The sequence below is a fragment of the Scyliorhinus canicula genome, chromosome 13 (assembly GCF_902713615.1).
Source record: "Scyliorhinus canicula chromosome 13, sScyCan1.1, whole genome shotgun sequence".
NCBI lineage: Eukaryota > Metazoa > Chordata > Chondrichthyes > Carcharhiniformes > Scyliorhinidae > Scyliorhinus > Scyliorhinus canicula.
The window spans coordinates 34,900,290-35,186,444 of record NC_052158.1 but is presented as its reverse complement, the minus strand read 5'-3'; the positions used below and the strand labels follow the sequence as shown (position 1 = coordinate 35,186,444).

General features: G+C 51.1%; 7 protein-coding genes across 15 annotated transcripts; 4 read left to right on the top strand and 3 right to left on the bottom strand.

The window, feature by feature from the left end:
• Nucleotides 1-37,555: 37,555 nt before the first annotated feature.
• On the top strand, nucleotides 37,556-59,472 carry LOC119976474 (nuclear factor 7, ovary-like). The gene is made up of 6 exons (XM_038817013.1): nucleotides 37,556-38,163; nucleotides 50,266-50,361; nucleotides 51,394-51,627; nucleotides 55,985-56,007; nucleotides 56,476-56,591; nucleotides 57,238-59,472. Exons 1-6 carry the CDS (start codon nucleotides 37,945-37,947, stop codon nucleotides 57,780-57,782), a joined length of 1,233 nt encoding a protein of 410 aa, XP_038672941.1. The 5' UTR covers nucleotides 37,556-37,944; the 3' UTR covers nucleotides 57,783-59,472.
• Nucleotides 59,473-64,098: 4,626 nt separating this feature from the next.
• On the top strand, nucleotides 64,099-140,159 carry LOC119975554. Its single transcript, XM_038815341.1, has 13 exons — nucleotides 64,099-64,505; nucleotides 75,135-75,230; nucleotides 76,229-76,462; nucleotides 81,030-81,046; nucleotides 81,180-81,298; nucleotides 83,077-83,618; nucleotides 125,684-125,807; nucleotides 127,921-128,420; nucleotides 129,875-129,970; nucleotides 130,099-130,332; nucleotides 131,662-131,684; nucleotides 131,787-131,902; nucleotides 137,018-140,159. The coding sequence occupies exons 1-13, from the start codon at nucleotides 64,116-64,118 to the stop codon at nucleotides 138,400-138,402; spliced, it is 3,876 nt and encodes a 1,291-aa protein (XP_038671269.1). The 5' UTR covers nucleotides 64,099-64,115; the 3' UTR covers nucleotides 138,403-140,159.
• Nucleotides 88,496-117,512, bottom strand: LOC119975889 (butyrophilin subfamily 1 member A1-like). Its single transcript, XM_038815807.1, has 8 exons — nucleotides 117,429-117,512; nucleotides 111,406-111,513; nucleotides 103,052-103,168; nucleotides 98,665-99,003; nucleotides 94,165-94,449; nucleotides 91,449-91,487; nucleotides 91,320-91,346; nucleotides 88,496-89,163 (listed from the first exon to the last, which is right to left on the bottom strand). Exons 4-8 carry the CDS (start codon nucleotides 98,906-98,908, stop codon nucleotides 88,658-88,660), a joined length of 1,101 nt encoding a protein of 366 aa, XP_038671735.1. The 5' UTR covers nucleotides 98,909-99,003; nucleotides 103,052-103,168; nucleotides 111,406-111,513; nucleotides 117,429-117,512; the 3' UTR covers nucleotides 88,496-88,657.
• An 18,985-nt stretch (nucleotides 140,160-159,144) lies between the features above and the next one.
• On the bottom strand, nucleotides 159,145-199,684 carry LOC119976548 (hemicentin-1-like). Its single transcript, XM_038817121.1, is given in 12 exon segments — nucleotides 159,145-159,711; nucleotides 159,714-159,810; nucleotides 161,916-161,990; nucleotides 162,093-162,131; nucleotides 164,810-165,094; nucleotides 169,770-170,108; nucleotides 172,883-173,221; nucleotides 175,277-175,615; nucleotides 177,424-177,762; nucleotides 181,447-181,563; nucleotides 193,992-194,099; nucleotides 199,608-199,684. Coding segments are annotated over 12 exon segments (2,625 nt in total). The 5' UTR covers nucleotides 199,642-199,684; the 3' UTR covers nucleotides 159,145-159,197.
• Nucleotides 199,685-209,264: 9,580 nt separating this feature from the next.
• LOC119976230 (zinc-binding protein A33-like) lies at nucleotides 209,265-221,583 on the top strand. Its single transcript, XM_038816576.1, has 6 exons — nucleotides 209,265-209,754; nucleotides 211,207-211,302; nucleotides 211,431-211,664; nucleotides 212,990-213,012; nucleotides 213,115-213,230; nucleotides 218,445-221,583. The coding sequence occupies exons 1-6, from the start codon at nucleotides 209,329-209,331 to the stop codon at nucleotides 219,827-219,829; spliced, it is 2,280 nt and encodes a 759-aa protein (XP_038672504.1). The 5' UTR covers nucleotides 209,265-209,328; the 3' UTR covers nucleotides 219,830-221,583.
• A 12,561-nt stretch (nucleotides 221,584-234,144) lies between these two features.
• hsd17b8 (hydroxysteroid (17-beta) dehydrogenase 8) lies at nucleotides 234,145-273,873 on the top strand. Of its 4 annotated transcripts, XM_038815503.1 has the most exons (10): nucleotides 234,145-234,229; nucleotides 235,069-235,265; nucleotides 243,580-243,696; nucleotides 247,327-247,422; nucleotides 250,643-250,728; nucleotides 251,159-251,243; nucleotides 254,641-254,669; nucleotides 258,551-258,593; nucleotides 262,066-262,140; nucleotides 273,162-273,873. In XM_038815503.1, exons 1-9 carry the CDS (start codon nucleotides 234,181-234,183, stop codon nucleotides 262,135-262,137), a joined length of 774 nt encoding a protein of 257 aa, XP_038671431.1. In that variant the 5' UTR covers nucleotides 234,145-234,180; the 3' UTR covers nucleotides 262,138-262,140; nucleotides 273,162-273,873. The 4 variants fall into 4 exon arrangements, with proteins under 4 accessions (XP_038671431.1, XP_038671433.1, XP_038671432.1 ...); XM_038815505.1 differs by lacking the exon at nucleotides 247,327-247,422; XM_038815504.1 differs by lacking the exon at nucleotides 254,641-254,669.
• A 1,796-nt stretch (nucleotides 273,874-275,669) lies between these two features.
• On the bottom strand, nucleotides 275,670-283,618 carry bbs10 (Bardet-Biedl syndrome 10). 6 transcript variants are annotated; one of them, XM_038815499.1, is made up of 5 exons: nucleotides 283,570-283,618; nucleotides 282,476-282,685; nucleotides 279,676-279,761; nucleotides 278,670-278,879; nucleotides 275,670-277,698 (listed from the first exon to the last, which is right to left on the bottom strand). In XM_038815499.1, exons 4-5 carry the CDS (start codon nucleotides 278,840-278,842, stop codon nucleotides 275,856-275,858), a joined length of 2,016 nt encoding a protein of 671 aa, XP_038671427.1. In that variant the 5' UTR covers nucleotides 278,843-278,879; nucleotides 279,676-279,761; nucleotides 282,476-282,685; nucleotides 283,570-283,618; the 3' UTR covers nucleotides 275,670-275,855. The 6 variants fall into 6 exon arrangements, with proteins under 6 accessions (XP_038671427.1, XP_038671428.1, XP_038671425.1 ...); XM_038815500.1 differs by having other exon boundaries at nucleotides 283,577-283,605; XM_038815497.1 differs by having other exon boundaries at nucleotides 283,525-283,590.
• Nucleotides 283,619-286,155: the final 2,537 nt, after the last annotated feature.

Here is a 286,155-nt window from a genome sequence, read left to right as displayed (position 1 = left end):
ATCTGCTTTCAACTGGCAACAGCCTAACTTTAACAAGACTGACCTTACCGAAAAGTACCAGACTCTAGATGCATCATTTAATCCATATTTGTTCAACTTCCAGAGTAGCCCTTCTGTGTTAGCTGCCTCTTTAGGAGGACGGAGAAAAATGTCTCTCTGGAGGTGATGCACCTGCAAGAAGGCAGTGTTTACATCTATAGATTTGCATTCCCACGCCTTTGTGGCTAATAGAGCCAAGAAGATCTTTAAAATAACCTTTCCTGCCGTAGGTGAATCTACCCTTAAATCTTTATCTTCTAAGTTTTTCTTCAAATCCCCTTGCCACAAGCCTAGCCTTTGCCTTATAAGTTCCATCCGGAAGAACCTTTTCCATACAAATCCATCTGTGGGATAGAGTTTTTTGTCCCCTATCCGGTACTTCCGTGTATACCACAAATTCACTCCAACTGTGCAGTTCTTTCTGTTTGGCATCTTTGATAACTTTCCCATGTAATTTATTGGAAGCCACCAAAATCTCACGTGCATGTGGGCTTCTACTTCTATTAGTATTTGAAGTCTTATTCATGTTCCAAGACCTTGATAAACTATGTCCCCTCTCCCGCCTGGTATCTCGTTCTGTACTGCTACTGCTTGATCGTTCCCTTCTGCTGTCTGATGTCCTTTCAATAGATCTCAACCTTTTCCTGCGGATCTGTTCACTATCTGATGTACTATCGGAACTGGCACTGCGTTTCTGTGCCCTCCATTTTTGAACTTTGTGTTCCCAATCCATTGTCTTGACTCCTTCCCCTGAATGCATTCAACCAATGTTTATACTTTCCAGAGGCTTTCCCTGCTCTACTAATAACAGTTGCATCCTTCCATTGGCGCGACCCTTCAGGCAAGTATGTCACTTTTGTACCAACTGTTGGCAGTTGTCCTTTTGGAAAATGACCTGTTCTAATTAACCAGAAGTGTTGTGTTCCTCTTCAGAAACCCTGTCTATATCAGTTAACTGGTCCTCATAGTTCTATAACACGTGCGTATCAGATGACTCTGGTTCCTCGTCATGTCTGTCTGCTCTGTTTAAATTTGAAAATTTGTAACCTGTACCCATTATCTTTGATGAATGTACCCTAACAGTTTGATTGCCATGTTGCAAAATAATTTGTTTTGCCATCTATATCTATGATCTTTCCTGGGCCTTTCCATTCATTAAAATTGTCTCGTATAGTATACTATGTCTCCTTGCAGAAAAACAGTGTTTTATGGCCGTACATCATGCCTGAAAGCTCTGCAAATTCTTTCAGAGACTTCTGCTTCCAAAAAAAGCTTTTCTACTGCTATGTAATGCATTTAAATGCTTAGCAAAGGCAGAGCTAATTGTAGTCCCTTCCCAAGCTGGAGGCTGGTCATCTAAAATGGATGGCTTTTTAGGCTTTCTACCAAACACTAATCGATAGGGACTATAGCCCCCAACCAGCTACAATGAATTCTTTGCCTGTACCGCCCATGCTAAAGCTGAATTTAGGTTGCGGTTTGGTTTATCTGCCAAAATTTTCCAGAGCATGTCATCTATTACCACATGGTTTCTTTCACACACACCATTACTAAATGGGCTTTCCGCAGCCGTATTCATAACTGTGATATTCACGTTTTCGCACATATCCCTAAACTTATTAGCAAATTCTCCCCCATTGTCCGTAAGGAATGTTGTCCATTCCTGCTCCTATGCATTTTTCCACGATTTGATCCAGAATTACACTCATTTCTTTACTTCGTACAATCGTTGATTGACTAAATCTGGTTGCTAAATCTACAAACTGCAAAATAAATATATTATTGGCTTTATCCCAAATCTTAAGTTTCATGGCCGCAATGTTGTTAAAATCCCTGGCCAAAGATAGGGTTATTATCGGTCGTGCTGGTGTCCTTCTGTACTTCCTACAGACTTCACAGCGATCACTAACCTGTTCTATCAGTTTAGTATAATCTTCGTCCCTTACCCCTGCATCCATTAGTAAAATTTTCAGCCTCCAAGGAGACGGATGTGCAAATTGCCTATGTATTTTTAATACAACAAGCTTTTTATCAGCTAAAGTCCCATTTTCAACTGCCATCAACAACTCTACTTGAAATATTATTTGTCAGTAATGGAATACAATAGTGTCCCGACTGTGTAAATTGTAAGTCCACCGCCTTTTCAAAAACTGTTGCCTTATCCTGTTCCATTTCCAGTTTCATGTGTGCTTTCTTCATCGACGGTCTGCTCAGAAGCAAAGGTTCTAGATACTTGATACAACATCCATGCTAATGAAATGATTCACTCCGGCAATATTGCAAGGGATCACCACTCTTTTCAGCGACTTCAGAGTATTATCATCCCCAAACCTGAAACTTTCAAATTCCTTAACCTTGTTATGATTTTCAGCATTCAAGGAGTCCAGGTAACATTTTAACAGGTTAATTTCACACACAGTAGATGTGCAGCCATTGTCCAATACAGCACAATTGAAGGATTCTGCAACCAACACCCTCATTATCAATGTAAAACTGCTTGTTAATAAGACAATGCCTTCTTTCTGGTCACTATCTTTTTACTCTTCTGACTCTTCCGTGTCATGTGTCACTTCAAACACTCTATTATAATGTGTTGGACAGTTTAAAGCATAATGGTATTGAGAGTCACATCGAAAACATCGATTTATCGTACATAAGGTGGGTATTCATATCTAGGGTTCACCTTCCTATTGTAGATTCTAACTGGGTTTCTGTCTTCATAATTTCTGGGTCCCGATCTCCTTCTATAGTCATGGAACCTGATTGTAGCCATACGATTTCGCCATCCTGTTACTACTGTATCTGCCATATTCTGCTTTATTGCAGGCTGACCTATTTGGGTCATCAGAGCCATTGGAATCAAATGTTCCCCCAAAACTTTTTTAAAGCTTCTGTCATCTGATCGAATAAGGTATCCTTATCCGCAAACTGAACTCCTGTCAAAACCAGCCTATCCATGTTGCTCACTCTAGCACAGACAAGTAATTTAAAGGCCAACACAGACTGTGGAAATTCCAGGTTGTGTTTCTGCAGCCTTTTATATAATCTGCCAAATTCCATTATATAGTCTTCAATGGAGAAATCCTCTATTGTCCGGAACCTATCAAAATCCGACCATGCTTCATACGCATGTAACAAGTCATCCTTTTCATAAATCTTATCCATATAACGTTATAGAGACTCCAGACCTTCTTCTGAGTCTAACTCTTAAAATTCCAGCTCAGAAAACACTTTGCTTCGGATTTTACTGTCATAAGGTAGAGAAAGAGCCAATGCCATACCTTGTTTTCTCTTTCCCAAGGCAGTTACTTTAGTCCACATAACTACTGCACTTCTCCATTGGTCATACATCCCCTTTCCGGCCATCTTTATCCTTGGTTCAGCCGTATATATTTTTTTTCCTTCTCACTCACTCCTTGGTTTGGTCTGGAAAAGTTGTATCTTTCAAACCTGGAAGGAGCAGTGCTCCGAAAGCTAGTGTTTGAAACAAACCTGGTGTTGTAAGACTTCTTACTGTGCTCACCCCAGTCCAACACCAGCATCGCCACATCAATTATTGGATATTTAACATAAGTGAGACAACTAATTGGTATGAAAGAGAAAATGGTGGGAAATCTCAGCAAGTCTGACAGCATCTGTAGGGAGAGAAAAGAGCTAACGTTTCGAGTCCGATAACTCTTTCTCAAAGCTAACAGACAGAGAAAGTGGGAAATATTTATACTGTGGAGTGAGCATGAAAGGTGAATAATAGCCACAGAAACCCAGGGAAACGGGGTGCTAATGGCCAGAGATACTAAAGGGAAAGAGTGTTAATGGTAGTCCCCAGAGAGGGCAAAAGATGTGAAAGGTCAAACAGCAGGGAAACTAACATCAGAGGATGAACTGTAGGTGTGGGGCGAGGGGAAGGGGAAGCAAAGAGGAGAAAGGTGAAGGAAAGATGGATAAGATTGGGGGGGGGGGATAATTAAATGTATATTAAGAAAGAAAGAAATGATAAAAGACAGTTAAAATGAAATGAAAACAAATGGGTCGAGGTGGGGTAGAGCTGATCATCTGAAGTTGTTGAATTTGTTGTTCAGGCCGAAAGGCTGTAGTGTGCCTAACCGGAAGATGAGATGTTGTTCCTCCAGTTTGCGTTGCGCTTCACTGCAACATTGCAGCAGGCCAAGAACAGACATGTGGGCATGAGACCAGGGTTAAAATGGCAAGCAACAGGAAGGTCAGGATCCTGAATGCGCACAGACCGAAGGTGCTCAGCAAAGCGATCACCCAGTCTGCGTTTGGTCTCTCCGATATAGAGGAGACCACATTGGGAGCAGCGAATGCAGTAGCCCAAACTGGAAGAGATGCAAGTGAAACGCTGCTTAACCTGGAATGAGTGTTTTGGGCCTGGAATGTTAAGCATGGAAGAGGTAAAGGGGCAGGTGTTACACCTTCTGCAATTGCACGGGAAGGTGCCTTTTTTGCAAACTGGAGGAACAACATCCCCCTTCCCCTCCCCCCACACCTACAGTTCATCCTCTGATGTTAGTTTCCCTGCTATTTGAACTTTGACATCTTTTGTCCTCTCTGGGGACTGCTATTAGCGCTGTTTCCCCTTGGTATCTGTGGCCATTAGCACCCGGTTTCCCTGGGTTTCTGTGACTATGACTCATCTTTCATTCTCACTCCACAGTATAAATATTTCCCACTTTCTCTGTCTGTTAGCTTTGACAAAGAGTCATCAGACTCAAAACGTTAGCTCTTTTCTCTCCCTACAGATGCTGCCAGACTTGCTGAGATTTTCCACCATTTTCTCTTTCGTTTCAGATTCCAGCATCCGCAGTAATTTGCTTTTCAATAATTGGAATGTCTCTTAACCCATTACTTAACACAGGCTAAGTGAATTGGCCACGCTAAATTGACCCTTAATTGGAATAATTTTTTAAAAAGGAAAAAAAAAGGAAATAGGATCCTACCCTCCCGAAACGATGGACTTTACAATTGGCAGCCTGAGCAGGCCTCGCATGAAAACAGGCCCCGGAATACTCTGTCCCAAACTAAACCATTAGTGCTAAAAGATCAAAATGAAGCCATGTGAAACTTGCGTGATTAGTTGAATGTAAATATTTGATCTATTTCCCCAGTGCCTCAACCCTCAGTGATGGTTGTGTAGCCCCCCCCCCCCTCCCCTCCCCAAGGGGTCTTTCAAACACCTTTTGTACAACGCACTGACCGTCAGCCACACAACGCTGCTGGTCTTTTTTTTCCCTTTGAAACCAAAGTTCTTCCAGCTTTTTGCACGCATTGACCTTTGCGCTGCCCTCTCGTCATCTGCATGTCCTTGGCAAGCTTTGCCATGAAGCAGACTCACCTTGAGCAAATTCTGAAGCAATAAGGGGGTTGGTTTTTCCCCTCCAGGCTGCTGCAACCCTTTCAACTGCTGAATGGCAAAGAGAAGGCATGATGCTGCCATCAAGGGGAAGTGATGTCGCATAGCAGGGACAAAACCCTATGGAAAATGCCTGGACAAGTGTCCCAAAACGAGGCGGGGTAGGAGCAGAGGCCTGCCTGTGTCAGAAGTGAACATTTGGATACCGAATCTCCATCCGGGATGGGTGGGTGGTCCATTCCCAAAATGATAACCCCCCCCTAAACCTCCACAAAACATATCTCCAAGCTTTTTAAGTTTGAAATAGAAATAGAAATAGAGAAATACAGCACAGAACAGGCCCTTCGGCCCACGATGTTGCGCCGAACTTTTGTCCTAGGTTAATCATAGAATTTTGGACAATTTGTCATGGCCAATCCACCCAACCTGCACATCTTTGGACTGTGGGAGGAAACCGGAGCACCCGGAGGAAACCCACGCAGTCACGGGGAGGATGTGCAGACTCCACACAGACAGTGACCCAAGTCGAAATCGAACTTGGGACCCTGGAGCTGTGAAGCAATTGTGCTATCCACAATGCTACCGTGCTGCCCTTAAGAAGTTAACCTACACTCCCTTATTCTACCCTAATCCAAGTACCTATCCAATAGCCGCTTGAAGGTCCATAAATTTTCCGACTCAACTACTACCACAGGCAGTGCATTCCATGCCCCCACTACTCTCTGGGTAAAGAACCTACCTCTGACATCCCCTCTATATCTTCCACCATTTATCTTAAATTTATGTCCCCTTGTAATGGTGTGTTCCACCCGGGGAATAAGTCTCTGACTGTCTACTCTATCTATTCCCCTGATCATCTTATAAACCTCTATCAAGTCGCCCCTCATCCTTCTCCGTTCCAATGAGAAAAGGCCCAGCACCCTCAATCTTTCCTCGTATGACCTACTCTCCATTCCAGGCAACATCCTGGTAAATCTCCTCTGCACCTTTTCCAAAGCTTCCACATCCTTCCTAAAATGAGGTGACCAGAACTGCACACAGTACTCCAAATGTGGCCTGACCAAGGTTTTGTACAGCTGCATCATCACCTCACGGCTCTTAAATTCAATCCCTCTGCTAATGAACGCTAGCACACCATAGGCCTTCTTCACAGCTCTATCCACTTGAGTGGCAACTTTCAAAGAACAATGAACATAGACCCCAAGATCTCTCTGCTCCTCCACATTGCCAAGAACCCTACCATTAACCCTGTATTCCGCATTCAGATTTGTCCTTCCAAAATGGACAACCTCACACTTGTCAGGGTTAAACTCCATCTGCCACTTCTCAGCCCAGCTCTGCATTCTATCTATGTCTCTTTGAAGCCGACAACAGCCCTCCTCAGTATCCACAACTCCACCAATCTTCGTATCATCTGCAAATTTACTGACCCACCCTTCAACTCCCTCATCCAAGTCGTTAATGAAAATCACAAACAGCAGAGGACCCAGAACTGATCCCTGCGGTACGCCACTGATAACTGGGCTCCAGGCTGAATATTTGCCATCCACCACAACTCTCTGTCTTCTATCGGTTAGCCAGTTTGTTATCCAACTGGCCAAATTTCCCACTATCCCATGCCTCCTTACTTTCTGCATAAGCCTACCATGGGGAACCTTATCAAATGCCTTACTAAAATCCATGTACACTACATCCACTGCTTTACCTTCATCCACATGCTTGGTCACCTCCTCAAAGAATTCAATAAGACTTGTAAGGCAAGACCTACCCCTCACAAATCCGTGCTGACTATCCCTAATCAAGCAATGCCTTTCCAGATGCTCAGAAATCCTATCCCTCAGTACCCTTTCCATTACTTTGCCTACCACCGAAGTAAGACTAACTGGCCTGTAATTCCCAGGGTTATCCCTATTCCCTTTTTTGAACAGGGGCACGACATTCGCCACTCTCCAATCCTCTGGTACCACCCCTGTTGACAGCGAGGACGAAAAGATCATTGCCAACGGCTCTGCAATTTCATTTCTTGCTTCCCATAGAATCCTTGGATATATCCCGTCAGGCCCGGGGGACTTGTCTATCCTCAAGTTTTTCAAAACGCGCAACACATCTTCCTTCCTGACAAGTATCTCCTCAAGCTTATCAGTCTGCTTCACGCTGTCCTCTCCAACAATATGGCCCCTCTCATTTGTAAATACTGAAGAAAAATACTTGTTCAAGACCTCTCCTATCTCTTCAGACTCAATACACAATCTCCCGCTACTGTCCTTAATCGGACCTACTCTCACTCTAGTCATTCTCATATTTCTCACGTATGTGTAAAAGGCCTTGGGGTTTTCCTTGATCCTACCCGCCAAAGATTTTTCATGCCCTCTCTTAGCTCTCCTAATCCCTTTCTTCAGTTCCCTCCTGGCTATCTTGTATCCCTCCAGCGCCCTGTCTGAACCTTGTTTCTTCAGCCTTACATAAGTCTCCTTCTTCCTCTTAACAAGACATTCAACCTCTCTTGTCAACCATGGTTCCCTCACTCGACCATCTCTTCCCTGCCTGACAGGGACATACATATCAAAGACACGCAGTACCTGATCCTTGAACAAGTTCCACATTTCACTTGTGTCCTTCCCTGACAGCCTATGTTCCCAACTTCTGCACTTCAATTCTTGTCTGACAGCATTGTATTTACCCTTCCCCCAATTATAAACCTTGCCCTGTTGCTCGCACCTATCCCTCTCCATTACTAAAGTGAAAGTCACAGAATTGTGGTCACTACCTCCAAAATGCTCCCCCACTAACAAATCTATCACCTGCCCTGGTTCATTACCAAGTACTAAATCCAATATGGCCTCCCCTCTGGTCGGACAATCTACATACTGTGTTAGAAAAGCTTCCTGGACACACTGCACAAACACTACCCCATCCAAACTATTTGATCTAAAGAGTTTCCACTCAATGTTTGGGAAGTTGAAGTCGCCCATGACTACTACCCTGTGACTTCTGCACCTTTCCAGAATCTGTTTCCCAATCTGTTCCTCCACATCTCTGCTGCTATTGGGGGGCCTATAGAACACTCCCAACAAGGTGACTGCTCCTTTCCTATTTCTAACTTCAACCCATATTACCTCAGTAGGCAGATCCCCCTCGAACTGCCTTTCTGCAGCTGTTATACTATCTCTAATTAACAATGCCACCCCCCCCCCCCACCTCTTTTACCATCCTCCCTAATCTTGTTGAAACATCTATAACCAGGGACCTCCAACAACCATTTCTGGCCCTCTTCTATCCAAGTTTCCGTGATGGCCACCACATCGTAGTCCCAAGTACCGATCCATGCCTTAAGTTCACCCACCTTATTCCTGATGCTTCTTGCATTAAAGTATACACACTTCATCCCATCTCCTTGCCTGCAAGTACTCTCCTTTGTCATTGTTACCTTCCCCACTGCATCACTACGTGCTTTGGCGTCCTGACTATCGTCTACCTTAGTTGCTGGACTACAGATCCGGTTCCCATTCCCCTGCCAAATTAGTTTAAACCCTCCCGAAGAGTACTAGAAAACCTCCCCCCCAGGATATTGGTGCCCCTCTGGTTCAGATGCAACCCGTCCTGCTTGTACAGGTCCCACCTTCCCCAGAATGCGCTCCAATTATCCAAATACCTGAAGCCCTCCCTCCTACACCATTGTTAAATCCCTTGTCCATCGCCGTACCTTGGCACGGTGCAATGAATCCTCAGAGGGAGGGTAACAAAAAAGAAGCCAGGGCTGTTACCCAAAAACAAAGGAACAGAGTGATGTGACCATCAATTCACTAGACACGTGATTGGAAGTAAACTGTGGTTTTAACAGTCTTACAACTAAGCCAGCCTGGTACCAGAGGAACTGAGAGCAGGCTTACGGCTGCAGTACTTTATACTTCCGGTTAGTGGGAGGAGCCATGGGCGGAGCCACGGGTGTAGCCCAGTATAAACTCCTCATCTCCCCCGATGGGCAGAGCCGCGCAACGCCTCACATACAGAGCCCACAAGGACAAGTGTGAATTACGATGGCATATAATTCACCACACAGAGTTTATTCGCTGTCAAGAGCTGTGCCTCGAGGAAGGAGCTGTTCCACTAATTCTACGCACAGAGTCAGAAAGTGTTGAACCTGGCGAATTTCCGTTTCCACCGACGTGTGAACAGCGGAAGCCCTGTTGCAGCGGTGAGACTAGAGAATCCTGGCGCCATCTAATGTTCGCTGTCGGAAAGGACACCGTGGTGGTGAGGGATTGCTGGGGGGGGGGGCAGGAAGATCCCGCTCAATATTAACAGCATTTGGAAATAAATTCCCTTCGGTGCAAAGTTGTGTGGTTTTTTTTTTTAATTGTCATTTAGATGTTTCCAACCAATATGCCATGGAAAGTATATTAGTTCATGCCTGAGGGGATGCCTCAGTTTAAAAAAATAAAGTTTTGTGGATTTTCTCTGGAAATGTATTTCTTCTTTATTGCGTTGCATGCTAACAAGACCATTAGAAGATGAAAAATGGCGGAAAACCTGCTTCAAACCTTGGTGAGAATCACAGAATCATTACGGCACAGAAGGAGGCCATTTGGCCCTTATGTCCGCACCGGCTCTCCAAATGGGCATCATGGCAAAATACCATTTCCCTGCCTTTTGCCCTGCACTCCTGCACATTGCTTCCATTAACAGCTGGTTTGTAATGCAGAACAAGGCCAGCAGCGTGGGTTCAATTCCCGTACCGGCTGAGAATTCAGAATTCTCCCTCTGTGTACCCGGACAGGTGCCAGAATGTGGCAACTAGGGAATTTTTACAGTAACTTTGTTGCACTGTTAATGTAAGCCAACTTGTGACAATGAAACGATTATTATTATTCATCACCTCATGCTCTCTTGAATGCCTCCATTTACTTCGATTCCTGAGTCCACATCTGGTTGTCATATTATACAAAGGATTTCAAGGGCGTAGCGAAGATCTAACAAAAATGTGCGATCGTATAATCATAGAAGCCTTCCAGTGCAGAAGGAGGCCATTTGGCCCATCAAGTCTACACCTAGCCTCCAAAAGAGCATCTTACCTAGACCCACTCCCCAGCCTTATCCCCATAACCCTATTTAATCTGCACATCTTTGGACACGAAGGGGCAATTTAGCAAGGCCAATCCACCTACCCTGCACATCTTTGGACTGTGGAAGGAAATCCATGCAGATACAGGGAGAACATGCAAACTCCACACAGTCACCCAAAGAAAGGATTTGAACCAATGTCCCTGACGCTGTGAGGCAGTAGTGCTAACCACTGCGCCACCATGTATGTTGTCAAAAGTGTTGTCGGGCTCTGTCCCTTATCTCTTTTTAAAAAAAAAAGATAGGAGCCTGGCTCATGGAGCTTTACAAAAAGCATGTAAGATTTTGATTGGGTGGGTGTACATGAGAGAGTACGCCCACCTGTGGGGAACGGAATAACCAGCAATTTAAGATGGTCGCCAAGAAATCCAAAAAGGAGGTATGGAAAATCCTCCTCAGCCAAAGTGACAGAAACGTGGATTACAGGGGAGAGAGGCTTGGGTAAGCATATGTGGGGCTGGGATGGGCGGGGGGGGGAGGGGGCGGAATGAAGGGAGACAGGGGGTCACAATGGAAAATTTAGTGAGGAGAGGAGGGAGGAGTTGGAGCGATGCGTAAAGACCGGCACAGACAGGTTGGGCTGAGTAGCCTGTCTCTGGGACATCGGTGCAGTAACCTCCCGTGCCCTGTGATTTTGGGTTATGCCTGGCTTTGGGCAAGAGATCGCCAGCAGTGCCTCACGAGGTTGAAGTGATGTAGGGGGGAGGGGGGAAAACTACTGAGGCTCTATTCCTCAGAGGTGATGTATCAGAGGAGGTGAGCGATCGTCCCCCCCCCCCCCCCCCCCGGTTAGAATGCTCGCAGTTGGTTTTGGGCATTGAAAAGGCTCTGCTGATTTAGTTTTAATTCATTTACAGCATTGGGCATTGCTGGTTAAGCCAGCATGTGTTGCCCATCCCTAATTTCCCCTTGAAATGAAATGAAAATCTCTTATTGTCACAAGTAGGCGTCAATGAAGTTACTGTGAAAAGCCCCTAGTCGCCACATTCCGCCGCTTATTCGGGGAGGCTGGTAGGGGAATTGAACCGTGCTGCTGGCCTATCTTGGTCTGCTTTAAAAGCCAGCGATTTAGCCCAGTGTGCTAAACCAGCCCCTGTCATTGGTGGTGGCGAGCTGTCTTCTTGAGCCGTTGCATTGCATGTGGTGTAAGTACGCCCACAGTGCAGTTAGGGAGAGAGTTCCAGGATTTTGACCCAGTGACAGTGAAGGAGCAGCCAATATATTTCAAAGTCAGTTTCAGCTGCCACCTTGGAATGGTGCCACACGGGTCTAATTGCTGATCACATAGTTTCCGAATTATACTGCACTGCCTAACAAAGAGGCGGAAAGCTAACATTACCGCAATCGTCAGGTTTACATTAGCATACATAGATACATACATAGGATAGGAGCAGAAGGAGGCCTTTTGGCCCTTCGAGCCTGCTCCACCATTCATCACGATCATGGCTAATCATCCAACTCAATAGCCTAATCCTGCTTTCTCCCCATAGCCTTTGATCCCATTCTCCCAAAGTGCTATATCCAGCCGCCTCTTGAATATATTCAATGTTTTAGCATCAATTACTTCCTGTGGCAATGAATTCCACAGGCTCACCATTCTTTGTGTGAAGAAATGTCTCCTTATCGCTGTCTGAAATGGTTTACCCTGAATGCTCAGACTGTGACCCCTGGTTCTGGACACACCCATCATTGGTAACATCTTCCCTGCATCTACCCTGTCTCGTCCTGTTGAAATTTTATAAGTCTCTATGAGATCTCCCCTCATTCTTCTGAAATCCAGCGAGAACAATCCCAACCTAGTCAATCTCTCCTCATAAGACAGTCCCGCCATCCCTAGAATCAGTCTGGTAAACCTTCGCTGCACTCCCCTCAAAGCAAGAACATCCTTCCTCAGAGAAGGAGACCAAAACTGCACACAGTACTCCAGGTGTGGTCTCACTTGTATAACTGCAGCAACACATCCCTGTTTCTATACTCGAAACCTCTTGCAATATCGGCCAAACTTCTTTACCGCCTGCTGCACCTGCATGCTTACCTTCAGCGAATGGTGCACAAGGACACCCAGGTCCCGCTGCACACTCCCCTCTCCCAATTTACAATCATTCAGGTAGTAATCTGCCTTCCTGTTTTTGCTTCCAAAGTGAATAACCTCACACTTATTCAAATTATGAATGTCCCACGTCTGCCAGATTACTCCCTTTCCTGACCATCACAGGCATTGCAATACACACACAAATCCTATCACACATAACTACACACACATGCCACAATCACACACACACACATACACACACACTACAAACACACACACTACAAACACTCACACATTCAAAGCCTAGTCACATGCACACACACTACACACCCTCCCGCACTTGCACATACATACACACAAAAACATGCACAATGCCCTTATACACACAACTGCACTTGTAAATGTGCATGTACACACACACACACACGTATGCACAACACTCATACCCTCACACACACCACCAGAGCTGACGTAGAAACAAAATGCTTATGTAAACTCAGCAGGTCTTACAGCATCTGTGGAAAGAGAAACAGAATCCAATATGACCTCCATCTTCGGAAGTGGACTTCACAATCGTAGCTGCACATGTGTGTACACATAAACACACACATGCACGTATGTTCACAAACACATGTGCATACACGCCCAAATATACCTTTTAATAGGGCTCACAAACTGAAGCCCTGGATGATTTTCCCCCTCCCTAATCCTCTCAGCAACAACTCGCTTATATTCAGGATCTTTTCCTGTGGCAAAATACCCCAAGGTGCTTCACAGGAATACTATCAGTTAGAATAGGTCAGGTAACAGGTGAGTAGGTTAGCAAAATATCTGGATTGTATCGAACATTAGTTGGGGGGGGGGGGGGGGGGGGTTGGGGGAGGGGGACTGTGTGTGTTAATGGTGATTATGGGTGATTCCCGATTCCTTTTTGTCATTTGTTTATGTGAACATGTGGGCTAACTTTTGGGGTTTGGTGGGAGGATGGGATCATTGTTATTGATATGAGGATTGACATCTATTCGTTACTGATTATTGTTTATTGTTGGTGGGTGCAAATTTGGGAGAAAATGTGAAAAAGGAGAATCAAAACTACTGGACGCAAGCATACTAGACAAAGGAAACTGTAGCGACATGTATGACCGACTGATAGAAAGGGCCGACACCGTACTGGACGCAACAAGAAAGAAATGGGAGGAGGACCTGGGGATTGAGATAGGGTGGGGACTCTGGAGTGAAGCACTGCATAGGGTCAACTCCACCTCCACGTGCGCAAGGCTCAGCCTGACGCAACTAAAAGTGGTACATAGAGCCCACTTAACAAGAACCCGTATGAGTAGGTTCTTCCCGGAGGTGGAGGATAGATGTGAACGGTGCCAAGTAGGCCCGGCCAACCACGCCCACATGTTCTGGTCTTGCCGCAGACTTGTGGAGTACTGGAGAGCCTTCTTCGACGCAATGTCCAAAGTGGTGGGGGTGAGGGTGGAGCCATGCCCGAAAGTGACGGTCTTCGGAGTTTCGGAGCAGCCAGATCTGTTCCTGGGGAGGAGGGCGGACGCCCTTGCCTTTGCCTCCCTGATCGCCCGCCGTAGAATCCTGTTTGGCTGGCGGTCAGCAGCACCGCCCAGAGCTGCGGACTGGCTGTCCGACCTCTCGGAATCTCTCCAAATGGAGAAAATCAAATTCGCCATCCGAGGGTCAGACAACGGCTTCCACAGAACGTGGGAGCCATTCACGCAACTGTTCCGGGACCTGTTTGTGGCCAAAGAACAAGAGGAAGAATAGCCAGGTAGCCAAGAATCAGGGGAAAGTAGTCAAGAATCAGGGGAAAGTAGCCAAGGCATGAAAGGGAGAGATAGATTGGGAGGGGGCTGGGAGACAGCTAAACCTGAGGAAAGAAAGGCAAACCGCAGTGATAGGAGAACCAGCGAGGTGGGGAGGGAGGCAGGGAAATGAGAGCCGGAAGGGATACCAAAATGAGCATGACATCTCCAGGAGCAGGGAACGAGGAAAATAAAGACGGAAGACGGGTGGAGCTGCAGAAGCGGAGGCGAGTGCGAGACGGCAGCGAGATCCATCCGGGAGAAGCAAGCGACAACAATACCAAACACAGCCAAGTATCGGTCACTGTAATTATCTCCCCAGAACCTGAATGTATATTTACCTCCCCAATCCCCACCCCCCCTTCTCCCCACCCCCCCTTCTCCCCACCTCCCCCCTTCTCCCCACCCCCCCTTCTCCCCACCCCCCCCCCTTCTCCCCACCCCCCCTTCTCCCCACCCCCCCTTCTCCCCACCCCCCCCTTCTCCCCACCCCCCCCTTCTCCCCACCCCCCCTTCTCCCCACACCCCCCTTCTCCCCACCCCCCCCTTCTCCCCACCCCCCCTTCTCCCCACCCCCCCCCCTTCTCCCCACCCCCCCCTTCTCCCCACCCCCCCTTCTCCCCACCCCCCCCTTCTCCCCACCCCCCCTTCTCCCCACCCCCCCCCCCACCCCGTGCAAACAGTCGCCTACTTATACGCGTTGTAAATAATTTTTCCAGGTATACAGAGCTGCTGCTGTTGAGCTGGTGCACAATACCCTACCAGTTATTCTATTTTATTTTTTATTGTACTTTTTTTTACTATGTACTACTTTCTTTTCTTTGGTATGTTTGGGTGTGCCTTTTTCTTCTATATATGTGATATACATATGTTTCTTATCCTGTGTACATAACGGTAATTATACCTTGTTCAAAAACCCAATAAAAAACATTTTTAAAAAAAATTTAGGGGCAATTTAGCATGGCCAATCCACCTACTCTGCACATTTTTGGGTTGTGGGGGCGAAACCCACGCAGACACGGGGAGAATGTGCAAACTCCACACGGACAGTGACCCAGAGCCGGGATCGAACCTGGGACCTCAGCGCCGTGAGGCGGTTGTGCTAACCACTAGGCCACCGTGCTGCCCTATAAAAAAGATTTATAAAAAAAAAGAGAATCAAAATATTTTTTTAAAAGGCGTGTTTTAAGGAGCATTTTAAAGGAGGTCAGAGAGAGAGAGATGTGGAATAAAGAGGTTAGAGAAAGGAAATTCCAGGGTTTAGGCCCAGGTACTCAAAGGCCAGGCCATCAATGGTGGGAGGACTAAAATTGAGGGATATTCAACAGGAGGTGAGTGTTAGAAGAACATTGTTATTGTAGCACAAGTGGATAGCACTGTGGCTTCACAGCTCCAAGGTCCCAGGTTCGAATCCCCGCTGGGTCAGTGTCTGTGCGGAGTCTGCACGTTCTCCCCGTGTCTGCGTAGCTTTCCTCCGGGTGCTCAGTTTCCTCCCACAGTCCAAAGACATGCAGGTTAGGTGGATTGGCCATGATAAATTGTCCTTAGTGACCAAAAAGGTTAGTAGCGGTTATTAGGTTACGGGGATAGGGTGGAAGTGAGGACTTGAGTGGGTCGGTGCAAACTCAATGGGCCGAATGGACTCCTTCTGCACTGTATGTTCTATGTCTGAGAGCTGTGGGTCTTAACACAGGAAGGGCTTGGAGGGATCTGTAAACGGGAATGAAAACTCTCAAAATGTGCCGCGTTCTCATCTCTGCCGATGTTGAAAGGTGGCCTCGATGTGATTGAGGATCGGCATGGGAACAGCATAAACACGGGACACCTGTGGATTTGTTTATTTACAGAGTCGAGGTCAAGCGCGTTCAGATGGAGACAGCTGGTTGCCTCCACCAACACCCTCCGGAGCAATTGGCTTGAACTCACTCCCTCCCTCCCACCACTCCTGCCCCCCTCTTAGTTACAGTCGACAGAGAGACCTTTCAGAGTGCAGTCTCGGTGAAACCAAATCCCAGCAGTTGGCAGAGGAAACATAACCATCCCCAGATGTCAGAACGGGAGAAGATCCAAGTGAAAGGCTGGCACTGACGGAGCATCTTTCATATTCGCCAGTCAGCTCAAAGGGCATTGCCTTGCATCCAAGGGCATCAGCCATTTTGCAGACAGTAGACATGTGCCAATGACAAAGTTGCCTCTTTGAGGTTGGCCAAGGGATGAATATTGGTGAGGGCGGGCGGGGTGTTGGAAGTTGTGGGTAACTCCCCTGCCCATCTTCAAATTACACCACAGGGTCTTTACTGTCCAATCCGAGAGGACACACAGGCCTCATCAAAAAGCCGGGGCCTGCTAACTGCACTGGGAGGGTCAGCCAAGAATTAGCTCTCGACTCTCTGCAAGAGGCACCAACCTTCAACCCGCTGTTGCAAGGACCCATAAATTCACTCAGGCGCACGGGGAGGCTGTTTGGCCCAATGGACCTCTGCTAGCTCTTTTTCAGGCCATATGAGGTGGCGAGGAACAGAAAAGGATTGACCGGCTTGCTCCATAATGTTTATTTCCTTCAAGATGTGTAGGTTTGGTGCAGTTCCAGGGTTATGGGGCGAGGGTGAGCCGAGATAGAGTGCTCCTTCAGAGAGTCAGTGCAGAGTCGATGGGCCGATTGGCCTCCTTCTTCACTGTGAGGATTCTATAAGCGTCCATCCAGTTTCTCTTTGAGATTATTTACCGCCTCTGCTTCCGCCATCCTCGAGGGCAGAGACTTCCAGGTACTTACCGAGTAAAAGTGTCCTTCTCACAGCCCACTCACCCAGAACCCATCCCGCCAAATCTCATATCAGCCAAGAGGAACAACCAGAGGCACTCTGATCAATCTCTGAACTCTCTCACGGGGCATTCATCTTCTAAAGTGTGACGATCGGTTACGATCAACCCTAGTTGCGGCCTAACTGGAGTTTTGTGAAGGTTCAGCGTAACTTCCCTGCTTTTATACTCAATTGTTTCCATTTCTGAAGGGCAGGATCTCATCAGTTTCACTAACCACCCACTCAATGTGCCCTGCCACCTTCAAAGATATATGCACATGTGCGGCACCAACCCCCTCCCCATCACTTCCTAGGTCCCCCTTCACCTTGCGTGCTCCTTAGAACCATGCCATTAAGCCCATGTTCTCTCACCCATTGCTCCCCACCGACTGATTTAATCTATTGTGAACTCACCCAATTTGTGTGTTGCTGGCTAGGCCAACATTTGTTGCCCACTCCTCATTGCCCCTTGAGAAGGTGGGGTGAGCTGCTTCATGAACCGTTGCAGTCCCTGAGGTGTAGGTACACCCACTGTGCTGTTAGGGAGGGTGTTCCAGGGTTTTGAGCCAGCGACGGTGAAGGAATGGTTGATGCATTTCCAAGTCAGGGTGGTGAGTGACTTGGAGGGGAACCTCCATGTGGTGGTATTCCCAGGTTTCTGTTGCTCTTGTCCTTCCAGATGAGAGTGGTCGTGGGTTTGGAAGGAGCTGCCGAAAGAGCCTTGATGAGGTCCTGCAGTGCATCTTGTAGATGGTACACACGGCTGCTATTGTGCATCATTGATGGATGGTTTGAATATGAAAGGGGGAACAATCAAGCGGGCTGCTTTGTCCTGGATGATGTTGAGCTTTTTGAGTGTTGTTGGAGCTGCACTCATCCAGGCAAGTGGAGAGTATTCCATTACACTCCTGATTCATGGTGGGCAGGATTTGGGGGGTCAGGAGGTGAGTTACTCACTGTAGGATTCCTAGCCACTGACCTGCTCTAGTAGCCACAGTATTTATTCAGACTAGTCCAGTTCAGTTTTTAGTCAATGGAAACCCCCAGAATGTTGATTGTGGGAGATTCAGTGATGAGTGATGCCATTGATTATCATGGGGGCGATGGTTAGAGTGCCTCTTGCCGGACATGGCCATTATCTGGCACTTGCATGGCTCGAACAGCACTTGCCACTTGTTAGCCCAAGGCTGGATATTGTTCAGGCCTTGCTGTACTTGGACATGGGCAGCTTCAGGATCTGAGGAGCCGCAAATGGCGCTGACCATTGCAGAATCATCGGAGACCATCCTGGTCTGGAGCACATGCGAATCCAGGTCCATGGTGACATGGTTGGTTCCGAGATGGCTGAGCCTAAGCCACTTGTTTTCTTCAAGAGCAGTGAGGGATGCCATTGACGCCCAGATCGCAAGAAAGAATAAAGAAAAACAAAATGGTTACAATATGAACATTGCCAGCAGTCGTTCCTAGCCTTCTGCCCAAGAATGAGTAACTCCTTAAAACAAACAGGTGCATGGACTAGAGCAGCGGTCTCCTAGGGAACAGATACCAAACAAAGAATAAACAGTGAAGGGTCAGAGCCCTCATTCCCCAGCAGTTGGTTTCAGGCTCGCGATGACTAACAAGGCCGAGAGTATGGGGGAGGGGAGTGGTGTCAGTGTCGGGTGTCAGTAGGTTGTGAGTTGGACTCTCAACCCCACTCCTCCCCCCACTGGCCCATTTCCCCCATCCCACCCTGAATTGGAGTGACAAGAAGAAGTGAACGCCATGTCTGCTGCAGGCAATTGTGTTTGGCCTTATGTAGCATAACAAGACAGAGCAGAAAGGGACCATTCAGCCCAACAGATCAATGCTGGCCTATTATGCTCAATTCGAGCTGCCTTTCAAACCTCTTAATTTAATCTATCAACCGCGCCCCTCGCCAAGCTGCGCCAGCGCAGCTACAACATTGGCATCTACCCGGCAATATGGAAAATTGCCCAGGTGTGTCCTGTGCACAAGAAACAGGATGCAGGGAGGCGGTGGCATCGTGGTATTGTCGCTGAACTAGTAATCCAGAGACCCAGGATAATAATCTGGGGACCTGGGTTCGAATCCCACCACGGCAGGCAATAGAATTTAAACTCAATATCCAGAATTAAAAGTCGAATGATGACCATGAAACCATTGTCGATTGTCGTAAAATCCATCTGGTAAAAACCCATCTGGTTCACTAATGTCCTTTAGAGAAGGAAATCTGCCATCTTTACCTGGTCTGGCCTACATGTGACTCCAGACCTCCAGTAATGTGGTTAACTCTTAAATTCCCTCTGAAATGGCCTCGCAAGCAGCTCAGTTGTATTAAACCACTACAAAAACACAAAAAAGGAATGAAATCGGACACACCACCCGGCATCGAACCAGTCACCGGAAACAACACCGGAAATGACAACTGCAAAGCCAGGCCTGTCAAACCAGCAAGGTCCTCATCTGGGGGCTTGTGCCAAAGTTGGGAGTGTCACAGCCTGTCATAGTCATACACACAGAATCATGGCTTCAGGTTAAATATGGACACAATGTTTACCACGTAGCAGCCACCCGCAGCTGATGAATCAGTACTCCATGTTGGACACCATTCAGAGGAAGCACCGAGGGTGCCAAGGGCACAGAATATGTTCTGGATGGGGAACCTCAATGTTCATCACCAAGAGTGGCTTGCCAAGATCACCACAGACCGAACTTGCCAGGTCCTGAGGAACATAAATGCTGGACTGGGAACAACTGCTAGTGAGGCAACCAACAAGAGGGAAAAACATACTTGACCTGTGACCTCACCCTCACCAATCTGCCTACTACATCTGTCCATGACAGTATCGATAAGTGACCACCTCACGTCCTTGGGCAATCCTTGGAGACAAAGTCCTGTCTTCACATTGTGTGGCACCAACACCGTGCATCTGACTTCGAACAGATATCGCAACTCAAGACTGGGCATCCATGAGGTGCTGTGGGCCATCAGCAGCAGCAGAATTGTATTCAGCCACAATCTGCAATCTCACGGCCTGGCATATCCCCCACTCATTACCGCCAAGCCAGGGGATCAACCCTGGTTCAATGAAGAATGCAGGAGAGCGTGCCCGGAACAACACCAGGCACACCGAAAAATGAGGTGTCAACCTGATGAAGCTGCAACACAGGACTACTTGTGTGCCAACATAAGCAGAAATTAATAGACAGAACAAAGTGATTCCACAACCAACCCATCAGATCTAATTTCTGTCGTCCTGCCACATCCAGCCATGAATGGTGGTGGACAATTAAACAACTCACGAGAGGAGGAGGCCCCACAAATATCTCCATCCTCAATGATGGAGGAGCCCAGCACATATGTGCAGAAGGGGCATTCACAACAATCTTCAGCCAGAAGTGCCGAGTTGGTCCATCTCGGTCTCCTCCAGAGGTCCCCAGCATCACAGAATAATCTTCAGCCAATATGATTCACTCCACGTGATATCAAGAAACGGCTGAAGGCACTGGATACTGCACAGGCTATGGACCCTGACAATACTCCAGCAATAGTGCTAAAGATTTGTGCGGCAGAACTTGCTGCACCGCTAGCCAAGCTGTTTCCGTAGAGCTACAATACTGGCATCTACCCGGCAATGTGGAAAGTTGCCCAGGTGTGTCCTGTCCAGAAGGAGGACAAATCCAACCCAGCCAATTACTGCCCTATCAGTCTATTCTCCATCATCAGCAAAGTGATGGAAGGAGTCATCAACAGTGCTATCGAGCAGTACTTACTCAGCAATAACCTGCTCACAGACGCTCAGTTGGGGACCGCCAGGGTCACTCAGTTCCTGACCTCATTACATCCTTGGTTCAAACATGGACAAATGAGCTGAATGCCAGAGGTGAGGCGAGAGTGACTGCCCTTGACATCAAGGCAGCTTTTCACCGAATATGGCATCAAGGAGCCCTAGCTAAACTGGAGTCAATGGGAATCAGGGGGGAAACTCTCCGCTGATTGGAGTCATACGTGGCACAAAGGAAGATGGTTGGAACTCCAGGATACCACTGTAGAGGTTCCTGAGGGTAGTGTCCTAGGCCCAACCATCTTCAGCTGCTTCATCAACAACCTTCCATCATAAGGTCAGAAGTGGGGATGTTTGTGGATGACTGCACAATGTTCAGCACCATTCAGATAATGAAGCAGTCCGTGTCCAAATGCAGCAAGACCTGGACAATATTGGGCTGACAAGTGGAAAGTTATACTTGTGCCGCACAAGTCCCAGGCAATGACCATCTCATCCAAGGGAGGATCTAACCACCGCCCCATGGCAGTCAATGGCATTACCATCATTGAATCCCCGACAATCAACATCCTGGAGGTTACCACTGATCAGAAACTGAACTGGACTAGCCATATTAATACTGTGGCTACCAGGGCAGGTCAAAGGCTAGGAATACTGTGGTAAATAACTCACCTCCTGCCCCTCCACCCCCAACCCCCCAAACAAAGCCTGATACGCTATCTACAAGGCACGTCAGGCGTGTAATGGAATACTGTCCACTTGCCTGGCTGCGTGCAGCTCCAACAACACTCAAGAAGCTTTGCACCATTTAGGACAAACCAGCCCGCTAGAATCCCCCCCCCCCCAAAACATTCCACAAAGATTCAAACCCTCCACCACCAACAAACAGTGGCAGCCATGTATACCATCTATAAGATACACTGCAGTAACTCACCAAGGTTCCTTAGACAGCACCTTCCAAAGTTACGACCACTATCATCTTGAAGGACAAGAGCAGCAGCTACCTGGAAACCCCCCCCCCCACCCCCACCTAGATTTTCTCCTCCAAGTCACTCGCCATCCCGACTTGAATATATCGCTGTTCCTTCAGTATCATTGGGGCAAAATCCTGGAACTTCCGAACATCTCAAAGACTGTGGAGGTTCACCACCACCTTCGGAAGGGCAACTAGGGATGGGCAATAATTGCTGGCCTAATCAGCGACGTCCACAACCCGTAAATTAATGTAAAAAAAATTAAATCCAACGCGGCCAATTACCGTCCCATCAGTCCTCTCTCAATCAACAGTGAAGTGATGGAAGGGGTCATTGACTGTGTCATCAAGCAACACTTACTCAGCAATAACCTGCTCATGGATGCTCAGTTTGCGTTCTGCAGGATCACTCAACTCCTGATCTCATTACAGCCTTGGTTCAAACATCGACTGAAGAGCTGAACTCCAAAGGTGAGGTGAGGGTGACTGCCCTTGACATCAAGGCAGAATTTGATCACGTGTCAATGGGAATCAGGGAGAAAACTCTCCGAAGGTTTGAGAAGCACAAGTTTTAGTGAGGACGAGAAGAAAATTGGTATTAATAAAATGGTTTGGGGGAAATTAATGGGATTGAAGGCGGACAAATCTCCAGGGCCTGATAATTTGCCTCCTAGGCAGCACGGTAGCATGGTGGTTAGCATAAATGCTTCACAGCTCCGGGGTCCCAGGTTTGGTTCCCGGCTGGGTCACTGTCTATGCGGAGTCTGCACGTCCTCCCCGTGTGTGCGTGGGTTTCCTCCGGGTGCTCCGGTTTCCTCCCACAATCCAAAGTTGTGCGTGTTAGGTGGATTGGCCATGCTAAATTGCCCATAGTGTCCTAAAAAGTAGGGTTGGGGGGGGGGGGTTGTTGGGTTACGGGTATAGGGTGGATACGTGGGTTTGAGTAGGGTGATCATTGCTTGGCACAACATCGAAGGGCGAAGGGCCTGTTCTGTGCTGTACTGTTCTATGTTCTAAGTAGAGTAATTAAGGAAGTGGCCCTAGAAATAGTAAATCCATTAGTGGTCATTTTCCAAAATTCTTTGGACTCTGGAATGGTTCCTACAGATTGGAGGGTAGCGAATGTAACGCCGCTCTCCGAAAAGGGAGGTAGAGAGAAAACAGGGAACAAGACCAGTGAGCCTAACATTGGTAGTACGGAAGTTGCTGGAACCCATTATCAAGGATTTCACAGCGCAGGATTTGGAAAACAGTGGTGTAATCAGACAAAGTCAACATGGATTTGTGAAAGGAAAATTATGCTTGACAAATCTACTAGAATTACTTGAAGATGTAACTAGAGGAGTTGACCAGGGAGACCCGGTGGATGTGGTTTATTTAGACTTTCAGAAGGCTTTCCACAAGGTCTCGCATAGCAGATTAATATGTAAAGTTAAAGCGCATGAGATTGCAGGGTGTCTTGAGATGGATAGAAAGCTGGTTAGCAGACAGGAAGCTAAATGTTGGAATAAATGGGTCTTTTCTGATTGGCAGGCAGTGACTAATGAGGTACCGTCCAAGGACCTCAACTGTTCACATTATATATCAATGATTTGGATGAGGGAACTCAATATATTATCTCCAAATTTGCAGATGTGACAAAGTTGGGTGGGAAGGTGAGCGGTGAGGAGGATGCAGAGATGCTTCAGCAGGATTTGGACAGGCTGCGTGAGTGGGCACGTGCATAGCAAAAGCAGTATAAATGTGAGGTTATCTGTTTCGGTAGCAAAAATAGGAATACAGATTATTTGAATGGGTGTAAATTGAGAGAGGTGAATACATAACGAGACCTTGTTGTCCTTGTGCATCAGTCACTGAAAGTAAGCATGCAGGTACAGCAGGCAGTAAAGAAGGCACGTGGTATGTTGGCCTTCATTGCGAGAGGATTCGAGTATAGGAATAGAGATGTTTTAGTGCAAATGTATAGGGCATTAGTGAGGCCGCACCTGGAGTATTGCATGCAATTTGGTGTCCTTATCAAAGGAAGGATGTTCTTGTTATGTAGGGAGTGCACCAAAGGTTTACCAGACTGATTCCTGGAATAGCAGGACTGTCATATGAGGAGCGATTAAATCAGATGGGGTTACATTTGTTAGAGCTTAGAAGAGGGAGAGAGGATCTCATAGAATCTTACAAAATTCAAACTGGATTTGATGGGCTAGATACAGGAAGAATGTTCCCAATAGTGAGGGAGTCCAGAACTAGGGGTCATAGTTTGCGGATAAGGGGTAAACCTTTCAGGACTGAGGTGAGGAGAAATTTCTTCACCCAGAGAGTGGTGAATCTGTGGAATTGACGACCACAGAAATAGCTGTTGTGTAATTTCAAGAAGGAATTAGATATAGCTTGGGGCTAAAGGGATCAAGGGAAGTAGGGGGGAAGGCAGGATCAGGTTAGTGAACTTGATGATCAGCCATATCATAATGAATGGCGGAGCAGGCTCGAAGGGCTGAATGGCCTCCTCCTGCTTCTATTTTCTATGTTTCTATGTTTCTCTATTGGTTGGAGGAAGATGGTAGTGGGTTGGTGGAAGTCAGTCATCTCAGTCCCGGGGCATTATTGCAGGACTCCTCAGGGTAGTGTCCTAGGCCCAACCATCTTCAGCTGCTTCATCAATGACCTTCGTTCCACCATAATGTCAGAAGTGGGGATGTTCTCCGATGATTGCACAATGTTCAGCACCATTCACGGCCCCTCAGATAATGAAGCAGTCCATGTCCAAATGCAACAAGACTTGGAAAATATCCAGCCTTGGGCTGACATGTGGCAAGTAACATCGCCAACAAGAGAGGATCTAACCATTGTCTCTTGACAATCAGTGGCATTAGCATCACTGAATCCCCCACTGTCAACATCCCGGGGGGTTACCATTAACCAAAAACTGAACTTATCCAGCCATATAAATACAGTGGCTACAAGTGCAGATCAGAGATCAGGAATTCTGTGGAGAATAACTACTTTCCAACTCCCCAAAGCCTGGCCACCTTCTACAAGGCACAAGTCAGGAGTGTGATGGAATGTTCTCTGTTGGCAGATACCCCATCCACCACCAAATCATTCACCCCCTCCACCACTGATGCACAGTAGCAGCCATGTGTACCATCTACAAGATGCACTGCAGGAACTCATCAAGGCTCCTCATGCAGCACCTTCCAAAGCCACGGCCATCTAGAAGGACAAGGACAGCAGATACCTGGGAGCCCCACCATCCTCCAAGTGTCCCCATTCATCCTAACTTGGAACTATATCGGCCATTCCTTCAGTGTTACTGGCTCAAAATCCTGTAACTCACTCCCTAAGAGCACTTACACCTCATGGACTGCAACGGTTCAAGACGTCGGGTCACCACCACATTCTCAAGGGGGCAATTAGAGATGGGAAACAAATTCTGGCCTAGCCAGCGACAGCCACATCCTGTGAATAAATGTTAAAAAGATGCCCCAGGGCTTCCTGTCTCATGGGCAGCATGGTGGCACAGTGGTTGGCACTATTGCCTCACAGCACCAGGGACCCGGGTTCAATTCTGGCCTTGGGTGACTGTCTGTGTAGAGTTTGCACATTCTCCCTGTGTCTGCGTGGGTTTCCTCGGGAGGCCCCGCTTTCCTCCCACAGTCCAAAGATCATAGAATCATAGAATTTACAGTGCAGAAGGAGGCCATTTGGCCCATTGAGTCTGCACTGGCCCTTGAAGAGAGCACCCTACTCAAGCCCACGCCTCCACCCCGTCCCCGTAACCCAGTAACCCATCTAACCTTTTGGACACTAATGGGCAATTTAGCATAGCCGATCCACCTAACCTGTACATGTTTGGACTGGATGTGCAGGACAGGTGGATTGTTCATGTTAAACTGGCCATGCTAAATTACCCCTTAATATCCAGGTTATGTGGGGTTATATAGGTCTAGGGCAGAACAGTAAGCCTAGGTAGGGTGTTTTTTCGGCAGGTCAGTGCAGACTCGATGGGCTGAATGGCCTCCTTCTGCACTGTAGGGATTCTATGATGCCTCCCAGATTGGATTGGTTGGGATTATTTTCCTTGGAACAAAGAAGGCTGAGGAGGGACGTAATGGAGTTATACAAAATTATGAGGGGAAGAGATGGAGTGGACAGGATTAAATTGTTTCCCTTGCCGGAGAATTCTAGAACCAGGGGACATTCAAGATAAGTGGCAGAAAGTGTCAAAGGGGCATGAGGGAACCTTTTTACCCAGAGGGCAGTAGGAGTCTGGAATTCACTGTCCAAGTTGGTGGTGGAGGCAGGTGTGGTGATCTTTGTGAGGAGTTTCCAGGACAGAAGGCGTAGTGATCACAAAGACACTTGAAGCTCCTTTTAAGAACTAAACTAATTTTATTTACACTACTAAATTAGACTTCAACACTTACTCCAAATAGTAAATATATATATAAATATATATAAACTACACTCACTAACGCTATCTTTATCTACTAACTATAACTATAATATCTTAACTAGCTCTGCAACACACTTCTAATCTTGTCTTCTTCAGCTCTCATCCACTCTCCCCCAGAAGTCCAAGAGACAGTGCAATATATAGTACTGTCCCTTAGCTCCCTCTAGTGGCTAGGCGTAACATAGCATTAACTCTTCACATGTTGTACATATGTATAATGTCACAGCAGGGACCCTAAACTCTTTTTAAAAGTACCTGGGTCTGCACTTTAAGTGCTGTAAGGTACAGGGTTATGGATTGGGTTAGGGTGCAGGAAGGTGGGATTAGAAAGAGCTCCTGGGTGTCCTTTGGCTGGCATTGACAAGATAGGCCGAATGCCCTCCTCCTGTGCTGTACCTTTTCTATGGTTCTATGGATGCTTATTTAATCTTATTTATATTCTTCAAATCATTCAATAAAGTTTATCAGGTATGACCTCCCCTTTTGAAATTTGTGCTGACTTCATCATAAATTCCGAGCCTAGTGGCTCAAGTAAAGGTTCCAATATCTTATTTATTAGCAACACACAAACACAAAAAGAGAAACAGTAGTCGAGCTGGGTAGCACGGTGGTTGGCACTGCTGCCTCACAGTGCCAGGGACCCGGGTTCGATTCCAGCCTTGGGTGACTGTGGAGTTTGCATGTTCTCCCAGTGTTTCCTCTGGGTGCTCTGGTTTCATCCCGCATGCTTCACAGCGCCAGGGACCCGCGTTCGATTTGTTGCTTGGGTCACTGTCTGTGCGGAGTCTACATGTTCTCCCAGTGTCTGCGTGGATTTCCTCCGGGCACTCCGGTTTCCTCCCACAAATCCCAAAAGATGTGCATAAAGATTTGTCCAAAGATGTGCAGGTTAGGTGCATGGACCTCTAATGTTTTCAACGATGGAGCATCCACAATCCTCTTGGCAAGAGAATTCTAACGGTTCACAGCACATTGAAAGATGGAAGCTCGCCACATCTCAGACCTAAACCATCAGCTCCTACCCCTGCTGATGTGTCCCCGTTTCTTAGATTCCCCGACCAGTGGAAACAATCCCTCAGCGTCCACCCCAATCAAACCACTCGGGAATCCAATACTTTTCAAAGAGTAGCCGCTCATTCTTCTAAACTACATAGAATCTAGGTCAACTTTACTCAGGGTCCCTCTCCCTTCCCCCCTACCTCTCCCCAAACCAATCATCCTCCCCCTCCATTTTCTCCCATCCCACACCATTTATCCCCTCCCTTTCCCCACCAGTGATGGCAACCTTAATGGTGCAGCTTCTTGCCCTGAAGACAGACTCTCATGTTCTCCAGGTTACTGACCCTTCAAGAATTGTCCTGGAGTTCCCGATTGAGCCACTTTGCTCCTAAATTATTAGGGTGGGGTAGGGTCAGCTGACGCACGTGTGGAGGGAGAGTGGAGATTGGCTGGGTGGAAGTCATTTGGGAGAAATTGCTGGAGCACATCCAATGAGATTTCACAACCCAACACTTCCTTTCTCTCCATATTGATGACGGGGAGCAGTGCCCAGATTGGGTAACAAGGAAGGGGGGCAGTGCCCAGACTGGGTAACGAGGAGGGGGAGCAGTGCCCAGATTGGGTAACAAGGAAGGGGGGCAGTGCCCAGACTGGGTAACGAGGAGGGGGAGCAGTGCCCAGACTGGGTAACCGGGGCTGGGAGCAGTCCCCAGACAGGATAACGAGGAGGGGGAGCAGTGCCCAGGCTGGGTAACGAGGAGGGGGTGCAGTGCCCAGGCTGGGTAACGAGGAGGGGGAGCAGTGCCCAGGCTGGGTAACGAGGAGGGGGAGCAGTCCCCAGACAGGATAACGAGGAGGGGGAGCAGTGCCCAGGCTGGGTAACGAGGAGGGGGTGCAGTGCCCAGACTGGGTAACGAGGAGGGGGAGCCGTGCCCAAACTGGGTAACAAGGAGGGGGGGGAGCAGTGCCCAGACTAGGAAACGAGGGGGGGGGGGGGAGCAGTGCCCAGATTGGGTAACGAGGAAGAGGGGCAGTGCCCAGACTGGGTAACGAGTAGGGGGAGCCGTGCCCAAACTGGGTAACAAGGAGGGGGGGGGGGGGGGCAGTGCCCAGACTAGGAAACGAGGGGGGGGGGGGGAGCAGTGGGTAACGAGGAGGGGGAGCAGTGCCCAGACTGGGTAACGAGGGGGGGGAGCAATGCCCAGGCTGGGTAACGAGGAGGGGGAGCAGTGCCCAGACTGGGTAACGAGGAGGGGGAGCAGTGCCCAGACTGGGTAACAAGGAGGGGGGCAATGCCCAGATTCGGTAACAAGGAGGGGGAGTAGTGCCCAGACTGGGTAACGAGGAGGGGGAGCAGTGCCCAGACTGGGTATTGTGAAAAATGAAATGAAATGAAAATCGATTATTGTCACGAGTAGGCTTCAATGAAGTTACTGTGAAAAGCCCCTAGTCGCCACATTCCGGCGCCTGTCCGGGGAGGCTGGTACGGGAATCGAACCGTGCTGCTGGTCTGCTTTAAAAGCCAGTGATTTAGCTCAGTGAGCTAAACCAGCCCCTGGTGGGGAAGCAGTGCCCAGATTGGGTATTGTGGAGAAGCAGTGCCCAGACTGGGTAACGAGGAGGGGAGCCGTGCCCAGATTGGTTAACGAGGAGGGGGAGCAGTGCCCAGGCTGGGTAACGAGGAGGGGGAGCCGTGCCCAGATTGGTTAACGAGGAGGGGGAGCAGTGCCCAGGCTGGGTAACGAGGAGGGGGAGCCGTGCCCAGACTGGGTAACGAGGAGGGGGAGCAGTGCCCAGACTGGGTAACGAGGAGGGGGAGCAGTGCCCAGACTGGGTAACGAGGGGGGGGAGCAGTGCCCAGGCTGGGTAACGAGGAGGGGGAGCCGTGCCCAGATTGGTTAACGAGGAGGGGGAGCAGTGCCCAGACTGGGTAACGAGGGGGGGGAGCAGTGCCCAGACTGGGTAACGAGGAGGGGGAGCCGTGCCCAGGCTGGGTAACGAGGAGGGGGAGCAGTGCCCAGACTGGGTAACGAGGAGGGGGAGCAGTGCCCAGGCTGGGTAACGAGGGGGGGGAGCAGTGCCCAGGCTGGGTAACGAGGGGGGGGAGCAGTGCCCAGGCTGGGTAACGAGGAGGGGGAGCAGTGCCCAGACTGGGTAACGAGGAGGGGGAGCAGTGCCCAGGCTGGGTAACGAGGAGGGGGAGCAGTGCCCAGATTGGGTAACGAGGAGGGGGAGCAGTGCCCAGGCTGGGTAACGAGGAGGGGGAGCAGTGCCCAGATTGGGTAATGAGGAGGGGGAGCAGTGCCCAGGCTGGGTAACCGGGGCTGGGAGCAGTGCCCAGACAGGATAACGAGGAGGGGGAGCAGTGCCCAGACTGGGTAACGAGGAGGGGGAGTAGTGCCCAGACTGGGTAACAAGGAGGGGGGGGAGCAGTGCCCAGACTAGGAAACGAGGGGGGGGGGGGGGGAGCAGTGCCCAGATTGGGTAACGAGGAGGGGGAGCAGTGCCCAGACTGGGTAACGAGGGGGGGGAGCAATGCCCAGGCTGGGTAACAAGGAGGGGGAGCAGTGCCCAGACTAGGTAACGAGGAGGGGGAGCAGTGCCCAGATTGGGTAACGAGGAGGGGGAGCAGTGCCCAGATTGGGTAACGAGGAGGGGGAGCAGTGCCCAGGCTGGGTAACGAGGAGGGGGAGCAGTGCCCAGGCTGGGTAACGAGGAGGGGGAGCCGTGCCCAGACTGGGTAACGAGGAGGGGGAGCAGTGCCCAGACTGGGTAACGAGGAGGGGGAGCAGTGCCCAGGCTGGGTAACGAGGGGGGGGAGCAGTGCCCAGGCTGGGTAACGAGGAGGGGGAGCAGTGCCCAGACTGGGTAACGAGGAGGGGGAGCCGTGCCCAGGCTGGGTAACGAGGAGGGGGAGCAGTGCCCAGATTGGGTATTGTGGAGAAGCAGTGCCCAGGCTGGGTAACGAGGAGGGGGAGCAGTGCCCAGACTGGGTAACGAGGAGGGGGAGCAGTGCCCAGGCTGGGTAACGAGGGGGGGGAGCAGTGCCCAGGCTGGGTAACGAGGGGGGGGAGCAGTGCCCAGACTGGGTAACGAGGAGGGGGAGCAGTGCCCAGGCTGGGTAACGAGGAGGGGGAGCAGTGCCCAGATTGGGTAACGAGGAGGGGGAGCAGTGCCCAGGCTGGGTAATGAGGAGGGGGAGCAGTGCCCAGGCTGGGTAACCGGGGCTGGGAGCAGTCCCCAGACAGGATAACGAGGAGGGGGAGCAGTGCCCAGACTGGGTAACGAGGAGGGGGAGTAGTGCCCAGACTGGGTAACAAGGAGGGGGGGGAGCAGTGCCCAGACTAGGAAACGAGGGGGGGGGGGGGGGAGCAGTGCCCAGATTGGGTAACGAGGAGGGGGAGCAGTGCCCAGACTGGGTAACGAGGGGGGGGAGCAATGCCCAGGCTGGGTAACAAGGAGGGGGAGCAGTGCCCAGACTAGGTAACGAGGAGGGGGAGCAGTGCCCAGATTGGGTAACGAGGAGGGGGAGCAGTGCCCAGATTGGGTAACGAGGAGGGGGAGCAGTGCCCAGGCTGGGTAACGAGGAGGGGGAGCAGTGCCCAGGCTGGGTAACGAGGAGGGGGAGCCGTGCCCAGACTGGGTAACAAGGAGGGGGGCAAATGCCCAGATTCGGTAACAAGGAGGGGGAGTAGTGCCCAGACTGGGTAACGAGGAGGGGGAGCAGTGCCCAGACTGGGTATTGTGAAAAATGAAATGAAATGAAAATCGATTATTGTCACGAGTAGGCTTCAATGAAGTTACTGTGAAAAGCCCCTAGTCGCCACATTCCGGCGCCTGTCCGGGGAGGCTGGTACGGGAATCGAACCGTGCTGCTGGTCTGCTTTAAAAGCCAGTGATTTAGCTCAGTGAGCTAAACCAGCCCCTGGTGGGGAAGCAGTGCCCAGATTGGGTATTGTGGAGAAGCAGTGCCCAGACCGGGTAACGAGGAGGGGGAGCAGTGCCCAGGCTGGGTAACGAGGAGGGGAGCAGTGCCCAGGCTGGGTAACGAGGAGGGGGAGCAGTGCCCAGACCGGGTAACGAGGAGGGGGAGCAGTGCCCAGGCTGGGTAACGAGGAGGGGAGCAGTGCCCAGGCTGGGTAACGAGGAGGGGGAGCAGTGCCCAGGCTGGGTAACGAGGAGGGGGAGCAGTGCCCAGACAGGGTAACGAGGAGGGGAGCAGTGCCCAGGCTGGGTAACGAGGAGGGGGAGCAGTGCCCAGACTGGGTAACGAGGAGGGGGAGCAGTGCCCAGACTGGGTAACGAGGAGGGGGAGCAGTGCCCAGGCTGGGTAACGAGGAGGGGAGCAGTGCCCAGGCTGGGTAACGAGGAGGGGGAGCAGTGCCCAGGCTGGGTAACGAGGAGGGGGAGCAGTGCCCAGACTGGGTAACGAGGAGGGGGAGCAGTGCCCAGACCGGGTAACGAGGAGGGGGAGCAGTGCCCAGGCTGGGTAACGAGGAGGGGAGCAGTGCCCAGGCTGGGTAACGAGGAGGGGGAGCAGTGCCCAGGCTGGGTAACGAGGAGGGGGAGCAGTGCCCAGACAGGGTAACGAGGAGGGGAGCAGTGCCCAGGCTGGGTAACGAGGAGGGGGAGCAGTGCCCAGACTGGGTAACGAGGAGGGGGAGCAGTGCCCAGACTGGGTAACGAGGAGGGGGAGCAGTGCCCAGGCTGGGTAACGAGGAGGGGGAGCAGTGCCCAGGCTGGGTAACGAGGAGGGGGAGCAGTGCCCAGGCTGGGTAACGAGGAGGGGGAGCAGTGCCCAGGCTGCGTAACGAGGAGGGGGAGCAGTGCCCAGACTGGGTAACGAGGAGGGGGAGCAGTGCCCAGACTGGGTAACGAGGAGGGGGAGCAGTGCCCAGGCTGGGTAACGAGGAGGGGAGCAGTGCCCAGGCTGGGTAACGAGGAGGGGGAGCAGTGCCCAGACTGGGTAACGAGGAGGGGGAGCAGTGCCCAGGCTGGGTATTGTGGAGAAGCAGTACCCAGATTGGGTAACGTGGGGAAGCAGTATTTACGTTTGTAACAGGGTGACAGTGTCCACGGGAATGCCCTTCCAATCCGATGATACCAGCGTCTCAGTTCGAATCAGAGACCACCGTGCAACCCCCAAACACAGTGCCAGGGAGACGCGAGATCTACTTTGGGGCAACCCAGGCTTAAGAAAGGGAAAGCATTGTGGCTTGTTCATCAGGACATGGCAGGGCAGTCTATACCTCACAGAGTAAGGCCCACACCACCTTCACTGGCCATGCTGATTCTCCAAATATGTGCGGGTTAGGTGGATTGGTCATGCTAAATTACCCGTAAGTGTCCAAAGGTTAGCTGGGATTATGGAGTTACATGGATGGGGCGAGGGATTGGGTCTAATTAGGGTGCTCTTTTAGAGGGTCAGCATAGAATAGCCTCCTTCTGCATTGTAGGTATTCTATGCTACACAGCTACATGTTAGTGTTCAAGTTGCTTACCACTCCACATGAGCACAATGTTCAGTTACAAAGTGACCGCCCAGTACACATTAAGGCAGTATGTTGAGGGGAGCGAGGGGTCCTATATCGGGCAGCTCATTGTTCTATTCACAACTCAGTACGGTGCTGTTCCCAAGGCCTCTGTACGATGCCTTTAATCTGTCTTCAAAACACCTCTGCAAGAGCAAGCCTCCAACTCATTCAGTGGCTAAGCAGCGTGAAGGGCCGACCGATATTTTCAGGCTACCACAACCACCTGTCCATCGAAATATAGATCATCTGTCAAAACAATTTATCATTGCAACACAGCCCCCACCACTTAACTGGATTAAGGAGCTGACATTCTCACAACTGTAAAGACTGGCCCACTGGGGAGTGCAAGGGTTTCTTGTGTCCATTTTATATATATATATATATAGCCGGCAAAAGAAAACAGCTGTGCAGAGAATGCATGTGGGAGGGACTCCATGAGAATGGACATCTATGCAAGCAACAACTTTCTTATGCGTAAATGTGTGAACGTACACCTACCGGGATGTCAGCAAGCCCCATGGGACAGACATGTGAAAGACACGCGTGTTCAGTTATCAGAAAGATAGAACAGGAATACAAGCATCCGAAGCAGAAGTGGGCCATTCAGCCCCTCAAGACTGCTCTGCCATTCAATAAGATCGTGGCCGATCTGTTGAGTGCTTCGACTTCCACACTCTCGCCCTGCAAGAATCTATCTACCTCCACGTTAGAAATATTCAGGTGCCCCACTTCCACCGCCTGCTGAGGCAGAGTTCCAAAGTCGCATAATGCTCAGAGAGAAAAAAAGTTCACTTCATTGCTGTGCAAAAAGGGCGACTCCCTCATTTTAAAACAGTTCCCCCTGGTTCCGGACTCACCCACAAGACCTTTCCATCGATACTCAAACCCAGACCAAAACATCCTTTCCATGTCCAACTTGTCGAGACTGTGCAGGGTCTTACATCCTTCAATCAAGTCATAGAATCATAGAATTTGCAATGCAGAAGGAGGCCATTCAGCCCATCGGGTATGCACCGGCCCTTGGGAAGAGCATCCTACTTAAGCCCCATGCCTCCACCCTATCCCCTTCATCCCCGTAACCCCACCTAACCTTTTTGGACACTAAGGGCAATTTAGCATGGCCAATCCACCTAACCTGCACGTCTTTGGACCGTGGGCGGAAACCGGAGCACCCGGAGGAAACCCACACAGACATGGGGAGAATGTGCAGACTCCGCACAGACAGTGACCCATGCCGGGAATCAAACCTGGGACCCTGGAGTTGTGAAGCAACTGTGCCAACCACTGTGCAACCGTGCTGCCCTCAGTCACCCCTTCACTCTTCTAAACCCAGTGGAACAAGCTCAGTCTGTCTAACCTTTCCTCATAAGACAACTGCTGATTCCAGGTATCAGTCTAGTAAACCTCCTCTGAACTGCTTCCAATATATTTACATCATTCCTTAAGTAAAGGGACAAACACTGCGCACAGTATTCGGGATGTGGTCTCACCAATGCCCTGTATAACTAAACCATAGGATCATGACCTGCATGTTTAATTTCTCTCATAATAAAGGTGGCATTCCATTAGCCTTTTTTAATCCATGCCAGACCTCCATATGAACGTTTTGTGGCTCATGCACGAAAACACCCAGAGATCTCTGTACCTTTGTACCTAGGGATTGGTTTAGCTCACTGGGCTAAATCACTGGCTTTTAAAGCAGACCAAGCAGGCCAGCAGCACGGTTCGATTCCCGTACCAGCCTCCCCGGACAGGCGCCGGAATGTGGCGACTAGGGGCTTTTCACAGTAACTTCATTGAAGCCTACTCGTCACAATAAGTGATTTTCATTTCATTTCATTTTTTTCACCTTGACATTCTGCAGTCGTTTTCCATCGGAATAATTCTCGGCTTTTTTTTATTCTTCCTGCCAAAGTGAACAACTTCACATTTTCCCACATTATATGCCATCTGCCAGATTTTTGCCCACTCACTCAGCCTCTCCATATCAATCTGCAAACTCGGTGGCCGGGATTCTCCGATCCCACGGCCAAGTTCTGATGCCGGATTCAAAAGTGGCGCGAGCGATTCTGCCATCAAAGGCCCTCCAGGCCCAAGCATTCACCCCTTCCTAGGAGGCTGGTATGGTGCCGGAGTGGTGTCCGCTGCTCCGGCGCTCGGAAGCAGGCGCGCCATGGTTTGTACGGGTCCGCGCATGCGCGCCACGGCCGGTGCGGGTCCCCACATGCACGTGTGTTGCCATCTCCGTGCCGGCCCCTGGGCAATATGGTGGGGCCCTACAGGGACCCAGCGCAGAGGAACATCGGTCTCCTGATCTAGGAGCGGTTTCAAGACCCGTGTATTGAGTCAGCTTCCACGTGGGGTTATTCCCTGTGGCTCAACTCAGTACCGAGAGGAACAAAACACCACAAACTGGACAAGATGGCTATTTAATCAAGCTTGTTATGTTACACAGAGAATAGACTGGATATCGACCAAGACCTGTTCTGCCGAACAAATACCCGAACACAGTACTTATACAACGTTCAAAAATCAATAGCCCACCCCAGTTGGACGTGATCCAATACCTGAAGCTGCTACTTTTAAACTTATCCAATAGAATTGCAAGCAGTGTTTAAACTTCACCCAATAGAATTGCAAGAAGCGCATGATTGCTCCTCATCCTGATAGCTGTGTGCAATCTCAGCAGCTTGCTGACCGTTTGTGAGAAACAGAACAACAGAACCAGTACCCTGAATTGTTTCACAAAGACAAGATGTCAGAAGTAATGTCCTTTTTGTCAAGTTAGCTATCCTAAACCCCATTTGATTACTTATTACTGCTATATCCTAAAAATACATGTTTAATGGTTAATAATGATTACTCAGTCCTACAACTCATCACAATCCTCAATAAAACAACTATTCTTGTGGCATGCTAACGATTCAGTTTTCAAGGTATCATCACTGAGCCCCCTTCAGCCCCCACGGAATTAGCCCGCCCGCCGATCGGTAGGCCCCGATCGCGGGCCTGGCCACCGTGGAGGCCCCCACCCCCCTGAGTCGGACTCTCCCCCCACCCCCCCTGAGTCGGACTCCCCCCCCCCCACCAGGACAGCCCCCGCAGCCAGAACTCCGAGGTCCCAGGTGGGACCATACGTAACCCACGGCGGTGGGACTCGGCCGAACTCAATGGGCACTCGACCCGTCGAGACGCGGAGAGTCGGCGGCAATCCCGCGATTGGCGCCGATTCTCCGGTCGCCGGAGAATCAGCGGCCCAGCGTCGGAGCAGCGTGACGCGATTCTCGCGCCCTCCCCTGGCAATTCTCTGACCCAGTGCGGGATCGGAGAATTTCGGCCCGTAAGTCTTCTTCACAACATACTTTCCTACCTATCTTCGTGCCGTTTACAAATGTAGTTACCAGGCCTCACTCCCCTCATCTGAGTCATTGATGTAAATTGTAAAATGTTGAGGCCCCAGCACAGACTCCTGCAGGACTCCACGTGTCACATCCTGCCGATTAGACAAAGACTCATTTATGTATAGTCTGTTTTCTGCCAACGAGCCAGCTCGCTGACAAGTTGGCGACTCCCAGTCCCTTCCCCCGCCCCTTGATTTTTTGAATTCTCATCCTCATTTTCAAAGCCCTCCCACTGCCCATGCTCCTCACACCTTCTGCAATCTCCTCCAGCGCCACAAACATCCAGGATCTCTGCTGCGCTCCACCAATTCTGGCCTCTCTCCATCATGCCTGATTTTAATCATCGGCAGCCCATGACCTCAGCAGCTCTGGGATTCCCTCCACTCCTGCGGCCCTGGGGGGGAGCCACATGCAGCCCACCTGGATTTGGGATGCAGCCCACCAGATGAGCTTTTGAACGTTGCCCACGCACAGTCTTGCCTCATTCTGCTGATTTCCGTCCATGTAAGTTGTTTTTCTATGGATGTGATTGAAGTAGAACGCAAGTAGAGAGGGAACGTCAACGAAGTTAACTGCATATTGCACACAAAGTCAGAGCGTAAATATGAATTTGTCTTTTACCATTTCAAGTTGATGACGGTTCTATTGACATATAAATAATTAAGTATTTTCTATAAGTCGTTATGAAATATTGTGCACCGATTAAACATATTTAAAGTTATTCATGTGGTGACCCACTGCCTTAAAATCTTTGGCCTCTTAGCCTAGTAGAATCATCATAGAATCCACAGTGCAGAAAGAGGCCATTCAGCCCATCGAGTCTGCGCCGGCCCTTGGAAAGATCACCCTACTTAAGCCCCACGTCTCCACCCTCTCCCCTTTATCCCCATAACCCCACCTAACCTTTTTGGACACTAAGGGGCAATTTAGCATGGCCACTCCACCTAACCTGCACATCTTTGGACTGTGGGTGGAAACCGGAGCACCCGGAGGAAACCCACGCAGACACAGGGAGAATGTGCAGACTCTGCACAGACAGTGACCCAAGCCCGGAATCGAACCTGGGACCCGTGAAGCAACTGTGCTAACCACTGTGCGACCGTGCTGCCCACCGGCTCCATAAGTGGCTCAGTGTCCCATTTTGTTTGAGAAACGCTCTTGAGGCGATTTATTACATGGGCCAGAAATGCAAGCTGTGTCCATCAGCTGTATTCCCAGTTGTGGAATACATTCACATCGGCGAATCCAGCTTTAAGTGATTGATGCAAGGAATCAAGCGGGCTCTGCATGGAATCACAGAGAAGAACTATGCAGAATGGGAAATCGCAAGGCGGTTGGATTTATGAAACCCGAGGCAGTGATGTTAGTCCCAGGGGAGAGTAGGAAGGCGTTTGTGGAAAGGGCCGAGGCGAGCCGCTGGGTGTGTCAGATTACTGGGACAACAAACAGTCAACGCTGCCGCTGCAAGGCTATCGGGTAACTGGGTTTATAAATACCCCGCCAGCAAGCTTAGCGATTGACCCCTGCAGCAAGCGGAGCTGTTAGTCAGACAGAGCGTGTGCCTGGGAGCTGTTGTCTTCATCCACAGAACTCCAGGCCGCCAGAGTGCAGGATGCCCCAGCCGGAGCCGGCCCCGTCACACAGGGACAGGGAGGCCATGTACACGCGGGGCGAGGAAGGGAAGAGGAAGGTTTACTGCCAGGAGCACGGCGAGGTGCTGAAGATGTACTGCATGGTGGACAGCACCCCCGTGTGCCCGCTGTGCATCGACACAGAGACTCACCGGGACCACAACTTCAACCCTATCACCGAGGCTGTCCAAATCGGCAAGGTAGGTCGGTGCTGGCTGTGATCAATGGTGCAGGATATCCAGCACACGAGGAGGTCACTCGGCCCATCGTGTGCGTGCCATCTAGCCTAATCCCATTTACCAGCTCTTGCTCAGTGGCTTTCTACATGATGGTCGTTCAAGTCCAGTTCCGTGGATGTTGAGGCAGGGGTTCCAGACACCTCCTAATTTGCAACTTAGGTGTCTGCTCCCTGGTTATAAGCCACTCAAACAAGAGGAGCTGTTCCATCTAATTCAAGATATCGAGACACCCTGTAATCTTATCAACTTCAATTCAATCAACCACAATTTGCTCTGTTAGAAGGAACTCAAACCAAGCCAATTCAATCTTTCCCCATGGTATCCTCGATATCTCTCTTCTATATGTTCACGAGTGCAACCTCATCATTTCTAAAGTGCAGTGCCCACAAATGCAGGGAACAGCTACCTCTGATATTTTTCCCAAACAATGTAGGGGATCGGAAGGCATAAATATTCCCTGATTATACAACCTCAGTGTCCATTCCCGGAATGCACAATACCAGTGGCATTCACTTAACACAATCCCAGTGACCATTTCCTGATTATACAATCCCAGCGACCATTCCTTTAACAATCCCAGTGACCATTTTCTGATTATACAGTCTCAGTGACCATTTCCTGGTTATACAATCTCAGTGACCATTCCCTTAACACAATCCCAGTGACCATTTCCTGATTATACAATCTCAGTGACCATTCCCTTAACACAATCCCAGTGACCATTTCCTGATTATACAATCCCAGTGACCATTTCCTGATTATACAATCCCAGCGACCATTCCTTTAACAATCCCAGTGACCATTTTCTGATTATACAGTCTCAGTGACCATTTCCTGATTATACAATCTCAGTGACCATTCCCTTAACACAATCCCAGTGACCATTTCCTGATTATACAATCTCAGTGACCATTTCCTGATTATGCAATCGCAGTGACCATTCCACAAACACACAATCCCAGTGTCCATCCATTTTGCACAATCCAAGTGACCATTCCACGAATGCACAATCCTAGTGACCATTCCCTTAACACAATCCCAGTGACCATCCATTGAATGCACAATCCCAGTGACCATTCCACGGTACACAATCCCAGTGACCATTCCACAAACACACAATCCCAGTGACCATCCATTTTGCACAATCCAAGTGACCATCCATTGAATGCACAATCCCAGTGACCATTCCACGGTACACAATCCCAGTGACCATTCCATGAATACACAATCCTAGTAAGAAGTCTTACAACACCAGGTTAAAGTCCAACAGGTGTGTTTCAAACACGAGCTTTTGGAGCTGCGCTCCAAAAGCTCGTGTTTGAAACAAACCTGTTGGACTTTAACCTGGTGTTGTAAGACTTCTTACTGTGCTCACCCCAGTCCGATACCGGCATCTCCACATCATGGGCTACAATCCCAATGATTATTTACTTAATCCCAGTCATTATTCATTCGATAGTCAATTTCTGATAATTCGATACACATTCCTAATGACCATTCCATGAATACACATTCCCAATGACCAGTGCCTTGATTCACAACCCCAGTGGCCCATTCCCAAAATACAAAATACCAGTGATCATTCCCGATACTTAATCCCAGTGACCTGATCATTTCCTGAATGCATTATTCCAGTGACCATTCCATCGATACTCAATCCCAGTGACCATTCCCTGAATACACAATCCCTGTTGCATTTTCTTAACACAATCCCAGTGACCATCCCATGAATTCACAATCCCAGTGACCATTCCCTTAACACATTCCCAGTGAACATTCCACGAATACTCAATCCCAGTGACCATTAAATCGATACTCAATCCCAGACATCATTCCCTGAATACACAATCCCAGTGTCCTGACCATTTCTTCAATTCACAATCCCAGTGACCATTCCCTGAATATATTTTCCCAGTGATCATCAGGTAACAGAGTGGTTATCACTGTTGCTTCACAGCGCCAGGGTTCCAGTATCGATTCCCAGCTTGAGTCACTGTCTGTGCGGAGTCTGCACGTTCTCCCTGTGTCTGCGTGGGTTTCCTCCGGGTGCTCCGGTTTCCTCCCACAAGCCCCGAAAGACGTGCTGGTTAAGTGAATTGGACATTCTTAATTCTTCTGTGTACCCGAACAGGCGAAGGAGCCGACTGGGGGATTTTCACAGTAACTTCATAGCAGTGTTAATGTAAGCCTACTTATGACACTAATAAATATTATTATTATTGGCTTCATACTTAATCCCAGTGACTATTTCATGAACATACAATCCCAGTGACCATTCCCTTAACACAATCCCAGTGACCATTCCCTGAATGCACAATCCCAGTGACCATTCCCTAACACATTCCCCGTGACCATTCCATGAATACACTCTCCCAGTGACCATTCCACGAATACACTATCTCAGTGACCATTCCCTGAATATACAATCTGTGACCATTCCGTGAATGCACAATCCCAGTGACCATTCCGTGAATGCACAATCCCAGTGACCATTCCCTGAATGCACAATCCCAGTGACCATTCCACGAATACACTATCTCAGTGACCATTCCCTGAATATACAATCCCAGTGACCATTCCGTGAATGCACAATCCCAGTGACCATTCCATGAATGCACAATCTCAGTGACCAATCCCTTAACACATTCCCAGTGACCATTCCATGAATGCACAATCTCAGTGACCAATCCCTTAACACATTCCCAGTGACCATTCCATGAATACACTCTCCCAGTGACCATTCCACGAATACACTATCTCAGTGACCATTCCACGAATACACAATCCCAGTGACTATCCCATGAATACACAATCCCAGTGACCATTCCATGAATACACAATCCCAGTGACCATTCCATGAATGCACAATCTCAGTGACCATTCTATGAATACACTCTCCCAGTGACCATTCCACGAATACACTATCTCAGTGACCATTCCACGAATACACAATCCCAGTGACTATCCCATGAATGCACAATCCCAGTGACCATTCCATGAATACACAATCCCAGTGACCATTCCATGAATGCACAATCTCAGTGACCATTCTATGAATGCACAATCCCAGTGACCATTCCATGAATACACAATCCCAGTGACCATTCCATGAATACACAATCCCAGTGACCATTCCATGAATTCACAATCTCAGTGACCATTCCATGAATACACAATCCCAGTGACCATTCCATGAATACACAATCTCAGTGACCAATGAATGCACAATCTCAGTGACCATTCCACGAATACACAATCCCAGTGACTATTCCATGAATGCACATTCCCAGTGACCATTCCGTGAATGCACAATGCTAGTGACCATTCCATAAATGCACAATCCTAGTGACCATTCCATGATTACACAATCTCAGTGACCATTCCATGAATACACAACCCTAGTGATGATTCCCTTGATACTTAATCCCAGTCATTATTCACTCTAATCAATTTCTGATAATTCCCTCGATACACAATCCCAGTGACCATTCCATGAATACACATTCCCAATGACCATTCCATGAATACACATTCCCAGTGACCATTCGCTTGATTCACAACCCCAGTGACCATTCCCTAAATACAAAATCCCAGTGATCATTCAATCGATACTCAATCCCAGTGACCATTCCCATGATTCACAACCCCAGTGACGTGATCATTTCCTGAATGCATTATCCCAGTGACCATTCCCTGTACTCAATCCCAGTGACCATTCCCTCGAAACTCAATCCCAGTGACCATTCCCTCGATTCATCCATCCTGTGTATCCGAACAGGCGAAGGAGCCGACTGGGGGATTTTCACAGTAACTTCATAGCAGTGTTAATGTAAGCCTAATTATGACACTAATAAAGATTATTATTATTGGCTTCACACTTAATCCCAGTGACTATTTCATGAATATATATTCCCAGTGCCATTCCCTCTATTCATAATCCCAGTGACCAATCCCTCGATACTCAACCGTCCCAAGTGACCTAACCTTTCCCTGAATACACTATCCCAGTGACCATTCCCTCGATTCACAATCCCAGTGACCATTCCCTCGATTCACAATCCCAGTGACCATTCCCTCGATACTCAATGCCAGTGATCATTCCCTTGATAGTCTATCCCAGTGACCATTCCCTCAATTCACAATCCCAGTGACCATTTCCTTGATAGTCTATCCCAGTGGCCATTTCCTTGATTCACAATCCCAGTGACCATTCCCTTAATAGTCTATCCAACTGGCCATTTCCTCGATGCGCAATCCCAGTGAGCGTTCCATCTATACTCAATATCAGTGACCATTCCCTGAATACACAATCCCAGTGACCATTCCCTCAATTCACAGTACCAGTGACCATTCCCTCGATTCTCAATCCCAGTGAGCATTTCATCTATACTCAATCCCAGTGACAATTCTCTCGAAACTCAATCCCAGTGACAATTCCCTGAATGCACAAACCCAGTGACCGTTCCATGGATACTCAATCCCAGTGACCATTCCCTCGATTCACAATCCAAGTGACCATTCCCTCAATAGTCTATCCCAGTGACCATTCCCTCGATTCACAATCCAAGTGACCATTCCCTCAATAGTCTATCCCAGTGACCATTCCCTTGATAGTCTATCCCAGTGACCATTCCCTCGATTCACAATCCCAATGACCATTCCCTCGATACTCAATCCCAGTGGCCATTCCCTCGAAACTCAATCTCAGTGACCATTCCCTTGATACTCAATCCCAGTGACCATTCCCTCAATACTCAATCCCAGTGACCATTCCCTCGATACTCAATCCCAGTGACCATTCCATTAATACTCAATCCCAGTGACCATTCCCTCGATTCACAATCCCAGTGACCATTCCCTCGATTCACAATCCCACTGACCATTCCCTCGATTCACAATCCCAGTGGCCATTCCCTCGAAACTCTATCCCAGAGACCTTCCCGGAATACTCAATCCCAGTCACCATTCCCTAAATACTCAATCCCCGTGACCATTCCCTCGAAACTCAATCCCAGTGACCATTCCCTCGATACTCGATCCCAGTGACCATTCCCTCAATGCTCAATCCCAGTTACCATTCCCTCGATGCTCAATCCCAGTGACCATTCCATTGATACTCAATCCCAGTGACCATTCCCTGAATACTCAATCCCAGTGACCATTCCCTGAATACTCAATCCCAGTGACCATTCCCTGAATACTCAATCCCAGTGACCATTCCCTGAATGCATTATCCCAGTGGCCATTCCCTCGATACTCAATCCCAGTGACCATTCCCTCGATACTCAATCCCAGTGACCATTCCCTCGATACTCAATCCCAGTGACCATTCCCTCGATACTCAATCCCAGTGGCCATTCCCTCGAAACTCAATCCCAGTGACCATTCCCTTGATACTCCCGCATCCCGAACAGGCGCCGGAATGTGGCGACTAGGGGCTTTTCACAGTAACTTCAGTGAAGACTACTCGTGACAATAAGCGATTTTCATTTCATTCCCTTGATACTCTATCCCATTGACCATTCCATTGATACTCAATCCCAGAGACCTTCCCGGAATACTCAATCCCAGTGACCATTCCCTCGAAACTCAATCCCAGTGACCATTCCCTTGATGCTCAATCCCAGAGACCTTCCTGGAATACTCAATCCCAGTGACCATTCCCTCGAAACTCAATCCCAGTGACCATTCCCTCGATACACAATCCCAGTGACCATTTCCTTGATGCTCAATCCCAGTCACCATTCCCTAAATACTCAATCCCAGAGGCCATTCCCTCGATTCTCAATCCCAGTGACCATTCCCTCGATTCACAATCCCAGTGACCATTTCCTCAATACTCAATCCCAGTGGCCATTCCCTCGAAACTCAATCTCAGTGACCATTCCCTTGATACTCAATCCCAGTGACCATTCCCTCAATACTCAATCCCAGTGACCATTCCCTCGATACTCAATCCCAGTGACCATTCCATTAATACTCAATCCCAGTGACCATTCCCTCGATTCACAATCCCAGTGACCATTCCCTCGATTCACAATCCCACTGACCATTCCCTCGATTCACAATCCCAGTGGCCATTCCCTCGAAACTCTATCCCAGAGACCTTCCCGGAATACTCAATCCCAGTCACCATTCCCTAAATACTCAATCCCAGTGGCCGTTCCCTCGAAACTCTATCCCAGAGACCTTCCCGGAATACTCAATCCCAGTCACCATTCCCTAAATACTCAATCCCCGTGACCATTCCCTCGAAACTCAATCCCAGTGACCATTCCCTCGATACTCGATCCCAGTGACCATTCCCTCAATGCTCAATCCCAGTTACCATTCCCTCGATGCTCAATCCCAGTGACCATTCCATTGATACTCAATCCCAGTGACCATTCCCTGAATACTCAATCCCAGTGACCATTCCCTGAATACTCAATCCCAGTGACCATTCCCTGAATACTCAATCCCAGTGACCATTCCCTGAATGCATTATCCCAGTGGCCATTCCCTCGATACTCAATCCCAGTGACCATTCCCTCGATACTCAATCCCAGTGACCATTCCCTCGATACTCAATCCCAGTGGCCATTCCCTCGAAACTCAATCCCAGTGACCATTCCCTTGATACTCCCGCATCCCGAACAGGCGCCAGAATGTGGCGACTAGGGGCTTTTCACAGTAACTTCAGTGAAGACTACTCGTGACAATAAGCGATTTTCATTTCATTCCCTTGATACTCTATCCCATTGACCATTCCATTGATACTCAATCCCAGAGACCTTCCCGGAATACTCAATCCCAGTGACCATTCCCTCGAAACTCAATCCCAGTGACCATTCCCTTGATGCTCAATCCCAGAGACCTTCCTGGAATACTCAATCCCAGTGACCATTCCCTCGAAACTCAATCCCAGTGACCATTCCCTCGATACACAATCCCAGTGACCATTTCCTTGATGCTCAATCCCAGTCACCATTCCCTAAATACTCAATCCCAGAGGCCATTCCCTCGATTCTCAATCCCAGTCACCATTCCCTCGAAACTCAATCCCAGTGACCATTCCATTAATACTCAATCCCAGAGACCATTCCCTCGAAACTCAATCCCAGTGACCATTCCCTTGATGCTCAATCCCAGAGACCTTCCCGGAATACTCAATCCCGGTGACCATTCCCTCGAAACTCAATCCCAGTGACCATTCCCTTGATGCTCAATCCCAGAGACCTTCCCGGAATACTCAATCCCACTGACCATTCCCTCGAAACTCAATCCCAGTGACCATTCCCTCGAAACTCAATCCCAGTGACCATTCCCTTGATACTCCCGCATCCCGAACAGGCGCCAGAATGTGGCGACTAGGGGCTTTTCACAGTAACTTCAGTGAAGACTACTCGTGACAATAAGCGATTTTCATTTCATTCCCTTGATACTCTATCCCATTGACCATTCCATTGATACTCAATCCCAGAGACCTTCCCGGAATACTCAATCCCAGTGACCATTCCCTCGAAACTCAATCCCAGTGACCATTCCCTTGATGCTCAATCCCAGAGACCTTCCTGGAATACTCAATCCCAGTGACCATTCCCTCGAAACTCAATCCCAGTGACCATTCCCTCGATACACAATCCCAGTGACCATTTCCTTGATGCTCAATCCCAGTCACCATTCCCTAAATACTCAATCCCAGAGGCCATTCCCTCGATTCTCAATCCCAGTCACCATTCCCTCGAAACTCAATCCCAGTGACCATTCCATTAATACTCAATCCCAGAGACCATTCCCTCGAAACTCAATCCCAGTGACCATTCCCTTGATGCTCAATCCCAGAGACCTTCCCGGAATACTCAATCCCGGTGACCATTCCCTCGAAACTCAATCCCAGTGACCATTCCCTTGATGCTCAATCCCAGAGACCTTCCCGGAATACTCAATCCCACTGACCATTCCCTCGAAACTCAATCCCAGTGACCATTCCATTGATACTCAATCCCAGAGACGTTCCCGGAATACTCAATCCCAGTCACCATTCCCTGAATACTCAATCCCAGAGACCATTCCCTCGCTACTTAATCCCAGTGACCATTCCCTGAATACTCAATCCCAGAGACCATTCCCTCAATACTTAATCCCAGTGACCATTCCCTGAATACTCAATCCCAGAGACCATTCCCTCGATACTTAATCCCAGTGACCATTCCCTGAATACTCAATCCCAGTGACCATTCCCTCGATACTCAATCCCAGTGACCATTCCCTCGATACTCAATCCCAGTGGCCATTCCCTCGAAACTCAATCCCAGTGACCATTCCCTTGATACTCCCGCATCCCGAACAGGCGCCAGAATGTGGCGACTAGGGGCTTTTCACAGTAACTTCAGTGAAGACTACTCGTGACAATAAGCGATTTTCATTTCATTCCCTTGATACTCTATCCCATTGACCATTCCATTGATACTCAATCCCAGAGACCTTCCCGGAATACTCAATCCCAGTGACCATTCCCTCGAAACTCAATCCCAGTGACCATTCCCTTGATGCTCAATCCCAGAGACCTTCCTGGAATACTCAATCCCAGTGACCATTCCCTCGAAACTCAATCCCAGTGACCATTCCCTCGATACACAATCCCAGTGACCATTTCCTTGATGCTCAATCCCAGTCACCATTCCCTAAATACTCAATCCCAGAGGCCATTCCCTCGATTCTCAATCCCAGTCACCATTCCCTCGAAACTCAATCCCAGTGACCATTCCATTAATACTCAATCCCAGAGACCATTCCCTCGAAACTCAATCCCAGTGACCATTCCCTGAATACTCAATCCCAGTGACCATTCCCTGAATGCATTATCCCAGTGGCCATTCCCTCGATACTCAATCCCAGTGACCATTCCCTCGATACTCAATCCCAGTGACCATTCCCTCGAATACTCAATCCCAGTGACCATTCCCTCGATACTCAATCCCAGTGGCCATTCCCTCGAAACTCAATCCCAGTGACCATTCCCTTGATACTCCCGCATCCCGAACAGGCGCCGGAATGTGGCGACTAGGGGCTTTTCACAGTAACTTCAGTGAAGACTACTCGTGACAATAAGCGATTTTCATTTCATTCCCTTGATACTCTATCCCATTGACCATTCCATTGATACTCAATCCCAGAGACCTTCCCGGAATACTCAATCCCAGTGACCATTCCCTCGAAACTCAATCCCAGTGACCATTCCCTTGATGCTCAATCCCAGAGACCTTCCTGGAATACTCAATCCCAGTGACCATTCCCTCGAAACTCAATCCCAGTGACCATTCCCTCGATACACAATCCCAGTGACCATTTCCTTGATGCTCAATCCCAGTCACCATTCCCTAAATACTCAATCCCAGAGGCCATTCCCTCGATTCTCAATCCCAGTGACCATTCCCTCGATTCACAATCCCAGTGACCATTTCCTCAATACTCAATCCCAGTGGCCATTCCCTCGAAACTCAATCTCAGTGACCATTCCCTTGATACTCAATCCCAGTGACCATTCCCTCAATACTCAATCCCAGTGACCATTCCCTCGATACTCAATCCCAGTGACCATTCCATTAATACTCAATCCCAGTGACCATTCCCTCGATTCACAATCCCAGTGACCATTCCCTCGATTCACAATCCCACTGACCATTCCCTCGATTCACAATCCCAGTGGCCATTCCCTCGAAACTCTATCCCAGAGACCTTCCCGGAATACTCAATCCCAGTCACCATTCCCTAAATACTCAATCCCAGTGGCCGTTCCCTCGAAACTCTATCCCAGAGACCTTCCCGGAATACTCAATCCCAGTCACCATTCCCTAAATACTCAATCCCCGTGACCATTCCCTCGAAACTCAATCCCAGTGACCATTCCCTCGATACTCGATCCCAGTGACCATTCCCTCAATGCTCAATCCCAGTTACCATTCCCTCGATGCTCAATCCCAGTGACCATTCCATTGATACTCAATCCCAGTGACCATTCCCTGAATACTCAATCCCAGTGACCATTCCCTGAATACTCAATCCCAGTGACCATTCCCTGAATACTCAATCCCAGTGACCATTCCCTGAATGCATTATCCCAGTGGCCATTCCCTCAATACTCAATCCCAGTGACCATTCCCTCGATACTCAATCCCAGTGACCATTCCCTCGATACTCAATCCCAGTGGCCATTCCCTCGAAACTCAATCCCAGTGACCATTCCCTTGATACTCCCGCATCCCGAACAGGCGCCAGAATGTGGCGACTAGGGGCTTTCACAGTAACTTCAGTGAAGACTACTCGTGACAATAAGCGATTTTCATTTCATTCCCTTGATACTCTATCCCATTGACCATTCCATTGATACTCAATCCCAGAGACCTTCCCGGAATACTCAATCCCAGTGACCATTCCCTCGAAACTCAATCCCAGTGACCATTCCCTTGATGCTCAACCCCAGAGACCTTCCTGGAATACTCAATCCCAGTGACCATTCCCTCGATACACAATCCCAGTGACCATTTCCTTGATGCTCAATCCCAGTCACCATTCCCTAAATACTCAATCCCAGAGGCCATTCCCTCGATTCTCAATCCCAGTCACCATTCCCTCGAAACTCAATCCCAGTGACCATTCCATTAATACTCAATCCCAGAGACCATTCCCTCGAAACTCAATCCCAGTGACCATTCCCTTGATGCTCAATCCCAGAGACCTTCCCGGAATACTCAATCCCGGTGACCATTCCCTCGAAACTCAATCCCAGTGACCATTCCCTTGATGCTCAATCCCAGAGACCTTCCCGGAATACTCAATCCCACTGACCATTCCCTCGAAACTCAATCCCAGTGACCATTCCATTGATACTCAATCCCAGAGACCTTCCCGGAATACTCAATCCCAGTCACCATTCCCTGAATACTCAATCCCAGAGACCATTCCCTCGCTACTTAATCCCAGTGACCATTCCCTGAATACTCAATCCCAGAGACCATTCCCTCAATACTTAATCCCAGTGACCATTCCCTGAATACTCAATCCCAGAGACCATTCCCTCGATACTTAATCCCAGTGACCATTCCCTGAATACTCAATCCCAGTGACCATTGCCTCGATACTTAATCCCAGAGACCATTCCCTCGATACTTAATCCGAGTGACCATTCCCTGAATACTCAATCCCAGTGACCATTGCCTCGATACACAATTGGCTGAATTTCACTGTCCCTAGTTTAATGGCCTATTTGGTCAAGCAGGGATCGTGCTCCAGCCACGCTATTTAGCGCATTTATGCATGGTGTGGTTCCAGGTGAGGGCAATGTCGGATATCATTGCGTTGTTCAAAATGGTCATACATCTTCAGTACTCTCTCAAAGCTCATGCACAAGTTACCAGAAGTTGCCTAACACTGGCAGCACGGTAGCATTGTGGTTAGCACAATTGCTTCACAGCTCCAGGGTCGCAGGTTCGATTCCCGGCTTGGATCACTATCTGTGCGGTGTCTGCACGTTCTCCCAGTGTGTGCGTGGGTTTCCTCCGGGTGCTCCAGTTTCCTCCCACAGTCCAAAGATGTGCAGGTTAGGTGGATTGGCTCTGCTAAATTGCCCTTAGTGTTCAAAATTGCCCTCAGTATTGGATGGGGTTACTGGGTTATGGGGATAGGGTGGAGGTGTGCGGTTGGGAAGGGTTCTCTTTCCAAGAGCCGGTGCAGACTCGATGGGCCGAATGTCCTCCTTCTGCACTGTGGATTCTATAAATTCTATGAAAATAAGTTCCTGTGGGAGATTGCGACTCAAGAGGAGAGAAGGAAACTTTTATTCAACGATTCTGACTTGGAAATATATCGGCTGCTCCTTCACTGTCGCTGGGTCAAAATCCTGGAACTCCCTCCCTAACAGCACAGTGGGTGGACCTATGCCACAGGGACTGCAGCGGTTCAAGAAGGTGTCTCACCACCACCTTCCGAAGGGGGCAATTAGGGATGGACAATAACTGCTGGCCAAGCCAGCGACGTTCACGCATCATTTATGATTAAAACAAGCTTTATTTGTGTTTACAGAATGAACTTAGATCCTCTTTGAACACACTGAAGGAGAGGAAGGCAGTATTCACTGGGATTATGTACAAACAAGAAAAGAAGATTTCAGCTCTCAACGTGAGTCTCCAATGTACCTTTCCAGAATTACTTTGAAATGAGCTTTGAGTTCATCAAAATAAATGATGTTTGTGCTGGGCACCGGAAGTTACTATCAAACTCTCCCAGGACAGGTACAACATGGTGTTAGAGACAGAGTAAAGCCCTCTCTACACTGCCCCCATCAAACACCCCCAGGACAGGTACAGCACAGGGTTAGAGACAGAGTAAAGCTCCCTCTACACTGCCCCCATCAAACACCCCCAGGGCAGGTACAGCACAGGGTTAGAGACAGAGTAAAGCTCCCTCTACACTGTCCCCATCAAACACCCCCAGGACAGGTACAGCACAGGGTTAGAGACAGAGTAAAGCCCTCTCTACACTGCCCCCATCAAACACCCCCAGGGCAGGTACAGCACAGGGTTAGAGACAGAGTAAAGCTCCCACTTCACTGTCCCCATCAAACACTCCTAGGATAGGTGTGGTGCCGATCAGGGGAAAGGTGTTTCGTCAGCTTGATCCTACACACTAGCTGTCAATCTTCTATTCTCACCCATGCCCTGTCTGAGGGGTGAGCAACCTGCTCCAGCAGGGTGACTAAATCACAGGCTACCCTGTCATGCCGACCAAGGCTGACAACAACCCTAAAGAAGAAGAATTTTGTATGTCGGGCTCATAAGGACATTGGGTTGACTGCTCGCGTTATTTTACACAGGATAAGCAGAAAGGGATGTCCATCTCGGTCATCTGTTTTCAATGTGAACGTATGTCTAGGATGTGAAAGGTCAGTGTTTGACCCACAATGGCTCACAGTCCCAGAGGTGAAAGGTCCATGTCTGACCCCTGACACTGCCCATTCCCAGAGCTCAATGTCTGACCCACAAAGCCACCCAGCCTGAGACGCGAGAGGTCAATTTCTGCCGCGTGATGTATCCTAACCCAGAAATAAAAGGTTAGCGCCCGTCTTAAGCGTGCGACCGGCCCTCGCTCCTCCATCGCTCTCCAGTGTCCGACACCCTCTCCGCTGCTGAGTTCACCCCTTTGCTTCCACAGGGGACGATCGAGGGTCTGATGCACCACGTCTCGGAGGAGTTTGCTAGGATGCGGCAATTCCTGGACGAGAGGGAGCGAGGCCTGAAGAAGGAGCTGGCCGAGCACACACGCAGCCTGCTGCGGCCCTTGGAAGAAAACCTGCGCGGTATCCAGCGGGCGCTGATCTCCATACAGAAGGACATCATATACTGCCAGACCGCTGCCAATCAACATGACAGCCTGCAGTTCCTACAGGTAACGGGAGGGTAGGGGGCGCTGACACTGGCCAGACATATTCCTGGAGCTGTTATTAGAGGAGCTCTTTCTTGGGGCAGTAGAGTGGGGTGGGGGAGGAGGATAATGCTGGGCGGGATAGCTCTTCGATATCTTTAGAATAAAAGAACACACACAGTTCTTTGATACCCCATTGTTGAATTTCTCCCTCCATTGCTTCTAGCAGCTTCCGGGGCTGAATGTTCTAGGGCAGCTTCATTTCGAGGCCTAATTTCGGTGATCGAACGGAAAATTCCAGTTGGCCTCGATTCCCGCCCGCCCCCCCAGAGACGTCAGGGATCACAGCCTTTCGGGCAATTCCATTCCCAGTTTCTGAGAGTCCAAACACAGCCTGGAATAAAATGGGTCACCACCCCGTTCGCTTCATATCAGAAATTATAGGTTAAAATTATCCCCCCACCCATCCCTCCTGCCCCAGCCCTCTCTTTGCACAGTATCAGGATACACCTGTTCGTTTGATGTCTTGCTTGCCAAGTTCCTCGTTAGTTAGAACAGCTGCGGGTTTTTCTGAAAAGCGTCCCCCCCCAATGGTAGAAGCTATCTGATATTTAAGTCTGTTTTCAATCTCTTATTATTGGCAGTTACCATTCTTTGAAAGCAGTCCATCTTCCTCAAGCCATGATGTGGAGATGCCGGCGTTGGACTGGGGTGAGCACAGTAAGAAGTCTTACAACACCAGGTTAAAGTCCAACAGGTTTGTTTCAAACACGAGCTTTCGGAGCACGGCTCCTTCTTCAGATTCACCTGAAGAAGGAGCCGTGCTCCGAAAGCTCGTGTTTGAAACAAACCTGTTGGACTTTAACCTGGTGTTGTAAGACTTCTTACCATCTTCCTCAAGGCAGTTGTGCAGCCATAACAAGATTCGTCCACCCCCTCAATCAGGGGCTCGAAGATGTTTGGGTCAAGTTCCCATAGTCCTTTGCTCAATTGGTGCCCCAATACGATGGCCCATCCCTTGCTGGATCCCAAGATGCCCCCACTCTTTCCCTTCTTGTGATGATGAACTTTCGGAAATTAGTAGGGAAAAAATTGAATTTTTTTTTTAAACAAATGATCTTCAGGACATCATGCTTGCCGCTCTTTCTAAAATACCTCTGCCCGAGGGGAACTCTTCCCCCTGGGATCTTTCCCCACTCTGTGCCCCCTGATTGATCAACCAAGACAGGTTACTCTGCTGAAGATCAACCAAGACAGGTTACTCTGCTGAAAGGGACAAACGCCACACCCCCACAATCTGGTTTCCGTCACCTCGACAGCAACGCAGGACGTCTGCCATTGGCTGCCCCCCCACTTTTAATCCTGTTGTGCTCTTTCACTAGGGAGTTGCCCTGTTAAAGCAGGGGTTTTGCTTCCGTCCCTTTGCCCACCTCGCTCATCCTGGGAGATCGCTGGCATTACAGCGACTGGTGCGCCTGCCGTACTTAATCTCCCTCAAGAATGAGCATCCAAAAAAAACTGTCTGGGAACCTCCACAGACACCAGTGACCATGCCAGCAGTAATCCTGGCTGGAGATGCAACAGAGGCCTCTACTCATCTGCTGCTGAAACCTTTATCTCCACATTTTGTTACCTCCAGACTCGACTATAGCCCATTCCTTCCTGGCCGGCCTATCCCGTGATATCCTCCATTAATCTGAGATCATCCAAACCTCAGCTGCCCATGTCTTAGCTCGCTCCAAATCCCATTCACCAATCACCCCATCCCCACCACCCCAATCCCACAGTGGGGAGGCAGTGATGTAGCGGTATTGTCACTGGACTAGTAATCCAGAGATCGGAGCTCACGCTCTGGGGACCTGGGTTCAAATCCCACCACGGCTGGATGACAATGAAACCATTAACAGTTATTGTAAGAATACCCAACTGCTTCAACAATACCCTTCAGGGAAGGGAATATATTGTCCTGACCAGGTCTGTCCTAGATCCACAGCAACGTGGTTGATACATAAATGCTCTCAGGGATGGACAATAAATGCTGGCCCAGCCAGCCATGCCCTCAATCCGTGAACAAATTTTAAAAACATACACAGGCTCCCAGTTGAACAATTCAATATTAATTCCCAAACTCCCATCACTGTGATCTCCTCCAGCCCCACACAGTCGGAGATACCCAGAGGGCATAGGAGCAGGATTAAGCCTTGGAGCCTGCTTCAATTTTCAGTAAGATCGCAGCTTATTTGGTTGGGGTCTCAGTTCCACATCTGCCCTACTGTCTATTTAAAATATGGCTGATGTGGGCCTTGAAAAGATTCAATGACCCAACCCCCACCGCTTGCTGGGCAAGCAAAGCCCACAAAAATCAATGGACACTTTGAGAGAAAACAATTCTCCTCATCTCAGCCTCGTATTCGTAAATTCTGTCCCCTGGTTCTGACCTCTCCCGCGAGTGGGAAAATCCTTACGGTATCCCAAGGGAGAGGTGCCTGAAAGAGCATCAGGATCAGATTCAGTTCTTACATTCAAAAAGGAATTGGACTTCAAAAGGAAACAATTTGCAAGGCTCTGGAGGGTAGAGGAGGGGAGTGAGATTAATTGAGCACCTCTTTCAAAGAGTGTTCAAAGATTTCCGATTGAAGATGGGCAGCACGGTAGCATGGTGGTTAGCATAAATGCTTCACAGCTCCAGGGTCCCAGGTTCGATTCCCGGCTGGGTCACTGTCTGTGCGGAGTCTGCACGTCCTCCCCGTGTGTGCGTGGGTTTCCTCCGGGTGCTCCGGTTTCCTCCCACAGTCCAAAGATGTGCGGGTTAGGTGGATTGGCCATGCTAAATTGCCCGTAGTGTCCTAAAAAAAAAGTAAGGTTAAGGGGGGGGGTTGTTGGGTATGGGTGGATACGTGGGTTTGAGTAGGGTGATTATTGCTCGGCACAACATCGAGGGCCGAAGGGCCTGTTCTGTGCTGTAATGTTCTATGTTCTAATGAAAACGCCAGACGCTGTAGGTTTATTCGAGGGCTTTCTGTGCTGCAGTGATTGCTGCATTGTTTCCTCACTCTCTGGCTGGATAAAAGTGATAGAATCCCAACGGATCCCACCATTAGGTGGACTGAGAAACACAAAGACCAGCACAGTATAAAACAGACCCCCAGAACACCTGTCCACCACAAGGCACCACGAGTGTACTGGAATATTCCCCACTTGCCTGGATGAGTGCAACTCCAACAACACTCAAGAAGCTCAACACCATCCAGGACAAAGCAGCCCCGCTTGATTGGTACCCCTTCTACAAACATTCACTCCCTCCACTCCCTCCGCACAGCCGTGTGTACCGTCTACAAGATGCACTGCAGGAACGCACCAAGGCTCCTTAGGCAACACCTTCCAAACCTATGACCACGACCATCCAGAAGGACAAAAGCAGCAGATACCCAGGGACCACCACCAGTTGGAGACTCCCCTCCGAGTCACTCACCAACCTGACTTGAAAATTTATCGCCGTTCATTCACTATCGCTGGGTCAAAATCCCTTCCTAACAGCACAGTGGGTGTACCTACACCCCGGGGACTGCAGAGGTTCAGGAAGTCGGCTCACCAGCACCTACTAAAGGGACAATTAGGAAGAGGCAATAAATGTTGAGCTAGCCAGGGACGCCCACATTCCGTGAAGCAACTTGATTGAAAACAGAGCGATGCAGGGAATGCCATTGAGAGAACAAAGAGGGGAGTGGAAAAGGATGCGCTAATCTGACAGGACCAAACAGACTAGGCCTCATCACAGATGCAGGCTTTGCCAGATTGAGTTTTCAGCCTGACAGTCCGAGCATTCTGCCTGTTTTCCATCAGCTAAAATTGCTGAATTTCCTGAACCTTTTGCCACTGCGACCCCATTTTAATACCTCAGACCTCCTGCGGGGGGGGGGGGGGGGGGGGGGGATTTTGTGTTTGAGCTCCTGTCCGCAGCAGGAGGGGAGGGGTGTTATCGGTCTGAAGTTCAGTCTGGTGAGAAATGTTGGAACTGTGGGATAAAAAAGTAAAACAAACCCCTAGCTTTTCACAGGCTCTCTGTTCTTGCAGCAGAAATGGGGCCTCAAAGAGCTGTCCTTAAGGCCAGGCCCACCTGTAGTAAAAACAAAAGGAAGGATTTAAAGGGACCTCGCAGCTGTGTAAGCAATCCAGTTGGAGCTCCACGGCAGCCATTTTTCTGCCTCGGAGGTCACATCAGGACCCCAAAATCTCATCCCACTCCAGGGTGGGGAGATGGAAGGTGGGAGGCGAGGCTCACGGTTTGGGAAACCCCAGTAACAATGATTCAATTGCCATCATTTAACTTCCAAAAACATCTGACATTTGGTTTTTCCTCTCGTTTTTTTTTTAAATAAAGGAGATCAACTGGCTGAGGGAGAGGTACGTAATTGCATTCATCGCATGTCTTAGAATAGCGTTGCCGCATACCAGGCGGCCCATCATGCAGTTGCTGGCTAGCTCAATGGACAAGTCATCCCTTGCTGAGGTGACCACATTCCCCACTCTCCCACCCCCCCTCCCTCCCTTCCTTCACCCCCCCCTCCCTTCACCCCCCTCCTTCCCTTCACCCCCCTCCCTCCATCCCTTCACCCCCCCTCCCTCCCTCCCTTCACCCCCCCCTCCCTCCCTCCCTTCACCCCCCCTCCCTCCCTTCACCCCACCTCCCCCCGATCAACACAACCTCCTCTCCCCGCTGCCTCCCGTAGATCGCTGCATGTCTCGGCAACACCACCTGCATGGACAAAGGGAAAATGAGGTCCAACGTCCCTCGCTCAGCTCCACTGCTGTGGCTGATTCTAATCCCCTCCACAGTTAATAACTCACCTTCTGTATTTCTACTGTGCCCAGGCCCAATGAGGAGATTAAACTCCCTTCCGTGCTGTCCGCCAAGCCGTGCATGGGCCTATTTAAAGGGCCTCTCCAGTACCGGGTGTGGAAGGAGATGAGGAACATCATAATCCCAGGTAAACGATTCAACCAGTGGAGAGAAAAAAAATGATGCAGCCACCGACAATCGGAGATAAAGTACTACCGAGTTGATTAATACCTTTAACTCCACACTCATCGATACTGAAGCCCTCAAGTCTGCCATACCGGTCGGACAATTCCTGGGAATTAAATTTCCCAAACCGGTTTCAATTTATCGGCAGAAGATTAAAGCTGTGTTGCCCTGGGGTCATCCCAGGAAACGGATTGCTTTATCGACCCCTCTTATCACATTTTGATTTGCTGTTTGATAAGATGCTCTTTGTTATTTTTGGTCAGTGCCCCTACCAGGAGCGGCCCCTTTAAATTTATCTCCGAGTTTGTTTCCTTTATTCTATTGAGTTGATTCAACCCTAAAATACATCATCCCAGGGAACGCTTAAACTTATGCAGAGGTTAGAATTAGTCTAACTTGAACTCTCACGCTCAAAGAGGCAGTAGGTGTAAATAGAGAAACTCTAAAGTGAATGTTGATGGTTATGTTTGGCCTTCGGTTACGTAGTCAAGGTCAGGTGGAATTCAATGGTTGGTATAATGGAGGAGGTCCAAGGGGCCGAATTGCGTCCTCCTGCTCCTCGAGGCTCTCCAATAGGCTTAACAGGCTTCCTCTCTTCTTTGCCACAGTCCCCGCACCCCTGACCCTTGACCCGAACACCGCCAACCCCTGGCTTGTCCTGCTGGAGGACATGACCAGCGTCGGGGTCAATGAAACGTGGCAGGAGGTCTCCGACGATCCTCGCAGATTTGATTCCTCACCCTGCGTCCTGGCCTGCCAGGGATTCGAGGCAGGCAAGCATTACTGGGAGGTGGAGGTGCGGAGCAAGACAGAGTGGGTGGTCGGCGTGGCGAGGGAGTCGGCCCAGCGGAAGGGGGACATCACTCTATCGCCGCAAGACGGCTACTGGGCCATGTGGCTGAGGAACGGCAGCAACTACCGGGCCCTGACCTCGCCCCCCACCCGGCTGGCCCTGGCATCCCACCCTGGCAAAGTCGGTGTTTACCTGGACCACGAGCGGGGCCAGGTGTCCTTCTACGACGCAGACCGGATGTCCCATCTGTACACGTTCGCCGCCACTTTTGCCGAGAAGCTTTATCCGTTCTTCAGTCCAGGGCTGAGGGACGGGCGGAGGAATTCGGCCCCGGTCACCATCCATCAGCTCAAGCTATAGACCTGGGCCGACTTGACGCACATTTGGCCTCAAAGGGTTGCTGAGGGGTCATCCAATGGGCAAGAAAGGATCTGCTGGTGCACCACACCCTTCAACTTCTCAGACTATCCCCTAAGTGTCAATGCAATGCATTGCTGTCGCAATGTGGGGAAAAAGGGCGGCCAATTTCTACACAGGAAGATCCCACAAACAGCAACCCACGCGTGCGTTTGTGTTTTGAGAGTGATGTTGGGTTGAAGAATTTCGTAGACGCGATGCCCCCAAGTGCTTTCCCAAAAAGCGACAATCCTTTGCTGAAGTGCAGTCATTGTTGTCAGCTAGGAAACCCTGCTGTCAATTTGTGCACAGCAAGATCCCACAGACACCAACATGAGCGTCAACCTTTGCTTCAGCGACGTTGGTTGAAAAAGAAATTACATTGATTCAGAGCCCGTGACATTCCAAAGCGCTTTCCCAGTCAATGAAATCCTTCCTCGAAGTGTAGTCCCTGTGGCGAGGTATAGGGGACACCCATCACAACTTGTGCACAGCACAAATCCATAATCAGCAATGGAGTCATGACCAGATAACCCGTGGGAGGTTTTTTGTGTGTGCTGGAGATGCCGGTCGAGGGATAGCCATTCACCTGGGCGGCTCCTCATTCATCAGGGGACAATCGTAGGCCAAGGTGAACTGGATACACACAATCCGGAAAAGGAATAGCTGCAGGTTCGGAATGGCGGATGACTGAGAAGTACAGATGGAGCGAGTGTCTGCAGATCCACAAAGGTATCTCGGCACCTAGATAAGATGCTCAAGGAATAGAAAACGGAAAATGCTGGAAAAACTCAGTCGGTCAGGCAGCGTCTGTGGAGAGAGAAGGAAACGGAGTTAAAGTTTCCAGTCTGATACAAGTTTAATGTGTCTCTTCTTCAGAACTCAAGTCATATGGGACTGGAAATGTTAACTCTGTTTTCTCTCTCTCTGTCTCTCGCTCTCTCTCCACACACACTGCCTGACCCACTGAGCTTTGCCAACATTTTCTGTCTGTTTATTTCAGATCTCCAGCAGCTGCAGTATCCTGCTTTTAGTTCCTTGGTTAAGAAGGATTGTGGGATACCTTCCTCGATCACAGTAGCACAGTGGTTAGCCCTGTTGCTTCACAGCTCCAGGGTCCCAGGTTCGATTCCCGGCTTGGGTCACCGTCTGTGCGGAGTCTGCACGTTCTCACTGTGTCTGTGTGGGTTTCCTCCGGGTGCTCCGGTTTCCCTCCCTCAAGTCCCGAAAGACGTGCTGTTAGGTGAATCGGAAATTCTAAATTCTCCATGTGTATCCGAACAGGCGCCGGAGTGTGGCGACTCGGGGCTTTTCACAGTAACTTCATTGCAGTGTTAATGTAAGCCTACTTGCGACAATAAAGATTATCATCTAAGGCAGACGATACGAGAGCAGCTCAAACTGTACAAAACACTGGCTGTGCCACAACCAGAGTACTGCTCACCGCATCTGTTTCAAATATTCACCCAGAGTATCTGAAGTGAGCCATCAATGGTCATGTTGTCGGTTATTGGGGTTTGGACAATGTTTACCACATATTTGCCGCTAAAATCTGTTCTATAAAATACAGCTGAAAAGTTTTGTACTCTGGCTTCCCGCTTTGTTTGTGGTTTCCATGGCAATTCGATAATTAAACGAGAACGTGGTTGAGTCAGTGTGTGTGTGTGTGTCTGGCTTTGATCTTGTCACCAAGTTACGGAAACAAGGAACATGCATTCCTACGGCACCTGTCACGTCCTCAGGAGAGCCCATGGCACTTCACAGGCGCCGGAGTAACACCCGAACCTTTTTCGCTGGTCAAGAATCGTAGCAGCTGTTGTGCACATGACAGGATCCCACCCACATCTCGGAGATACATGACTATATTCAAGGTATCGCATACCCACATGAACATATATAGATCAAGAGCAGGAATAGGCCATTCGGCCTCCCTGCCCACTGAACAAGTGGTCACTGAGCACTTTGTGCCCGATTGCTTCTTTGTCGAGTTGTCCAATTTGATCCCAATTCCCCCTCTCCCGCCCCTGATCTTTTCCCACACATTTTTCCGCTTTGAGGATTTATCCAATTTTCATCCGAACGTTAATCTGCTTCCACTGCCCTTTTAGGCAGCATAGAACATACAATGCAGAAAGGGGCCATTTGGCCCATCGAGTCTGCACTGACCCACTTAAGCCCTGACTTCTACCCTATCCCCGTAACCCAATGACCCCCTCCTAATTGTTTTGGTCACTAAGGGCAATTTAGCATGGCCAATCCACCTAACCTGCACATCTTTGGACTGCTGGGAGGAAACCGGAGCACCCGGAGGAAATCCACGCAGACACGGGGAGAACGTGCAGACTCCGCACAGACAGTGCCCCAGCGGGGAATCGTACTTGGCGCTGTGAAGCCGCAGTGCTTTTCACTTGTGCTACCGTGCTGTCCATATGCATATTCCAGATCACAAAAGCTCACGGTGCAAACAAACAGATTCTCCCATCTTCCCCTCTCTGTGTTGTCCATTGTCTTCAATTTTCAACATCCTGGACGTTACCGTTGACCAGAAACTGAACTGAACCAACTATATAAATACTTAGCTGCCAGAGCAAGTCAGAGGGTAGGAATCCTGCAGTGAGTAACTCACCTCCTGACTCCCCAAAGCCTGTCCACCATCTATAGGGCACGTCAGGAGTGTAATGGAATGCTCCTGACATGCCTGAATGAGTGCAGCTCCAACAACACTCAAGAAACTCAACACCATCCAGGACAAAGTAGCCAAGGCATGATTGGTCATAGATCATAGAATTTACAGTGCAGAAGGAGGCCATTCGGCCCATCGAGTCTGCACTGGCTCTTGGAAAGAGCACCCTACCCAAGGTCAACACCTCCACCCTATCCCCATAACCCAGTAACCCCACCCAACACTAAGGGCAATTTTGGACACTAAGGGCAATTTATCACAGCCAATCCACCTAACCTGCACATCTTTGGACTGTGGGAGTAAACCGGAGCACCCGGAGGAAACCCACGCACACACGGGGAGGATGTGCTGACTCCGCACAGACAGTGACCCAAGCCGAAATCGAACCTGGGACCCTGGAGCTGTGAAGCAGTTGTGCTATTCACAATGCTACCGTGCACCCCTTCCACAAACATTCACTCCCTCCACCACCAATGAACAGTGACAGCCGTGTGTACCATCTATAAGTTGCACTGCAGGAACTCACCAAGGTTCCTTAGACAGCACCTTCCAAACCCACAACTGCTACCATCGAGAAGGGCAAGAGTGGCAGGTGCAAGGGAACACCACAACCTGGATGTTCCCTCCAAATGGGTGGCACAGTGGTTAACAGCACCAGGACTCGGGTTCAATTCATCATCCTGACTTGGAAATATAATCAGCCGTTCCTTCACTGTCGCTGGGTCAAAATCCTGGAAATCCCTCCCTCTCAGCTCTGTGGACTGCAGCGGTTCGAGAAGGCCTTCCCAAGGCAAATAAAGGATGGGCGATAAGGGTTGGCCTAGCTAGAGATACCCACATCGCACAAACAAATACATTTAAAAAAAGTTATAGTAAATCTCTCCGCCGTCTTCAAAGACCTCCCCACTTTCCTAATGTGTGGTGCCCAAAGCTGACACAAGACTCCAGCTGAAGCTGCTTTATCAAAATTTAGGCTGCTTTTGTAGTCTACATTGAATCAGTTATTATTTCAAAATGGTCGGCATTGCAGTGTGGTTGGAGCATCCTCAAATCTCACCTTGTTCCATGGGCATCGCCTCCAGGGCGATGATATCATTAGGATGGCCTTCATCCTCCGAAACTTACACTGTTTTTGTGGTTTGATCTCGGAATACGTGAGCTTCTTACTCCAGAAGAAATCCTGCAAGAGGCAATGGACTTTGTCGAAAAGCATGTATTTACATTCCACTGATTCACAGGAGGTGAGACAAGTCTCTTTTTTAAAAATAAATTTAGAGTACCCAATTCATGTTTTCCAATTCGGGGTCAATTTAACATGGCCAATCCACCTACCCTGCACATCTTTGGGTTGTGGAGGTGAAACCCACGCTAACACAAGGGAGATGTGCAAACTCCAAATGGACAGTGACCCAGAGCCAGGATGGAACCTGGGACCTCAGCGACGTGTGGCAGCAGGGCTAACCACTGCGTCACCATGCTGCCCAGATGAGACAAGACTGAATGGGCATGCTCATTAAGAAGAGAAAATCTGGGTGGATCCTGAGTGAAATTAGCTTTATTTGAATGTTCTCTCCCCCCCCCCCCCCCGTTGATTCTTTCACAGGATGCGTGTGGCGCTGATTAGGCCGTCATTTGTCTCTTTTCACACTGTCTTTAGAAACTCTTACTGTCCATCTTTACGTTACTGGCTAACTGTCTCTCGTTATCAATCTTGCAGGCCAGGCTGGTAAGGGTGGCAGATTTCCAGATTGGCTACCATTACAGAGTCGAGCTTTACATTCCTGATGTATTAATCATTTTTAAATTTCCTCGGCTGTTGTGCGGGGGGGGGGGGGGGGGAATTGAAACCCTGTGCCCCCGCTCCCCCACCCCCGACGGAGCTCATTTTGCACATGCCCAGTAACTATCGTTAGAGTTAACCCTTTACTCCACATCTCGCCCCAAGTCTTTATCCCCAAACTATCTTACTCCCCCACACATTCAGCTTCAATCACACTGAGTTGCAACACCTCACCCCCCCTCACCAGAACAAAATTATCTAGCAAGAGATGGCTGTTCAGCCCCTCCAACCTATCCCACCATCGAATCGAATGGCTGCTCTCTCTTAACTCCATCCACCCACCTTCGTTCCAAATCTTTTGACAGCCACAAAAATGCAAAATGCTCCTCTCTCAGATTTAACAGTCTTCATCGAGCGAGCTGCTCTTTTTTGTGGTGGGGGCATGTTGGGAGGAGTCGCACAGTTCAATCGCCCTTCGTGTCAGATCTTTCCGAACCATTCTCCTGCTCTGATTTTCAGGTTGTGTCTCCTTCTTCTATACTCCCCCTCCCACCCTGCCACCTCCCAACCAACCACTCCCCTCCCTGCCTCACCTCACTCCCATACCCCCAACAGCAGAGAAACCCTAGAATTCTGAGGATTTGAATCTGCCATGATGCACCCCATGGTTGGATAGCAGCTGCTCAATGGACAAATCGGGGTATGGCAGTAGCCCTGGAACTGCACACCAGTGAGGGGATCACTGTCCGTAGCAGTGTAAGGCAGGGGAGTACCCCTCCCCCCAGGTTAGCACGCTCCATCCCCCCACCCTGCCACTCCCCCATCTTCTTACAGTGACATTCTCTGGTTCATCTTGATTGAACGCACTGCTCAGACGGGTGAAAGAGCCGGAATGAACAGCCGAGCAACAGCAACAAGGTGCATTTAGATAGCGCCTTTAATGGAGTCAACTGTCCCAAGGTGCTTCACAAGAGCTTCAAATGAGACAAGAAACTGACGCCAACTCATGCAGGGAAATATTAGGCCAGGTGATCAGAGGCTACGTCAAAGAGGTTGGTTCTCAGAAGCATCTTAAAGGGACCTTGCGAGCGACACATTCAGGCAGAAAATTCCAGACTTACCCCATAACCCTTGATTCCCTTACAGATCAAAAGAAGAAATTCCTCCTCATCTCTGTCTTCAATAGGCGACAGCTTACCCTGAACTGATGCCCTCTGGTCCTAGACTCTCCCACAATAGGGAACGTCCTCTGATAATCCATTCCAGTTGCGGCTGTCAGCAACTTTGATGAGCACCTGAGAAGGCAACTTGGGGTCCTCAGGTTCTGACGTCCCATCAGGAAGACACAGGATGGGGGTGCTGCTGGAGTTCTCGCAGCCAGGGTTACCAGGGGTACTTGGACCTGTCCCTTCAAAATTGTTCTTCGGTTGTAGGCCAGAGGCTTCATGACATTTAGGGGTAGGCAGGGGAATGAATTAGAATGAGAAAAGGCCTGGATGACCTTCACCGTAGCAACCCTGTGTCACCTCTGACGGACCAATCAAAGTTGAGAGACCCGCCCTTGGCCTCAGGCTGCCAGTGAATCGTCACCAGAGCTTGAGGAAATGGTCAGGTGATCATCAAAGGACAGGCAAGGGGATTGGCTGAGAGATTCAATTAGGAGTCAATCAATATGGCCTCTGATTGATTTGGGTCATTTAAAGAGGTTCCAGGTGATAGTGCCTCTGTTTGGCCTTGTTGCTCTTGGATGTTGGTTAGTGAGGGGGAGGAGGACGAGGAGGAGGAAGAAGAGGGTGAGGGAGGGAGGGAGGGAGGGAGGGTCAAAAGGGCAATCATGGCTCTAGCCTGGGCTCACGTGAGCTTCACGGAGGAGCTGCTCTGTCCCATCTGCCTGGAGGTGTTCACCGACCCGGTCATCCTCCACTGCGGCCATAACTTCTGCCGCCCTTGCGTGCAGGAGTACTGGCAGCGGCAAGCTCTGGGCCACTGCTGCCCGGAGTGCCGGGAGGCAGCCGGCCAGGGGCCCCTCCGCTCCAACCAGGTGGTGCAGGTTATAAGCGAGGAGGCGCGCTCGTTGGCCGGCCTGTACTGCCAGCAACATGGCCTGCGGCTCAAGTTGTTTTGTGACACCGACCGGCTGTTGATCTGCGTGCAGTGCCGAGACAGCCCAACACACCGTGAGCACCAGGCCAGCCCTGTACGAGAGGCCACCCAAATCTATAAGGTACCCGGAAACTCCGCGTAAACAACTGGGCCGACTGGCGCAAATTGGGGAAGCGACGGGAGGATAAATGAGCCTGCGATCCTGCCCTCCCCCCACCCCTGGCCACACCCCCACCCCCGGCCACACCCCCATCCCCGGCCACACTCCCACCCCCACCCCCGGCCGCACTCCCACCCCCCCCCCCCCCCCCGGCCGCTCTCCCAACCCCCCCCCCCGGCCGCTCTCCCAACCCCACCCCCCCCCCCGGCCGCTCTCCCACCCCCCCCCCCCCCCCGGCCGCTCTCCCACCCCCACCCCCGGCCGCTCTCCCACCCCCCCCCTCCCCGGGCCGCTCTCCCACCACCCCCCCCCGGCCGCTCTCCCAACCCCCACCCGGCCGCTCTCCCAACCCCCACCCGGCCGCTCTCCCACCCCCGGCCGCTCTCCCACCCCCGGCCGCTCTCCCACCCCCGGCCGGCCCCAGGCACCCGCCCAGCCCAGCCCCGCCTCCAGTAACTCGCCCGCCTCCACCCCCAGGCACTCACCCGCCTCCACCCCCAGGCACTCGCCCGCCTCCACCCCCAGGCACTCGCCCGCCTCCACCATCCGGCACTCGCCCGCCTCCACCCCCCGGCACTCGCCCGCCTCCGCCCCCGGCACTCGCCCGCCTCCACCCCCGGCACTCGCCCGCCTCCACCCCCAGGAACTCGCCCCGCCTCCACCCCCAGGCACTCGCCCGCCTCCACCACCCGGCACTCGCCCGCCCCCAGGCACTCGCCCGCCTCCACCCCCAGGCACTCGCCCGCCTCCACCCCCCGGCACTCGCCTGCCCCCAGGCACTCGCCCGCCTCCACCCCCAGGCACTCGCCCACCCCCAGGCACTCGCCCACCCCCAGGCACTCGCCCGCCTCCACCCCCAGGCACTCGCCCGCCCCCAGGCACTCGCCCGCCTCCGCCCCCAGGCACTCGCCCGCCTCCGCCCCCAGGCACTCGCCCGCCTCCACCCCCAGGCACTCGCCCGCCTCCACCCCCAGGCACTCGCCCGCCTCCACCCCCAGGCACTCGCCCGCCTCCACCCCCCGGCACTCGCCCGCCTCCACCCCCAGGCACTCGCCCGCCTCCACCCCCAGGCACTCGCCCGCCCCCAGGCACTCGCCCGCCTCCACCCCCAGGCACTCGCCCGCCTTAACCCCAGGCACTCGCCCGCCCCCAGGCACTCGCCCGCCTCCACCCCCAGGCACTCGCCCGTCCCCAGGCACTCGCCCGCCTCCACCCCCAGGCACTCGCCCGCCCTCAGGCACTCGCCCAGCCCCCAGGCACTCGCCCAGCCACCCGCCCCCAGGCACTCGCCCAGCCCCCCCGCCCTCAGGCACTCGCCCAGCCCCCCCGCCCCCAGGCACTCGCCCAGCCCCCCCGCCCCCAGGCACTCCGCCCAGCCCCCCCGCCCCCAGGCACTCGCCCAGCCCCCCGCCCCCAGGCACTCGCCCAGCTCCCCCGCCCCCAGGCACTCGCCCAGCCCCCCCGCCCCCAGGCACTCGCCCAGCCCCCCGCCCCAGGCACTCGCCCAGCCCCCGCCCCCAGGCACTCGCCAGCCCCCCCCGCCCCGGCCAGCCCCCCCTCCAGGCACTCGACCAGCCCCCGCCCGCAGGCACCCACCCAGCCCCAGCCCCCAGACCCCGCCCCCAGACACCCGTCTGGCACTTGCCCGCTCCCTCACCCCCAGGGACTCACCCAGCCCCGGCCCCCAGGCACCCGCCCAGCCCCGCTCCTAGGCACTCGCCAGCCCCGACCCCAGGCACCCGCCAGCCCCCGCCCCCAGGCACTCGCCCAGCCCCTTCCACAGTCACCACCGACCAGCCCCCCCCCAGTCACCCGCCCAGCCCCTTCCCCCAGTCAGCCGCCCAGCCCCTTCCCCCAGTCAGCCGCCCAGCCCCTTCCCCCAGTCAGCCGCCCAGCCCCTTCCCCCAGTCAGCCGCCCAGCCCCTTCCCCCAGTCACCCGCCCAGCCCCTTCCCCCAGTCAGCCGCCCAGCCCCTTCCCCCAGTCAGCCGCCCAGCCCCTTCCCCAGTCAGCCGCCAGCCCCTTCCCCAGTCAGCGCCCAGCCCTTCCCCAGTCACCCGCCAGCCCCTTCCCCAGTCACCCGCCCAGCCCTTCCCCCCACAGTCCGCCCAGCCCCTTCCCCCAGTCACCCGCCCAGCCCCTTCCCCCAGTCACCGCCCAGCCCCTTCCCCAGTCACCCGCCCAGCCCCTTCCCCCAGTCACCCGACAGCCTTTCCCCAGTCACCGCCAGCCCCTTCCCCCAGTCACCCGCCCAGCCCCTTCCCCCAGTCACCCGCCCAGCCCCTTCCCCCCAGAACCCGCCCAGCCCTTCCCCCAGTCACCCGCCCAGCCCCTTCCCCCAGCACCCGCCCAGCCCTTCCCCAGTCACCCGCCAGCCCTTCCCCCAGTCACCCGCCCAGCCCCTTCCCCCAGTCACCCACCCAGCCCCTTCCCCCAGGCACCCGCCCAGCCCCTTCCCCCAGTCACCCGCCCAGCCCCTTCCCCCAGGCACCCGCCCAGCCCCTTCCCCCAGTCACCCGCCCAGCCCCTTCCCCCAGTCACCCGCCCAGCCCCTTCCCCCAGTCACCCGCCCAGCCCCTTCCCCCAGTCACCCGCCCAGCCCCTTCCCCCAGTCACCCGCCCAGCCCCTTCCCCCAGTCACCCGCCCAGCCCCTGCCCCCAGTCACCCGCCCAGCCCCCCCCAGTCACTCGCCAGCCCCCGCCTCCAGGCAACCGCCAGCCCCGCCCCCAGACACCCATCTGGCACCTGCCCAGCCCCCAACCCCTAGGCCCTCGCCAGCCCCCTGACAGCCCATCCCCCGCCCCCAGGCACCCGCCCAGCCTCTTCCCCCAGGAACCCGCCCAGCCCCGGACACTCGTCCAGCTTCCCCAGGCACTCGCCCAGCCTCTTCTTCCCCAGGCCCCGCCCAGCCTCTTCACCCCAGGCACTCCGCCCAGCCCCCGACCAAGCCCCCGGCCCCAGGCACCCCCGCCCCGAACCCGCCCCCAGGCACTCGCCCAGACCCCGCCCGCAGGCATCCGCCCAGCCCCCGCCCCCAGGCACCCGCCCAGCCAACCGCCCCGCCCCCAGGCACTCGCCCAGCCCCCCGCCCCAGGCACTCGCCCAGCCCCCCAGCCCCCAGGCACTCGCCCAGCCCCCACCCGCAAGCACTCGCCCAGCCTCCCGGACACCCGCCCAGCCCCCGCCCCCCAGGCACCTCGCCCCAGCCCCCACACCCAGGGGGGGCCACCCCCACCCGCCCAAGCCCCCGCCCCAGGCACCCGCCCCGGCCCCTCGCCCAGGCCACCTGCCCAGCCCCCTCGCCCCCAGGCACTCGCCATGCCCCTCGCCCCCAGGCACTCGCCCAGCCCCTCGCCCCCGGACATCGCCCAGCCCCGAGCCCCCAGGCACTCGCCGAGCCCCGAGCCCCAGGCACTCGCCGAGCCCCTCGCCCCCAGGCACCCGCCCAAGCCCCGCCCCCAGGCACCCGCCCAGCCCCCGCCCCCAGGCACCAGCCCAGCCCCCGCCCCGCCCCCAGGCACCCGCCCAGCCCTCGCCCCCAGGCACTCGCCCTGCCCCTCGCCCCAGGCACTCGCCTGCCCCTCGCCCCCAGGCACCCTCCCAGCCCCGCCCCCCGGGCACCCGCCCAGCCCCGCCCCGGGCACCGCCAGCCCCCGCGCCAGCACTTGCCAGCCTCTTCCCCCCAGGCACTCGCCCAGCCTCTTCCCCCAGGCACTCGCCCAGCCTCTTCCCCCAGTCACCCGCCCAGCCCCTTCCCCCAGTCACCCGCCCAGCCCCTTCCCCCAGTCACCCGCCCAGCCCCTTCCCCAGTCCCCCAGCCCTCCCCCAGTCCACCGCCCAGCCCCTTCCCCCAGCACCCGCCCAGCCCCTTCCCCCATCCCCCACGACCCTTCCCCCCAGTCACCGCCCAGCCCTTCCCCCAGCACCCGCCCAGCCCCTTCCCCCAGTCACCCGCCCAGCCCTTCCCCCAGTCACCGCCAGCCACTTCCCCCCAGTCACCCGCCCCGCCCACCCCCCCCACACCACGCCCCAGCCCCTTCCCCAGTCACCCGCCCAGCCCCTTCCCCCAGTCACCGCCCAGCTCTCCCCCAGTCCGCCCAGCCCCTTCCCCCAGTCACCGCCCAGCCCCTTCCCCAGTCACCGCCCAGCCCTTCCCCCAGTCACCCGCCAGCCCCTTCCCCCAGTCACCGCCCAGCCCCTTCCCCCAGTCAGTCACCCGCCCAGCCCCTTCCCCCAGTCACCCGCCCAGCCCTTCCCCCAGTCACCCGCCCAGCCCCTGCCCCCAGTCACCCGCCCAGCCCCTGCCCCCAGTCACTCGCCCAGCCCCCGCCTCCAGGCAACCGCCAGCCCCCGCCCCAAGACACCCATCCGGCACCTGCCCAGCCCCCAACCCCTAGGCCCTCGCCAGCCCCCTGACACTCGCCCAGCCCCCGCCCCCAGGCACCCGCCCAGCCTCTTCCCAGGCACCCGCCCAGCCCCCCGGGCACTCGTCCAGCCTCTTCCCCCAGGCACTCGCCCAGCCTCTTCCCCCAGGCACCCGCCCAGCCCCTTCCCCCAGGCACCCGCCCAGCCCCCGACCCAAGCCCCCGGCCCCAGGCACCCGCCCAGACCCCGCCCCCAGGCACTCGCCCAGACCCCGCCCGCAGGCATCCGCCCAGCCCCCGCCCCCAGGCACCCGCCCAGCCAACCGCCCCGCCCCCAGGCACTCGCCCAGCCCCCCCCGCCCCAGGCACTCGCCCAGCCCCCCAGCCTCCCGGACACCCGCCCAGCCCCCGCCCCCAGGCACTCGCCCAGCCCCCACACCCAGGCACCCGCCCAGCCCCCGCCCCCAGGCACCCGCCCAGCCCCTCGCCCCCAGGCACTCGCCCAGCCCCTCGCCCCCAGGCACTCGCCCAGCCCCTCGCCCCCAGGCACTCGCCCAGCCCCTCGCCCCAGGCACTCGCCCAGCCCCTCGCCCCAGGCACTCGCCGAGCCCCGAGCCCCCAGGCACTCGCCCAGCCCCTCGCCCCCAGGCACTCGCCGAGCCCCTCGCCCCCAGCACCCGCCCAGGCCCCCGCCCCCAGGCACCCCCAGCCCCCGCCCCGGCCCCAGGCACGCCCAGCCCCCGCCCCCGCCCCCAGGCACCGCCCAGCCCTCGCCCCCAGGCACTCGCCAGCCTCGCCCCCAGGCACTCGCCTGCCCCTCGCCCCCAGGCACTCGCCCTGCCCCTCGCCCCAGGCACCCTCCCAGCCCCCGCCCCCCGGGCACCCGCCCAGCCCCCGCCCCCGGGCACCCGCCCAGCCCCCGCCGCCAGGCACTTGCCCAGCCTCTTCCTCCAGGCACTCGCCCAGCCTCTTCCCCCAGGCACTCGCCCAGCCTCTTCCCAGGCACCCGCCCAGGCATCCGCCCAGCCCCCGCCCCCAGGCACCCGCCCAGCACCCGCCCCCAGGCACCCGCTCCGCCGCAGGCACCAGCCCCCCAGCCCCCCCAGGCACTCGCCCAGCCCCAACCCGCAAGCACTCGCCCAGCCCTCGGACACCGCCCAGCCCGCCCCCCCAGGCACCCGCCAGCCCCCGCCCCCAGGCACCCGCCCAGCCCCCGCCCCCAGGCACCCGCCCAGCCCCGCCCCCTGGCACTCGCCCAGCCCCCGCCCCCAGGCACCCGCCCAGCCCCAGGCACTCGCCCAGCCCCCCGCCCCCAGGCACTCGCCAGCCCCCGCCCCCAGGCACTCGCCCAGCCCCCCGGACACCCGCCCAGCCCCCGCCCCCAGGCACCCGCCCAGCCCCCGCCCCAGGCACCCGCCCAGCCCCCGCCCCCAGGCACTCGCCCAGCCCCCGCCCCCAGGCACTCGCCCAGCCCCCGCCCCAGGCACTCGCCCAGCCCCCGCCCCCAGGCACTCGCCCAGCCCCCGCCCCCAGGCACCGCCAGCCCCGCCCCCAGGCACTCGCCCAGCCCCGCCCCAGGCACTCGCCCAGCCCCGCCCCCAGGCACTCGCCCAGACCCCGCCCCCAGGCACCGCCCAGCCCGCCCCAGGCACTCGCCACCCCGCCCCCAGGCACTCGCCCAGCCCCGCCCCCAGGCACTCGCCCAGCCCCCGCCCCCAGGCACTCGCCCAGCCCCCGCCCCCAGGCACTCGCCCAGCCCCCGCCCCCAGGCACTCGCCAGCCCCGACCCAGGCACTCGCCCAGCCCCGCCCCAGGCACTCGCCCAGCCCGCCCCCAGGCACGCCCAGCCCACCCCCCCCAGGCACTCGCCAGCCCGCCCCCAGGCACTCGCCCAGCCCCGCCCCCAGGCACTCGCCCAGCCCCGCCCCAGGCACTCGCCCAGCCCCCGCCCCAGGCACTCGCCCAGCCCCGCCCCAGGCACTCGCCCAGCCCCGCACCAGGCACTCGCCCAGCCCCGCCCCCAGGCACTCGCCCAGCCCCCGCCCACAGGCACTCGCCCAGCCCCCGCCCCAGGCACTGCCCAGCCCCCGCCCCCCAGGCACTCGCCAGCCCCGCCCCCAGGCACTCGCCCAGCCCCAGCCCCCAGGCACTCGCCCAGCCCCCGCCCCAGGCACTCGCCAGCCCGCCCCAGGCACTCGCCAGCCCCGCCCCAGGCACTCGCCCAGCCCCTCGCCCCAGGCACTCGCCCAGCCCCGCCGCCCCCAGGCACTCGCCCAGCCCCTCGCCCCGCCCCAGGCACTCGCCAGCCCTCGCCCGCCCCCAGGCACTCGCCACACCCGCCCCCAGCCACTCGCCCAGCCCCCGCCCCCAGGCACTCGCCCAGCCCCGCCCCAGGCACTCGCCCAGCCCCCGCCCCCAGGCACTCGCCCAGCCCCCGCCCAGGCACTCGCCCAGCCCCGCCCCAGGCACTCGCCCAGCCCCCGCCCCCAGGCACTCGCCCAGCCCCCGCCCCCAGGCACTCGCCCAGCCCCCGCCCCCAGGCACTCGCCCAGCCCCGCCCCCAGGCACTCGCCCAGCCCCCCGCCCAGGCACTCGCCCAGCCCCCGCCCCAGGCACTCGCCCAGCCCCGCCCCAGGCACTCGCCCAGCCCCGCCCCAGGCACTCGCCCAGCCCCTCGCCCCCAGGCACTCGCCCAGCCCCTCGCCCCCAGGCACTCGCCCAGCCCCTCGCCCCCAGGCACTCGCCCAGCCCTCGCCCCGCCCCAGGCACTCGCCCAGCCCCCGCCCCGCCCAGGCACTCCCAGCCCCTCGCCCCGCCCCCAGGCACTCGCCCAGCCCCTCGCCCCGCCCCCAGGCACTCGCCCAGCCCCTCGCCCCGCCCCAGCACTCGCCAGCCCTCGCCCCCGCCCCAGGCACTCGCCAAGCCCCTCGCCCCGCCCCCCAGGCACTCGCCCAGCCCCCGCCCCGCCCCCAGGCACCTCGCCCAGCCCATCGCCCCGCCCCCAGGCACTCGCCCAGCCCTCGCCCCGCCCCCAGGCACTCGCCCAGCCCCTCGCCCCGCCCCCAGGCACTCGCCCAGCCCCTCGCCCCGCCCCCAGGCACTCGCCCAGCCCCTCGCCCCGCCCCCAGGCACTCGCCCAGCCCCTCGCCCCGCCCCCAGGCACTCGCCAGCCCCTCGCCCCGCCCCCCGGCACTCGCCCAGCCCCTCGCCCCGCCCCCAGGCACTCGCCCAGCCCCTCGCCCCGCCCCCAGGCACTCGCCCAGCCCCTCGCCCCGCCCCCAGGCACTCGCCCAGCCCCTCGCCCCGCCCCCAGGCACTCGCCCAGCCCCTCGCCCCGCTCCCAGGCACTCGCAAAGCCCCTCGCCCCGCCCCCAGGCACTCGCCCAGCCCCTCGCCCCGCTCCCAGGCACTCGCCCAAGCCCCTCGCCCCGCCCCCAGGCACTCGCCCAGCCCCTCGCCCCGCTCCCAGGCACTCGCCCAGCCCCTCGCCCCGCTCCCAGGCACTCGCCCAGCCCCTCGCCCCGCTCCCAGGCACTCGCCCAGCCCCTCGCCCCGCTCCCAGGCACTCGCCCAGCCCCTCGCCCCGCTCCCAGGCACTCGCCCAGCCCCTCGCCCCGCCCCCAGGCACTCGCCCAGCCCCTCGCCCCGCTCCCAGGCACTCGCCCAGCCCCTCGCCCCGCTCCCAGGCACTCGCCCAGCCCCTCGCCCCGCTCCCAGGCACTCGCCCAGCCCCTCGCCCCGCTCCCAGGCACTCGCCCAGCCCCTCGCCCCGCTCCCAGGCACTCGCCCAGCCCCTCGCCCCGCTCCCAGGCACTCGCCCAGCCCCTCGCCCCGCTCCCAGGCACTCGCCCAGCCCCTCGCCCCGCTCCCAGGCACTCGCCCAGCCCCTCGCCCCGCTCCCAGGCACTCGCCCAGCCCCTCGCCCCGCTCCCAGGCACTCGCCCAGCCCCTCGCCCCGCTCCCAGGCACTCGCCCAGCCCCTCGCCCCGCTCCCAGGCACTCGCCCAGCCCCTCGCCCCGCTCCCAGGCACTCGCCCAGCCCCTCGCCCCGCTCCCAGGCACTCGCCCAGCCCCTCGCCCCGCATCCCAGGCACTCGCCCCGCCCCTCGCCCCGCTCCCAGGCACTCGCCCAGCCCCTCGCCCGTCCACCCAGGCATCTCGCCCAGCCCCTCGCCCCGCTCCCCGGCACTCTGCCCACCCCAGCCCCTCGCCCCGCTCCCAGGCACTCGCCCCAGCCCCTCGCCCCCGCTCCCAGGCCACCTCGCCCAGCCCCCTCGCCCCGCTCCCCGGCACTCGCCCAGCCCTCGCCCCGCCGCTCCAACAGGGCAACTCGCCCAGCCCCCTCGCCCCGCTACCCAAGGCACTCGCCCAGCCCCTCGCCCCGCTCCCAGGCACTCGCCCAGCCCCCCCCCCCCCGAGGCACACTCGCACAGCCCCCCGCCACCAGGCACTCGCCCAGCCCCCCCGCCCCCAGGGCACTCGCCCAGCCCCCGCCCCCAGCGCAACTCGCCCCGACCCCACCGCCCACCAGGCACTCGCCCAGCCCCCGCACCCCATGGCAACTCGCCCCAGCCCCCGCCCCCAGGCCACTCTCGCCCAGGCCCCGCCCCCAGGGCACCTCGCCCCAGGCCCCCTCGCCCAGCCCCCGCCCCCAGGCACTCGCCCAGCCCCGCCCCCAGGCACTCGCCCAGCCCCCGCCCCCAGGCACTCGCCCAGCCCCCCGCCCCCAGGCACTCGCCCAGCTCCCAGGCACTCGCCCCTCCCCTCGCCCCCAGACACTCGCCCAGCCCCCGCCCCCAGGCATTCTCCCAGCCCCCGCCACTCCCCCAGCCCCATTTGTTCAGGTAGGTGGGGAAGCCCTTGTGTACCCGTGGCTTCATTCATCACACTTTCATCTGAAGCAGGTGGTTCAAGGCCCATTCAAGAGACTTTTGGGACACAATTCATGTTGAGGCCTCCAGTGCAGGGACAAGGGAGAGCTGCATTGTCAGAGGGTCAGTACTCATGGAGCGCTGCCCTGTCAGAGGGTCAGTACTGAGGGAGCGCTGCACTGTCAGAGGGTCAGTACTGAGGGAGTGCTGCCCTGTCAGAGGGTCAGTACTGAGGGAGTGCTGCCCTGTCTGAGGGTCAGTACTGAGGGAGTGCTGCACTGTCAGAGGGTCAGTACTGAGGGAGAGCTGCACTGTCAGAGGGTCAGTACTGAGGGAGTGCTGCACTGTCAGAGGGTCAGTACTGAGGGAGTGCTGCACTGTCAGAGGGTCAGTACTGAGGGAATGCTGCACTGTCAGAGGGTCAGTACTGAGGGAGTGCTGCACTGCCAGTGTCAGTACTGAGGGAGTGCTGCAGTCAGAGGGTGAGTACTGAGGGAGTGCAGCGCTGTCAGATGGGCAGGACTGACCTTAAATAGAGGCCACTGTCTGTCCTTTTTGGGTTAATAGGAAACATCCTTATCTTCAAATATGGTCCTGCCCATATTTGAATTTCATAAAACTGAAATCCAGGCCACCGTTTCCCCATGATGAAACTCCAAATGATTTCCCCTCCCCATACCCCCACCCCCCAACCCTCTCCACCCCCCACCTCCCGAGAGGGACATCCCAATCCCACCCCCCCCTGCCTGCACCCCTTCTCTTCCCCCCCCCCTTGCCGGCCTATGAGCCCTCCCCCATACACCCGCCACCAGGCCTACATCCTCTGTGGCCAGGCCTAAAAGTCACCCCCACCTACACCACTCACGACCCCCTCTGCCCTATTCCCCCCCCCCGCCCCTCGCCATCTGACCCCCCCCACCCTCGCTACCTGACTCGACCCTCCCCTTGCTGCCCGACACCCCCCCCACCCTCCCCCCCCCGCCCCCTAATCTTGCCGCCCGACCGTCCCCCACCTTCACCGCCCGGCCCACCCACCCTCGCTGCCCTACCTTCCTCCACGAGATGAAAATATTTTATCTCGGGACCCGTCTCATTCCTTCTGCCAATCACATTTCTTCATTCCCCTGGTCATTGAACAGTCAGCTCGGGGAAATAGGTCTTTCCTGTCTCCCCTGTCTCGGACGCTCATAATTTCCTACACCCCGATTAGATCACCCCTTCGCCGCCTCTGGTCTCAGGAAAGCAACCCCAGTCTATCCAATCTCTCCCTAACTGATCTGCGTTCCTGTGCATACAGGGGGTGTGGGGCTGGGGCACCATTTCGTTAAATCACCCAGTCTCCTCTGAACCCCCAGGAGCAGATTCAGGTGGAGATTGCTTCAGTCCGCAATCAGGTGTCCGCTTTCACTGGCTTCCTCCAAGTGGAACAACACAAAGTTTCTGAAGTCAAGGTAAAATTGGGAGCATTTCAGATGCCACAGCCTATCATGGGGGGGATCGCTGGCGAATGGCCTTCTGGACATTTTAATTTGGGATAAGAGAAATTGCAATTTGGAAAAGCACCGGTTAATAAATAATCCAGTGTATATCATTTTGAGCAATATAAACATCGACATTAATAAGATCATCAGCTATTCGTTCAGTGTGCCACCCATTGGCCTATGAACCACAAGGTTTTGTGGTGCGCCCGCCGGGCACTGAGGCGCTGTGCCTGGATAACACTGCCAGGACGGCAGGGGCACTATCTGGGTGTCAGGTTGCATATCAATCGGATCGATTATCTCTTGATGGCAGGTTGACAGGGCAGGTCCAGACATGTCTTGGCAGCCTGTCTGACCTCTAGCATATTCGAACTTGGCCAGTCCGAATTCCCATGAGGCTGTGCTGGAGCGCCTGTGGCTTGTTTTAAAGTACCCAGTTAAAACACCCAATTTTAATCGGGCCTAAAAATGCCTTGCTAGGTTACCACAATACCGATGTGTTCAGAGCCATCACTCCTGAGGTGAAATAGTTTTTCCTCAGAGTTTTGCAAACTGTTTGGGATTTCCTGTCCAGTTTCTCTGTGGTGAATTCATACTGTATTGTAATTCACACTGTATTGCATTGCATTGTATTATGTCCTTGTGGGCTCTCTATGTGAGCCGTTGCGCGGCTCTGCCCATAGGGGGAGATGAGGAGCTTGTACAGGGCTCCACCCTTGGCTCTGCCCATGGCCCCGCCCATTGCCCCTCCCACTACCGGAAGTATAAAGTGCTGCAGCCGTAAGCCTGCTCTCAGTTCCTCTGGTCCGCAGGCAGGCTCAGTTGTAAGACTATTAAAACCACAGTTTACTTCCAATCGTGTCTCTAGTGAATTGATGGTCACATCAATCCCAACATAAATCAGGTCTGGCCCGGTGTCCTAACACTATCTCATTTTTTAAAAAAGTACTCCTTGCTCTCTTTTGCAGAAGGGATCTGAGGCACTGCGGCTGCACGTGAAAGAGCAGTTCTCTCAAATGCACCGCTTTCTCAGCCAGAAAGAAGACAGCCTGTCCCGGGAGCTGAATGAGCATGAGAACTCGCTCCTGGAACTCATCCGAGAGAACCTGCGGATTGCGGAGGAGGGGCTGCGGTCCCTGGACGCTCGGCTGAAGGGGCTGAATGGACAACAAGCACAGGGCGATGACATCCAGTTCCTGAAGGTAGGGTATGGGGAGAGTTCAAAAGAGCGTCGTGGCTGTGAATGGGCTGGGCTGGGCCAACGACTGGATATTGATAGAGGCACATTTGGTGTCCCTTGGTGTCTCACAGAAGAATGATCAAACAGAATTATATACCGAACAACATGGGGGGTTTGTGTCATATCAGGGCCCGTCGATAGAAGGCTTCCTCACAGAGGCTGAGTTATAAAGAGAGTGAATGGGGAGTAAGAGAGGCGGAGGGTGACTGGGGAATGGATTCCAGAACTAGGCTTAAGCGTGCTGAAGGTACTTCTATCAGTAGTGGGATTAGACATCAGAACAAAAGTACATAAACAGGAATAGGCTATTGTGGTAGTCACCACTGATATATATATTGTATACTGTATAGAGGATGCCGGTGTAGGTGTTTTGTGGTAAGGCCCTGTACCACAGGTACAGGGGTAGTTCCCTGCCTGCTGGCTCCGCCCAGTAGACAGAGTATAAATATGTGTGCTCCCCGTACAGGCAGCCACTTCGCCAGCTGCTGTAGGAGGCCACACAGCTTTGTGTAATAATGCCTCGATTGCATCCAACTCTCGTCTTTGTGTAATTAATCGTGCATCAGCTATACAGGCCTCCGGCCTGCTCCCCACCATTCAATAGTTGCATGGTTGATCTGGTGTGGCCTCAACTTTCCAATCTGCCCCAGCCCCTATCCCACCCCCACCCCTGGTTCTCTTTTTCTCCCCACCCCACCCCCATAACCCTTAATCCCCATGGAGATTATAAATCTGTCTAATTTTGCCTCAAGTACACATGATCATCCAGCATCTACTGCTCACTGCAAAAGGTAATTCCAAATACCCTCCAAAGTTGTACCTTCTGTCAAAGGGTCATTAGTGTTTGTAATTCTCTACAATCAAGAGGGAGCTTTACTCTGTATCTAACCCCCTGCTGTACCTGTCCTGGGAGTGTTTAATGGGACAGTGTAGAGGGAGAGTTACTCTGTATCTAACCCCCTGCTGTACCTGTCCTGGGAGTGTTTAATGGGGACAGTGTAGAGGGAGCTTTACTCTGTATCTAACCCCGTGCTGTCCCTGTCCTGGGAGTGTTTAATGGGGACAGTGTAGAGGGAGCTTTACTCTGTATCTAACCCCGTGCTGTCCCTGTCCTGGGAGTGTTTGATGGGGACAGTGTAGAGGGAGCTTTACTCTGTATCTAACCCCGTGCTGTACCTGTCCTGGGAGTGTTTAATGGGGACAGTGTAGAGGGAGCTTTACTCTGTATCTAACCCCGTGCTGTCCCTGTCCTGGGAGTGTTTGATGGGGACAGTGTTGAGGGAGCTTTACTCTGTATCTAACCCCGTGCTGTCCCTGTCCTGGGAGTGTTTGATGGGGACAGTGTTGAAGGAGCTTTACTCCATATCTAATTGGTAACGTATCTGAGAAGAGAATACTTGATGCAGATGGTGATCACTGGAAAATAGTTTGGTCAGTGTCAATGAAGAAGTGACCGTCCCCGTTAGCATTGTTGTTTCACAGTGACAGGAACCTTGATTAAATCTCCAGCTTGGGTCACTGTCTGTGTGGAGTCTGCATGTTCTCCCAGTGTCTGTGTGAGTTTCCTCCGGGTGCTCCGGTTTCAGCCGACAAGTCCCGAAAGATGTGCTGTTAGGTACTTTGGACATTCTGAATTCTCCCTCCGTGACCCGAACAGGCGCCGGAATGTGGCGACTCGGGGCTTTTCACAGTAACTTCATTGCAGTGTTAATGTAAGCCTACTTGTGACAATAAAGATTATTGTTGTTAAAGTATTATATTTTCATGTAAGAGAGAATAGTTTGTCAAGCTATGTTTAATGATCACACTGCAACACCAATATTCTCATGCTGCGAGATGTTTTTAATGTATTTTATTACAAACATGTATCAAAACAAATAATGGGCAGCACGGTAGCATGGTGGTTAGCATAAATGCTTCACAGCTCCAGGGTCCCAGGTTCGATTCCCGGCTGGGTCACTGTCTGTGCGGAGTCTGCACGTCCCTCCCGTGTGTGCGTGGGTTTCCTCCGGGTGCTCTGGTTTCCTCCCACAGTCCAAAGATGTGCGGGTTAGGTGGATTGGCCATGCTAAATTGCCCGTAGTGTCCTAAAACGTAAGGTTGGGGGGGGGGGGTTGTTGGGTAACGGGCATAGGGTGGATACGTGGGTTTGAGTAGGGTGATCATTGCTCGGCACAACATCGAGGGCCGAAGGGCCTGTTCTGTGCTGTACTGTTCTATGTTCTAAAACAGGTTGCAGCAAATAACACCCCGGGAGACATACTTCCCAACAATCAACGATACAGTCTGTACAGATTTTTGCCCATTTTCACCACCCCCCCCCCCCCCCCAATGTAATCATTATTGGAAAATATTCTTTGAGACAGAAATAAACATAGAAGCATAGAATCGAGTAGCAGGTGTAGACCATTCAGCCCTTCGAGCCTGCTTAGCCATTCAATGAGATCATGGTTAATTGTGTATCTCAAAACCATGCTCTCCCCATTCTCCTTGGCACCTTTAGAGTCTAGAAATCTGTCAAATCCTCCTTAAATATATTTGATGACTTGGCATCCATAGTCTCCTGTGGTGGAGAATTCCACAGTTTCACCACATTCTGAGTCAAGATGTTTCTTCCCATCTCGGTCCTAAATGGCCTACCCCGTATCCTGAGACTGCGACCCCTTTGCCTAGACACCTCCAGCCAGAGGAAATAGCATCCCTGTCTGTCAAGCCCTGTCAGAATTGTCTACCTTTCCATTCTTCTGAACTTTGCTTGATGCAGGCCTGGTTCAATAGGTTCAAGGCTGCGATAGACGGAGCTTTGGACATGAAGGGCTCTGGGAAGTGGGTGAGGAAATGGAGCTGAAACACAAGATTAGCCATGATTGGATTGAATGACAGAGCAGTCCCGATGGGCCGAGTGGTCTACTCTTATTTCTTGAGTTCTTGTACAATCAATCTGTGCATAGTTCTGGTCATCACTTAACAGACGGGATCTGATTACACCAGGGAGGGTACAGAGGAGATTTACAGAGAACCTTACTGGGATAGCAGGACTGTCATGATGAGGGAAGGTTGGATTGGGAGAGGGGAAATTTAAGGGAGCTCCGTAAAAATTTAAAAAAGAAATGAATTTAGGGTACCCAATTCTTTTTTCCAATTAAGGTGCAATTTAGCGTGGCCAATCCACCTACCCTGCACATCTTTGGGTTGTTGGGGTGAGACCCACGCAGACGAGGTGAGTGTGCAAACTCCAGACAGACAATGATCCAGGGTTGGATCGAACCCAGGTCCTCAGCGCCTTGAGGCAGCAGTAGTGCTAACCACTGTGCCACTGCGCCCACCCCCCCCCCCCCCCCCCCCCCCCCGTCCCCGGGAGCTCTATAAAATTGAGAGGCCGGGAAAGGGTGGAGGAGGATGTATTTGCAGAGAGGGAAATGACCAGGGGTGGGGGGGGCCACACATATAACGCAATTGGTAAAAAATGAGAGGGGGAGTTGAGAAAGGTTTTTGCCCAGAGAGTGTTGGGTGAGATCTGGAACTCGCTGCCTAAAAGGGGGCAGAGACCCTCATCACAATTTTTAAAAGTGCAGCGATGTGGCGTAACTACCGAGGCCATGGAGCCGAGAGTAGGAAACTCATCTGGCTAACTTTTTCCCTAGTGGCACAGACCTGATGGGCCGAGTGGCCTTCTCTGTCATAGGATGATATAGCATTGGCCATTCTGCCTATCATGATTGCACTAGCTCTATGAAAGAGCAATCCAACAGGGCAGCACGGTAGCATTGTGGATAGCACAACCGCTTCACAGCTCCAGGGTCCCAGGTTCAATTCCGGCTTGGGTCACTGTCTGTGCGGAGTCTGCACATCCTCCCCGTGTGTGCGTGGGTTTCCTCCGGGTGCTCCGGTTTCCTCCCACAGTCCAAAGATGTGCAGGGAAGGTGGATTGGCCCTGGATAAATTGCCCTTAGTGTCCAAAATTGCCCTTAGTGTTGGGTGGGGTTACTGGGTTATGGGGATAGGGTGGCGGTGTTAACCTTGGGTAGGGTGCTCTTTCCAAGAGCCAGTGCAGACTCGATGGGCCGAATGGCCTCCTTCACTGTAAATTCTATAACTCGAGTCCTGCTCCTTCCCAAGACCCCAACGGAACAATTCTTTTCTTTCAAGCGAGTCTCCAATTCCCAACTGAACTTCACTGAAACATCGGAAGCAGATGTAGGTCATTTGGCCCATCGAGTCCAGACTGACCCTACCAGCCCCTCGAGACTTGGTTTGGCCACATCAAAATTCTCCCCAAACTCTGGCTCTATGTCCAATTATCTTCACATCTGTCCTGTAGTTGTGGACCCTCCATGCCACTGGACATGAATTCTCCACTACTTATCCCAGTGGACGTTGACCATCATGCGGCCCCTGCATATCTGTCCACACAAGACGACATATTTAGCTGATGTATGGCTGAATGGGTCGTTCAGGTGCAAACTGGTTAATTTGCCTCCATCATTAATAAAGTCAAAGTAACATCTCTCTCTCTTTTGCACTTGCAGGGAATAAGCAAGCCAAGGTAGGTTCCCAATATTATCTGCCCTCCCCCCCTCTCTCTCTCTCCCCCTCTCTGTCATTCTCATTCTCATCTAGGATGCAAGTTTTGGTTACCGTTGCCCTCAAACTTAACCAAATCACGACCATGTTCGCAGGCCTGACGATATCCAACTGCCCGATGAAGGATCGACTGAGCTGCCTCTGGGCTTATACAAGGGACCACTGCAGTACAAGGTGTGGAAACAGATGAAGGACTTCATCAGCCCAGGTAGAGGTACATTTATATGGAGCTTTAATTCCCTGCTGTGCCCAAAAAAGGCTCTGAAACGTCCTCCTACATTAGGACAAGCAGTGCAATATTTTATGCCTCTCAGGAACTTGTAGAATAGAACTTGCTGTTTCAATCTTGCTACAACAGGCAAAAGTTAGTTCCTTATTGCCCTTTAGTTTATGAGCCTTCCGCTATTAAATCTTTCAGTAATCCTTCATGCTTTGACAGCATGAATCTGCTGCAAGCCTGTTTAAAATGCTTACAGTGAAAGATGTAAATTACTTGTACATCGTCCTGGCAAAAGCTCCCTGGACAGGTACAGCACGGGGTTAGATACAGAGTAAAGCTCCCTCTTCACTGTCCCCATCAAACACTCCCAGCACAGGTACAGCACGGGGTTAGATACAGAATAAAGCTCCCTCCACACTGTCCCCATCAAACACTCCCAGCACAGGTACAGCACGGGGTTAGATACAGAGTAAAAGTCCCTCTACACTGTCCCATCAAACACTCCCAGGACAGGATCAATACGGGGTTGAATAAAGAGTAAAGGTCCCCCTAAACTGTCCCCTTCAAACACTCCCAGGGCAGGTACAGCACGGGGTTAGATACAGAGTAAAGCTCCCTCTACACTGTCCCATCAAACACTCCCAGGGCAGGGACAGCACAGGGTTAGATACAGAGTAAAGCTCCCTCTACATTGGCTCCATCAACCACTTCCAGGGCAGGTACAGCACGGGGTTAGATACAGAGTAAAGCTCCCTCTACACTGTCCCATCAAACACTCCCAGGACAGGTACAATAAAGGGTTAGATACAGAGTAAAGCTCCCTCTACACTGTCCCTATCAAACACTCCCAGGGCAGGTACAGCAGAGGGTTAGATACAGAGTAAAGCTCCCTCCACACTGTCCCCATCAAACACTCCCAGGGCAGGTACAGCATGGAGTTAGCTACAGAGTAAAGCTCCCCCTACACTGTCCCCATCAAACACTCCCAGGGCAGGTACAGCACGGGGTTAGATACAGAGTAAAGCTCCCTCTACACTGTCCCCATCAAACACTCCCAGGGCAGGTACAGCACGGGGTTAGATACAGAGTAAAGCTCCCTCTACACTGTCCCTATCAAACACTCCCAGGACAGGTACAGCACGGGGTTAGATACAAAGCTCCCTCTACACTGTCCCCATCAAACACTCCCTGAATAGATACAATACGGGGAGCGGATATCCTCAGTGCAGGAAACGGGCTAAGTATGACATCGTCGGGGTGAGGCCCCAATACCCGGATGGGTATTAGATAGCGGGGTGTTTGTTGGCACGCTGCCCAGGATTCTGAGGAGCCGGAGAAATGCCCATTGAGAGTTTAAACCTTTTGTGGGAAATTCCATGTCGGTCCTGACCCACTTCCTTTCTGTTGTCCATCTGGCTTCCCGATGACGGGAAACATAGGAAGTAGGAGCACGAGTCAGCCATTCGGCCCTTCAACCCTGCTCTGCCATTCTGCATTAACATGGCTGATCTGGGAAGATTTGGACCAATGGTGTTTACACGAGACTCGAAAGGACAGTAACAGACTTGTCATTTTCAAAAGGGAATTGGGTAATTACTTGAGTCGAGAAGGTTAGGGAGTGAATAGTTATGGGAAAAGAGCTGGGAGATGGGATGAATTGGCCAACCGTTTCAAAGAGCAGCCACAGGCTTGCTGGGCAGAATGGCCACCTCTTGTGCTTGGTGTTGATGCTGTGTTTTCCTGGGTTTAAACCTGTATTTGTCTCTCCCTAGTCCTGGAATCCCTGGTGTTCGACCCGAGCTCTGCCCACCAGAGGCTCCTGGTGTCCGAGGACCTGACCCACGTGCGGCTGACCAACTCCAACCAGCAGCAGTTCCACACGGCCCAGCGGTTCAACCCCTGCGTTAACATCCTGGCAGCCCAGGGCTTCACGTCTGGCAGGCACTACTGGGAGGTCGAAGTGGGGAGCAAGACGGCCTGGGACCTGGGGCTGGCCAAGGAGTCAGTCCAGAGGAAGGGCCGGATAACCCTCTCTCCTATCGATGGCTACTGGACCATTTGGCTGCGGAACGGAGATGAGTACAAGGCCCTCGACTGGCCGGCTGTGCCCCTCACCCTGACTGTCAGGCCCAGTAAGGTGGGGGTCTACCTGGATTTCGAGGGAGGCCAGGTGTCCTTCTATAACGCTGACAACATGACCCATATCTACACCTTCAAAGACACCTTCACAGAGAGACTCTTCCCCTATTTCAGTCCGTACTTAACCAGCTGCCCGGGCAATGCCGAGGGCCTGCGACTGTGCAGCCTCAAACTGTAACCTCCAGCCCAACACTTACCCCTCCCCTCCTAGTCCCTGAAACCTGCTGGGGCTTGTATCCTCACCGCCCCTCCCCCGGCCCCTGTAAAATTGGTTAACCTCCATCACCTTCACTCCCCCTCCTCCCCTGGGCCCCTTTCTTACAGTCTCGATTGTAATGATCTGCATTACATCATGATTAAATGTATCACGGCTTCTACGCAAACAGTGATTATTGTCAATGTTATTCCAGGTTGAGCACAGCACTATGACTCTGATTCTGTTATTGATTTTTAACGATCTAGCCTGTTCAGGAAAACATACCCCCCCCCCCCCCCCCAAACTGCTGCTGCCGCTGCGCCACCACAATGCCCTCCCACCCCGTACTCCAGCCTCGACCTCCCCCTTCCCAGGTCTTGCTTCCAGGTTCTGGGTCCCGTGTTGGAGAGAATGTGCACCAGTGTGGGTTAACCTGGTGGATTCACTTTGTGAATGGGTTGGCACACGTTGGTGTTAATTTTGTATGGGACGAAAGGGCACCATATGGGGGAGCATGTGTTTGTGTGGGTGGGGGGGGGGGGGGGTTGCTGTGTGTGCTAGTTGGCCTGTTCTGGAACTTCGAACTTTAGAGGATGTTTCCTCGGTTTCTACTTTTTCCCTTCTCAACAATGCCCAGGGGCTGGGGGAGAGGGAGGGTGGGGATGTCTGAGGAAGCAGACTGTCAAAGTCACCTTGATGAGTTGCTGCAGTCGGTAACACACACGGGGGTCGTCCCCACCACTGGCAATGGAGGCTGAGTGGCGGGATTGTCACACGCTCTGTTCTATCCTCAATAATATCAGGCTCCGACTGCAACTCATCCAGCTGAGTGAAGAGTATTTAAAAAACCGCAGCCCGGGCTCGTACCTTGCAGATCATCGAGCGGTGCGTGACAGCGTCGGTTCGTACCTTGCAGATCATCGAGCGGTGAGTGACAGCATCGGCTCGTACCTTGCAGATCATCGAGCGGTGAGTGACAGCGTAGGAAGCCAGTGGTCAAAATCTCCTGACTCTAACCTGCACTTCTAGCCATCCTGTAATGTTATCGTTTATTGTAAGGGGAACTGAAGACTCACAGCTTCCCTACAGTCCAAAAAGCGGCCATTGGGCCCATTGAGTGTGCACCAACCCTCAAAGAGCACCCCACCCAGGCCCATTTCCCCCACCCTATTCCCATAACCCACCTAACCTATACATCCCTGAACACTGAGGGGCAATTTTAGTGTGTCCAATCCACCTAATCTGCACATGTTTTCACTGTGGGTGGAAACCGGAGCACCCGGAGGAAACACACGCAGACATGGAGAGAAAGTGCAAACTCCACAGGGTCACCCAAGGCTGGAATGGAACCATGTGAGGCAGTAGTGCTAACCACTTGTTGGCAAGAATAGGGTCACACAGGGCATGGTGATTCCCGGCTGGATCACAGTCTGTGCGGAGTCTGCACATCCTCCCCGTGTGTGCATGGGTTTCCTCCAGGTGCTCCAGTTTCCTCCCACAGTCCAAAGATGTGCAGCTTAGGTGGATTGGCCATGATAAATTGCCCTTCGTGTCCAAAATTGCCCTTAGTGTTGGGTGGGGTTATGGGTATAGGGTGGGGGTATGGGCTTGGGTAGAGTGCTCTTTCCAAGAGCCGGTGCAGACTCGATGGGGCCGAATGGCCTCCTTCCGCACTGTAAATTCTACGGTAAAGACCACATCTGGAGGATTGTGTACAGTATTGTTCTCTTTATTTAAGGGAACATATCAATGCATTAGAAGCAGTTCATAGAAGGTATAAGGCATACTGAACTAACATCAGCTATTGGCTGGTTGGTCTTATGAGGATTGGTTGGAGATCCACTACAAATTCTAGTGGATAGTTTGTATCCACTAGAGTTCAGAAGAGTGCGAGGTGACTTGATCAAAACTCTTAAGATCCTGAGGGGGAAGGGGCGGTACAGAGGTTAGAACTGCTACCTATAGCGCTGAGGACCCAGGTTCGATCCCGGCCCCGGGTCACTGTCAGTGTGGAGTTTGCACATTCTCCTGTTTCTGCGTGGGTTTTATTCCCACAACCCAAAGATGTGCAGGTTAGGCGAATTGGCCACATTAAATTGCCCCTTAATTGGAAAAAATAATTGGGATTTGAATCCCGGCCCTGGGTCACTGTCCGTGTGGAGTTTGCACATTCTCCCGTGTCTGCATGGGTTTCACCCACACAACACAAAGATGTGCAGGATAAGTGGACTGGCCATGCTAGATTGGCCATGCTAAATTGCCCCTTAATTGGAAAAAAATAATTGGGTACTCTTTTTAAAAAAAAAAAAAAAAAAAAAATTTTTTTAAAGGCCCTGAGGGGTATTGGCAGTGTGGATGTGGAGAGGATGTTTCCTCTTGTGGGAGAATCTAGAACGAGGGGAAGGGTCACTGTTTAAAAATAAGGGACCGGTCATTTAAGATGGCGACCAGGAGAATTTCTTTTGAGGGTGGTGAGTCCCTGGAACTCTCTTCCTCAAAAGGCAGTGGAAGCAGAACCTTTGAATATTTTTAAGGCCGAGCTGGATTGATTCTTGATTAGCACGGGGGTGAAAGGTTATCAGGGTCGGCAGGAATGTGGGGTTGGCTTTACACTCATCAGCCGCGATCATATTGAATGGCGGAGCAGAGTGGAGGGGCTGAGTGGCCTCCTCCTGCTCCTAACCCGTTTGTTCATTTGAGGTAGTCGGTCCTGGTCAATGGTAAAGATTTTAATGGGGGTGGTGGTGGGGGTGATGGGTGGTGGCGAGGGTGATGGGTGGTGGCGAGGGTGATGGTTGGCGAGGGTGATGGGTGGTGGGGGTGATGGGTGGCGAGGGTGATGGTTGGCGAGGGTGATGGGTGGTGGGGGTGATGGGTGGCGGGGTGGGTGATGGGTGGTGGCGAGGGTGATGGTTGGCGAGGGTGATGGTTGGCGAGGGTGATGGGTGGTGGGGGTGATGGGTGGCGGGGTGGGTGATGGGTGGTGGCGGGGTGGTGGCGAGGGGGATGGGTGGTGGCGAGGGTGATGGGTGGTGGAGAGGGTGATGGTGGGGCATGTTGGGTGAGGGTTTTGGTGAGTAATGGGTGGGGCAGTGGTTTCTGTTTGGCAACGTACAGCGGTTGTTTTCCTGTACCTGCCGCAGTATGGTTGACCAAGAAACTCTCCCATTCTTTACCGCTTACCGTCAGGCGTATTGGAAGGGTGTTTTTTTTTTTAATTGAGGGCCAATTCACCTACCCCGCACATCTTTTTGGGTGTGGAAGTGAGACTCATGCCATCACAGGGAGAATGTGCAAACTCCACATGGACGGTGACCCAGGGCCAGGATCGAACCTGGATCCTCAGCGCCATAGGCAACAGTGCTAACCACTGTGCCTCCCGGGATTATGGAAGGATGTTCAGGCGGATATTTGACCCATTTGACCACGTTATGAACGCATCTTCCTTGGCCATCAGGTCCTGAAGCAGGAATCGGGGTGTTGACGCTCCCCACTGCACCGTACAACCTCTTGTTACAATAGCTATGGGGCAAATGCACGGTGGCGCAGTGGGTTTGCCCTGCAGTGCCTCGGCGCCGAGGTCCCAGGTTCGATCCCGGCTCTGGGTCACTGTCCGTGTGGACTTTGCACGTTCTCCCCGTGTTTGCGTGGGTTTCACCCCCAAAATCCAAAGATGTGCAGGCTAGGTGGATTGGCCACGCTAAATTGCCCCTTAATTGGAAAAAATGAATTGGGTACTGTAAATTTATTTTTTAAAAGCTATGGAGCAAGGAAATATATAATCTGTTTCGCAATATCTTCAGCGTGAGCCAACAATTTGTAATCAAGCAGCGCTCACCCCCCCCCCCAACAGCAGATTTGAATGTCCCGAAGCGGTTTATAGCAGTACAACTCGGGCAGATGGCTGACAATGACTGACGTGAGCAGAGTCGAGGACACGTGACCATAAGCGCTGGTCAAAGGGGTAGGTTTTGGGTGGTGGAGAGGTGCAGAGGAGGGAATCCCAACACTGTGGGCCCAGTTGGCTGACGGCATAGCCGCCAATGGTGAACGCTCGAGCAACTGGATTCTGGGAGGGGTTGTGGGGCTGGAGGAGATTACAGAGATAGGGGTGGGTGGAGGTCATGGAGGGATAGGAAAACAACGATCAGGTCCTTCTCCACAGCTTGGTTGAGATGCTGCTTAAAACGTCTTTGTTTTGATCAAGCTGTCCTAATCTCTCTCTAGATGTGGCTCAGGATTGCTCTCCAGTGATGCATCTTGGGATGTCTAACTGAATTCAAGGTGACGATGTAAACGCAAGTTGTTGCAGTAGCTTACTGGGAAAGAAGCAGGACTGTGACTGGGACTTCTCTGCCCAGGAGGGAAATAATAATAATCTTTACTGTCACAAGTAGGCTTACATTAACAATGCAAAGAAGTTACTGTGAAAAGCCCCTCGTCGCCACACTCCGGCGCCTGTTCGGGTAGACAGAGGGAGGATTCAGTCTCCAAATTACCTGACAGCACTTTCGGGACTTGTGGGTGGAAACCGGAGCACCCGGAGGAATCCCACGCAGACATGGGGAGAACGTGCAGACTCCGCACAGACAGTGACCCAGTGGGGAATCGAACCTGGGACCCTGGCGGTGTGAAGCAACAGTGCTAACCACTGTGATGGGGCAACATCACTGAACCTGCATCAATATACCGTTCCTAAAGGTGCAGTGCCCTGGACTTTATCTAGTTCAGGCGGGGTCTGCCCAAAGCCCTATACAATGGAACCCCCGGCAAACCCCCCACCCAGCTAGAACGGGACAGGGCAACATGGCATCTGGCTTTGTAAGCTATCACCAGAGGCACAGGTCTACCAAGTAGACATACATATTTATACACCACATTCACCTATCTCAAGAGCAAAGAAGCATATTCAGGCTCGCACTCCCGCATGTGACCCCCCTCCACTCAACCTTGCATCATTCCACAACATCCACCCTGGTTCCATTCTCTATGGCTTGCGGTTGCGAAGATGGAGGGGTTCAGCGTTCTTCTGCCAGTTGTGTAATCCCGGGCAGAAGAAGGGATACAGCCTCTTGGTGAAGTTGACAGCGAAGGTATACAGGTGCAGCTGGCCCCCCGCGTCGAAGAAGGACACCTGCCCCCGCTCGTAGTTGAGGTAAACGCCAACCACTGTCGGGTTCTGACCCAGCGGCAAGGGCCCGGGGTGGCGAGTCCACAGCCTGGTACTCCGTCTTGCTGAGGCTCAGGCTCCAGTGCCCAGCCCCGGGCACCCCTTTGACCTTGCCCTTCCTACTGACCGTCTCGCTGGCCAGGCCCAGGTCCCAGGTGTCCTTATAGCCCACCTCCGTCTCCCAGTAGTGCTTGCCTGCGGCAAAGCCCCCAGAGGCCAGCACACAGTGACTGACCAGGAACCTCTTGGGATTTTCAGGGAGATGCTGCCGCTCGTTACTGTCCGACACGCTGGTGCCCCCGTCTGACAGGATGAGCCAAGGATTCGCTGTGTCTGGATCCAGAGTCAAAGAAACTGAAATGGAAAGAGAGGGGGGGGGGGGAGAGAGAGATAAACAAACAATTAATTTAACTCCAATTCAGGAAAGAAATCTATCGATGAATAGTCTTTAAAACTTCAACTGTTCCCTTGTACACCAGTCAATGAAAGTGGAGAGGCAGGTGCAGCAAGCAATTAGTAAGGTAAATGGTATGGTGGCCTTCATTGCGAGAGGATTTGAGTTCAGAATTAGGGATATCTTACTGCAGTTATACAGGGCCATGGTGAGACCATACCTGGAGTATTTCGTGCAGTTATGGTCTCCTACCTCAGAAAGAATGTATTTGCCACAGAGAGAGTGCAGCGGAGGTTCACTAGGCTGATACCGGGGTTGGCGTGACTGTCCTATGAGGAGAGATTGGTTCGAATGGGCCTCTATTCACCGGAGTTCAGAAGGAGGAGAGGCGATCTGATTGAAACGTCTAAAATTCTAACTGGTCTGGACAGACTAGATGCAGGGAGGATGTTTTTCCTGATTGGGGAAATCTAGAACCAGGGGACAGTCTCAGGATACAGGATAGACCATTCAGGACTGAGATGAGGAGACATTTCTTCACTCAGAGGATGGTGAACCTGTGGAATTCTCTATCACTAGAGGCTGTGCAGGCCAAAACACTGAAAGTGTTCAAGAAAGAGATCGATTTTGTTTAAATTTTAACGGCATCAAGGGATATGGGGAGAAAGCGGAAATATGGCTTTGGGATGGAGGATCAGCCACAATCATAATGAACAGCAGAGCAGGTCCAAAGGGCTGAATGGCCCACTCTTTTTCCCAGTTTCTATGTTTCTCCCCCCACCCCCCCCCCAAATCTAGCATCCACAGCATTTTGAGGAAACAACTTATAGATTTCTGCTCTCCTCTTGTGAGCTAATGTGCTTCCCGATTTCCCTCCTGAACATCCCAAATCAATGTTTTAACTCAATCGCCCTTTGTTCTTAACTTGTCCACCCGAGCAAATTGTTGCAAACTATCCTTCCACTCGAATCCTCTCGACACTGTTGCCTCAATGCGCTAGGAACCGGGTTCAATTCCAACCTTGGGGGACTGTGTGGAGTTTGCACTTTCTCCCCGTGTGTGCGTGGGTTTCCTCCGGGTTCTCCAATTTCCTCCCACAGTCCAAAGATGTGCAGGTTAGGTGGGGTTTTGGGAATAGGGCACTGGAGTCGGCCTAGGTAGGGTGCTCTTCCAGTTGGGTTGGTGCAGAATTGATGGGGCGAATGGCCTCCTTGCGCACCGTAGGGATTCTATGGAGGTCACATCTCAGCATTCTGAAGTCGGGGGAACAGATGTTCCTGCAGCCTGTCCTCATCATTGAACCCTTTTCACCCTGCCACCTTTCTGGTGAACCTGCGTCAATATACCCTCCCTAAGACAGCACGGTGGCACAGTGGTTAGAACTGCCGCCTCACGGCACCGAGGTCCCAGGTTCGATCCCGGCTCCGGGTCACTGTTCGTGCGGAGTTTGCACATTCTCCCCTTGTTGTTTCGCTCCCACAACCCAAAGATGCGCAGGCTAGGTGGATTTGCCATGCTAAATTGCCCCTTAAATGGAAAAAATGAATTGGGTACTCTAAGTTTTTTTAAATATATACCCTTCCTAAAGGTGCAGTGCGCGGAACTAAATCTAGTTCCCCAGGTGGGGTCTGCCCAAGGCTTTGTACAATTGAAGCATAATTTACAATTTGGCATCTGGCCTTGGAGGCCAACACCAGAGCCACAGGTCTACCAGGTAGACTTGTACATATTATTGCAGAATTACATTCTTTGGAAACGCATTTCCAATTGGTTCTCTGATAGCTACCCTCGCTTTCTCTGCTGTGCGGACCGGTTAAGCTGGACTCTCCCCTTCGGTCAGCCGCATGAGAGTTCGGACAGCGAACGTTAGGAGACTCTTCAACTTACGGAGGCGTCGCAGCTGCGTTTTTCCTTCATTTAGTCATGAACTCATGTCTGTAGGTCATTAGTCTAGGCCTCTGACTCGCTAGTCCAGTAATATGACCACTTTGCTACCATTTGCCCTGCTCCTTTGAGGCCTGGCCAGTTTTCTTCACCCGAGCAGTGTGTGTGTGTGTTGGGAAGTCACAGCAAAACCTCCCCAGTACCTCACTCCGTTCCTGCACTGTCCGCTTACCCTGGAAACTGCGAATTCTACTCCATTCTGCAAAAGAAAATATGTGACAGTGGCCAAGAGTCAATATTGAGGCTGGTGAACACAAAGACAGAGTTTTTTTAAAAATCAGGGGACGAAAACAAATCTTACCGGCCTCACTCACACGAAACTGAGCGTGCGGAAGAAAATCTGAAAACGTTTAAAGAGAGAATTAATAAGCTCCTTTTGCCAAGCCTCCGGTGATGTTGATGCCTTGAGGCCCCCGCACCCCTCTGGCAAACAAAGAACAAGAACAAAGAAAATTACAGCACAGGAACAGGCCCTTCGGCCCTCCCAGCCTGCGCCGATCCAGATCCTTTATCTAAACCTGTCGCCTATTTTCCAAGGATCTACTTCCCTCTGTTCCCCGCCCGTTCATATATCTGTCTAGATGCATCTTAAATGATGCTATCGTGCCCGGCTCTACCACCTCCGCTGGCAAAGCGTTCCAGGCACCCACCACCCTCTGTGTAAAAAAACTTCCCATGCACATCTCCCTTAAACTTTCCCCCTCTCACCTTGAAATCGTGACCCCTTGTAACTGACACCCCCACTCTTGGTAAAAGCTTGTTGCTATCCACCCTGTCCATACCTCTCATAATTTTGTAGACCACAATCAGGTCCCCCCTCAACCTCCGTCTTTCCAACAAAAACAATCCTAATCTACTCAACCTTTCTTCATAGCTAGCACCCTCCATACCAGGCAACGTCCTGGTGAACCTCCTCTGCACCCTCTCTAAAGCATCCACATCGTTCTGGTAATGTGGCGACCAGAACTGCAAGCAGTATTCCAAATGTGGCCTAACCAAAGTCATATCAACTGTAACATGACCTGCTGACTCTTGTACTCAAGGGGAATGAAGCAGCTGCTATTCTTTCAGTCACCTCCAGGGGCGCAGCAACACATCCCAGTCACCCACGGAACCTAATGGACGTGGGCTTCCACGCCTCACACAAAGGTCGATAACTCAACATTCACTGTTGATACGGAATAGGACAGGTAGCAATTTGCGTTGCCAACCCATGAGCAGGCAAAGGTCGAAATCGGGAGCGTGCTAGCTAATTTTTTTGCTCCACAATAACATTTGCCACATTGGTACCCAGCGAATAGGCCTTGTAGTGGTTTGACAAACTGGGTGTCTCATGGAGCCTTTTCGGAGGGTAATTAAGAGTGAGCCACTTTGAAAAAAATTAATTTGCAGGAACGTGGGCGTCACTGGCTAAGCCCATCCCTAATTGCCCCTTGAGAAGGTGGTGGTGCTGCGGTCCATGTGATGTACACCCACTGTGCTGTTAGGGAGGGAGTTAGACGATATTGACCCAGCCACAGTGACGGAACGGTCAGGATGGTGAGTGGCTTGGAGGGGAACTTCCAGGTGGCAGTTTTCCTATGTGCTGCTGCATTGTCCTTCTGTTTATTGCTGTTTGCCCAGAGTCACCAAGTAGGCCTCACCAGGTAAGGACGGCAGATTTCTTGGCTTTTCAGGGGACATTAGAGATCCAGATGGGGTTTTAAAACAATCTGCCGTCCGCCAAAGGTCTTTATGCGGCCCACCAAGTCATTAAAAAACAAAACAAAAAATTTTTGTTTTTTTTTAAATTTTTTATTATTTTTTTTTAAGGTTAATGGGGGGGGGCTGTTGGGTTACTTACTGGTATAGGGTGGATACGTTGACTTGAGTAGGGTGATCATTGCTCGGCACAACGTCGAGGGCCGAAGGGCCTGTTCTGTGCTGTACTGTTCTATGTCCTATATGAGGCGCCCAGAATCATAACCGGGTTAAGTAATTATTTTACTTAATATACTATGCGGCCCTTTAAAGTTGTGAATTTCTGAATGTGGCCCTTGCACGGAAAAGTTTGCCCACCCCTGGTGTAGAGGGAGCCTGACTCTGTACATAACCCCGAGCTGTACCTGTCCTGGGAGTGTTTGATGGAGCCAATGTAGGGGGAGCCTGACTCTGTATATAACCCCGAGCAGGATGGTGTAGAAGGAGCTTTACTCTGTATCTAACCCCCTGCTGTACCAGTCCTGGGAATGTTTGATAGTGACATATAGAGGGAGCTTTACTCTGTACCTAACCCCGAGCTGTACCTGTCCTGGACGTGTTTGATGGGGCAATTTGTGTAACAGTATTTAAGGTCATATTATATTTGACCTGTTTGTGCTCAATGCTGATGCAGGGCCTGAAACACAGCCAACACATCTCCTCACTTCAGGAACAGACAATTTACATGTGATTTACATGCATTGGAGGCAGTTCAGAGGAGGTTTACTAGACTGATACCTGGAATCAGCAGTTGTCTTAGGAGGAAAGGTTGGACAGACTGGGCTTGTTCCACTGGAGTTTAGAAAAGTGAGGGGGTGACTTGATTGAAGTGAATATGATACTGACCAGTCTCCGCAAGGTGGGCATGGAAAGGAATGTTCCACTTAGTGGGTGAGTCCGGAATCAGGGGAGCACTATTTTAAAATGGGGGGGGTCACTCTTTTAGGACAGAGAAGAAGAGATTTTTGTTCTCTCAGAGAATTGTGCGACTTTGGAACTCTGCCTCAGAAGGAGGTGGAGGCGGAGTCACTGAATAATTTTAAGGTGGAGGAAGATAGACTCCGATTGTAGAAAGGAATCAAAGGTTATCAAGGGGTACATGGGAATGTGGAGTTTGAAATACCAATAGATCAGCTGTGATCTTACCGAATGGCGATGGAGATCCGAGGGGCCAAATGACATCATTCTGCCCCCATTTCACATGTAATTATTATTTTTAATAACTTAGCATTTTTTTAAAAAACTACTGTTAAGCTTTGAATGTTGCAATCACTGACCTATTACATGTGCAGTCGACATCTCCTTGACATTGCCCAGTTTGTTGTAGATGATACAGATCACAGTGGATGAAACGCTATCAGTTGTCCGATACTGGATGTCCACATTGTACAGTCCCTGCTCGTCTCTCACTTTGGTTACTGTGGACAGTGGCACCAGGCTGTTTCCGGAGCCATCTTTCCAGGTGATGCCAGGTTCGGGGTACCAGCCCTCAGACTGGCAAGCGTAAGCGACGACGTTCTCGTCGGACTGCGTTATCGACAAACCTGGCTTTGTCCCGAAGGCTAGAAAAGAACAGAACGCCCTGCTCAGTCGAGAGGGAAGACGTACGTGCAGGTTCACCCATCGCAAAGTAAATGTACCCTTTCAGATTCAGTGTGCCATTTTCACTGCTCACAGCACGGCCTACTCTATGCTGTAGAGACCAAATACAGACTGGGTGGCCCACGCTGCGGGACACCTTCGACCAGCTCAGTATTTCCCCATTTCAGACCTGGCATTGGCGCGACCCCAAGCTTGCAGATGCCCACCACTACACCCGCACCCCCTCCCGCCTCCCCCATTCCTCCTTCACCGACCCACAGGAATGAAGCTCCAGAAGACATGCTCTCGGAGTTCACGTCGGTACCCGCACCGGCGACTTCACTAACGATGCAAGCACGGACGAGTTCGACGCCCGGGCCAGCGGCGTCACCAGAGCTTCGGCGTTCACAGCGCACAATCCGTGCGCCGGACAGGCTGAACTTATGAACCCATCGCCCCTGCCGGACTTCATTTTTTTAACAGGGGGTGAATGTAGTGAATGTATTGCTGTAACAATTCACCACATGATTATCTGTATTACGCTGTTTCCCATGTGGGCTCCACCTATGGACCATTGTATGGTATTACCTATGATGTAGCATGTTGGGGCCTGTGGGCTCCGCCCCTCACTCCACCCCTTGAGGGGAAGTAGAAAGAGCAGTCGCCCTGCAGGCGATTCCCACTAGCAGACCAGTCGCAGGCAGGCACTGTTCTAGTTGATTAAAGTCACAGTTTACTTCTACTCCTGGTTTCGTGTGAATTGATGGTCGCATCACAGATCAACCGTGATCTTACTGATGGCAAATCAAACGTCCGGTGACAGCACAGTGGTTAGCACCGTTACTTCAAAGCTCCAGGGTCCCAGGTTCGATTCCTGCCTTGGGTCACTGTCTGTACGGAGTCTGCACGTTCTCCCTGTGTGTGAGTGAGTTTCCTCCGGTTTCCCCCCACAGTCCAAAGATGTGCAGGTTAGGTGGAATGGCCATGCTAAATGGCCCCTAGGTGTCCAAAAAGGGTGGGGTTACAGAAGTAGGGTGGAGGTGTGGGCATAAGTGGGGTGCTCTTTCCGGGGACCGGTGCAGACTCGATAGGCCGAATGGCCTCCATCTGCACTGTAAATTCTATGATTCGATGACATGCAGGTGGAGGTCGCAGGGTGGCTCCCACAAATGTTCCCATTTTTTGACCCCTTGTATCTAGTTTTAGGGGGAACCCTAATAAGCTGCCGTCAGTAAAGTTGTGGGAATTAGAGGATGTTGAAATCGCGATGAAAGAATACGGCATGAAGAGGAATGAGCGCTAGTCCACCTGGGGGTCCGAGTTTGGTTCGGAGTTCTGTGGGAGAAAAGATGTTGGGAGCAAGCTGGCCGGGTGGGGTTGTGCCCATTGCGGTGGACATGCTACCCGAGCTGATGGCGGCGGAGTTTGAGCAGCAGTTTGCCAAGTATTTGGAGCGACATGGGATGGAGATGATGGGAACGCTCAAAGAGCTGGTGGAGGTTACGCTGGCCCCGATAAAGGAGGCTCTTAGAAAGACGTCGGGAATGGTATGGGAGCATGGTGAGGGGATGAAGGGGGTAGAGGAGGCATCGTCGTGACACAGTGACCAGCTCTCCTCGATGGGAGAGGAGCTGCGGAAGGTGGAGGGCAGTAAAGCGCTGAGAGAGAGCCAAAGTGGAGGACCTGGAAAACAGGTCACGGCGGCAGAATTGTTGGACTGTGGGGCTGCCTGAGGGGCTGGAGGGCCTGAGGCAGACTTTTCAGGGATGTTTGCCAAGTTATTGAGGGAGGAGAAGAGAACACCTCCCTCTTTGAGCTAGATAGAGCTCATCGGTCACCCTGGCCGAAGCCAAATGAATGATCCACCAAGAACTGTGACAGTCTGTTTTCACAGCTATCAGATCACAGCTATCAGATCACAGCTATCAGATCACAGCTATCAGATGAAGGAGAACGTCTTGGGATGTGCCAAGCAGAATCGAGAGGTGAGGGAAGGCAGTGGTATTCGTATATACCAGGACATCACGGTGGAGCTGGCAAAACGGTGGGCGGCCTTTAATAGAGCGAAGGCAGTGCTGTATAAGAGTCATGTTCAGTTCTGGATGGTCTACCCAGCGAAGTGGAGAGCTACCTACAACTCGAAGTACATTTATTTGAGATGGCGGAGAAGGCGCCGGCAATCGTAAAAGCTGAAGGACTGGGACTGAACTGAGGTTGAAGTTTAATTTCTTATGTTGTGGTTGGGAAGGGGTTGGGTTGGGGATGTTGGGATAATGGGTCGGGTTTTATTCCCCTTGGGGTGGTGTTTAGTATGTTTGATTGTTTCGAAGAGCTGTGTGGGGAGTGGTTTCTTTGATGGTCTTTGTGTTCGGTACGTGGGGCAGGGGGGAGGGGGCTCTGGTGGGGCCACTTCGCTGGCAAACTTAAGGTGGCTAGTGAGCGGGAGCCAGGTTGGGGGAGGGGCTGCGGTCAGCCCAGACTGTGTTGACAGGTTTCTGCGGGCCTGGGAGGTGTGACTGGTGGGGGGGACGGGGCGTATGCGGTTTCGAGAGGAAGTGGTTGGGGGATTTCTGGGATTGGGGGGGGGGGGGGGAGGGGTAGATGGTTGACAGTGACTTGGGGCAGGGCCTGGTCCTATTTGTGAGGTGGGGCGGGGGGCCATTTTGGGAGAACGGTGGGCCTAGAAGGTTGTCGGTCGGGGGGAGGGGTGGGCGGGTTAGGTATGCCCCATGGAGTGGTCATGGCTGATAGGAGGGAGAGATGGGAAGAGAGTCTGAATGGTAACATGGAATGTGCGGGGATTGGGTGGACCAGTAAGAGAGCGGGGGTCTTGAGGTATTGGAAGCGTTTATGAAGGAGATGGGGGAGCAGATCCTTGGGGGTTCAAGTATCCAGTGGGTCAGAGTATATTCCTTTTTCTCGCCGGTGCGTAATGTATATTCAAGGATTGATTTATTTATTATGGGGAGGGGCTGGTTTAGCACAGGGCTAAATCGCTGGCTTTGAATACAGACCGAGGCAGGCCAGCAGCATGGTTCAATTCCCGTACCAGCCTCCCCGAACAGGCGCCAGAATGTGGCGACTAGGGGCGTTTCACAGTAACTTCACTTGAAGCCTGCTTGTGACAATAAGCCATTTTCATCGTTGTCGGGGGCGAGGACGGCGGAACACTCGGCGATCGTTATTTCAGATCATGCTCCGCACTTGGCGGATGTGGTCTTGGGGAAGGGGCCTGCACAAAGGCCAGTGTGGAGGTTGGATGTGGGGTTGCTCGCGGATCCGTGTTTTGGTGTTAGGGTGGCAAAGGTGAATGATGATTATGTGAGGTTCAATACAAATGGGGAGGTCGCGCTGTCAGTGGTTTGGGAGGTGCTGAAGGTGGGCCCTGTTGGGGTGGAGGTCCTGTGCCTCAGTGTGTCTGGGGAACCTGATGGACTTACTGCATCTTGAGAAGGTGTGACTGAGGGGTTCCATAAGAGATGGGGCCTACTTATCCTTCACTTTAAAGAGTTGGTTACCGTCAATTGCTAAGGGGTGTAGGGTTCGGGGGAGGGGGGTTTGGGATGGGTGGTTTGAGTTATCTTGGGGTGGATGGTAGAAGGAGAAGTTCTTTTGTTATACTTTTTGTTGGGGGTGTTTTGTTTTATGTGTAAAATGTTAAAAAAACAAATAAAAATATTTTTAAAAAAAAAGAATAGCAGAGCGGATCGCGTCAGCTGAACTAGCATTCAAGTAATTAATTTTCAAATTTAACTTCCACCAGCTGACGAGGTGGGATTCGAACCTGTGTCCCCTCCCAGAACATTAACATAAGCAAAACACTGCGGGTGCTGGAATCTGAAACAAAAACAGGAAACGCCAGGGAATCTCAGCCGTTCTGGCAGGACCTGTGGAGTTTAAAGACAGATGGGAAACGTTAGCTCTGTTTTCACCCCGTACAGGTGTTACTAACCCCCAAAGCTTTTCCCAACATTCTCTGTTCTCGTTTCCCCAGCGCTGACTGACTAACCGGCCCAGTGTGGGACACAAAACAGTAACCTTCCTATCTCAGGGGATAGTGCCTACCCACTGAGTTAGAGCTGGCATGCTTGGCCACTGATTGTGTGTGTGTGTGGGGGGGGGGGGGGGGGGGGGGGGGGGGGGGTTAGGGTAAGGGTAAGGGTCAGGCACACCACAGTTAACACCAACCATCTTACCGACAAAGGCGAGCTCCATATCCACGTGGCTGGAATGGCCATCGGAGCTGACGGTGCACCGATACGTCCCTGCGTCAGATTCCTTCACCCCTCGTAGTCCGATCGACACGTTTCCAGCCGCCAGCTGACCCACGAAGAGGTGGGCTCTGCCCCCGAGGGCGAGGCACGGCTCTGTCCGATCGCTCTCGCACGTCAGGATCGTGGCTTTGTTGTCCAGATCCTTCCATTCGACCCACAGCTTCATGTCCTGCGTGAAGGGGACCACTAAACAGCTGAGGACCACATCCTCACCCAAGTGGGCCACGGTGAGGGAGTCTGGCCCTTTCACTGTAAATGGGCCTGGAAGGGAAAGAAATAACAAATTTACTTTGGCATTGTGTCTTTCGTCGCCTCAGGAGGTCCCAGTGTTCACTCAATGAAACATTTGTCCTTTTGAATTAAAGTCACTGCCGCAAACACAACAGCCAAATTCTTGTCAATGTATTACCCCTCACAATTTGCCCTTGGGCAGGTGGAATTGAGTTGCCTTCAGGAGTTGCTACAATCTCCAGGGTGAGGGTGAAATCTTTTGCGAAACTAAAAGATGGCTGCTACAGGTCACACAATGCACAATATTGACCCTCCGTCCTGGGAGCTTCCAACGGGAGTCACAGGAACAACAGAGCCTCCCTCTGTTCCTTGAGGACTCTCACACACCGTGATAAGGAGACATTATAATTACAAAACTAAGGGACTCGCAGTGATCAAAATGAATAGTATCCCATTGTGTTCCGAAACAAGGTTTTACCTATTATGGCCTTATCCTTTGGTCCCTGAGGATCCTGTATATCTCAGTAACAACCACTTTCCTTTCTATAGTACCTTTAGCAGAGTAAACCATGCCAAGGCAATTCAAACAAGTGTCATAAATCAAAAAATTATGACACGGAGCCATATAATGAGATACTGTGCCGTGGGTCATGAGCTGAATTGTGAAAAACCACAACCTCATGGCCCGGCCTATATCCCATTGCCATCCTAAGAAGTCTTGCAATAGCAGGTTAAAGTCCAACAGGTTTGTTTCGAATCACTAGCTTTCGGAGCACATCACCTGATGAAGGAGCTGTGCTCCGAAAGCTAGTGATTCAAAACAAACCTGTTGGACTTATCCTGGTGTTGTAAGGTTTCTTACTGCGCCCACCCCAGATCAACGTCGGCATCTCCACATCGTCATTTCCATCAAGCCGAGGTGTCAACCCTGCTTCAATGAAAAATGCAGGAGGCCACGTCAGGAGCACAGAATCATGGATTAGAATCATTGAATTCCGACAGTGCAGAAGCGGGCCGTTCGGTCCATCACGTCTGCACCAACCCTCTGAAAAAGCCCCCCCCCCCCCCCCCCCCCCCCCTCCCCCCCCCCACACTTAGACTGACTCTCCCACCTAACCTGCACATACCTGGTCACTAAGGGGAAATTTAGTGTGGCTCGTCCTCCTGACATGCTCAGCTGTGCACTGTGGGAGCAAACCGGAGCACCCAGAGGAAACCCACGCAGAGAACGTGCAAGCTTTACACAGACAGTGACCCAAGGCCAGAATTGAAGCCGGGTCCCTGGCACTTTGAGGCAGCAGTGATATCCACTGTGTCACCGTGCTGTCCACAGCATTGCCATGCAACACCAGGCATACCTAAGAAATGAGGTATAAACCTGGTGAAGCTACACACACAGAACTACTTGGGTGACAAACAGCGATAGTGGCAAATGTTAAACAGGCCGTGCGGTCCCATAACTCATGCCCAAATGCAGCAAGACCTGGACAATATCCAGACTTGCCTGATAAATGGCAAGTAATATTCATGCCACACAAGTGCCAGACAATGACCATCCCAACAAGAGAGGATCTAACCATTCCCCCTTGACATTCAATGTCATTACCATCTCTGAAACCCTGCCAGCAACATCCTGTAGGTTACCATTGACCAAAAACTGAACTGGACTAGCCATATAAATACTGTGACTACAAGAGCAGGTCAAAGGTCAAGAATCCTGCGGCGAGTAACTCACCACCTGACTCCCCAAAGCCTGACCAAAATCTACAAGGCACATGTCTGGAGTGTGATGGAATATCCCCACTTGCCTGGATAAGTGCAGCTCCAACAACACTCAAGAAACTCAACCCCATCCAGGACAAAGCAGCCCGCTTGACTGCTCCCCCTTCCACAAACATTCAAACCCTCCACCACTGACACACAGTAACAGCCGTGTGTACCATCCACAAGATTCACTGCAGTAACTCACCAATGCTCCTTCAACAGCACCTTCCAAACTCATGACTACCATCTAGAAGGACAAGGGCAGCAGATACCTGGGAACCCCACAACTTGGAGATGCTCATCCAAGTCACTCACCATCCTCACCACGGACGTTCCTTCGCTGTCGCTGGGGCAACATACTGGAACTCTCTCCCTAATAACGCAGTGGGTGTATTTACACCACATGGACTGCATTGGTTCAAGAAGGCTGCTCACCACCACCTACTCAGGGGGCAATTAAGGGTGAGCAATAAATGTTGGCCAAGCCAGCGATGCCCACATCCCCAGGATGAATATAAAAAGTGGAAGAGAGAGGGTTAAAGAGAGGCAGAGATGTTTATGAGAGAAATCCATAGATTCAGGCCCAGGATGTTGACAGAATGGCCTCTCCAATATCGGGGGCGAGTAAAATTGCAATCACACTGGAGGTTGGACGTGAAAGAGCACAGAGGCTTCGCCCGGTTGTAAGATCCCATGGAGTTATTTGGAAACAGATTTACTTTTTTATTCACATGGCTGGGTAAGCAGGTATAGTTCGATGTCGAGGTTGACAATCCATCCAATGATTGCCGCCTGTCTCAGTGTAATGCCACGAGGAATGGATCCCTCAGGGCAGAGGTTCAGTGACGCAGGGCAATGGTTGGGCGCGGATCCCCGCCGCCACAAGTTCCTCGGGTTCCACTCGTCGAGCCAGTGGTCACATCCTATAAATTTCAGATATATTGTATAATATGTATTTGGTGCAGTAAGTGTTAAACGCCTGGGGTGGTGTGTGTGACTGCTGCAGTCATGTTTTTAAAAATCCTAGTTTGAAAGGTGTCTTGCAGCCAGAGGTGCAATTAAAGCATCATAAAAATGTGGACTTTTGTTTATATTAAGAGGGTTCCCTGTGGAGTAGATAATTAGAGCCATTGTGCTCAGCTTAGTGCGTGCAGCTAGATGCTGAAGCAGTCTCTGGAGTACGAGTTTAGTTTTAGAATAGGATGTGAACAGAAGAGAAGCGGCTTCTCACAATACAGTTCAGTGAAAGACTAGCAGCTTCTTTCCGAATAGTTCAATTAAATATTTGACTGGGGACAGACCAGAAGCAGCTGATCTCAAGACATTGAGTTCAAGACTTGCCTGTGAGCAGATAGGCAGTTTAAACAGCAGGTTGTGACAGGCAACAATCTGAAGCTGCTTCTTAAAGGATATTGCTTTCCCAAAGGTGTTTACCCAAGACATCTCTTAACAGCAAGTATTCCTGGGTCTACTAACTGTATTTAAAAGTGGATTGTGGCTTGAGGCGGGTGTTGTTTGAGTGGAGATAAAGATAGCAGTTAAGGGTTATTGTGTCATTGTGTATTGATAAACGTTGCTAAACTATTTGTATAAAGCTATTTGTATTTATAAGGTTAAGGTTATTAATGCTGTGTTAGTAAAAAAAGTTTGTTTTAATATACAATATCCCTATTTGTGCGTGAAATCACCTCTGGGGTGAAGTATCCTTTCCTCCCAGTCTTACAAACTAAATAAAATACAGGGGTTTTTGTCCAGTATCCGAGCTACTGTTGGGATCTAGTCTGGGTTCACAATATTTCCATTATGCCATATAACGCAATATGAATAAGGGTAATCAAACCAGGAAGGACAGGGGAGTCAGAAGCTGTGTAGAAAGGGTCATTGAGTCAGAGAGGTGGGGAAGTTTAGGTAGGGAATATCAGAGTTTGGGGCCCAGGCAGATTATGATCACCAGTTGCAGGGAGGCGTAAAGTGGTGATGCACAAGAGGCCAGAATTGGAGTGGCTTTGAAATTTCAAAGTGTTGTTAAGGCACAGCAGACAAATGAAATTGTGACCAGGGTGCGGTTGGCGATGTTTTCAGAGTCACCCAGGAGCTGTGTTCTCGAGAGGTGGAATTGTCGTCAGTTGGGCGGGTCTGGAGTATGTTCCATCGGGTTGTGTGTCGGGGGCGGGGGGGGAGGTGTTATGGGATTTCTGATGGGTGGGTGGGGTTTTGCTGAGGTTCTGTGTCAATGGCAGTGCTTAGTTAGCCACACACACACACACACACCCACGATTCCTGTCTCACAGGAAATTACTTGCACCAGTCTCACCTCGTTGGGAGCCGTTCAAATATGAGGCGAACACGGCTCCTGCAAGGATGGCCACCTGTAGCAATAGTTCGGCTGGCAGGCTGATTCTGCGGGCTGACCCGGGGCTGTCCAACCTTCCTGGAAGAGATGCAAAATAGCAGCTGTGTTACTCGACTGGGTCTCGATTTTTCCCTCTCCGTCTCCTCTCAAGTACAGAACCCCCACCCCCTCTCCCCTCTCCCCTACTCCCCCCCTCTACCCACTGCCTCACGATCGAAGCTTCCCTGGTGATTCTCCCACACTGCCATCAACCTCCCCGAGAGGCCTCCTGTGGTGATTGTCCCTTTCAGGGCAGCACAGCAGAGTAAGGATCCCTGGTCTGGGTGACCAATTGAGTCTCAGAGTAGGGAATTAGCCCAAGTGTGAAGTCTTTTTGGGCAGGAGACATTATGAGAGCTCTTGACAACCAGGAGGCCGCGGTACAATTCTTATTCTTATTTTGTGTTCACCAATGAAGTCTGTGAAAGTGCATTTTTACACCTCCCTAACACGGACACCTCATTGAGCAACAATAATCTCCCTCTACCCGTTCAAATATCAATCTCACTCCGAACAGAATTCAGCAGCAGCCGTGTGTACCATCTGTAGATGCACTGCAGGAATTCACCAATGCTCCTTCGGCAGCACCTTCCAAATTCATGACCACTACTGTCTAGAAGGACAAGAGCAACAGATACCTAGGAACACCACAACCTGGAGGTTCCCCTCCAAGCCACTCACCACCCTGACTTCGAAATATATTGACCATTCCTTCACTGTAGCTGGGTCAAAATCCTGGAACTCCCTCCCTAACAGCACAGTGGATGTACCTACATCTCTGACTGCAGCAGTTCGAGAAGGCAGCTCACCACCACCTTCTGAAGGGCAGCTAGGGCTGGGCCTAGCCAGTGACGCACACATCCCATAACTGAATTGTTTGAAAGAGTATCCTCGGCACCCTGCTATCAAGTCATTAGGGTACAGAAGGAGGCCATTCAGCCCATCAGCTTCCATGCTCTTCCATTTGCCGACCTAATTTGACGTTTTACTGAAGTTTTAAAATTTTATTTGAGGGAACGTGGGGGGGGGGGGGGGGGTTGTTGGCTCTTGAGATGTTGGCACTGCTGGCACAACCCTAGTTGCCTTAAAAAGGTGACGGGCAAGCGCTCCTCGTCCAATGCTTCATGGTGTGGCCAGCACAGAGGAGATATGGCACAAGTTGTCCACCTCTTTGTAGTTGGGCCCTGCTTCAAAGGACAAGGGAATCCGCTGTGAATCCAGAGAGGGAGCGAAATGACCAGAGACGAGCTTTAATCTGTTCACTTGTTGAGGGTGGAACGGATCCCCTGATTCAGGCGTTTAACGGCTCTCCAAATGTTCCTATCCCACCTGTAACAATGTCAACTGGAGATTCCCCCCCTTACAGTTCAACCACTGGAAAGGTGAACAGACAGGGAACACGGGGCAGGTCAATCAGCCCCTCAAACCTGTTCTGTCGATTGGCTAGATCACCGCCAGCCATCACCTGAACTCCATTTTCAACAAATCCCTCATAATCCCAACCCAACAGCGAAACTATCTTATAGAACTTAATCTTGAAAATTCCAATCAACGTCGGCCATCATTTTGGGAGAAAGAGTTCTTCTGAAATGTTGCGACCGGAGCTGCCAACACCACCCCCTGAGGCAGCGCGCTCCATATTCCCACCGCCCTCTGGGTGAAAACTGTTTCTTCAGGTCTCGTCTAAACCACTTCCTCTTCACCTCTGACCTCTGGTCTTCAGACACCTCTACCATGGGGAAAAGATTCTCACAATGTACTCTATCTATGCCTCTTCTAATTTTGTATACCTCAATCAGATTCCCCCCTCCCCCCACCCTCCTCAGCCTCCAGGGGAAACAGACCCAACCTATCCAGTCTCTCCTCATAGTTGAATCTTTCCATCCCAGGTAACATTCTGGTGAGTCTCCTCTGCACCCTCTCCAGTGCAATCACATCCTTCCGATGGTGTGGTGACCGGAGCTGGGCACAATATTCCATCTGTGGCCGATCCAACATTTCATAAAGCTGTACCAAGATCTCCCTGCTCCTAAGTACTGTGCCCCGGCTAATGAAGACGAGTGTTCCCTATGCCTTCTTCGCCACCCTGTCTGACTGTGCCATCCGTTTGGTGTCTCCAGTCTTCCACTCCATTCCTCCCTCCTGGCCTTCCCTTTGTGTTCCCATTCCAGCCGCCACAACCCCCTCGCCCCTCACTGCCGCCCCCTCTTAACAAAACATCTCTCACAGTTTTAAAGACAGGTCACCGAGCTGCTACATTAACTCTGTTTCTCTCACTGCAGATGCTATCAGACTCCCTGACCTCCAGGAGTTTCTCTTTATATATTTCAGATTCCAGCCATCCGCCATTTTGGAAAACGATTTTTATTTTGGAGTTGGGGGCACGTGCACCGATTGAGCATAAGAAATTCTTTTTTTTTTTAAAATAAATTTAGAGTACCCAATTATTTTTTCCAATTAAGGGGCAATTTAACGTGGCCAATCCACCTAACCTGCACATCCTTGGGTTGCGGGGGCGAAACCCACGCAGACACGGGGAGAATGTGCAAACTCCTCACGGACAGTGACCCAGGGCCGGGATTCGAACCCAGATCCTCAGCGCCGTAGGCAGCAATGCTAACCACTGTGCCACCGTGCTGCCCCTAGCATAAGAAATATGAGCAGGAGTAGGCCGTTCAACCTTTTGAGCCCATTCCACCCGTTCGACGGAGATCACGGCAGATCTTCTGTTTCGAAACTTCCCGAGCGGTGTGAACATAGTGAATAGAGAGATATTCTTCCCGCTGAAGAGAGCTAAAGAGCTACATGGGGCTGGTATAGCACACTGGGCTAAACAGCTGGCTTGTAATGCAGAACAAGGCCAGCAGCGTGGGTTCAATTCCTGTAGCGGCCTCCCCGAACAGGTGCTGGAAAGTGGCGACTAGCGGTTTTTCACAGTAACTTCATTGAAGCCTACTTGTGACAATAAATGATTATTATTAAAGGGCACAGATTCAAAATAGTTGACAAAATGAGTAAAAGTGATGTGAGAAACATATAGTCATAGGATTCACAATGCAGAAGGAGGCCATTCAGCCCATTGAGTCTGTACCGGCCCTTGGAATTAGCACCCCACTTAAGGCCACACCCGTAACCCAGTAACCCTACCTTACCTTTTGGACATGAAGGGCAATTTAGCATGGCCGATCCACCTAACCTGCACATCTTTGGACTGTGGGAGGAAACCGGAGCACCCGGAGGAAACCCACTCCGACACGGGGAGAATGTGCAGTCTCTGCACAGACAGTGACCTGAGCCGGGAATCGAACCTGGGACCCTGGAGCTGTGAAGAAACTATGTTAACCACTGTGTGCTATCCTGCTGCCCTGAGGATTATTTCTTTCTCACCCAGAGGGTGAGTTGAAATCTGGAACGAATGTTCTGAGAGGGGGTGGAGGCAGGTTTGACCGAGGATTATCAGGGCTACTATCTGAAAAGAAAGAATGTGGAACCTTACGTGGGACGAGGTAGAATGTACTTTCAGCGACCAGTGCAGATTCGGTGGGCTGAATGGCCGACGTGTCCTTTGTAAAGATTCTGTGAACATTGTCTGTCTGCACTATCACCGTATCCCCCTAGTGTAGAAATCTCTGCATCTCAGTCTTGAACAATTTTAACGACGGGGCCTCCACAGCTCTCCGAGTCAGTGAATTCCTAATATTCGCCCCTCTGAGTGAAGAAATTCCTCATCTTAGTCCTTCATGGCTGACATCTTATTCTGAGACTCTGTCCCCTGGTTCGCGACTCCTCCCATTCCACACACCCCCAGCCAGGGAGAAACATCCTTCCTGCACCCACCCTAGCGAACGCTGTAAGAATTCTATCTGTTTGAATGAAGTGTCTCTCATTCTTCTAAAACCCCCAGAGAATAAAGGCCCATCTATTTAATCTCCCCATTAGACAATCGCTCCATCCCAGGAGTTAATTTGGTGAACCTCCGTTATAGTTCCATTATAGCAAGTGTATTTTTCCTCAGGTAAGGAGACCAAAACTTCATTCCCTGAGCTGATGATCACATTTGGAATGGAACACAGGATCGCAAGGAGGCCATTCAGCCCCTCGAGCCTATCCCCATTAAATGAGAAGCCTGTGGCTGATCTGCATTTTAACTCCATCCACCCACCTTGGCACCAAACGCCGTGGAATAATCTACCAATCTCAAATTTATAAATTTTCAATCGATTCCCTCCCTCCCTCGCCACCAGCCTCAACAGCTTCACTTATTTCTTCACGTGGCCTTTGCTGGCAGAGTTGGGGTGCCTCGCTCTCTCGGCCATTTCAGAGAGGGTTAGTCGCTGTGTGGGGTCTGGAGTCACATGTTGGCCAGACCAGGGAAGGACAGGCAGATTTCCTCATCTTCATAGTTATCATAGAATTTACAGTGCAGAAGGAGGCCATTTGGCCCATCGAGTCTGCATCAGCTCTTGGAAAGAGCACCCTACCCAAGGTACCTCCACCCTATCCCCATAACCCAGTAACCCCACCCAACACTAAGGTCAATTTTGGACACTAAGGGCAATTTATCATGGCCAATCCACCTAACCTGATCTCCAACCAATCCTCATAAGACCAACCAGCCAATAGCTGATGTTAGTCCAGTATGCCTTATACCTTCTATGAACTGCTTCTAATGCATTGATATGTTCCCTTAAATAAAGAGAACAATACTGTACACAATCCTCCAGGTGTGGTCTTTACCATAGAATTTACAGTGCGGAAGGAGGCCATTCGGCCCCATCGAGTCTGCACCGGCTCTTGGAAAGAGCACCCTACCCAAGCTCACATCCCCACCCTATACCCATAACCCCACCCAACACTAAGGGCAATTTTGGACACGAAGGGCAATTTATCATGGCCAAGCCACCTAAGCTGCACATCTTTGGACTGTGGGAGGAAACCGGAGCACCCGGAGGAAACCCACACACACACGGGGAGGACGTGCAGACTCCGCACAGACAGTGACCCAAGCCGGAATCGAACCTGGGACCCTGGAGCTGTGAAGCTATTGTGCTGTCCACAATGCTGCCCTCTGGCGGACATCTTGTGGAGGGAGAGAGATTGTCGGTGCTGCAGCCAACGACAGGCTGGCACTTCCAAAGCGCCTTTCCCAACTTCCCCTTCCAGCCCTTTGTGGGAGTATTCATGCGGCCTAATCACCGTGGTAACGCAGGAGAGAGCCGCCAATTGGTGCACAGTGGGCTCCCATTCACAGCAAAGAGACAAGGTGCCGCATCTGGTGCAGCTGTTGTTTTTATTTATATAAATTTAGAGTACCCAATTAATCTTTTCCAATTAAAGGGCAATTTAGCGTGGTCAATCCACCTCCCCTGCACATCTTTGGGTTGTGGGGGTGAAACCCAAGCAAACACGGGGATAATGTGCAAACTCCATATGGACAGTAACCCAGAGCTGGGATCGAACCTGGAACCTCAGCGCCGTGAGGCTTCAGTGCGAACCACTGTGTCATTGTGCTGCTGCAGCTGTTAGTTGAGGGATCAATTGCGCCCAGGGTACCAGGGAGGACTCCCCTCCTCTTCAAATAACGGCTGTGGGAATTTTTTTCTGAGGTCCACCTAAAGGGGTTTAACGCCCCATATACAGGGTGGCATCATCAACAGTGCCGCATTCCCTCAGTACTGCACTGGGCAGGCCTGCCGAGACAGGATGCTCAAGCGTGTGGGGGTGGGACTTGAAGCCACAAGTGGGCGAGCCAGGGGCAAGGCTGCCAGCCACTGAGTCACGGCTGCCACCTGGCCTCTCTTCATGCCTCCCCCCCCCCCCAACCAATCCCCCGAATCTATGGTGAGAAGAGGTTTAGAATCATATAAGGCCTTGACCCTCCTGTACATTAGAGGTGAGGTGTGCAGAAGGCAAGTGAGGGCTCCCTTGTCCCTCGCCGAGCCATCACTCACTGTCCAAATGGGCCGGGTGAACTGAGGCGAGAGGCAGAATTATATTGGCGGGGGTGGGGGAACAGGTGGAACATTCCACTCCTCCCCCCCCCCCCCCCCCCCGCCCTCCCCCATGGCCTTGGAGCAGGTAAGTCCAGGATCTTGGACCAGGAGGGTTTCAGTAGGTTAGGGAGGGAGTGGGTAGGAAAGCAAGGGAAGGGGGAAATCAACCTAAGGACAGGCCCCCAAAAGAAAAGCCCCCCCCCCCCCCCCCCCCCCACCCAATTCCTTCCCAACAGTTAAACATTTTGGAGGATAGAAACCGGACTTCCCCTCCTGGCTGACTACCGACGGCACATATTTTATAGTGTAGGCAATTTATTATCAGAGCCAACTGGGATCGTAAAAAGCCTGATAGACACTTAATTATTAATTTTAATATTCAATCTGATACTCCTGCCCCCCCACACCTATGTCCACCCACCCTATTTTATTTATTCCCCACCCCCCCTCGTGGGGAAACAAGAGGGGAGGGTCAGAAATTCTACCATCACATGAGATGTGGTTTGGGGCGGGGGGGCGGGGGGGGGGGGCGTGTAGAGGGGGGTTGTTAATTTCAGGATATGTCGCTCACTCCCTGTCACCACTGTGCATTACTCAGTTACGCTGTGCAAATTAATGGTTCGGTAAGTTGGCACAGTGGTTAGCACTACTGCCTCACAGCTCCAGGGACCCGGGTTCAATTCTGGCCTCGGGTGACTGTGCAAATTTTACACGTTCTCCCCGTGTCTGCGTGGGTTTCCTCCAGGTGCTCCGGTTTCCTCCACAGTCCAAAGATGTGCAGATTGGGTGGATTGGCCATGCTAAATTGCCCCATATTAGCCAAAGATGCGGAGGTTAGGCGAGGTTACAGAGACAGGGCGGGGGAGTGGACCTCGATAGGGTGCTCTTACAGTGGGTCGGTGCAGGCCTGATGGGCTGAATGGCCACCTTCTGCACTGTTGGAAGTTTAAGTTACAGAATCAAAAGGTCTATAAAATATCCCAACAGGCTCTGCACCAAGAGTCAGAGGAGCGACCTGATTTTCCCTTAACCTGCCCAGTGCTGCACTGTTGGGGGAGGGGGTGGGGTGCTGTCTTTCTGTTGAGACATCAAACCGAAGTGCCGTCTACCCTCTCTGATGGGTGGATCTGACAGCCACTACTTCACAGAGAGACTGGCAAACCCTGCCTGATAACCTGACCAATATTTATCCCTCAACCATATAAATGGCTTACAAGGGCAGGTCAGAGGTTAGGAATTCTGTGACTAGAAACTCACCTCCTGTCCACCATCAGGAGTGTGATGGAATACTCCCCACTTGCCTGGATGAGTGCAGCCCTAACAACGCTCAAGAAGCTTGATACCATCCAGGACAAAGCAGCCCGCTTGATTGGCATCCCTTCCACAAACATTCACTCCTTTCACACCGTTACACAGTTGTCAGCCGTGTGTACCATCTACAAGATGCACTGCAGAAACTCACCAAGGCTCCTTAGGCAACACCTTCCAAACCCACGACCGCTACCATCTATAAGGACAAGGGCAGTAGATACATGGGAACCCCACCACTTGGAAGTTCTCCGCTGACTTACCCACCGCTCCTTCACTGTCGCTGGGTCAAATCCTGGAGCTCCCTCCCGATCAGTACAGTGGGTATACCTGCAACTCAGGGCTTGCAGCGGTTCAAGAGGACAGATCGCCACCACCTTCTGGAGGGGCAGTTAGGGATGGACAATCAGGGCGGCATGTAGCACAGTGGTTAGCACTGAGGCGCTGAGGACCCGGGTTCGAATCCCAGCCCTCGGTCACTGTCCGCGTGGAGTTTGCACATTCTCCCTGTGTCTGCGTGTGTTTCACCACCACAACCCAAAGATGTGCAGGTTAGGTGGATTGGCCACGCCAAATTGCCCCTTAATTGGCAAAAAAAAATAATTGGGTACTCTAGGGATGGACAGTAAATGCTGGGCCTATCCAGCGGCACCCACATCCCATGAATAAATTGAAAAAAGATCAAATGTTGCAAAAAATAAATTCTCTCGCCGTTATCACACTGCTGTTTGTGGGAACTTTCTGTGCACAGATGGGTTGCTGTGTCTCCTATGTTACGACGGTGCATCCAGTGTATTTCATTGGCTTCGGTACTTGGGGAGGTGTTGAAGTTGAGAAAAATGCTGTGTAAACGTGGGTCATTTTTCCTTTTTCCAACCGTACCCAGCTGTTTGACTGGGAATCCTACTTCATCTTAACTGTCGGTGTAATTCGACACACACCTTTACCGCCACCTGCCCTGGCTTCTGTACTTACTTTGCCGATAGGCTATCCACGAGATCACGCTGGCAGCGATTACTCCCACCGCCAAGACCTCCCACACGTGATTGGACCAGCTGGAGACTCCAGAGGGATACAATCGCCCTGTAAAAACATGAAGATTGACACTATCCAGCTGATAATAGACGTCACGTGACTCGCAGAACCTGAGCTCACACACACAAAATACCGAGATTACCGGGTCAGTAATCCAGAGGCTCCCTAAGCTAACTCTCTGGGGGACGGGTTCACTGGGCTAAACCGCTGGCTTGCAATGCAGAACAAGGCCAGCAGCGCAGGTTCAATTCCCGAACAGGCGCCGGAATGTGGCGACGAGGGGCTTTCCACGGTAACTTCATTGAAGCCCACTTGTGACAATAAGCCATTATTATTATTAAATCCTATCACGGCAGCTGGTGCAATTTAAATTCAACAAATAAATCTGGAATTATAAAGCCGGTCTCAGTAATTTAGCATCGATTGTTGTCAAAAACCCAGTTGGGAAATCTGCTGCCCTTATCCCTGTCTGGCCTACATGTAACTCCAGACCCACAGAAATGTGCTTGACTCTGGACTACCCCTCTCTCAAACGGCTGAGTGAGACACTATGTTCAAGGGCAATTAGGGATGGGCAACAAGTGCCAGACCAGTCAGCAACGCCCCACATTCCAATGAAAGAAAAAATATAAATATATAAATATTATATATATATATATATATTTAACAAGCTGTGTTCTCAGAGGGGAGGCCGGGACGTAATGGTATTGTAACTGGACCAGTAATCCAGAGAACCCGGGTAATGCTCCAGGGACCCACATTCAAATCCTTCCACGATAGATGGCAGAAGTCGAATTCAATACAAAACTGGAATTAAAAGTCTAATGATGACCAAGAAACCATTGTCGATTGTTGTAACAACCCATCTGGTTCACTAATGTCCTTCAGGGAAGGAAATCTGCCATCCTCACCTAGTCTGCCTACATGGGACTCTAGACCCACACAGCGATGCGGTTGGTTCTTAATTGCCCCTCTGAAATGGCCGAGTAAGCAGCTCGGTTGAAGGGAGTTAAGGGTGAGCGAGAAATGCTGTGGCCCAGCCAGTGACACCCAGATCGCGTGCAAGAATTAAGGACATGGACTTGATTGGAAAACTGGTTGCCCATTGGGATAGGATGGTTTGGGGTTCAGCTCTACGCTGACGTGACCTATGTGAAGTGGGGGGTGGGGGAAGTGAGCTGCCTTCCTGAATTGAGGGGGTAGGGGTAGTGAGAGTGTGTCACTGACGCCATCTGAAGGCATGCACACTGACACTGCCCAGTCCAGATGCCAACCATGGCCCTGTAGGTAGCAGCGCCGTTCGGTGGGGTTACTGAGTTACAGGGATATGGGGATATACCCCTAGGTGTCTACAAAGGAGTGGGGTTACAGGAATAGCGTGGGCTTAAGTGGGGTGCTCTTTCCAAGGGCCATTTCAGACTCAATGGGCTGAATGGCCTCCTTCTGCACTATAAATTCTTTGATTCTATGAATATCCGAAGGCTGTGGGTTTGAGTTCCATTCGAGGGCCTGGAGCACAATGGCCCGGGTAACATTCCCAGACCCGTACCGAGGGAGTGCAAACCATCAGAGGTACCATCTTCTGGGAGTGGCATTAATCAGAGGTCCCATCAGCCCTCGCAAGCATGAACCTTAAACATCCCCGTTCTCTTTCTAAGAACATCACAAAACAGATGATATATAAAACAGATATATTAGTATGGATAGGTTTGGCTATCCAACTAGGAGAGTTGGCATCAACTCATTTGCAGCTTGCCAAACGGTAGCTAGCGGACTGCCAAAAGCATCACTGCTGGGGTCTCAATTATTTATGGGTTAAATTTCCTGGTTGCTTGTCTTGGTAAAAACACAGTTCTATTTAAAACACAGATCTATTACATACCTTCCAGGTGTTACAGATGCTGACACTATTTTCTGCTCTGAACATTGAAAATCCTGAAATTTGAAATTCAACTATGAACTAAAGGGTTAATGAATTGGATGAAGGGACTGACTGAATTGTAGCCAGATCTGCTGATGATACAAAGACAGTTAAGAAAGCAAATTGTGAGGATACAATATCTGCAAAGCGATGTAGACAGATAAAATGAGTGAGCAAAGATTTGGCATGTGAAGTGAAGTATAATAAGTAATGTTTCAAACTGCCTCCTTTGGTTCAAGATGAAATTAAGCAGTTTGACAAGGAGGAATATGGCCAAAGGTAACAAGTGTGTGTGATCTGGCTGTCATGCGGAGAGGAGCCCAGGTTAAACATTATTGAAGATAAGGAGCAACTTTCAACTCAATCACTCACAAAGGACAGTTGTTCCTTTGAAAGCGCAGGAGTCTCAGTCAGAGTGAGAGACCTGGAGAGGTGAAGACCCACCAGAGGTACAGCACTACCAGGCAGAGGAAAAGGACTGGCTTGGGGTTAATCGCCAAGCGGACGGTGAGTGAGGGCGAGTTTTCCATCAGAAGAAACGAGGATTGGGAAGAAAATCACCAGAGAGTACCTTGCTACTGGAAGTCCATTAGATTATTCGCAATGGGAGTCGAGTGAAGGGACTTTTGTTTTGTAGCCATCTGGGATGGCCACTTCCAGCATATAAAATGGACACTCGCAGAGCATACAGGGAAAAATGGACAATGCAAAGTAGCAAGCAAGCACAGAGCCTGAATGTGCATTTAGAAGACAGACTGCAAACAGAACTGAAACTCTTTGGGGTTTCTCGTTGGGGCCTCACGGTAGCATGGTGGTTAGCATCAATGCTTCACAGCTCCAGTGGTCCCAGGTTCGATTCCCGGCTGGGTCACTGTCTGTGTGGAGTCTGCACGTCCTCCCCGTTTGTGCGTGGGTTTCCTCCGGGTGCTCCGGTTTCCTCCCACAGTCCAAAGATGTGCGGGTTAGGTGGATTGGCCATGATAAATTGCCCGTAGTGTAAGGTTAATGGGGGGATTGTTGGGTTACCGGGTATACGGGTTACGTGGGTTAAAGTAGGGTGATCATTGCTCAGCACAACATCGAGGGCCGAAGGGCCTGTTCTGTGCTGTACTATGTTCTTAGCCGATTTGCACATTGATGGCCCATCTCCAATGAACAAAAGACTAGTGCTCAGGTAGCCGATACCGTCCCAGACATTCTGGCGCCACTACCTCAGCAAGAAGATACACACAAAGCAAGGCCAACGGCCACTTAGGACACGCCCAGCCATCAAGGCACCCGTCCCTTTATTGGCTCAGATCAATGGCGGTGATCGAGAAGCTGCCCAATTGATTGGGACCAAGTTTAAGGCCCACCTAAAAGCGCGCAAAGTCCCCCCGAGTATAAGAAGGAACCCCCGCCATGTGTTCACTCTCTTGGAATCGGCTTTCAACTGGAGAGACCCCTCCACCTGCACCACCAGAAGCAAGTTCAAGCTCAATGCTCGCTACCAGACGGACGACCATAGCTATACTCCTGCTACTTCTTTGAACCCAACAGAACTCACATCCAAACAACGGCCATTGTTCCTTTGACTTAAGTGGGCACCCAAAGTTAAGTATAGGTGTTAGTGATAGACGTAGTTTAGTCTGTAGTGTTATTGTACATGAGTAAATCATACTGTGTGTAAATAAAGTAGTATTGACTTTGAACTAACTAACTGGTGTATTGGCTCTTTGATCAGTGTTCGGTTGAACCTTGTGGCGGTATCAAGAGATACCTGGCGACTCTGAAAGCACATTCATAATTAAGATTAAGAAAGGTGCCCTTATTAATCGCCATATTTATAGCCATTAAAAGAGAGCAACAGTTTAAAAGGACATTGGAAGATTCACCGTGGCGAGGACAAGAGAACAGATCTTAGAACCAGAAGGAGCGTTGGACTTTCCATACAAGACTACGTTTCAATGAGAGTATGGTGTAATGTATGAACAAACCATGGGGTTATTGGCTATGTTAAGAAGTTACTGAGAAATCATTTTTTTCGTAATTAGTATATTTGTTGCCTAATAAGTACCGTTTAGTGTATATTGATTTTAGTGTGCAAGTTACAGAAAAGGCTTAAAATGCAAACATCTCATCATGTTATCTTGAATGTTGTCCAGTGAGGAACTCATATCTCTTTATACAGATTATTGGTCTGTCTGGGGATTGTAGTATTGAGGATGTCCACTCTGCCAGGAAGAATAATAATAATAATATTATTTAAATGAAGACTGTAGTATGCTGGGGCACAGAGGGATCCGGACGTCCTGGTACATGAATCACAAAACGTTAGCATGTATGTACAGCAATTCGTTAGGAAGGCAAATGGAATGATGGCCTTCATTGAAAAGTGTGATGGGATAATAAAAGTCAGTAGGTCTTGCTGCAACCACACAGGGCATTGGCGAGACAGCACCTTGTGATGAACCAAGGTAGACTTTCATCCGTCTACATCGCTAGTTATTCCTAGAACAGGTCTGTCGCCAGAGTCTTCGAGATTGAGGGGGCGCCACTCAACATCAAGCATGGCTGGCTAGGAGCCCCTCACTCCCTTGCCGCCAACCATTGGCATGTCTGGAAGGATGGTTGCAGGTTGACACACTCAACCTGTTTGACCGCGTTATGAACCTTCCTTTAGCCATTGGGTCCTCGAGGTGGGACTACCCGGAGCTTCCAGCTCAGAGAGGCAGGACGCTATCCCACTGCACCACAAGACCGCCCAAGGACCACTTTGGTCTTTGTAATTAAGGAAATTGATACTTTCAAGGATGATCCCTGGGATGAATGGTTTGCCTGACAAGGGAAGGGTGGACCTGTACTCATTAGAGTTTAAAAGAATGAGAAGTGATCTTATCAAGACATGTAGGATGCTGAGAGGCTGTTACCCCTAAATGGGGTGGTGGGTGGAGAATTTAGAACTAAGGGAGGGCAGGATTACAAATAAGGGATCTCCCATTCAAGGCAGAGATGAGGAGGAATTTCTTCTCTCATGGGGGGGGGGGGTGTTAATATTTGGAATTCTCTCCCCAGAGAGAGGCTGCCAAGTCACTGAATAAATTCAAGGCTGAGTTCCATAGATTTTCCATTGACAAAAGGGGAAATCAAAGCTTATGGGGTGACCGTCAGAATCATAGAATCCCTATGGTGCAGAAGGAGGTCATTTGGCCCATCGGGTCTGCACCAACCCGCCGAAAGAGCATCCTACCTCGGCCCACTCCCCCGCAGCAACTCCATCTAACGTTTGGGACACCAAGGGCAATTTTAGCGTGGTCAAACTTGCCCATCTTGCACAACTTTGGACTGTGGGAGGAAACCAGAGCACCCGGAGGAAACCCACAGAGACACGGGGGGAACGTATAAACTCCACACAGTCACCCGAGGCCGGAATCGAACCCGGGTCCCAGGTGGTGCGAGGCAGCAGTGCTAACCATCATGCCGCTCATTGTGCCACGGTGCCCGCCCGTGACCAAAAGGGAGTTGAGGCCACAATCAGGGCAGCCGATGCTGAATTTACTGAATGGGATAGCAGGCTGGAGGGACCGAATGGCCTCCACCAGCTTCTATTTCTTCCGGTCTTAACAGGTCTTTACAAAAACCGTGCCAGCCGCAGCCGAAGATTGTTTTATTTTTGAAAAAGCTTTTGAGGCAGTCCTGTTATCCCCATATGCTCCCAGCACAAGTCAATGTTGGCTGGGACAGCTTGCAGTCAATTACACTCATGCACGATGCAGTCAATTACATTGTATCCCAGACTGTGCTACCGTGAGAGAGGTAGAGAGCTAATGTGAGAGAGGTAGAGAGCTACCGTGAGAGAGGTAGAGAGCTAATGTGTTTTCCTGTTATTGATGAAATGGCCGAGGCTGTGTGGAGCATGTCAGTTTCTCAGTCTCGCTGTGTCTGTCTGCCTGCCCCACTCTCACTATCGCTCCGAGGTCGCTGTTACTGGTTGCATGTCAACAGCAACATCCCCTCAAACAATACACACACACGTTGGGGTTGAAGCTAAGGGAAACCTTACCCGAAGGCGGGCGAAAGAATCCCCACGGCGCTCATGCTGAACAAGCTCTTGAACATGTATACTTCTCAACAAACTTCCTGATCCGGACAAACGCAACATCGTGCAAACCAATCACAATAAAAACAGCCCCGACGCGTAACCAGTTACCAGGCAGTAAGATCCACAGATTGTGTCTGTATCATTTGCTGTGCCTCTGGATTCTTTACCCATCACTCCCCAAGTAGTTGTCTCAAACCTCTCTGTGTTTACCTCGAGCGATTGCTTTTCAAAACAACAATAATAATCTTTATTAGTGTCACAAGTAGCTTACATTATGGGCACACGGTAGCATAGTGGTTAGCACAATTGCTTCACAGCTCCAGAGTCCCAGGATCGACTCCCGGCTTGGGTCACTGTCTGTGCGGAGTCTGCACGTTCTCCCCGAGTGTGCGTGGATTTCCTACGGGTGCTCCAGTTTCCTCCCACAGTCCAAAGATGTGCAGGTTAGGTGGATTGGCCATGATAAATTGCCCCTCGTGTCCAAAATTGCCCTTCGTGTTAGGTGGAGTTACTGGGTTATGGGGATAGGGTGGAAGTGTGGGCTTGGGTAGGGTGCTCTTTCCAAGAGCCGGTGCAGACTCGAGGGGCTGAATGGCCTCCTTCTGCACTGTATATTCTATGATTAACACTGCAGGGAAGTTACTGTGAAAAGCCCCTAGTGGTCACATTCCGGCGCCTGTTCGAGTACACAGAGGGAGAATTGAGAATGTCCAATTCACCTAGCAACCCGTCTTTCGGGACTTCATAGAGCACCATATATTGCCCATCCCTAATTGCCCCCCAGCGGTAGGCGAGCCGCCCTCCTGGAAATGCTGCGGTTCCTGTATGAGTCAGGTAAATATGTGAGGGAGAAAGTAACCGGACATGTGAGATTGGAGTAGGATTGGGAGGAGGTGTGGACTGTAGGGCCGAATGGCCTGTTTATGTATAGATACAATGTGTTGTGGAGAGGGCGGGGGGGGGGGGGGGGGGGGGGGGGGCTCCTTTCTTCACTCACTCTCCTTCCCAAAACTTAACGGTGTTTTTTTATTCTGATTTCCCCCAAGTGGTGGCACTTTTCCCCCAACCCTTACATTTGAATTGTTCCAGCACCTCTATGGTGTCAGTGGTGGGCACACTGCACACTGTAGGAGGGGGGGGGGGGGGGGAGGCACAGGAGGCCCTTCTGGGTTCTGAGTACGGCCCTTGAAACATTTTGTTAACCATTGCCCACGGGCAGAATTGTGAGGGCAGGTAAAGCGAGTGTGCGTGAAGTGAGGGTGCATGAAGCGAGGGTGCGTGAAGCGAGGGTGCGTGAAGCGAGGGTGCGTGAAGCGAGGGTGTGAAGCGAGGGTGTGTGTTAAGTGAGGGTGTGTGAAGCGAGGGTGCGTGAATTGCGGGTGCGTGAAGTGAGGGTGTGTGAAGTGAGGGTGTGTGAAGCGAGGGTGCGTGAAGTGAGGGTGCGTGAAGTGAGGGTGTGTGAAGTGAGGGTGTGTGAAGTGAGGGTGTGTGAAGTGAGAGTGTGTGGTGAGGGTGTGTGAAACGAGGGTGTGTGACACGAGGGTGTGTGAAACGAGGGTGTGTGTTAAGTGAGGGTGTGTGAAGCGAGGGTGCGTGAAGTGAGGGTGTGTGAAGCAAGGGTGCGTGAAGTGAGGGTGTGTGAAGTGAGGTTATGTGGTGAGGGTGCGTGAAGTGAGGGTGTGTGAAGCGAGGGTGTGTGTGAAGTGAGGGTGTGTGAAGTGAGGGTGTGTGAAGTGAGGGTGTGTGAAGTGAGGGTGCGTGAAGTGAGGGTGCGTGAAACGAGGGTGTGTGAAACGAGGGTGTGTGAAACGAGGGTGTGTGTTAAGTGAGGGTGTGTGAAGCGAGGGTGCATGAAGTGAGGGTGTGTGAAACGAGGGTATGTGAAGTGAGGTTATGTGGTGAGGGTGCGTGAAGTGAGGGTGTGTGAAGTGAGGTTATGTGGTGAGGGTGCGTGAAGTGAGGGTGTGTGAAGTGAGGGTGCGTAAAGTGAGGGTGTGTGAAGTGAGGGTGCGTGAAGTGAGGGTGTGTTAAGTGAGGGTGTGTGAAGTGAGGGTGTGTGAAGTGAGGGTGTGTGTGAAGTGAGGGTGTGTGAAGTGAGGGTGTGTGAAGCGAGGGTGTGTGAAGCGAGTGTACGTGAAGTGAGGGTACGTGAAGTGAGGGTACGTGAAGTGAGGGTATGTGAAGCGAGGGTGTGTGAAACGAGGGTTGTGTTAAGTGAGGGTGAGTGAAGTGAGGGTGTGTTAAGTGAGGGTGTGTGAAGTGAGGGTGTGTGAAGCAAGGGTGTGTGAAGCGAGGGTACGTGAAGTGAGGGTGTGTGAAGCGAGGGTGTGTGAAGTGAGGGTGTGTGTGAAGCGAGGGTGTGTGAAACGAGGGTGTGTGAAGTGAGGGTGTGTGAAGCGAGGGTGTGTGAAGTGAGGGTGTGTGAAGCGAGGGTGTGTGAAGTGAGAGTGTGTGAAGTGAGGGTGCGTGAAGTGAGGGTGTGTGAAGTGAGGGTACGTGAAGCGAGGGTGTGTGAACCGAGGGTGTGTGAAGTGAGGGTGTGTGAAGCGAGGGTGTGTGAAGTGAGGGTGTGTGAAGCGAAGGTGTGTGAAGTGAGGATGTGTGAAGCGAGGGTGTGTGAAGTGAGGGTGTGTGGTGAGGGTGCGTGAAGTGAGGGTGTGTGAAGTGAGGGTACGTGAAGCGAGGGTGTGTGAAGTGAGGGTGTGTGAAGTCAGGGTGTGTGAAGTGAGGGTATGTGAAGCGAGGGTACGTGGAGCGAGGGTGTGTGAAGTGAGGGTGTGTGAAGTGAGGGTGTGTGAAGTGAGGGTGTGTGAAGTGAGGGTGTGTGAAGTGAGGATGTGCATGAAGTGAGGGTGTGTGTGAAGTGAGGGTGTGTGAAGTGAGGGTGTGTGAAGTAAGGGTGTGTGTGAAGTGAGGGTGTGTGTGAAGTGAGGGTACGTGAAGTGAGGGTGCATGAAGCGAGGGTGCGTGAAGCGAGGGTGTGTGAAGTGAGGGTGTGTGAAGTGAGGGTGTGTGAAGTGAGGGTGTGTGAAGTGAGGGTGCGTGAAGTGAGGGTGCGTGAAACGAGGGTGTGTGAAACGAGGGTGTGTGAAACGAGGGTGTGTGTTAAGTGAGGGTGTGTGAAGCGAGGGTGCATGAAGTGAGGGTGTGTGAAACGAGGGTATGTGAAGTGAGGTTATGTGGTGAGGGTGCGTGACGTGAGGGTGTGTGAAGTGAGGGTGCGTAAAGTGAGGGTGTGTGAAGTGAGGTTATGTGGTGAGGGTGCGTGAAGTGAGGGTGTGTGAAGTGAGGGTGCGTGAAGTGAGGGTGTGTGAAGTGAGGGTGCGTAAAGTGAGGGTGTGTGAAGTGAGGGTGCGTGAAGTGAGGGTGTGTTAAGTGAGGGTGTGTGAAGTGAGGGTGTGTGAAGTGAGGGTGTGTGTGAAGTGAGGGTGTGTGAAGTGAGGGTGTGTGAAGTGAGGGTGTGTGAAGTGAGGGTGTGTGAAGCGAGGGTGTGTGAAGCGAGTGTACATGGTGAGGGTACGTGAAGTGAGGGTACGTGAAGTGAGGGTATGTGAAGCGAGGGTGTGTGAAACGAGGGTTGTGTTAAGTGAGGGTGAGTGAAGTGAGGGTGTGTTAAGTGAGGGTGTGTGAAGTGAGGGTGTGTGAAGCAAGGGTGTGTGAAGCGAGGGTACGTGAAGTGAGGGTGTGTGAAGCGAGGGTGTGTGAAGTGAGGGTGTGTGTGAAGCGAGGGTGTGTGAAACGAGGGTGTGTGAAGTGAGGGTGTGTGAAGCGAGGGTGTGTGAAGTGAGGGTGTGTGAAGTGAGGGTGTGTGAAGTGAGAGTGTGTGAAGTGAGGGTGCGTGAAGTGAGGGTGTGTGAAGTGAGGGTACGTGAAGCGAGGGTGTGTGAACCGAGGGTGTGTGAAGTGAGGGTGTGTGAAGCGAGGGTGTGTGAAGTGAGGGTGTGTGAAGCGAAGGTGTGTGAAGTGAGGGTGTGTGAAGCGAGGGTGTGTGAAGTGAGGGTGTGTAGTGAGGGTGCGTGAAGTGAGGGTGTGTGAAGTGAGGGTACGTGAAGCGAGGGTGTGTGAAGTGAGGGTGTGTGAAGTCAGGGTGTGTGAAGTGAGGGTATGTGAAGCGAGGGTACGTGGAGCGAGGGTGTGTGAAGTGAGGGTGTGTGAAGTGAGGGTGTGTGAAGTGAGGGTGTGTAAAGTGAGGATGTGTGTGAAGTGAGGATGTGTGTGAAGTGAGGGTGTGTGTGAAGTGAGGGTGTGTGAAGTGAGGGTGTGTGTGAAGTGAGGGTGTGTGTGAAGTGAGGGTACGTGAAGTGAGGGTGCATGAAGCGAGGGTGCGTGAAGCGAGGGTGCGTGAAGCGAGGGTGCGTGAAGCGAGGGTGTGAAGCGAGGGTGTGTGTTAAGTGAGGGTGTGTGAAGCGAGGGTGCGTGAAGTGCGGGTGCGTGAAGTGAGGGTGTATGAAGTGAGGGTGTGTGAAGTGAGGGTGTGTGAAACGAGGGTGTGTGACACGAGGGTGTGTGAAACGAGGGTGTGTGTTAAGTGAGGGTGTGTGAAGCGAGGGTGCGTGAAGTGAGGGTGTGTGAACAGAGGGTGCGTGAAGTGAGGGTGCGTGAAGTGAGGGTGTGTGAAGCGAGGGTGCGTGAAGTGAGGGTGTGTGAAGTGAGGTTATGTGGTGAGGGTGCGTGAAGTGAGGGTGTGTGAAGCGAGGGTGTGTGTGAAGTGAGGGTGCGTGAAGTGAGGGTGCGTGAAACGAGGGTGTGTGAAACGAGGGTGTGTGAAACGAGGGTGTGTGTTAAGTGAGGGTGTGTGAAGCGAGGGTGCATGAAGTGAGGGTGTGTGAAACGAGGGTATGTGAAGTGAGGTTATGTGGTGAGGGTGCGTGAAGTGAGGGTGTGTGAAGTGAGGTTATGTGGTGAGGGTGCATGAAGTGAGGGTGTGTGAAGCGAGTGTACGTGAAGTGAGGGTACGTGAAGTGAGGGTACGTGAAGTGAGGGTATGTGAAGCGAGGGTGTGTGAAACGAGGGTGTGTGTTAAGTGAGGGTGAGTGAAGTGAGGGTGTGTTAAGTGAGGGTGTGTGAAGTGAGGGTGTGTGAAGCAAGGGTGTGTGAAGCGAGGGTACGTGAAGTGAGGGTGTGTGAAGCGAGGGTGTGTGAAGTGAGGGTGTGTGTGAAGCGAGGGTGTGTGAAACGAGGGTGTGTGAAGCGAAGGTGTGTGAAGTGAGGGTGTGTGAAGCGAGGGTGTGTGAAGTGAGGGTGTGTGAAGCGAGGGTGTGTGAAGTGAGAGTGTGTGAAGTGAGGGTGCGTGAAGTGAGGGTGTGTGAAGTGAGGGTACGTGAACCGAGGGTGTGTGAAGTGAGGGTGTGTGAAGTGAGGGTGTGTGAAGCGAGGGTGTGTGAAGTGAGGGTGTGTGGTGAGGGTGCGTGAAGTGAGGGTGTGTGAAGTGAGGGTACGTGAAGCGAGGGTGTGTGAACCGAGGGTGTGTGAAGTCAGGGTGTGTGAAGTGAGGGTATGTGAAGCGAGGGTACGTGGAGCGAGGGTGTGTGAAGTGAGGGTGTGTGAAGTGAGGGTGTGTGAAGTGAGGGTGTGTGAAGTGAGGATGTGTGTGAAGTGAGGGTGTGTGTGAAGTGAGGGTGTGTGAAGTGAGGGTGTGTGAAGAGAGGGTGTGTGTGAAGTGAGGGTGTGTGTGAAGTGAGGGTACGTGAAGTGAGGGTGTGTGAAGCGAGGGTACGTGAAGTGAGGGTGTGTGAAGCGAGGGTGTGTGAAGCGAGGGTGTGTGAAACGAGGGTGTGTGTTAAGTGAGGGTGTGTGAAACAAGGGTGTGTGTGAAGCGAGGGTGTGTGAAGTGAGGGTGTGTTAAGTGAGGGTGTGTGTGAAGTGAGGGTATGTGAAGCGAGGGTGTATGAAGTGAGGGTGTGTGAAGTGAGGGTGTTTGAAGTGAGGGTGTGTGAAGTGAGGGTGTGTGAAGTGAGGGTGTGTGAAGCGAGTGTACCGGAAGTGAGGGTATGTGAAGCGAGGGTGTGTGAAACGAGGGTGTGTGTTAAGTGAGGGTGTGTGTGAAGTGAGGGTACGTGAAGCGAGGGTGTGTGAAGTGAGGGTGTGTGAAGCGAGGGTGTGTGAAGCGAGGGTGTGTAAAACGAGGGTGTGTGTTAAGTGAGGGTGTGTGTTAAGTGAGGGTGTGTGTGAAGTGAGGGTGTGTGTGAAGTGAGGGTGTGTGAAGTGAGGGTGTGTGTGAAGTGAGGGTGTGTGAAGTGAGGGTGTGTGTGAAGTGAGGGTGTGTGAAGTGAGGGTGTGTGTGAAGTGAGGGTGTGTGAAGTGAGGGTGTGTGAAGCGGGGGCGCGTGAATCGAGGGTGCGTGATGATCGCGCACGGCATTGACTGACAGCCGTTTGCTTCCTCTGCATCCAACAAGTAACATTTCTTTTTTTTAACCATTTGAAGTATATGAAGTTCTAACAAAGAACAATGCAGCACAGGAACAGGCCCTTCAGCCCTCCAACCCTGTACCGACCATGGTATCTTCCTAAACTAAAACCATCTGCACTTACCGAGTCCGCATCCTTCCCTTCCCATCCTATTCATATATTTGTCTAGATGCCCCTTAATTACCACTATCGTACCAGCTTCCACCACCTCCCCAGGCAGTGCGTTCCATATATATACCACCCTCTGTGTAAACAACTTGCCTCGTACATCTGTTTTAAATTTTTCCCCACAAACTTTAAACCTATGTCCTCTAGTACTTGACTCTCCCACCCTAGGAAAGAGCATCTGACTATGCATTCTGTTCATGCCACTTATAATCTTGTAGACCTGTATCAGGTCGCCTCTCAACCTCCGTTGTTCCAGTGAGGACAGACCCAGTTTATCTGACCTCTCCTCATAGCTAATGCCCTCCAGACCAGGCAACATCTTTGTCAACTGCTTCTGTTCCCTACATAAAGCATCCACATCCTTCAGGTAGTGTGGCGACCAGAATTGTACACAATATTCCAAAAGAGGCCTAACTAAGGTCCTGTACAGTTGCAACATGACTTGCCAATTTTTATATTCAATGCCCCGACCGATGATAGTCAGCATGCTGTATGCCTTCTTGACCACCTTATCCACATGCTTTGCCACTTTCTGTGATCGGTGGACATACACGCCTAGATCTCTTTCCCTGTCAGTACTTGCAAGAATTCTACCATTTATTGTGTAATCCCTACATGCATTGGACCTTCCAAAGTGCATTACCTCACACTTATCCGGATTAAACTCCATCTGCCAATTCTCTGCCCAAGACTCCAACCAGTTTATATTCTGTTGTATCCTCTGACAATCCTCTTCACTATCCACAACTCCAACAATTTTTGTGTTGCCTGCGAACTTTCTAATCAGACCAGCTACATTTTCTTCCAAATCATTTATATACACCATGCTAAACAAAGGCCCCAGAACTGATCCTTGTGAAATGCCGCCAGTCAACCCTCCATTCAGAAACCACCCTTCTACTGCTACCCTCTGTCTCTGTGCCCAAGCCAGTTCTGATCCAACTTGCCAGCTCTCCTCTGATCCCATGTGACTTCAGCTTTTGAACCAGTCTACCATGAGACATCTTGTCAAAGGCTTTACTGAAGTCCATGTATACAACATCTACTGCCTTTCCCTCACCTATCGTCTTTGTCACTTCCTCGAAAAACTCAATTAAATTAGTGAGGCACGACCTCCCCTTCACAAAACCATGCTGTCCATCACTAATAAGTCCATTTGTTTCCAAATGTGAGTAAATCCTATCTAAGAAACTTTTACAATAATTTCTCTACTGCTGATGTAAGGCTCAACGGCCTATCATTTCCTGCACTATCCCTGATGCCCTTCTTAAACAATGGAGCAACATTGGCTATTTCCAGTCCTCTGGAACTTCACCTGTAGCTAATGAGGATACACAGATTTCTGTCAAGGCCCCAGCAATTTCCTCCCTTGCCTCTCACAGTATTTTGGGGTAGATCCCATCAGGCCCTAGGGACGTATCTACTTTAATAGATGAGTGTCCAACACCTCCTTTAATAATATCAACATGACTCAGAATATCTTCACACTCTATACACCTCATCCAGCAAGTCGTCCTCTTTGGTGAATACTGAGGCAAAGTATTCCTTAATGCTGTTTGCCAATGACATTTCATGACCCCTTTTAGCCTGCCTAACTCCTACCTTAAGTTCCTTCCTACTTGTTTTGTATTCTTCAAGGGCTTCATCTATCCTAAGCCGTTTGGACCTTACGAATGCTTCCTTTTTCATTTTGATATGGTTCATAATATCCTCATTATCCAGGGTTCCCCATACTTGCCACCCATATCTTTCATCCTCACAGGTACATGCCGGTCCTGAATCCTAATCAACTGACATTTGAAAGCCTCCCACATGCCGGATGTTGATTTTCCCACAAAAAGCCTCGCCCAGTCAACACGCTGCAGATCCTGCCTAATGCGTTGTAATTAGCATTCCCCCAGTCTAACACCTGCACCTGAGGACCACTTTTGTCCTTTTCTATCAGCAGCTTAAAACTTACAGAATTATGATCATAGTTCACGAAATCACCTCCTACTGAAACTTTGATCACCTGTCCAAGCTCATTTCCCAGTGTTAGAGGGGGAAATATTCACACAAAGGCCTGCGTATAAGTAAAAAAGCAGTTTGTTATGTCAGAATTCTGGGAGGGAAGATCTCAGACTCCGCAGCCTTTGACAGCACCTTCTCTCACTTGAGCTAAAGCTCACACAGGTTAATATACAGATTCAAGGGGTGGAATTAGTTGTTTCCTCATTTATGTACAATCAATCAACTGTATTCCCGTCACACTTATTACATGCAGTCAATCAATTTTCTTAGCTTCCCAATTATCACAAGTGGGTGTTGTCTTACCCGCCCCTAACTTCATACAGAAGTCATTCAAAACTAACATAATGATGTGTCCTGTGTACAGCTGTAGACCTTGAGCTTTATCAAGGATACATTGCATGTCTTGTTCTGTGAAGCTGTTATCAGCAGCTGTTGGTATACTCCATATACATACCCACAGTTGCTTTTCATGAGCCAGTTTACAGGGAATGTGGCTTGTTCAGCCATTTTGTGTCTTTAATATCACAAATTAGCTAACAGCCATTTTGTGTCTTTTCTGATATTAACAGCATTGTGTATACACTATCTATTTCTACAAATTGCCTCTTCTAAACAGGCGTCTAAGCCAATGAGTACCTTTTATTTCATCAGAACTATTCAAAAGTAACATAGGAGCACAAATGTAGTTACAGGGCCTCCTATAATTTATATCATAGTCCAGTATCACAAAATGCCCTCGAACACCAGCACCGGGTCTAATATGACCCCTTCCCGAGTTGGGCTATTTACATATTCTTTCAAGCTGTAAATACTACATCGCTGATTAAGCATTTTCTACAACCCATTATGAAATATTTTGATATATCTCAATCTGACTCGTGGGGGGGGGGTTCACGGTTCGTGAACATGCCCGGTTTTAATCTTGCAGGCGCCGAGACCAATGAGAGCCACTCACTGGCCTGGGTTGCTCTTAATCATAGAATTTACAGTGCAGAAGGAGGCCATTCGGCCCATCAAGTCTGCACTGGCTCTTGGAAAGGACACCCTACCCAAGGTCAACACTTCCACCCTATCCCCATAACCCAAGAAACCCCACCCAATACTAAGGGCAATTTTGGACACTGAGGGCAATTTAGCATGGCCAATCCACCTAACCTGCACATCTTTGGACTGTGGGAGGAAACCGGAGCACCCGGAGGAAACCCACGCACACACGGGGAGAACATGCAGACTCCACACAGACAGTAACCCAACCCGGAATTGAACCTGGGACCCTAGAGCTGTGAAGCAATTGTGCTAGCCACAATGCTACTGTGCTGCCCCTTAAGTGCTGGGGTGGCACAGCGGTCAGCACCGTTGCCTCGCAGTGCCAGGGACCCGGTTCAATTCCAGCCATTGGGCATTTTTTTTCAGTATCCAGCAGGCTGAGGGGTTATTGGGATAGGGCTTGGGTGGGGTGCTGTTTCAGAGGGGCAGGGTGCAGGCTGGATGGGCCGCATGGCCTCCTCTTACACTGGAGGGATTCGATGCTTCTGAGCCCAGCGCTGCTTCACTGAGCCACACCTGAAAGAGACAGTAAATGTTTGTGAGTGTGTGGCTCCTGAACAGTGACCTCTGAACTGATCTTTACTCAGCTGCCAGACAGGAAGGAACCTGGGGGGGGGGGGAGGTGGTGAATCAACTTTCTTGATCCGTTGAGGCGGGACGGAAGAGAAACCAGTCGAGGACCTGCGATGCTAAATGTTGTTGATATTTCTGCTGCCTCCCAATAATTCCTGACCTTTGTCTGCCAATTCTCAGGGTATTACTGGAATGTGTTAAATGCACACATATATATATATATAGAAGTAAAGATATATAATTAGAGAGAGGGATAGAAAGAAAGAGCTGTGTGTTTCTGAGCTGGAGTGAAAGTGAAAGGAGAAAAAAGTTGTCCGAGATGGCAGCCAGCGAAAAGGCTGTGAGTCTCAGTGAGAATCTGCTGTGCCCCATCTGCCTGAAGCTCCTCGTCGATGCCAGCACGCTGGAGTGCGGGCACAGCTACTGCCAGCCCTGCATCAACCAGTTCTGGGACAAGCAGCAGCCCCGGGTGTCCTGCCCGGAGTGCCGGGCCGAATTCCCCGACAGGAGGACCAAGGCGGTCCACGCTCTGAGAAACGCGGTGGAGCAGGTCCGGGAGAGCCAGGCTCCCGGGGGCGAGGAGGAGGAGGAGGAGGAGGGGGGTCGCTGCTGCCCTCGGCACGGAGCCCAGTACAGCCACTACTGCCAGAGCGAGCAGACACTCCTGTGTGCCCTGTGCCAGGAGGGAGGGCAGTACCAACAGCACCTGGTCAGCACCATAGCTGCCTCTGTCACACTTCACAAGGTGAGGGCTGCAGGGCAACATGAGTGCAATGATTAACTGTGTTTCGATTCTGTCCAGTGTGTGTGTTTCTGGTGCACAGATATGAACGTTCATTCCATACATATTCTGTATATCTGAGTGTGACACCGTCAATCTGTATTTGTTCTGTGCAGATCCCTGTATGTGACATATTTGTTTATTGTGCACATTTTGTCCCTATGTGGTACAGTATCTGTATTATGTACATACCTGTGTGTGTGATACAGTAGAGTGTATAGATGTCTGAAGGAGTTCTGTGTATATTCAAAGGGAGAATACAGTATCTGTACATGTGGGACTGTGTGACACAGTATATGTTCTGTGTATATTCAGAGAGGGAATACAGTATCTGCATTGTGTACATGCGGGTCTGTATGACACAGTATCTGTTCTGTGTATATTGAGGGGGAGAATACAGTATGTGGTGGTATGACTCGGGGTATTACGGTACCTGGGTGTGTGAGCTGCTATTGGTGTAGAAGGCTTACTGCCCATTGGCCCAAGCGCTGTCTTCTCATTGGTCGAGAGGAAGGTAGCTCCGCCTACAAGGCGGAGTATAAGAACCCGTGTTTCCCAGCAGCCAGGTCATTTCTGTACTCCTGCTGCTGGGCACACTTCTTGTAGATTAAACACTTTGATTCGGACTACTCCTTCGTTTCTGTGTTCATTGATCGTGCATCAATCTATATTGTATACATGTGGGACTGTGTGACACAGGATCTGTTCTGTGTACATTCAGCAGGAGAACACAATATCTATTGTATCCATATGGGACTGTGTGACACAGGGTCTGTTCTGTGTATATTCAGAGGGGGAATATAGTATCTATATTGTATACATGTGGGACTGTGTGATACTGTACTTCAAACCCCTTGCATTAAAAGTCAATATGTGGAAGGGGTTGAGCATAGGTAATAATAATAATCTTTATTATTGTCACAAGTAGACTTACATTAACACTGCAATTAAGTTACTGTGAAAAGCCCCTGGTTGCCACATTCCGGCACCTGTTCGGGTACACACAGGGAGAATTCAGAATGTCCAATTCACCTAACAGCACGTCTTTCGGGGCTTGTGGGAGGAAACCGGAGCACCCGGAGGAAACCCACACAGACACGGGGGGAACGTGCAGACTCTGCACAGACAGTGACCCAAGCTGGGAATCGAACCTGGGACCCTGGCGCTGCAAAGCAACAGTGCTAACCACTGTGCTATTGTTAGAGGAAGGTATCCCACAATCCTTCTTAACCAAGGAGCTAAAAGCAGAATATTGCTAACCACTGTGCTACCGAACAGAGAACTGGGAAGTGTAAGCTGCACAGCCCTCAGTCGGCCATAAGTGATGGTGGTGTTTTGGGAGGTCAGTGCCCCTCTCAGTCTGTACCCCCCTCCCCCCCCCACTTGGTTTTATTTGATGGTGTCCTGTCTGATTGCAGGATGCACTGAAAGAATCCTTGGAGAAGCTGAACGAGGAGGAGACAACGCTCATCGAGGTCCGACATGAACAAAAACGCAACATCACAGCGGTGCAAGTAGGTCCAGCAGGGGTTTTCTCTTGTCACTGGGTGACTCATTTTCCTGTCCATCACCCCTGCCCGCCCCCCGCCACCCCAATGATGGCGGCCCCCCTTGTAAACGCTGGGTTTTCTCTCCCTTGCAGGAGGCATTTCTGACTGACTTGAGGCACGTCAAGCAGTGCTTCGCTGAAATAGGCCAGCTCATCGAGAGAAAGGAGCAGAGCTTGGTGGAGAAACTGGAGGGAAATGTGGAAACTGACATGAAAAGGATGGAAACGAGACTGGGGGAGATCCAGGAAGGACTGACGTCTGTCGGTGTGGAAATCGTAAAGAGAAAAGAACAGTTGGCGGAACAAGATGACATACAGTTCCTGCAGGTAATGGAATGGGATTGCAGACTTTCTGCAGACATAATCTTATATTCCTGTCGGTGTAGAGGTGCTGGGAATGGCCGGGCGGTACGGTGGCACAGTGGTTAGAGCTGTCGGCCTCACGGCACCAGGAATCTAGGTTCGATTCGGGCCTCGGATGGCTGTCTGTGTGGAGTTTGCGCTTTCTCCCCGTGTCTGCGTGGGCTTCCTCTGGGTGCTCCGGTTTCCTCCCCACATCCCAAAGATGTGCAAGTTAGGTGGATTGGTCATGATCAATGCACGGGGTTACGGGGATGGAGCAGGGTAGGTGGGGGTTGGAGGGGGGGGGGGGCGGTGTCAGACATGATGAGCCAAATTACCTTCTGCATGTTAGGGATTCTATGGACCCGTCGAGAGGTTATGCCTCCCGTTCTGGAGTCTAAGTTTGGTGGCGGGAGTGGACATGGGAAGCGGTGGGTCGGAGGGGATAACTCTCCGATTCTCACAGTGATGGGAGGGAGGTAGGGCGGAACCAGTCAGAAAGTGCTGTTACTTCACAGGGTCGAACGACCAGTTGTCATATTTAAAGGGCACCCGGACAGCCAGCACTATGTCCCTTCCACCTTTGCCCCTCCACCCTTCCCCAAATGCGGACGAGCCTTCCTCCCTTTATTGGTCATCCTCCCCCCAACACGTGCTGCCGCCGCCCGGTCTCAAGTGCAGGCTGCCATTTACAGAGGCACCACTTCCTCCCATGGAGAACAATGCAGCGGCAAACTCACCATTAATGGTGGGGGGGAATCTACCTCACCATGTGCGCAGCTGGGAACATGAACTTTCAAATTTCTCGTTGGTGGTCAACGTAATTTTGGAGGGGGGGGGGGTGGGCTTAATCCCGACAAGGTGGCCCTTTTAACGCTTGACATGCCAAGGCCATGCAAAATGGCTTCCCGGCATCTTTCGCCGGATAAGCTCCAGCCGCCATTAACCCACCTTCGAAGTTCCAGATGACAGAATTCCTAAAGTACATCCCACCGTCAGCAAACTGACATTTGGCCGCATGCCACATTAGGTTCCCCTGCCAAGCTCCCAGCTTCTGACAGGCCCGGAAGGTTCCGCCCAGTACTCCAGACAGGTGTGTGTGTGCGCATGCATGGGCGTGTGTCAACCTGACAGACTGATGTGTGTGTGTGCGTGTGGCAAGTATATGATTAAAAACTCAAGATTAACCGCTTGTCAAAGTATAATTCTCAACTACCTATTTAAGCAGTCTAGCAGATGAACTGTGTAATATGTTTAGGCAGGGCAAAATATTCAGCGTCAATTAAAATAATTTTCTTTCTTTTTTTCATGAAGGGATTGAACCTTCTAAAGCAGAGGTATGTGTTTTAATTCATGGAAAGAAAAGAAACACCCAAAGAGATTAAATATTGCGTTTGATGTTTCATCCCAGAGATGTTGACAGATTTTCATGTACACAGGACTCCCGGAGACTTTAAAGCACTGAAGGATATATCTGACGATCCCCCCTTGGAGGTGTTGAAAGGTCCTTTGCAGTACAGCGTGTGGAAGGAATTAAGGGCTCTCATCAAACCAGGTGAGTTATTTGAAATTATTTTTTTAAAAATATTTTTATTAAGGTTTTGAAGAACTTTTCATAATAAAACAGTAGTAACCTTAATAACAAAACAAACTAGAGTGAACATTAACATAGTGCAAAAAGAGAATATACAATAACAATTAAATAGACATTACCCCCATGCGACCCAGTCGTCCCACACCATCCCAATGAAGCACTCACCCCCTCCCCAACCCCCCCATGGATTGCTGCTGCTGCTGACATTTTAATTTTCCCCGAGAAAGTCGACGAACGGCTGCCACCTCCGGGAGAACCCTAGTGTAGACCCTCTTAAGGCAAACTTTATTTTCTCGAGGCTGAGAAACCCAGCCATGTCGGAAACCAAGTCTCTACACTCGGGGGGGGCTTGGGGTCCCTCCACATTAATAAAATCCGTCTCCGGGCTACGCAAAGGCCAAGACGTTGGCCTCTTTCGCCCCCTGGACTCCCGGGTCTTCTGACACTCCAAAGATCGCTATCTCTGGACTCGGCACCACCCGTGTGTTAAGCACCTTGGACATTGCCCTCGCGAACCCTTGCCAGAAGTCTCTAAGCTCTGGGCGAGCCCAAAACATGTGGACATGGTTTGCTGGGCTGCCCTTGCACCTCATACAACTGTCTTCTAGCCCAAAAGAGTTGCTCATTCTCGCTGCCCGGTCCACCACCTTAAATTAAATTAGACTGAGCCTGGCACATGATGAGGAGGAATTAACCCTGCCCAGGACCTCTGCCCACAGACCCGCTTCCAACTCCTCACCTAGCTCCTCCTCCCACTTGCCCTTGAGCTCCTCCACCGGGGTTTCCTCTGCCTCCTGTAGTTCCTGGTAGATATCCGATACCCTCCCCTCCCCCACCCAGGTGCCGGAGACCACCCTGTCCTGAATCCTCAGCCGTGGCAGCGTCGGAAAGGCCGCTAGCTGTTTTTTCAGGAAGGCTCGTACTTGCAGATATTTAAAAACGTTTCTTGGCGGCAGATTAAATTTGTCCTCTAGCATCTTCAAACTGGGAAAGCTTCCGTCTATGAACAGATCTCCCATCCTTCTGATGCCTGCCCTCTGCCAGCTCTGGAACCCACTATCCATCTTAACCGGGACAAACCTGTGATTGTTGCATATCGGGGTCCAGACCGACACTCCCTCCACCCTCTTGTACCTCCTCTACTGCCCCCAGATCCGCAGTGTCGCCACCACCACCGGACCTGCGGAGTAGTGGGTCAGCGAGAACGGCAAAGGAGCCGTTATCAAAGCTCCCAGCCTAGTACCTTTGCAAGACGCCGCCTCCAGCTGCTCCCACGTAGTTGTGAAAGTTCGGCAGCGCCAACCACCCCCCCTACGACTGCGCTCCAACAGCGATGTCCTTACTCGCAGGGTCTTATTCGCCCACACAAAGCCCGTAATGATCCTACTCACCCGCTTAAAAAAGGCCTGAGGGATGAAAATGGGGAGCCACTAAAAGACAAACAAAAATCTGGGGAGGACAGCCATTTTCACGGTCTGCACCCTCTCTGCCAGTGACAGAGGGAGCATATCCCATCTTTTAAAGTCCCCTTCCATTTGGTCCACCAACCGGGTCAGGTTGAGCCTGTGCAGGGCATCCCATTTCCTGGCCACCTGTATACCCAGGTAACGAAAACTTGGCCTGGATCACAAACAACTCGCTCTTTCCCATGTTCAGTTTGTACCCTGAAAAACTACCAAAATCCCTCAGGATTCGCAGAACCTTCTCCATCCCCTCCACCAGGTCCGAAATGTACAGGAGCAAATCATCCGCGTACAGCGAGACCCGATGTTTCCCCCCCCCCCCCACCACCACCACCCCCGGACCAGTCGCCACCAGTTCCTCAAGGCTCTCAGTGCCATAGCTAGTGGTTCTATTTCTAGGGAGCAGCACTTCTAACGGAGAGAGGGGACACCCCTGACTCATTCCCCAGTGAAGCATGAAGTACCCCGACCTCAGCCGGTTTGTACATACACTTGCTACAGGCGCCTGGTACAGCAATTTCACCCAGCCAATAAAGCCCTCACCAAACCCGAACCTCCCCAGCGTTTCCCAGAGGTACTCCCACTCCACCCGGTCAAAGGCTTTCTCTGCGTCCATCAGTGTTACCACCTCCGCCTCCCCTCCCTCTGAGGGCATCATAATAATATTCAAAAGTCTCCGGACATTGGCATTGAATTGTCTGCCTTTCGCAAACCCAGTCTGGTCTTCCTCTATCACCCCTGGGACACAATCCTCAATTCTTGTGGCCAGAATCTTAGCTAGCAATTTGGCATCCACGTTTAAAAGCGAAATCGGCCTGTATGACCCGCAATGTTCCGGGTCCTTCCCTCGTTTAAGAATGAGTGAGATCAAAGCCTGTGACATTGTTGGGGAGAGGGTTCCTTTCTCTCTAGCCTCATTGAAGGTCCTCATCAGGAGTGGGCTCAATATTTCCGAAAATTTCTTATAGAATTCTACCTGGTAACCGTCCGGCCCCAGGGCTTTATCCGATTGCATGCCCTCTATACCCTTCATAATCTCCTCCAATTCAATCGGGGCCCCCGCCCCTCCACCAGGTCCACTTCCACCTTTGGAAACCTCAACTGGTCCAAAGATTGCCTTGAGTTATTTGAAATTTTGACAAAAATGTGGAAGTCTCCACAGTCTCAGGTAAGGGGGTTGATCATTTAGGACTGAGATAAGGAGACCCTCAAAGGGCTTGTCCTGTGAAGAATGGTTGAGCAGGTTGCACCTATACCCATGCGAAGAATAAGAGGTGATCTTATTGGGGCTCAATAGGGTGGATACCGGGAGAATTTATTAATTTTTATTTGTTCATAAGATGTGGGGCTCACTGACTGGGCCACCACTCAGTGTCCATCCCTGAGGGCATTTAAGAGTCAACCACATTGCTGTGGGTCTGTAGGCCAGCCCGGGTAACAGGGTTCTTTCCCTAGTGGACATTAGAACCATAGAATTTCTACAGTGAGAAGGAGGCTGCTTGGTACATCAAGTCTGCGCCGACCCCCTGAAAGAGCACCCCACCTAGGCTCACTCCCCTGACTTATCCCTGTAACCCTTCCTGACCTGCACATCTTTGGACTGTGGGAGGAAACTGGAGCACCAGGAGGTTCTATAAATGGAATAGTGTCAGATAGGCTTCAGATGGTTTCACGGGTCGGCGCAACATCGAGGGCCGAAGGGCCCGTACGGCGCTGTAATGTTCTATGTTCTATGAAACCCATGCAGACACGGGAAGAACGTGCAAACGCCATACAGACAGGAACCCGAGGTCAGAATTGAACCTGGGTCCTTGGCACGTAAGGCATCAGTGGGTCTTTACGACAATTGACAATGGTTTCAGGGCGGCATGGTGGCACAGTGGTTAGCACAGCTGCCTCACGAGTTGAGGACCCGGCTTCGATCCCCGCTCCGGGTCACTGTCTGTGTGGAGTTTGCACCTTCTCCCATGTCTGCCTGGGTCTCACCCCCAACAACCCAAAGATGCCCAGGGTAGGTAGATTGGCCACGCTAGTTGGAAACATTTAAAAAAACACATGACGATGCTTTCACGGTTGTCATTAGACTTTTAATTCCAGATTTTTATTCAATTCAAATTTCACCATCTGCTGTGGTGGGATTCGCACCTGGGTCCAAGAGCATCACCCTGAATGAAGGCAATGCAAGAGTTAATGAAATGTATACAGACATCCACTAGAGGGAGCTAGTCCCATAAGTATATAAGGGATGGGGCTAAGCCTTGTGGGTCAGATGATGATGATGAAGAAGATAGTGAGGCATGAGAGAGAGCAGTTGTGTGCTTGAGAGTTCTGCAGTTAGAGATAGCATAGTTCAATATAGAAACCTTCTACTCCAGGAATGTGAACGAATTATAGTAAGTAGTGTAAATAAAATTCATAGATTTGTTCATTCACAAAGCTTGTTGTTCTTTGTTCAACACAACGCATCCAAGCCATCCTGTTAATGCAAAACAGGGAACAACACACTGGGGGCTCTGGATTATTAGTCCAGCGACAATAACACTACACCATTGCCCTCCCCTTTCCACTTGTAAGGGAAACCGGAACTAGGGGACGTGGTTTAAGAATAAGAGGTCTCCATTTTAAGGCTGGGCTGAGGAGAATTATTTTTCCCGAGAGGGGTTTTGTCTGTAAAAGTCTCTTGTCTAGGGAGCAATGTGTCACTGAATATATTCAATGTAGAGTTAGGAAAGTAGACAGGAAATAAGTGTCCCTCGGTTCCAAAGAGTTGTGAATCTTTGAAATCCTTACCCTAAAGGCTTGTCGACGCTCCATCGTTGAGTACATTTGTAAAAATGTTATTCACGGGATGTGGGTGTCGCTGGCTGGATCCAGCATTTGTTGCCCATCCCTAATTGCCCTTGAACTGAGTGGATTGCTAAGGCCATTGCAGAGAAGGGCAGTTAAAAGTCAACTATATTTCTGGAGTTACATGTAGGCCAGGCCAGGTCAGGCCGGCAGATTTCCTTCCCGAAAAGACATTACAGGGGACTGGTTGGACCACAACGAAATATATACTGGCATTGGAGGCGGTCCAGGGAAGGTTCACTCGGCTGATCCCGGGTATGATGGGATTTTCTTATGCGGCGAGGTTGAATCAGTTAGGCCTGTACTCATTGGAGTTTAGAATAATGAGAGGCAACCTGATTGGGACATATAGGATTCTCAGGAGGGTTGACAGGATACGTGCTGAGTACTTTCCCCCTTGTGGGAGAGTCGAGGACCAAAGGGCACAATCTCAGAGTAGGATGTCGCCCACGTAAGACTGGGATGAGGAGGATTTTCCTCTCTCGGAGGTTAGTGAACCTGTGGTGTACCGCAGAGAGCTGTGGAGGCTGCGTCATTAAGTATGTTCAAGGCTGAGATAGACAGATTTTTAATCAGTGAGGGAATCAAGGATTATGGGGATAAGGGGAAAGTGGAGTTGAGGATTATATCAGATCAGCCATGATCTCATTGAATGGTAGAGCAGATCTGACGAGCTGAGGTGTTGACTCCCTGCTCTTATTGCTTGCGTTCTGAGGTATCCGCCGATCCTTGCATCTAACTTACCCTCGATCTGTTTCTGTTACAGGACCGGCCTCGCTGACCCTGGACCCCGTCACAGCCAGTCCCTGGCTCGTTCTGTCCGAGGACCTGACCAGCGTGGCGCAGGGGAATCAGAAACGGCCCTTACCCGACGACCCGCAGAGATTTGACGTCTGCCCCTGCGTCCTCGCCTCGGTGGCATTCACGTCAGGGAGGCACTACTGGGAGGTGAATGTGGGCCGCAAGAGCAGCTGGACCCTGGGCGTGGCCGGGGAGTCAGTCAGCAGGAAAGGGGAAATCCTCCTGACGCCTCCCAATGGGTACTGGGTTATGGGGCTGAGGAACGGGAGTAAGTACACGGCCTTCACGTTGACAATGAGCAATCTCCAATTAGATGTCAAGCCCCGGGTGATTGGTGTCTACCTGGACTGTGAGGGAGGGCAAGTGTCCTTTTACAATGCCGATGCCATGTCCCACCTCCACACTTTCAGAGGCACCTTCACCCAGAAACTCTACCCTTTCTTCAGTCCAGGACTGAACCAGGGGGGCAGGAATGCCGAGCCTCTTCAGCTGTGTCACTCGACCGTCTCAAACCCCATCACCGAGGAGGAGGAGGAGGAGGAGCAAATAAGCCCATGCTTGGCTTGTGAGAGGGAGGACGCGACAAGCTCTGTCCCCCTGGCGAGTGCCAACAGCTTCCATTGGGACTGGAGCATGTGGAAAAGAGCCTGGCTCTGCTTCGGTGTATTGGTCTTGCTGGGCGTCGCCTCGCCGGGGAGTGCTAATTTCGCCGAGATGTACCTGGTGTGCTGTGGCATGCTGGGGTCTGCCGGCTGGCTTTGGGCTTTGCTGGGCAAGCGGAGCCTGGCGGGTGTTTCCTGGCTGTCCAGCGGCCTTCTGGGCTACGCCGGCTTGAGCTGCCTGCTGCTGGCTTATGCCCGGCTGCTGGGTGCCTGCTTGCTGGGGCTGAGCCTGGTCGGGCTGCTCCTGGCCTCGAGCGGTCGCCCGTGGCCGTTCTGGGTGGTGCCCAACCTGGGGGCCCTCGCCGGGCTGGTCTGGCTGTCGGATTACGAGGTCTGGGTCTGGTGGGTCTGCTGCGGCCTCCTGGCACACGCTGGTCTCTGCCTGTCCCTGCTGGGCTACGCCAACGTGGCCGAGGTCTGCTGGTGGTGTGGCGGAGTCAAGGGCTACGTTGGATTGTGTCTTCTCCTGCTGAGCTTTCACCAGCTGGCTGGTGTCTGCTGGGTCGGGCTGGGCCTGATGGGACTCTGCTTGTCCTTGATGGGCCATCTGGGTAACCGGTCAATCATGGCTGGCCTGCTGGGCTACAGTGGCGTGTGGTGTGCCTTGGTGGGTGATGCTGAGCTTTCCGCCGTCACGCTGGGCGTCGCTGGTTTGTCGTGGTCCTGCTGGTCCTATTACGCCTGCTAGGTTGAGTCTGTAAACTCACCCACCCCTCTCCACCCCCCCCATTCGCCGTTGAATTTGACATTTTGTGATAAGCCCATTGGCCTAAAGAGTTTCCTAGCTTCTGCCCACTGGCGCTGAAACAAAAGATGACAGACACGAGTCGGGGGGGGCTGCCTTTTACCCCGACTTCCACGCAGACTTAAAAACCCACGGCGCGCAAAGTCAGTCTTGGCCCTGCCCTGGGATTGAAACAACCAAATGGTGGCATTCTTCCGCGTCTTGCGCCCATCCTAGGAGAGATGCCAAACTGGGCACCGAACCTGCGCCCATGTACATTCCCAACGTCCTGTGGGTGGGCAGCGATCGTTTAAGCAGCTTACAAGCTTTCAGCTCATTCGTTCGTGTAACTGAGCCTGTGCATCAGAGGAACAGTTAACTGACAAAATTGTTCACAATGTAGTCTTGCGGCAACGCTTGGGGATCCTGCCTCACCTTTTCCGTATTTACGGGAATATTTAATGACACACTCTCTCACTATTCCTTCTGCGGCCCAAGTCACAGTGGCACAGTAAGGCAATTATTCGGCCAGACGAGTCCTCGGAGTGGAGGGAGGGAAAGAAAACAAGAGGGGAAGAGAGCGAGGGAGGCCTAAATTTCCAGGCCTGAATTGGAGTTGTGGATGGGGGATACCTGCGCCCGTTTAGTGAAGGGGACGAAGCAGGCTGACAGAGTCCGGCAGGTGACGAGATGCCTCGTTGAGAAGGGCAGATGACAGCTGTGACACAGCAGTGGAGCTCACTGGATTTCTAACCACATAGCTATGGCTTCCCAAAGGCGCTTTGAGCAATTGCTGGCACCCAACGCAGTTTTGAAGGACAGTCGTGAAGAGCAACCCAAACAGGAAGTGATTCAACTCGCCCGAATGTCCAAGTAGTTTGAATCTATCGACTCATAATTCTTTAGCACGGGGCAGCAGGGTGGTGCAGTGGTTAGCACTGCTGCGTCACGGAGCCGAGGTCCCAGGTTCGATCCCGGCTCTGGGTCACTGTCTGTGTGGAGTTTGCACTTTCTCCCCATGTTTGCGTGTGTTTCGCCCTCACAACCCAAAGATGTGCAACGTAGGTGGATTGGCCATGCTAAATTGCCCCTTAATTGGAAAAAATGAATTGGGTACTCTAAATTTAAAAAAAAGAATTGCAGGGCGCAGTATCTCGGAGGGTTGCACGACTGCAGGAGGCTATGAGATAAAGGGGCAGAGGCCATGGTGGGATTGGGAAACGGCGGGTGAGAGTTTTACGGTTTTGGGGCGGAAGGTGGAATTCAAAGGGACCGCGGCTGGGCAGGGTGTGGGAGATAAGCAGTCAGCCTGCTGAAGGGGCTGCTTCAGGTGGGGGTGGGCAGACCAGAGAGAGAGAGTGGCCAGGATTATCCAATCATGAGTCCTACACAATTGTGCTCTAAAATGAAGCGGGAGACCGGAGCTGAGACCGGTTGAGTCTGTGCAGGAGGCAGCCACGCATCAAGGCCGGGCTGTCAAATCAAGCCTTTGTAGGCCGTATCTTCACCTGGTCAGCTCCAATTCGAGCTCGCTCCTCTCCAAGTGGCAAAGCTTAAACAGCGGTCATTTAAAAACAAAAATCAAAGAAAATGCATTTTCAATCTTCTGTTGATAACTTTGACCTCAAATGGAATGTGCTAGTTTGTACATATCACTTCATTGGTTGCTTGCCCCCGTATGTTACTGCGAACTATACTAATAAAATCTTAATGAACGAGAATGGGAAGATTTATTTAGAAACAGAATGCATTCAACTTTCAAGAGCGCTGAAGTAAAATTCAAAGGAAATGTTAGAAAGGCACAATAAAAAACAGATGTACAAATGAAAGAGCAAAATGCCCCTGTTGTTAACTGCCTCAAAGGGTGAGGGGGAGAAGGCAATAACAGGAGGAAGTAAATTCTCCATCTCGCTCTCGCTCAGGACATCCTGAAGGACCCACCTTCACCCTTCCCTTGGTCAGACCTGGGGACCACCGCGCCTCAGTCTCTGCACTTCCACCCAGCTGTGTGCTGGAGGAATGGAGCTCCAATGGGCCCTAGTACTGAGCCTTGCCAAAGCTTGCTGCTGTCTGCACTTGGAGCATGAGAAATGGCTGCCTGGTTCAGAGTGGTGCCACCTTGAGTGGATTTCCACGACCCACTGAGGAGAATGGCTGGGAGGGGGCTCTGCTGCTCTGTTTAGGATCCAGAGGGTGTTCCCTTCCAAACCAAACCAGCAGTTTGTGGGATTGTGGAAATCCGCAGCAGAGATGGCAGGCCTACCCTAGCCGTGTTTAGTCCGCCAGCCCCCTGATTTTGCTCCATAACCCCAACGGTCCTCTTTCCCAACTGCCTGGCCAAGTCCCTCCTGAAATTATTTCTGACATCACCCAACAATACGTTTTCAGAGCTTCGAAAACTGGACTGGACCAGCCATATAAATTCTGTGGCTACCAGAGCAAGTCAGAGGCTGAGAATCCTGCGGCGAGTAAATCACCTGATGCCCTGAAGCCTGTCCACCATCTACCAGACACAAGTCAGGTGTGTGATGGAATACTCCCCACTTACCTGGATGAGTACAGCTCCAATACTCAGGAAGCTCGACACCATCCAGGACAAAGCAGCGCGTGTGATTGCTACTCCTTCCACAAATATTCACTCCCTCCACCACCGGCGCACAGTGGCAGCCGTGTGTACCATCTACAAGGGCAATTAGGGATTGGCAACAAATGCTTGTCTCGCCAACGAAGCCCACATCCTGTCAACGAGTTAAGAACTCCAGATCCTAACAAATCTCAGTGCGAAAAAAATTCTCTCTTCTAGATTTCAGATCTATCACCTCTGATACTCTCCAGAGTGAATAGTTCCAGGTCAAAACATCTCAGCATCTTGAAATCCTCTATTAGGTCACCTGTTAACCTCTGTTCCAAGGATAACAGTTTGAACTTTTCCATGCCCTGTTCATAGATGAAGTCCCTCATCTTTGGTAACATCCTAGTGATCCGTCTGCGGAACCTTTCTAAGGTCTTTACATCGTTCGTTAAGCCCAGAGTTGTCCATTAACCTTCAGCTAAGGCCTAATCAGTGATTTATACAGTTAGCGCATGTTCCCTTTGCTTTCATAAGCTATTCCTCTATTCATAAACCCAAAGAGCCCAATACACTATTGTAACCAGGTTGTCAACTTCCATACGAATTATGGAGGCCACTCAGCCCCTCAAGCCTGCTTCACCATTCGATCATAGCTGATATGATTGTAACCTCAACCCACATTCCTGCCGACCCCTGATAACCTTTCACATCCTTCTATCTGACTCTACCTTAAAAACATTCAAAGATTCTGCTTCCACAGTCTTTTAAGGAAAAGAGTTCCAGAGACTGACGACTCTGAGAGAAAGAAATTCTCATCACCATCTTAATTGGACGACCCCTTATTTTTAACCCTTGACCACCAATTCTAGATTCTCCCACAAGAGGAAACATCCTTTCCTTGACCCTGAAAGACCCCTTTCCTCCTTTGGACACCAGGGTCTCTCTGCCCATTTACTCGTTTTCAAATTGTCCTATTTATTGGACAGGTACCGGACCCCCTCTCTGGGAAGATCCAGACCAGATGTGCACCCGATATATGGGGCTGGGATCATAGAATTTACAGTGTAGAAGGACGCCATTCAGCCCATTGAGTCTGCATTGGCCCTTGGAAAGAGGACCCTACCTAAGCCCACACCTCTACTCTATCCCTGTAACCCAGTGAACCCACCCAATCTTTTTTGGACACTAAGGGCAATTTAGCATGGCCAATCCACCTAACCTGCACGTCTTTGGACTGGGAGGAAACCGGAGCACCCGGAGGAAGCCCACGCAGACACTGGGAGAACATGCAGACTCCGCACAGACAGTGACCCAGCCGGGAATCGAACCTAGGACCCTGAAGCTGTGGAGCACCTGTGCTAACCACTGTGCTGCCCGGATTCTCCGCCGGCAGGATGGAACAGAATGCTGCCCGTAATGGAATCACATCATTGTTCAGTTCTGGAGAATATTTGGGGCCCTGACCTTAAATATAAGAAGTCTTACAACACCGAGTCCAACAGGTTTGTTTCAAACACGAGCATTCGGAGCGCAGCTCCTTCCTCAGGTGAATGGCGAGGTATGTTCCAGAAACATTTATATAGACAAAGTCAGAGATGCTGGACAATGCTTGGAATGCAGGCATTTGCAGGTAACCAAATCATTACAGATCCAGGGAGAGGGATAATCACAGGTTAAAGAGGTGTGAATTGTCCCAAGCCAGAACAGTTGGTAGGATTTTGCAAGTCCAGGCCTGATGGTGGGGGGTGGATGTAATGCGACATGAATCAAAGATCCCGGTTGAGGCCCCCCCCCCACTGTAAATTATTTGCAAAACTATATCGTTCCACACCACCCCCGCCGGACTCATTTTTAACAGGGGGTGAATGTGGTGAATCGCTGTTTGCACCTGTATTAGGGGATGTAAGGTAGGACCTGCACTACAGGTTCGCCGGTAGCCCCTGCCGGCTAGCTCCGCCCATAAGTAGCCGTATAAATATGCGTGTCCTTCTGAGCAGCCATTTCTCCAGCTGCAGCAGGAGGCCACGCATCTGACTGTAATAAAGCCACAGTTGTACCCAATCTGATCTTTTGTGCAATTGATCGTGCATCAGGGGGTGTTGCTGGTGACCCTAAGAGCCGTGGGTCAGTGAGTTAGTTTGGAGGGCAGGGTGTGTTGCATTCTCACAAGAAGAAAGAGAGACACAACAGCAAGAGGAGACTCCCAGGATCAATCACTGGCTGGCTGAAAAAACAGGACAAAAGGTGTCACTTAAGGGACGCGGCAAAATGTCAAATTAAGGGACAATCTCCTAGCTGGTTATGCTATTTATGTTCGCGAGTCGAGGCTGTGGTTAAAATCTGCAGGACTACAGGATAAAGACGTGTGGCATTGGTGGAATCGCTGAATGATACTCATTCTGTCCTGTCACCAGAATCGTTACGTGCAGAAGGAGGCCACCTGGCCCATCGCAGCAGCACCGATCCTCAGAATGAGCAATTTATCCAATGCCGTAACTCCGCCTTCTCTCTGTGATCTTGGCTCCTACTTTTGCCAATAACACTTCAATTCCATTTTGAATATTTCAATTGAACCCCCCTCCACCACACTCTCAGGCAGTACATTCCAAACCATCGCCACTTGCTGCAGGAGAAAGATTTTCCTCATGTCGCTTTTGCTTCTTTTACTAATTACTTCAGATCCTTTCACCGGTGGTAACTGTGTCTCTCTCTCTCTCTTTATCTACTCTCTCCGGGCCCTTCATGATTTGGAATACCTCCTCTCTTCAGCCTTTTTTTCACTCGGTAAAGCAGACCTAACTTCTCCAATCTGGGGCAGCACGGTGGCGCAGTGGTTAGCACTGCTGCCTCACGGCGCTGAGGACCCAGGTTTGAACCCAGCCCCGGGTCACTGTCCGTGTGGTTAGTTTGAATTTTCTCCCCGTGCCTGCGTAGGTCTCGCCCCCACAACCCAAAGGTGTGCGGGGTAGGGGGATTGACCACGCTAAATCGCCCCTTAATTGGGAAAAAAGAATTGGGGACTCTAAATTTTAAAATAACTTCCCCAATTTGTCTTCAATACTGAAGTTCCTCACCCCAGGAACTAATCTCAGTGAATCTTTCCTGCACTCTCTCCAATTACTTAACTTTTTTCCGAAAGTACAAGGCCCAGAAATGGATGCAATACTCCAGCAGTGACTGATCGAGTGTCGTACACAACATAACCTTTTTGCATTTATAATGCATGCCCCATTAATACTCGCCCACCCCCAGGCACCGTCCCCGCGCCCAGGCACTCGTCCCGCCCACCGGCACCCTCCCCGCACCCAGGCAATCGCCCAGCCCCCAGGCACTCACCCAGCCCCCCGCCCCAGGCACTCCCACAGCCCCCGCCCCAGGCACTCCCACAGCCCCCGCCCCAGGCACTCCCACAGCCCCCGCCCCAGGCACTCCCACAGCCCCCGCCCCAGGCACTCCCACAGCCCCCGCCCCAGGCACTCCCACAGCCCCCGCCCCAGGCACTCCCACAGCCCCCGCCCCAGGCACTCCCACAGCCCCCGCCCCAGGCACTCCCACAGCCCCCGCCCCAGGCACTCCCACAGCCCCCGCCCCAGGCACTCCCACAGCCCCCGCCCCAGGCACTCACCCAGCCCCCCGCCCCAGGCACTCCCACAGCCCCCGCCCCAGGCACTCGCCCAGCCCCCCGCCCACCGGCACCCTCTCCGCACCCAGGCAATCACCCAGCCCCCAGGCACTCGCCCAGCCCCCCGCCCCAGGCACTCACCCAACCCCCCGCCCCCAGGCACCCGCCCCCCCCCCAGCCCCCAGGCACCCGCCCCGCCCCCCCGCCCCCGCCCCCAGGCACCCGCCCCCCCCCCGCCCCCAGGCACCCTTCCCCCCGCCCCCAGGAACTCGCGCAGCCCCCGCCCCCAGGAACTCGTGCAGCCCCCGCCCCCAGGAACTCGCGCAGCCCCCGCCCCCCAGGGACCCGCCCACCCCCGCCCCCTAGGCACTCGCCCACCCCAGCCCCCTAGGCACTCGCCCACCACCGCCCCCTAGGCACTCGCGCAGCCCCCGCCCCTGGGCACTCGCGCAACCCCGCCCCCAGGCACTCGCCCACCCCCCCCAACTCCCAGGCACTCACCCACCCCCCCCACCCACCCCCAGGCACTCACCCACCCCCTCCCCCACCCACCCCCAGGCACTCACCCACCCCCAGGCACTCACCCACCCCCCACCCCCAGGCACACCCATCCCCCCCACCCCCAGGCACTCACCCAGCCCCCCGCCCCCAGGCACTCGCCCCGCCGCCAGGCATTCGCCCAGCCCCCACTACTCCCCCAGCCCCATGTTTTCAGATAGGTGGGGAAGCCCTTGTGGTACCCGTGGCTTCATTCATCACACTTTCATCTGAAGAAGGTGGTTCAAGGCCCATTCAAGAGACATTTGGGACACAATTCATGTTGAGGCCTCCAATGCAGGGACGAGGGAGTGCTGCATTGTCAGAGGGTCAGTACTGAGGGAGTGCTGCACTGTCAGAGGGTCAGTACTGAGGGAGTGCTGCATTGTCAGAGGGTCAGTACTGAGGGAGTGCCGCACTGTCTGAGGGTCAGTACTGAGGGAGTCCTGCACTGTCAGAGTGTCAGTACTGAGGGAGTGCTGCATTGTCAGAGGGTCAGTACTGAGGGAGTCCTGCACTGTCAGAGTGTCAGTACTGAGGGAGTGCCGCACTGTCAGAGTGTCAGTACTGAGGGAGTGCTGCACTGTCAGAGGGTCAGTACTGAGGGAGTGCTGCACTGTCAGAGGGTCAGTACTGAGGGAATGCTGCATTGTCAGAGGGTCAGTACTGAGGGAGTGCTGCACTGTCAGAGGGTCAGTACTGAGGGAGTGCTGCACTGTCAGAGGGTCAGTACTGAGACAGTGCTGCACTGTCAGAGGGTCAGTACTGAGGGAGTGCTGCACTGTCAGAGGGTCAGTACTGAGGGAGTGCTGCACTGTCAGAGGGTCAGTACTGAGGGAGTGCTGCACTGTCAGAGAGCCAGTACTGAGGGAGTGTTGCACTGTCAAAAGGTCAGTACTGAGGGAGTGCTGCACTGTCAGAGGGTCAGTACTGAGGGAGTGCTGCACTCTCAGAGGGTCAGTACTGAAGGAGTGCAGCACTGTAAGAGGGTCAGTACTGAGTGAGTGCTGCACTGTCAGAGGGTTAGTACTGAGGGAGCGATGCACTGTCAGAGGGTCAGTACTGAGGGAGTGCTGCACTGTCAAACGGTCAGTACTAGGGGGTGCTGCACTGTCAGAGGGTCAGTACTGAGGGAGTGCTGCATTGTCAAAGGGTCAGTATTGAGGGAGTGCTGCACTGTCAGTGTCAGTACTGAGGGAGGGCCGCACTGTCTGAGGGTCAGTACTGAGGGAGTCCTGCACTGTCAGAGTGTCAGTACTGAGGGAGTGCTGCATTGTCAGAGGGTCAGTACTGAGGGAGTCCTGCACTGTCAGAGTGTCAGTACTGAGGGAGTGCCTCACTGTCAGAGTGTCAGTACTGAGGGAGTGCTGCACTGTCAGAGGGTCAGTACTGAGGGAGTGCTGCACTGTCAGAGGGTCAGTACTGAGGGAATGCTGCATTGTCAGAGGGTCAGTACTGAGGGAGTGCTGCACTGTCAGAGGGTCAGTACTGAGGGAGTGCTGCACTGTCAGAGGGTCAGTACTGAGACAGTGCTGCACTGTCAGAGGGTCAGTACTGAGGGAGTGCTGCACTGTCAGAGGGTCAGTACTGAGGGAGTGCTGCACTGTCAGAGGGTCAGTACTGAGGGAGTGCTGCACTGTCAGAGAGCCAGTACTGAGGGAGTGTTGCACTGTCAAAAGGTCAGTACTGAGGGAGTGCTGCACTGTCAGAGGGTCAGTACTGAGGGAGTGCTGCACTCTCAGAGGGTCAGTACTGAAGGAGTGCAGCACTGTAAGAGGGTCAGTACTGAGTGAGTGCTGCACTGTCAGAGGGTTAGTACTGAGGGAGCGATGCACTGTCAAAGGGTCAGTATTGAGGGAGTGCTGCACTGTCAAACGGTCAGTACTAGGGGGTGCTGCACTGTCAGAGGGTCAGTACTGAGGGAGTGCTGCATTGTCAAAGGGTCAGTATTGAGGGAGTGCTGCACTGTAAGAGGGTCAGTATGAGGGTGTACTGCACTGTCAGAGGGTCAGTACTGAGTGAGTGCTGCAATGTGAGAGGGTCAGTCCTGATGGAGTGCTGCATTGTCAGAGGGTCAGTACTGAGGGAGTGCTGCACTATCAGAGGGTCAGTACTGAGGGAGTGCCGCACTGTCAGAGGATCAGTATGAGGGAGTACTGCACTGTTAGAGGGTCAGTATGAGGGAGTGCCGCACTGTTAGAGGGTCAGTACTGAGGGAGTGCTGCACTGTTAGTGGGTCAGTACTGAGGGAGTGCTGCACGGTCAGAGGGTCAGTATGAGAGAGTGCCGCACTGTTAGAGGGTCAGTACTGAGGGAGTGCCGCACTGTTAGAGGGTAAGTACTGAGGGAGTGCTGCACTGTCAGAGGGTGGTACTGAGGGAGTGTCGCACTGAGAGTCAGTATGAGGGAGTGCTGCACTGTCAGAGGGTCAGTACTGAGGGAATGCTGCACTGTCACAGTGTCAGTATGAGGGATTGCTGCACTGTCAGAAGGTCAGTACTGAGGGAGCGCTGCACTGTCAGGGAGCCAGTACTGAGGGAGTGCTGCACTGTCAGAGGGTCAGTACTAAGGGAGTGCTTCACTGTCAGAGGGACAGTACTGAGAGAGTGCTGCACTGTCAAAGGGTCAGTACTGAGGGAGTGCTGCACTGTCAGAAGGTCAGTACTGGGGGACTGCTGCACTGTCAGAGGGTCAGTACTGAGGGAGTGCTGCACTGTCAGAGGGTCAGTACTGAGGGAGTGCTGCAATGTCAGAGGGTCAGTACTGAAGGAGTGCTGCACTGTCAGAGGGTCAGTACTGAGGGAGTGCTGCACTGTCAAAGGGTCAGTACTGAGGGAGTGCTGCACTGTCAGAGAGTCAGTACTGAGGGAGTGCTGCACTGTCAGAGGGTCAGTACTAAGGGAGCGCTGCACTGTCAGAGGGTCAGTACTGGGGGAATGCTGCACTGTCAGAGGGTCAGTACTGAGGGAGTGCTGCACTGTCAGAGGATCAGTACTGAGGGAATGCTGCACTGTCAGAGGGTCAGTACTGAGGGAGTGCTGCACTGTCAGAGGGTCAGTACTGAGGGAGTGCTGCACTGTCAGAGGGTTAGTACTGAGGGAGTGCTGCAAGGTCAGAGAGTCAGTACTGAGGTTGCTGCACTGACAGAGGGTCAGTACTGAGGGAGTGCTGCACTGTCAGAGGGTTAGTACTGAGTGTGTGCTGCACTGTCAGAGAGTAGGTACTGAGGGAGTGCTGCACTGTCAGAGAGACAGTACTGAGGGAGGGCTGCAATGTCAGAGTGTCAGTACTGAGGGAGTGCTGCACTGTCAGAGGGTCAGTACTGAGGGTATGCTGCACTGCCAGAGGGTCAGTGCTGAGTGTGTGCTGCACTGTCAGAGAGTCAGTACTGAGGGAGTGCTGCACTGTCAAAAGGTCAGTACTGAAGGAGTGCTGCACTGTCAGAGGGTCAGTACTGAGGGAGTGCTGCACTCTCAGAGGGTCAGTACTGAGGGAGTGCTGCACTGTCTGAGGGTCAGTACTGAAGGAGTGCAGCACTGTAAGAGGGTCAGTACTGAGTGAGTGCTGCACTGTCAGAGGGTTAGTACTGAGGGAGCGATGCACTGTCAAAGGGTCAGTATTGAGGGAGTGCTGCACTGTCAAACGGCCAGTACTAGGGGGTGCTGCACTGTCAGAGGGTTAGTACTGAGTGTGTGCTGCACTGTCAGAGTAGGTACTGAGGGAGTGCTGCACTGTCAGAGAGACAGTACTGAGGGAGTGCTGCAATGTTAGAGTGTCAGTACTGAGGGTATGCTGCACTGCCAGAGGGTCAGTGCTGAGTGTGTGCTGCACTGTCAGAGAGTCAGTACTGAGGGAGTGCTGCACTGTCAAAAGGTCAGTACTGAAGGAGTGCTGCACTGTCAGAGGGTCAGTACTGAGGGAGTGCTGCACTCTCAGAGGGTCAGTACTGAAGGAGTGCAGCACTGTAAGAGGGTCAGTACCGAGTGAGTGCTGCACTGTCAGAGGGTTAGTACTGAGGGAGCGATGCACTGTCAAAGGGTCAGTATTGAGGGAGTGCTGCACTGTCAAACGGCCAGTACTAGGGGGTGCTGCACTGTCAGAGGGTCAGTACTGAGGGAGTGCTGCATTGTCAAAGGGTCAGTATTGAGGGAGTGCTGCACTGCCAGAGGGTCAGTATGAGGGTGTACTGCACTGTCAGAGGGTCAGTACTGAGTGAGTGCTGCAATGTAAGAGGGTCAGTCCTGAGGGAGTGCTGCATTGTCAGAGGGTCAGTACTGAGGGAGTGCTGCACTGTCAGAGGGTCAGTACTGAGGGAGTGCCGCACTGTCAGAGGGTCAGTATGAGGGAGTACTGCACTGTCAGAGGGTCAGTATGAGGGAGTGCCGCACTGTTAGAGGGTCAGTACTGAGGGAGTGCTGCACTGTTAGTGGGTCAGTACTGAGGGAGTGCTGCACGGTCAGAGAGTCAGTATGAGAGAGTGCCGCACTGTTAGAGGGTAAGTACTGAGGGAGTGCCGCACTGTCAGGGAGTCAGTATGAGGGAGTGCTGCACTGTCAGAGAGTCAGTACAGAGGGAGTGCTGCACTGTCAGAAGGTCAGTACCGAGGGAGCGCTGCACTGTCAGAGGGTTAGTACTGAGGGAGTGCTGCAAGGTCAGAGAGTCAGTACTGAGGTTGCTGCACTGTCAGAAGGTCAGTACTGAGGGACTGCTGCACTGTCAGTGGGGCAGTACTGAGGGAGTGCTGCACTGTCAGAGGGTCAGTACTGAGGGTATGCTGCACTGCCAGAGGGTCAGTGCTGTGTGCTGCACTGTCAGAGAGTCAGTACTGAGGGAGTGCCGCACTGTCAGAGAGACAGGACTGAGGGAGTGCTGCACTGTCAGAGGGTGAGTACTGAGGGAATGCTGCACTGTCAGAGGGTGAGTACTGAGGGAGTGTTGCACTGTCAGAGGGTCAGAACTGAGGGAGTGCTGCACTGTCACAGTGTCAGTATGAGGGAGTGCTGCACTGTCAGAAGGTCAGTACTGAGGGAGCGCTGCACTGTCAGAGAGTCAGTACTGAGGGTGTTGCACTGTCAGAGGGTCAGTCCTGAGGGAGCGCTGCACTGTCAGGGAGCCAGTACTAAGGGAGTGCTGCACTGTCAGAGGGTCAGTACTGAGGGTGTTGCACTGTCAGAGGGTCAGTACTGAGGGAGTGCTTCACTGTCAGAGGGACAGTACTGAGGGAGTGCTGCACTGTCAAAGGGTCAGTACTGAGGGAGTGCTGCACTGTCAGAAGGTCAGTACAGGGGGACTGCTGCACTGTCAGAGGGTCAGTACTGAGGGAGTGCTGTACTGTCAGAGGGTCAGTACTGAGGGAGTGCTGCAATGTCAGAGGGTCAGTACTGAAGGAGTGCTGCACTGTCAGAGATTCAGTACTGAGGGAGTGCTGCACTGTCAAAGGGTCAGTACTGAGGGAGTGCTGCACTGTCAGAGAGTCAGTACTGAGGGAGTGCTGCACTGTCAGAGGGTCAGTACTAAGGGAGCGCTGCACTGTCAGAGGGTCAGTACTGGGGGAATGCTGCACTGTCAGAGGGTCAGTACTGAGGGAGTACTGCACTGTCAGAGGGTCAGCACTGAGGGTGTGCTGCAATGTCAGAGGGTCAGTACTGAGGGAGGGAGTGCTGCACTGTCAGAGGGTCAGTACTGAGGGAGTGCTGCACTGTCAGAGAGTCAGTACTGAGGGAGTGCTGCATTGTCAGAAGGTCAGTACTGAGGGAGTGCTGCACTGTCAGAGGGTCAGTACTGAGGGAGTGCTGCACTGTCAGAGGGTCAGTACTGAGGGAGTGCTGCACTGTCAGAGGGTTAGTACTGAGGGAATGCTGCACTGTCAGAGGGTCAGTACTGAGGGAGTGCTGCACTGTCAGAGGGTCAGTACTGAGGGAGTGCTGCACTGTCAGAGAGTCAGTACTGAGGGAGTGCTGCACTGTCAGAGGGTCAGTACTGAGGGAGTGCTGCACTGTCAGAGGGTCAGTACTGAGGGAGTGCTGCGCTGTCAGAGGGTCAGTACTGAGGGAGTGCTGCACTGTCAGAGGGTCAGTACTGAGGGAGTGCTGCTCTGTCAGAGGGTCAGTACTGAGGGAGTGCTGCACTGTCAGAGGGTCAGTACTGAGGGAGTGCTGCACTGTCAGAGGATCAGTACTGAGGGAATGCTGCACTGTCAGAGGGTCAGTACTGAGGAAGTGCTGCACTGTCAGAGGGTCAGTACTGAGGGAGTGCTGCACTGTCAGAGGGTCAGTACTGAGGGAGTGCTGCACTGTCAGAGGGTCAGTACTGAGGGACTGCAGCATTGTCAGAAGGTCAGTACTGAGGGAGTGCTGCACTGACAGAGGGTCAGTACTGAGGGAGGGCTGCACTGCCAGACGGTCAGTGCTGAGTGTGTGCTGCACTGTCAGAGAGTCAGTACTGAGGGAGTGCTGCACTGTCAGAGGGTCAGTACTGAGGGAGTGCTGCACTGTCGGAGGGTCAGTACTGAGGGAGTGCTGCACTGTCAGAGGGTCAGTACTGAGGGAGTGCTGCACTGTCAGTGGGTCAGAACTGAGGGAGTGCTGCACTGTCAGAGGGTCAGACCTGAGGGAGTGCTGCACTGTCAGGGGGTCAGTACTGAGGGAGTGCTGCACTGTCAGAGGGTCAGTACTGAGGGAGTGCTGCATTGTCAGCAGGTCAGTACTGAGGGAGTGCTGCACTGACAGAGGGTCAGTACTGAGGGTATGCTGCACTGCCAGACGGTCAGTACTGAGGGAATGCTGCACTGTCAGAGAGACAGTACTGAGGGAGTGCTGCACTGTCAGAGGGTGAGTACTGAGGGAATGCTGCACTGTCAGAGGGTGAGTACTGAGGGAGTGTTGCACTGTCAGAGGGTCAGTACTGAGGGAGTGCTGCACTGTCAGAGGGTCAGCACTGAGGGAGGGCTGCACTGTCAGAGGGGCAGTACTGAGGGAGTGCTGCACAGTCAGAGGATCAGTACTGAGGGAATGCTGCACTGTCAGAGGGTCAGTACTGAGGGTACTGCACTGTCAGAGGGTCAGTACTGAGGGAGTGCTGCACTGTCAGAGGGTCAGTACTGAGGGAGTGCTGCACTGTCAGAGGGTCAGTACTGAGGGAGTGCTGCATTGTCAGAAGGTCAGTACTGAGGGAGTGCTGCACAGACAGAGGGTCAGTACTGAGGGTATGCTGCACTGTCAGAGGGTTAGTACTGAGGGAGTGCTGCACTGTCAGAGGGTCAGTACTTAGGGAGTGCTGCACTGTCAGAGAGTCAGTACTGAGGGAGTGCTGCACTGTCAGAGGGTCAGTACTGAGGGAGGGCTGCACTGTCAGAGGGTCAGTACTGAGGGAGTGCTGCACTGTCAGAGGGTCAGTACTGAGGGAGTGCTGCACTGTCAAAGGGTCAGTTCTGAGGGAGTGCTGCACTGTCAGACGGTCAGTACTGAGGGAGTGCTGCACTGTCAGAGGGTCAGTACTGAGGGAGTGCTGCACTGTCAGAGGGTCAGTACTGAGGGAATGCTGCACTGTCACATGGGCAGGACTGACCTTAAATAGAGGCCACTATCTGTCCTTTTTGGGTTAATAGGAAACATCCTTATCTTCAAATATGACGTGAAATCCAGGGCACCGTTTCCCCTGGCGAAACTCCAAATGATTTACCCTCGTCTCCCCCACCTCCCGAGAGGGACATCCCAACCCCACCCCGCCCCGGCCTGCACCACTTACCGCCCCCGCCGGCCTATGAGCCTTCCCCCATACACCCACCACCAGGCCTACATCCTCTGTGGCCAGGCCTACAAGACACCCCCACCTACACCACTCACGACCCCCCCTCCGCCCTATCTCCTCCCCCCCCCCCCCCCCCCTCGCTACCCGACTCCCCCCCCTCGCTACCCCACTCCCCCCCCCCCCCTTTGCCGCCCCACCTTCTCCGCCCGGCCCACCCACCCTCGCTGCCCTACCTTCCTCCACGAGATGAAAATATTTTATCTTGGGACCCGTCTCATTCCTTCTGCCAATCACATTTCTTCATTCCCCTGGTCATTGAACAGTCAGCTCGGGGAAATAGGTCTTTCCTGTCTGCCCTGTCTAGGCCCCTCATAATTTTCTACACCCCGATTCGGTCATCCCTTCGCCGCCTCTGGTCTCAGGAAAGCAACCCCAGTCTATCCAACCTCTCCCTAACTGATCTGCGTTCCTGTGCATATCGGGGCTCTGGGGTTTGGGCTCCATTTCGGTAAATCACCCAGTCTCCTCTGAACCCCCAGTAAGGTGGGGATCTACCTGGATTTCGAGGGAGGCCAGGTGTCCTTCTATAACGCTGACAACATGACCCATATCTACAGCTTCAAAGACACCTTCACAGAGAGACTCTTCCCCTATTTCAGTCCGTACTTAACCAGCTGCCCGGGCAATGCCGAGGGCCTGCGACTGTGCAGCCTCAAACTGTAACCTCCAGCCCAACACTTACCCCTCCCCTCCTAGTCCCTGAAACCTGCTGGGGCTTGTATCCTCACCGCCCCTCCCCCGGCCCCTGTAAAATTGGTTAACCTCCATCACCTTCACTCCCCCTCCTCCCCTGGGCCCCTTTCTTACAGTCTCGATTGTAATGATCTGCATTACATCATGATTAAATGTATCACGGCTTCTACGCAAACAGTGATTATTGTCAATGTTATTCCAGGTTGAGCACAGCACTATGACTCTGATTCTGTTATTGATTTTTAACGATCTAACCTGTTCAGGAAAACATACCCCCCCCCCCCCCCCCAAACTGCTGCTGCCGCTGCGCCACCACAATGCCCTCCCACCCCTTCCTCAAGCCTCGACCTCCCCCTTCCCAGGTTTTGCTTCCAGGTTCTGGGTCCCGTGTTGGAGAGAATGTGCACCAGTGTGGGTTAACCTGGTGGATTCACTTTGTGAATGGGTTGGCACACGTTGGTGTTAATTTTGTATGGGACTATCGGGCACCATGTGGGGGAGCATGTGTTTGTGTGGGTGGGGGGGTTGCTGTGTGTGCAAGTTGGCCTGTTCTGGAACTTCGAACTTTAGAGGATGTTTCCTCGGTTTCTACTTTTTCCCTTCTCAACAATGCCCAGGGGCTGGGGGAGAGGGAGGGTGGGGATGTCTGAGGAAGCAGACTGTCAAAGTCACCTTGATGAGTTGCTGCAGTCGGTAACACACACGGGGGTCGTCCCCACCACTGGCAATGGAGGCTGAGTGGCGGGATTGTCACACGCTCTGTTCTATCCTCAATAATATCCGGCTCCGACTGTAACTCATCCAGCTGAGTGAAGAGTATTTAAAAAACCGCAGCCCGGGCTCGTACCTTGCAGATCATCGAGCGGTGCGTGACAGCGTAGGAAGCCAGTGGTCAAAATCTCCTGACTCTAACCTACACTTCTAGCCATCCTGTAATGTTATCGTTTATTGTAAGGGGAACTGAAGACTCACAGCTTCCCTACAGTCCAAAAAGCAGCCATTGGGCCCATCGAGTGTGCACCGACCCTCAAAGAGCACCCCACCCAGGCCCATTTCCCCCACCCTATTCCCATAACCCACCTAACCTATACATCCCTGAACACTGAGGGGCAATTTTAGTGTGTCCAATCCACCAAATCTGCACATGTTTTCACTGTGGGTGGAAACCGGAGCACCCGGAGGAGAAACAAGCAGACATGGGGAGAAAGTGCAAACTCCACAGGGTCACCCAAGGCCGGAATGGAACCATGTGAGGCAGTAGTGCTAACCACTTGTTGGCAAGAATAGGGTCTCACAGGGCATGGTGATCCCCGGCTGGATCACAGTCTGTCCGGAGTCTGCAAGTTCTCTCCGTGAGTGTGTGGGTTAACCTCCGGGTGCTCCAGTTTCCTCCCACAGTCCAAAGATGTGCAGGTTAGGTGGATTGGCCATGAAAAATTGCCCTTTGTGTCCAAAATTGCCCTTAGTGTTGGGTGGGGTTATGGGTATAGGGTGGGGGTGTGGGCTTGGGTAGGGTGCTCTTTCCAAGAGCCGGTGCAGACTCGATGGGCCAAATGGCCTCCTTCTGCACTGTAAATTCTATGGTAAAGACCACATCTGTAGGATTGTGTACAGTATTGTTCTCTTTATTTAAGGGAACATATAAATGCATTAGAAGCAGTTCATAGAAGGTATAAGGCATACTGGACTAACATCAGCTGTTGGCTGGTTGGTCTTATGAGGATTTGTTGGAGATCCACTACAAACTCTAGTGGATAGTTTGTATCCACTAGAGTTCAGAAGAGTGAGAGGTAACTTGATCAAAACTCTTAAGATCCTGAGCGGGAAGGGGCGGTACAGTGGTTAGCACTGCTACCAATGGCGCTGAGGACCCAGGTTCGATCCCGGCCCCGAGTCACTGTCAGCGTGGAGTTTGCACATTCTCCTGTGTCTGCGTGGGTTTTATTCCCACAACCCAAAGATGTGCAGGTTAGGTGAATTGGCCACATTAAATTGCTTAATTGGAAAAAAATAATTGGTATTCGAATCCTTAATTGGAAAAAAATAATTGGTATTCGAATCCCGGCCCTGGGTCACTGTCCGTTTGGAGTTTGCACATTCTCCCCGTGTCTGCGTGCGTTTCACCCCCACAACACAAAGATGTGCAGGATAAGTGGATTGGCCATGCTGGATTGGCCATGCTAGATTGGCCATGCTAAATTGCCCTTTAATTGGAAAAAAAATAATTGGGTACTCTTTTATTTTTAAAAAATGTTTTTTAAAGGCCCTTAGGGGTATTGGCAGTGTGGATGTGGAGAGGATGTTTCCTCTTGTGGGAGAATCTAGAACGAGGGGAAGGGTCACTGTTTAAAAATAAGGGACCGGTCATTTAAGATGGCGACCAGGAGAATTTATTTTGAGGGTGGTGAGTCTTTGGAACTCTCTTCCTCAAAAGGCAGTGGAAGCAGAACCTTTGAATATTTTTACGGCCGAGCTGGATTGATTCTTCATTAGCACGGGGGGGTGAAAGGTTATCAGGGTCGGCAGGAATGTGGGGTTGGCTTTACACTCATCAGCCGCGATCGTATTGAATGGCGGAGCAGGCTGGAGGGGCTGAGTGGCCTCCTCCTGCTCCTAACCTGTTTGTTCATTTGAGGTAGTCGGTCCTGGTCAATGGTAAAGATTTTAATGGGGGTGGTGGTGGGGGTGATGGGTGGCGGGAGGGATGGGTGGCGGGGGTTGATGGGTGGCGGCGTGGTGGCGAGGGTGAGGGTGGGGCATGTTGGGAGGGGTTTTGATGAGTCATGGGTGGGGCGGGGTGGCGGAGAGGGTGATGTGTGGGGGTGGGGCATGTTGGGGACTCTTCACCTGTTGCTCACTTGATTCTGAGAGAAGGTTTATCTTTCCATTGTTCATGATGTTATCAGTGTGTACCTGTCATTTGAGGACTGTCCCGTTCTGGTCACCGGTCGAGATGCCTGTGTGTCAATTGGTTGAGGTGTGTGCACGCAACCCAGCTCGGATGCTTATGTGACACAGCTCTGCGATGTCATCTGCGTTTCCTGCTGCGGTTGAATAGCCTTCCTCGCGCAGAATCATGAAGCATGGACCACTTGGGTGAGTGCTTTCAAGGCTCGGGTGCAAGATGGTGAGGTGGGGGGAGGCTGTTACTGAGGTCAGAGTTGTTGCTCCTAGAGGAGCGAAGAACATTCGAGAGGAAAAAAGACAACAAATTCACTTGCCAACTGTGCCCAGCTACTGTTTATTTGCAAGACATTGACATCACTGAGCTCAAGCCAATAGGAAACAGCACCTGTCAGAAATTAGGCTAAATTCTCAATACAAATCAAAACACATTGCTCACCTTGAGCCAGCACATTCCAATTTGGGAAGCTCGAGCCCTTTTTATGGGGAAACCTGAAAGAAGTCTTACAACACCAGGTTAAAGTCCAACAGGTTTATTTGGAATCACTAGCTTTCGGAGCGTAGCTCCTTCATCAGGTGAGTCACTCTCTCGCCTGTTTGCAGCACGACATTCAGGTCCACGTCCCAGATCCACACCGGGATTTCTTTCCCCAACAGGCCGAGGAAACATGCGCTCGGAAAGTACCCCTGATTCCCGTCACCTACCAGCGGTGCTCCGGGGCGAAAGCATTAACAAAGAGCCTTCAGATCCTGTGGCCTAAGAGGGGGTATTTGGTTCCTGGCCCCCTCCCCCAGGGGAATAGTCAGTGGTTTATGTTTGGCAACGTACAGCGGTTGTTTGCCTGTACCTGCTGCAGTATGGTTAACCTAGAACCTCTCCAATTCTTTACCGCTTACCGTCAGGCATAGTGGAAGGGTGTTTTTTTTTAAATTGAGGGCCAATTCACCTACCCCGCATATCTTTTTGGGTTGTGGAATTGAGACTCACACAGACACGGGGAGAATGTGCAAACTCCACATGGACGGTGACCCAGGGCCAGGATCGAACCTGGATCCTCAGCGCCGTAGGCAACAGTTCTACTCCCGGGATTAAGGAAGGATGTTCAGGTGGATATTCGACCCATTTGACCACGTTATGAACGCATCTTCCTTGGCCATCAGATCCTGAAGCAGGAATCGAGGTGTTGACGCTCCCCACTGCACTGTACAACCTCTTGTTACAATAGCTATGGGGCAAAAGCACGGTGGCGCAGTGGGTTAGCCCTGCAGCCTCACGGCGCTGAGATCCCAGGTTCGATCCCGGCTCTGGGTCACTGTCCGTGTGGACTTTGCACGTTCTCCCCGTGTTTGCGTGGGTTTCACCCCCACAACCCAAAGATGTACAGGCTAGGTGGATTGGCCACGCTAAATTGCCCCTTAATTGGAAAAAATGAATTGGATACTCTAAATTTATTTTTTAAAAAGCTATGGGGCAAGGAAATATATAATCTGTTTCGCAATATCTTCAGCGTGAGCCAACAACTTGTAATCAAACAGCGCTCCCCCCCCCCCCCCCCCCCCCCAACAGCAGGTTTGAATGTCCCGAAGCGGTTTATAGCAGTACAACTCGGGCAGATGGCTGACAATGACTGACGTGAGCAGAGTCGAGGACACGTGACCATAAGCGCTGGTCAGAGGGGTAGGTTTTGGGTGGTGGAGAGGTGCAGAGGAGGGAATCCCAATGCTGTGGGCCCAGTTGGCTGACGGCATAGCCGCCAATGGTGAACGCTCGAGCAACTGGATTCTGGGAGGGGTTGTGGGGCTGGAGGAGATTACAGAGATAGGGGTGGGTGGAGGTCATGGAGTATTGGAAAACAACGATCAGGTCCTTCTCCACAGCTTGGTTGCGATGCTGCTTAAAACGTCTTTGTTTTGATCAAGCTGTCCTAATCTCTCTCTAGATGTGGCTCAGGATTGCTCTCCAGTGATGCATCTTGGGATGTCTAACTGAATTCAAGGTGACGATGTAAACGCAAGTTGTTGCAGTAGCTTACTGGGAAAGAAGCAGGACTGTGACTGGGACTTCTCTGCCCAGGAGGGAAATAATAATAATCTTTACTGTCACAAGTAGGCTTACATTAACAATGCAAAGAAGTTACTGTGAAAAGCCCCTCGTCGCCACACTCCGGCGCCTGTTCGGGTAGACAGAGGGAGGATTCAGTCTCCAAATTACCTGACAGCACTTTCGGGACTTGTGGGTGGAAACCGGAGCACCCGGAGGAATCCCACGCAGACATGGGGAGAACGTGCAGACTCCGCACAGACAGTGACCCAGTGGGGAATCGAACCTGGGACCCTGGCGGTGTGAAGCAACAGTGCTAACCACTGTGATGGGGCAACGTCACTGAACCTGCATCAATATACCGTTCCTAAAGGTGCAGTGCCCTGGACTTTATCTAGTTCAGGCGGGGTCTGCCCAAAGCCCTATACAATGGAACCCCCGGCAAACCCCCCACCCAGCTAGAATGGGACAGGGCAACATGGCATCTGGCTTTGTAAGCTATCACCAGAGGCACAGGTCTACCAAGTAGACTTACATATTTATACACCACATTCACCTATCTCAAGAGCAAAGAAGCATATTCAGGCTCGCACTCCCGCATGTGACCCCCCTCCACTCAACCTTGCATCATTCCACAACATCCACCCTGGTTCCATTCTCAATGGCTTGCGGTTGCGAAGATGGAGGGGTTCAGCGTTCTTCTGCCAGTTGTGTAATCCCGGGCAGAAGAAGGGATACAGCCTCTTGGTGAAGTTGACAGCGAAGGTATACAGGTGCAGCTGGCCCCCCGCGTCGAAGAAGGACACCTGTCCCCGCTCGTAGTTGAGGTAAACGCCAACCACTGTCGGGTTCTGACCCAGCGGCAAGGCCCGGGGTGGCGAGTCCACAGCCTGGTACTCCGTCTTGCTGAGGCTCAGGCTCCAGTGCCCAGCCCCGGGCACCCCTTTGACCTTGCCCTTCCTACTGACCGTCTCGCTGGCCAGGCCCAGGTCCCAGGTGTCCTTATGGCCCACCTCCGTCTCCCAGTAGTGCTTGCCTGCGGCAAAGCCCCCAGAGGCCAGCACACAGTGACTGACCAGGAACCTCTTGGGATTTCAGGGAGATGCTGCCGCTCGTTACTGTCCGACACGCTGGTGCCCCCGTCTGACAGGATGAGCCAAGGATTCGCTGTGTCTGGATCCAGAGTCAAAGAAACTGAAATGGAAAGAGAGGGGGGGGGGGAGAGAGAGATAAACAAACAATTAATTTAACTCCAATTCAGGAAAGAAATCTATCGATGAATAGTCTTTAAAACTTCAACTGTTCCCTTGTACACCAGTCAATGAAAGTGGAGAGGCAGGTGCAGCAAGCAATTAGTAAGGTAAATGGTATGGCGGCCTTCATTGCGAGAGGATTTGAGTTCAGAATTAGGGATATCTTACTGAAGTTATACAGGGCCTTGGTGAGACCATACCTGGAGTATTTCGTGCAGTTATGGTCTCCCACCTCAGAAAGAATGTATTTGCCACAGAGGGAGTGCAGCGGAGGTTCACTAGGCTGATACCGGGGTTGGCGTGACTGTCCTATGAGGAGAGATTGGTTCGAATGGGCCTCTATTCACCGGAGTTCAGAAGGAGGAGAGGAGATCTGATTGAAACGTCTAAAATTCTAACTGGTCTGGACAGACTAGATGCAGGGAGGATGTTTTTCCTGATTGGGGAAATCTAGAACCAGGGGACAGTCTCAGGATACAGGATAGACTATTCAGGACTGAGATGAGGAGACATTTCTTCACTCAGAGGATGGTGAACCTGTGGAATTCTCTATCACTAGAGGCTGTGCAGGCCAAAACACTGAAAGTGTTCAAGAAAGAGATCGATTTTGTTTAAATTTTAACGGCATCAAGGGTTATGGGGAGAAAGCGTAAATATGGCTTTGAGATGGAGGATCAGCCACGATCATAATGAACAGCAGAGCAGGTCCAAAGGGCAGAATGGCCCACTCTTTTTCCCAGTTTCTATGTTTCTCCCCCCACCCCCCCCCCCCCCAAATCTAGCGTCCACAGCATTTTGAGGAAACAATTTATAGATTTCTGCTCTCCTCTTGTGAGCTAATGCGCTTCCCGATTTCCCTCCTGAACATCCCAAATCAATGTTTTAACTCAATCGCCCTTTGTTCTTAACTTGTCCACCCGAGCAAATTGTTGCAAACTATCCTTCCACTCGAATCCTCTCGACACTGTTGCTCAATGCGCTAGGGACCCGGGTTCAATTCCAACCTTGGGGGACTGTGTGGAGTTTGCACTTTCTCCCCGTGTCTGTGTGGGTTTCCTCCGGGTGCTCTGATTTCCTCCCACAGTCCAAAGATGTGCAGGTTAGGTGGGGTTTTGGGAATAGGGCACTGGAGTCGGCCTAGGTAGGGTGCTCTTCCAGTTGGGTTGGTGCAGAATTGATGGGGCGAATGGCCTCCTTGCGCACCGTAGGGATTCTATGGAGGTCACATCTCAGCATTCTGAAGTCGGGGGAACAGATGTTCCTGCAGCCTGTCCTCATCATTGAACCCTTTTCACCCTGCCACCTTTCTGGTGAACCTGCGTCAATATACCCTCCCTAAGACAGCACGGTGGCACAGTGGATAGAACTGCCGCCTCACGGCACCGAGGTCCCAGATTCGATCCCGGCTCCGGGTCACTGTTCGTGCGGAGTTTGCACATTCTCCCCTTGTTGTTTCGCTCCCACAACCCAAAGATGCACAGGCTAGGTGGATTTGCCATGCTAAATTGCCCCTTAAATGGAAAAAATGAATTGGGTACTCTAAATTTTTTTAAATATATACCGTTCCTAAAACTGAATCTAGTTCCCCAGGTGGGGTCTGCCCAAGGCTTTGTACAATTGAAGCATAATTTACAATTTGGCATCTGGCCTTGGAGGCCAACACCAGAGCCACAGGTCTACGAGGTAGACTTGTACATACTTCGGTAGTTATTGCAGAATTACATTCTTTGGAAACGCATTTCCAATTGGTTCTCTGATAGCTACCCTCGCTTTCTCCGCTGTGCAGACCGGTTAAGCTGGACTCTCCCCTTCGGTCAGCCGCATGAGAGTTCGGACAGCGAACGTTAGGAGACTCTTCAACTTACGGAGGCGTCGCAGCTGAGTTTTTCCTTCATTTAGTCATGAACTCATGTCTGTAGGTCATTAGTCTAGGCCTCTGACTCGCTAGTCCAGTAATATGACCACTTTGCTACCATTTGCCCTGCTCCTTTGAGGCCTGGCCAGTTTTCTTCACCCGAGCAGTGTGTGTGTGTGTTGGGAACTCACAGCAAAACCTCCCCAGTACCTCACTCCGTTCCTGCACTGTCCGCTTACCCTGGAAACTGCGAATTCTACTCCATTCTGCAAAAGAAAATATGTGACAGTGGCCAAGGGTCAATATTGAGGCTGGTGAACACAAAGACAGAGTTTTTTTTTAAATCAGGGGACGAAAACAAATCTTACCGGCCTCACTCACACGAAACTGAGCGTGCGGAAGAAAATCTGAAAACGTTTAAAGAGAGAATTAATAAGCTCCTTTTGCCAAGCCTCCGGTGATGTTGATGCCTTGAGGCCCCCGCACCCCTCTGGCAAACAAAGAACAAGAACAAAGAAAATTACAGCACAGGAACAGGCCCTTCGGCCCTCCCAGCCTGCGCCGATCCAGATCCTTTATCTAAACCTGTCGCCTATTTTCCAAGGATCTACTTCCCTCTGTTCCCCGCCCGTTCATATATCTGTCTAGATGCATCTTAAATGATGCTATCGTGCCCGGCTCTACCACCTCCGCTGGCAAAGCGTTCCAGGCACCCACCACCCTCTGTGTAAAAAAACTTCCCATGCACATCTCCCTTAAACTTTCCCCCTCTCACCTTGAAATCGTGACCCCTTGTAACTGACACCCCCACTCTTGGTAAAAGCTTGTTGCTATCCACCCTGTCCATACCTCTCATAATTTTGTAGACCACAATCAGGTCCCCCCTCAACCTCCGTCTTTCCAACAAAAACAATCCTAATCTACTCAACCTTTCTTCATAGCTAGCACCCTCCATACCAGGCAACGTCCTGGTGAACCTCCTCTGCACCCTCTCTAAAGCATCCACATCGTTCTGGTAATGTGGCGACCAGAACTGCAAGCAGTATTCCAAATGTGGCCTAACCAAAGTCATATCAACTGTAACATGACCTGCTGACTCTTGTACTCAAGGGGAATGAAGCAGCTGCTATTCTTTCAGTCACCTCCAGGGGCGCAGCAACACATCCCAGTCACCCACGGAACCTAATGGACGTGGGCTTCCACGCCTCACACAAAGGTCGATAACTCAACATTCACTGTTGATACGGAATAGGACAGGTAGCAATTTGCGTTGCCAACCCATGAGCAGGCAAAGGTCGAAATCGGGAGCGTGCTAGCTAATTTTTTTGCTCCACAATAACATTTGCCACATTGGTACCCAGCGAATAGGCCTTGTAGTGGTTTGACAAACTGGGTGTCTCATGGAGCCTTTTCGGAGGGTAATTAAGAGTGAGCCACTTTGAAAAAAATTAATTTGCAGGAACGTGGGCGTCACTGGCTAAGCCCATCCCTAATTGCCCCTTGAGAAGGTGGTGGTGCTGCGGTCCATGTGATGTACACCCACTGTGCTGTTAGGGAGGGAGTTAGACGATATTGACCCAGCCACAGTGACGGAACGGTCAGGATGGTGAGTGGCTTGGAGGGGAACTTCCAGGTGGCAGTTTTCCTATGTGCTGCTGCATTGTCCTTCTGTTCATTGCTGTTTGCCCAGAGTCACCAAGTAGGCCTCACCAGGTAAGGACGGCAGATTTCTCGGCTTTTCAGGGGACATTAGAGATCCAGATGGGGTTTTAAAACAATCTGCCGTCCGCCAAAGGTCTTTATGCGGCCCACCAAGTCATTAAAAAAAAAAAAAATTTTTTTTTTTTTTTTAATTTTTTATTATTTTTTTTTAAGGTTAATGGGGGGGGCTGTTGGGTTACTTACTGGTATAGGGTGGATACGTTGACTTGAGTAGGGTGATCATTGCTCGGCACAACGTCGAGGGCCGAAGGGCCTGTTCTGTGCTGTACTGTTCTATGTCCTATATGAGGCGCCCAGAATCATAACCGGGTTAAGTAATTATTTTACTTAATATACTATGCGGCCCTTTAAAATTGTGAATTTCTGAATGTGGCCCTTGCACGGAAAAGTTTGCCCACCCCTGGTGTAGAGGGAGCCTGACTCTGTACATAACCCCGAGCTGTACCTGTCCTGGGAGTGTTTGATGGAGCCAGTGTAGGGGGAGCCTGACTCTGTATATAACCCCGAGCAGGATGGTGTAGAAGGAGCTTTACTCTGTATCTAACCCCCTGCTGTACCAGTCCTGGGAATGTTTGATAGTGACATATAGAGGGAGCTTTACTCTGTATCTAACCCCGAGCTGTACCTGTCCTGGGCGTGTTTGATGGGGCAATTTGTGTAACAGTATTTAAGGTCATATTATATTTGACCTGTTTGTGCTCAATGCTGATGCAGGGCCTGAAACACAGCCAACACATCTCCTCACTTCAGGAACAGACAATTTACATGTGATTTACATGCATTGGAGGCAGTTCAGAGGAGGTTTACTAGACTGATACCTGGAATCAGCAGTTGTCTTAGGAGGAAAGGTTGGACAGACTGGGCTTGTTCCACTGGAGTTTAGAAAAGTGAGGGGGTGACTTGATTGAAGTGTATATGATACTGACCAGTCTCCGCAAGGTGGGCATGGAAAGGAATGTTCCACTTAGTGGGTGAGTCCGGAATCAGGGGGGCACTATTTTAAAATGAGGGGGGTCACTCTTTTAGGACAGAGATGAAGAGATTTTTGTTCTCTCGGAGAATTGTGCGATTTTAGAACTCTGCCTCAGAAGGAGGTGGAGGCGGAGGCGGAGTCACTGAATAATTTTAAGGTGGAGGAAGATAGATTCCGATTGTAGAAAGGAATCAAAGGTTATTGAGAGGTAGATGGGAATGTGGAGCTTGAAATACCAATAGATCAGCTGTGATCTTACTGAATGGCGATGGAGATCCGAGGGGCTGAATGACATCATTCTGCCCCCATTTCACATGTAATTATTATTTTTAATAACTTAACATTTAAAAAAAAAACTACTGTTAAGCTTTGAATGTTGCAATCACTGACCTATTACATGTGCAGTCGACATCTCCTTGACATTGCCCAGTTTGTTGTAGATGATACAGATCACAGTGGATGAAACGCTATCAGTTGTCCGATACTGGATGTCCACATTGTACAGTCCCTGCTCGTCTCTCACTTTGGTTATTGTGGACAGTGGCACCAGGCTGTTTCCGAAGCCGTCTTTCCAGGTGATGCCAGGTTCGGGGTACCAACCCTCAGACTGGCAAGCGTAAGCGACGACGTTCTCGTCGGACTGCGTTATCGACAAACCTGGCTTTGTCCCGAAGGCTAGAAAAGAACAGAATGGCCCGCTCAGTCGAGAGGGAAGACGTAGGTGCAGGTTCACCCATCGCAAAGTAAATGTACCCCTTCAGATTCAGTGTGCCATTTTCACTGCCCACAGCACGGCCTACTCTATGCTGTAGAGACCAAATACAGACTGGGTGGCCCACGCTGCGGGACACCTTCGACCAGCTCAGTATTTCCCCATTTCAGACCTGGCATTGGCGCGACCCCAAGCTTGCAGATGCCCACCACTGCACCCCCACCCCGTCCCGCCCCCCCCCCATTCCTCCTTCACCGACCCACAGGAATGAAGCTCCAGAAGACATGCTCCCGGAGTTCACGTCGGTACCCGCACCGGCGACTTCACTAACGATGCCAACACGGACGGGTTCGACGCCCTGGCCAGCGGCAACAGCAGAGCTTCGGAGTTCACAGCGCACAATCCGTGCGCCGGACAGGCTGAACTTATGAACCCATCGCCCCTGCTGGACTTCATTTTTTTAACAGGGGGTGAATGTGGTGAATGTATTGTTGTAACAATTCACCATATGATTATCTGTATTACGCTGTTTCCCATGTGGGCTCCACCTATGGACCATTGTATGGTATTACCTATGATGTAGCATGTTGGGGCCTGTGGGCTCCGCCCCTCACTCCACCCCTTGAGGGGAGGTATAAAGAGCAGTCGCCCTGCAGGCGATTCCCACTAGCAGACCAGTCGCAGGCAGGCGCTGTTCTAGTTGATTAAAGCCACAGTTTACTTCTACTCCTGGTTTCGTGTGAATTGATGGTCGCATCACAGATCAACCGTGATCTTACTGATGGCAAATCAAACGTCCGGTGACAGCACAGTGGTTAGCACCGTTACTTCAAAGCTCCAGGGTCCCAGGTTCGATTCCTGCCTTGGGTCACTGTCTGTACGGAGTCTGCACGTTCTCCCTGTGTGTGAGTGAGTTTCCTCCGGTTTCCCCCCACAGTCCAAAGATGTGCAGGTTAGGTGGAATGGCCATGCTAAATGGCCCCTAGGTGTCCAAAAAGGGGTGGGGTTACAAGAGTAGGGTGGAGGTGTGGGCTTAAGTGGGGGTGCTCTTTCCGGGGACCGGTGCAGACTCGATAGGCCGAATGGCCTCCATCTGCACTGTAAATTCTATGATTCGATGACATGCAGGTGGAGGTCGCAGGGTGGCTCCCACAAATGTTCCCATTTTTTGACCCCTTGTATCTAGTTTTAGGGGGAACCCTAATAAGATGCCATCAGTAAAGTTGTGGGAATTAGAGGATGTTGAAATCGCGATGAAAGAATACGGCATGAAGAGGAACGAGCGCTAGTCCACCTGGGGGTCTGAGTTTGGTTCGGAGTTCTGTGGGAGAAAAGATGTTGGGAGCAAGCTCGCCGGGTGGGGTTGTGCCCATTGCGGTGGACACGCTACCCGAGGTGATGGCGGCGGAGTTTGAGCGGCAGTTTGCCAAGTATTTGGAGCGACATGAGATGGAGATGATGGGAACGCTCAAAGAGCTGGTGGAGGATACGCTGGCCCCGATAAAGGAGGCTCTTGTAAAGACGTCGGGAATGGTATGGGAGCATGGTGAGGGGATGAAGGGGGTAGAGGAGGCATCGTCGTGACACAGTGACCAGCTCTCCTCGATGGGAGAGGAGCTGCGGAAGGTGGAGGGCAGTAAAGCGCTGAGAGAGAGCCAAAGTGGAGGACCTGGAAAACAGGTCACGGCGGCAGAATTGTTGGACTGTGGGGCTGCCTGAGGGGCTGGAGGGCCTGAGGCAGACTTTTCAGGGATGTTTGCCAAGTTATTGAGGGAGGAGAAGGAGAACACCTCCCTCTTTGAGCTGGATAGAGCTCATCGGTCACCCTGGCCGAAGCCAAATGAATGATCCACCAAGAACTGTGACAGTCTGTTTTCACAGCTATCAGATCACACCTATCAGATCACAGCTATCAGATGAAGGAGAACGTCTTGGGATGTGCCAAGCAGAATCGAGAGGTGAGGGAAGGCAGTGGTATTCGTATATACCAGGACATCACGGTGGAGCTGGCAAAACGGTGGGCGGCCTTTAATAGAGCGAAGGCAGTGCTGTATAAGAGTCATGTTCAATTCTGGATGGTCTACCCAGCAAAGCAGAGAGTTACCTACAACTCGAAGTACATTTATTTGAGATGGCGGAGAAGGCTCAGGCAATCGTAAAAGCTGAAGGACTGGGACTGAACTGAGATTGAAGTTTGATTTCTTATGTTGTGGTTGGGAAGGGGTTGGGTTGGGGATGTTGGGATAATGGGTCGGGTTTTATTCCCCTTGGGGTGGTGTTTAGTATGTTTGATTGTTTAGGAGAGCTGTGTGGGGAGTGGTTTCTTTGATGGTCTTTGTGTTCGGTACGTGGGGTGGGGGGGAGGGGGCCCTGGTGGGGCCACTTCGCTGGCAAACGTAAGGTGGCTAGTGAGCGGGAGCCAGGTGGGGGGAGGGGCTGCGGTCAGCCCAGACTGTGTTGACAGGTTTCTGCGGGCCTGGGAGGTGTGACTGGTGGGGGGGGACGGGGCGTATGCAGTTTCGAGAGGAAGTGGTTGGGGGATTTCTGGGATTGGGGGTGGGGGGGAGGGGTAGATGGTTGACAGTGACTTGGGGCAGGGCCTGGTCCTATTTGTGAGGTGGGGCGGGGGGCCATTTTGGGAGAACGGTGGGCCTAGAAGGTTGTCGGTCGGGGGGAGGGGGGGTTAGGTATGCCCCATGGAGTGGTCATGGCTGATAGGAGGGAGAGATGGGAAGAGAGTCCGAATGGTAACATGGAATGTGCGGGGATTGGGTGGACAGTAAGAGAGCGGGGGTCTTGAGGTATTGGCAGCGTTTATGAAGGAGATGGGGGAGCAGATCCTTGGGGGTTCAAGTATCCAGTGGGTCAGAGTATATTCCTTTTTCTCGCCGGTGCGTAATGTATATTCAAGGATTGATTTATTTATTATGGGGAGGGGCTGGATTAGCACAGGGCTAAATCGCTGGCTTTGAATACAGACCAAGGCAGGCCAGCAGCACAGTTCAATTCCCGTACCAGCCTCCTCGAACAGGCGCCGGAATGTGGCGACTAGGGGCGTTTCACAGTAACTTCACTTGAAGCCTGCTTGTCACAATAAGCCATTTTCATCGTTGTCGGGGGCGAGGACGGCGGAATACTCAGCGATCGTTATTTCAGATCTTGCACCGCACTTGGCGGATGTGGTCTTGGGGAACGGGCCTGCACAAAGGCCAGTGTGGAGGTTGGATGTGGGGTTGCTCGCGGATCCGTGTTTTGGTGTTAGGGTGGCAAAGGTGAATGATGATTATGTGAGGTTCAATACAAATGGGGAGGTCGCGCTGTCAGTGGTTTAGGAGGTGCTGAAGGTGGGCCCTGTTGGGGTGGAGGTCCTGTGCCTCAGTGTGGCTGGGGAACCTGATGGACTTACTGCATATTGAGAAGGTGTGACTGAGGGGTTCCATCAGAGATGGGGCCTACTTATCCTTCACTTTAAAGAGTTGGTTCCCGTCAATTGCTGAGGGGTGTAGGTTTGGGGGAGGGGGGTTTGGGATGGGTGGTTTGAGCTATATGGGTGGTTGGTAGAAGGAGGAATTCTTTTGTTGTACTTTTTGTTGGGGGTGTTTTGTTTTATGTGTGAAATGTTAAAAAACAAATTAAAATATTTTTTTTAAAAAAGAATTGCAGAGCGGATAGCGTCAGCTGAACTAGCATTCAAGTCATTAATTTTCAAATTTAACTTCCACCAGCTGACGAGGTGGGATTCGAACCTGTGTCCCCTCCCAGAACATTAACATAAGCAAAGCACTGCGGGTGCTGGAATCTGAAACAAAAACAGGAAACGCCAGGGGAATCTCAGCCGTTCTGGCAGGACCTGTGGAGTTTAAAGACAGACGGGAAACGTTAGCTCTGTTTTCACCCCGTACAGGTGTTACTAACCCCCAAAGCTTTTCCCAACATTCTCTGTTCTCGTTTCCCCAGCGCTGACTGACTAACCGGCCCAGTGTGGGACACAAAACAGTAACCTTCTTTTCTCAGGGGATAGTGCCTACCCACTGATTTAGAGCTGGCATGCTTGGCCACTGATTTTGGGTGGGGGGGGGAGCGTTTAGGTATGCCCCATGGAGTGGGCATGGCTGATAGGAGGGAGAGGTGGGAAGAGAGTCCGAATGGTAACATGGAATGTGCGGGGATTGGGGTGAACCAGTAAGAGAGCGGGGGTCTTGAGGTATTGGCAGTGTTTATGAAGGAGATGGGGGAGCAGATCCTTGGGGGTTCAAGTATCCAGTGGGTCAGAGTATATTCCTTTTTCTCGCCAGTGCGTAATGTATATTCAAGGATTGATTTATTTATTATGGAGAGGGGCTGGTTTAGCACAGGGCTAAATCGCTGGCTTTGAAAGCAGACCAAGGCAGGCCAGCAGGACAGTTCAATTCCCGTACCAGCCTCCCCGAACAGGCGCCGGAATGTGGCGACTAGGGGCGTTTCACAGTAACTTCACTTGAAGCCTGCTTGTGACAATAAGCGATTTTCATTTCATTTTGATTTTCGTCGTTGCCGGGGGCGAGGACGGCGGAATACTCAGCGATCGTTACTGATTGCGGGTGGGGGGGGTTTTAGGGTAAGGGTCAGGCACACCACAGTTAACACCAACCATCTTACCGACAACGGCGAGTTCCATATCCACGTGGCTGAACTGGCCAACGGAGCTGACAGTGCACCGATACGTCCCAGCGTCCGATTCCTTCACCCCTCGTAGTCCGATCGACACATTTCCAGCCGCCGGCTGACCCACGAAGAGGTGGGCTCTGCCCCCGAGGGCTTGGCAAGGCTCTGTCCGATCGCTCTCGCACATCAGGATCGTGGCTCTGGTGTCCAGATCCTTCCATTCGACCCACAGCTTCATGTCCTGCGTGAAGGGGACCACCAAACAGCTGAGGACCACATCCTCACCCATGTGGGCCACAGTGAGGGAGTCTGGCCCTTTCACTGTAAATGGGACTGGAAGGGAAAGAAATAACAAATTTACTTTGGCATTGTGTCTTTCGTTGCCTCAGGGGGTCCCAGTGTTCACTCGATCAAACATTTGTCCTTTTGAATTAAGGTCACTGCCGCAAACACAACAGCCAAATAGTTTTTCAATATATTACCCCTCACAATTTGCCCTTGGGCAGGTGGAATTGAGTTGCCTTCAGGAGTTGCTACAATCTCCAGGGTGAGGGTGAAATCTTTTCTGAAACTAAAAGATGGCTGCTACAGGTCACACAATGCCCAATATTGACCCTCCGTCCTGGGAGCTTCCAACGCGAGTCACAGGAACAACAGAGCTTCCCCCTCTTCCTTGAGGACTCTCACACACCGTGATAAGGAGACATTATAATTACAAAACTAAGGGACTCGCAGCGATCAAAATTAATAATATCCCGTTGTGTTCCGACGCAAGGTTTTACCTATTATGACCTTGTCCTTTGGTTCCTGAGGATCCTGTATATATCAGTAACAACCACTTTCCTTTCTATTGTACCTTTAGCAGAGTAAACCATGCCAAGGCAATTCAAACCAGTGTCATAAATCAAAAAATTATGACACGGAGCCATATAATGAGATACTGTGCCGTGGGTCATGAGCTGAATTGTGAAAAACCACAACCTGATGGCCCGGACTATATCCCATTGCCATCGTAAGAAGTCTTGCAACAGCAGGTTAAAGTCCAACAGGTTTGTTTTGAATCACTAGCTTTCGCAGCACATCACCTGATGAAGGAGCTGTGCTCCGAAAGCTAGTGATTCGAAACAAACCTGTTGGACTTATCCTGGTGTTGTAAGGTTTCTTACTGTGCCCACCCCAGATCAACGTCGGCATCTCCACATTGTCATTTCCATCAAACCGAAGGACATTTATTTGAGATGGCGGTGAAGGCTCAGGCAATCGTAAATGCTGAAGGACTGAACTGAGATTGAAGTTTGATTTCTTATGTTGTGGTTGGGAAGGGGTTGGGTTGGGGATGTTGGGATAATGGCTTGGGGATGTTGGGATAATGGCTTGGGGATGTAGGGATAATGGGTCGGGTTTTATTCCCCTTGGGGTGGTGTTTAGTATGTTTGATTGTTTAGAAGAGCTGTGTGGGGAGTGGTTTCTTTGATGGTCTTTGTGTTCGGTACGTGGGACGGGGGGAGGGGGCTCTGGTGGGGCCACTTTGCTGGCAAACTTAAGGTGGCTAGTGAGCGGGAGCCAGGTGGGGCGGGGGCCATTTTGGGAGAACGGTGCGCCCAGAAGGTTGTTGGTGGGGGGGGGTTAGGTATGCCCCATGGAGTGGTCATGGCTGATCGGAGGGAGAGGTGGGAAGAGAGTCCTAATGGTAACATGGAATGTGCGGGGGTTGGGTTGACCAGTAAGAGAGCTGGGGTCTTGAGGTATTGGCAGTGTTTATGAAGGAGATGGGGGAGCAGATCCTTGGGGGTTCAAGTATCCAGTGGGTCAGAGTATATTCCTTTTTCTCGCCGGTGCGTAATGTATATTCAAGGATTGATTTATTTATTATGGAGAGGGGCTGGTTTAGCACAGGGCTAAATCGCTGGCTTTGAAAGCAGACCAAGGCAGGCCAGCAGGACAGTTCAATTCCCATACCAGCCTCCCGGAACAGGCGCCGGAATGTGGCGACTAGGGGCGTTTCACAGTAACTTCACTTGAAGACTGCTTGTGACACTAAGCGATTTTCATTTCCATTTTCATCGTTGTCGGGGGCGAGGACGGCGGAATACTCAGCGATCGTTATTTCAGATCATGCTCCGCACTAGGCGGATGTGGTCTTGGGGAACGGGCCTGCACAAAGGCCAGTGTGGAGGTTGGATGTGGGGTTGCTCGCGGATCCGTGTTTTGGTGTTAGGGTGGCAAAGGTGAATGATGATTATGTGAGGTTCAATACAAATGGGGAGGTCGCGCTGTCAGTGGTTTAGGAGGTGCTGAAGGTGGGCCCTGTTGGGGTGGAGGTCCTGTGCCTCAGTGTGGCTGGGGAACCTGATGGACTTACTGCATATTGAGAAGGAGTGACTGAGGGGTTCCATCAGAGATGGGGCCTACTTATGCTTCACTTTAAAGAGTTGGTTCCCGTCAATTGCTGAGGGGTGTAGGTTTGGGGGAGGGGGGTTTGGGATGGGTGGTTTGAGCTATATGGGTGGTTGGTAGAAGGAGGAATTCTTTTGCTATACTTTTTGTTGGGGGTGTTTTGTTTTATGTGTGAAATGTTAAAAAACAAATTAAAATATTAAAAAAAAAGAATTGCAGAGCGGATAGCGTCAGCTGAACCAGCATTCAAGTCATTAATTTTCAAATTTAACTTCCACCAGCTGACGAGGTGGGAATCGAACCTGTGTCCCCTCCCAGAACATTAACATAAGCAAAGCACTGCGGGTGCTGGAATCTGAAACAAAAACAGGAAAAGCCAGGGAAATCTCAGCCGTTCTGGCAGGACCTGTGGAGTTTAAGGACAGACGGGAAACATTAGTTCTGTTTTCACCCCGTACAGGTGTTACTAACCCCCAAAGCTTTTCCCAACATTCTATGTTCTCGTTTCCCCAGCACTGACTGACTAACCGGCCCAGTGTGGGACACAAAACAGTAACCTTCCTATCTCAGGGGATAGTGCCTACCCACTGAGTTAGAGCTGGCATGCTTGGCCACTGATTTTGGGTGGGGGGGGGGGGGGGGGGGGGGGGGGGGGGGGGGGCGTTTAGGGTAAGGGTCAGGCACACCACAGTTAACACCAACCATCTTACCGACAACGGCGAGCTCCATATCCACGTGGCTGGACTGGCCATCCGAGCTGACGGTGCACCGATACGTCCCAGCGTCAGATTTCTTCACCCCTCGTAGTCCGATCGACACGTTTCCAGCCGCCGGCTGACCCACGAAGAGGTGGGCTCTGCCCCCGAGGGCCTGGCACGGCTCTGTCCGATCGCTCTCGCACGTCAGGATCGTGGCTTTGTTGTCCAGATCCTTCCATTCGACCCACAGCTTCCTGTCCTGCGTGAAGGGGACCACTAAACAGCTGAGGACCACATCCTCACCCAAGTGGGCCACAGTGAGGGAGTCTGGCCCTTTCACTGTAAATGGGACTGGAAGGGAAAGAAATAACAAATTTACTTTGGCATTGTGTCTTTCGTCACCTCAGGGGGTCCCAGTGTTCACTCGATCAAACATTTGTCCTTTTGATTTAAAGTCACTGCCGCAAACACAACAGACAAATTCTTGTCAATGTATTACCCCTCACAATTTGCCCTTGGGCAGGTGGAATTGAGTTGCCTTCAGGAGTTGCTACAATCTCCAGGGTGAGGATGAAATCTTTTCTGAAACTAAAAGATGGCTGCTACAGGTCACACAATGCCCAATATTGACCCTAGGTCCTGGGAGCTTCCAAAGGGAGTCACAGGAACAACAGTGCTTCCCCCTCTTCCTTGAGGACTCTCACACACCGTGATAAGGAGACATTATAATTACAAAACTAGGGCAGCACGGTGGCCTAGTGGTTAGCACAACTGCCTCACGGCGCTGAGGTCTCAGGTTCGATCCCGGCTCTGGGTCACTGTCCGTGTGGAGTTTGCACATTCTCCCCGTGTCTGCGTGGGTTTCACCCCCACAACCCAAAGATGTGCAGAGTAGGTGGATTGGCCACGCTAAATTGCCCCTTAATTGAAAAAATAATTGGGTAATCTAAATTTATTAAAAAAAAAAAAATAATAATTACAAAACTAAGGGACTCGCAGTGATCAAAATTAATAGTATCCCGTTGTGTTCCGAAGCAAGGTTTTACCTATTATGACCTTGTCCTTTGGTCCCTGAAGATCCTGTATATATCAGTAACAACCACTTTCCTTTCTGTAGTACCTTTAGCAGAGTAAACCATGCCAAGGCAATTCAAACTGTCATAAATCAAAAAATTATGACACGGAGCCATATAATGAGATACTGTGCCGTGGGTCATGAGCTGAATTGTGAAAACCACAACCTGATGGCCCGGCCTATATCCCATTGCCATCGTAAGAAGTCTTGCAACAGCAGGTTAAAGTCCAACAGATTTGTTTCGAATCACTAGCTTTCGGAGCACATCACCTGATGAAGGAGCTGTGCTCCGAAAGCTAGTGATTCAAAACAAACCTGTTGGACTTATCCTGGTGTTGTAAGGTTTCTTACTGTGCCCACCCTAGATCAACGTCGGCTTCTCCACATCGTCATTTCCTCAAACCGAAGGACATTTATTTGAGATGGCGGTGAAGGCTCAGGCAATCGTAAATGCTGAAGGACTGAACTGAGATTGAACTTTAATTTCTTATGTTGTGGTTGGGAGGGGTTGGGTTGGGGATGTTGGGATAACGGGTCGGGTTTTATTCCCCTTGGGGTGGTGTTTAGTATGTTTGATTGTTTAAAAGAGCTGTGTGGGGAGTGGTTTCTTTGATGGTCTTTGTGTTCGGTACGTGGGGCGGGGGGAAGGGGCTCTGGTGGGGCCACTTTGCTGGCAAACTTAAGGTGGCTAATGAGCGGGAGCCAGGTGGTGGGAGGGGCCATTTTGGGAGAACAGTGGGCCTAGAAGGTTGTTGGTGGGGGCCGGGGGGGCTGGTTAGGTATGCCCCATGGAGTGGGCATGGCTGATAGGAGGGAGAGGTGGGAAGAGAGTCCGAATGGTAACATGGAATGTGCGGGGATTGGGTGGACCAGTAAGAGAGCGGGGGTCTTGAGGTATTGGCAGTGTTTATGAAGGAGATGGGGGAGCAGATCCTTGGGGGTTCAAGTATCCAGTGGGTCAGAGTATATTCCTTTTTCTCGCCGGTGCGTAATGTATATTCAAGGATTGATTTATTTATTATGGAGATGGGCTGGTTTAGCACAGGGCTAAATCGCTGGCTTTGAATACAGACCAAGATAGGCCAGCAGGACAGTTCAATTCCCGTACCAGCCTCCCGGAACAGGCGCCGGAATGTGGCGACTATGGGCGTTTCACAGTAACTTCACTTGAAGCCTGCTTGTCACAATAAGCCATTTTCATTTCATTTTGATTTTCGTCGTTGCCGGGGGCGAGGACGGCAGAATACTCGGCGATCGTTACTGATTGCGGTGGGGGGGGGGGAGGTTAGGGTAAGGGTCAGGCACACCACAGTTAACACCAACCATCTTACCGACAACGGTGAGCTCCATATCCACGTGGCTGGACTGGCCATCGGAGCTGACAGTGCACCGATACGTCCCAGTGTCAGATTCCTTCACCCCTCGTAGTCCGATTGACACGTTTCCAGCCGCCGGCTGACCCACGAAGAGGTGGGCTCTGCCCCCGAGGGCCTGGCACGGCTCTGTCCGATCGCTCTCGCACATCAGGATCGTGGCTCTGGTGTCCAGATCCTTCCATTCGACCCACAGCTTCATGTCCTGCGTGAAGGGGACCACCAAACAGCTGAGGACCACATCCTCACCCAAGTGGGCCACAGTGAGGGAGTCTGGCCCTTTCACTGTAAATGGGACTGGAAGGGAAAGAAATAACAAATTTACTTTGGCATTGTGTCTTTCGTCACCTCAGGGGGTCCCAGTGTTCACTCGATCAAACATTTGTCCTTTTGAATTAAAGTCACTGCCGCAAACACAATAGACAAATTGTTGTCAATGTATTACCCCTCACAATTTGCCCGTGGGCAGTTGGAATTGAGTTGCCTTCAGGAGTTGCTACAATCTCCAGGGTGAGGGTGAAATCTTTTGTGAAACTAAAAGATGGCTGCTACAGGTCACACAAAGCCCAATATTGACCCTCCGTCCTGGGAGCTTCCAACGGGAGTCACAGGAACAACAGAGCCTCCCTCTGTTCCTTGAGGACTCTCACACACCGTGATAAGGAGACATTATAATTACAAAACTAAGGGACTCGCAGTGATCAAAATTAATAGTATCCCGTTGTGTTCTGACGCAAGGTTTTACCTATTATGACCTTGTCCTTTGGTCCCTGAAGATCCTGTATATATCAGTAACAACCACTTTCCTTTCTATCGTACCTTTAGCAAAGTAAACCATGCCAAGGCAATTCAAACCAGTGTCATAAATCAAAAAATTATGACACGGAGCCATATAATGAGATACTGTGCCGTGGGTCATGAGCTGAATTGTGAAAAACCACAACCTCATGGCCCGGGCTATATCCCATTGCCATCGTAAGAAGTCTTGCAACAGCAGGTTAAAGTCCAACAGGTTTGTTTCGAATCACTAGATTTCGGAGCACATCACCTGATGAAGGAGCTGTGCTCCGAAAGCTAGTGATTCAAAACAAACCTGTTGGACATATCCTGGTGTTGTAAGGTTTCTTACTGTGCCCACCCCAGATCAACGTCGGCATCTCCACATCGTCATTTCCATCAAACCGAAGGACATTTATTTGAGATGGCGGTGAAGGCTCAGGCAATCGTAAATGCTGAAGGACTGAACTGAGATTGAAGTTTAATTTCTTATGTTGTGGTTGGGAGGGGTTGGGTTGGGGATGTTGGGATAACGGGTCGGGTTTTATTCCCCTTGGGGTGGTGTTTAGTATGTTTGATTGTTTAAAAGAGCTGTGTGGGGAGTGGTTTCTTTGATGGTCTTTGTGTTCGGTACGTGGGACGGGGGGAGGGGGCTCTGGTGGGGCCACTTTGCTGGGAAACCTAAGGTGGCTAATGAGCGGGAGCCAGGTGGGAGGAGGGGCCATTTTGGGAGAACAGTGGGCCTAGAAGGTTGTTGGTGGGGGCCGGGGGGGCTGGTTAGGTATGCCCCATGGAGTGGGCATGGCTGATAGGAGGGAGAGGTGGGAAGAGAGTCCGAATGGTAACATGGAATGTGCGGGGATTGGGTGGACCAGTAAGAGAGCGGGGGTATTGAGGTATTGGCAGCGTTTATGAAGGAGATAGGGAGCAGATCCTTGGGGGTTCAAGTATCCAGTGGGTCAGAGTATATTCCTTTTTCTCGCCAGTGCATAATGTATATTCAAGAATTGATTTATTTATTATGGAGAGGGGCTGGTTTAGCACAGGGCTAAATCGCTGGCTTTGAAAGCAGACCAAGGCAGGCCAGCAGGACAGTTCAATTCCCGTACCAGCCTCCCCGAACAGGCGCCGGAATGTGGCGACTAGGGGCGTTTCACAGTAACTTCACTTGAAGCCTGCTTGTGACAATAAGTGATTTTCATTTCATTTTGATTTTCGTCGTTGTCGGGGGCGAGGACGGCGGAATACTCGGCGATCGTTACTGATTGCGGGTGGGGGGGTTTTTGGGTAAGGGTCAGGCACACCACAGTTAACACCAACCATCTTACCGACAACGGCGAGCTCCATATCCACGTGGCTGGACTGGCCATCGGAGTTGACGGTGCACCGATACGTCCCGGCGTCAGATTTCTTCACCCCTCGTAGTCCGATCGACACGTTTCCAGCCGCCGGCTGACCCACGAAGAGGTGGGCTCTGCCCCCGAGGGCCTGGCACGGCTCTGTCCGATCGCTCTCGCACATCAGGATCGTGGCTCTGGTGTCCAGATCCTTCCATTCGACCCACAGCTTCCTGTCCTGCGTGAAGGGGACCACCAAACAGCTGAGGACCACATCCTCACCCAAGTGGACCACAGTGAGGGAGTCTGGCCCTTTCACTGTAAATGGGACTGGAAGGGAAAGAAAATAACAAATTTACTTTGGCATTGTGTCTTTCGTCGCCTCAGGGGGTCCCAGTGTTCACTCGATCAAACATTTGTCCTTTTGAATTAAAGTCACTGCCGCAAACACAACAGACAAATTGTTTTCAATGTATTACCCCTCAAAATTTTCCCTTGGGCAGGTGGAATTGAGTTGCCTTCAGGAGTTGCTACAATCTCCAGGGTTAGGATGAAATCTTTTGTGAAACTAAAAGATGGCTGCTACAGGTCACACAATGCCCAATATTGACCCTCCGTCCTGGGAGCTTCCAACGGGAGTCACAGGAACAACAGAGCTTCCCCCTCTTCCTTGACGACTCTCACACACCGTGATAAGGAGACATTATAATTACAAAACTAAGGGACTCGCAGCGATCAAAATTAATAATATCCCGTTGTGTTCCGACGCAAGATTTACCTATTATGGCCTTGTCCTTTGGTTCCTGAGGATCCTGTATATATCAGTAACAACCACTTTCCTTTCTATCGTACCTTTAGCAGAGTAAACCATGCCAAGGCAATTCAAACCAGTGTCATAAATCAAAAAATTATGACACGGAACCATATAATGAGATACTGTGCTGTGGGTCATGAGCTGAATTGTGAAAAACCACAACCTGATGGCCCGGCCTATATCCCATTGCCATCGTAAGAAGTCTTGCAATAGCAGGTTAAAGTCAAACAGGTTTGTTTTGAATCACTAGCTTTCGGAGCACATCACCTGATGAAGGAGCTGTGCTCCGAAAGCTAGTGATTCAAAACAAACCTGTTGGACTTATCCTGGTGTTGTAAGGTTTCTTACTGTGCCCACCCCAGATCAACGTCGGCAGCGCCACATCGTCATTTCCATCAAACCGAGGTGTCAACCCTGATTCAATGAAAAATTCAGGCGGCCACGTCAGGAGCACAGAATCATCGGTTAGAATCATAGAATTCCGACAGTGCAGAAGCGGGCCGCTCAGTCCATCACGTCTGCACCAACCCTCTGAAAAAGCCCCCCCCCCCCCCCCCCCCCCCCCCCCCCCCCCCCCACTTAGACTGACTCTCCCACCTAACCTGCACATACCTGGTCACTCAGGGGAAATTTAGTGTGGCTCGTACACCTGACCTGCTCAGCTGTGCATTGTGGGAGCAAACCAGAGCACCCAGAGGAAACCCACGCAGAGAACGTGCAAGCTTTACACAGTCACCCAAGACCTGGACAATATCCAGACTTGCCTGATAAATGGCAAGTAATATTCATGCCACACAAGTGCCAGACAATGACCATCCCAACAAGAGAGGATCTAACCATTCCCCCTTGACATTCAATGTCATTACCATCTCTGAAACCCTGCCAGCAACATCCTGTAGGTTACCATTGACCAAAAACTGAACTGGACTAGCCATATAAATACTGTGACTACAAGAGCAGGTCAAAGGTCCAGAATCCTGCGATGAGTAACTCACCACCTGACTCCTCAAAGCCTGTCCGAAATCTACAAGGCACATGTCTGGAGTGTGATGGAATATCTCCACTTGCCTGGATAAGTGCAGCTCCAACAACACTCAAGGAACTCAACCCCATCCAGGACAAAGCAGCCCGCTTGACTGCTCCCCCTTCCACATTCAAACCCTCCACCACTGACACACAGTAACAGCCGTGTGTACCATCCACAAGATTCACTACAGTAACTCACCAATGCTCCTTCAACAGCACCTTCCAAACTCATGACCACTACCATCCAGAAGGACAAGGGCAGCAGATACCTGGGAACCCCACAACTTGGAGATGCTCATCCAAGTCACTCACCATCCTGACTTGGAAATATATCGGCCGTTCCTTCGCTGTCGCTGGGGTAACATACTGGAACTCTCTCCCTAATAACACAGTGGGTGTACTTACACCACATGGACTGCAGTGGTTCAAGAAGACTGCTCACCACCACCTACTCAGGGGGCAATTAAGGGTGAGCAATAAATGTTGGCCAAGCCAGCGATGCCCACATCACCAGGATGAATATAAAAAGTGGAAGAGAGAGGGTTAAAATGAGGCAGAGATGTTTATGAGAGAAATCCAAAGATTCAGGCCCAGGATGTTGACAGAATGGCACTCTCCAATATCGAGGGCGAGTAAAATTGCAATCACACTGGAGGTTGGACGTGAAAGAGCACAGAGGCTTCGCCCGGTTGTAAGGCCGGAGGATCGGCGAGGGCGTGGAGTTATTTGGAAACAGATTTACTTTTTTATTCACATGGCTGGGGAAGCAGGTACAGTTCGATGTTGAGGTTGACAATCTATCCAATGACTGCCGCCTGTCTCAGTGTAATGCCACGAGGAATGGATCCCTCAGGGCAGAGGTTCAGTGATGCAGGGCAATGGTTGGGGGCGGATCCCCGCCGCCACAAGTTCCTCGGGTTCCACTCGTCGAGCCAGTGGTCACATCCTATAAATTTCAGATATATTGTATAATATATATTTGGTGCAGTATGGGTTAAACGCCTGGGGTGGTGTGTGTGACTGCTGCAGTCATGTTTTTAGTCTCTGGAGTACGAGTTTAGTTTTAGAATAGGATGTGAACAGAAGAGAAGCGGCTTCTCACAATACAGTTCAGTGAAAGACTAGCAGCTTCTTTCCAAAACAGTTCAATTAAATATTTGACTGGGGATCAGACCAGAAGCAGCTGATCTCAAGACATTGAGTTCAAGACTCGTCTGTGAGCAGATAGGCAGTTTAAACAGCAGGTTGTGACAGGCAACAATCTGAAGCTGCTTCCTAAAGGATATTGCTTTCCCAAAGGTGTTTACCCAAGACATCTCTTAACAGCAAGTATTCCTGGGTCTACTAACTGTATTTAAAAATGGATTGAGGCGGGTGTTGTTTGAGTGGAGATAAAGATAGCAGTTAAGAGTTATTGTGTCATTGTGTATTGATAAACGTTGCTAAACTATTTGTATAAAGCTATTTGTATCTATAAGGTTAAGGTTATTAATGCTGTGTTAGTAAAAAGTTTGTTTTAATATACAATATCCCTATTTGTGCGTGAAATCACCTCTGGGGTGAAGTATCCTTTCCTCCCAGTCTTACAAACTAAATAAAATACAGGGGTTCTTGTCCAGTATCCGAGCCACTGTTGGGGTCTAGTCTGGGTTCACAATATTTCCATTATGCCATATAACGCAATATGAATAAGGGTAATCAAACCAGGAAGGACAGGGGAGTCAGAAGCTGTGTGGAAAGGGTCATTGAGTCAGAGAGGTGGGGAAGTTTAGGGAGGGAATATCAGAGTTTGGGGCCCAGGCGGATTATGATTACCAGTTGCAGGGAGGCGTAAAGTGGTGATGCACAAGAGGCCAGAATTGGAGTGGCTTTGAAATTTCAAAGTGTTGTTCAGGCACAGCAGACAAATGAAATTGTGACCAAGGTGCGGTTGGCGATGTTTTCACAGTCACCCAGGAGCTGTGTTCTCGAGAGGTGGGATTGTCGTCAGTCGGGCGGGTCTGGAGTATGTTCCATCGGGTTGTGTGTGGGGGTGCGGGGGGGGGAGGTGTTATGGGATTTCTGATGGGTGGGTGGGGTTTTGCTGAGGTTCTGTGTCAATGGCAGTGCTTAGTTAGCCACACACACACACACTTGATTCCTGTCTCACAGGAAATGACTTGCACCAGTCTCACCTCGTTGGGAACCGTTCAAATATGAGGCGAACACGGCTCCTGCAAGGATGGCCACCTGTAGCAATAGTTCGGCTGGCAGGCTGATTCTGCGGGCTGACCCGGGGCTGTCCAACCTTCCTGGAAGAGATGCAAAATAGCAGCTGTGTTACTCGACTGGGTCTCGATTTTTCCCTCTCCGTCTCCTCTCGAGTACAGAATCCCCACCCCCTCTCCCCCACTCCCCCCCCCCCCCCCCCCACCCACTGCCTCACGATCACGAAGCTTCCCTGGTGATTCTCCCACACTGCCATCAACCTCCCCGAGAGACCTCCTGTGGTGATTGTCCCTTTCAGGGCAGCACAGCAGAGTAAGGATCCCTGGTCTGGGTGACCAATTGAGTCTTAGAGTAGGGAATTAGCCCAAGTCTGGGGTGGGGGTGGGGGGGGGGGGGGGGGGGGTGGGGGGGGGGGGGGGGGGGGAGTGGGGGGGTTGTTGGCTCTTGAGATGTGGGCACTGCTGGCACAACCCTAGTTGCCTTAAAAAGGTGACGGGCAAACGGGCAAGCGCTCCTCGTCCAATGCTTCATGGTGTGGCCAGCACAGAGGAGATGGCACAAGTTGTCCACCTCTTTGTAGTTGGGCCCTGCTTCAAAGGACAGGGGAATCCGCTGTGAATCCGGAGAGGGGGCGAAATGACCAGAGACGAGCTTTAATCTGTTTACTTGTTGAGGGTGGAGGGGATCCACTGATTCAGGCGTTTAACAGCTCTCCAAATATTCCTATCCCGCCTGTAACAATGTCAACTGGAGATCCCCCCCCCCCTTACAGTTCAACCACTGGAAAGGTGAACAGACAGGGAACACGGAGCAGGTCAATCAGCCCCTCAAACCTGTTCTGTCGATCGGCTAGATCACCGCCAGCCATCACCTGAACTCCATTTTCAACAAATCCCTTATAATCCCAACCCAACAGCGAGACTATGTTATAGAACTTAATCTTGAAAATTCCAATCGACATCGGCCATCATTTTGGGAGAAAGAGTTCTTCTGAAATGTTGCGACCGGAGCTGCCGACACCACCCCCTGAGGCAGCGCGCTCCATATTCCCACCACCCCCTGAGGCAGCACGCTCCATATTCCCACCACCCCCTGAGGCAGCACGCTCCATATTCCCACCACCCCGAGGCAGCACGCTCCATATTCCCACCACCCCCTGAGGCAGCACGCTCCATATTCCCACCACCCCCTGAGGCAGCACGCTCCATATTCCCACCACCCCCTGAGGCAGCACGCTCCATATTCCCACCACCCCCTGAGGCAGCACGCTCCATATTCCCACCACCCCCTGAGGCAGCACGCTCCATATTCCCACCACCCCCTGAGGCAGCACGCTCCATATTCCCACCACCCCCTGAGGCAGCACGCTCCATATTCCCACCACCCCCTGAGGCAGCACGCTCCATATTCCCACCACCCCCTGAGGCAGCACGCTCCATATTCCCACCACCCCCTGAGGCAGCACGCTCCATATTCCCACCACCCCCTGAGGCAGCACGCTCCATATTCCCACCACCCCCTGAGGCAGCACGCTCCATATTCCCACCACCCCCTGAGGCAGCACGCTCCATATTCCCACCACCCCCTGAGGCAGCACGCTCCATATTCCCACCACCTCCTGAGGCAGCACGCTCCATATTCCCACCACCCCCTGAGGCAGCACGCTCCATATTCCCACCACCCCCTGAGGCAGCACGCTCCATATTCCCACCACCCCCTGAGGCAGCACGCTCCATATTCCCACCACCCCCCTGAGGCAGCACGCTCCATATTCCCACCACCCCCTGAGGCAGCACGCTCCATATTCCCACCACCCCCTGAGGCAGCACGCTCCATATTCCCACCACCTCCTGAGGCAGCACGCTCCATATTCCCACCACCCCCTGAGGCAGCACGCTCCATATTCCCACCACCCCCTGAGGCAGCACGCTCCATATTCCCACCACCCCCTGAGGCAGCACGCTCCATATTCCCACCACCCCCTGAGGCAGCACGCTCCATATTCCCACCACCCCCTGAGGCAGCACGCTCCATATTCCCACCACCCTCTGGGTGAAAATTGTTTCTTCAGGTCCCGTCTAAACCACTTCCTCTTCACCTCTGACCTCTGGTCTTCAGACACCTCTACCATGGGGAAAAGATTCTCACAATCTACTCTATCTATGCCTCTTCTAATTTTGTATACCTCAATCAGATTTCCCCCTCCCCCCACCCTCCTCAGCCTCCAGGGGAAACAGACCCAACCTATCCAGTCTCTCCTCATAGTTGAATCTTTCCATCCCAGGTAACATTCTGGTGAGTCTCCTCTGCACCCTCTCCAGTGCAATCACATCCTTCCGACGGTGTGGTGACCGGAACTGGGCACAATATTCCATCTGTGGCCGATCCAACATTTCATAAAGCTGTACCAAGATCTCCCTGCTCCTAAGTACTGTGCCCCGGCTAATGAAGACGAGCGTTCCCTATGTCTTCTTCGCCACCCTGTCTGACTGTGCCATCCGTTTGGTGTCTCCAGTCTTCCACTCCATTCCTCCCTCCTGGCCTTCCCTTTGTGTTCCCATTCCAGCCGCCACAACCCCCTCGCCCCTCACTGCCGCCCCCTCCTAACAACACATCTCTCCCAGTTTTAAAGACAGGTCACCGAGCTGCTACATTAACTCTGTTTCTCTCACTGCAGATGCTATCAGACTCCCTGACCTCCAGGAGTTTCTCTTTATATATTTCAGATTCCAGTCATCCGCCGTTTTGGAAAACGATGATTTTTATTTTGGAGTTGGGGGCAGGTGCACCGATTGAGCATAAGAACTATGAGCAGGAGTAGGCCATTCAGCCTTTTGAGCCCATTCCACCCGTTCGACGGAGATCACTGGAGATTCTGGAGATTCCCCCCCTCCAGTACTGGCGGATCTTCTGTTTCGACACTTCCGGAGGGGTATGGACATAGTGAATAGAGAGATATTGTTCCCGCTGAAGAGAGCTAAAGAGCTACATGGGGCTGGTTTAGCACACTGGGCTAAACAGCTGGCTTGTAATGCAGAACAAGGCCAGCAGCGTGGGTTCAATTCCCGTACCGGCCTCCCCGAACAGGTGCCGGAAAGTGGCGACTAGCGGTTTTTCACAGTAACTTCATTGAAGCCTACTTGTGACAATAAGCGATTATTATTAAAGGGCACAGATTCAAAATAGTTGACAAAATTAGTAAAAGTGATGTGAGAAACATATAGTCATAGAATTCACAATGCAGATGGAGGCCATTCAGCCCAACAAGTCTGCACCGGCCCTTGGAATTAGCACCCCACTGAAGCCCACACCCGTAACCCAGTAACCCTACCTTACTTTTTGGACATGAAGGTTCGCGACTCCTCCCACTCCACACACCCCCAGCCAGGGAGAAACATCCTTCCTGTACCCACCCTAGCGAACGCTGTAAGAATTCTGTCTGTTTGAATGAAGTGTCTCTCATTCTTCTAAAACCCCCAGAGAATAAAGGCCCATCTATTTAATCTCCCCATTAGACAAACCATCCATCCCAGGAATTGGTGAACCTCCGTTATAGTTCCATTATAGCAAGTGTATTTTTCCTCAGGTAAAGAGACAAAAACTTCATTCCCTGAGTTGATGATCACATTTGGAATGGAACACAGGATCGCGAGGAGGCCATTCGGCCCCTCGAGCCTATCCCCATTAAATGAGAAGCCTGTGGCTGATCTGCATTTTAACTCCATCCACCCACCTTGGCACCAAACGCCGTGGAATAATCTACCAATCTCAAATTTATAAATTTTCTTTTTTTTTTTTTTTTTTTTAATTTTTTTATTGGAATTTTTTACAGAAAATATAACAAAAAGTATAGCAAAAAGCAGTAATATGCAACTAACAGCCCCATAACACCCACAATTCCCCCCATACCGTAACATCACATGTATCACATTCCCCCACCCCCCCCCAAACAAGAGAACTTAACCATAAATTAAAATTAGATAAATCAAATTTAAATAAAATAAGCTAACATAATCAACGTCCCCCCCCCCCCCCCCCCCCCCCCCGGGTTGCTGCTGCTACTGTCCCAGTACCCTATCGTTGAGCCAGAAAGTCGAGGAAAGGTTGCCACCGTTTAAAGAACCCTTGCACCGATCCGCTCAGGGCGAATTTAACCTTCTCAAGCTTAATAAAACCAGCCATGTCATTGATCCAGGTCTCCACGCTTGGGGGCCTCGCGTCCTTCCACTGTAGCAAAATCCTTCGCCGGGCTACTAGGGACGCAAAGGCCAGCACACCGGCCTCTTTCGCCTCCTGCACTCCCGGCTCTACCCCAACCCCAAAGATCGCGAGTCCCCATCCTGGCTTGACCCTGGATCCCACCACCCTTGACACCGTCCTCGCCACCCCCTTCCAGAACTCCTCCAATGCCGGGCATGCCCAGAACATATGGGCATGGTTCGCTGGACTCCCCGAGCACCTGGCACACCTATCTTCACCCCCAAAGAACCTATTCATCCTCGTCCCAGTCATGTGGGCCCTATGCAGCACCTTGAATTGGATGAGGCTAAGCCGCGCACACGAGGAGGAAGAATTTACCCTCTCCAGGGCATCAGCCCATGTCCCGTCTTCGATCTGTTCCCCCAGTTCCCCCTCCCACTTCGTTTTCAGCTCCTCTACTGACGCCTCTTCCTTCTCCTGCATAAGCTTGTAGATATCGGATATCTTCCCCTCCCCGACCCAGACCCCCGAGAGCACCCTGTCACTCACCCCCTTCGCGGGGAGCGCAGGGAATCCCTCCACCTGCCGTCTAGCAAATGCCTTTACCTGCAGATATCTAAACATGTTTCCCGGCGGGAGCCCAAATTTCTCTTCCAACTCCCCCAGGCTCGCAAACCTTCCGTCGATAAACAGGTCCTTCAGCTGTCTAATGCCCGCTCTATACCATCCCCGAAATCCCCCATCCATGTTCCCCGGGACGAACCTATGGTTCCCCCTTAACGGAGCCTCCATCGAGCCCCCCACTTCTCCCCTATGTCGCCTCCACTGCCCCCAAATCTTGAGGGTAGCCGCCACCACCGGACTCGTGGTATACCTCGTGGGAGGGAGCGGCCACGGCGCCGTTACCAGGGCCCCCAGGCTTGTATCCCCACAGGACGCTCTCTCCATCCGTTTCCATGCTGCCCCCTCCTCCTCCATCACCCACTTACGCACCATCGACACGTTGGCCGCCCAGTAATACCCCGAGAGGTTGGGCAACGCCAGCCCCCCCCCATCCCTACTCCGCTCCAAGAAGACCCTCTTCACCCTCGGGGTGCCATGCGCCCAAACAAATCCCATGATGCTGCTGGTCACCCTTTTAAAAAAGGCCCTAGGGATAAAGATGGGCAAGCACTGGAAGAGGAACAAGAACCTCGGGAGAACCGTCATTTTGACGGATTGCACTCTGCCCGCCAGCGATAGCGGCACCATGTCCCACCTTTTAAATTCCTCCTCCATCTGTTCCACTAGTCTGGTGAAGTTAAGCTTATGAAGAGCCCCCCAACTCCTGGCCACCTGCACCCCCAGGTACCTGAAACTCTTCACTGCCCTCCTGAAGGGGAGCCTCCCAATTCCCTCCTCCTGATCTCCCGGGTGCACTACAAATACCTCGCTCTTTCCTAAGTTCAGCTTATAGCCCGAGAAGCCCCCAAATTCCGCTAACAGTTCCATCACCCCCGGCATTCCCCCCTCTGGGTCCGCCACATATAACAGCAGGTCGTCTGCATACAGCGATACCCGGTGCTCCTCCCCCCCCCGCACCAGACCCCTCCACTTCCCTGACTCCCTCAACGCCATGGCCAGCGGTTCAATCGCCAGTGCAAAGAGCAGGGGGGACAGGGGACACCCCTGCCTGGTCCCACGATAAAGCCTAAAATACTCCGATCTCCTTCCATTTGTGACTACACTCGCCATCGGCGCCGCGTAAAGCAGCCTCACCCATTTGATGAATCCCTCCCCAAATCCAAACCTCTCCAGCACCTCCCATAGGTACCCCCACTCAACTCTATCAAACGCCTTCTCTGCATCCAGCGCCACCACTATCTCCGCCTCCCCCTCCACTGCCGGCATCATGATAACATTGAGCAGTCTCCGCACATTCGTGTTGAGCTGCCGCCCCTTGACAAACCCTGTCTGATCTTCATGAATTACCTCTGGCACACAATCCTCTATCCTGGTAGCCAGGATCTTCGCCAGCAACTTAGCGTCTACGTTAAGGAGTGAAATAGGCCTATATGATCCGCACTGCAAGGGGTCCTTATCCCGTTTTAGGATCAAAGAGATCAGTGCCCGCGACATCGTCGGGGGCAAAGCCCCCCCCTCCCACGCCTCATTGAAAGTTCGCACCAGCAGGGGACCCACCAGGTCCGCATATATTTTGTAAAATTCTGCCGGGAACCCGTCCGGCCCCGGGGCCTTACCTGACTGCATTTGCCCGATCCCCCTGACTAGCTCCTCCAACTCTATCGGCGCCCCCAGCCCCTCAACCAGCCTCTCTTGAACCCTTGGGAAACATAGCCTGTTCATGAAGCTCTCCATCCCCTCTCTCCCCCTCGGAGGTTCCGACCGGTACAATCCCTCGTAAAAGTCCCTAAAGACCCCGTTTACTTCTGTCCCCTTCTGCACTACATTTCCACCCCCATCCTTCACTCCCCCAATTTCCCTAGCCGCATCTCGCCTACGGAGCTGATGCGCCAACATCCTGCTCGCCTTCTCTCCATACTCATATACCGCACCCTGCGCCCTCCTCCACTGTGTCTCCGCCTTTCTGGTGGTCAACAAGTCAAAATTGGCCTGCAACCTGCGCCGTTCTCCCAGCAACCCTTCCTCCGGTGCCTCCGCATATCTCCTGTCCACCTCCAGAAGCTCTCCCACCAGTCTCTCCCTCTCCTTCCTCTCCCTCCTTTCCCTGTGGGCCCGGATGGAGATCAGCTCCCCCCGGATCACTGCTTTCAGAGCCTCCCAGACCATCCCCACCTGGACCTCCCCCGTATCATTGGTAACCAGATACCCCTCAATGCTTCTCCGAACCCTCTTACACACCTCCTCCTCCGCCAGCATCCCCACATCCAGGCGCCAGAGCGGGCGCTGGTCCCGTGCCTCCCCCATCTCCAGATCAATCCAGTGCGGGGCATGGTCTGAAATCGCTATGGCCGAATACTCGGCATCCTGCACCCTCGGGATCAACCCCCTGCTCAGGACAAAAAAGTCTATCCGGGAATAAACCCTATGGACGTGAGAGAAAAAGGAATACTCCCGCGCTCTCGGTCTCCCAAACCTCCAGGGATCCACCCCTCCCATCTGGTCCATGTATCCCCTCAGCACTTTGGCCGCCGCCGGTCTCCTACCCGTCCTTGAACTGGACCGGTCCAGTGTGGGATCCAGCACTGTGTTAAAATCTCCCCCCATGATCAGGCCCCCTGCCTCCAGGTCCGGGACGCGGCCCAACAAGCGCCTCATGAAGCCAGCATCATCCCAATTCGGGGCATATACGTTCACCAGCACCACCTTCTCTCCCTGCAGCCTACCCCTCACCATGATATATCTGCCCTCCTTGTCCGACACCACCTCAGCCGCCTCAAACGCCACCCTCTTCCCCACTAGAATCGCCACCCCCCGGTTCTTTGTGTCCAATCCTGAATGATAAACCTGCCCCACCCACCCCTTCCTCAGACGGACTTGGTCCGCCACCTTCAGGTGGGTCTCCTGGAGCATAGCCACGTCCGCCTTCAACCCCCTTAGATGGGAGACCACCCTGGTTCTCTTAACCGGCCCGTTCAGCCCCCTCACGTTCCAGGTAATCAGCCGGATCAGAGGGCAACCCGCCCCCCTCCCCTGCCGACTAGCCATAGCTTGGCAGATGTTCGCCCCAGGCCAGCATACCCCGCTCGACCCGTTCCCCATGGCGATAGCGCCTCTCCTCTTCCCCCCCGGCCCTCATCGGCTCCTTCCTAGTCATTCCAGCAGCAACCCGGTATCCCCCCCCACCCCCCTCCCCCCCCCAGGCTAGGACCCCTCCTAGCCGCGACGCACCCTCCATGGTACTTCCGTGAGTCAGCTGACTTCTGCTGACCCCGGCAGCTCCCGCCAAAACCTATCCCCTCCCGGCTTGGGGTCATCCCCCTCTTGCCACACCTCCTTGGCATTATTGCAGCGCAGGAAAAAAGACCCGTAGAGGCCCTTCCCCCATCGCAAGCTCCACCCCCTTGCCCCGCAGCGCGGGAAACCAGAGGAAAGCCCGCGCTTTCATACTGCCACACCCCACCCTTCTGACGCAGTTCCCCAAAATCCAGTTTCCCCTCAATCCCCAGCCCCGTACAGAAGAGAACATATAGAACACAAACCCCCAACACTCCCCACCTACCCCACAACCATACCCAACAGACAAACCCACCCGTAAACAGAGCAAAAAGAAAACCAGCATACATAACACACATTTCGAAGTTGAAAAAGTTGAAACAGTTGGAACAAAACAGCCACAGCGGAAACAACGCTGGCCAACGTATGTTCCCAGGCCCTAGTTCAAGTCCAGCTTCTCCGCCTGTACAAAGGCCCACGCCTCCTCCGGGAACTCGAAGTAGTGGTGCCGGTCCTTGTATGTCACCCACAGGCGCGCAGGCTGCAGCATTCCAAACCTGACCTGCTTAGCATGAAGCACCGCCTTCGTCCGGTTGAACCTGGCCCGCCGCTTAGCCACTTCCGCACTCCAGTCCTGGTAGATCCTCACTACCGAATTCTCCCATTTACTGCTCCTCTCTTTCTTGGCCCAGCGCAGCACACACTCCCGGTCACTGAATCGGTGGAACCGCACCAGCACCGCCCTCGGGGGCTCATCTGCCTTGGGCCTCCTGGCCATCACTCTGTGCGCTCCCTCGAGCTCCAGGGGCAAATGGAAGGACCCTGCTCCCATCAACGAGCTCAACAACGTGGTCACATACGCCGGGAGATCCGACCCCTCCAGCCCCTCCGCCAGGCCCAGGATCCTCAGATTCTTTCGCCTCGTGCGAACGTCCAGCTCCTCCAAGCGGTCCTGCCACTTTTTATGAAGTGCCTCGTGCAACTCCACTTTCCCAACGAGGATCACGGCCTCCTCCTCTCTTTCAACGGCCTGCCGCTGCAACTCCCGAATAGACTCCTCCTGTGCCGCCTGGGTCCCAAGCAGCTTGGTCGCAGTTGCATTCATGGAGTCCAGCAGCTCAGCCTTCAGCTCAGCAAAACAACGTAGGAGCGAGGCCTGTTGCTCCTGCGCCCACTTCCACCAGTCCTCGGGTGTTGCGCCGGCCGCCATTTTGTTTTTCTTCCCACGTTTTTTTTGGGGCGTTTCTGCAGCCTTTTTCACCATATAGTGTGGGGCAAGTTCTTCCAGGCACCTTCCCCCACCGGGATATGTAGCAACAGCACTGTTTGGGGCCCTCAAAACGGCCCAAAAGCCCTTAAATAGCGGGAGCGCCGGCCGCCATTTTGTTTTTTTTTCACCCGTTTTTTTGGGGGCGTTACTGCAGCCTTTTTCACCAGATAATGTGGGGCAAGTTCTTCCAGGCACCTTCCCCCACTAGGATGTGTAGAAACAGCGCCGTTTGGGGCCCTCAAAACGGCCCAAAAGTCCCTAAATAGCAGGAGTGCCGGCCGCCATTTTGTTTTTCTTCCCCCGTTTTTTTGGGGGAGTTACTGCAGCCTTTTTCTTCTTCCCACTCCAGGTGAGCACCATATAGTGTGGGGCAAGTTCTTCCAGGCACCTTCCCCCACCGGGATGCGTAGAAACAGCTCCGTTTGGGGCCCTCGAAACGGCCCAAAAGTCCCTAAATAGCAGGAGCTGCCGAATGTGTGGCTTAGCTCCGCATAGCCGCAACTGGAAGTCAAAATTTATAAATTTTCAATTGATTCCCTCCCTCCCTCGCCACCAGCCTCAACAGCTTCACGTATTTTTTCACGTGGCCTTTGCTGGCAGAGTTGGGGTGCCTCGTTCTCTTGGCCATTTCAGAGAGGGTTAGTCGCTGTGTGGGGTCTGGAGTCGCATGTTGGCCAGACCAGGGAAGGACAGGCAGATTTCCTCATCTTCATAGTTATCATAGAATTTACAGTGCAGAAGGAGGCCATTTGGTCCATCGAGTCTGCACCAGCTCTTGGAAAGAGCACCCTACCCAAGGTCAACACCTCCACCCTATCCCCGTAACCCAGTAACCCCACCCAACACCAAGGGCAATTTTGGACACTAAGGGCAATTTATCATGGCCAATCCACCTAACCCGCACATCTTTGGACTGTGGCTGGAAACTGGAGCACCCGGAGGAAACCCACGCACACACGGGGAGGATGTGCAGACTCCGCACAGACAGTGACCCAAGCCGGAATCGAACCTGGGACCCTGGAGCTGTGAAGCAATTGTGCTATCCACAATGCTCCCATGCTGCCTTCTGGAGGACATCTTGTGGAGGGAGAGAGATTGTCGGTGCTGCGGCCAACGACAGGCTGGCACTTCCAAAGCCCCTTTCCCAACTTCCCCTTCCAGCCCTTTGTGGGAGTATTCATGCGGCCTAATCACCATGGTAACGCAGGAGAGAGCCGCCAATTGGTGCACAGTAGGCTCCCATACACAGCAAAGAGACAAGGCGCCGCATCTGGTGCAGCTGTTGTTTTTATTTATATAAATTTAGAGTACCCAATTAATCTTTTCCAATTAGAGGGCAATTTAGCGTGGTCAATCCACCTCCCCTGCACATCTTTGGGTTCTGGGGGTGAAACCCAAGCCATAATTTCAGGATATGTCGCTCACTCCCTGTCACCACGTGCATTACTCAGTTACGCTGTGCAAATGAATGGGTCGGTAAGTTGGCACAGTGGTTAGCACTGCTGCCTCACAGCTCCAGGGACCCGGGTTCAATTCTGGCCTCGGGTGACTGTGTGAATTTTACACGTTCTCCCCGTGTCTGCGTGGGTTTCCTCCAGGTGCTCCGGTTTCCTCCACAGTCCAAAGATGCGCAGATTGGGTGGATTGGCCATGCTAAATTGCCCCATATTGGCCAAAGTTGCGGAGGTTAGGCGAGGTTACAGAGACAGGGCGGGGGAGTGGACCTCGATGGGGTGCTCTTACAGACGGTCAGTGCAGGCCTGATGGGCTGAATGGCCACCTTCTGCACTGTTGGAAGTTTAAGTTACAGAATCAAAAGGTCTAGAAAATATCCCAACAGGCTCAGCACCAAGAGTCAGAGGAACAACCTGATTTTCCCTTAACCTGCCCAGTGCTGCACTGTTGGGGGAGGGGGTGGGGTGCTGTCTTTCTGTTGAGACATCAAACCGAAGTGCTGTCTACCCTCTCTGACAGGTGGATCTGACAGCCACTACTTCACAGAGAGACTGGCAAACCCTGCCTGATAACCCGACCAATATTTATCCCTCAACCATATAAATGGCTTACAAGGGCAGGTCAGAGGTTAGGAATTCTGTGACTAGAAACTCACCTCCTGTCCACCATCAGGAGTGTGATGGAATACTCCCCACTTGCCTGGATGAGTGCAGCCCTAACAACGCTCAAGAAGCTCGATACCATCCAGGACAAAGCAGCCCACTTGATTGGCACCCCTTCCACAAACATTGACTCCTTCCACACCGTTACACAATTGTCAGCCGTGTGTACCATCTACAAGATGCACTGCAGAAACTCACCAAGGCTCCTTAGGCAACACCTTCCAAGCCCACGACCGCTACCACCTATAAGGACAAGGGCAGTAGATACATGGGAACCCCACCACCTGGAAGTTCTCCGCTGACTCACCCACCGCTCCTTCACTGTCGCTGGGTCAAATCCTGGAGCTCCCTCCCGATCAGTACAGTGGGTATACCTGCACCTCAGGGCTTGCAGCGGTTCAAGAGGACAGATCGCCACCACCTTCTGGAGGGGCAGTTAGGGATGGACAATCAGGGCGGCACGTAGCACAGTGGTTAGCACTGAGGCGCTGAGGACCCGGGTTCAAATCCCAGCCCTCGGTCACTGTCCGCGTGGAGTTTGCACATTCTCCCCGTGTCTGCGTGTGTTTCACCCCCACAACCCAAAGATGTGCAGGTTAGGTGGATTGGCCATGCTAAATTGCCCCTTAATTGGCAAAAAAAATAATTGGGTACTCTAGGGATGGACAGTAAATGCTGGGCCTATACAGCAGCACCCACATCCCATGAATAAATTGAAAAAAGATCAAATATTGCGAAAAACTAATTTTCTCGCCGTTATCACACTGCTGTTTGTGGGAACTTTCTGTGCACAGATGGGTTGCTGTGTCTCCTATGTTACGACGGTGCATCCAGTGTATTTCATTGGCTTCGGTATTTGGAGAGGTGTTGAAGTTGAGAAAAATGCTGTGTAAACGTGAGTCATTTTTCCTTTTTCCAACCGTACCCAGCTGTTTGTGTGGGAATCCTACTTCATCTTAACTGCCGGTGTAATTCGACACACACCCCACCACCCTTTACCACCACCTGCCCTGGCTTCCGTACTTACTTTGCCGATAGGCTATCCACGAGATCACGCTGGCAGCGATTACTCCCACCGCCAAGACCTCCCACACGTGATTGGACCAGCTGGAGACTCCAGAGGGATACAATCGCCCTGTAAAAACATGAAGATTGACACTATCCAGCTGATAATAGACGTCACGTGACTCGCAGAACCTGAGCTCACACACACAAAATACCGAGATTACCGGGTCAGTAATCCAGAGGCTCCCCAAGCTAACACTCTGGGGGACGGGCTCACTGGGCTAAACCGCTGGCTTGCAATGCAGAACAAGGCCAGCAGCGCAGGTTCAATTCCCGAACAGGCGTCGGAATGTGGCGACGAGGGGTTTTCCACGGTAACTTCATTGAAGCCCACTTGTGATAATAAGCCATTATTATTATTAAATCCTATCACGGCAGCTGGTGCAATTTAAATTCAACAAATAAATCTGGAATTATAAAGCCGGTCTCAGTAATTTAGCATCGATTGTTGTCAAAAACCCAGTTGGGAAATCTGCTGCCCTTATCCCTGTCTGGCCTACATGTAACTGCAGACCCACAGAAATGTGCTTGACTCTGGACTACCCCTCTCTCAAACGGCTGAGTGAGACACTATGTTCAAGGGCAATTAGGGATGAGCAACAAGTGCCAGACCAGTCAGCAACGCCCCACATTCCAATGAAAGAAAAAATATAAATATATAAATATTATATATATATTTAACAAGCTGTGTTCTCAGAGGGGAGGCCGGGACGTAATGGTATTGTAACTGGACCAGTAATCCAGAGAACCCGGGTAATGCTCCAGGGACCCACATTCAAATCCTTCCATGATAGATGGCAGAAGTTGAAATCAATACAAAACTGGAATTAAAAGTCTAATGATGACCAAGAAACCATTGTCGATTGTTGTAACAACCCACCTGGTTCGCTAATGTCCTTCAGGGAAGGAAATCTGCCATCCTTACCTAGTCTGGCCTACATGGGACTCTAGACCCACACAGCGATGCGGTTGGTTCTTAATTGCCCCTCTGAAATGGCCGAGCAAGCAGCTCGGTTGAAGGGAGTTAAGGGTGGGCGAGAAATGCTGTGGCCCAGCCAGCGACACCCAGATCGCGTGCAAGAATTCAGGACATGACCTTGATTGGAAAACTGGTTGCCCATTGGGATAGGATGGTTTGGGGTTCTGCTCTACGCTGACGTGACCTATGTGAAGTGGGGGAGGGGGAAAGTGAGCTGCCTTCCTGAATTGAGGGGGTAGGGGTAGTGAGAGTGTGTCACTGACGCCATCTGAAGGCATGCACACTGACACTGCCCAGTCCAGATGCCAACCATGGCCCTGTAGGTAGCAGCGCCGTTCGGTGGGGTTACTGAGTTACGGGGATATGGGGATATACCCCTAGGTGTCTACAAAGGAGTGGGGTTACAGGAATAGCGTGGGCTTAAGTGGGGTGCTCTTTCCAAGGGCCATTTCAGACTCGATGGGCTGAATGGCCTCCTTCTGCACTATAAATTCTCTGATTCTATGAATATCCGAAGGCTGTGGGTTTGAGTTCCATTCGAGGGCCTGGAGCACAATGGCCCGGGTAACATTCCCAGACCCGTACCGAGGGAGTGCAAACCATCGGAGGTACCGTCTTCTGGGAGTGGCATTAATCAGAGGTCCCATCAGCCCTCGCAAGCATGAACCTTAAACATCCCCGTTCTCTTTCTAAGAACATCACAAAACAGATGATATATAAAACAGATATATTAGTGTGGATAGGGTTTGGCTATCCAACTGGGAGAGTTGGCATCAACTCATTTGCAGCTTACCAAACGGTAGCTCGCGGACTGCCAAAAGCATCACTGCTGGGGTCTCAATTATTTATGGGTTAAATTTCCTGGTTGCTTGTCTTGGTAAAAACACAGTTCTATTTAAAACACATCTATTACATACCTTCCAGGTGTTACAGATGCTGACACTATTTTCTGCATTGAACATTGAAAATCCTGAAATTTGAAATTCAACTATGAACTAAAGGGTTAATGAATTGGATGAAGGGACTGACTGAATTGTAGCCAGATCTGCTGATGATACAAAGACAGTTAAGAAAGCAAATTGTGAGGATACAATATCTGCAAAGCGATGTAGACAGATAAAATGAGTGAGCAAAGATTTGGCATGTGAAGTGAAGTATAATAAGTAATGTTTCAAACTGCCTCCTTTGGTTCAAGATGAAATTAAGCAGTTTGGCAAGGAGGAATATGGCCAAAGGTAACAAGTGCGTGTGATCTGGCTGTCATGCGGAGAGGAGCCCAGGTTAAAAATTATTGAAGATAAGGAGCAACTTTCAACTCAATCACTCACAAAGGACAGTTGTTCCTTTGAAAACGCAGGAGTCTCAGTCAGAGTGAGAGACCTGGAGAGGTGAAGACCCACCAGAGGTACAGCACTACCAGGCAGAGGAAAAGGACTGGCTTGCCATCCGAAGAAACGAGGATTGGGAAGAAAATCACCAGAGAGTACCTTGCCACTGGAAGTCCATTAGATTATTCGCAATGGGAGTCGCGTGAAGGGACTTTTGTTTTGTAGCCATCTGGGATGGCCACTTCCAGCATATAAAATGGACACTCGCAGAGCATACAGGGAAAAATGGACAATGCAAAGTAGCAAGCAGGCACAGAGCCTGAATGTGCATTTAGAAGACAGACTGCAAACAGAACCGAAACTCTTAGCCGATTTGCACATTGATGGCCCATCTCCGATGAACAAACGACTAGTGCTCAGGTAGCCGATACCGTCCCAGACATTCTGGCGCCACTACCTCAGCAAGAAGATGCACACAAAGCAAGGCCAACGGCCACTTAGGACACGCCCAGCCATCAAGGCACCCACCCCTTTATTGGCTCAGATCAATGGCGGTGATCGAGAAGCTGCCCAATTGATTGGGACCAAGTTTAAGGCCCACCTAAAAGTGCGCGAAGCCCCCCGAGTATAAGAAGGAACCCCCGCCATGTGTTCACTCTCTTGGAATCGGCTTTCAACTGGAGAGACCCCTCCACCTGCACCACCAGAAGCAAGTTCAAGCTCAATGCTCGCTACCAGACGGACGACCAGAGCTATACTCCTGCTACTGCTTCGAACCCAACAGCCTCGCATCCGCACAATGGCCACTGTTCCTCTGACTTAAGTGGGCACCCAAAGTTAAGTATAGGTGTTAGTGATAGACATAGTTTAGCCTGTAGTGTTATTGTACATGAGTAAATCATACTGTGTGTAAATAAAGTAGTATTGACTTTGAACTAACTAACTGGTGTATTGGCTTTTTGATCGGTGTTCGGTTGAACCTTGTGGCGGTATCAAGAGATACCTGGCGACTCTGAAAGCACATTCATAATTAAGATTAAGAAAGGTGCCCTTATTAATCGCCATATTTATAACCATTAAAAGAGAGCAACAGTTTAAAAGGACATTGGAAGATTCACCGTGGCGAGGACAAGAGAACAGATCTTAGAACCAGAGGAGCCTTGGGCTTTCCATACAAGACTATGTTTCAATGAGAGTATGGTGTAATGTATGAACAAACCATGGGGTTATTGGCTATGTTAAGAAGTTACTGAGAAATCATTTTTTTGGTAATTAGTATATTAGTTGCCTAATAAGTACTGTTTAGTGTATATTGATTTTAGTGTGCGAGTTACAGAAAAGGCTTAAAATGCAAACATCTCATCATGTTATCTTGAATGTTGTCCAGTGAGGAACTCATATCTCTTTATACAGATTATTGGTCTGTCTGGGGATTGTAGTATTGAGGATGTCCACTCTGCTCGGAAGAATAATAATAAGAATAATATTTAAATGAAGACTGTAGTATGCTGGGGCACAGAGGGATCCGGACGTCCTGGTGCATGAATCACAAAACGTTAGCATGTATGTACAGCAATTCGTTATGAAGGCAAATGGAATGATGGCCTTCATTGAAAAGTGTGCTGGGATAATAAAAGTCAGTAGGTCTTGCTACAACCACACAGGGCATTGGCGAGACTGCACCTTGTGATGAACCAAGGTAGACTTTCATCCGTCTACATCGCTAGTTATTCCTAGAACAGGTCTGTCGCCAGAGTCTTCGAGATTGAGGGGGCGCCACTCAACATCAAGCATGGCTGGCTAGGAGCCCCTCACTCCCTTGCCGCCAACCATTGGCATGTTTGGAAGGATTGTTGCAGGTTGACACACTCAACCTGTTTGACCGCGTTATGAACCTTCCTTTAGCCATTGAGTCCTCGGGGTGGGACTACCCGGAGCTTCCAGCTCAGAGAGGCAGGACGCTATCCCACTGCACCACAAGACCGCCCAAGGACCACTTTGGTCTTCGTAATTAAGGAAATTGATACTTTTGGAAGGTGTTCAAGGATGATCCCTGGGATGAATGGTTTGCCTGACAAGGGAAGGGTGGACCTGTACTCATTAGAGTTTAAAAGAATGAGAAGTGATCTTATCAAGACATGTAGGATGCTGAGAGGCTGTTACCCCTAAATGGGGTGGTGGGTGGAGAATTTAGAACTAAGGGAGGGCAGGATTACAAATAAGGAATCTCCCATTCAAGGCGGAGATGAGGAGGAATTTCTTCTCTCATGGGGGGGGGTGTTAATATTTGGAATTCTCTCCCCAGAGAGAGGCTGCCCAGTCACAGAATAAATTCAAGGCTGAGTTCCGTAGATTTTCCATTGACAAAAGGGGAAATCAAAGCTTATGGGGTGACCGTCAGAATCATAGAATCCCTACGGTGCAGAAGGAGGTCATTTGGCCCATCGGGTCTGCACCAACCCGCCGAAAGAGCATCCTACCTCGGCCCACTCCCCCGCAGCAACTCCATCTAACGTTTGGGACACCAAGGGCAATTTTAGCGTGGTCAAACTTGCCCATCTTGCACATCTTTGGACTGTGGGAGGAAACCGGAGCACCCGGAGGAAACCCACAGAGACACGGGGGGAACGTATAAACTCCACACAGTCACCCGAGGCCGGAATCGAACCCGGGTCCCAGGTGGTGCGAGGCAGCAGTGCTAACCATCATGCCACTCATTGTGCCACAGTGCCCGCCCGTGACCAAAAGGGAGTTGAGGCCACAATCAGGGCAGCCGATGCTGAATTTACCGAATGGGATAGCAGGCTGGAGGGGCCGAATGGCCTCCACCAGCTTCTATTTCTTCCGGTCTTAACAGGTCTTTACAAAACCCGTGCCAGCCGCAGCCGAAGATTGTTTTATTTTTAAAAAAGCTTTTGAGGCAGTCCTGTTATCCCCATATGCTCCCAGCACAAGTCAATGTTGGCTGGGACAGCTTGCAGTCAATTACACTCATGCACGATGCAGTCAATTACATTGTATCCCAGACTGTGCTACCGTGAGAGAGGTAGAGAGCTACCGTGAGAGAGGTAGAGAGCTACCGTGGTTTCCTGTTATTGATGAAATGGCCGAGGCTGTGTGGAGCACGTCAGTTTCTCAGTCTCGCTCTGTCTGCCTGCCTGCCCCACTCTCACTATCGCTCCGAGGTCGCTGTTACTGGTTGCATGTCAACAGCAACATCCCCTCAAACAATACACACACACGTTGGGGTTGAAGCTAAGGGAAACCTTACCCGAAGGTGGACGAAAGAACCCCACGGCGCTCATGCTGAACAAGCTCTTGAACATGTAAACTTCTCAACAAACTTCCTGATCTGGACAAACGCAACGTCGTGCAAACCAATCACAATAAAAACAGCCCCGACGCGTAACCAGTTACCAGGCAGTAAGATCCACAGATTGTGTCTGTATCATTTGCTGTGCCTCTGGATTCTTTACCCATCACTCCCCAAGTAGTTGTCTCAAACCTCTCTGTGTTTACCTCGAGCGATTGCTTTTCAAAACAACAATAATAATCTTTATTAGTGTCACAAGTAGCTTACATTATGGGCACACGGTAGCATAGTGGTTAGCACAATTGCTTCACAGCTCCAGAGTCCCAGGATCGACTCCCGGCTTGGGTCACTGTCTGTGCGGAGTCTGCACGTTCTCCCCGTGTGTGCGTGGATTTCCTCCGGGTGCTCCAGTTTCCTCCCACAGTCCAAAGATGTGCAGGTTAGGTGGATTGGCCATGATAAATTGCCCCTCGTGTCCAAAATTGCCCTTCGTGTTAGGTGGAGTTACTGGGTTATGGGGATAGGGTGGAAGTGTGGGCTTGGGTAGGGTGCTCTTTCCAAAAGCCGGTGCAGACTCGAGGGGCTGAATGGCCTCCTTCTGCACTGTATATTCTATGATTAACACTGCAGGGAAGTTACTGTGAAAAGCCCCTAGTGGTCACATTCCGGCGTCTGTTCGAGTACACAGAGGGAGAATTGAGAATGTCCAATTCACCTAACAACCCGTCTTTCGGGACTTCATAGAGCACCATATATTGCCCATCCCTAATTGCCCCCCCAGCGAGCCGCCCTCCTGGAAATGCTGCGGTTCCTGTATGAGTCAGGTAAATATGTGAGGGAGAAAGTAACCGGACATGTGAGATTGGAGTAGGATTGGGAGGAGGTGTGGACTGTAGGGCCGAATGGCCTGTTTATGTATAGATACAATGTGTTGTGGAGAGGGCGGGGGGGGGGGGGGCTCCTTTCTTCACTCACTCTCCTTCCCAAAATTTAACGGTGTTTTTTTATTCTGATTTCCCCCAAGTGGTGGCACTTTTCCCCCAACCCTTACATTTGAATTGTTCCAGCACCTCTATGGTGTCAGTGGTGGGCACACTGCACACTGTAGGCGGGGGGGGAGGGGGGGGGGGGAGGCACAGGAGGCCCTTCTGGGTTCTGAGTACGGCCCTTGAAACATTTTGTTAACCATTGCCCACGGGCAGAATTGTGAGGGCAGGTAAAGCGAGGGTGCGTGAAGTGAGGGTGCATGAAGCGAGGGTGCGTGAAGCGAGGGTGCGTGAAGCGAGGGTGCGTGAAGCGAGGGTGTGAAGCGAGGGTGTGTGTTAAGTGAGGGTGTGTGAAGCGAGGGTGCGTGAATTGCGGGTGCGTGAAGTGAGGGTGTGTGAAGTGAGGGTGTGTGAAGCGAGGGTGCATGAAGTGAGGGTGCGTGAAGTGAGGGTGTGTGAAGTGAGGGTGTGTGAAGTGAGGGTGTGTGAAGTGAGGGTGTGTGAAGTGAGGGTGTGTGAAGTGAGGGTGTGTGAAGTGAGGGTGTGTGAAACGAGGGTGTGTGACACGAGGGTGTGTGAAACGAGGGTGTGTGTTAAGTGAGGGTGTGTGAAGCGAGGGTGCGTGAAGTGAGGGTGTGTGAAGCAAGGGTGCGTGAAGTGAGGGTGTGTGAAGTGAGGTTATGTGGTGAGGGTGCATGAAGTGAGGGTGTGTGAAGCGAGGGTGTGTGTGAAGTGAGGGTGCGTGAAGCGAGGGTGTGTGAAGTGAGGGTGTGTGAAGTGAGGGTGTGTGAAGCGAGGGTGCGTGAAGCGAGGGTGCGTGAAGTGAGGGTGTGTGAAGTGAGGGTGTGTGAAGTGAGGGTGTGTGAAGTGAGGGTGCGTGAAGTGAGGGTGCGTGAAACGAGGGTGTGTGAAACGAGGGTGTGTGAAACGAGGGTGTGTGTTAAGTGAGGGTGTGTGAAGCGAGGGTGCATGAAGTGAGGGTGTGTGAAACGAGGGTATGTGAAGTGAGGTTATGTGGTGAGGGTGCGTGAAGTGAGGGTGTGTGAAGTGAGGTTATGTGGTGAGGGTGCGTGAAGTGAGGGTGTGTGAAGTGAGGGTGCGTAAAGTGAGGGTGTGTGAAGTGAGGTTGCGTGAAGTGAGGGTGTGTTAAGTGAGGGTGTGTGAAGTCAGGGTGTGTGAAGTGAGGGTGTGTGTGAAGTGAGGGTGTGTGAAGTGAGGGTGTGTGAAGTGAGGGTGTGTGAAGTGAGGGTGTGTGATGCGAGGGTGTGTGAAGCGAGTGTACGTGAAGTGAGGGTACGTGAAGTGAGGGTACGTGAAGTGAGGGTATGTGAAGCGAGGGTGTGTGAAACGAGGGTTGTGTTAAGTGAGGGTGAGTGAAGTGAGGGTGTGTTAAGTGAGGGTGTGTGAAGTGAGGGTGTGTGAAGCAAGGGTGTGTGAAGCGAGGGTACGTGAAGTGAGGGTGTGTGAAGCGAGGGTGTGTGAAGTGAGGGTGTGTGTGAAGCGAGGGTGTGTGAAACACGGGTGTGTGAAGTGAGGGTGTGTGAAGCGAGGGTGTGTGAAGTGAGGGTGTGTGAAGCGAGGGTGTGTGAAGTAAGAGTGTGTGAAGTGAGGGTGCGTGAAGTGAGGGTGTGTGAAGTGAGGGTACGTGAAGCGAGGGTGTGTGAACCGAGGGTGTGTGAAGTGAGGGTGTGTGAAGCGAGGGTGTGTGAAGTGAGGGTGTGTGAAGCGAAGGTGTGTGAAGTGAGGGTGTGTGAAGCGAGGGTGTGTGAAGTGAGGGTGTGTGGTGAGGGTGCGTGAAGTGAGGGTGTGTGAAGTGAGGGTACGTGAAGCGAGGGTGTGTGAAGTGAGGGTGTGTGAAGTCAGGGTGTGTGAAGTGAGGGTATGTGAAGCGAGGGTACGTGGAGCGAGGGTGTGTGAAGTGAGGGTGTGTGAAGTGAGGGTGTGTGAGGTGAGGGTGTGTGAAGTGAGGGTGTGTGAAGTGAGGATGTGTGTGAAGTGAGGGTGTGTGTGAAGTGAGGGTGTGTGAAGTGAGGGTGTGTGAAGTGAGGGTGTGTGTGAAGTGAGGGTGTGTGTGAAGTGAGGGTACGTGAAGTGAGGGTGCATGAAGCGAGGGTGCGTGAAGCGAGGGTGCGTGAAGCGAGGGTGTGAAGCGAGGGTGTGTGTTAAGTGCGGGTGTGTGAAGCGAGGGTGCGTGAAGTGCGGGTATGTGAAGTGAGGGTGTGTGAAGTGAGGGTGTGTGAAGTGAGGGTGTGTGAAACGAGGGTGTGTGACACGAGGGTGTGTGAAACGAGGGTGTGTGTTAAGTGAGGGTGTGTGAAGCGAGGGTGCGTGAAGTGAGGGTGTGTGAAGCGAGGGTGCGTGAAGTGAGGGTGTGTGAAGTGAGGTTATGTGGTGAGGGTGCGTGAAGTGAGGGTGTGTGAAGCGAGGGTGTGTGTGAAGTGAGGGTGCGTGAAGTGAGGGTGCGTGAAACGAGGGTGTGTGAAACGAGGGTGTGTGAAACGAGGGTATGTGTTAAGTGAGGGTGTGTGAAGCGAGGGTGCATGAAGTGAGGGTGTGTGAAACGAGGGTATGTGAAGTGAGGTTATGTGGTGAGGGTGCGTGAAGTGAGGGTGTGTGAAGTGAGGGTGCGTAAAGTGAGGGTGTGTGAAGTGAGGGTGCGTGAAGTGAGGGTGTGTTAAGTGAGGGTGTGTGAAGTGAGGGTGTGTGAAGTGAGGGTGTGTGTGAAGTGAGGGTGTGTGAAGTGAGGGTGTGTGAAGTGAGGGTGTGTGAAGTGAGGGTGTGTGAAGCGAGGGTGTGTGAAGCGAGTGTACGTGAAGTGAGGGTACGTGAAGTGAGGGTACGTGAAGTGAGGGTACGTGAAGCGAGGGTGTGTGAAACGAGGGTGTGTGTTAAGTGAGGGTGAGTGAAGTGAGGGTGTGTTAAGTGAGGGTGTGTGAAGTGAGGGTGTGTGAAGCAAGGGTGTGTGAAGCGAGGGTACGTGAAGTGAGGGTGTGTGACGCGAGGGTGTGTGAAGTGAGGGTGTGTGTGAAGCGAGGGTGTGTGAAACGAGGGTGTGTGAAGCGAAGGTGTGTGAAGTGAGGGTGTGTGAAGCGAGGGTGAAGTGAGGGTGTGTGAAGCGAGGGTGTGTGAAGTGAGAGTGTGTGAAGTGAGGGTGCGTGAAGTGAGGGTACGTGAAGCGAGGGTGTGTGAACCGAGGGTGTGTGAAGTGAGGGTGTGTGAAGCGAGGGTGTGTGAAGTGAGGGTGTGTGGTGAGGGTGCGTGAAGTGAGGGTGTGTGAAGTGAGGGTACGTGAAGCGAGGGTGTGTGAACCGAGGGTGTGTGAAGTCAGGGTGTGTGAAGTGAGGGTATGTGAAGTGAGGGTACGTGGAGCGAGGGTGTGTGAAGTGAGGGTGTGTGAAGTGAGGGTGTGTGAAGTGAGGGTGTGTGAAGTGAGGATGTGTGTGAAGTGAGGGTGTGTGTGAAGTGAGGGTGTGTGAAGTGAGGGTGTGTGAAGTGAGGGTGTGTGTGAAGTGAGGGTGTGTGTGAAGTGAGGGTACGTGAAGTGAGGGTGTGTGAAGCGAGGGTACGTGAAGTGAGGGTGTGTGAAGCGAGGGTGTGTGAAGCGAGGGTGTGTGAAACGAGGGTGTGTGTTAAGTGAGGGTGTGTGAAACAAGGGTGTGTGTGAAGCGAGGGTGTGTGAAGTGAGGGTGTGTTAAGTGAGGGTGTGTGTGAAGTGAGGGTATGTGAAGCGAGGGTGTATGAAGTGAGGGTGTGTGAAGTGAGGGTGTTTGAAGTGAGGGTGTGTGAAGTGAGGGTGTGTGAAGTGAGGGTGTGTGAAGCGAGGGTACGTGAAGTGAGGGTATGTGAAGCGAGGGTGTGTGAAACGAGGGTGTGTGTTAAGTGAGGGTGTGTGTGAAGTGAGGGTACGTGAAGCGAGGGTGTGTGAAGTGAGGGTGTGTGAAGCGAGGGTGTGTGAAGCGAGGGTGTGTAAAACGAGGGTGTGTGTTAAGTGAGGGTGTGTGTTAAGTGAGGGTGTGTGTGAAGTGAGGGTGTGTGTGAAGTGAGGGTGTGTGAAGTGAGGGTGTGTGTGAAGTGAGGGTGTGTGAAGTGAGGGTGTGTGTGAAGTGAGGGTGTGTGTGAAGTGAGGGTGTGTGAAGTGAGGGTGTGTGAAGCGGGGGCGCGTGAATCGAGGGTGCGTGATGATCGCGCACGGCATTGACTGACAGCCGTTTGCTTCCTCTGCGTCCAACAAGTAACATTTCTTTTTTTTAACCATTTGAAGTATATGAAGTTCTAACAAAGAACAATGCAGCACAGGAACAGGCCCTTCAGCCCTCCAACCCTGTACCGACCATGGTATCTTCCTAAACTAAAACCATCTGCACTTACCGAGTCCGCATCCTTCCATTCCCATCCTATTCATATATTTGTCTAGATGCCCCTTAATTACCACTATCGTACCAGCTTCCACCACCTCCCCAGGCAGTGCGTTCCATATATATACCACCCTCTGTGTAAACAACTTGCCTCGTACATCTGTTTTAAATTTTTCCCCACAAACTTTAAACCTATGTCCTCTAGTACTTGACTCTCCCACCCTAGGAAAGAGCATCTGACTATCCATTCTGTTCATGCCACTTATAATCTTGTAGACCTGTATCAGGTCGCCTCTCAACCTCCGTTGTTCCAGTGAGGACAGACCCAGTTTATCTGACCTCTCCTCATAGCTAATGCCCTCCAGACCAGGCAACATCTTTGTCAACTGCTTCTGTTCCCTACATAAAGCATCCACATCCTTCAGGTAGTGTGGCGACCAGAATTGTACACAATATTCCAAAAGAGGCCTAACTAAGGTCCTGTACAGTTGCAACATGACTTGCCAATTTTTATATTCAATGCCCCGACCGACGATAGTCAGCATGCTGTATGCCTTCTTGACCACCTTATCCACATGCTTTGCCACTTTCTGTGATCGGTGGACATACACGCCTAGATCTCTTTCCCTGTCAGTACTTGCAAGAATTCTACCATTTATTGTGTAATCCCTACATGCATTGGACCTTCCAAAGTGCATTACCTCACACTTATCCGGATTAAACTCCACCTGCCAATTCTCTGCCCAAGACTCCAACCAGTTTATATTCTGTTGTATCCTCTGACAATCCTCTTCACTATCCACAACTCCAACAATTTTTGTGTTGCCTGCGAACTTTCTAATCAGACCAGCTACATTTTCTTCCAAATCATTTATATACACCACGCTAAACAAAGGCCCCAGAACTGATCCCTGTGAAATGCCGCCAGTCAACCCTCCATTCAGAAAACCACCCTTCTACTGCTACCCTCTGTCTTCTGTGCCCAAGCCAGTTCTGATCCAACTTGCCAGCTCTCCTCTGATCCCATGTGACTTCAGCTTTTGAACCAGTCTACCATGAGGTATCTTGTCAAAGGCTTTACTGAAGTCCATGTATACAACATCTACTGCCTTTCCCTCATCTATCGTCTTTGTCACTTCCTCGAAAAACTCAATTAAATTAGTGAGGCACGACCTCCCCTTCACAAAACCATGCTGTCCATCACTAATAAGTCCATTTGTTTCCAAATGTGAGTAAATCCTATCTCTAAGAAACTTTTACAATAATTTCTCTACTGCTGATGTAAGACTCAACGGCCTATCATTTCCTGGACTATCCCTGATGCCCTTCTTAAACAATGGAACAACATTGGCTACTCTCCAGTCCTCTGGAACTTCACCTGTAGCTAATGAGGATACACAGATTTCTGACAAGGCCCCAGCAATTTCCTCCCTTGCCTCTCACAGTATTTTTGGGTAGATCCCATCAGGCCCTCGGGATGTATCTACTTTAATAGATGAGTGTCCAACACCTCCTTTAATAATATCAACATGACTCAGAATATCTTCACACTCTATACTCCTCATCCATCAAGTCGTCCTCTTTGGTGAATACTGAGGCAAAGTATTCATCTAGTATCTCTCACATTTCCTCTGGTTCCATACATAGATTCCCTCCAATATCCCTGAATGGACCGACCCTTTCTCTGGCTACCCTCCTGCTCTTTATATATGTATAAAGCGCCTTAGGATTTTCCTTAATGCTGTTTGCCAATGACATTTCATGACCCCTTTTAGCCTGCCTAACTCCTACCTTAAGTTCCTTCCTACTTGTTTTGTATTCTTCAAGGGCTTCATCTATCCTAAGCCGTTTGGACATTACGAATGCTTCCTTTTTCATTTTGATATGGTTCATAATATCCTCATTATCCAGGGTTCCCCATACTTGCCACCCGTATCTTTCATCCTCACAGGTACATGCCGGTCCTGAATTCTAATCAACTGACATTTGAAAGCCTCCCACAAGCCGGATGTTGATTTTCCCACAAAAAGCCTCGCCCAGTCAACACACTGCAGATCCTGCCTAATGCGTTGTAATTAGCATTCCCCCAGTCTAACACCTGCACCTGAGGACCACTCTTGTCCTTTCCTATCAGCAGCTTAAAACTTACAGAATTATGATCACAGTTCACGAAATCACCTCCTACTGAAACTTTGATCACCTGTCCAAGCTCATTTCCCAGTGTTAGAGGGAAAATATTCACACAAAGGCCTGCGTATAAGTAAAAAAGCAGTTTGTTATGTCAGAATTCTGGGAGGGAAGGTCTCAGACTCCGCAGCCTTTGACAGCACCTTCTCTCACTTGAGCTAAAGCTCACACAGGTTAATATACAGATTCAAGGGGTGGGATTAGTTGTTTCCTCATTTATGTACAATCAATCAACTGTATTCCCGTCACACTTATTACATGCAGTCAATCAATTTTCTTAGCTTCCCAATTATCACAAGTGGGTGTTGTCTTACCCGCCCCTAACTTCATACAGAAGTCATTCAAAACTAACATAATGATGTGTCCTGTGTACAGCTGTAGATCTTGAGCTTTATCAAGGATACATTGCGTGTCTTGTCCTGTGAAGCTGTTATCAGCGGCTGTTGGGATACTCCCTATACATACCCACAGTTGGTTTTCATGAGCCAGTTTACAGGGAATGTGACTTGTTCAGCCATTTTGTGTCTTTAATATCACAAATTAGCTAACAGCCATTTTATGTCTTTTCTGATATTAACAGCATTGTGTATACACTATCTATTTCTACAAATTGCCTCTTCTAAACAGGCGTCTAAGCCAATGAGTACCTTTTATTTCATCAGAACTATTCAAAAGTAACATAGGAGCACAAATGTAGTTACAGGGCCACCTATAATTTATATCATAGTCCAGTATCACAAAATGCCCTCCAACACCAGCACCAGGTCTAATAGGCTGGTTTAGCTCAGGAGGCTGGTTTAGCTCACAAGGCTAAATCGCTGGCTTTTAAAGCAGACCAAGCAGGCCAGCAGCACGGTTCGATTCCCGTACCAGCCTCCCCGGACAGGCGCCGGAATGTGGCGACTAGGGGCTTTTCATAGTAACTTCATTGAAGCCTACTCGTGACAATAAGCGATTTTCATTTTTCATTTTCATAATATAACCCCTTCCCGAGTTGGGCTATTTACATATTCTTTCAAGCTGTAAATACTACATCGCTGATTAAGCATTTTCTACAACCCATTATGAAATATTTGGATATATCTCAATCTGACTCGTGGGGGGGTTCACGGTTCGTGAACATGCCCGGTTTTAATCTTGCAGGCACCGAGACCAATGAGAGCCACTCACTGGCCTGGGTTGCTCTTAATCATAGAATTTACAGTGCAGAAGGAGGCCATTTGGCCCATCAAGTCTGCACCAGCTCTTGGAAAGGACACCCTACCCAAGGTCAACACTTCCACCCTATCCCCATAACCCAAGAAACCCCACCCAATACTAAGGGCAATTTTGGACACTGAGGGCAATTTAGCATGGCCAATCCACCTAACCTGCACATCTTTGGACTGTGGGAGGAAACCGGAGCACCCGGAGGAAACCCACACACACACACGGGGAGAACGTGCAGAATCCACACAGACAGTAACCCAACCCGGAATTGAACCTGGGACCCTAGAGCTGTGAAGCAATTGTGCTAGCCACAATGCTACCGTGCTGCCCCTTAAGTGCTGGGGTGGCACAGCGGTCAGCACCGTTGCCTCGCAGTGCCAGGGACCCGGGTTCAATTCCAGCCATTGGGCATTTCTTTTCAGTATCCAGCAGGCTGAGGGGTTATTGGGATATGGCTTGGGTGGGGTGCTGTTTCAGAGGGGCAGGGTGCAGGCTGGATGGGCCGCATGGCCTCCTCTTACACTGGAGGGATTCTATGCTTCTGAGCCCAGCGCTGCTTCACTGAGCCACACCTGAAAGAGACAGTAAATGTTTGTGAGTGTGTGGCTCCTGAACAGTGACCTCTGAACTGATATTTACTCAGTTGCCAGACAGGAAGGAACCTGGGGGGGGGGGGGGAGGTGGTGAATCAACTTTCTTGATCCGTTGAGGCGGGACGGAAGAGAAACCAGTCGAGGACCTGCGAAGCTAAATGTTGTTGATATTTCTGCTGCCTCCCAATAATTCCTGCCCTTTGTCTGCCAATTCTCAGGGTGTTACTGGAATGTGTTAAATGCATATATATATATAGAAGTAAAGATATATAATTAGAGAGAGGGATAGAAAGAAAGAGGTGTGTGTGTCTGAGCTGGAGTGAAAGTGAAAGGAGAGAAAGTGTCCGAGATGGCAGCCAGCGAAAAGGCTGTGAGTCTCAGTGAGAATCTGCTGTGCCCCATCTGCCTGCAGCTCCTCGTCGATGCCAGCACGCTGGAGTGCGGGCACAGCTACTGCCAGCCCTGCATCAACCAGTTCTGGGACAAGCAGCAGCCCCGGGTGTCCTGCCCGGAGTGCCGGGCCGAATTCCCCGACAGGAGGACCAAGGCGGTCCACGCTCTGAGAAACGCGGTGGAGCAGGTCCGGGAGAGCCAGGCTCCCGGGGGCGAGGAGGAGGAGGAGGAGGAGGGGGGTCGCTGCTGCCCTCGGCACGGAGCCCAGTACAGCCACTACTGCCAGAGCGAGCAGGCACTCCTGTGTGCCCTGTGCCAGGAGGGAGGGCAGTACCAACAGCACCTGGTCAGCACCATAGCTGCCTCTGTCACACTTCACAAGGTGAGGGCTGCAGGGCAACATGAGTGCAATGATTAACTGTGTTTCGATTCTGTCCAGTGTGTGTGTTTCTGGTGCACAGATATGAACGTTCATTCCATACATATTCTGTATATCTGAGTGTGACACCGTCAATCTGTATTTGTTCTGTGCAGATCCCTATATGTGACATATTTGTTTATTGTGCACATTTTGTCCCTATGTGGTACAGTATCTGTATTATGTACATACCTGTGTGTGTGATACAGTAGAGTGTATAGATGTCTGAAGGAGTTCTGTGTATATTGAAAGGGAGAATACAGTATCTGTACATGTGGGACTGTGTGACACAGTATATGTTCTGTGTATATTCAGAGAGGGAATACAGTATCTGCATTGTGTACATGCGGGTCTGTATGACACAGTATCTGTTCTGTGTATATTGAGGGGGAGAATACAGTATGTGGTGGTATGACTCGGGGTATTACGGTACCTGGGTGTGTGAGCTGCTATTGGTGTAGAAGGCTCACTGCCCATTGGCCCAAGCGTTGTCTTCTCATTGGTCGAGAGGAAGGTAGCTCCGCCTACAAGGTGGAGTATAAGAACCCGTGTTTCCCAGCAGCCAGGTCATTTCTGTACTCCTGCTGCTGGGCACACTTCTTGTAGATTAAACACTGATTCGGACTACTCCTTCGTTTCTGTGTTCATTGATCGTGCATCAATCTATATTGTATACATGTGGGACTGTGTGACACAGGATCTGTTCTGTGTACATTCAGCGGGAGAACACAATATCTATTGTATCCATATGGGACTGTGAGACACAGGGTCTGTTCTGTGTATATTCAGAGGGGGAATATAGTATCTATATTGTATACATGTGGGACTGTGTGATACTGTACTTCAAACCCCTTGCATTAAAAGTCAATATGTGGAAGGGGTTGAGCATAGGTAATAATAATAATCTTTATTATTGTCACAAGTAGACTTACATTAACACTGCAATGAAGTTACTGTGAAAAGCCCCTGGTTGCCACATTCCGGCACCTGTTCGGGTACACACAGGGAGAATTCAGAATGTCCAATTCACCTAACAGCACGTCTTTCGGGGCTTGTGGGAGGAAACCGGAGCACCCGGAGGAAACCCACACAGACACGGGGGGGAACGTGCAGACTCTGCACAGACAGTGACCCAAGCTGGGAATCGAACCTGGGACCCTGGAGCTGCAAAGCAACAGTGCTAACCACTGTGCTATTGTTAGAGGAAGGTATCCCACAATCCTTCTTAACCAAGGAGCTAAAAGCAGAATATTACTAACCACTGTGCTACCGAACAGAGAACTGGGAAGTGTAAGCTGCACAGCCCTCAGTCGGTCATAAGTGATGGTGGTGTTTTGGGAGGTCAGTGCCCCTCTCAGTCTGTACCCCCCTCCCCCCCCACTTGGTTTTATTTGATGGTGTCCTGTCTGATTGCAGGACGCACTGAAAGAATCCTTGGAGAAGCTGAACGAGGAGGAGACAACGCTCATCGAGGTCCGACATGAACAAAAACGCAACATCACAGCGGTGCAAGTAGGTCCAGCAGGGGTTTTCTCTTGTCACTGGGTGACTCATTTTCCTGTCCATCACCCCTGCCCGCCCCCCGCCGCCCCAGTGATGGCGGCCCCCCTTGTAAACGCTGGGTTTTCTCTCCCTTGCAGGAGGCATTTCTGACTGACTTGAGGCACGTCAAGCAGTGCTTCGCTGAAATAGGCCAGCTCATCGAGAGAAAGGAGCAGAGCTTGGTGGAGAAACTGGAGGGAAATGTGGAAACTGACATGAAAAGGATGGAAACGAGACTGGGGGAGATCCAGGAAGGACTGACGTCTGTCGGTGTGGAAATCGTAAAGAGAAAAGAACAGTTGGCGGAACAAGATGACATACAGTTCCTGCAGGTAATGGAATGGGATTGCAGACTTTCTGCAGACATAATCTTATATTCCTGTCGGTGTAGAAATGCTGGGAACGGCCGGGCGGTACGGTGGCACAGTGGTTAGAGCTGTCGGCCTCACGGCACCAGGAATCTAGGTTCGATTCGGGCCTCGGATGGCTGTCTGTGTGGAGTTTGCGCTTTCCCCCCGTGTCTGCGTGGGCTTCCTCCGGGTGCTCCGGTTCCCTCCCCACAGCCCAAAGATGTGCAAGTTAGGTGGATTGGTCATGATCAATGCACGGGGTTACGGGGATAGAGCAGGGTAGGTGGGGGTTGGGGGGGGGGGGCGGTGTCAGACATGATGAGCCAAATTACCTTCTGCATGTTAGGGATTCTATGGACCCGTCGAGAGGTTATGCCTCCCGTTCTGGAGTCTAAGTTTGGTGGCAGGAGTGGACATGGGAAGCGGTGGGTCGGAGGGGATAGCTCTCCGATTCTCACAGTGATGGGAGGGAGGGAGGGCGGAACCAGTCAGAAAGTGCTGTTACTTCACAGGGTCGAACCCAGTTGCCATATTTAAAGGGCACCTGGACAGCCAGCACTATGTCCCTTCCACCTTTGCCCCTCCACCCTTCCCCAAATGCGGACGAGCCTTCCTCCCTTTATTGGTCATCCTCCCCCCAACACGTGCTGCCGCCGCCCGGTCTCAAGTGCAGGCTGCCATTTACAGAGGCACCACTTCCTCCCATGGAGAACAATGCGGCGGCAAACTCACCATTAATGGTGGGGGGGAATCTACCTCACCATGTGCGCAGCTGGGAACATGAACTTTCAAATTTCTCGTTGGTGGTCAATGTAATTTTGGAAGGGAGGGGGGTGGGCTTAATCCCGACAAGGTGGCCCTTTTAACGCTTGACATGCCACGGCCATGCAAAATGGCTTCCCAGCATCTTTCGCCGGATAAGCTCCAGCCGCCATTAACCCACCTTCGAAGTCCCAGATGACAGAATTCCTAAAGTACATCCCACCGTCAGCAAACTGACATTTGGCCGCACGCCACATTAGGTTTCCCTGCCAAGCTCCCAGCTTCTGACAGGCCCGGAAGGTTCCGCCCAGTGCTCCAGACAGGTGTGTGTGTGCGCATGCATGGGCGTGTGTCAACCTGACAGACTGATGTGTGTGTGTGCGTGTGGCAAGTATATGATTAAAAACTCAAGATTAACCGCTTGTCAAAGTATAATTCTCAACTACCTATTTAAGCAGTCTAGCAGACGAACTGTGTAATATGTTTAGGCAGGGCAAAATATTCAGCGTCAATTAAAATAATTTTCTTTCTTTTTTTTCATGAAGGGATTGAACCTTCTAAAGCAGAGGTATGTGTTTTAATTCATGGAAAGAAAAGAAACACCCAAAGAGATTAATTATTGCGTTTGATGTTTCATCCCAGAGATGTTGACAAATTTTCATGTACACAGGACTCCAGGAGACTTTAAGGCACTGAAGGATATATCTGACGATCCCCCCTTGGAGGTGTTGAAAGGTCCTGTGCAGTACAGCGTGTGGAAGGAATTAAGGGCTCTCATCAAACCAGGTGAGTTATTTGAAATTCTTTTTTTTAAAATATTTTTATTAAGGTTTTGAAGAACTTTTCATAATAAAACAGTAGTAACCTTAATAACAAAACAAACTAGAGTGAACATTAACATAGTGCAAAAAGAGAATATACAATAACAATTAAATAGACATTACCCCCATGCGACCCAGTCGTCCCACACCATCCCAATGAAGCACTCACCCCCTCCCCACCCCCCCCCCCATGGATTGCTGCTGCTGCTGACATTTTAATTTTCCCTGAGAAAGTAGACGAACGGCTGCCACCTCCGGGAGAACCCTAGCATAGACCCTCTTAAAGCAAACTTTATTTTCTCGAGGCTGAGAAACCCAGCCATGTCGGAAACCAAGTCTCTACACTCGGGGGGGCTTGGGGTCCCTCCACATTAATAAAATCCGTCTCCGGGCTACGCAAAGGCCAAGACGTTGGCCTCTTTCGCCCCCTGGACTCCCGGGTCTTCTGACACTCCAAAGATCGCTATCTCTGGACTCGGCACCACCCGTGTGTTAAGCACCTTGGACATTGCCCTCGCGAACCCTTGCCAGAAGTCTATGAGCTCCGGGCGAGCCCAAAACATGTGGACATGGTTTGCTGGGCTGCCCTTGCACCTCATACAACTGTCTTCTACCCCAAAAGACTTGCTCATTCTCGCTGCCCGGTGCACCACCTTAAATTGAATTAGACTGAGCCTGGCACATGATGAGGAGGAATTAACCCTGCCCAGGACCTCTGCCCACAGACCCGCTTCCAACTCCTCACCTAGCTCCTCCTCCCACTTGCCCTTGAGCTCCTCCACCGGGGTTTCCTCCGCCTCCTGTGGTTGCTGGTAGATATGCGATACCCTCCCCTCCCCCACCCAGGTGCCGGTGACCACCCTGTCCTGTATCCTCAGTGGTGGCAGCGTCGGAAAGGCCGCTAGCTGTTTTTTCAGGAAGGCTCGTACTTGCAGATATTTAAAAACGTTTCCTGGCGGCAGATTAAATTTGCCCTCTAGCATCTTCAAACTGGGAAAGCTTCCGTCTATGAACAGATCCCCCATCCTTCTGATGTCTGCCCTCTGCCAGCTCTGGAACCCACTATCCATCTTAACCGGGACAAACCTGTGATTGTTGCATATCGGGGTCCAGACCGACTCCCTCCACCCTCTTGTACCTCCTCTACTGTCCCCAGATCCGCAGTGTCGCCACCACCACCGGACCTGCGGAGTAGTGGGTCAGCGAGAACAGCAAAGGAGCTGTTATCAAAGCTCCCAGCCTAGTACCTTTGCAAGACGCCGCCTCCAGCTGCTCCCACGTAGTTGTGAAAGTTCGGCAGCGCCAACCACCCCCCCTACGACTGCGCTCCAACAGCGATGTCCTTACTCGCGGGGTCTTATTCGCCCACACAAAGCCCGTAATGATCCTACTCACCCGCTTAAAAAAGGCCTGAAGGATGAAAATGGGGAGGCACTAAAAGACAAACAAAAATCTGGGGAGGACAGTCATTTTCACGGTCTGCACCCTCTCTGCCAGTGACAGAGGGAGCATATCCCATCTTTTAAAGTCCCCTTCCATTTGGTCCACCAACTAGGTCAGGTTGAGCCTGTGCAGGGCATCCCATTTCCTGGCCACCTGTATACCCAGGTAACGAAAACTTTTCTCTACCATCCTGAGCGGCAGCTGTTTCAGTCTCTTCTCCTGGCCCTTGGCCTGGATCACAAACAACTCGCTCTTTCCCATGTTCAGTTTGTACCCTGAAAAACTACCAAAATCCCTCAGGATTCGCAGAACCTTCTCCATCCCCTCCACCGGGTCCGAAATGAACAGGAGCAAATCATCCGCGTACAGCGAGACCCGATGTTCCCCCCCCCCCCCCCCCCCCCCCCCCACCCCCGGACCAGTCCCCGCCAGTTCCTCAAGGCTCTCAGTGCCATAGCTAGTGGTTCTATTTCTAGGGAGCAGCACTTCTAACGGAGAGAGGGGACACCCCTGACTCATTCCCCAGTGAAGCATGAAGTACCCCGACCTCAGCCTGTTTGTACATACACTTGCTACAGGCGCCTGGTACAGCAATTTCACCCAGCCAATAAAGCCCTCACCAAACCCGAACCTCCCCAGCGTTTCCCAGAGGTACTCACACTCCACCTGGTCAAAGGCTTTCTCTGCGTCCATCAGTGTTACCACCTCTGCCTCCCCTCCCTCTGAGGGCATCATAATATTCAAAAGTCTCCGGACATTGGCATTGAATTGTCTGCCTTTCGCAAACCCAGTCTGGTCTTCCTCTATCACCCCTGGGACACAATCCTCAATTCTTGTGGCCAGAATCTTAGCTAGCAATTTGGCATCCACGTTTAAAAGGGAAATCGGCCTGTATGACCCGCAATGTTCCGGGTCCTTCCCTCGTTTAAGAATGAGTGAGATCAAAGCCTGTGACATTGTTGGGGAGAGGGTTCCTTTCTCTCTAGCCTCATTGAAGGTCCTCATCAGGAGTGGGCTCAATATTTCCGAAAATTTCTTATAGAATTCTACCTGGTAACCGTCCGGCCCCAGGGCTTTACCCGATTGCATGCCCTCTATACCCTTCACAATCTCCTCCAATTCAATCGGGGCCCCCGCCCCTCCACCAGGTCCACTTCCACCTTTGGAAACCTCAACTGGTCCAAAGATTGCCTCATCAACTGGTCCAAAGATTGCCTTATCAACTGGTCCAAAGATTGCCTTGAGTTATTTGAAATTTTGACAAAAATGTGGAAGTCTCCACAGTCTCAGGTAAGGGGGTTGATCATTTAGGACTGAGATAAGGAGACCCTCAAAGGGCTTGTCCTGTGAAGAATGGTTGAGCAGGTTGCACCTATACCCATGCGAAGAATAAGAGGTGATCTTATTGGGGCTCAATAGGGTGGATACCGGGAGAATTTATTAATTTTTATTTGTTCATAAGATGTGGGGCTCACTGACTGGGCCACCACTCAGTGTCCATCCCTGAGGGCATTTAAGAGTCAACCACATTGCTGTGGGTCTGTAGGCCAGCCCGGGTAACAGGGTTCTTTCCCTAGTGGACATTAGAACCATAGAATTTCTACAGTGAGAAGGAGGCTGCTTGGTACATCAAGTCTGCGCCGACCCCCTGAAAGAGCACCCCACCTAGGCTCACTCCCCTGACTTATCCCTGTAACCCTTCCTGACCTGCACATCTTTGGACTGTGGGAGGAAACTGGAGCACCAGGAGGTTCTATAAATGGAATAGTGTCAGATAGGCTTCAGATGGTTTCACGGGTCGGCGCAACATCGAGGGCCGAAGGGCCCGTACGGCGCTGTAATGTTCTATGTTCTATGAAACCCACGCAGACACGGGGAGAATGTGCAAACGCCACACAGACAGGAACCTGAGGTCAGAATTGAACCTGGGTCCTTGGCACTGTAAGGCATCAGTGGGTCTTTACGACAATTGACAATGGTTTCAGGGCGGCATGGTGGCACAGTGGTTAGCACAGCTGCCTCACGAGTTGAGGACCCGACTTCGATCCCCGCTCCGGGTCACTGTCCGTGTGGAGTTTGCACCTTCTCCCATGTCTGCCTGGGTCTCACCCCCAACAACCCAAAGATGCCCAGGGTTGGTAGATTGGCCACGCTAGTTGGAAACATTTTAAAAAACACATGACGATGCTTTCACGGTTGTCATTAGACTTTTAATTCCAGATTTTTATTCAATTCAAATTTCACCATCTGCTGTGGTGGGATTCGCACCTGGGTCCAAGAGCATCACCCTGAATGAAGGCAATGCAAGAGTTAATGAAATGTATACAGACATCCACTAGAGGGAGCTAGTCCCATAAGTATATAAGGGAAGGGGCTAAGCCTTGTGGGTCAGATGATGATGATGAAGAAGATAGTGAGGCATGAGAGAGAGCAGTTGTGTGCTTGAGAGTTCTGCAGTTAGAGATAGCATAGTTCAATATAGAAACCTTCTACTCCAGGAATGTGAACGAATTATAGTAAGTAGTGTAAATAAAATTCATAGATTTGTTCATTCACAAAGCTTGTTGTTCTTTGTTCAACACAACGCATCCAAGCCATCCTGTTAATGCAAAACAGGGAACAACACACTGGGGGCTCTGGATTATTAGTCCAGCGACAATAACACTACACCATTGCCCTCCCCTTTCCACTTGTAAGGGAAACCGGAACTAGGGGACGTGGTTTAAGAATAAGAGGTCTCCATTTTAAGGCTGGGCTGAGGAGAATTATTTTTCCCGAGAGGGGTTTTGTCTGTAAAAGTCTCTTGTCTAGGGAGCAATGTGTCACTGAATATATTCAATGTAGAGTTAGGAAAGTAGACAGGAAATAAGTGTCCCTCGGTTCCAAAGAGTTGTGAATCTTTGAAATCCTTACCCTAAAGGCTTGTCGACGCTCCATCGTTGAGTACATTTGTAAAAATGTTATTCACGGGATGTGGGTGTCGCTGGCTGGATCCAGCATTTGTTGCCCATCCCTAATTGCCCTTGAACTGAGTGGATTGCTAAGGCCATTGCAGAGAGGGGCAGTTAAAAGTCAACTATATTTCTGGAGTTACATGTAGGCCAGGCCAGGTCAGGCCGGCAGATTTCCTTCCCGAAAAGACATTACAGGGGACTGGTTGGACCACAACAAAATATATACTGGCATTGGAGGCGGTCCAGGGAAGGTTCACTCGGCTGATCCCGGGTATGATGGGATTTTCTTATGCGGCGAGGTTGAATCAGTTAGGCCTGTACTCATTGGAGTTTAGAATAATGAGAGGCAACCTGATTGGGACATATAGGATTCTCAGGAGGGTTGACAGGATACGTGCTGAGTATTTTCCCCCTTGTGGGAGAGTCGAGGACCAAAGGGCACAATCTCAGAGTAGGATGTCGCCCACGTAAGACTGGGATGAGGAGGATTTTCCTCTCTCGGAGGTTAGTGAACCTGTGGTGTACCGCAGAGAGCTGTGGAGGCTGCGTCATTAAGTATGTTCAAGGCTGAGATAGACAGATTTTTAATCAGTGAGGGAATCAAGGATTATGGGGATAAGGGGAAAGTGGAGTTGAGGATTATATCAGATCAGCCATGATCTCATTGAATGGTAGAGCAGATCTGACGAGCTGAGGTGTTGACTCCCTGCTCTTATTGCTTGCGTTCTGAGGTATCCGCAAATCCTTGCATCTAACTTACCCTCAATCTGTTTCTGTTACAGGACCGGCCTCGCTGACCCTGGACCCCGTCACAGCCAGTCCCTGGCTCGTTCTGTCCGAGGACCTGACCAGCGTGGCGCAGGGGAATCAGAAACGGCCCTTACCCGACGACCCGCAGAGATTTGACGTCTGCCCCTGCGTCCTCGCCTCGGTGGCATTCACGTCAGGGAGGCACTACTGGGAGGTGAATGTGGGCCGCAAGAGCAGCTGGACCCTGGGCGTGGCCGGGGAGTCAGTCAGCAGGAAAGGGGAAATCCTCCTGACGCCTCCCAATGGGTACTGGGTTATGGGGCTGAGGAACGGGAGTAAGTACACGGCCTTCACGTTGACAATGAGCAATCTCCAATTAGATGTCAAGCCCCGGGTGATTGGCGTCTACCTGGACTGTGAGGGAGGGCAAGTGTCCTTTTACAATGCCGATGCCATGTCCCACCTCCACACTTTCAGAGGCACCTTCACCCAGAAACTCTACCCTTTCTTCAGTCCAGGACTGAACCAGGGGGGCAGGAATGCCGAGCCTCTTCAGCTGTGTCACTCGACCGTCTCAAACCCCATCACCGAGGAGGAGGAGGAGGAGGAGCAAATAAGCCCATGCTTGGCTTGTGAGAGGGAGGACGCGACAAGCTCTGTCCCCCTGGCGAGTGCCAACAGCTTCCATTGGGACTGGAGCATGTGGAAAAGAGCCTGGCTCTGCTTCGGTGTATTGGTCTTGCTGGGCGTCGCCTCGCCGGGGAGTGCTAATTTCGCCGAGATGTACCTGGTGTGCTGTGGCATGCTGGGGTCTGCCGGCTGGCTTTGGGCTTTGCTGGGCAAGCGGAGCCTGGCGGGTGTTTCCTGGCTGTCCAGCGGCCTTCTGGGCTACGCCGGCTTGAGCTGCCTGCTGCTGGCTTATGCCCGGCTGCTGGGTGCCTGCTTGCTGGGGCTGAGCCTGGTCGGGCTGCTCCTGGCCTCGAGCGGTCGCCCGTGGCCGTTCTGGGTGGTGCCCAACCTGGGGGCCCTCGCCGGGCTGGTCTGGCTGTCGGATTACGAGGTCTGGGTCTGGTGGGTCTGCTGCGGCCTCCTGGCACACGCTGGTCTCTGCCTGTCCCTGCTGGGCTACGCCAACGTGGCCGAGGTCTGCTGGTGGTGTGGCGGAGTCAAGGGCTACGTTGGATTGTGTCTTCTCCTGCTGAGCTTTCACCAGCTGGCTGGTGTCTGCTGGGTCGGGCTGGGCCTGATGGGACTCTGCTTGTCCTTGATGGGCCATCTGGGTAACCGGTCAATCATGGCTGGCCTGCTGGGCTACAGTGGCGTGTGGTGTGCCTTGGTGGGTGATGCTGAGCTTTCCGCCGTCACGCTGGGCGTCGCTGGTTTGTCGTGGTCCTGCTGGTCCTATTACGCCTGCTAGGTTGAGTCTGTAAACTCACCCACCCCTCTCCACCCCCCCCCATTCGCCGTTGAATTTGACATTTTGTGATAAGCCCATTGGCCTAAAGAGTTTCCTAGCTTCTGCCCACTGGCGCTGAAACAAAAGATGACAGACACGAGTCGGGGGGGGCTGCCTTTTACCCCGACTTCCACGCAGACTTAAAAACCCACGGCGCGCAAAGTCAGTCTTGGCCCTGCCCTGGGATTGAAACAACCAAATGGTGGCATTCTTCCGCGTCTTGCGCCCATCCTAGGAGAGATGCCAAACTGGGCACCGAACCTGCGCCCATGTACATTCCCAACGTCCTGTGGGTGGGCAGCGATCGTTTAAGCAGCTTACAAGCTTTCAGCTCATTCGTTCGTGTAACTGAGCCTGTGCATCAGAGGAACAGTTAACTGACAAAATTGTTCACAATGTAGTCTTGCGGCAACGCTTGGGGATCCTGCCTCACCTTTTCCGTATTTACGGGAGTATTTAATGACACACTCTCTCACTATTCCTTCTGCGGCCAAAGTCACAGTGGCACAGTAAGGCAATTATTCGGCCAGACGAGTCCTCGGAGTGGAGGGAGGGAAAGAAAACAAGAGGGGAAGAGAGCGAGGGAGGCCTAAATTTCCAGGCCTGAATTGGAGTTGGGGATGGGGGATACCTGCGCCCGTTTAGTGAAGGGGACGAAGCAGGCTGACAGAGTCCGGCAGGTGACGAGATGCCTCGTTGAGAAGGGCAGATGACAGCTGTGACGCAGCAGTGGAGCTCACTGGATCTCTAACCACATAGCTATGGCTTCCCAAAGGCGCTTTGAGCAATTGCTGGCACCCAACGCAGTTTTGAAGGACAGTCGTGAAGAGCAACCCAAACAGGAAGTGATTCCACTTGCCCGAATGTCCAAGTAGTTTGAATCTATCGACTCATAATTCTTTAGCACGGGGCAGCAGGGTGGTGCAGTGGTTAGCACTGCTGCCTCACAGTGCCGAGGTCCCAGTTTCAATCCCGGCCCTGGGTCACTGTCCGTGTGGAGTTTGCAGGTTCTCCCCATGTTTGCGTGGGTTCCGTCCCCACAACCCAAAGATGTGCAGGGTAGGTGGATTGGCCACGCTAAATTGCCCCTTAATTGGAAAAAATGAATTGGGTACTCTAAATTTATTTTAAAAAGAATTGCAGGGCGCAGTATCTCAGAGGGTTGCATGACTGCAGGAGGCTATGAGATAAAGGGGCCGAGGCCATGGTGGGATTGGGAAACGGCGGGTGAGAGTTTTACGGTTTTGGGGCGGAAGGTGGAATTCAAAGGGACCGCGGCGGGCAGGTCGTGCGAGATAAGCAGTCAGCCTGCTGAAGGGGCTGCTTCAGGTGGGGGTGGGCAGACCAGAGAGAGAGAGTGGCCAGGATTATCCAATCATGAGTCCTACACAATTGTGCTCTAAAATGAAGCGGGAGACCGGAGCTGAGACCGGTTGAGTCTGTGCAGGAGGCAGCCACGCATCAAGGCCGGGCTGTCAAATCAAGCCTTTGTAGGCCGTATCTTCACCTGGTCAGCTCCAATTCGAGCTCGCTCCTCTCCAAGTGGCAAAGCTTAAACAGCGGTCATTTAAAAACAAAAATCAAAGAAAATGCATTTTCATTCTTCTGTTAACTTTGACCTCAAATGGAATGTGCTAGTTTGTACATATCACTTCATTGGTTGCTTGCCCCCATATGTTACTGCGAACTATACTAATAAAATCTTAACGAACGAGAATGGGAAGATTTATTTAGAAACAGAATGCATTCAACTTTCAAGAGCGCTGAAGTAAAATTCAAAGGAAATGTTAGAAAGGCACAATAAAAAACAGATGTACAAATGAAAGAGCAAAATGCCCCTGTTGTTAACTGCCTCAAAGGGTGAGGGGGAGAAGGCAATAACAGGAGGAAGTAAATTCTCCATCTCGCTCTCGCTCAGGACATCCTGAAGGACCCACCTTCACCCTTCCCTTGGTCAGACCTGGGGACCACCGCGCCTCAGTCTCTGCACTTCCACCCAGCTGTGTGCTGGAGGAATGGAGCTCCAATGGGCCCTAGTACTGAGCCTTGCCAAAGCTTGCTGCTGTCTGCACTTGGAGCATGAGAAATGGCTGCCTGGTTCAGAGTGGTGCCACCTTGAGTGGATTTCCACGACCCACTGAGGAGAATGGCTGGGAGGGGGCTCTGCTGCTCTGTTTAGGATCCAGAGGGTGTTCCCTTCCAAACCAAAGCAGCAGTTTGTGGGATTGTGGAAATCCGCAGCAGAGATGGCAGGCCTACCCTAGCCGTGTTTAGTCCGCCAGCCCCCTGATTTTGCTCCATAACCCCAATGGTCCTCTTTCCCAACTGCCTGGCCAAGTCCCTCCTGAAATTATTTCTGACATCACCCCAACAATACGTTTTCAGAGCTTCGAAAACTGGACTGGACCAGCCATATAAATTCTGTGGCTACCAAGCAAGTCAGAGGCTGGGAATCCTGCGACGAGTAACTCACCTGAAGCCCTGAAGCCTGTCCACCATCTACCAGAACAAGTCAGGTGTGTGATGGAATACTCCCCACTTACCTGGATGAGTACAGCTCCAATACTCAGGAAGCTCGACACCATCCAGGACAAAGCAGCGCGTGTGATTGCTACCCCTTCCACAAATATTCACTCCCTCCACCACCGGCGCACAGTGGCAGCCGTGTGTACCATCTTCAAGGGCAATTAGGGATTGGCAACAAATGCTTGTCTCGCCAACGAAGCCCACATCCTGTCAACGAGTTAAGAACTCCAGATCCTAACAAATCTCAGTGCGAAAAAAATTCTCTCTTCTAGATTTCAGATCTATCACCTCTGATACTCTCCAGAGTGAATAGTTGCAGGTCAAAACATCTCAGCATCTTGAAATCCTCTATTAGGTCACCTTTTAACCTCTGTTCCAAGGATAAGAGTCTGAACTTTTCCATGCCCTGTTCATAGATGAAGTCCCTCATCTCTGGTAACATCCGTGTGATCCGTCTGCGGAACCTTTCTAAGGCCTTTACATCGTTCGTGAAGCCCAGAGTTGTCCATTAACCTTCAGCTAAGGCCTAATCAGTGATTTATACAGTTAGCGCATGTTCCCTTTGCTTTCATATGCTATTCCTCTATTCATAAACCCAAAGAGCCCAATACACTATTGTAACCAGGTTGTCAACTTCCATACGAATAATGGAGGCCACTCAGCCCCTCAAGCCTGCTCCACCATTCAATAAGATCATAGCTGATCTGATTGTAACCTCAACCCACATTCCTGCCGACCCCTGATAACCTTTCACATCCTTCTATCTGGCTTTACCTTAAAAACATTCAAAGATTCTGCTTCCACAGTCTTTTAGGGAAAAGAGTTCCAGAGACTGACGACTCTGAGAGAAAGAAATTCTCATCACCATCTTAATTGGACGACCCCTTATTTTTAACCTTTGACCACCAATTCTAGATTCTCCCACATGAGGAAACATCCTTTCCAACTTGACCCTGAAAGACCCCTTTCCTCCTTTGGACACAGGGTCTCTCTGCCCATTTACTCGTTTTCAAATTGTCCTATTTATTGGACAGGTACCGGACCCCCTCTCTGGGAAGATCCGGACCAGATGTGCACCCGATATATGGGGCTGGAATCATAGAATTTACAGTGTAGAAGGACGCCATTCGGCCCATTGAGTCTGCGCCGGCCCTTGGAAAGCACCCTACCTAAGCCCACACCTCTACTCTATCCCTGTAACCCAGTGAACCTACCCAATCTTTTTTGGACACTAAGGGCAATTTATCATGGCCAATCCACCTAACCTGCACATCTTTGGACTGTGGGAGGAAACCGGAGCACCCGGAGGAAGCCCACGCAGACACTGGGAGAACGTGCAGACTCCGCACAGACAGTGACCCAGCGGGGAATGAAACCTGGGACCCTGAAGCTGTGGAGCACCTGTGCTAACCACTGTGCTGCCCGGATTCTCCGCCGGCGGGATTCTTCGTTTTGCCGGCAGCCCGGGGGTTTCCCGACGGTGTGGGGCTGCCCCACGATGGGTAACCCCATTGACCAGCCGGCGAAATGGAGCATCCGGCCGGCATGCTGAACCACAAATCTGGCGGGGCGGAGAATCCAGCCCGTGGTCCTTGCTCAGCATTTGCACAAAATTTGAAAAAAAGGACAAAGCAATACTTTGGGGTTTCATGCAATTCCTGAATCGCCATATCCTGTATGAATAAGGATGATTTCTTACTCCCACACATTAAACAGTGCCGTACAAACGGCAGTGGAGCAGTCCGCGTGACCCGGATATGATGAACAGCAATACCTGATGGGGATTGTCACTTCCGGGGGTGGGTAGCTGGTTGTCGGCTCCTCCCCTGTTTTGGGGGGGGGGGGGGGGGGGGGGGGGTTGGTTAAGGGGAGGGGGGGGGTTGGTTAAGGGGAGGGGGGGTTGGTTAAGGGGAGGGGGGGTTGGTTAAGGGAGGGGGGGGTTGGTTAAGGGGAGGGGGGGGTTGGTTAAGGGGAGGGGGGGGGGTTGGTTAAGGGGAAGGGGGGCTGGTTAAGGGGAGGGGGGGTTGGTTAAGGGGAGGGGGGGGTTGGTTAAGGGGAGGGGGGGTTGGTTAAGGGGAGGGGGGGGTTGGTTAAGGGGAGGGGGGGGTTGGTTAAGGGGAGGGGGGGGTTGGTTTAAGGGGAGGGGGGGGGTTGGTTAAGGGGAGGGGGGGGTTGGTTAAGGGGGGGGGTTGGTTAAGGGGAGGGGGGGGTTGGTTAAGGGGAGGGGGGGGTTGGTTAAGGGGAGGGGGGGGTTGGTTAAGGGGAGGGGGGGGTTGGTTAAGGGGAGGGGGGGGTTGGTTAAGGGGAGGGGGGGTTGGTTAAGGGGGGGGGGGGGTTGGTTAAGGGGAGGGGGGGGGGTTGGTTAAGGGGAGGGGGGGGTTGGTTAAGGGGAGGGGGGGGGTGGTTAAGGGGAGGGGGGGTTGGTTAAGGGGAGGGGGGGTTGGTTAAGGGGAGGGGGGGTTGGTTAAGGGGAGGGGGGGTTGGTTAAGGGGAGGGGGGGGTTGGTTAAGGGGGGGGGGGGTGGTTAAGGGGAGGGGGGGGTTGGTTAAGGGGAGGGGGGTTGGTTAAGGGGAGGGGGGGGTTGGTTAAGGGGAGGGGGGGTGGTTTAAGGGGAGGGGGGGGGTTGGTTAAGGGGAAGGGGGGGTGGTTAAGGGGACGGGGGGGTTGGTTAAGGGGAGGGGGGGTTGGTTAAGGGGAGGGGGGGGTTGGTTAAGGGGAGGGGGGGGTTGGTTAAGGGGAGGGGGTGGGTTGGTTAAGGGGGGGGTTGGTTAAGGGGGGGTTGGTTAAGGGGGGGGGTTGGTTAAGGGGGGGGTTGGTTAAGGGGGGGGGTTGGTTAAGGGGGGGGGGTTGGTAAGGGGGGGGGTTGGTTAAGGGGGGGGGGGTTGGTTAAGGGGGGGGGTTGGTTAAGGGGGGGTTGGTTAGGGGGGGGGGTTGGTTAAGGGGGGGGGGGGGGTTGGTTAAAGGGTCGGGTCCCGGTCCACTGCCTTTCCGTGTCATGCCTCCCCGAAGAAATGCCTCTCTTCCCATTCTCAACCTAAACCTCCCGGGACGAGCACTGCCCACCTGAGGTTCACTTCCTTGGAACAGAATGCTGCCCGTAATGGAATCACATCATTGTTCAGTTCTGGAGAATATTTGGGGCCCTGACCTTAAATATAAGAACCCACGCAAAAATAAAGATTTAGCGGGCACCGTGCATCGAACTGCAGAACACACCGGGAAACGGCACAGCAGCCGGTGAGGTAATAGCTTCAGCTGATTGGGCTGAGAGTGTAGCCCTCGTGGCTACCCAACCATGTCTCAATCCATCTCACCATTCTGACCTCCTGAAGTCACCATTATTCAACCAAGCTTTGTGTCACCTGCAAACATTATGATTCAGGGTGACCAACTATGATCGTGGAAAAGTGAGGGGTGGGGGGGAGCGACCATCAAGCATTTATTATGAGAGGAATTGAACATGGTAAGGCTGTTACGCTTCAGTTATACAGGGCATTGGTGAGACCGCATCCCGAATACTGTGTGCAGTTTTGGTCTCCTTATTTAAGAATGATGTAAATGGGTTGAAGGCGGTTCAGAGGAGATTTACGAGATTGATACCTGGAATGAGCAGGTTGCCTTATGAGGAAAGTTTGGACAGACTGGGTTTGTTTCCACTGGAGTTTAGAAAAGTGAAGGGGTGACTTGACTGAAGTATGTAAGATCCTGAACGGTCTCGATAAGGTGGACATGGAAAGGATGTCACCTCTTGTGGGTGAGTCTGAACTAAGTACTGTTTTAAAGTGAGGGAGTCGCTCTTTGAGGTGAGGGGAATGTTTTTCTCTCAGAGGGTTGTGTGGGTTTGGAACTCTGCCGCAGAAGGCAGTGGAGGCGGGGTCACTGACTATTCTTAAGGCAGATAGATTCTTATTGGGCAAGTGAATCAAAGGTTATCGGGGGGAGATGGGAAATGTGGAATTTGAAACACAAACAGCTCGGCCATGATCTTATTGAATGGAGTGGAGGCTCGAGAGGACGAATGGCTTACTTCTGCTCCTATTTCATATGTTTGTATAAATTCCAGGGGGGGGGGGGGCTGTGGTGAATCACTGTGTGCACCTGTATTAGGAGATGTGAGGTAGGACGTGCACTACAGGTTCGCCGGTAGCCCCTGCCGGTTAGCTCCGCCCATAAGGAGTCGTATAAATATGCGTGTCCTCCTTCTGAGCAGCCATTTCGCCAGCTGCAGCAGGAGGCCACGCATCTGACTGTAATAAAGCCACAGTTGTACCAATCTGATCTTTGTGCAATTGATCTTGCATCAATTTATTACAGTCAGATTTTCTAAGACATGGATATCAGAATCAAACCAGATCGCCTGCAGCTGGATCCGCACTCGCCTGATGCCAGAAAGGACTTCAATTACTGGCTAGCTTGTTTTGAAGCCTACATCAACGCTGCGACCCCCGCGCCGACAGAAGCTCAGAAGATTCAAGTTTTATACTCCAGGTTGAGCTCCAGAGTGTTCCCGTTGATCCAGGATGCCCTGAGTTACGTGGAAGCAATGGCACTCATAAAAGAGAACTATGCGCAGAAATCAAACACAATCTTCGCCAGGCACGTACTCGCCACTCGCTCTCAACTACCTGGTGAGTCAATCGAAGACTTCTGGCAGGCCCTAATCTCACTCATACGGGACTGTGACTGTCAGGCCGTTACGGCCACCAAACAATCTAATCTCCTGATGCGCGACGCGTTCGTAACTGGGATTGCGTTGGACTCCATCCGACAACGACTACTGGAAGGGGCCACGCTCGACCTTGCGGAGACCAAAATCTTAGCGCTCTCCATGACGGTCGCATCTCGTAACTTTCAGGCCTACCCCGCTCGCCCTCAGCCCACCCATCCTACCCCTCCTGGACCCCGCAAATGACCCCCCCCCCCAGCTGGGGCTCTTCGTAGTCAATACACCTGCGCCGCCCGCCAATCCACACACCCTGGGGGTCCCCGCTGCTACTCCTGCAGGCAGCAGAAGCACCCCCGCTAACGCTGCCCAGTCTGCGCCGCTGCTTGCAAGTCTTGTGGTAAAAAGGGCCACTTTGCAGCTGCGTGTCAGGCCCGTGCAGTAGCCACTATCGTGCCCGCAATCGCCCCCACCCCCTGCCGAACGCACAATGGGCGCCGCCATCTTCTCCTCCCGGGGCCACGTGCGGCCAGTGGGCGCCGCCATCTTGTCCCGCCCCCGCAATGTGCGCCCCATGGACGCTGCCATTTTGTTCCTCACAGGACCTCTGGACACCGCCATCTTGTCTTCTCCAACTACACATCACGATCTGGGTCCATCCGACACCTCTGACGACCACTCGCAGCTCGCCTCGATGACGCTGGACCAATCCTGTCCACACAATCTGGCCACCGCTTCCACAACGGTGAAACTCGACGGCCACGTGACCTCTTGCCTGCTGGACTCCGGGAGCATCGAAAGCTTCATACACCCGGATACGGTAAGGCGCTGCTCCCTCGCGGTCCACCCCGCCAATCAAAGGATCTCCCTGGCCACCGGATCCCACTCTGTCCCCATCCGAGGGTTCTGCATGGTCACTCTTACAGTCCAGGGCGTAGAATTCACCGACTTCCGCCTCTCCATCCTTCCTAACCTCTGCGCTGCACTATTGCTGGGCCTGGATTTTCAGTGCAATCTCCAGAGCCTCACCCTCAAATTCGGCAGGCCCCTACCTCCACTCGTTTGCGGCCTCGCGACCCTCAAGGTTGACCCACCCTCCCTCTTTGCCAATCTAACCCCGGATTGCAAACCCGTTGCCACCAGGAGCAGGCGGTACAGCGCACAGTATAAGGCTTTCATCAGGTCCGAAGTCCAGCGGCTGCATCGGGAAGGTATTATCGAGGCCAGCAACAGCCCTTGGAGAGCCCAAGTGGTAGTGGTTAAAACTGGGGAGAAACACAGAATGGTCGTGGACTACAGCCAGACCATCAATTGGTACACGGAGCTCGACGAGTACCCCCTCCCACGCATATCTAATATGGTCAATCAGATTGCACAGTATCGGGTCTTCTCAACAATTGACTTGAAATCCGCCTACCACCAGCTCCCCATCCGGAAATCAGACCGTCCATACATTGCCTTCGAAGCAGACGGTCGGCTCAATCACTTTCTTAGTGTTCCTTTCGGCGTCACTATCGGGATTTCGGTCTTCCAAAGGGAGATGGACCGAATGGTCGACCGGTACGGTTTGTGGGCCACGTTTCCGTACTTAGATAATGTCACCATCTGCGGCCATGACCAGCAGGGCCACGATGCCAACCTCGCTAAATTCCTCCGCACCGCCACTCTTCTCAACCTTACGTATAATAAAGAGAAGTGTATGTTCAGCACAACCCGCCTAGCCATCCTCGGCTATGTAGTCCAAAACGGACTTCTGAGGCCCGATCCCGACCGCATGTGTCCCCTCATGGAGCTTCCCCTCCCCCACCGCCCCAAGGCTCTCAAACGCTGCCTGGGGTTCTTCTCCTACTACGCCCAGTGGGTCCCAAACTATGCGGACAAGGCCCGCCCACTCATACAGTTCACTCAATTCCCCCTCGCGGCCGAGGTACAACATGCATTCGCCCGTATCAAAGCCGATATAGCCAAGGCCGGGATGCACGCAGTAGACAAAACACTGCTCTTTCAAGTAGAAAGTGACACTTCAGATGTCGCCCTTGCTGCCACTCTAAACCAGGCAGGCAGACCTGTGGTTTTCTTTTCCCACCCTCCGCGCCTCTGAAATTCGGCATTCATCCATTGAAAAAGAGGCCCAAGCTATCGTTGAAGCTGTGCGGCATTGGATGTATTACCTGGTCGGCAGGAGATTCACTCTCCTCATTGACTAACGGTCGGTAGCCTTCATGTTTAACAACACGCAGCGGGGCAAGATCAAAAATGATAAAATCTTGAGGTGGAGGATCGAGCTCTCCACCTACAATTACAGGATTTTGTATCGCCCCGGCAAACATAATGAGCCCCCAGACGCCCTATCCCAAGGTACATGTGCCAGCGCATAAGTAGACCGACTCCGGGCCCTACACAACAGCCTTTGTCACCCGGGGGTCACACGACTGTACCACCTCGTCAAAACTCGCAACCTGCCCTGCTCCATCGAGGAAGTACCGACAGTCACCAGAGACTGCCAGGTCTGTGCAGAGTGCAAGACGCACTTCTACCGGCCAGACCATGCGCACCTGCTGAAAGCCTCCCGCCCCTTTGAATGCCTCAGCGTGGATTTCAAAGGGCCCCTCCCCTCCCCTCCACCGACCGCAACACGTATATTCTCAGTGTGGTCGATGAGTACTCCAGATTCCCCTTCGCCATCCCATGTCCCGATATGACGTCTGCAACGTCATCAAAGCCCTCAACACAATCTTCGCTCTGTTTGGTTTCCCCGCCTACATTCACAGTGACAGGGGATCCTCATTCATGAGTGATGAGCTGCATCAGTTCCTGCTCAGCGGGGGTATTGCCTCCAGGACGACCAGCTACAACCCCCGGGGAAATGGGCAGGTAGAGAGGGAGAACGCGATGGTATGGAGGGCCGTCCAGCTGGCCCTATGGTCCAGGAATCTCCCAGCCTCTCGCTGGCAGGAGGCCCTCCCTGATGCACTACACTCCATCTGGTCTCTACTGTGCACCGCCACAAATAGCACACCTCATGAACGTGTTTTTACCTTCCCTAGGAAGTCCACATCCGGGGTGTCGCTCCCGACTTGGCTCACAGCTCCAGGATTGGTCCTTCTACGTAGGCATGTCCGGCTCCACAAGGCGGACCCTTGGTGGACAGGGTACACTTGCTCCACGCCAACCCCCAGTATGCCTACGTGGAGTTCCCCGACGGACGCCAAGATACTGTCTCCCTCAGGGACCTGGCTCCCTCAGGTTCCACTCCAACACACTCCCCCACCCACGCGCCATCCTCCCCTCCCCCGGCACCCCCAACATTAACCCCACCAGGTCCATCCCTCCTTCCCCTGCCCACGCCAGAGGACGAGGAAGACTTCGGCACGCTCCCGAGGTCATACGACTACTGGCCAGCACCAACACCGCCAACACTGACGTCGGCGACGCCAGCACCGCCAGCACCGATATCGTCGCCGCTGTTACGTCGCTCCCAGCGAACCGTCAAAGCACCGGATCGACTGAACCTCTGACAGGCACCGGACATTCCCCCCCCCCCCACTGTAAATTATTTGCAAAACTGTATATAGTTCCACGTCACCCCCGCCGGACTCATTTTTAACAGGGGGTGAATGTGGTGAATCACTGTGTGCACCTGTATTAGGGGATGTAAGGTAGGACCTGCACTACAGGTTCGCCGGTAGCCCCTGCCGGCTAGCTCCGCCCATAAGTAGCCGTATAAATATGCGTGTCCTCCTTCTGAGCAGCCATTTCGCCAGCTGCAGCAGGAGGCCACGCATCTGACTGTAATAAAGCCACAGTTGTACCAATCTGATCTTTTGTGCAATTGATCGTGCATCGGGGGTGTTGCTGGTGACCCTAAGAGTCGTGGGTCAGTGAGTTAGTTTGGGGGGCAGGGTGTGTTGCATTCTCACAAGAAGAAAGAGAGACACAACAGCAAGAGGAGACTCCCAGGATCAATCACTGGCTGGCTGAAAAAACAGGACAAAAGGTGTCACTTAAGGGACGCGGCAAAATGTCAAATTAAGGGACAATCTCTTAGCTGGTTATGCTATTTATGTTCGCGAGTCGAGGCTGTGGTTAAAATCTGCAGGACTACAGGATAAAGACGTGTGGCATTGGTGGAATCGCTGAATGATACTCATTCTGTCCTGTCACCAGAATCGTTACGCGCAGAAGGAGGCCACCTGGCCCATCGCAGCAGCACCAATCCTCAGAATGAGCAATTTACCCAATGCCATAACTCCGCCTTCTCTCCGTGATCTTGGCTCATGCTACTTTTGCCAATAACACTTCAATTCCGTTTTGAATATTTCAATTGAACCCCCCTCCACCACACTCTCAGGCAGTACATTCCAAACCATCGCCACTTGCTGCAGGAGAAAGATTTTCCTCATGTCGCTTTTGCTTCTTTTACTAATTACTTCAGATCCTTTCACCGGTGGTAACTGTGTCTCGCTCTCTTTATTTACTCTCTCCAGGCCCTTCATGATTTGGAATACCTCCTCTCTTCAGCCTTTTTTTCACTCGGTAAAGCAGACCTAACTTCTCCAATCTGGGGCAGCACGGTGGCGCAGTGGTTAGCACTGCTGCCTCACGGCGCTGAGGACCCAGGTTTGAACCCAGCCCCGGGTCACTGTCCGTGTGGTTAGTTTGCATTTTCTCCCCCGTGCCTGCGTAGGTCTCGCCCCCACAACCCAAAGGTGTGCGGGGTAGGGGGATTGGCCACGCTAAATCGCTCCTTAATTGGGAAAAAAGAATTGGGTACTCTAAATTTTAAAATAACTTCTCCAATTTGTCTTCAATACTGAAGTTCCTCACCCCAGGAACTAATCTCAGTGAATCTTTCCTGCACTCTCTCCAATTACTTAACTTCTTTCCGAAAGTACAAGGCCCAGAACTGGATGCAATATTCCAGCAGTGGCTGATCGAGTGTCGTACACAACATAACCTTTTTGCATTTATAATCCATGCCCCATTAATAAAGCATACAATACTATATGTATTATTAATCATTCTCCCAACCGCTTCTGCACAGATACATCCAGGTCCCTCTGTTCCTGTACTCCGGTTTCAGCTGAACCCTTTATTTTACGCTGTCTGGGCAACACGGTGGTACAGTGCGTTAGCCCTGCAGCCTCAAGGCGCCGAGGCCCCAGGTTCGATCCCAGCTCTGGGTCACAGTCTGTGTGGAGTTTGCACATTCTCCCAGTGTTTGAGTGGGTTTCGCCCCCACAACCCAAAAGATGTGCAGGGTAGGTGGATTGGCCACGCTAAATTGCCCCTTAATTGCAAAAAATTAATTTTACACTGCCTGGATTCTTCCTGTGAAAATGAATCACCTCATATTTTTCTGCATTGTACTTCCGCTGTCATTTATCCACCCATCTCACTAATTTAGCGGTATCCTTTTGAAGGGGATGGCACGGTGGCACAGTGGTTAGCACTACTGCCTCACGGCACCAGGGGCACAGGTTCAATTCCGAACTTGGGTGACTGTGTGGAGGTTGTACCTTCTCCCCGTGTCTGCGTGGGCTTTCTCCCGGTGCTCCGTTTTCCTCCCAGTCCAGAGATGTGCAGGTAGGGTGGATTGACAATGCTAAATTGACCCATAGTGTCCAACGGTTAGGTTATGGTGATGGGGAAAGGGAGTGAGACGAGGTCGGGTGCTCCTTCAGTGGTCAGTGGGCCAGTGCCGACTCAATAATGGCCTCCTTCAGCACTGTGGGATTCTATGGAATATTTTACACTGTCCTCACAGTTTGCAATGCTTCCAGGTAATGTCTCACCCACAAATTTTGCAACTATCCCCAGAATTCAGCCTGAACCCCCTGAACGCTTACAGACACAGAGAAGGAGCACTCAGGGAGAGTGAGACACTGAGTATCCCTTCCCATCTCATCCACACCCTTAGCTCTGTCCTATCCCTTCACCCAGTCAATACTGACTCTTAGCTCATGATGGATCATTAATATACATAGGGAAAAGCAAAAGGGTCCTGACACCAACCACTGTAGAACACCACTTTAACAGGCCGAAATATATCCATTGGCCATTACTCTGTTTCCTGTCCATTCGATATGATTCTACAGGCGCGGATTTTGCCGCAGCCACCGATGCCGGCGGAACATCGAGGCCGGCGGGACGGGGAAATTTGGAGAGCCATTGACTTTAAGAATCCCAAGCATCCCACGATGAAGTTGGAGGGGGTGGTGGCTTGGTCCCTCTCCAACCCCACGGGCACTTTTGGGGGACCCTGCCATAAGATATAGCAGAATTAGGCCGTTTGGCCCTTGGCCCTTGTTTGGCTCATGTCGCTTTTGCTTCTTTTACTAATTACTTCAGATCCTTTCACGGGTGGTAACTGTGTCTCGCTCTCTCTCTTTATTTACTCTCTCCAGGCCCTTCATGATTTGGAATACCTCCTCTCTTCAGCCTTTTTTTCACTCGGTAAAGCAGACCTAACTTCTCCAATCTGGGGCAGCACGGTGGCGCAGTGGTTTGCACTGCTGCCTCACGGCTCCACTGTGATCTGCTCCACCATTCAATCATCATATAATCATAGAATTTACAGTGCAGAAGGAGGCCATTCAGCCCATCGAGTCTGCACCGGCTCTTGGAAAGAGCATCCTACTTAAGCCCACACCTCCACCCTATCCCCGTAACCTCATCGAACCTTTTTGGACATTAAGTGGCAATATAGCATGGCCAATCCACCTAACCGGAAACCGGAGCACCCGGAGGAAACCCACTCAGACATGGGGAGAACGTGCAGACTCCACACGGACAGTGACCCAAGCCGGGAATCGAACCTGGGACCCTGGCACTGTGAAGCACAGTGATAACCACTGTGCTACCGTGCTGCTGATATGTTTCTCATCCTCCTTGTAACCTCTGAACCTCACATTGATCAATAACCTATCTATCTCTGCCACTCCTACCCATTGCCAACTTCAATGCCAGGTGAATTGCAGTCACTTGGAGGAAGCTGCAGTTCCGGCCGCCACCTCGTCTCTCCCAGTAGCGCTGCAGGGAGCCGTCCCGCAGCGGGTGAGTGTGCGCAGGCGCATCCCTTCCCTGAGGCTCCTCCCTTCCCCCTCCCCCAGCCTCTGCTGTCATGGCGGCACCGACGCTGAGGCTCAGCTCGCGGCTCGCGCTGGTGACAGGTAATTTTGAATATCAATAGCATGAAATATGGGAATGGAGCGGCGCTCGACTGAGCCCAACTGCTGTTACGTCACAATGGAGCGGGGCAAAGGTCAAAGTCCTTGGGAGCGTCTCCCAATCACTGAGTGTGCGCCTGGCGCAGAATTCAGCCTCAACCCCCTGTACGCTTACAGACACAGAGAAGGAGCACTCAGGGGGAGTGAGACACTGAGTATCCCTTCCCATCTCATCCACACCCTTAGCTCCGTCCTATCCCTTCACCCATTCAATGCTGACTCTCAGCTCATGATGGTACCTTGCCCATTATAAACCACTATCTCTCCTTCAGCACCCTCCACCCCAATTTACCCCTTGACTTTCACTGTCGTCCACTCTCACTGCCACTCTCGCTGCCCCTTCTACTGCCACTCTTGCTGCCCCTTCTACTGCCACTCTGCCCCTTCTACTGCCATTCTCACCAGTCCTTTCTCCACTCCCCCATTCTACCAGAAACACTCTCCCTTTCCATCTCTCTCGTGCTCTCTCCCACTCTCCTCTCTCGTTGTTACCCTTTCACTCACTCTCTCTCCCTTTCTCCCACTTTTCTCTCTCTTCCTTTTTCTCTCTCTCACTTTTTCTCTCTTGCTATCACTCACTCATTCTCTTTCACTCTCTTTTCCTTGCTTTCTCTCGTTTTTCACTCCCCTTCCCTTGGTTTTCAACTCCCTTTCCCTCTCCTTCCACCTCTGCTCCCTGCTGGCCCGATACTGTAGTACTATTGCGCCGTGTCCCTCAGTGTTAACGTGGGGCACAGTGTTGGTCTCGGTTAGGTTTATTTATGTCCTGCGTGACTTTGTAGGTGGTGGCAGCGGGATTGGGCGAGCTGTCTGCCAGCGGTTTGCTAAAGACGGAGCCTCAGTGGCAGTGGTGGATATTGATGAAGGTGCGGCTGCCGAGACACTGCGGAGCCTATCCTCCGATCAACAGCAGCACTCTGTGTTCATCACGGACGTGACGTCCTCGAAGAGCGTCCACAAGCTTGTGGCTGACATTCAGGTAGGAGATGGCGATGCTGGCTTCAGGAACTTTACACCCAATATCCTGGCCTGATAACTCTCTCACGCAGTGCTCAAACGTTTGGGCCATGGCAGAGAATATTCTGACCACCTGTTGGCTCCGACCCCTCTCGCTTTCACCCAAAAAAAATTCATCAGATTTAATGGAAACTTGTGGAACGTATAAATACTTTGAAGTTTTTTCACAGCTAAATAGGCGGCACGGTGGCACAATGGTTAGCACTCTTGTTCACAGCGCCTGGGTCCCAGGTTCGATTTCCAGCTTGGGTCACTCTCTGTGCGGAGTCTGCACATTCTCCCCATGTCTGCGTCGGTTTCCTCCTGGTGTTCCTGTTTCCTCCCACAAATCCCGAAAGATGTGCTGTTAGGTGATTTGGATATTATGAATTCTCCCTCTGTGTACCCGAACAGATGGCGGAGTGTGGCGGCTTGGGGCTTTTCACAGTAATTTCATTGCAGTGTTAATGTAAGCTGACTTGTGACAATATTAAAGATTAATATTATTGTTATATATAGAAGTTTATTTGCATTCATTTTTTAAATTAAACATCAGGAATAAATTATTGATTCATGCCAGAAACAAAAGTATTTTCACATTCTAAAAATTAATACTGCAAAGAAACACGTGTGTTTAAAAAAATCGAATATGCTACACAATCATAATAATCATCTGAGAAGCTAATACTTATCTGACATTCATATTATTGGTGAAAAAGATAGACATGTTGCCGAAGTTTTTTATGTTGGATTCATCAGGACAAGCACAAGAATGCCAAATTTCAAACGATGACAATTTATGATTACAAACACAGGAACACCCAATTTCAAACAATCTCAGTTTCTAATGTCAAATGCAAGAATATAAAATTTCAAACAAGCCCATTTATTTATTTATTTTTCCAATTAATGTGCAATGTAACCAACCCTGCCTGCACATCTTTGGGTTGTGGGGGTGAGACCCATGCAGACACGGGAGAATGTGCAAATTCCACACGGATAGTGACCCGGAGCCAGGATCGAACCCGGGTCATCGGCTCTGTGAGGCAGCAGTGCTAACCACTGCACCACAACAAGCCCCGTTTATAATGACAAACACCAGAAAGCTAAATTTCAAATGATCCCAACATTTCATCGTAATTGTCATATTTGTATTGCTTGTTAACAGTTAATTATAAATTGCTGCGATGGTTGGATATTTGGCATTCTTGTGTTTGTGCCGATGAGGCCAAGGTGTAAAACTGTGGCACCTTGTTTCTCCCTTCAGCAATATTTGAGTCCTGTACGACCAAGCAACATCAACATTAATCGTCAAGCACAACAGTAACAGAATATCAAGCAAGGTGGTTGTGCAGGCCTTTATGCACGGTGGCGCAGTGATCAGCACTCCTCACAAGGGCAGGTGGATTGGCCCTGCTAAATTGCAGGGGGGGGGGGAGAATTGGGTACTTTGAATTTTTTTTTAAATGATGACTCGTGCCGTGTACCCTTGGGAGCCATGTTGGTTGTGTGACAGCACACGAGGGATGGGGATCAGGGTTCTGGGCTCCTCACTTGGAGTTGTACTTGGTAAGTTAGTTGGTGATGACCGGTGTGTGTATACACTGGCGACTTCACTCCGTAGTCACGTCCCCGGAGGTGAAACGGCATTAAACCCAGCTGCATCTACCCAAAGTTCACCAAATCCTCCACCCCTTCCTTGACGTAGAAAAAACACTTGTGGCCTTTGTAATCACCAGGGGTGGCCATGTCCCGATTACAAAATGGACACTTGCAGAGAATGAAGGGAAAAATTGACAATGCTGAGAAAGCAAGCAGGTGCAAGGTTTGTCTGTTGATTGGAGCTGTAGCTCCCAGACAAGACCGATACTGCAAATTCATTAGCATACTAATGAGCCATCTCCGGGTACAAAAGAGTAACATTTAAGCAAACAATACCAAAGCAGACACCCCGGCGCCAGAGGAGACTAGAACAAAGCAGGCCAACGGCCACCTAGGGCCCGCCCAGCAATCAGGGCAGCCACTCCTTTATTGGAGGAAATTGGATACCAATGATCAGGATACGGTCCAATTAATTGGGACCAAGTTCAAGGCCCGCCCAAAAGCGCGCAAAGCCCCCTTTGGGTATAAGAGGAAGCCCCCAAAGAGAGAATCGCTCTCTTTGGCCTTGGCCCTCAGCGACGAGAGGCCTGCCTAGCAGCTGCACCAGACAAGTAAGTCCCAAAGTCAACGCACGCTACGAGATAGACGCTCCTAGCTATTATTCTATACAAGTTCGATGCCAACAGCCTCAGAACCGGACAATGGCCATTGTTCCTCTGACTGAGTGGGCACCCGAAGCTAAGTATAGGCTTTTAGTAGTAGTGATAGTTTAGTTAGTAGAGTTTGTGCATGAGTATAATTGACTGTGTGTGTGAATAAATGAGTATTGATTTTGAACTTACTAACTGGTGTATCGAGTCTTTGATCAGTATTCGGTTTTGAACCTTGTGGCGGTATCGAAAAGATACCTGGCGACACTTGAGCAAACATTAGAATTAAGGACGGCGACCATATTAACCGCCATAAACAGAGCCAATTAAGGAGAGAGCATAACGAGCAACACCATTTATATCAGGTATTTTGTCTGTTGGTAACGTTTTCTTTCCCTTTGCTGGAGGCTAGTCTTTTTAACCTCACCCTCTTCCATTCACACTCGACAAACGGTGAACAATTTGCCCAGAACGGTTTTCCCATCTCCATTCACCATCCTGAAAATACCCATTGGATTACTCGATTGGCTTTTCTTTCCGATAGTTAAAGTCAGGCCGAGCTCCTTTAATCTGTTGTGGTCAATTCAATCCAGAGCCAGCAGTCACCTGGGATCAAGTTCATCTCTCTGCCACAAAACTAGGTGGGAATGTGAGTTGTAAAGCAAGTGGGCCTCCAGGGGGTTTGGACAGGCTACTTGAGTGGGCAAGAATATGACAGATGAAACACGGCTACGACACTCTGGACTTGTGTGTGGTCAATTCCAGCCCCTATTGACCCAGAGTCGCAACACAGTTGAAATTAACTCTTAATTTTAAAAATACCTGAAGTCTTTGGTCTCTGGCTAACCATTAACTACAGTCACCAGGTTGGTAAATTTAAACACAATTAACTTTTATTAACAACAATAACTATAATTGGCAGCAAATAGAACTGGTCAACAATGATCTAGTTTTTAATCCCCCTCTCCCCCACCCTTCCATTTAACTCGCCCCAGCCTCTATATACACAGACACAAGACAGACAAACAGAGGGGAAGGAGGAGTGTAACAATAATACTAAAAGTAAAAGGATAAAATTTTTTGTTTCAGATGCACGTCTTCCAGTTAGATTATTTGAGTCTAGGCCTCCAGCTGGGTGCGGGCTTTGCTTTCAGTTTGTAATTGTTTTCACTGTAGTTTCATCAGGGTCTCGCGACTACTCTGCAGACAGACTCAGAAACAGCAGGCAGGAAACATTTGAAGGAGAGACCTCTCCTCTCGGCGACCAGGTGTTCTCTGAAAACAACACGCCTGGCAGGACCCAATCACTTGTCTGTTGCCGGGCGGAATACTGTCCCTGGCCAACCCATTGGCCACCAGCCAACCAATCTAACCAAATCCCTCCGATCTCTTGGGTGCCAGAAAGTCTGAGTTCTCCTGTTCAAGAGCTAAAACCTCATAGCACAGTGTGCTATTTTGCAACTTTTGAGCTCCTCACTGCCCCTGATGAACTTAAAGGTATGTGTCCATTAAAGATCCACGGGCTAAAAATGATAACAACAAAGCAAAAGGAATAGGAAACGGGGGAAGCAACATGGAGGGCCCTTATAATACATTGTGGATAAATGCGAGGTTGTTCACTTTGTTTGGAGGAATGAAAGTGCGGAGTATTTCTTAAGTGGTGAGAGGCTCAGAAGCGTTGCTGTTCAAAGAGACCTGGGTGTCCTTGTTCGTGGGTCACTGAAAAGCTCACAGGCGGGTGCAGCAAGCGATTAGCAAGGCCAACTGTATGTTGACCTTCATCGCGAGGGGATTTGAATTCAGATGTTAAAATGTTTTGCTGCAGTTGACTAGAGCCTTGGTGAGACCGCACCTGGAATATGGTGGACAGTTTTGGCCTCCGTATCTAAGGAAGGTTGTACTTGCCATAGAGGGAGTGAAATAGAGGTTCACCAGACAGATTCCTGGGATGGTGGGATTGTCCTATGAACAGGGTTTGGGGAAACTGGGCCTATATTCTCTGGAGTTTTGAAGCGTGAGTGGTGATCTCATTCGTACATACATAATCCTCACAGGGCTCAGACCGGGTAGATGCAGGAAAAGTGTTTCCTCTGGCTGGGGCGAGAGCGTCTCGAACCAGGGACAGAGTCTCAGAACAAGGGGGGAGGCCATTTAGGACTGTGATGAGGATGAATCTCTTCACTTAGAGGATGGGAGATCCTCAGAATTTCCCACCCGAGAGGGCTGCGGAGGCCCAGTCGTCAAGCGTGTTTCAGACTGAGATTGGTAGGTTTCTGCATCTTAAAAAAATTCAAGGGATTTGGGGATGGATCGAGGAAATAGCATTGAGGTAGATGATCAATGATGATCGAATTGAATGGTGTGGAGCCGAGGGGCCGAATGGCCGACACTTGCTCCTACTTATTGCGTTGGAAAGAAGGACGAAAGAGGTTTTGAACTCGGACGGGAATCCACGATGAAGAGTGGAAACCTGTACTCTGCTCCTCCCAGACGATGGCTGGAACAGTTGAGATATTAGACGGAGGCCAATCAACTTCCAATGGCGAAGGATATCGAGGGAGATAGAGCGCAGATGGATTAACACAGAGCAGCCACAGTCCAATGGAATGGCAGAATAGGCTTGAGGGGCTGAATGGCCTCGTCCATTTCCAATGTATGTCCTTCAGTGCTGAAGGCTTCCTTTTGTTCAGCTGCCCACCACCCTGTCTGGCACCCTGTTTGTGACCCTCTGAATTTTTTGCCGTGATTTATCCAAGCGTTTATTATGATCCCGGGGAAGACCTCAACAGTGGCTGGGATACTGGACAGAAACTCCCATATTTTATTTATGTCAGACTGTGAGGGAAGGATACCTCGCTCGAGGAGTCATTTCACGAAGAAATAGGGATAGGGTATTTTAAAACAAACTTTATTGTTAACACTATTAAAATATCTTAACATCACACATGATAATAGCTCACAATTACCCCTTAATCAATGTTAATGATTTCAGTGACACACTAACCCTTAACTGGTATCTTTGCTCCCACTCAAACGACAAAGCCATCTCAGCTCTCAATCCACTTTTAAATAGAGTTAGCAGACTCAGGAATACTTGCTGTATAAGAGATGTCTTGGGTACTTCACTTTGAGAAAGAGTGATCTTTTGAGGCTGCTTGAAAGAAAGAGACGTGACCCCCTGTCAGAATAATGCAGAACATTTGGGCTGTGTTTCTACAGAAACCTTCTCAACTCGCCTTCCAGCCACAAACCTAACCCTGCACACCTCAACAGCTGACTGCTTCGGCCTCCAGCTCCTCCCATTAACTACTTTGTCTCACTTTGCTGAACAGAATGTCTCTGATTATCTACTCACCAGGGGAACACTCTTAATCTGAATAAAAGTCCATTCGGCCAAACTTTTAACATGCTTTAATTGCACCTCGAGCTCTAAAAAGCCTACCTGCCTTTTAAACTGGGATTTTTAAAACGTGGCTGCAGCGGTCATACACACTCAAATCTAGGATTTTAACCCTTGCTGCACCAAATACATATAATACAATATGTCTGAAACTCCTACATTCATCACAGTGTGGCCCTTTTAAATCCTTTGTTCAGCTGCCCACACGGGGTAACTTACAGGGGCCAATTTGTCCGGGACCTGCAATGCAGTGTCACCCTGCTTGCAAAGCCCATTCAGAGTTGACCGCGGGTTTCTCATCCTTTTGGCAACTGCCGCTGTCATTCGGTAAGTGCCAGATTTTGCAGGATGTGAATCCATTGCATCCCCATACAAAGTCAGTGGGTTTCCATTTGCAACAGAGAGCAGCCACACTCCTGAAGATGCCTTGCTGTCCTGTGGAGTAATAAATAACGTGTGTGTGTGTGTGTGTGTGTGTGTGTGTGGGGTGGGGTGGGGGGGGGAGGGAGCTGTGGGTAGAAAGGTCCAAAATGGGATGACAATCTAGGAGGAAGAAGCAGGGCCGGAGAGACCAGTTGCAGGGAGGATGTTTTTCCCTGGTTGGGGAATCTAGAACCAGGGAACACAGTCTCAGGATACAGGATAGACCATTCAGGACTGAGATGAGGAAATATTTCTTCACAGAGGGTGGTGAAGCTGTGGAATTCTCTATCACAAGAGGCTGTGCAGGCCAAATCACTGAATATGTTCAAGAAAGAGATAGATTTTTTAAAAATCTTAATGGCATCAAAGGGTATGGGGAGAAAATGGGAATATGGCATTGAGATAGAGGATCAGCCACAATCATATTGAATGGCGGAGATGTTCGAAGTGCCGAATGACCTACTCCTCCTAGTTTCTGTGTTTCTCAAGGGGCAATTAGAGATGAGCAATGAATACTGGCCCAGCCCAGCAATATCCACATCCCATAAACGAATGGATGGATGGATGGTCAGACGTACCGATCTGCAGCAGGACCACGAAGTTAGGCCCAGGGACCAGCAGAGGCCATGCTAAAAGGGCGGATCCAGCACACTGTTTCTGAACTAGGAGAGGTTCATTCGAAAAGGCTGCTAAGTTCAGTGCAACAGAGAATTGGGTTGGATCACCAGAAGGGCGAGACCGAAAGAAAGGCCGATGGGGGTCGCTGTGGTTTGAAACGAGTACAATACATTTATGCCTGTTGCAGTACTTTTCTTAAAAGATCTTCGTTTAACATATAGGCAGGAGGTGTGTCTGCCAAGGCTACAATTAAGATGTCATAAAAATGAGATCATCATTTATCCCAGCCATTTGTAATTTGTTTACAAAGATGCCTAATGGAACTTTGTTATGGTCGCTGGAGCTTCCCTGGAGAGTGGATAATTTGAGACGTTAAGTTTAGTCTGAGGTCAACAGGTCAGGGGACCTGAGTGGGATATAGATTATGTAATTAATGGGAGGAGCCATTGGGCAGCACGGTAGCACAAGTGGATAGTACTGTGGCTTCATAGTGCCAGCGCGCAGGTGCGATTCCCTGCTGGGTCACTATCTGTGCGGAGTTTGCACGTTCTCCCCGTGTGTGCGTGGGCTTCCTCCGGGTGCTCCGGTTTCCTCCCACAGTCCAAAGACATGCAGGTTAGGTGGATTGGCCATGATAAATTGCCCTTAGTGACCAAAAATGTTAGCAGGGATTGTTGGGTTACGGGGATAGGGTGGAAGTGAGGGCTTAAGTGGGTCGGTGCATACTCGATGGGCCAAATGGCTCCCTTCTGCACTGTATGTTCTATGAGCCAGATCTGCAGCATGCAGTTTTGGCTGTGGGATTCTTTTAGTCTGACAAAGTTCCTGAAAGGGGGTGAGTCTCTCTCGCTCTCTCTTGCTCTCTCTCTCTCTCTCAGCAGCTTATCCAAGACAGCTCTACACAAGAGTACAGCAAGTCTCCCTGTGTTTGACAACTTTATTTGCCAGTGGCTTTTGACCTGTAATGGGTTTTGCTCAATTGGAGAAAGTATAAGTTAGAAGTTAAAATGTTTCCTTTTACTTTAAGAACTGCTTTACTGTTAATTGAAAAGCTATGTTTTCTGATGTTAATGTGTTTAATAATAAAAAAGTTTGTTTTACTATTTTAAAAAACCCTTATTTGTCAGTGGAATCACTCCTGGGGAGAAATATCCTTTCCTCACAGTTTTCCAAACTGAAAAATTGTTGGACTCTCATCCAGTTTTCTAATATAAATTGGGGCCTCCTCGGGTATCATAACACAAGTCTTTGACTTTGTTTGCTAGGGTTGAGGGCTTCAATTGATTTCCCTCCACCACCACTGTGCCTCTTCACCTTTCTTTTTTTTTGGAAATGTTTTTTTATTGAGTTTTCATATTTTATATCCAACAAATTACAACTTATTAGAAAAAAAACACGCAAAAATTAACATGTATATTTACAGGCAAGCATCTTCATAATAACAACTGTGGCCACCCCCTTTAACCGGCATACATATTTTACATACCCCAATATGGCCGAGGCACATGTTTATAGGCATTTATTTACAATTTGGTTTTGGGCCTTAGCTTGCCATCAGACTGTCGCTTGCGGCTTTGACCTCTCTTCACACTTCTGTCTTTCAGACGCAGTTTTCCCGTCCTCCGTGTGTAGCAGTGAACTGTGCGGGAATTACCGTGGATGGCTTACTTCTGAAGATGCAGGAAGAAGCCTTCGACAAGGTTTTAAAGGTTAATTTAAAGGTGTGTCACGTTGATGAGATGCTGAAGACTGGGTGTGTGTGGGTGGGGAGGGGGAGGGGGCGGGTGTTGGTGAGGGGAGGAGGAGGAGGAAGGAATTTGATACCGTGGGACAGTTGTTCAGCTGGCATGGACACCAAGCGTCGCGGGTTAGCCTCCGATGATAGAAACCGGCCCAATTTTCCTTTGCACCATTTTCACGGTGGGTGGGTTGAACTTCGAGGGGCCAAGCTGTCCGGGTCTAACTTTTGAGATTCTGCAGAGGTTAGTAATAGACTTGGCAGAATCACAGTATTGTGATGGTGCAGAAGGAGGCTATTCAGCCCATCGTATCCGCACTGGTCCTCCGAGTGAGAAACTCACCCAGTTCCGTTCCCTCAGCCTTCTTTCCAAAACCCCCAAAAAAGTCCAATGATCCTATTCTTTTTTAAAAATAAATTTAGAGTACCCAGTTATTTTTTTTCCAATTAAGGGGCAATTTAGTGTGGCCAATCCACCTAGCCTGCACATCTTTGGGTTGTGGGGTTGAAACCCACGCAGACAAGGGGAGAATGTGCAAACTCCACACGGACAGTGACCCAGGGCCGGGATTGAACCCGGGTCCTCAGCGCCGTAGGGAGCAGTGCTAACCACTGTGCCGCATGCCACCCCTCAATGCTTCTTTTCAAAGCCTCAACTGAACCTTGCCAGTGCCACACTCTACAGACTGGCGCATTGTAGATCCAACCCCACGCTGTGTGAAAAAGCTCTTTTGCCAATCACCGTCAACCTACGCCCTCTCGTCCTCCATCCTCCTACCAGTCGGAACAGTTTCTCCCAATCCAATCTGTCCAGATAAGCACACACCCCCCCCCCCCCCCCCCCCCTCCCCTTTAGCCTCAAGATTTCAAACACCTCTACTCAAGAGGGCATGGACAAGATGGTGGAATCGGCAGCCTCGAGTGACTGTGCGGAGTTTGCACTTTCTCCCTCATGTCTGTAGGTTTCCTCCGGGTGCTCCAGTTTACTCCCACAGTCCAAAGATGCAGGTTGGGTGGAGTGCCCAAGATGTGCAGGTTAGGTGGGGTTATGGGGGATAGGACAGGGAATTGGGCCTAGGTAGAGCTTTTTTCAGAGGGTCGGTGCAGACTCGACGGGCCGAATGGCCTCCTTCTGCGCTGTAGGCATTCTACAGATTCCATCTGGCAGATGAAAGGTCTTGCACGGAAGTGTGACATGATAGAGTTTTCATGAGGAAAGGTGATTTTGAATGAAGGGTGCAATTCTAAAGTGGGGACGAGGGGGTGGAGGAGTAGAGGGACTTCTGGCAGGACAGGTTGAGAAAGTGGCTAATAGAGGTTTTGGAAATAGAGGCATAGAATATAGAAGCAATGAAGCTATAGTGTGAACATTTATAAACTCTGGTTTGGCCTCGACTGTATGTAGTATTTAGTCCAGTTATGGCCGCTGCACGTTAGGAAGAACGTGAAGGCATTCGAAAGGGGTGCAGAAAAGATTCAGGAGACTGGTGGATGAGGAACGTGGATCACCTGGAATATAATTGAAAAGCTGACCTGGTACTTCCTTGGCGATTGGATTGAAGTTTATTTATTGTCACGTGTACCGAGGTACAGTGAAATGTATTTCTCAGTATTACAAAAGCTCTCAGACGTTTGTATCTCCTGCCCGATAGAAGAAGTTGGAAGAGTGAGTAAGCCGGGTGGGAGGGGTCTTTGATTATGCTGCCCGCTTTCCCCAGGCAGCGGGAGGTGTAGATGGAGTCAATGGATGGGAGGCAGGTTTGTGTGATGGACTGGGCGGTGTTCACGACTCTCTGAAGTTCCTTGCAGTCCTGGGCCGAGCAGTTGCCATACCAGGCTGTGATGCAGCCAGATAGGATGCTTTCTATGGTGCACCTGTAAAAATTGGTAAGAGAGTGTGGACATGCCGCTGTTACCATTGGCGGAAGGATCAAGAATGAGAGGTCACAGGTCACTGGCCAAAGAAGCGATGGCGACCTGAGAGAATATACGCGGCGAGTATTAATGATCTGAACTGCACTGCCCGAGAGTGTGGAGGAGGAAGGATCTTTTTTCTTCCTTTATTCTTTCATTGGGGGCATGTGGGTGTCACTGGCTAGGCCCCAACCTTTTTTGCCCATCCCTAATTGCCCTTGATCCTGAGTGTCTCGCTCGGCTATTACAGAGAGGGACTGTTAAGCGCCGTGCACATTGCTGCGGGGTCTGGAGTCACATGTCGGCCAGGCTGGGGGTAAGGATGGCAGATTTCTTTTCCGAAAGAATGAGATCACGGCTGTCAAAGGGGATGTTTGTGTGGTGAGGAAAACACCTGCGGGGCTGGGGGGAGGGGGGAAGGCCGGGCGAGCGGGAATCAGTGTGAGTGTATCTGACGGATGGCCAGCACGGGCCCTCAGGCTGAAGGGCCTCCCGCCGAGCTGCTGCAACCATCCTGCAATCCTACAAAATAGGCTCGTGCATCCTGTCAGCTCCTTCCAGGGGATGAATAGTGCATTCGTATTTGCGGCCTACCCAAGCTCAGGGGGCCTCCCAATGCGCTTCACGTGCAACCGGTCAATTTATTTTGAAGGGCAGTCACTGTTGCAATGTAGGGAACCACAGTAGAGAGCACCATGCACAGCAGGATCCCATAAGCAACGATGGAATCTAACCATAGCTGACCTGTATTGGTTGAAAGCCAAAAAAATTGGCCCAGGGTACAGGGGCGGTGGGATATAGGGGGTGGAGGGCAGTGGGCTGTTGTTGAGGGAGGGAAGGTGCAGGGAAATGACCCCCCCCTCCCACTCCAAGTTACCAGCTCAGAGATCACACTCTTTCTTGTGTGATATTATTGGACTGGGCGGTAAGATGTCCGCCGGCATAGGGAGTCCCTCGTGTCATAGGTCGCATGACTACAGCAAGCCAGATAGGGATATCGGACTGAGTGCCCCAACACACCGAGCTAGATAGGAGGACAATGGGACCACGTCGGTCAAATAAAATAAAATTTAAGGGGCAGGAAAGCGAGTCTTAAAGCAGGAAAGTGAGGTAGAGAGGGGGATAGAGAGATATGGCGCGGTTGAGGGAGCAGATTCAAGAGCTCGGGGCTCCAGGCAGCTGAAGGCACGATTGCCAGTGGTGGAGCGATTATAATCGGGGAACCCTAGTGGCCGGAATCCGAGGAGGTGATGTCGGAAACAGTTAACCTCTGCTTTTACCATCTGTTTCCTGAAACCTTCACCCCATCCCTCAGCTCCTGGCCGACCCAGGAGGCATTTGAAAGCACGCACTTTGCACAGGTTGTGCCTTCCGTAGCTACAGGAGGACACACCCACCTGAGGAGGTGGTGTGACAAGGTTCTCAGACTAGGAAGAAAGTGTTCTCTTATGAGGAGAGTGTTCATACGCCGGAAAGTTTAAAGAGGTGATCTCCGAAACCTATAAGATCCCGAGAAGGGTTGACATGGTCGATGCTGAGAGTGTCAGCCACAATCTGTATTGAAGGGTAAAGCAGGCCCCAGGGGCCGTGAGTCCGACTGCGTTCACCTGTTCCCCCACCTCCCCCACTTTTAACCCTGTTCCCTTTCTCTCTGTACCTGCTCTTGCTGACCCTTGACCCTAGCATTGTATCTACACAGGGTACATTCCTGGTGACCCAGGCAGTTGCCAAGGCGTTGGTTGCCAGTGGTGCCAAGAAAGGATCCATCATCAATGTGGGGAGCATTGTGGGTAAGGTAAGGTCAAATGGCATCATGGGAAAACACTGGGGCTGGCTGGTGTCTTTACTCTTCAGCTGTTAGTTTGCTTCTTTGACAGCATCTTTCAAATCTGCACCTGTACAGCCTAGAAGGACACTGGGTGGCAAGTCCATGGGATCACCTCCACATCCAAGTTATCCACCAAACTACACAACAACCTGACTAGGAACTAACTATATGTTTACTCAGTCCCAAGCCAGTTTGTAAAGTATGAAACTTCACTGAATTATTTTATTGATGATAGCTTTATTTACAGAACGCCGCAATATATCTGCCTGTTTCCAACCGATAACCCAGTAGCCTCTCTTTGTAACTACTTGTGTATAGTGGAGAAAATTGTACAGCTGTTCAACTATAGTGTTCTTTACCCTCACGCTCAGGAGAGACCAGAAAAAGACTCTTGGAGTTATGAACAAGGCCTTTATTGCAGTTATAACTGGGCTGATGGTGTTTGCAACTAGCACACCAGACTTCCCTGCTTCCTGCCCTGTGCAGACAATTATACATCACATTAGGTTACAGAAAATTAGAACATACCAATCACTTGTTACTAGTTATCTATGTCCAATCATGACTATCGATTAGGTTTACATCATGCATAGTGTTTGAGAATAATTAACCAATCACATCAAATGTTTGCATGCTTAATTATAGTAAGATTCCCCTTATCTCTCGCTCATCGATAAAGTCTCAGTCTGGTTAAATGAATGTAAAGCAATGATTATTTCTTCAGGAACTCATTTTGGTACATTCACACAAAATTAAATCAAGAGACTTTTTTCCTGCATGCCTCAAAATGTCCTTGAGGCACCCAACGAGTGAAAGCAAAAACGTCAAGATAAAAGTGACTCCGGATTCACAAAATTAAAAGCTATTTCAACAAGAGGCCTTAAAAGTATTTTTTACGAATGCTTCAAGTATTCTCCGATGGCTAAAATTCCTCTCTCTAATCAGTCAAATGGATCTCATGCTTAAGGGAATCCTTATCTGGGTTTAGCCCCTTACTTAGTTTCATTGGTTCTAATTCTCAGCTGAGACCCCCTTGATTAGTTCAGGAAAGTGTCAGTCACTTAACAGATGATTGGTTAATTAGACATTAATCAATTACTCCAAATTAGTTAATTATCTTTCCACAACTCTTGTCCCACATTCAAACTCCCTACGTCACGTCTAGTCTCAGTTACGAGATTGTTTCAAACTCGTTGAATGTACCGTCATATCAGTAAGAGTACCTGCAGTACATTATTCGTAACAATTAAGACAGTCATGGACAGTATTAGAAAGATTAGCCAATTTTACAACTTATTCATATTTCTACAAATTCAACAATTTTCAAGAATCATTTTATTTTCCAGAAAAGTTTAGCTAATATTTTAAATAACCCCTCTCTATAATTGTTGAATCGAACAATTATAATATCCAATCAGTACAAAAGCACACATATGCTGTCTTGGAATTATTCAAATCGGTGGTCTGATACCTGGTGTGTGGATATCAATCACCCTCCCTGTTGGGAATCCCTGCTGTTTACTGGCTCCTCTCGAGGTATGGGTGCTACAATGTTCAAACAGCTCTGTGTGATGTCACCTCCATTCTGTTACCTTCAGCCATCCTGGAGCCAGAGCAAATGTAGCAAGTCCAACATTGTTATTACAGACCTTGAGAGCTGACCTGTGGAGATCTTGTCTGAGATCAACCCCAAAGGCAGATTGTGTCCTTGTGCTGTCTTCTTTCAATTGGAAGTGTCATGGGAATGTCCTTTTAAGAACGGTTTGTCTTCTTAAGTGGCTGCAGTGATGTCATTGTGTGGGTGGAGCTGGGCGGTGGCTCTAGTTTTTACTTTTGTTTTGAGCTGGAAGATATTTGTGGCTCTGATTTTACTTTCGGCTTAGACAGTTGGGAGCTGCATTCAGCCAAATAAGGTTTATTTTGGTCTCTCTCTTTCTCTCTATGTTAAACGATGTCCAGATCACTTGATAATTTAAAAGTGATACCTGTTTTCTGTAAAGAATGCAATCCTACTGTGTTGTTTGTCTGGTATTGGACATTGTTGTCAAGTTGAAACAGCAGAATGGGAAGTTATTAAGGGCTATATAAATATAGGGTACTAAAGACTGTGCAAGGTATTTATGTTTATAGTTGATAAGAAATGCTTACTGTGTGCGTTTATAAAATGTTAACTGAATTCGTAGAATAAACTTTTTGATTTAAAATGCTTAAGGCTTTCTGTTAGGGGCTGGTTTAGCACAATGGGCTAAACAGCTGGCTTGTAATGCAGAACAAGGCCAGCAGCGCGGGTTCAATTCCCGTACCAGCCTCCCCGAATAGGCGCCGGAATGTGGCGACCATACTTGTGACAATAAGCTGTTGTTATTATTGAATACCACCTGAAAGGGAGGCCCTTGTGCTCTTCATACCAAAATCTATGAACAGTTGTGGATCAGGTGAACTCCATGATATACTTTGGTGTTCTCTAAACCCTGGCCCATAACAGTAGCTTGTCTCTCACAGTCAGAACTGAAGATTTTAACCTCTCCAGTAAATAATGGAACTAGAGTTTTAAAACTAATTGCAATGTCATGTCTAAAAATACTCTCTTCATCAAGGCACTTAATTAAACAATGCCATCCACTAATGTGGCGAAATAGTATAATTTCAAAAACTCAGCAAAAATTCATTTTTACACAATGTGGGCTTCACTGGCTAGGCCAACATTTGTTGCCCACCCCTAACTGCCCCTTGAGAAGGTGGTGGTGAGCTGCCTTCTTGAGCCGCTGCAGTCCCTGTGGTGCAGGTACACCCACAGTGCTGTTAGGGAGGGAGTTTCAGGATTTTGACCCAGCCACAGTCAAGGAACGGCCGATATATTTCCAGGTCAGGATGGTGAGTGACTTGGAGGGGAAGCTCCAGGTGGTGGGGTTCACCTGTTCACCGAAGCTCCAGGGGTAAGAAAGTAGCATCTGACCCAATTCCAGGCCCGTGCTCTTGTTCCTCAAGCTGTCGGGTGGGGGGGGCTCCTCATTGGAGGAGCAAGGGGCTTCACGCAGCCCTTCTCAGATTGAGCCTGACAGAGAACCCCGCTGTGGTGGAGAGAGTGGGGCAGGGGGGGGGGGGGTGGATGGTTTGACTGGTGTTGGGAAGGAGTGGGGAGACTGCTCTGTACCTTTGTGAGGAAATTTACTCAGCCTTTTTTCAGGTGGGAAATGTAGGACAGACAAATTACACAGCATCGAAAGCTGGAGTGGTGGCCCTGACAAAGAGCAGTGCAAAAGAACTGGCCAGGTACTCAATACAGTCTCTTAAAGTGTGTGCGTGTATGTTCTGTGTGTATGTGTATGCACAAGTGTGTGTATTGTGTGTGTGTATGTATATTTGTGTGTGTATTGCGTGTGTGTGTATATTGTTTGTGTGTGTATGTACGTGTCTGTCTGCGTGTGTTTTTGTGTGTACGTGTGTGTGTATGTGTCTGTGTGTGTGCATTTTGTGGGTGTGTGTCAGTGTGTTTTCTGTAATTGTGTGTGTGAGTGTGCATGTGTGTCTGTGTGCGTTTTGTGTGTCTGTGTGAGTGTGTGTATGTTTGTAATACACTCATATTGATGCTGTCTGCTACATTGTGCTACAGTTTATGTGTGGTTTATTGTTAAAACTGTACAGTCTGTCTGGTGCACATCGAGCCCATTTCTGCTGTATCACATTGCTTGTGTTGCCTCAGGTTCGGAATTAGGTGCAACACTATCCTCCCGGGATTCATTGATACGCCAATGGTAGCTAAAGTCCCTCAGAAGGTGCTGGACACGGTAAGGTAGAAGTTTATAATCGCAGGTAATTAAAATCTGGCTAGTGGACCAGACCCCAATTTTTGAATGGATATCGAACGGGAAATCCCAACAATTTGTAAAAATGTAAGGAATCATATCATAGAATCATAGGATTTACAGTGCAGAAGGAGTCCATTCGGCCCGTCGAGTCTGCACCGGCTCTTGGACAGAGCACTCTACTTGAGCCCACACCTCCACCCTATCCCCCATAACCCAGGAAGCCCACCCAACACTAAGGGCAATTTTGGACACTAAGGTCAATTTAGCATGGCCAATCCACCTACCCTGCACATCTTTGGACTGTGGGAGGAAACCGGAGCATCCGGAGGAAATCCAAGCACACGCAGGGAGAATGTGCAGACTCAGCACAGACAGTGACCCAAGCCGGGAATCGAACCTGGGACCCAGGAGCTGTGAAGCAACTGTGCTAGCCAATGTGCTACCTGCTGCCCGGTTACTTCACCTCAGGAGTGATGACACTGACCAGTCGGTATCTTTTATGTTAAAACAAACTTTAATTTAAACACAGAATTAATATCAAAGAAATCGCTTTGCAATGAACAGGTAAACTTCTTAAATAAAAGAAAAAAGTTTAACTTATACCTTACACCTTCACTATAAATATTCCAACCAAGAAATCCAATATAGTTTAAATGCCACTGATAAATAAAGTCACCACAACAGGTTTACTTTTTTTGAAAATAAATTTAGAATACCCAATTATTGTTTTTTCAATCAAGGGGCAATTTAGCATGGAACTAAACCTACCACTTACCACCTACCCTGCAAATCTTTGAGTTGTGGGGGTAAAACCCACGCAGACACGGGGAGAATGTGCAAACTTCTTGCAGACAGTGACCCGAGGTCGGAATCGAACCCAGGTCCTCAGTGCTGTAGGCAACAGTGCTAATCACTGCGCCTGCACAACAGCATTACTTGCGGTTCTCTGTGTAGTGATACTCGGAGAGAGAGACTCTTTCAAGAACAGATCCAGTACACTTCTGTCTTGTCAGACCCTTCTACTCAACCTAATAGCATTTGGCAGAACTGCAAACTACAGACAGACCTGGCTCCTCCCATTTATTACATCATTTGCATCCCACTTAGCTGGGACTAAACGCAATGCCTAAAATTATCTATACCCCAGGGAATAGTCCAAAGTATAAACACTATTCCATTAACCTATTATCTGCAACCAAGTAAGTGGGTGGAATTAATGATTACCTCACTCATACGACTTCTTAATTACAGCTTTAGCATATACACAGTCTGGATACCTTAACCTCGGTTGTTTAATAATATTACTACAGTAAACATATACTTTAATCCAGGCCTTTAATAATATTATTGTAACAGATATATATATATCAATTTCTTCCATTCACCATAGTAATCAGACACACACACTCACTCACTCACTCACTCACTCACACTCACAACTCATTCACTCAGTCACTCACGGACACACACACATAAACACTCACTCTCATTTTCTCACTCAGTCGCACACACACTCACACATACTCTCAGATACACACACACACAATCACAACGCACTCTCACACATACTCATGCACACACACGTATTATCTCACTCGCACATAGGATACGGTTACACAGACCCACACACAAGATACAGTTCTACACACAGGATAGTTAAACAGATAAACAACATGGTTCCACACATACACACATGACACAGTTCCGCACACATACATTCACAATATGGTTACACATATATACAGGATACAGTCTCACACACACACACATGATATAGTCACACACAATCTGGTTACACACACATACACATGATAAAAATTTTACACACCGACACTCTCACACTCAAATATGGTTACACAAACACAGACACGACGCAATTACACACACACAGGTTCCGGTTTCACAGACACTTGTGCAGGATATGGCTCCTTTTGGTTTCTGTATCCTTAATCAGATGTCCCCAAATGTCTAAAATGTTTACCGTTAAGCAGAATCAGATAGCAAGTATTGTCATGGAAAATGAATCTGAAAAAGCTCTGATTTTTTTTTGTTGTTTACTTGAGTCTGTGGCAACAGTACACCCTTGTTTTGAACTTTGAACCTCAGTGCAAGCATATCTCTGTGCCAAAACTCACAGGAGCTGTTAATCATTTATTTTATCATCAAATGTGGCGTTTGAACACAATTTTAAATGCAATAACTCCCAGAGTATACCCTGTTAATCTGTTCCTGATGCATATACACGTTTTAAGAAGTCACTTGTTGATAATCACTAATTAATGTGACAATTATTTATTGAGTGGGTATTGAAATGTTGTGTAAGTTATTGCTTAAGTACCATACAGATTGAGGAGATTGTTACTCATTGAATAGGTTATTGATTGATTAAGTAGGTTATTGATTAAGTAGATTAGTGATTAATTAACTAAGCTATTGATTCAGTAGATTATTGATTGATTAAGTAGATAAGTATTGATTAACTAGTTTTTTGATTAAGTGGGTTATTGATTGATTATGTAGAATATTGATTGATTATGTAGAATATTGATTATGTAGATTATTGATTGATTGAATACTTTTATTTGGATTATTTGGATGGATATTATTAATTAAGTAGATTAGTAATTGATTAAGTGGGTTACTGATTAATCAGATTAGTGATGAATTAACCAGTTTATTGATTAAGTAGATTATTGATTTATTAAGTAGATTATCGGAGGGAGTTCTGGCAGCAGCATGTCGGTGGAGGCCACACGTTAGGTTGCTCCTGATAAAGTCTCTGGTTTTTGGACCTTTATCCTGGCCTCAGAGGTAGTTTTTGGATGAGCTGGTGTGGGAAGTCATAAGGAATTTGAGGAATGTCAAAGTGCCAGAAGAAGGTCCTGGGAAGAAGGGGGTGAGCGGAAGTCTGCCGGCGAGTGTTGCTATGAGTCCCACAGGAAGAAAAATGGCGGGGGCTGGGTCGCCGGGAGGGGCCGCTTCCCTCATGGTGGAAACTCCAACCGAGGTGACGTCGGTGGAGTTTGAAAGACGTATGGATGGGCCTCACTTAAAGAGTGGTTGGAGGCGGCAATGATGAAGACATTAGTCGAGGTGCGGGAGGAAGGTGAGTTGAAGGGGGTGGTGGAGGCACTGTCGCAACACTGCAACCTGTTCACCTCAATGTGTGAGGAGCTGCAAAGGGTGGCGGAGGCTAACAAAGGGCTCAGAGCTGAGGTGGAGGACCTGGAGAACAGGTCGAGGAGGCAAAATTTGAGAATCGTGGGTCTGCCCGAGGGAGTGGAGTACTTTGCAAAGATTTTTGCTGAGGTTATTAAATGTTAATTAAGGGGCAATTTAGCATGGTCAGTTCACCTGCCCTGCACATCTTTTTTGGGTTGTGGAGATGAGACCCACGCAGACACGGTGAGAATTTGAAAACTCCACAGGGATGGTGACCCGGGGTCGGAATCGAACCCGGATCCTCGGCGCCGTGCAGCAGCAGTGCTAAGATGTTTGCTGAGTTGATGGGGGAGGGGGAAGAACCCTCCCGATATGAACTGGACAGGGCTGATCGGTCGCTATAGAGCCCATGGCCATTGCACTGAGGAGCTTGGGTTGTGGAAGGGGATAGTGGGGTGGGGTGGAGCAGAGGGTGGCCGTATGCTGATGACTTGTTGATGCATATCTCGGAGCCGAGCGCTTTGGTGGGGAGCATAATGGGGTTGCTTCAGAGATTTGGGATGTTTTCAGGGTACAAATTGAATTTAGGGTGAAGTGAGTACTTTGTGATCTCCCCTCTGGGAGTAGGAGCGTGGATAGGGGGCTGCCATTTTGTCTGGCAGCGTATCATTTTAAGTATTTGAGGGGTGCAGGTGGCCCGGGGTGTGCAGGTCTCCGGAAGTTCAATTTCACAGGCTCGGTGGGGAGGGTGAAAGCTGCCTTGCTGAAGCGGGACAGTCTCCCTCTGTCGTTGGTGGGCTGGGTACAAATGAATATTTTGCCGTGATTCTTGTTTCTGACTCGGTGCCTGCGGCCTTTTTGCCCAAGGCCTGTTTCAGGAGGGTGGACAGGCTGATCTCGTTTGTTTGGGCGGAGAGAGGGGCTAGGATTAGGAAGGTGATAATGCAGAGGGCAAGGCAGGCGGGGGCGGCCTAGGTCTCCCAGATTTGATGTATTACTATTGGGCAGTGAAGATTCAGGGATGGAATAGGGAGAGAGGGGTTTATGGGTGAGGACGGAGGGGGGCTCTCGTAGGGGGTCAGGGTTGCGGAGGCTGGCAACGGCGCCGCTCCCGATGGCTCCAGGGAAGTATTTGGTGGGTCCGATGGTGGTAACCATGCTGAAGGTTTGGAGGCAGTTTAAGCAGCATTTTAGTTTGGGAATTGGGTTGGGGGAGGGGATGGGGGGGGGGGGAATAACGATTGGGGGAATAATGGGTTTGAGCCGGGGAAGGTGGATGCAAGTTCCGGGAATGGGAAAAGAGGGGGAACAAGGAAATTAATGATTTGTTTCTGGGAGGGTGATTTGCGAGTTTGGAGGGGTTGGGTGAGAGGTTTGGGCTGGCGTGGGGTGAAGGTTTGAGGTATAAGTGTGTGACCTTGCGAAGAAGGTCTTCCCGAACCTCCCGATAGAGTCTGCCTCATCGTTGTTGGGAGACGATGCTGTCAGTGGGGGGCTGGAGAGGGCGGTCACCTCGGTGATTTATGTGAAGATTTTGGAGGAGGATGGGGGTGTCCATGGAGGGGGTGAAGGCAAAGTGGGAGGAAGAGTTGGGGGTGAGGTTTGTGGTGTGAGGTGCTGCGGAGGGTGTGAGACTGGGGCTGATACAGCTGGAGGTAGTGTACGGGCCGCATCTTACAAAGTCTAGGATGAGCCAGCTGTTCGAGGGGATGGAGGATGTCTGTGAGCGATGTGGGAGGGGCCCTGTGAACCATGCACTGATGTTTTGGTCCTGCCAGAAGCTGGAAAGGTTTTGATGGACGGTGTTCAGCACCATTTTGGGGGTTTTACATGTCGACGTGGAGCCCAGTCCACTAGAAGCCATATTTGGGGTGTGGGCTGGAGCTACAGCCAGGTGTGAGGGCAGATGTTTTAGCGTTCGCCTCTCTGATTGCTCCCAGGCAGTATGGTGGGGTTGAGGACAGCTTCTCCACCCTGTGCGGCGGAGGGACCTCCTGGAGCTTTTGGCCCTGGAAAGAGTTTGGGGGGGGGGGGCGAGTGATGGGTTCTACAATAAGTTGGAGTTTGTTTATTTTGCATTTTGGGGAGTTGGTTACTGTTGACTGCTATGGGGGTGGGGTGGGGGGGGCTTAATGGGTTGGCGGGGGTTTGTATGTTTGTTGTAAATTGAAAAAATGTTGAACATTTGTGGAGTAAAAATACTTTAGGTTATTGATTGATTGAATATATTATTGATTAAGTAGATTATTGCTGAAGTATATTATTGGTTAAGTAAATTGCAGATTAAGTAGATTATGGATTAAGTAGATTGTTGATTGAGTAGGTTATTAATTAAGTAGATTATTCAGCAATGGCTTATCAGGATGGATTTTCCCAGCCGCCGTATCCATAGAGAGTGTGGCGCTGGTGTGTTCACTGTAGGTGACCGCATCCCTGTTCATATTCTCCAGGAAAACCCGCGGGTCTGCTCATAGATCAAACCCGAGATCCATTTGACACCCCCATGGCGAGCCAGGCGGCGGGTGGCTGTTGGCATGATACACTGGATGTTATCACAAAGCACTTTGCGGCGCCGCCTTGCTCCACCTTTTCCCAATCCTTTGTCTCCTTTTCCTCTGCCAGACATGATGCTTCTTCAGTCAAATCGCTGCGGCATGGTGGCACAGTGGTTAGCACTGCTGCCTCACAGTGGCAGGAACCCGGGTTCGATTCCGACCTTGGGTGACTGTCTGAATAATCTACTTAATCAATAACCTACTCAATCAACAAACTACTTAATCAATAATCTACTTAATCTTCAATACCAATAATATACTTCAGCAATAATCTACTTAATCAATAATGTAGTCAATCGATCAATAACCTACATAATTAATCAATAATCTACTAAAGTATTTTTACTCCACAAATTTTACAATTTACACAGACTGTCAGAAGTTTGCACATTCCCCCCGTGTGTGCGTGGGCTTCCTCTGGGTTCTCCAGTTTCCTCCCACAGTTCAAAGACGTGCAGGTTAGGTGGATTGGCCATGCTGAATTGCCCGAGGTGGGGTTACAGGGATAGGGTGGGGGATTGGGCCGAGGTGGGATGCTCTTTCAGAGGGTAGGTGCGGACTGAACCAAGCAGCCTCCTTCTCTGTCGGGATTTTATGATTCTATGATTAGTGATTAAGTAGATTATTGATTCAGTCGATTAGTGATTGATTAACTTGGGTATTGATCAAATAGATAATCGATTGATTAAGTGGATTATGATGAAGTAGATTATTGGTTAACGAGGTTATTGCTTGCTTAAATAGATCATTAAGTAGATTAGTGATTAATTAACTTACTTGTTGATGAAGTAGTTATTGATTGCAGTAAAATAGTGCTGGTGATCTGAAATAAAACAAAATGCTGGAAAACTCAGTAGTTCTGGCAACATCTGTGGGGAGAACATTTTGGCAGGCCAACTCCCTTTCTCGCTTCACATGTGCTGCCCAACCTGCTGAGTATTTACAGCAATTGTCGGTTTTTGTTATGTCGTTGTTGGCAGCATCAGGGATTGGGTAGGCCTGCATTAGGCTGAAGTGGTGTACGGCTCAGCAGTTATTCCCCTCGGGTTAGGTGCACAGGAGCAGGACTCCGAGCGAGGCCTTGCCCGAGCTGTCTGAATCAGTGAGATGCCTGCAATGTATGCCCAACACCTGGCAATGAGGCAACCTCTGCGTCTTCACCGCCGCTCCTCGTCGGTGGAATTCACATTGTTGGGATCTTCTGCCCGCCCGATAATGTTCCCCCTCAACTTGATGCACGCCACAGCCATGGTGAGCGAACAAACGTGAATGATCTCTATTAATTGGTGATTCTCCTGTTGTGTTGGATGACAGGAGGTTGGCCGAGTGACCAATCTACCTAGCGGCACTCAGACTTGTGTAGGAGGTCGAGTGATGGCTAATTGGGGGGGGGGGGGGGGGGGGGGTGTTCCGGGTGACCATCCGAACTAGCAAGGGAGCAGCATCTTTAGGAGTGGGGGGTGCCAGTAAGAGGCCAAGTCTATACTGGATGTAATTGCTGTGTGTCATTGATGCAGTCTGATTTCTCTCTTTCCCCCCCCCCCCCCCCCCCCCCCCCCCCCCCTGTAGGTTTTATTGCTGGTGCCCTTGGGACGACTGGGAGACCCTTCAGGTGAGTAAGGCTCATTTCAGTTCGAAGAGAACATCGGCCAGAAGGAAAAAAGGGTAAAAGGAATACTGTTCTGAACTGTTTTTGCCTTCTGGACATGCTGCAGCACAGCGCGTGACAGGGTTGGGGCCTGGGGCCACTCCCCTAGGAATGTCGGAGATCGGAGCAGGAGGAGGCAGCATGATCTGTTGAGCCTGCTCCGCCATTCAATACGATCATGGCTGGCCTTGGGCCTCAATTCTATATTCTCCACCCGCTCGCCGTAGCTCTGAATTGCCTGTTACACCAAAAGATAACTGCCTACCCCTAGCCTGAAGTGTGTTCAACGATGGAGTATTCACAACCTGCTATGGTGGGGAGTTCTTTATTTTCCCTCCGGGCTTTGCCACCTCCTGTTGCGTCCTCCAGCCTCCCGAGATCCCTGCTGGTCACTTGTCCAGTCCCTCCCTCTCGCATATCCCTGATTTTAATCGCTGTTGACTTCATATACCCAGCCCCTGGATTGCTCTCCCTAATGCTCATTACCTCTCTCTCTCTCTCACACTCTCTACTTCTCTTTCTTTCTCTCTCTCTACTTCTCTCTCTCTACTTCTCTCTCTCTACTTCTCTCTCTACTCTCTGTCTACCTCTCTCTCTCTACCTCTCTCTCTACCTCTTTCTCTACCTCTCTCTCTACCTCTCTCTCTCTACTTCTGTCTCTACCTCTCTCTCTCTATCTCTCTCTCTGTACCTCTCTCTCTACCTCTCTCTTTTTCTTTCTCTACCTCTCTCTTTTTCTCTCTCTACCTCTCTCTCCCACTCTCTTTCTCCACCTCTCTTTCTCACTCTCGTTTTCCCTCTCTTTCTCTACATGCAGCCTGTTGAGCCTGCTCCACCATTCAATACGATCATGGCTGATTGGACGCTTCAATGCCTGTTACACCCACTATCCCCATAACCCTTCACGTTATTGTAATCAGAAATCCATCAATCTCTGCTTTAGATATTCTCAATGACTGAGCTTCCACAGCCCTCTGGGGTAGAGAATTCCAAAGATTCACAACTCTCTGAGGAAAGAAATATCACCTCATCTCAGTCCCCAGTGACATCCCCCTTATTTTGAAATTGTGTCCCCTGGTTCGAGACTCCCAACCAGGGGGATAATTTTATCTGCAAATGCCCCCTTGAATTATTTTGTAGGTTTCAGTGAGATCACCTCTCATTCTTTGAAACTCCAGAGAACACAAGCCCAGTTTCCCCAATCGCTCTTCATAAAACAGTCCTGCCATCTCCCCAACCAGTCTGGTGAACCCTCATTGAACTCCCTCTGTGGAAATAATCCAGTCTGTGTGACCCTCCCTCCAATTGCCACCATCCGGTTCCCTCTCGGCAGCCTCTCGCTTTTCTTCCAACTTTCAAAAAAGGGGGGGGGGGGGGGGACTCCGAGGTGCTGAACTTGATCGAGGACATCAACATCCTGAATGGGTCAGAACAAAATCACTACAGTGCAGAAAGAGGCCATTTGTCCCATCGGGTCTGCACCGACCCTCTGAAAGAGCATCCTACCTAAGCCCACGGCCCCAATCTATTCCCGTAACCCAGTAACCCCACCTAACCTTTTGACACTAAGGGGAAATCTAACACGGCCAATCCATCTTTGGACTGTGGGAGGAAACCGAAGCACCCGGAGTACCAGACTTCATACGGGCAGTCACCCGAGGAGAAATTACTTCACTCACAGGGCTGAGAATCTTTGGAATTCGGTACCCCGGGGAGCTGTGAATGCTCCATCGTTGAAGGTGTTTCAGGTTGGGGTAGATAGATTGATCTCTCGAAACTAAGGGATATGGGGAACGGGCGGGATAATAGAGTTGAAGCTCAAGATTAGCCACAATCGTATTAAATGGCGGAGTGGGCTCCAAGGGCCATGCGGTCTACTCCTGCTATCACTTGATGTGCTCTTGTGGAACTAGTAAGAAGTCTTACAACACCAGGTTAAAGTCCAACAGGTTTGTTTCAAACACGAGCTTTCGGAGCACGGCTCCTTCTTCAGGTGAATGGATCTTGTCTGCTTTTTTGCATCTTTGTAGAAACTGAATGTCAGTGTCTATATGCGCGATCTTCCTGGAGATCCTCTCCACTTTGAGCCGGCAGTTTGCGGTGTCAATGGTAGCCATGATGTGGAGATGCCGGCGTTGGACTGGGGTGAGCACAGTAAGAAGTCTTACAACACCAGGTTAAAGTCCAACAGGTTTGTTTCAAACACGAGCTTTCGGAGCACGGCTCCTTCTTCAGGTGCATTCACCTGAAGAAGGAGCCGTGCTCCGAAAGCTCGTGTTTGAAACAAACCTGTTGGACTTTAACCTGGTGTTGTAAGACTTCTTACTGTGCTCACCCCAGTCCAACGCCGGCATCTCCACATCATGGCTTGTGGAACTAATACATGAACAGTCTCAGTCCTGCCAGTGTGTCTCACGGCAGGCGATAAAGAGCGAAAAACCGCGGAAAACGACAGCAAAACGCTGCAGTACTTTGCCCAGCACCCTCATGGGCCAATCTAATGGAAGTCCATGGCGGCCACCTCCCTCTGAGGGATGAGGAGGATATCTGGAATGCACTGCCTGAAAGTAAGAAGTGTTACAACACCAGGTTAAAGTCCAACAGGTTTGTTTCGAATGACAAGCTTTTGGGACACAGCTCCTTGATCAGGTGAGTGAGGAGGTGTGCTCCGAAAGCTAGTGGTTCGAAACAAACCTGGACTTTAACCTGATGTTGTAAGACTTCTTACTGTGCTCACCCCAGTCCAACACCGGCATCTCCACACCATGAAAGAATGGTGGAAGCAGGTTCAGCATTCAAAGAGGAATTGTGCAATTAAACATAAAGAAAAGATTCGGGGAGGTGGGACTATTTGGTAGCTCTTTCACAGAGCTGGTACTGCCTGGAGGGGCTGAATGGCCACCTTCAACTGTCAGCTCATGGCAGCACTCTCACCCCTGTGCCAAGAACATTCTCAAATCTGGCACCTGAGCACAAAGATCAAGGCCACGTCCTCCAGTGCGGTACTGAGGGAGCACTGCACTGTCCTTCGGTGTGATACTTTCAACCAGGGCCAAATCTGTCCGCTCCTGTGGCTGTAAAAAGATTCCCTGGTGAGTGTTTCGCCCCGGCCCTGTGTCCAGGCCAATATTTAGCTCTCAAATCAACATTGTGCAACAATGGATTATCTAGTCATTGTCACATTATGGGATCTTGCTGTGCTTCCTGCACTACAACAGTGACCACGCTTCAAAAATAAAGCTCCCCATTGGCTGTAACAGGGCTTTGAGATGTTGTGAAGAGTGCGATATGAATGCATGTCTGTCTTTCTTTCCCCCACACTGCGTGATTATACGATGCATGGTTCATGCGTCTGCATTGTACTGTAGCTTGTCTTGGAAGTGGGCTGCTCCTTTTTTCCTGTCCGTGGGCTCTGACTGCCTCTGTCTCTCTGCAGAAGTGGCCGCCGCCTGTTCCTTCTTGGCCTCGGACGACAGCAGCTACATCACGGGAGCCAGTCTGGAAGTGACAGGTGAGAGTCTCACACACGGTCCTGCTGCCCATCCTGGGCAAACAGGAAAAGGGGACTGCCAGACAGACCTGGAGGGAGGGGACAGCGGGCTGCAGAGGGGTCAGAGGATGCCTAATACAAACCGACCAGTGTGTGTTGCACCATATAAATACTGCGCCCACAAGAGCAGGTTAGAGGGTAGGAATCCTGCGGCGAGTAACTCAACGCCTGACTCCCAAAGCCTGCCCACCGTCTAAAGGGCACAAGTCAGGAGTGTGATGGAATACTGTTCACTTGCCTGGATGAGTGCAGCTCCAAAAACACTCAAGCTCGACACTATCCAGCACAAAGCAGCCCCGCTTGATTGTTCCCTCTTCCACAAACATTCACTCCCTCCACCACTGATGAACAGTAACAACCGTGTATACCATCTACAAGATGCACTGCAGGAACTCACCGTCGGCAGCATCTTCCAAACCCACGGCCACTATCATCAAGAAGGGCAAGGACAGCAGATTCTGGGAACGCCACCACTTGGAGGTTCCCTTCCAGGTCACTCAGCATTCAGATTTGGAAATATATCGCCGCTCCTTCACTGTGGCAACATCCTGGATCTCCCTCCCTAACAGTACAGTGGGTATACCTACACCACATGGACTGCAGCGGTTCAAGAAGGCGGCTCACCACCACGTTCCCAACCACAGTTAGGATGGGCAATAAAGGGCAGCATGGTGGCCTAGTGGTTAGCACAACCGCCTCACGGCGCTGAGGCCCCAGGTTCGATCCCAGCTCTGGGTCACAGTCCGTGTGGAGTTTGCACATTCTCCCAGTGTTTGAGTGGGTTTCGCCCCCACAACCCAAAAGATGTGCAGGGTAGGTGGATTGGCCACGCTAAATTGCCCCTTAATTGGAAAAAATAATTGGGTAATCTAAATTTTTAAAAAAAAAGGATGGGCTGAGACAGTGAAGCCCACATCCCATGAATTAATTTTTTAAAAAGGTGTGTAACCATCCTTAGCTGGGCAGGGGAGTCGGGAAGAATTATTTCTGAACAAGGACAGATAATTGTTTCCTTTGTTGTAAAGCTTGAGAGAGATCATGTACCTCAAAGAGAGACATGTGTGGCAACAGAATACATAGCAGTGGAAAGGATAACAATTGATGCACACATTTCCCAAACCCCAAGGAAATCAAGAGGTAATTCAATGGGCCCTGCAGACCAAGGCAGGCCAGCAGCGTGGGTTCAATTCCCGTACCAGCCTTCCCGAACAGGTGCTGGAATGTGGCGATGAGGGGCTTTTCACAGTAACTTCATTTGAAGCCTACTTGTGACAATAAGCAATTTTCATTTCATTGTATTCTTGGTGAGATACTCAGCTATCCCCTGGTGATTGTGAATATTACTGAGAGTTATATGACATTTGGAAGACTTGTAAGTTTCATTTTCTCATTGACTTGTGTATTGTGGGCAGCACGGTAGCACAGTGGTTCGCACTGTTGCTTCACAGCTCCAGGGTCCCAGGTTCAATTCTCGGCTTGGGTCACTGCCAGTGCGGAGTCTGCACGTTCTCCCCGTGCCTGCATGGGTTTCCTCCGGGTGCTCCGGTTTCCTCCCACAAGTCCTGAAAGACGTGCTGTTAGATGAATTGGGCATTCTGAATTCTCCCTCTGTGTACCTGAACTGGCACCGGAATGTGGCGTCTCAGGGCTTTTCACAGTAACTCACTGCAGTGTTGGTGTAAGCCTATTTGTGACAATATGATTAGTATTATTATTATTGTGGCACACTTCTGGTGTTGTCAAGAAACTTCAGACTTTGTTTGGAAGTTTGGTATTTATTAATAAACAGCAACTTGGTACAGCAGCACTAAGCTGCCTTTGTGGAACAGCTCAAAGTCTTTCCATGCTTTCTACACAGTTGATGTAATCTGCCCAAGAGAGCACCCCACTCTCTGGGGTGATCATGCACTGTCGGTTCCCATTGGTCCCTCAAGTCAGGTGACCCTTTCTGGCTGTGCTGTCTTAAAGAGACACACGCCACGATCATGACACTGACCACATCCTACAAATATCCCCGTATAGGTTAGAAGAAATAGGAGCAGACACAGGCCATTCAGTCCCTCGAGCTCGCACCCCTATTCAATATCGCAGAATTGTAGCAGCACAGGAGGCCATTCAGCCCATCGCATCTGCACCTGCTCTGCAAATGAGCATCATCCTTTAGTCCCGTTTCCCTGTCTCTTCCCTCACACCCGCCCATACCCCTGCACATTGTTTCTATTCAAATAATCATCTAATACGCTCTTCAATTCTTTGATTGAACCCATCTCCAGCACATCTCCAGTCAGTGCGTTCCAGACCCCAACCACTCGTGTGTGTGGAAGCACTTGTTTTCATGGCTGGTCTGACTCCTCAACTCCACTTTCCTTCCTGTTCTCCCATAACGCTCGATCCCCTTGTCAAGCAAAAATCTCAACCCATCCGTGAATATATTCACTGAGCCCGCCTCCACAGGGTAGCGAATTCTAATGATGAATGACCCTCTGAAAGAAATTCCTCCTCTTTATTTCAATAGTAGGGTCCGTATTTTGTTACAGTGTCTCCCAGTTCGCGGTTCCCTGAGAAGAGGAAACATCCTCTCATCTGTGCAGCGCCCTCAGAATCTGAAGTCTTTCTAGAAGCTTACCTCTCCTTCCTCAGCATTCCAATGGGAATAGGTCCAACCTTTCCTCCAATAAGACAAGCCCTTTCATCCCAGGGATCAGCCCAGTGAATCTTCTCTAAACTGCTTTCAGTGCAAATATATAGTTAGGTAAGGGGCCAAAACTGTACACAACACTCCAGATGTAGTCTCACCAGAATCTTGTACTGTAGAAAGTCTTCTCTACTTTAATACTCCATTCCCCTTGCAATAAAGGCCAATGTTCCATTTACCTTCCCAATCGCTTGCTGCACCTGCAAGCTAACATTTTTTTGATTTGTGTACAAGGACGCCCAGATCCTTCTGTCCAGCAACTATTCTGCAGTGTCTCGTTTAATAATATTTTCCTTTTCTTTCTGTGCTGGGCAACCACACAATTTCCCACATTCTGCTCTAAATCTGCCAATTTTTTGCCTACTAACTTTTCTTATCTATATCCCTTTCCCTACTCACAACTTGCTTTCCTACCTATCTTTGTAACGCCAGCGGTTTTGCCTCCAGAAAGTATGGTTCCCTTCATCCAAGTGAACTCTACTTGTTGTGGTTTGCAAATCCGAAAATGATTCATTCATCCAGACTCTGTTTCTGTTCGCCAATGCTTTATCCATAGTCATGCAGTGTTAATGTAAGCCTACTTGTGCCAATGACAGATTATTAATTTTATATCGCCCAACACCATGAGCTCTTACCTTATGCTATATCCTTTTATTTGGCACCTTATTGAATGACTTTGGGAAAGCCAAGTGGATTTCATCTTCAGATTCCCCTTTATCCATCCTTTGTAATTTCTGTCATGGGTCTGCCCAGCAACAGGTAGAAATCTGCCTAGTAACAGCAGTAACATCAATTTAACAAGGCATGATGGGATGTGATCTACCAAGCAGCAGGTGTCATGGGTCTGTCCAGCAACAGGTAGAAATCTGCCTTGTGACAGCAATAGCCAGCATTCAAAATGCATAATGAGATGTAAACTTAAAAATAACGAGATGTAGATGGCTAGACAAATGATTTATAGTTGCCAGCACTCGCAGAAGCAGAGAGGCATTTTACACCTCACAGCCAGAGAGGTGAGTTTAAAATCTAACATCTAGGTGCCTAGGCTAGCATCCAAGTCTTAGAGCTAAGGTCATGCAGAAACTTTCATAAAGGCTGTTTCAGTATCTTTGCTGGACCAGGAAAAGATGTTTCCCAGACCTGACTATCCATACTGTATTGTGTGGTCATTATAGCTGCATTTGACTTATAGATTTACTTAAGTTTCAATGTTTTTTGGAAAAGGGGAAGTCCTAAGGAATTCAGGGACTGCAGATATATTTGGAACAAGGCGTGTGTTCTACATCAACTGTGTGTATGTGTTTAGTGATTCATATACTTACTGGTCTTAGAGTATTGTACTCCTGTTTCTGTGTGTTGGTTTTTAATTGAATAAATAGTCTTTAATAATTGTTAGAGGATGACTGGAAGATTTGAAAAGAGCAGGATCTGAGAGTCAGAGCAGAGATTTAAAAAGAATGAGAGCTGAGAGTCAGAGCGGAGATTGAAAAAGAGCGGGAGTTGAAAATCAGAGTGGAGATTTAAAAAGAGCGGGAGCTGAGAGTCAGAGCGGAGATTTAAAAAGAGTGGGAGCTGAGAGTCAGAGCGGAGATTTAATAAGAGCGGGAACTGAGAGTCAGAGCGGATAAGAAGAGCGGGAACTGAGAGTCAGAGCGGAGATTTAAAAAGAATGAGAGCTGAGAGTCAGAGCGGAGATTTAATAAGAGCGGGAACTGAGAGTCAGAGCGGAGATTTAAAAAGAGCGGGAGCTGAGAGTCAGAGCGGAGATTTAAAAAGAGCGGGAGCTGAGAGTCAGAGCGGGGATTTAAAAAGAGCGGGAGCTGAGAGTCAGAGCGGAGATTTAAAAAGAGCGGGGGCTGAGAGTCAGAGCGGAGATTTAAAAAGAACGGGAGCTGAGAGTCAGAGCGGAGATTTAAAAAGAGCGGGGTCTGAGAGTCAGAGCGGAGATTTAAAAAGAGCGGGAGCTGAGAGTCAGAGCGGAGATTTAAAAAGAGCGGGAGCTGAGAGTCAGCACGGAGATTTAAAAAGAGCGAGAACTGAGAGTCAGAACAGAGATTTGAAAGAAATGTATGACAATAATCATGGGGAATTTTAATATGCATATAGATGCATATAATCAAATTGGCAAGGGTAGCCTTGGGGGAGAATTAATTGAATGTGTTTCAGATTATTTCTTGCAGCAATATGTTGTGGAACCAATCAGGGAGCAGGCTATTCTGAATTTAGTATTATGCACTGAGGAGGGATAAATTAATGACCTCATAGTTAAGGATCCTCTTGGGAAGAGTGAGCATAAGAATATTCTATAGCATGATAGAATTTCAAATTTAGTTTGAGGTCGAGAAACTGGAGTCCCACACTCACTTTCTAGAGTTAAATAAAGTTAATTTTGTTAGCATGAGGACAGATTTGCCGTAGTGAACTGGGCAGGAAGACTTAAAAAGTAGGACAGTTGATGAGCAGTGGGAGTTATTCAAGGAGGTATTCAATTTATCCGAACTAAAATATATTCCACAGAGGAAGAAAGATTGTAAGAGGGGGAGAAACATTCATGGCTGAGCAAGGAAGTTAAAGATAACAAAGACAAAAACTAAGGCATACCATGTTGCAAAGAGCAGTGACAGGCTGGAAGATTGGGTAGCTTAATGACCAACAAAAGTTTCATAAAAAAGTAATAAAAACAACAATGGTAAATTATAATGGAAAACTAGCGCAAATATACAAAAGGATGGCAAAAACATCTGTAAGTATATAAAAGGGAAGATAGTAGCTAAAGCTAATGTTGATCTCTTGGTGGATGAGATCGGGAAGTTAATAGTGCAGAATACAGAAATAGTGGAGACCATAAATCAATATTTTGCCACAGTTTTCACAGTGGAGGACACATGTACAATCCCAATAGTAACAGGTAATGCAGAGATAATAGAAAGGGAGGAACTTCGAAAAACCATCATTGATAGGGAAAAAGTACTGAACAAATGATTGGGATTGAAGGCAGACAAGTCACCAGGGCCTGATGGCCTATATCCTAGGGTCTTAAAGGAAGTGGCAGAGAAATAGTGGAGCCATTGGTTATAATATTCCAAAATTCCCTGGATGCGGAAAAGGTTCCAGTGGATTTGGAAAAAGCTAATGTAACGTCCTTATTCAAAAGGGAGGGAGGCAGAAAGTAGGAAACTATAGACCAGTTAGTTTAACATCTGTTTTTGGAGTGCTATCGGGATCGGTCCTCAGGCACCAACTATAGAATCATAGAATTTACAGTGCAGAAGGAGGCCATTCGGCCCATCAAGTCTGCACCGGCCCTTGGAAAGGGCACCCTACCTAAGCCCACTCCTCCACCCTATCCCCATAACCCAGTAACTCGATCTACCCTTTTTGGACACTAAGGGCAATTTATCATGGCCAATCCACGTAACCTGCACATCTTTGGACTGTGGGAGGAAACCGGAGCACCCGGAGGAAACCCACGCAGATACGGGGAGAACGTGCAGACTCCGCACAGACAGTGACCCAAGCCGGGAATCGAACCTGGGACCCTGGAGCTGTGAAGCAATTGTGCTAATCACTATGCTACCGTACCGCACTATTCACAGCATGTATTAATGATTTGGATGTAGGGATAAAGGGTTCTATAGCCAGATTTGTAGATGACACTAAAATAGGTGGGTTAGTAACTTGCAATGAGGACATAAATTTACAAATGGATATAGATAGGTGAGGTGAGTGGGCCAACATTTGGCAGATGGAGATTAACGTGGATAAGTGTGAGGTTATCTATTTTGGTCGGAAATATGGAAAGGCAACTTGTTATCTGAATGGAGAAACTTCAGAATGCTTTGGTGCGAAGGGATCAGGGTGTCCACATGCATGAATCTCAGAAAACTAGTCTAGAAAACCAGGTGCAGCAGGTAATAAGGAAGGCAAATGGAATTGTGGCCTTTATAGCTAAAGGGATAGAGTATAAAAGTAGGGAAGCGTTGCTGCAACTGTACAAGGCATTGGTGAGACTGCACCTGGAGTGCTGTGTAGTTTTGGTCCCCTTGTTTGAGGAAAGATGTAGTTACATTAGAGGCTGTTCAGAGGAGATACTAGATTGATTCCAGAGATGAGGGGGAAGAGAGATTGAACAATTTAGCCCTATACTGTCTAGAGTTTAGAAGAATGAGAGAAGATCAAATTGAAGTATATAAGATGATAAAGCGTATTGACAAAGTAGACATAGAGTGGATACTCCCTCTTATGGGGCAATCTAGAATGAGAGGTCATAGTTTTAGGATAAGAGGGAGCAGATTTAAAACAGAGATGAGAAGAAATTACTTGACTCAAAGGGCCATGAATCTGTGGAGTTCACTACCCCAGAGTGCGTTGTATGCCGGGACTTAGATTACACTTTCTCCTGTGCTTGGGGTACTTTTTGTGTCTTCTATGGCCAATTATCTTTATTTCCTTTATTTCTTATTATTCATTCCCTAATCTCACCCTCTAAGGGACCAATGCTCACTTTAACTACTCTCTACCTTTGTATATATTTGTGAACTTTTCTTTGTTTCTATATTTATTGCTAGCTTATTCCCTCATGCTCCAATTTTTCCATTTTTATTCTCTGGTTATTCGTTGCTAGTTTCTAACATTTTCCCAAACTTCTGATTTGGCACTCATTTTTGAATGTGTTTTCTTTCAATTTTATATTATCCTTAACTTAGTTAAGTTAGTCACAAATGGCACATCTTTCTCCTGGACTCTTTCTTTCTCAATTGAGTATATCTTTGTTGAGAATGATGAAATATCTCCTTAAATGTTTGCCAGTTCTTGTCAGAGATCATAGAATTTACAGTGCAGAAGGAGGTCATTCAGCCCATTGAGTCTATCATCTTTTAACTTATTTTCCCATTCCACTTTAGCAACTCTTCACATCTTTGTTATTGCCTTTATTTAAAACTTGGGTTTCAGTTCCACATTTCTCGTCCTCACACTGAATGTGAAATTCTCTCATGTTATGATCACTCTTCCCAAGAGGATCCTTTACTATGAGGTCATTGATTAAATATTTCGCATTTCCTATTACTAGGTTGAAAATAGCCCTAGTTGGCTCCAGACCTATTCTGAGAAACTGTACAAAGTACACTCTATGAACTCTTCCTCCAGGCTACCTTTGACAATTTGAATTGTTCAATCAGTTTAAAGATTAAACTCTCCAATGATTCATACAAGCCCCTATTATTTATTGATTTATACTCGTATAAACCACTCCCACCAGTGATTCTTTTTCCCCTTTGCTAATTCTTATTTCCACCCAAACTGATTCTACATCCTGATTCTTCAAACCAAAATCATTTCTCACTATTGTACCAATCTCATCCTTTATTGACAGTTACCCCACCTCCTGTTCCTTTCTTCTTATCCCTCCCAAATGTCAGATATCATTAAATGTTAAGCTGTCCATTGGGAGCCGGTTTAGCTCAGTTGACTGGATAGCTGGTTCGTGATGCAGAGCGAGGCCAACAGCACAGGTTCAAATTCTGTCCCAGCTGAGGTTATTCGTGAAGGTCCTGACTTGCCCCTCGCCTCGCGTGAGGTGACCCTCAGATTAGATCACCATCAGTCAGCTCTGCCCCTCAAAGCAGCCGATGGTCATCTGAGACTATGGCAACTTTACGTTTTATTGTACTTTGGAACCATGCTAACAGGATCTTTAATTTCAGCTGTAAACTAAGAGATGCTGAGCCCTGATTATTGTTGTGGTTGCGGGGCCTTTTTTATTGCAAACTTTGCGTTCTTTCTTACATCATCACATGTTTTTCATGACACGTGATCACATTCTAGATCATGTCATGTGTTTAGTACCTCGTATACATTTCAGTCCTTTTATACATCCTGTTCTTCCAAGACATCCATTTTCACCTTGTTATTTTTTGATCCAATAATCATTGTTTCATCTTGTACCTCATGTGTCCTGTTGATTAGATGCCTGGCTGTCCCTTTGTGCTGTTTTTGCCGGTTGCAACTTGCTTGTCTCCAGTGCAGTGTAGGTTCACTGGGATGATCCCGGGTATGGAAGGGTTTTCTTACGAGGATAGGTTGAGTCAGTTGGACCTGTGTTCATTGAGTTAGATGAATGAGAGGCGACCTTATTGAGACAAACAGGATTCTCAGGGGACTTGACAGGGTGGATGCCGAGTGGATGTTTTCCCTTGTGGGAGAGTCTAGGACCGGAGAGGAAAATCTCAGAATAAGGGGCCATCCATTAGTGCCAGTTTAACTCAGGGGGCTAGACAGCTGGTTTGTAATGCAGAATAAAGCCAGCAGCGCGGGTTCAATTCCCGCTTGCCCGACCAGGCGCCGGAACGTGGCGACTAGGGGCTTTTCACAGTAACTTCATACTTGTGACAATAAAAGATTATTATTCTTATTAATACAGAGATGAGGAGGAATTTCTTCTCTCCGAAGGTAGTGACTCTGCGGAATAGTGGAATTCTTTACCACAGAGAGCTGTAGGGGCTGGATCGTTAAGTATGTTGAAGGCTGAGAGACACACTGTTTAATTAATAGGGGAATCAATGGTTATGGGGATAAGGCAGGAAAGTGAAGTTGAGGATTAGGATATTAGATCAGTCATAATCTCACTGAATGGCGGAGCAGGCTTGATGGGCCGAATCTGCCCCGATGTCTTCTGGTCTTATCACAGTTCCAGGGGCTGGGCATTTGTTCCAACAAATTCTGGGAAATGCTGAGTGACTCTTGATTGACGTACTTTTTGGAAATATCCTCTGTGAATTGGGTGGGGAGCTGTGATTGGGGTGGGGGAGTGGGTCTGACCAGAGAGTCAGGACTGATCTCTACTCCCAATGGCTCTATCGGGATGGGGAGGCTGGCGGGGTGTGCGCGACAGAGCAAAGGGTCAGCAGTGTCCCATCGGGCTGTTTTAAGTCATTGTGGCATTCCTGATCAGAATGGTCACAGCACCAAGTTGGGTCTGGTGAGTGATGGGTGTGGCCCAAGGGCTCTCAGCACTGTAACAATAACAGACCCAGTCTCCCAGTGTCTCACTGGAGACCCCACCCAGGATCTCAGTGCAGTGAATTCTGCTGAGGATTTCTCAGAGGACGTTGCTAATATTACCTTGTTAGCATATGATGGAGGAATAATGCAGCAGCTTTCTTTTACCCTCAGCAAGTTTATTGTGCATCCAACTTGACAAAGATACAAACTCCAGATAATTTCCCCGCAGCAACTGTTCGAGCTGTGTCCATTTTTACTCTTTTGGTGGTTGAGCCCATAACCATCAACTGTCTTTAAGCAATCAGCTTAACAATGTGATTGTCTCAGCCTGCACTTGCTGATACATTAACATTGTCACAGGCTAGGAGAGATTAATTTGCGTTCAGGTAGCTTTTGAGACATTGCAAGGTGCTTCACCAAAGGTTGACGCTGAGACACGTCAAGAAACCTTAGGTCTGATGACTAAAAGGTTTGAGGAGTGGGTGGATCAAAAGCGTCTTATAGGAGACGAGAGGCAGATAGATTTTGGGAGGGAACGTCAGTCTTGAGAGCTGAGGCAGCTGGGGAGGGGGGGCATGCTGACCAATGTCTGCGAGTGGTGAAACGTGTGGAGGCGTAAAGGCTGGATTTTGGAGGAACGCAGTGATCTCAGAGGATTGGAGGGAGTTTGGATTGGGTGGGTGGGTGGTGCAAGGCCATGGAGATAGAGTAAATTACTCCGGGCTGTCACTCAAAAGGAGTTAATCAGACATTTTGAAAGGGAACGTCCAGAAGTCAGCAAATTATGAATGGAACATTCATTGTTAGCAGCATTGAGGCTCCTCCTCCTGAAGGATGAAATGCAGAGACTCACCACAGCTCTCCGCACTTCAAAGTTCCATGGCTGCAGCAATTTTGTGAATGTCTGAGGTCTCACAGTATTTTTAGAATCTTGCGGGGGCAAAAATAAGAGGTCGGTCATTTAAAACGGAGATGAGGTAAAATATTATCTCTGAGGGATCGTGATTCTTTGGGACTCCCTGAAATGGCGATGGAAGCAGGGTCTTTGCATATCTTTAAGGCAGAGGTGGACAGATTCTTGATGAACAATGAGTGGTGATAGGTTATCGGGAGGTAGGCAGGATGCAGATTTGAGGTTACTGTCAGATCAGCCTTGAATTATTAAATAGTGGAGCAGGCTCGAGGGACAGAAAGGCCTAACTCCTGCTCCTTGTTAAATTAGATCCGGGCTTGTGGTAAAAGGAAGGATTCTGAACTAATAGCATTTGTGCAATTTCTGTTCCAGGAGGGCTTTTCATGTGACGTTCGAACGAAGTACAGGAAGCCGAGAGAAACAAATGGCCGGAACTGGCAGCTCCGGGACACCTTGATGGGATTCGCTAGTGGATCCCGCCAGCTCATTAGAAACCTGTTCCCTGACAGCCACCCTCCCCCTTCCCACTCAAGCGCCTATTCACCAGCATTCCCTGGACAGTGGGTATCACCTGACTGTTGACAGTGTCACAGGAATGTATGGCCGTACCCTGGTCAGACTATCGAGGAATACTATAGAGGAACGGTGAGGACAGGAACCCGGCTCTGATCTTCCCCACTCGGCATAAAATGGGGGCCAAATTCAAGGCTCACTGGATCAACCCTCTGAACCACCGCGGTGAACTTTGGCAGTCAGCGAGCTCACTCCAGGGTATTGATCAGAGGACAATGTTTGTGATGGGAAATCCAAGCCTGCGAAGGTCATCTGAACAATGATCCACATTGCCCTACAAACCAGGCCTGCGATCCGCAGCCCACTATCTCTGGGAGCTTGTTTCCAAAACTGGGTATTGACAGCAGCTTATGATTCTGGGGCCGGTTTCCCTGTTGAGCAGATCCACTCTGGAAGCCACGCTATTTCCTGTGCCTCCGGTGCCTCGATATGAATGCTCTGACAACTCGCTGTACAATTGGGTAATTTTTATTATCAAAACATTGTCAGTAAACTCATTAATCGACTGAAATCTTCTGAATAATGCGGAGTCCGTACCTCACTTGTCTGGAGAGAGTCTCTGATAATGGTGCCAGTATTTTTGATTGTCCACCAGGGTTGGAACGGAGGTGGTCACGCTGTTCGGAATTAGTGTTCCTGGATCATTGTCCCATTGTCTCCGGGAGGGCAGTGGGGTTGTTAAGCACTTTAAAGAAGCTTGTTAAAGGGCCAAGTTGGCGACTTTCTATCTGTAAATCACTGAACACCAATATTCTCATGCTCGGCTGTCAGGCCAATCCAATATGGCCAGAAGGTAAAGGCTTCTATTTAAAGTGAAGTGGAATTGACACCAGGGGAGTGTCCTTTACCTCACTCATATGGGTAGCACAGTGGTTAGCACTGTTGCTTCACAGCATCAGGGATCCGGGTTCGATACCCGGCTTGGGTCTCTGTGCGGAGTCTGCACATTCTCCCCAGGTCTTCGTGTGTTTCCTACGGGTGCCCCTCTTTCCTCCCACAAGTCCCAAAAGACATGTTTGTTAGATGAATTGGACATTCTGAATTCTCCCTCAGTGTACCCCAACAGGCGTCGGAGTGTGGCAACTGGAGGATTTTCACAGTAACTTCATTGCAGTGTTAATTTAAGCCTACTTGTGACACTAAGATTATTATATCCAGCTCACCCTGCAAACCTGACTCATCCTGACCTGTGCATTCCCAGCCAGCTACAGTGCCAGCCATGGTTTAATGGCAGCAATACGCCTGACCACACCCACAAGGGTCCTTTAAGCAAGACATGACTAAACTCTCAGTTAAGTGGAGTTGGGTGGGGAGAACAGTGAATAGCATAGGGATGAAGTGTGTGCACCAACACTATCTTAACTTTTGTCTCAACTTGGTTTGAATTGGAGTTTGAAACATAGGGTCACGCTCATGTTTTTGTGCGTTTCTGTGTGCAACCACGTGTGCGTGTGTGGCAGCTGCCTGTTTGTGTGTGTGAGACACCTGTGTGTGTGCGCGCAAGCACCTGCCTGTCAACATCCATTTGTGTGTTGTGTGTATGCAAGCATTCGCCTCCAGATGTGTGCGCAAACACCCAGTTGTCTATGTGCGAACACCCATGTGTGTGCAAACATCCATATGCATGAATGTGCGCAAGCACCTGGTTGTGTGTATGAGAGTATGTGTGAAGTATGTGCCAGACACTAGCTCACCAACAGAAATCTGTACAATCAATCCATGCACTCGTCTCAGTAACGTTCATTCTGAGCATCATACTCTGATCATGTGTTTCATACCACGGCCATGTCTCCTTGAACAGACTTCTCAAGTGTCGCATCTACTACCTTCTTAAAGGTGCGGAGTGACCTGTGTTTTAAATATTCTAATAACTGTCGAGAGTGGGAGAGAAGAAATCACTTTTGGGTTTCAGCTCACACGTTCCAACAGGTCTTCTGAAAATTCCTGTGAGTTGGATAAATAGTTGGCAAGGTGAGCAGGGGTATCTGGAAAGAGCAGCAGAGCTGGACTGTTTGAATAAGCATTTCAAAGAGGCAGGCATGATGGGCCGAAATGTCTTCTATGCTGTGTGATACGATGGAATGGCAGCTTTTTAGCAACACCAACATGTGATGGCTCTGTGATAGGTGCTCCTGATGACGACTTTCTCGGTGACGGGGCTCTTGGTAATTGGCGCTGCCGGTGATGACACTCAGTGATTGGCACTCCAGGTGAAGGGGCTCTCAGTGATTGGCTCTTCCTGTGATGACACATAGTAATTGACCTTCCTGGTGATGACTCTGTGATTGGCTCTCCTTGTGATGGATTCCCCCCCCCCCCCCCCCCCCCGTGACATAGTTCTGACAGTGATGGGTTGCCCGGGTGACGTATGCCTCTCCCGGAGATGGAGCTCTCATGGTGATGGTTACCCCTGGCAACGGTGACAGGGCTCTCAAGGTGACAGATTCCCCAGAAGACCAACAGCTCAGAGTGATGGGTGCCCCTGCTGCTGGTTTACTCTGACACCTCGCTCCCGGTCAGCGGTTTGTTCCCGAGTTTGCCGCGGACAGCGATGACACGGTCGATGGCTAGCAGGCTCCTCAAGCACCGGATCACGGAAACCAGCAGGCACTGCTTGGCAGCCACCACCTCCAGGGGCCCGTCAACCACTGCCGGAACTCCCTGCTCCCGAAGACTGGCTGCAAAATTAGTGTGGGCCTGGAGGAAGTCCCTGCCCCGATCTGCCCTTGGGTGAAGGTGCCTGGGAATATTAAGCAAGGCGTCCGCAACAATCCTGCATGCCGCCCTCACGTCAGGCTGCTGTTGGCTTTCGGCCTCTCGCTGGAGGAAGTGACTCATCAGGAACTCGAAGGTGCCACCTGGGGGCAGAACCCTACCAGCTGGCAGTTCACATTCGCTCAGCTCCCAGGGCTCTCGCCAAGCTAGTTGGTCTCCTGGCTGCTGGTGCTTCCCACCCTTACCATCGGTGCCCAACCTGCCCTCAGTTAGATCCCCGGCTTTGCCTGGCTCCCGCATTTCCTGTTTCTCGCACTCTTGTCCAAAGTCTCTCGTCCCTCGTATCTCGCTCCCTATCTTCAGGTCCTCAATCCCCTGTATTTCACTCTCTCTCTCCAGATCTCCAGTTTCCTGCCTCTCGCTCCCTCTCTCCAAGTTTCCAGTTTCCTGTCTAACACCCCCTTTAGCCAGATTCCCTGCTCCCTGTTTCCCACTCTCTCTCTCCAGGCCTCTAGTTCCCTGTCTCTCACTCCCTTTCTCCAGGTCCCCCATCCACAGTTTCTTCCTCTCTCTATCATGACGCCCAGGGCGGGGCAGGAGGAACCTCAACAGTTTGAAAGCACCGTGGATGGCATCACGGTGTTGCATTGCCAGTCCCGGGGCGGGCGCGCATACTGCCAGGGAGTGGGCTCGCAAGCCACAGCAGCTCAGGAAACCCACCAGGACCTGCTCGTGGGTCCCGAGAGGGGCCGGTCTGGCAAAACCGGCGGGCACGGTGTCTGCTGGCCGGGCCTCCGCCACCCTGGAGAGTGGTCCCACCCCTGTCAACCTTCTGACCAGGCACAGGTCCTCGTCCGGTAGGCAGTCCACCACCGAGAGGCCCTGCCGACGGGCCAGTTCCAGCACACAGGCCGGTTGCCGGGGCCCCGAAAGCAACAGTCCCACCCCCAGGGCTTGCAGATGGGCCAGAGCCTCCTCCGCCCTGGCTCGTGCCCAGTCCCGAGCCTCTGCCAGCCCGGCAGGCGACTCCAGCTGCAGGGTGTAACCAGTCTCGGTCAGAGGGGGTAGCAGGCTGTCGTCTACAACCAGAACTCTAGTCTCACCCTGGCCACAGAGCAGTGAGAAGCCTCGGCTCAGCAGCAGCCCCTCCAGCACCCTGCTGCTGCCCACGGGCAAGCCGGGTACTGTAACGTGCAGGCCAGGGAAACAGTCGGCTGCCAAGTTCAGTGCCGGCTCCATCTCCCCATCCCCCAGACGCTGGAGGAAGTCGCAGGCCAGCTGAGTCAGGAAGGGGGTGTGGGACGGACTGAGCTTGCCCCCGAAGTAGGCGGCCAGGACCCGGGCGGCCTGTTCCCTGGGCAGGAGGGGGTGGCCGCTGGAGAGGCAGAGGGCTGAGCCGCAGCGGGGGGCCAGGTGCCTCTTCAATACCGGTTCTAGCACCTCCTGCACCAGCTTAGCCAGCCCTCGAGCTAGCCAGAGTCGCCGGGCCCCATGGTAGGCGGGCAGCCCATCTCCAATCTCCGCACGCGATGCCCGCAGCATGGCGGCCAGTAACAGGATGAAGGACTTGGCTCCGTCTCCGGCGAGGCTGCAGTGAGCCGACACACACTGAACCATCAACCTGCAAAGGGGAAAGACAGAAAACTTTCAGCTAAAGGCCATAACTCGTCAAAGAGAATCATCAATAAACCCCCCACCCAAACTCATATCCCCCAACTCCAATCCTCTAAATGCCCCCATCCCAACTCCCATCCCCTAAACCTTCCCCACGCAAATGCGATCCCTAAACCTCACCCTAAACCACCCTGCCCTAAACATCACCGCCTAAATTTCACCCCCCCCCATACCGTAAACCAACATCCCCAAACCCCACCCCAACCCCCAAAACCTCACCTGAAACCCCACCCCCCACACCTTAAACCTCTAAACCTCACCATTAACCCACACCCCTCAACACCAGATGGCATTGCAGCACAGTGGTTAGCACTGTTACTTCACAACACCAGGGTCCCAGGTTCGATTCCTGGCTTGGGTCACTATCTGTGCGGAGTCTGCACGTTCTCCCAGTGTCTGTGTGGGTTTCCTCTGGGTGCTTCGGTTTCCTCCCACAAGTCTCAAAAGACATGCTGTTAGGTGAATTGGACATTCTGAATTCTCCCTCTGTGTACCTGAACAGGTGCCGGAATGTGGCGACTAGGGGCTTTTCACAGTAACTTCATTGCAGTGTTAATGTAAGCCTACTTGTGACAATAAAGATAATTATAAACTTCACCCCTAAAATCTCACTCCCTGTACCTCCACCCCCTAAGCCCTCAACCTCCTCAACCCCTAACCTTCACCCCTAAAATCTCACTCCCTGTACCTCCACCCCCTAAGCCCTCAACCTCCTCAACCCCTAACCTTCACCCCTAAAGCCCACGCTCTAAACCCCCGCTCCCTTAATCTTCCCCCTTTAAACTCCACCGCCTAATCCCGGTTAAAGGAAGCTTAATCTGTACCTAACCCATACTATACTACAGGACCTTGATGCAAACAGGGACACTAGAATTGAGGGTAATAAAGAAGAGGTCAGAGCTGAGTTTGCAGACTGACCTGGCAGCAGGATGTTCCAGCAGCAGTGACTCCAATATCCTGCAGCCATCCTTGGTGATGAGGATATCTCCTGTGTCTCTGACAAACAGCACCTGACGTCCATCGGGCCCGAAGCATCGCACCATGATGTTCTCCAGGCTCTCGGCTGTTTGCACCAGCTTTTCAATCTCCATCACACGCTCAGACAACTTCACACGAATCCTTATCAACCTGAATTAGAGCAACAACACACAATGAAAACCAGTGAGCAAAACTTGTTTATAAATAAATTTAGGACACCCAATTTGTTTTTTGTTCCAATTAAGGGGGGAATTTAACGTGGCCAATCCACCTACCCTGCACATCTTTGGGTTGTGGGGGGTAAGATCCACGCAGACACGGGGAAAATTTGCAAACTCCACACGGACAGTTTCCCAGAGCCGGGATTGAATCCGGGCTCTCAGTGCCATGAAGCAGCAGTGCTAACCCTTGCGCCACCGTGCCACCCTCCTAGTGAGCAAAACTAATTAAATGTGCTTTGCGCAGTGAAACTGACTACACAGGTTAGAGTGAAGTTCCCACTTCATCGTCCCTTCAAACACTCCCAGAACAGGGTGCAGCTCAGGGTTATATACAGAGTCAGGCTCCCTCTACACTGGCTCCATCAAACACTCCCAGGACAGGTACAGCTCGGGGTAATGTACAGAGTCAGGCTCCCTCTACACTGTCCCCATCAAACACTCCCAGGACAGGTACAGCACGGGGTTAGATAGAATAAAGCTCCCTCTACACTGCCCCCATCAAACACTCCCAGGACAGGTACAGCACAGGGTTAGATACAGAGTAAAGCTCCCTCTACATTGTCCCCATCAAACACTCCCAGAACAGGTACAGCACAGGGTTAGATACAGAGTAAAATTCCCTGTACACTGTCCACAAGTATCTGTCACTGTTGAATCAACTAATTCATCCCCACCTGGGGACTGTCTCACCTTAGAGGCTTATGCCACCTCACAGAGGTACTCACCTCCAGGCGAGGAATCTTCACAACAATCCCTCGATGTGGGGCAGCCACTGATATTCTTCGCAGGGCTGAAAAGCTATAATCTTTGCCTGGGAGAAATCAGATCACAGTGGAAGTGAAACTTGGTAAAAATGTTCAATAAAAGTTAAGACCCTCACTTCTGGACTTCAGTACACCGCAAAGTGTTTCATAGCTAAATGCCTGTCTGAAAGGTGGCTGCCATTTTAATATGGTCAACACAGCAGCCATTTTGTGCACAGTAGTCAGACTGAAGAACGAGAGTAGGCCATTCGGCCCTTTAACCCTGCTCTGGCCTTCCTTAATATCTCGTTGTTTCCACAATGCCCCCTTCCTGACTTTACCCACCCCCCCAAACACCATGACCCTCAACTCTCTTGACTATTAAAAATCTGTCAAATTCAGTCTTGATCCAGCCTCCACTGTTTTCTGGGTAAGAGAATTTCACAGACCAACGGCAATAAAATAATTCTCACATCTCCAACTTTATTGTTTTGGGGGGGGGGGGGGGTGTAATATCCACCCACCGAAAGAACCAACCCCGTTAACCACACTGCCAAGGCCCCTCAGGATTTTTTCTGTTTCGAGAAGATCACTTCCCATTCTACGAACTCCAGTGGTATAGGGCCAGCCTGTGGAGCAACCTCCCACAAATGGGACGCAACTGCAACAATTCTCTCAGCGAGCTCCACTCAGGGATGAAGAATTTCCCCCTATTCTTCTCAAAAGTTAATGGCAGTGGGATATTTTATGTCACTTTCTGGGGTGGGGTGGGGGGGAGGAAACGGACTAAGACCTTACGCCAAAGACAGTCGGCACTCACGCCATACTGCACTGGGTGTGTCGGCCTCCATTTTGTGTTCAGGTTTTTGGCTCGGGATTTGAACCAACAACATTCCGGCTCGGATTTGAAACCGCTACACCCGAGCCAAGACCCGTCACTCAGAAACAGAGGGTTTTGTTGGGTTTCTGATGGACAGCCTCCAACACAAATGAGTAATGAGTGCTTCAACTGTCCAATGCCATGGATCGAACCCATCTTTGATACGATCCAGTTTCTGTTAACGTTCACGACTATGGGCCAAGTGCTGGCAAGTGGGATTACGTGGGTAGGTCAGGGCCTTTCATGCGTCAGTGCAGATTCGATGGACTGAAGGGCTTTCTGCACTGTGGTATTCTGTGATTCTGGTCAATGAGATACAGTGGATTTAGTAAACCCAGTCAACAGAGCAGGGAAGAGTGACATTGATGCTGATCCTGAGCAGCAAAGAACAGAGTTCCAGGCAACATCAACAACTTGCATTTATATGGTCAATTGTCAACCTCAACAGTGTCTTCCTGCATTGTCGTCATTGTTAATAATCCAGAAATCCAGCTGGTGAAGGACAGAACTGGAGCCAATCTTCATACACTTTTTCAAGCATTTATTTAGAGTCGCCCAGTACAAGCTAGCACCTCCTCACCCTCTTGGTTTCGGTCTATCCCGAATTCCCAAGTTCATAGTGATGTGGGACGATTTGCATCCACCCATGAGGGCAGACCTGGCCTCAGTTTAACATCTGATCAGAAAGATGCGTTGTTCAGTGGTGGTTTCACTCCACATAACGGTGCAGAAGGCGTCCATCAAGCCTGAATCGTCTTTTTGCAAAGCAATCCCACTCCTGGGCTCTCTTTCCATATTCCTGCAATTTTCTCCTGCTGCATGTATCTATGCAGCTCCTTTATATGGCTCAGTTGGTAGTACTCATCTTTGTGTCTGAAGGTTGTGGGTTCAAATCTCACTCCAGCACTTGAGCTCAAAAGTGAAAATGCTGACACCAAACCCTCTCCAACCCCTCATCATGCAGGACTGAGGAAGTACTGCACTATTTAAGGTGCCTTCGTTTGGATTAGACATTATATGTGCAGCATTGAGTAGCTATATGAAAGATCACATGGCAGGGGAAAAGCTATTCCTGATGCCCTGACCTGTATCTACCCCTTAACCAACATCACCAAGAAGTGAATTATTCGATCATTATCATGTAGCAGCCACATTTCCTTCAGGACAAGGGTGCTTCTAATGGGATTGCCAATCAAAATTAAATGTGTTCCTGGCGGCTTCATCACATAAAATTCTCCACCCTTCCCACCCCACCACTCTGCCTTCTGACCACGAGTCGACCACAGCACATCCATCCTTGTGATGCTTACCGCTCTCCTAAAGCCAATTGGAAAGCAAATGATAAAAATCCTTACCCAATTAGACGATGCTTGACTGTCCAGTTAAACAAAATGTTGTCCCCTAACCCCACACCGATGCTCCGCCACCACCCTTCAATTTCAACACTTTCACAAACGGTGAAGAGAATTGGGAGATAATGAAAATGACACAAAGCAAGAAGAAAATAATGTTCTGACGAAGAGACGATGGACTCGAACCGTTCCAACTCCAGTTTCTCTCCTGATAAATGCTAGCAGACCTTGCGAGCTTTTCTCAGCCCCGTGTTCTTTTTTTTTAAATGTAGAGTACCCAATTCATTTTTTCCAAGGGGCAATTTAGTGTGGCCAATCCACCTACCCTGCACATCTTTGGATTGTGGGGGCAAAACCCACGCAAACACAGGGAGAATGTACAAACTCCACACTGACAGTGACCCAGAGCCAGGATCGAATCTGGGACCTCGGCACCATGAGGCAGCAGTGCTAATACTGTGTTCATGTTTGGGAAAAAAATAAAGCAATCATTTTTTTAAAAGAATGTCGCAGTGAATTTTCTGCAGTGGTCACAGAGGCTTGATCTCACCTCCATTGCAAAAGAGGCTCCAGGGTCCACAGGCCAATCCTGGAAGGTTGTGGCTGCCCAGTGTTTGAGAGGTGGCTCGATGAGAAACCTTTGGACCTTCTGGGATGGTGAATGGCCGCTGTAGGGGTGCCTGCTTCTCCCTTTCTGAAGGTTAGGCTATCGAAACAGAAATGTAATAGTGCCTGGGAAACACAGTGAGTTTAGCTGTAACTGTGGAGAGAGAAGCAGAGTTAAGTTTCAAGCCATAGGAGTCAAGAGTTTTTACAGGACAGAGGGGGAGGGGGGCACGGGCAGCATGGTGACACTGGTTAGAACTGCCACCCCGCAGCGTCAGTGACCCATGTTGATTCCAGCCTTGGGTGATTTAGGGGCTGGTTTAGCACGCGGCTAAATCGCTGGCTTTTAAAGCAGACCAAGGCAGGCCAGCAGCACGGTTCAATTCCTGTACCAGCCTCCCCGAACAGACGCCGGAATGTGGCGATTAGGGGCTTTTCACAGTAACTTCATTGAAGCCTACTTGTGACAATAAGCGATTTTCATTTCATTTCATAGTTTGTACGTTCTCCCCATGTCAGTGTGGGGTTTCCTCCGGGTGCTCTGGTTTCCTCCCGTGCTCCAAAAATGTGCGGATTAGGTGGATTGGCCATGTCAAATTACCCCTCAGTATCCAAAAGGTGTGCAGGGTAAGTGGGGTTATGGGGTTAGGACCATAGTTGGGCCTGGGTGGGGGCTCAATGGGCCAAATAGCCTCCTTCTACACGGTAGGGATTCTATGGGAAGATGCAGCTCAGCCCATCGTGCCCTTGCCAGCCATCCAGTCCAATATGACCCATCTGCAGAGTTGGATCTTGAATGTTACTGACCTTCTGATTGCACCTGATGGTGTGAACTATATGATATAAATTGTAATGCTGGGGGGGGGGGGGGGGGGCCCAGTGATAAGAGAACCCTACGGGGGGGGGGGGGGGCTGCTCCTCTCCCTCAGCCTCTGTGACTCACACAAGGAGCTGGGCTGAGCTATCCATCCCTCCCTCCCCCTTCAGCTTAACCTTTCCTCAGTGACTGCGGCCTCGTCCCCTAGGCCTCGACTTAACCTTTCACCTCGGCTGTACCCGGATGGAATGTTTTATTCTCTCCCTCAGGCAGTTCCACGGCCACCCCGGCGACGTCAGGACCACCCCCCCCCCCCCCCCCGGGGGCCTTCCAATCCACGTGACCGCGGGGTGGCGCCGCGCCCGCGCGCCGATCGGTCCAATGGGTGGGGGGGGCACCCAGGTGAAGGCGAGTCTATCGCGGCCAGCTTGGTGAGGGAAAGTGTCCGGTCGGCCATATTAGTGAAGGGAAAGCGTCGGGTGGCCACCTTGCTGAAGGAGGGGGCGTTCGGCCATTTTAGTAAAGGAAAGATGGGTCGGCCATCTTGGTGGGGGATATATAGGGTAAAAGAGACTTGGGAGCATCTCAGATGATGATAAAATATAGGACTGGCGAAATATGACCCTTCCACCTAATTCCCTACTCTCCACAATTTCACCCAACTCTCTATAATATTAGCACTCAACTCTCCACAATTTGCACTCAACCCTCCACAATTTCACCCAACTCTCTACAATTGTCACCCGTAATAACCCTCAGGAGACCCATAGGAACAAATTGTGCAATATGATTTCCCTCGCTAGTGGGTGGAGGACCATCCTGCTGGGGCTCCTAAATCCCCCGAATAAAAGTCAGACTGATACCAGCGTAATCAGTAGTTCCGATTGGAGCTTTTGAACTGTAAGCGATGGTGCGGCCTTTACTTTGTGTTGGTTTATTAAATACTGTTCAACTTAACTTCTGGGGCCGCCTGAGCTTTTATATCACCCAACTCTTTACAATTGCCACATGTGGTCTATTCAAGGTCAGTCTGCAGGCCTTGGCAGTTCAACCAAAACAGAGCTTTATTTGGAAGATGTCAACATGCAGGCTGTAATGTTAGACTGCTCATTTGGCTGCGCAAATGTATTGTGACATCCAACGACATCACGCAGTCGTGCCCCTGTTCAGGTACAAGGCTGCTTGTGAGGAAACACTAAGAACATTATGACTACACAACACTTCCTCCTTTAAATCAAAGGTCCTTCACACAATAAATGGGAGGCAATGGAGTAGTGGTATCGGGTACCGTCACTGAACGAGTAAACCAGAGACCCAGAGTAATGATTATCTTAACCGGAAGCGATGTATTGACTTGGTGTTTGATTCGCAACTGAGGTGCTGTTTTAGATAGAACAGTACAGCACAGAACAGGCCCTTCGGCCCTCGATGTTGTGCCGAGCAATGATCACCCTACTTAAACCCACGTATCTGTGGTGATCCTCGCCTGAGTCACCAGGGGGCAGCGCGGGGACACCCATAAAAGGAACGCCGAAGGCCCGCCTCCGGGACTTGAAACCGGAGGGGTTGGAGTGGCAAGAGGTGCAAGTAACTGAAGGGTGCTAGTCTGTTTGGGGCCTAGTTGCAGAACATTGAAGAGCAGCCTTTTCTCAAGTGTAATCTGTAATTTATTGTGGGACACAATAAATCATCCTTAACCTAAAGACGACTTCGAGCATTCTTTCAAGAAGCATAACATGGTACAGGAGTGGCTTCTCTGAACAGAGGGAACCAGCGCTACCAGCAAGACAAAGAAAGAAAAAGACAGCAGACAAAGAAGAAGCACCAGCAACAGGCAGGCCACCAGACTTTGCAGCCTCTCAACTTCAGACGACTTTCTGCAACAATGGAACACACGCTACTTCCAGCGCCAATGAGAGCTACAGGTAATTTAAATTATAATTGGAAAATGTTCAAACAACAATTTGAAATGTACTTGTTAGCTCAGGACTTACATACAGCCACCGATGGAAAGAAAATTGCACTTTTAATCAGATCGGGTGGCCAGCAACTGGTAGACACATATAACTCTTTCACATATGCGGATACTGAAGACAAAACTAAGTTTCAAGTGATAATGGCAAAATTGGATGAACACTGTAAGTCTCAATCCAATGAGATCATTGAAAGATTCACCCTCCGTCACAGACTTCAAAAACAAGGGGAGACTATCACCCACTTGGTCACAGAGTTACGCTTGCTGGCACAAGGCTGCAACTTTGGTGATTTAACAAACTCACTCATCAGAGATCAGCTAATCTATGGTCTTGCTGACAAAAAACTAAGAGACTCACTATTACTTCAAAACGATTTAACACTAAAAACTACCATAGAAAAATGCTTGTTACAGGAGCAGAAAATGCAGCAGGTACAGGAGCTATTTGAAAAACATTCCTTACAAAACACCCACCACGAGGACGATATAAAGATGGTGAATTCCCCTCACAGGTCGTCTCTTCCGTTTTCCAGGCCGTCTCTTCCGTTCTCTGGCCCGTCTGCGCATGCGCAGCATCTTGAAAGACGCGAACCCGGAAGTGATCGGTCCGCGCATGCGCACTATTCACAATACCGGCCCTGGTCTGAAAACCGCAATGCGCATGCGCGAACGCAGCATACGCGTGACGTCATGACGTGTCATTACTGCGGCTCCTCCCACTTAAAAGGGCAATGTCCTGCCCAAGGAAAAAGGTGCAGAAAGTGTTCAAAAATGAATCACTTCGCCTCCCAATGTCAATCCACAGCTAAATTTCACTCGTCCACTCAACGGC

Bases quoted from the DNA above. Each gene is read 5' to 3' on its own strand.
- hsd17b8 (XM_038815503.1), top strand. From the start codon at position 234,181: ATGGCGGCACCGACGCTGAGGCTCAGCTCGCGGCTCGCGCTGGTGACA. The intron at 234,230-235,068 runs GTAATTTTGAAT...GTGACTTTGTAG, and splicing joins GCGGCTCGCGCTGGTGACAG to GTGGTGGCAGCGGGATTGGG. The intron at 258,594-262,065 runs GTGAGTAAGGCT...GTCTCTCTGCAG, and splicing joins ACGACTGGGAGACCCTTCAG to AAGTGGCCGCCGCCTGTTCC.
- LOC119975889 (XM_038815807.1), bottom strand. From the start codon at position 98,908: ATGAAGCTGTGGGTCGAATGGAAGGATCTGGACAACAAAGCCACGATC. The intron at 94,450-98,664 runs GTAAGATGGTTG...GTTCTTTTCTAG, and splicing joins TATGGAGCTCGCCTTTGTCG to CCTTCGGGACAAAGCCAGGT. The intron at 89,164-91,319 runs GTAAGCGGACAG...TTTCCATTTCAG, and splicing joins TAGAATTCGCAGTTTCCAGG to TTTCTTTGACTCTGGATCCA.
- bbs10 (XM_038815499.1), bottom strand. From the start codon at position 278,842: ATGGAGATTGAAAAGCTGGTGCAAACAGCCGAGAGCCTGGAGAACATC. The intron at 277,699-278,669 runs GTCAGTCTGCAA...TCCCCTTTGCAG, and splicing joins CTGGAACATCCTGCTGCCAG to GTTGATGGTTCAGTGTGTGT.
- LOC119976474 (XM_038817013.1), top strand. From the start codon at position 37,945: ATGCCCCAGCCGGAGCCGGCCCCGTCACACAGGGACAGGGAGGCCATG. The intron at 51,628-55,984 runs GTAACGGGAGGG...TTTTAAATAAAG, and splicing joins ACAGCCTGCAGTTCCTACAG to GAGATCAACTGGCTGAGGGA. The intron at 56,008-56,475 runs GTACGTAATTGC...TACTGTGCCCAG, and splicing joins ATCAACTGGCTGAGGGAGAG to GCCCAATGAGGAGATTAAAC.
- LOC119975554 (XM_038815341.1), top strand. From the start codon at position 64,116: ATGGCTCTAGCCTGGGCTCACGTGAGCTTCACGGAGGAGCTGCTCTGT. The intron at 81,299-83,076 runs GTACATTTATAT...GTCTCTCCCTAG, and splicing joins CTTCATCAGCCCAGGTAGAG to TCCTGGAATCCCTGGTGTTC. The intron at 130,333-131,661 runs GTAATGGAATGG...TTTTTCATGAAG, and splicing joins ATGACATACAGTTCCTGCAG to GGATTGAACCTTCTAAAGCA.
- LOC119976230 (XM_038816576.1), top strand. From the start codon at position 209,329: ATGGCAGCCAGCGAAAAGGCTGTGAGTCTCAGTGAGAATCTGCTGTGC. The intron at 209,755-211,206 runs GTGAGGGCTGCA...GTCTGATTGCAG, and splicing joins CCTCTGTCACACTTCACAAG to GACGCACTGAAAGAATCCTT. The intron at 211,303-211,430 runs GTAGGTCCAGCA...TCTCCCTTGCAG, and splicing joins GCAACATCACAGCGGTGCAA to GAGGCATTTCTGACTGACTT.